The following is a 235,386-nucleotide window of genomic DNA, read 5'->3' as shown; positions in this document are numbered from 1 at the left end:
CCTATTTTATCTCGTTTTCCTAAAATTTTTCCTGATCCTTAACTATTTTATCGTGTCTCACTCTAATTTTTCTTTCCTACTATTTTATGGTATCGCGGGATCAAACCCATTTACACACATTCACGGGAGTAAATCCATTAACACATTCACGGGACTAAAACTCGTCTCCATAGCTGGACAGCGTAATTCCAATCCAAGGTATTTTATTTCCATTACTTGTTCAATACTGATACTATTCTGAATAGGCCCTGAACAGAATGAGCGATAGGTCTTACTTCACAGTTAATATGTGTTATGTGTTCCTGTTATTTGGCTGCTTTTCAGCTTTACTTACTAATGCCACTTGGTACCTCCATAGATAAAATAGAGACTGCTTACTATTCCTTTTGCATATAGAATTTCCATTAACTGAGAGATCAGAATTACAATAATTATCTCCCGGGTATGACAAAAACAAAAATATAATTTAGTCTAGTCGCAACATAGGGGGTCCCGTGGACACTTTTAGTTCGCCGCGATTTGATGGTGGTATAGGTTTTTTGGGTCGCTGAATCCAATAGAAGTGGTCTGGAAGCCCAAATGTGGTGCGTTTAATTGTTATTAACGAATTATGCTAAAATTAGGTATTTTTCAGGAATTATTAGAAGCCCTGTACTGTAAATAAATTGATAGTGTTAAGGTCTTCTCTAGTGTATTTTTGGTCGCTGAATCGAATGCAACTAGTCGCGATTATTCAAAATATGTTCTTATTTTGTTAATAACCAAATAATTGTTTATTCGCCGAAAAGCTCGAAATGCGTTATCTATAGCAAGTTTGTAGTCTCTTTCATAGTATTTTTATACCCTAACTCGATTGTCACTAGCCGTGATAGCTTAAACCACGTTCCGACTTTGTTATTAATAAATTATTGCAAAAATAACGGTTTATAGTACGTTGACTCACGGTTTTTGCTCTAAATTTAAAAAAACCACTTGGATTGACATGAAATTTGGCATACATGTAGCTAACATATCAAACAAAACAAGTGCTATTGTGCCGATGTCTGCTTTTACCATGGATTGTAGTTGCCGTCATAGGCGTAACCAGAGGGAGTTTTGGGGGTTATAACCCCCCCATTGGGATGTACTTTGAGCTTTATACGCTTAACACCATACCCCTCAGAGACCTTCCAGTAGTTGTAACCCCCCCCCCTTAGGATAATCCTGGTTACGCCTATGGTTGCCAAGCAAACGTTGCTTAGAATAAATCAGTTTAGCCAATTCCGGACTTATTTTAAAGGTTTCTTCTTTCACCCCCGAAACGGGGCGAAACTCACACCCAGGGTAAAAGCACACATCGGCACAATATCAGTTGTTTTGTTCCACATGTTAGCTACGTGCATGCCAAATTTCATGTCATTCCAAGTGGTTTTTTAAAATTTAGAGCAAAAACCGTGAGTAAACGTACTATAATCCGTTATTTTTGCGATAATTTATTAATAACAAAGTCGGAGCGACTAGTGACAATCGATTTAGCGTATAAAAATACTATGAAAAAGTAGTATAAAAATACAAACTTGCTGTAGATAACGCATTTCGAGCTTTTCGGCGATTAAACAATTATTTTGTTATTAACAAAATAAGAACATATTTTGAGTAATCGCGACTAGTCGCATTCGATTTAGCAACCAAAAATACACCAGAGAAGACCTTAACACTATCAATTTATTTACAGGGCTTCTAATAATTCCTGAAAACCCCCTAAATTTACCATAATTTGTTAATAACAATTAAACGCACCACATTTGGGCTTCCAGACCACTTCCATTGGATTCAGCGACCCAAAAAACCTATACCACCATCAAATCGCGGCGAACTAAAAGTGTCCACGGGACCCCCTATGTTGCGCTAGACTAATTGTATAAATTGTAAATGGCTCTGAGATAGAAGTCCATGAATATATCTACCTAGGCACGAATATTATCTATCTAGGTCACTGGAAGAGCAAGACTGGCATGAGTAGGATTTTGAAAACTTAGTTGGATACTGAAGAGCCGCAAAATACCCCAATACTTGTGGAGCAAAGTGTTCAACCAGTGCATCCTTCCTATGATGACATATGGATGTCAAACCTGGACCCTACACCATGCAAATATGACCAAACTAGCCACAACAAAAGGAGCAATGGAAAGAACAATGTTAGATCTCCGACCGTCAGATAAAAACAGAAACGACTGGGTAAGATCAAAAACAAAAGTCTAGTCTAGGATTTCACTTCAAAAATTGCAATATAGCTTTGGAGACCTTGTAAAAGTAAAAGACCAAGAGAAAGACCACAGATGATATAAAAAGAAAAAAAGAATGTGTGTGTACTTTGTACGCACGTAAGAAGTTATACTTCTATTATATGATTATATGATTATATGATTATAAACGAAATTAATATACTTTTTATTTATATTTTATTTAAATATTAAATTAATTTATACTTAATACTTCTCAAACATTTTTATTAAAACAGTGCCAAAAATTAAAATAATAAAAAAATAAAACACACACAAACACATTAAAAATGCCACAAATGATTTCTGAACATTAATTGTCGGAAATTTTTTTAACTAAATACGTATTTTCTGAAAATAAAATTATGTAATAAATATACTTACAATCATAAAATGTATAAAAAAAAATAAAAAAATAAAAGTTTCTATTGGGATTCGAACCAACTTACCACGCGGCTGGTATTTGCGTTGTATTGGGATTCACCCGCATTAAAACTGCGCTACAGACACAGCTTGTCATTATGTGCGAAGATCGTCTAACTAAACAGATTAACCTTTTGACATTTTTAACTTATGTAAATCAAATTATTTTGATTTTGAATTGAAATGATTTAGAATTGAAAAAATACAACAAAACATAGGGTAAGAAGACAATATATTAGGTGAATATTAAGGTGTAAAATAAAAGTATTACATACTACTTATGTATTTTGGTAGGTTCAAGGTAGGTATCGGAGCCCGTATAACGACTAATAAATTTCGCAATCAATTGCGTCGTGCGAAGTGGCTATGTTCAAATATCATAACAAAATTTGATCAACTATTTATAAAACACTTACCAGTGAAAGATTATTTAGCTTTGAATAAGCGAGATCTGCGGCACTCATACTAGGCACAGTTTGATGAGCTTTCACATTGCCATGCAACAATCATCTCTTCTATGTAAATAAGTCCAAAAATATAATATGGAAACTATTTAAAAAGGCAGTATAACCATTAACTAACTTTTTGTTTGTTGTTTCTCTTCCTACAAATTTTAAAACGCAACAAGCATACATTATAACCAAACCATGCACAGTCCCACAGCTGTGTCACAGCTGCCATATCGGATAATTTTTGTCATGTCATTTGAACATCCAATCAGAACAAAGTTATAATGCGCATGCGCCCGGTCGCTAGGTTTTCCCATATAAAATTTCACCGTCATTACGCCCGTAAAGAAGTATAACTTCAAAAACCGGAGCAAATTGGAAGCACTAAGAGGACGAAGTTATCCGGGGTTAACAATGATCTAAGTCATGTCAGTAGTTTTGCATAACCCTATATACACACACACACACACACACACACACACACACACACACACACACACACACACACACACACACACACACACACACTTATCCACGCACATATTTCTCCTCAGAATTGGCAACAAGGCACTTGTAGACCGGTCAGTAAAGTTCAGAGCACAACGTGATATCACTTTTATTTTTACTAGCCCAGAGTTTCAATAAACCCAATTCCCGATTTCCTATTAATAAATCTACTTATTTGTTTTAAAAATGAGTCGAAATGCTTAATTTAGCAAGACGATGGTAATTTGTAATCGAACGCTGATTGTTGTGGCCGATAAGTGGCGGGGAGGGGCTTGAGGAAACGCCGCCCCTTTTTAAGGGTGCAAAATGTGCTTTATTGTACAATTAGGGTCAGATGTTATAAGGAGGACGTTGGTATAAGGTGGTTTAAAAACAAACATTGTGGAAGGGGTGAAAAACAACGAATTTTTGGAATTGTAGACAACGATTTAGAAAAATAGATGACTTCAATATTCTTATTATTATCTCTAATCAATCATTAATTTGTATATGTCTTATTAATACTTTCTTATACTTATTTAAAAAAAACTCATGTCATTGTTTTTTCTTGACATAAATTAACTTCTGTTCAAGCCCTGAAAACACAAATCAATTAGCACCTTGAAGAGTTTTCAATTCAATTCGAAAATATGTAAGAAATTACAATACTGAACACATAGCTATAAATTATTTAAAATTACTGAGAAAATAATGTACTTGCGTTTTGACTCATCCTGTATTCGATATAAAGAAAATTAGCAATATCAACCATTTTTATAAATTTTGACAACTAACAAAAAAATATGGCACCAATAAACCAATGCTGTGGTGCTTATTTTTATTTATACAGGGAACTGAACTTATTACGATTTTCGTAGAACATTGGTTATAACTTTGTAAATACCCTGTATAACATAGCAAACCTTTATATTTTTGTGATGGAGAAGTTAACAGGATTTCGAATATAAAATAAAATATAGGGTGTTCTATTTAAAAAAACATAAGTTTGGTCTGCCACTATGATATCGAACACCCTGTAACATTCTAACTAATTTTGTAATGTGAAGCTCAAAGTTGGCTGTTGGTGGCGTTTGGTTTTGTTATTAACTTTTATTGATATCTATTACTATAGCGGATCTACTAAGCTTTATCACACTAATCAATCACCCTGATTTTGTATTTACCTGTACAAGTGTGCTGCGCAGTAATGAACGCAACCTGTATCAGCAGCCAGATGACCGGTACGGTGTTCGAGGAAGCATAGGGAACAATATATGAAAGAATCAGCTGTCTTAAAATAGTTTCTCGAAAACGTTGCTAGCTCTTAGACCAGTATTCATGAAGATAATAACGAAACGGTTTGTGAACAAACTGGATAGTTACCAATCTTGCGAACAGGCTAGGTTCCGCTCCAGATACGGAAGAAATGATCGGTTACATGTTATTTAAACGCTAATAGAAAAGTGCACAAAATACAACAAGCCTATCTTTCTTATATTTGTAGACTATGAAAAGGCGTTTGGTACTATAGATCATCGTAAAATGCTTCCAGCATTGGCTGACTGCTGCATTGACTACAGATATATACTGTCTTGATTAAGAGTATCTACGAATCTGGTACAGCTTGTGTCCGGCTTCAAGAAGATGCCAAAAAATTCCGAATGAAACGTGGAATTGGACAGGGTGATACTATCTCTCGGAAATTGTTTACAGCTGTATTCGAATATATTATGTTCAAGCGAATGGAACGAGAGGATAATATAGAAATTAATATAAATGGACAGGATCTGAACCACCTGAAGATTTGACGATGACATAATTTTAATGACTGATAGAGTTGACAAAGATGCAAAAATGTTGGGAACACTGAAGATTCAAAAACAATTTTTCTTAAGATTAACAGCTTAAAGACAAATTTTTTGACCAAACTTGTAGTCAGCATTAAATTCAAATTGAAAGCCATAACATCGACCAAGTAATAGCTTACAAATATCTAGGGCATGAGATTTGCTTAGGCCGGGATAATCAGACAACTGAAATATACCTAAAGGATAAGGCTCACATGGGCTGCCAATGGTAAATTGAACAACATTTTCAAGTTAAATATTTCAAAAAATAAGTTCTCAATTTAGTAGCACAGAAAACGACAATAAATATCGCTCTCATACCACTAGATTGACAACAGGTGGAAATTCTCTGGTTACTACCCCCGTGACTTTCAAAAATTATAAGCCATACGGGTGCCGAGACGAACATTAAGATGAGGAAATTTTAAATAATTCACGTCCCATCTGCTCAGCGTGGTAAAGTGCCAATGAGAAAGCTTCCTGAGTACTCCATAAAAGAGTAAATGAATTAAAAATGTATAAACATTTTCAATTTCTTTGCAGAAAAGGATATGGGACTACTGATGAGAGGAAAAAAATCCTCGAAACCGGTATAGACTCTTCCTGAACTCTCCGATTTAACTAGACTATAATGCTGCTGCATTTTCGAAATGTAAAAAAATTGAAAATGTTTATACATTTTTAAATATTTCAGTTTGTTTAAATATAATGCATGGGTAATGTAAACAGAACTAGGGTTGGGGTGCATGAACTTCAACAAGTATACGTGTCGAGTTGATATAATATGCCGATGACCTGGTAATTGTGGCAAAATCAGAAAAAGACTTGCAAGTGAATGTGAATGTTTGGAATGAAACTTTTAAGAAATTAAGAAAACAGAAGCTTTAGTAATATCGAAAACTCAAAAAAATATAAATAATGTAAATCTATATTATATCTAATACAAGTAGAGGACTTCAAGTATCTAGGATTAACAATGAATGGGCAAGGAAACATATAGTTATCGTGGTTCAGATATATGGCGAGAATGAGTGCAGGTAGAAGTGTAAAGAGGATATGGAAAGCTGCATCTAACAACAAACGACGAAGATGCAAGCCAGCAAGAACATGTAACGCGGATATTGGAAAGGCTTGCGCAAAAAGAAATATTGGGTGGAGAGAGGCAAAGAGAATAGCTACTGACCGAAAGGCATGCAGGCAACATCACATTGCAAATTTTATTGACTATTTTCTAAAGGCTGTGAACTAGATAATTATATCTAACACATTTACATTATAAAAGTTCACCATATCTACAAATATACAATTAATAATAATAACAAAACTAGAAAACAAGCATAAACTATGAATACCAGTGCTGATAACTGACTTTTTTTAGTAAATTTCAAGGATTTGTTTACATATATCCTAAAAATGTGTTAGTGTTGTGATACAGACATCCTCTTTCATCATCAGAGGGATGGAAATCAATAATAGTACATTTTCATAAATAAATCAAGTTTGTGCGTTAATTTCTAATTGATAAAGTATAAATAATTTTAATGGATACCGACATTGACATCCTTTATTGTATATGTATGATCAACATCCATGTAGTGTTGCTCTATAAAATCATACAAAACTTAAATTATGAGGAGATATGAGATATTTAATCTCTATGATATAAATCAGTATTACAAATGATACATCCTACATCTCACAATTATGTCAAAACAAAATAAAAGACCAGCACTGAAAAAATCACAATGGAACGAGGAGTAAGACAGGGACGTATTTTATCCACTCAGCTATATAGTATATTTATAAAATAATACCAAAAAGCGCTGTAAAGTTCCAACGAGAATGCTTCATACTCCAATCAGAGTAAACACGTAAATAAAAAATGAAATTGAAAATGGTTATCCATTTTTGATAAAATTAATAATGAATAATGAAATTAAAATTCTGTTACGCAAACGATGCAGTATTGAAGAGCAAAATAACAACATGACAATTTCAACTCAAAGAACTACAAACTAGAAAATAAGGAAAGAACATATTGTTACAAAACTGACTTTTCTATGATCTTTTAGGCAATAATGTTTAGTTTTAGTTGACTTTATTTATTTTTAATAACTTACTTCTAAACAAATAAAAAACACTGAATTTATATCCTTTATTTTACAAACTACGATATCTAATTTATTTATTACACCAAATCTACTAATTTATCTAATTACAAATTCAAAAATTATACCGCGCCCGTTACATATCAAAGTACACCGCCGGTTTCAAATTCACAACTAACTGCTTATTTCAAAATCCCTCTTATTTATACAATGTTTAATCATCTGGAATACGAAAGAATTATCCAGAATAAACGAGTATTTACATAATAACTTAAAGTACGTTAAATCGAATTTACTAGTACAATAAGAAAAGAACAATTATTAGAAAAAGGCATGTAAACAACTCGATCGAGATCTTTCTTTAAATTAGGGTCCCTCGTAAATCATTGTATAAAAAAAGGTTACTTGGTAAATATCTTCGGCGTCTGTTAGACCGGGAGCTAATATATAGAGCTATAATAGTCGGATGGCACAATATTTAAACAGGAAATCGATGGAATTAACATTGAACAAGTAATGTAAAACATAGTACCTAAAGATTACACTGTCCAGCTACGGAAACGTTGAAAAATAAGTAAGAGACCAAGAAAGATAACAAAGAGCAAGTAAATTATCAGGATCTATCCTCCTTAGAACGCCGTCTATCTTCAGCCGCTCTCATCCAGTTCTTATGTCTTCTTCTTAACGTGCCCCATCAAGTCCCCTGGACGTTGGCGATTAACATGGCGAAACTGTCTATGTCTCGAGCTATTCTACATAGGTGTTCTGCTTTCTTTATTCCTGTCCACTCCCGGATATTCTTCAACCAAGAGGCCTGCTTTCTACCAATTCCTCTGCGTCCTTCGATTTTACCCATCATAATAAGTTGAAGAATATTATACCGGTCTCCCTTTACTACGTGTCCAAAATAGGTCATCTTTCTATATTTGATGTTATCAAGCAGCTCGCGGGCAGCATTTGCTCTCTTAAGGACTGCCACATTTGTCAGCATAGCCGTCCATGGTATTTAAGTGTACGTCTGTGCAGCCACATTTCAAAGGCCTCCGAACCATTAATGGTGGATATTTTTAAAGTCCATACTTCGACACCATACAAGAGGACTGACCAAATGTAACATTTAATCATGCGCTTTCGAAGTTGAAGTTGCAAGTTATCATTACAGAAGAATGACCTCATTTTTAAAAATGTGCGGGCTATCTCGATTCTTAATTTTGTCTCTTTATCTGGATATAGTTGTTCAGTAATATGGCAACCAAGATATTTAACCCTCCGTTAGTCGCTATCGGTGTCACACACAGACGACAGAATTATTCATTCGGGATTTACAAAATAACTATTTTTTTCTATCGCCACTTTCTGTACCTCTTCCTATCAACTAACCTCGGGTTAGTGTACATTCTTACCTATGGGAAATGGTTCCTAGCGACGATGAAAATTATTTTGACGATGAGGAAAGTGAAAATCAAAGCGGTTTTTCATTTTATATCTGTTGTTTTTCAATAAAACATTTTTAAAAATATTTTTCAGTCATTCCTATACACAATATAAAATATTTGTACGAATTTTATAGCAATAACTATTTTTTTTTAAATTATCGGTCTCTGACACCGTAGCGACTCTTGATGCTCCGTTTATCCTAGCGACTAACGGAGGGTTAAAATTGGGTACTCTTTGAATTATATGACCATCAACATATAACCGTGAATCTTGATGGGAAACGGCTAAATACCATGTATTTTGTTTTTGAACAGTTTATGTTTAGGCCAAACTCTCTTCCCACTGTGTCAATGGCATTTAAAAGGTGTTTTAATCCATTCATATCATTACTTAAAATAACTGTATTATCTGCATATCTGATTGTATTTATCAGAATTAAATTAACTTTCACACCCCATTTCAAATTGTGCAGCGCTTCCTTAAATATTCTATCTGAATATAAATTGAATAACAGTGGGGACAGTATACAACACTGTCTGACACCTCTTTGTATTTTGCATATTTTTGTTGATTTTCAATTTATGCAAGCTGTCGCTGTTTGACGCCTGTATAATTTTTCTATGTCGTACATCTTGACTATCAACTACTTTATCCTTTAATATTTTAATTAATTTGTGATGTACTCGATCAAAGGCATTCTCATAGTCAATAAATACAGCAAATACGTCTTTTCTTTGATCTCGGCATTTCTACAATAATACATTTAGTGCAAAGAGTGCGTCCCGGGTTCCCAGTCCATTTCTGAAGCCAAATTGTGTTTCATCCTGGTCTTCTTCACATTTATCTCTGATTCTACTGTGGATGATACGTAGAAAGATTTTCAAGGTGTGGCTCATAAGGCTTATCATTCTATAGTCGCTACAGTTTTTCGGACGTTGTTTTTTTGGTAGGGTTATGAATTCGGACTTTAACCAATCTTCAGGGATATCACCAGTCGAATAAACATCATTGAAAATATCGTTATCTGTAGTGATTGTTGCTCCGAGGTATTTAAAACTCTCTTTCAAAGTTATATGGGTTTATCGTAACATTTTGCCCTATTCTATCTAGTCCCTTTTGTCTGCTGGTGCACATGTATTTGGTTTTCTTTTCATTTACCCTTAAATCAGTTTTCTTTGCCTCTACCTCCAATTTATTGAAAGTCTCCTTCACATTGGTGACTGTGTTTCCCACATTGTCAATGTCACCCGCGTATGCTAGTAGTATTTTTGGTCCATTTACTGTCAGTAATTCTGTTCTAACTTGTGCTGTTCTTACTACTTTCTCCAGGATTCTTACTGATGTTCTGGTTGGGTACAAAATTTGTCATTATTTTTGTTATGGTCGAGATGTTTATATTTAAACCTACATTCTCTGTAGCTACAACGAGTTCATGTGTTGTCTATCTTGCCTTTCTTAGATTCTCAGCTATTAGCTATTAGCTATTACTAGCTATTACTCCAGGGAAATAAGGTTTTTGTCGGGACACTTGAGCAGCTAGGTTGCAAATGGGTTTTTTGGGTACTATATACCTAATACAATATACATACAAAAATGCCCGTCACAGTTCGGACGAGAAATTTAGTTATTAACAAATTAAGGTCAAAAATTGCAGTTTTTTCGTTTAAATCGCCACAGGTAAAAATAGGATAATTAAATATCTTATTTATAGTATTCTTCTTTTAGTAGATGTGCCAATGTTTAAAACGGCAGTTTTTTAATTTTAGTCCGATCATTTGTTGCTTCGAAAATTGCAAAATAAAACTAAAATTTCGAAAATAAAAAAATTGCTATAACTTTCGCGAAAGTGACCTTACGACTTTTATATTTCACAAAAAGTTGAGTCAGAGTCCATATACTGCACAAAAAATTATAAGACGATTCGTCAATTAGTTTAAATTTTATTCAATTTAAATGTAGTAATGAAATAGTAATGTAGTAATCAATTTGTTTATCCCAAAGAGCTTTTTTTTGTAATGTTATTGTTCAGAAAACAATAATTATATAGAAATTCTGTGAAAACCACATAAAAGAACAATAGTCTTGTTTTTAAATTATTGACGAAAATCATTAAAAAGTAATTTTTGTCACTACGAAAACATTTTACTAAAGTAGAGTCATTTTTGGCTTGAAAACAATTTGAATAGCTTTGTTAATATTGACTGTAGAGTAAATTTACCTTGGAATTTCAAAAGCTGGTATTTTTACACACATTTTCAAAAAAAACTTTTCGCCTATGTTAATTACGGTCAAAGTTAGCCACTTTTATTATTTAAATGACAGTTACTTCAATATACATAAAATTCTCGTGTAACCGTGTTAGTTACCATACTACTCCGAAACGGCTTGGCCGATTTTTATGAAATTTTACAAGTGTATCCTATGGGAGTGAGAATAGGTTTTAATCTATTTTTCATATCCATAAGTTATAAGGGGGGTTGACCCCCTGACATATTTTTTTATTTTTTTGGACAAAATTGTCTCTCTTAATTTTATATGATGTAGGATTAAAAAATACATACAACCCTTAATTTACACTTTTCCATCACCAACCCCTATTTGTTAATACCCATCTATATATTTACATCTATAAAATTCTCCTGTCGCAGTGTTAGTTGTCATACTTCTCCGAGACCGCTTGACCGATTTTTATGAAATTATATATGTATATTCGGTAGGTCTTAGAATCGGTCGTAATCTATTTTTCATATCCCTGAGTGATAAGGGGAACTCCCCCTAACATTTTAAAATGTTAGGTGGGGATTTACGTACATAACGTACTCTACAAGACTACGAGTACATACAATTTAAAAAAATTATGATCAAAATCCATCAACAAGCTCTGGAGATATTAATCGCAGCATACGTTTGAAGAATCAGTTTCATTTTTTGAGTGCACGGATTTTAATAATTCATTTCCACCGACCACAAATCGATTTCGTTAGAACGTTATTTTTAAAGCTTTATTAACAACTCTGTTGAAGTTTAAAGTTAACTCAAACTTTTACACATAAACTATATACCTTTAACTTCGAAATGGCGCTAGTTGGGTTGCTTAATTGATATAAACAAAGTAGCTGTCAATTAAATAAAAAAGTGGCTAACTTTGACTGTAATTAACCTAGGCATAAAGTGTTTTTTTGAAAATTCGTATAAAAATACCAGCTTTTCAAATCACAAAGTAGTTTTAATCTACAGCCAATATTAACAAAGTTATTCAAATTGTTTATGAACTAAAAATGACCCTACTTTAGTAAAATGTTTTCGGAATGATAAAAATGACTTTTTAATGATTTTTTTTAAACACTTTGAAATCATGACTTTTCTTCTTTCATGTGGTTTGTCTTAACTTTTCGTGCAATATGAAAGTCTTAAGGTTATTTTCACAAGAGTTATAGCAATTTTTTTATTTTAGAAATTTTAATCTTATTTTGCAATTTCTGAAGCAACAAATGATCGAACCGAAATTCAAAAACTGCCATTTTAAACCTTAGCTCATCTACTACGAGAATAACAGTATAAATAAGATATTTAATTACCCTATTTTTACCCGTAGCGATTTAAAGGAAAAAACTGCCATTTTTGACACTTATTTGTTAATAACTGAAATTCTCGTCCGAACTGTGACGGGCATTTTTGTATGTATAATGTATTAGGTATATAGTACCCAAAAAACCCATTTGCAACCTGGCTGCTCAAGTGTCCCGAACATGGTATATTTTTGCCTTATTTCCCTATATTTTGCCTTTATTTAGTATCGTTCTTGATCTGTATGAATGGGTATTCAAGATTTTCTAATATAAAACCGTAGCTACGCCACTGTTTAGAACCAAATAATAAAATACATAACTTACATACATACTGTGCCAAACTAGCGATTTATAAAATAAAAGCAGAAATATTTTATTTCTGCCGTGACATTAGAGATTTGTTTAGAAATCACTAACGTCTCTATTTTCGTATACATATATCTGCAACCAAAATCGCACACTCCAAGTAATTTACGCATTTTGTTTGGAATAGGTATCGTTCAACTTTTAAATAAAACTAAATATATTTTATATCGGCGGAATCTGGATTAAAAACATAAAAACTAATCCTGTTGATGAGAGAGACTTAACACAAAAAAGTCCAATGGCCAGGAAAACATATATTTCAAGTGATCGTTACTAAATAAATATATTTGGTTTAAAATAGAAATTTTTCATTTGTTTAATTACAATAACAAAAAGTAAATAGCTCATTTGTTCGCTGGAATCGGCGGAAATTTGATGAAAAATTATTTTATAAATAAACCAGGGAAACCCGCTGTTTTGTAATTGTTAGCACGGTTTCCTCAATAGCTTTTCCGCTGACATCAATCCATGAATGCTTTTATTGAAAATAGGAAACTGTTTTTACGCACATGGATCATGTTGAGTTCTGGTACGGTTAAGTGTGCACCAGGTCTTACGTGGTACATCAAATCCAGGAGGTATCTCTGTGATGCAAGGTATGATTAAATTTGGGAGATTGATTATGGGAAATTGGATTATGGGAGATTTTCTGGAGCGCAGTCGACTTTTGGTTACATCTATGCTTATGAATCGGCAGCGATGTGTTGCTAAGGATCTTTTTATATTCTTTGGTTAGCAGATTGAGTCGTTGAAGGTGTGGTGGTAAAATGTCGCTCAGAACTGGTAGCCAATGGGTTATGGGTTGGTATGTTCTCGTGGTGTTAGTTAGCTAGACATCAATCTTTTAAACGTGAACACTGTTGATCCATATTGGTGCGAAATATTCAGCTACAGAATAAACAAGGGTTAAGCCTGAAGACCTAAATGTGGATGCCGATATCTCCCATGTTTTGCCGCAGAGCTTCTGGATGATGTTATTTCTGGTATTTAGCTCCATATACACCATTTATTGGAGAAAACTTTACACTGATGCATGACATCATGACAATGCACGCTCTTATGCCTCCCGCATTGTCAGTGAATGCTTACATGAAATTGATATTACCCATATAGCATGACCAGCGCACAGTCCTGATTTACATCCCATTGAGCATGTTTGGGACAGGCTTGGTAGAAGTACTCGAAGTCAGATAGCTGATCCTCTTATATTATGTCAGCTCAAAGTGGCTCTCTGAGGGGAATGAAAACCAATTCCACAGAATGAAGTTTTAAACTTAGTTGACAGAATACCCAACCGAATTAATTCCGTTTTATAGGCACATTGAGATAATACGAGGTAATAATTAAATCGGGAAGTAATTTGTACAGGTTTTATTGATATTTTTATTTTGTTTTTGAAGACAATCGAATAAGTACCAAATTGTTATTTATTTTTTTGTATTAATTTGTAAATTTGCACAGCTTTCTCTTAATAAAAGTTTTTAGTACGCATTTCCTTTCTAAAACATACCTTAAAACACCCTATCAGACCATGTCAATCATAAATAAAATCTACAATAAAAAATAAACTATGTTTCGACACTTTTATCAAAAGTTCAAGGGGTGCCCGTTTTTGTACCGGTGTGTGTATATTGGTATAGTTTTTACCAAATTCAAAATAGTCTTTAACGAAAAAAATTTGTCTGAAATTTATTGAAAAAATTAAATTGTCTAGGGGCAAATTCAACAGACATGTATTGCAAATTGTTCTAGATACCCGTTTCATAAATATTCACGGAACACTGTATAATATATCAAATCATGAAGCACGACCGATTGCCAATTGAATATTTCCTGGCCATTTTTATAGTCGAATAAAACTAGCTATTCGAAAATTAAGCTTTTGTTTTAGTTATGTAGAATTCCGTACCAATAAAATGTTATTATTAGTATTAACTACCTTTATTTTTATTGCAACTTTCGATTTGTTGGCAACAAAAGTATGATCTGCTTTTAAACAGGATGATGTAAAGATGTAAATTTTATTATGATATGACTTTAGAAATTAGAATTTTAGAAATGAAAATTACAGGAAATATCAATGGCACAATGATTCACAAAACATTTTAGGGGACATATGTAAACCGAAGATATTGCACAAGGTTTTTTGAAGTTATACTTCTTTAGGCGCGATTGAGATTGAGGGTGAATTTATATTAATCTGCGCACATGCGCACACCGACAGTATGGTATTAGTCGTTATACGGGCTCTGATTGGGTGTTGAAATGATCTGTCAATAATAAATAATTGCTCAATATGAAGGTAAACAAAAAATGTATAATATATTAGTTTTATTGTTGTGAGGACAGAAACAAAAAAGTTTATAATTGTAGTGACTTTTAAATAGTTTTTAAAGCAACAGGTACACAATAATTGTAAATGTATCATAGGTACCTACCTATTTGAACCTACCAAAATACATAGTATGTAATACTTTTATTTACATAATTTGATTACCATCAAAATTTCTATCAATATTCACCTAATATATTGTTTTCTTACTCTATCCCTAACAACACAAAACATTCCAGGAATGTACTATCAAAGTTCTATTAATGTTTGAATGTCCTGGGCATTCAAGGAACATTCGGTGAACATCTGATTATATTATTGGTGGAATGTTACCACAAGACATTCTAGGAACATACTACCAATGTCCTATATTTTAAGAGAGGCCATTTTACTATTCAATTTGCGTTTATTTTCAAATTTACCGCGCGTGTAAATATGTATTAGGCAATCCAAACTATAACCACGTGACTTCTGGTTGGCATTTGGCTTCTTGGCTTACAAAAAGTTACAGAGGTTATGTTTTTAATATCTATTTTTCATTGTTTATCGTCGTATTTTGTCTATTTTGGATTCATTTGGATTTCGTTTGCTGTATTTTGTGAACTTTATAAATTTTACCACAATGGAAAGTGATTATTTAAGGAAATTATTATGGGAAACTCCAGATGTCGGATAAAGGTAGGGAAAACAATTTTTATTTACTGTTCATTTTTCCTTGATATTTATCAATATTGATAAATTTTGCAAGCAATAACATTATTTCTTTTATTGTTTTAGATATTTATTGGAGCTGAAAATAATTGGGGATTCAGATCCATACAACTCAGTCAATTACAGTAAAGTGCATTCCACCAAATTACTATTATAGATATTTATACATATCTGGTGGAGTCTCACAGTTACTACTCTACGCAGCAGACGAAAGCATACAAAAGCCTTCAGGCACATAAATATTTTACAGCTGGATTTGTTTTTAAAGTTAGAGTAAAGTTAGAAGTCACGAGCAACAACTTCATAAGTACCTACAAGAATATTGAGGAAATCCAGCTCCTCGATACTACTGGGCAAACTAGAAGATTGAAGAGGACAAAGCCTTTTGAACTAGTTTGAGTGATAGGTGATAGTGAAAAGCAGAGCATCATAGTGCTTGTGTGTCTGTGTATGTTTGAATAGTGCAAGATCTTGTTAGATTAGATAAGAGACGCTATGGGGTAAGCTCTTCATTTTAAGGAACAGTAGTAATTTAGGTTAAATTAAAATTGCTCATTGGTCAGTTATGACCAGATTGTAATTGCAACGTACAATTCAATACAATGAATCATTATCGTAGTGATGATTATGGAAAAAAATATATGACAAGATATTGTGCAATAAAGATGTTTATATTTATGAAGGATGTATTATTTGGTATGGCCACATATTATACTTCTGGTATATCATCGTTGTTGTGACAATACCTCCTATCTGCTTTTTCATGAATTTTGTAGGAGACGAAAAACCATTTTTAGGGTCATCTCCTGTTTTCACATGTAAATTTTGACATGTTTTGTAGTAAATAGATAGCTGAATTTACTACAAAACATGTCAAAAAATATAAGAAAACAGGTGGTGACTGTAAAAACAGTTTTTATTCTCTTAAAAAACTCATGAAAACACAAATCGGAGGTATTCTGTCACATCAGCGAATGATATATAAATATCCAGGGAATGTATAAAAAATATACTGTGAATGTCCAAAGAACATTCGTAGACATTCATGGAATGTTCCAACAAGACATTCAAGGAATGTTTAAAATGCTGACAGAGGACTTTCCTGGGACATTTAGGGGATATTCTTGTGCTTTTGAGGACATTCCAGGAATGTTTTCAATATCCTGTGTATACATTCTAGGAACATACATGGAATGTTTGGTGTTATTAGGGATGTTTTGTTGTATTTTTTCAATTCTAAATAATTTCAATTCAAAATCAAAATAATTTGATTTAATTCAAAAATGTCAAAAGTTTAATCCGTTTAGTTAATCGATCTTAGCACATAATGACACATTGTCTCCGTGGCGAAGCGTTTAATGCGAATGAACCCCAATACAACGCCAATACCAACCGCGCTGATAAGTTGGTTCGAATCCCAATAAAAACTTTTATTTTTTTATTTTCTTTATACATTTTATGATTGTAAGTATATTTATTATATAATTTTATTTTCAGAAAATACGTATTTAGTTAAAAAATTTTCCGACAATTAATGTTCAGAAATCATTTGTGGCATTTTTAATGTGTTTGTGTGTGTTTTATTCTTTTATTATTTTAATTTTTGGCACTGTTTTAATAAAAATGTTTGAGAAGTAGTAAGTATAAATTAGTTTAATATTTAAATAAAATATAAATAAAAAGTATATTAATTTCGTTTATAATCATATAATCATATAATAGAAGTATAACTTCTTACCTACGTGCGTACAAAGTACACACACACATTCTTTTTATTTGTCGCGGAGATTAATTTATAAGTTTTTTGAACTCCTAAGTGGAGCATAGAGCATAGAGCTTCATTGAAAACGTGCCATCGAGTTTTATTTTGGGCTAAGGCCTTCACCTCAGATAACAATGTCAGTGAAGAAGTTAAGAGAAGAATACATATTGGTAATAAAACCTATAATGGACTAATTAAACATCTAAGATCTAACAACATCACGAGAAAAACCAAATGCAGAATATACAAAACCCTGATAAAACCGGTCCTTATATTACGGATCAGAGACATTCACACTGTCGAAAAGCGATGAGAACTTATTAGGTACGTTTGAACGAAAAATGCTCAGACACATATATAAGGGGTGAAAGTAAATGACATATGGCGCAGAAGATATAATTTTGAACTATACGCAGCTTACAACGAGCCCGACGTCATAACATCCATAAAAATCAGACGTCTGCGCTGGATGAGCCATGTTGAACGGATGTTGGAGACCGAAACACCAAAACATATAATGAGGCAAGCACCAGTAGGGAGAAGGTCAAAGGGAAGACCCAAACTTAGATACATGGAACAAGTGGAACAAGATCTGAAAACACTTGAGATTATATCCACTGAAAGAACAAAGCAAGGAACAGAACAGCATGGCGGAAAATCCTAGAACAAGCCAGGACCCAAAAAGGGTTGTCGGGCTACTGATGATGATGAAGGCCTTCACCTCATTCTAAGACTTTCCTTGACCTCTTCTCTCGTCCATGATGGATCTTCTCCAAATTTGTGCTGGGCGACCTCTTTTTCTTTTTCCTTGGGGATTTCACTCTAGTGCAGTTTTTGCAGTACTCGAGCTATTTTTTCGTAGTGTGTGACCGATTCAACCCCACTTTCTGGACTTTGTTTCACTTTCTACCCTCTTTTGTTTGATCAGATATAGCAGATCTTCATTTCTGATGATGTTATTTTATTTATTAAGCGCAACAGGCCTTGTAAGCCTATTGCTAAAATGTTTACAATTCTTATTACATAAATAATAAGTAACTTTATATAATATACATAGCTTATAAACTTTATTTAATTACACTTCAGTCTATTTATACACTCCCTCACCACCTCCCTCCATCTCCTTCTGTCCAATGCTAGTTCCTTCCATCTCTCAATGTTACTTTTCTTCAAGTCTTCATACACACTGTCCTTCCATTTTTTTTTCTTGGTCTGCCTTTCCTTCTCTTTTTTATTGGAATCCGTGAGAGTACCATTTTGGGCATTCGTTTACTTCCCCATTCTCTCGATGTGTCCCAAATACCGTATTCTCTGTGCTTTGATCGTCGTCGTGATCGTTGGCTCTTGATATAATTCTTCCAATTCTTTATTGGTTACAGGTCTGTTTCTGACTTTTTGAGCAACCATGTTTCGTTTGCGTATGAGCGTATGTTACTGTAGGTCTGATAACAGTCTTATAAATTCTTATTTTTGTTTTTCTTGATACGTATTTGGATTTCAATAATGTGCGTAATGCTCCATACTTTTTATTTCCTTTAGCTATTCTTGCCTTTATTTCCCCTTCTTTATGACCATTTTCATCTATTTTGGCTCCCAGGTAAATAATTTATTTGGCTCTTTTAAACGAGTATGTTTTTTCTCCATCTATTTGTACTATGATGTTATTTTCTTTTTCTTTTTGGATCTCTCCCATTATCATATTCTTTGACATTTCTTCATTTATTTTAAGTCCGAATATTTGGCTTCTGTTATTATGTTTTTCATTAACTTTTGTAGTTCTTTTTTGCTTGTTGCTAATAGCGTCAGATCATCTGCAAATGTTATGCATTGGTGGTCGTTTTTAAATTTCTGATGATGTTAAACCAGAAAATAGGAACAACTTATTGGTAGGCATTTATTATCAAAAACCTGCAGTTGTCTGCAAGGGTTTTCGTCACTTTCCAGGTTTGACATCCGTAGAGTAGAACCAGGGCCCCCGCAAGGCTGAGCGGTGCCCGCGTGCAGTATATATTTTATTGTATTCATTTTTTTCGAATCCTAAGAAAACTAATATGTACTTAAGTATTTTTCAAAAATTTAAACGCAGAATGAAAGATTACGTTATTACCGAGAGCCGAAATTCCCTGAAAACTTCATCTCATTAAAAAAAAACTTTTTGTTCATTTTAATGGACTTTCTGCCATTGGTAATAATGTAATCTTTCATTCTGCGTTTAAATTTTAAAAAAATATTTATTAGTTTTCTCAGCATTCGAAAAAAATGAGTACATTTAAAAAACATTGGCCCGAAATTTTGGGCCTACGCTTTTAAATCTAGAAAGCGATAGCTAAATCTAAATTGAATTAAATGGATGTTTTTCTAGATTTGACTGCAGCAAATTCTTTTATATTATCTTCAAAGTCAATTTTATTGACGAGCTCACGACCACAATAATAATTTAATTGGAACGTACACAAAAGTTTGGGAGGGGGGTTTAAGGAAACAAAACCCCCATAAATTTTTTATGGATTGCACAAATTTGAGTATATTTTTTTAAGATGGCCCTGCCATAAAATGCCACGTTTTCAATCAAAAAGCTGTATCTTCTTTTTTAATATGTTTACATAAAAATTTTATGGGGGTTTCCTTCCTTTAAACCCCCCAAATGTTTGTGTACGTTCCAATTAAACTATTATTGCGGTACCATTAGTTAAACACAGTGTTTTTAAAACTTTTTTGCCTCTTAGTATTTTTTCGATAAGGCACCTTTTATCGAGATGTGGCTTCTTGTATAATATGGTTCAAAATACACCTAAAAATGTAAATTATAAATAAATTTTTATATTATTACCAGGACCTCGATTTTTGACGCTTCGCTTCGTTATCGAACGTATTCGCTTCGTTTAGTGTATAGATAGCGAATGATCGATAACGAAGCGAAGGGTCAAAAAGCGAGGTCCAGGTCTCTATGATCGTATTTAACCATATACAAATATGTGGTGGATTTGACGAATATTCAAAATATTTCGATAAAAACTGGCTTATCGAAAAAATACAAAGAGACAAAAAAGTTTTAAAAATACTGTGTTTAATTGTATTAATGGTACCAGAATAATAATTTAATTGGATCGTACACAAAAGTTTGTGGGGGTTTAAGGTAACAAAGCCCCCATAAAATTTTTATGAAGTGCACAAATTTCACTATAATTTTTTTTAATATGATCCTGCCATAAGAATGCAACATGTCCATTTTCAATAAAAAATCTCTAATAGTTTTCGATATATTCGAAAAAATTAATTTTCATTTTGTAACTTCAAAGAGCTGTAACTTTTTTATGTGCAAATTCGTACTAAGGTAAGTTAGGTTTAATCAACCTATTTTTAACCCCAGAATCTGTGGTATAATTTATGACCAATCTTTCCGGGACACCCTGTATAAAGTTATTTCCTTTATTTTTATTGCAACTTTCGATTTGTTGGCAGCAAGTATGATCTGCTTTTAAATAGATGATGTAAAGATGTAAATTTTATTATGATATGACTTATAATCTTAGAAATGGAAATTACAGTACAGGAAATATCAGTGACACAATGATTCACAAAATATTTTAGGGGACATAAACCGTAGATTTTGTACGGGGGTTTTATTTGTCGAAGTGAGTAATTTAACTGTATATTTTTTGTTTAAAAATAAGCCTTTGTTACCTTTTAAACAGAAACAGTTGCGATCTTCAAAAGAATACAGTGGTAATATATTTTCTATAAAAGAGCTTATAGATATTCAATAGAATTCAATACTGAATCGCTCATTGTATTCGTGGACCTTCGAAAGGCCTATGATAGTGTCCATGTCAACAACCTGTGGAAACAATTAAAAATCACCGAGTAAATAACCAATGCCGTCAAATCAATCACTTTTTGAAGACAATGAATGTAGAATGACAGTGGGACAAAACTACTCAAAACCGTTTAAAGTCAATGAAGGACTTCGACAAGGATGCTGCCTGTCACCAACCTTATCTAAAATTTATATAGATGAAACAGTAAAAAACTGGAACAAGAAATGTAAACGGGATCTAATGGGAGTAAAAATTGAAGACAACCATATCCATAGTCTTTTGTTTGCCGATGCTCAAATAATTTTGGCAAAGACAATGACGACATCATCTACATGATCAAAAAGCTGGAAGAAGAATTTGGACGCTGGGATTTGGAAGATAATTTTGATAAAAAGCAATGCATGATCATTGGAGACACCACAGAAGACTTAAAGCTAAATAACAACTTAATAGAACAAACTAGTCAACATAAATACTTGGGGGGTTGGCAGTCTCGGATTAAGAATCTTGAGGCCTCTAGGCAACCCAAGCTATGAGACCCCTTAAAAAACCTAGGCTTTCTTCGTTTCTAATAATTTTCATTTTTGAAAATGTCCGTTCGCCTGTTGCGAAATAACCCAAAATGACTGTGAAGCAGAAATAAATTGTTTTCCCTGAAAGTATTGAAGCTGGGTTATAAAATATTTGAACGGCTCTAGTTCATCTTCAAGTTCAGAATATCATCAGGATAGTTTTCATGTACTTTTGAAGCACACTCCTTTATTTGAATATCATTCAATTTTGGGAAAACACACAAAAGACCAAATACTGAGTACACTGACCCGTACGCGAATTTACAAAACCTATACCATTTCAGTCACGGCAGCGACTGAATTCGAGTAGGGTTTGTATGCAGAATATTAGTTACATATCCTATGCTATTTCGGTCCAGAAATTAACTATATTGGTGTAGGATTTGCAAACGAAATTTTTGGTTATTATTTAGCAAATGTCTATACTGATTCAGTCATGTAAGTAAAACTAATCAAATATTTACTAAGTGGGTTTATTATTATGTATATCATAAAATTTAGATATGTTTTGAAAATTATAATGAATAAAGCACATTTGGATAATATTAAAAATTAAAAACAAATGAATAATTACTAATGTAAGAATATATACAGTATGTCCCTGTAAGTTGGAATCATATGGAAATTTTTTTTATTATTGATTTTACGCAAAAAAGATATTCTTCATAAAAAGTTCTGAATGGTCTAAAACCGAAGATGCAATCATCTGATATTAAGTTTTATTAATAGTACCTATATGAGAGATGTCAAAAAATATGAGTAAAGTAGGTATCTTTACACAGAGAGGGGCTAAATTTAGGAATAAATTCATTTTCTCTAAAATGGAAGATTTGGGAGAAAAATCCCGAAATAGGTCGATTTTTATTTTTAAATTACAATTTTTTGGTATATATTTCATACTAGTGACGTCATCCATCTAAGCGTGATGACGTAATCGATGATTTTGTTAAAGGGAACAGGGGTCATGTGGCACCTCATTTGAAAGGGTGTTCAATTCTATATTCAGTAATATAAACAATATTATTATTTATACAGGGTGACCAAAAACATAATTTTTTAATTAAATTAATTGACGCAAACAGAAGAATGTATGTAATTTATTTAACTCAAAATACATTTTATTGCTATCAATAAATAGAAAAAATGTTTATTTCACAAATAAATATTTCTTCTTGCTTAAATTTAATCACAAACAGCCTCCCACGTACATACCTCTTGGCAGTTTGAACATTTAATTTAAGCCAAAAACCAATGTTTATTTGCCAAATAAACAGTTTTTTCTATTTTCTGACAGCGATAGAAAGTATTTTGATTTAAATAAATTGCATACATTCTTCTTTTTTCGTCAATTAATATAATTCAAAAATTATTTTTTTTGCCACCCTGTATAAATAATGATATTTGTGTTTATATTACTGAATAGAGAATTGAACACCCTTTCAACTGAGGTGCCATACGACCCATATTCCCATTTAAAAATAATCATCGATTACGTCATCACGCTCAGATGGACGACGTCACTATTATGAAATATATGCCAAAAATTTATAATTTAAAAATAAAAATCGACCTGTTTCGGTATTTTTCTCCCAAGTCGTCAATTTTAGAGAAAATGAATTTATTCCATAATTTAGCCCCTTTCTGTATGAAGATACGTTACTCTTGAAAGAAATTCATATTTTTTGACATCTCTCATATACTATTAATAAAACTTAATATCAGATGATTGCATCTTCGGTTTTAGACCATGCAGACCTTTTTATGAAGAACATATTTTTTTTCGTTAAGTCGATAATAAAAAAGTTTTCCATATGGTTCCAACTTACAGGGACATACTGTATATATTCGTACATTAGTAATTATTCATTTGTTTTTATTTTTAATATTATCCAAATATGTATTATTCATTTTAATTTTCAAAACATATCTAAATTTTATGATATAATAATAAATCCACTAAGTAAATATTTGATTAGTTCTACTTACACGACTGAAACAGTATAGACATTTGCTAAATAATAACCAAAAATTTCGTTTGCAAATCCTACACCAATACAGTTAATTTCTGGACCGAAATAGCATAGGATATGTAACTAATATTCTGCATACAAACCCTACTCGAATTCAGTCGCTGCCGTGACTGAAATGGTATAGGTTTTGTAAATTCGCGACCCGTACACTGTCAACCGACGACTCAGAGTATTGTAGATCGCAGTTCTTCTACTCGTAGTAAGCAAAATTATTTCTTTGGGATTTTAAGAACTCCAAAAGTGAATTTAGAAGTTGAACTGCAGCTTGAAGTTCAACCTCTTCTACCTGTAATGATTTACTGACAGTTCTTAAGTTTTTGCCCAAAACTCATTAATTATGAATGTTTCTTTTTTTTACATTTCTTCCAACAAACACTTAGCCTCATGAACTGTTTCAGCTTTCTGATTAGTATCCTCAGCAAGAGTATGAAGAGCAGATTTGAAAGCATTGTAACCTTTAGACAAAGGTCTTGTTGCATGTGTCCTTACATACGATCTTGTGCTTTTACACGGACTGAATAAACAAAAATACGACATTCCATTTGAGGGAGAATACGAGAATACGTTACTCAATCTCTTTTAATTGTTGTTCCACATTCAGTGGCGGCTCGTGGGTAAAAATATCGGTGGGGCACTTTTATTTTGAGCGGCAAATACAATACGAAATTATTAACAATTAAGTTAATAAAAAAGAAAAGTAAATGATGGTTTTGCTTGTTTTTGATTCAGAGGGATGCACAATCGCCGGACAGCTGCTTCCACCGTTTCAGGCTTTTTCAACAGCGCTAGCGTGCACTCCTCTGAATCGAAACACAGCCCAACCATCAATTTAAGGGGAATTTGAAAGATCATTCAAATTCCCATAGGGACGCGATCCAGCGACTCTTCAATTTGTAAAAAAGAGTTTTACCATTTTATGCTCAAAAGAGTCAACATGAGAAGAATCAACAAAACTGGAAATATTGGAAACCATCAAGACACGAAAGCTACAATTACTGGGGCATCTTATGCGTAATGAGAGATACAACATACTTCAATTAATTACACAAGGGAAAATCCAGGGCAAGAGAAATGTAGGAAGAAGAAGAATCTCATGGTTTCGTAACTTGAGGGATTGGTACGGATGCACATCAACCGAACTATTCAGAGCAGCAGCATGTAAGATCAGAATAGCCATGATGATTGCCAACCTCCGTCGCGGAGATGGCACGTAAAGAAGAAGATGCTCAAAAGCTGCCTTGGATACAATCAAATTAAACTGGTGGGCATAACAATGGATACAATGAGCATACGGAAAATAATTTGAACTCCACTAATTTTGCCTGACATGACTGCGGCGCCATCATAACTTTCGCCAATTGACTTATTGGGTATTAGGAGTATTGTTCAAGTTTAAAATATTAAGTTGCTCTCAAATACACTTACTAATTCCCTCTGCATTATGCGAATCAGGTATATAAAATATCCCCATAATCGTTCAAAGATGTGATTGCCAAGGGTATATCTCAAAATTAAAAATAAAATCATTTGATCTCAAACGGAAGCGTCAGTAGTCTCATCAGCCTCAATTGGCACATAAGGAGCCATTTCTACCTCTTTGCTTATTAATCCACGAGCTATAAATAATATTGACCAGCAGTTCGTTTTAAATAATTTTTGAAGTTTCCAAAAGGGTTGTATTATTTTTGGTTCCATGTTTTTGCAATATAGTGTTAACTTCTCCCATTAAGTTGATAAGTCCCCGAAATACTCCAGGATTCGTAGATGTCAAACTTTCATCGTGACCTCTTAGAGCTAATTCAAACGCTCCGCAAAATTTAATGCAGTCGATTATTCTATTTAATACGTATCTATTTTTGGCCACTATCTCGTTATGTTCCTTTATAGATCTTCTAAAAGCCGAGTCTAACTGTGATTGAATATTTATTGACACTAATAATTGGTAGGTATTCAACACAATAGTGGAATATGTTTGGAGCCTTGGAGCTAACGCTGTTTTTTAATTTTCTCTGAGATATGTTTTATCATTTACATCCCGGATAGTCCAAGCTTCGTCCACTTGTGGTGAAAACAATAAACACTTAAAACAATAGAAGCGATATAATCAACCTGCTAACAAATAATGTTTCTTATTGCATTTTTGATTAAAAGTTCTATTATCACTTTGTCCCGCCTGAATTATGTCCAATTTTGGTCTAGAAGGTCCTAATTGTTTTGTATTTAAAAAAAGTCCAAAGTACTTTTGTCTTAATAAAGCGTACCTACACTATTAATATTTGTTGCCATATCGAATTATCGGATATTAACAATAATGAGTTCAGAATTATTAAGAATTGTACACTTAACAGATCGAAAACTAAGGTCGGGCTGTATCCGGAGTGAAGAATACTGATGCGAGATGCGATACCGATTGCTAAGGCAAATACCGTAACGTTGCCACTTACTACCTGAATCTGAGGATATTCCTTTTTTAGCACACGGCAAGTCATCACCTACCGCCCGATATTTTTCTAACTTGACAACAGTGCCCGCGGTCGCTCGAAAAAGAGCCCATCATCGGGTGCGGGCATTTATTAAAAACTACACTGTGTAGTAGTTTTTAATCAATGGTGCGGGTAAACACTGTTAAATTATGTATTTGTATACTTTTTGCAGCATCTCGTCGCATTGACTGAATATTTATTAGCTTTTTAAATAAAGAAAGATTCATTCAAAATAAATTGTATGAGATATCCACTACATTAGGTGAGCTAGCGGGAGGGCAGTGCCCCTAGCGTCTCCCTGCCAGAGCCGCCCCTGAGTTCCACTGATATGTTTTCGAAAAACCATAGATTGTGTAAAAATCTTGTAATGACTTCAAAATTTCTTTTTTATGCTGAAAAACTTCCATTAAGGTTTTTACATTCTCAAGACCTTTCCCAATCCAAAACTTCCGTACTTCTTCGGTTATTGTATTACGTAATCCGATGTCGTTTTCCGAATTTAGGACCCGATTTATCTTTTAACTTCAATTTCTAACTTATTTCCGTTTTCTGATTATTTAACTTCTTGAACTGAAATATAACTATCGTTTTATATTTTTTCATCTTCTTCAGTTGCGGAAGCTATATTTCCCTCAGTTATTTATATTTTATCAGTGCATTTTCATTGTTTGCAGCGTCACTACATAGCTATTATTTCCGTGTGAAACTGAGTTTAAATAAGTTTCCGTTCTGTTTTGGATCTTGCTTGAGTAAAGGATCTTTTCTTTCCCCTGATTTTTCTTGCGTTTTTCTGCACCACGCTCGAATCTTATTTTCTTATTTCCATCTGTAGTAGGTACTGTTCCTTCTACCAAAGGGCATTCATTAGCGATTTATTCTCATAACATAGACTTCCTATGTGAACAAAAGCATACATTGTAATTTAGTTTTATACGTCCACACTTCTTCTTCTTCTTCTTCTTCTTCTTCTTCTTCTTCTTCTTCTTCTTCTTCTTCTTCTTCTTATATTAGGCCTCTTGGCCTGTTCTTAACCGATTTTGTGCTTGTATTCGTAGCTGTGATGTTGACTGCCAGCTATCTCGCCACCTTTTAAAGGGCCTTCCTATTGGTCTCTTGCCTATTGGCTTAGAATCCCTGGCTATACGGGCTATTCTCTCGCTGTCCATTCTCGTCACATGCTGATTCCACTCTCGTCGTCTCTGTCTTCCCCACCGTACTATATCTTGTATGTAACAGATGTTACATTGTATTGTCAACAAAATATGATTTATAGTTTTTATTTAATTTTAATTATTATTTTTTCGTTTTGGATCCTGCGAGGCCCCTGGGCAACTGCCTACTTTGCCTAATGGTTAATCCGGCACTGGGGGGTTGGTATTGGGTACTTGGGTATATTTCTAAAGAATCGAAAGGTCTATAGATTTTATTTTTTAGGTGTCCCACAAAAAATTCCGCCAGAAACAAATTTGGTGACCGAACAGGCCATTCGATGCTGTTTTAATCAGACCAATACCGGTAATTGTTACGATTACTGTTATTACCATTACCATTATTTGACCCCCATGGCCATTAAAAAATGTTTGGGTGATTCTTACACTGGATTAGAGGTGAAAGTAAATTAAAAAAAAAACAAAATAAAAATGTATACCATTTTTATTCAGTTGCAATGCGAAGGCAAAACAATCTTACTTTTCAATTAGAATACGGAGCGCAGTCCAGTCCCTTGAATCGCGATTTTCGGCTCTTATTGGAGCCTCATCGGAAAGAACGTAGGCACTGTTCTCCATATTTTAACTGATTCGCATCGAGAGCTCTTCCCACCCATTGCAACCGAAGTGCTACTTCTTCTAAAAAAAAAACAGCCTACTGTACAATTTTTCTCACCGGCCCGGTATAAACCCTAATAGTCGCAACATAGGGGGTCCCGTGGGAAATTCTAGCTCGCCTTGATTTGATGGTGGTATTATAAGTTTTTTGGGTCGCTGATTCCAATAGAAGTGGTCGATTGATTCCAAATATGGTGCGTTTAATTGTTATTAACAAATTATGCTAAAATTAGGTATTTTTCAGGAATTATTAGAAGCCCTGTAAATAAATTGATAGTAACGTCTTCTCTGGTGTATTTTTGGTCGCTGAATAGAATACGACTAGTCGTGATTACTCAAAATGTGTTTTTATTTTGTTAATAACAGAATAATTCTTTTTTCGCCGAAAAGCTCGAAATAATGCGCTATTTACAGCAAGTTTGTAGTTTTTTCATAGTATTTTTATACGCTATGTACTGCTGAATATGCTCATTTTTCAAGAAAAAACCCACGTTTTAGACGGATTTTCGCAAATAACTCAAAAAGTAAGAATAAATGTCTTAGCAAAAATATAAACTATAAAAAAGTGAAAAAATGTGTGAGGTCCGTAGACCCAGTAGAAGTGGAGTTGTAACTAATGAACAACAGGTTCATGTTCGTCAAATTCCAAATCGAATATTTCTCAACATAAAATAACCAAAAAATTAAGCACTTTTTGAGGAAAACTCATTACAACTTTTTTAAAACTAAAAAAAAAACTTTATTCTTGTTTTTTAAAAAAAGTATCTAGTATCAAAAATAAGCAATTTACGCTCAAAATAAAGTTGGTCCCTTTTTTTGGTAAAAAAAAATCGATAAAATCACCCCCTAATTAGCATCTCAAATGAAATTAATCGTTACCGCTTCACAAGTTGCTTTACTTATGCTGTATTTAGGTATATGATCTGTAAGTTTCATTGGTTAGAAACTGCTTATAAAACCACTAAAAACGTGGTTTTTTGTTGAAAAATGAACATATTCACTCGCAAATAACTCGAAAAGTATTGACTTAGTGAAAAAACTCTATAGAACAAAAGTTGCTTAGAATTAATCAGTTTATCATCCACTTCCAGACTTATTTTAAAGGTATCTTTTTTCACCCCTGAAAAGGGGTTAAAGTCACCTCCAGGGTAAAATCACACATCGGCACAATATCACTTGTTTTGTTTGACATGTTAGCTACGTGTATGCCAAATTTCATGTCAATTCAAGTGGTTTTTTAAAATTTAGAGCAAAAACCGTGAGTAAACGTACTATAAACCGTTATATTTGCAATAATTTATTAATAACAAAGTCGAAACGTGGTTTAAGCTATCACGACTAGTGGCAATCGATTTAGTGAATAAAAATACTATGAAAAAGACTACAAACTTGCTGTAGATAGCGCATTATTTCGATCTTTTCGGCGAATAAACAATTATTTTGTTATTAACAAAATAAGAACATATTTTGAGTAATCGCGACTAGTTGCATTCGATCCAGTGACCAAAAATACACCAGAAAAGACCTTAACACTATCAATGTATTTACAGGGCTTTAAATAATTCCTGAAAAATACCTCTCTCTCTCTCTTCAATCCTGACTCCCCGGGGGAGTGTAGTGGTCGACGTGATGTCGTGTATTGTCCGTCTCCAAAGATCTCTGTCTCTGGTCATTTCTTTTAATTCATGCATAGGTCTTTTGCATATTCCTGTAATCTGTTCGATCCATCTTGTTGGGGATCTTCCTCGTGATCTTCGGCCTTCCACCTTTCCTTGTATAATGAGTCTTTCCATGTTTTCTGTGTTGGCTCTCATAACATGTCCAAAGTATTTTAATTGTTGGAGATTGACTTTACTGGAGAGCCGTTGGCTAACTGTTAGCTCTCTTAAAATCGAATTATTTGTTCTATGGTCGGTCCAAGGAATTCGTAGCATTCGTCTCCAACAGAACATTTCAGTGGCGTCTATCTTTCTTCTTTCCGAATTTCTCAGGGTCCAAGATTCACATCCGTAAGTCAGTATTGGGAATATTAAGCAGTTGATCAACCTCATCTTTAACGCTCTTGAAATTGGACTTATTGTTTTCATTTTTGCTGTGGCGACTTTTGCTAGATCACGTTTTATTTCTTCCTGTAGTGACCCTGTGTTTGTGATTAATGATCCCAGATATAAGTATGAGCTCACAACCTCAAACTGATCAATTGTGGTTATATGTGGATGATTGTTATGTAGTCTATCCACTATCATGATCTTTGTCTTTGATATGTTTAATTGCAGACCAAATATTTGACTTTCGTTTTCAACCAGTCGTATAAGATCAATCAGCTCTGCTTGACTATTTGCAAGAAGGGCTGTGTCATCTGCGAAACGTAGGTTGTTTATATTATGACCATTTATTGAGATGCCTTTTTCCCATCCTTCAAGTGCTCTTCTCATAATATGCTTTCCATATATATTGAATAATTGTGGAGATAGTATACATCCCTGTCTGACACCCCGTTATGGATGAAATTCGTTTGAAAGTGTGTCAAGCACTTTAACTGATCTGATCTGAAAAATACCTAATTTTACCATAGTTTGTCAATAACAGTTAAACGCACCACATTTGGGCTTCCAGATCACTTCCATTGGATTCAGCAACCCAAAAAACCTATAATACCACCATCAAATCACGGTGAGCTAGAATTTCCCACGGGACCCCCTATGTTGCGACTAGACTATAAACAAATGTACAATTTAATTCCTTTTGTAGTATCATTTTTATTTTTAGATAACCAACCACTAATAGTGTTTTATCCTGAAATAATTAACATTGAAATTAATACGATACATGACTGATGCCACTAAAATACGAGGTACACCAGCCACAAAATTAATGAGAAACGTCAAAGTTAATTGCTTAATTATTTCAGGATTGTTATTTAAGTAAATTGTAAAATATATATTCAATTAGTAGTAAAATACTTTGTTACTGTTAAATAATTGGATTTTTCCATTAAGTTTAATCGGTAATGAAGAAATGTGGCATTGTATTTTTTTTGTAAAGCGATTTAGTAATCGGCTTGTTGTCCCGGTCAAAAATTGATTTGTTACCATTTTATGCAAGGCCACTTAAAATTTAGGCAGCTGCCTTATTAGGCCAGGGTTACAAGGCAAAAATATACCCTGTTCGTGACACTCGAGCAGCCAGGGTACTGAAGCATTTTTTCGACAGGTAATACCTATGAGAACAAATTGTAACTATTTCCTGCGTAGGATCTGGCGGCCATTTTTATTTATAAACAATTTAATGTCGAAAAACGGCATTTTTCCGTTTTTTCTCAAATCAATGGAAAACAGTGTACCTTGTGGTTAAATTAGTACAAACTAGTGATGTAACGAACATTCGTATTCGCATTCGCATTCGCGAATATTCGCATGTTTTTGCATATTCGCATTCGCATCCGCATTCGCGAAATTTGTGCGAATGTTTTGCGAATATATCAGAAAAAAAAATAATTTGAAGATAATATTAGGTTAATAAAATCAAAATCTATTCACTTCTTTTTTTTTTATTAAGAAAAGGTAACTTAACCTCAAGCATGCAGCTACTCTCAAATGGAAATATGCAGGACACAACATTAGACAAAGAGACGGAAGATAGAATGAAGCGATAACTCACTGGAGACCTTGAGACTACAAAAGAGCAAGGGGCAGACCACAGAGGAGATGGTCGGATGATCTAAAAAGATACGCAGGGATCAGATCGACAGCATTAGCACTGAACCGAGAAGCGTGGAAAAATTAGGGGGAGGTCTACGTTCAACTTTGGACAAATGAAGGGCAATAGATAGATAGAACTTAACCTTGTATAATCACAATATCAGCCTAAATTTTTTTTATTATTTGGTATTATGTAATAAAGCTTAAGTTTCAGATTCATTTACACTGAATATCAATTAACTTTTCATTTAAAATTTAGGAAACATTACAAAAATATAAATAAATTTAAAAAAAAAACTGAATATTCGCATTTGCATCCGCATTCGCGAATGTCGGTAGCAGATATTCGCATTCGCATTCGTATTCGCGAATGTTCAAAAAATGACATTCGTTACATCACTAGTACAAACATCTTCGTGAGCATGGAAAAAGCTTTAAAATGACGTATTACACAGATTGATATACTTATTTATTGCTAATATAATTGAGAAAAAAGGTCTAAATTGCAAAAAATTTAATTTTGCAATAACTATTGTAAAAATTAGTGTACGTACAGCTTTGAAATTTTTGTCAAATGAGGGTTCTGTAGTGCGTAATATGTGACAAAAATTCGAAGCGATTTATTCAATTGTTTATATTTTATTCAAATTGTTTATCCCAGAGAGCTTTTTTGCAATAAAATAAGTCAGAAAAACAGAATGTTAGAACCATTCTGCAGGTGTCAAATAAAAGAGCATTAGCCAAACTTTTAAACTTGTTTAAAAAAAGTTATTAAAAAGTGCATTTATTAGTAATAAATAATTATGCAAAAGTCTCGTCAATTTTTCCATATAAACAATTTGAATAGCTTTTTTGTTATGGCCGGTACAAACATTTCTTTACATATTCTACAATATGGTATTTTTACACGAACTTAAAAAAAATAATTTAGCCTAGGTCAATCAGGGCCAAAGTTAGCAACATTTTTTAAAAAATTTACAGCTAATTTGTTTATAATAAATAAGTATTCACACGAAGTATTCATAAAAAATTTTGGCTCTATTTGCTTTTCAAGAGAGTCGTCAATAAAGCTTCAGAAATGAGGTATGGAAATCCATGCTCCTAAAATTGAAATATTAACTTCAAAATCCTACAGTTTTTTGTATCTTGGGAACCAACCAATGGATTTTAATGTTTTTTTTAATTTGTATGTACTTTTAGCGTACTTTACAAGTATGGAGTCAGTTGATTCATAAATTATAATAACCAATTTAATTTATTTAAACAAAAAAAAAACAATTTATTTAATTTTTTACCGTGTTTTAGGTGCACAACTACCAAGTAATGTTATGTATATAATAATTGATAAAAAATTTTTATGAATATATATAATATATACAGGGAGGGGCTAAATTATGGAAAAAATTAATTTTCTCTAAAATGGAGGATTGTGGAGAAATCTCGAAACAGGTCGATTTTTATTTTTAAATTATAATGTTTTGGCATATATTTCATATTAGTGACGTCATCCACCAGAGCGTGATGACGTAATCGATGATTTTTTTAAATAGGAATAGGGGTCGTGTGACACCCTATTTGAAAGGGTGTTCAATTCCCTATTCAGTAATATAAACATTAATATCATTATTTATACAGGGTGGCCAAAAAAATAATTTTTGAATTAAATTAATTGACGAAAAAAGAAGAATGTATACAGTTTATTTATCTCAAAATACTTTCTATCGCTGTCAGAAGATTTAAAAAAATGTTTATTTGACAAATAAACATTGATTTTCGCTCAAATTAAATGTTAAAACTGCAAAGAGGTTGTTTGTGATTTAATTTAAGCGAAAAGAAATGTTTTTTTTGTGAAATATTTTTTTTTATTTACTGACAACAGTACAATGTATTTTGAGTTAAATAAATTACATACATTCTTCTTTTTGCGTCAATTAGTTTAATTCAAAAATTATTATTTTGGTCACCCTGTATAAATAAATATATTATTGTTTATATTACTGAATAGACAATTGAACACCCTTTCAATGACCACATGACCCCTATTCCCATTTAAAAAAATCATCGATTACGTCATCACACTCAGATGGATGACGACACTGGTATAAAATATATGCCAAAAAAATTGTAATTTAAAAATAAAAATCGACCTGTTCCGGGATTTTTCTTCAAAGTCATCGATTTTAGAGAAAATGAATTTATTCCATAATTTAGCCGCTCTCTGTATATATTATACATATAATAAAAGAAAAATTTCTATAAAAGTGCGACTTTTACTCTATAAGTTTGCTTACAGGTGCAGTAATTTGAATTTTGTGATTCATTGTTTATCAAATCATTTTTATGTGTTAGATTTTATATTTATATGAATAAAAAATATAAAGTTTTTTCAATTACAAATTTAAGAAGATTTTTTAAAATGGACCTATAGTGTAACTATTTATACGAATTTTCTATTAAAAAACATTCCATGTGAGAAGAACTCATTTGGAAAGTGGAAAGTATGTACAACAGCTACTATTAAGTGGAGACATTTTTTACTTTTTTGTAAAAAGTACATGTAAACATATATTTGTAAGCTAATTTTTGAAGTATGTACCTATCCGAATATTTCTTTTTTTTTTTGTAAGAGCTGTAAATAAAAACACTTTTTATTTAATTAAAAATATCAAGCGCACTAAAATTAAAAAAAAAACAAAACAAAATTAACAACAAAACGAAACAATTCAATAGTGAGTATGTCCATTGACCACCTCTTGCAGCAACGACTTCTCGCAATCTGTTTGGCATCGAATAAAGGTGTGTTAATATTGCCTGGGGAATAGTCCGATATTCCTCTACCAAGTCCATAACTGTACCAAATTTTCTGGAGGCCTGGCATAACGGCGAATAGCTCTTTTTAATTCATCCCATAAATGCTTAACAGGATTGAGATCTGGGCTGCATGCGGGCCATTCTAATCTTATCAATCCAACCTCTATTTTATGAGTCAATCAGTGTTTTACTTACAAAAAATGATACAGCTCTTACAAGAAAAGAGATATTCGGATAATTCAAAAAACAAAATTTTAGTGATGTCTTTGGGATAATATGAGAGGACTATGACACAAAAGGAGCCCTTCCGTTTTTAAACAGAACTTTTTAAAGTTAGTAGAAAATACAACGCTTCCATTCACCCCCGTATAATGCCATGCAAGCAAATTTTGTTTGTTACCGGAAAAATACGAAACGATACCAATATTTGTATCTACAAATTGGTGCAAGAATCTTAAAAATCGGAGCACAAATAATAAAGTTATAAACTATTAAACTTAATCAAAAATTTTGGGTGGCCGAATTTGGTGCCGGTGAGTGTAGTAATAATACAGGGTGTAACAAAAATACAGGTCATAAATTAAACCACATATTCTGGGACCACAAATAGTTCGAATGAACCTAACTTACCTTAGTACAAATATGCACACAAAAGAAGTTACAGCCCTTTGAATTTACAAAATGAAAATCGATTTTTTTGAATATATCGAAAACCATTAGAGATTTTTTGTTGAAAATGGACATGTGGCATTCTTATAGAAGGAACATGTTAAAGAAAAATTATAGTGAAATTTGTGCACCCCATAAAAATTTTATGGGGGTTTTGTTCCCTTAAACCTCCCCAAACTTTTGTATCCGTTCCAAATAAATTATTATTGTGGTGCCATTAGTTAAATTAAATATTTTTAAATCTTTTTTGCCTCTTAGTATTTTTTCGATAAGGCAGTTTTTATCGAGTTGCGGCTTCTTTTTTAATATGTTTACATAAAAATTTTATGAGGGTTTTGTTCCTTTAAACCCCCCAAATGTTTGTGTACGTTCCAATTAAACTATTACTGCGGTACCATTAGTTAAACACAGTGTTTTTAAAACTTTTTTGCCTCTTTGTATTTTTTTGATAAAGCATCTTTTATCGAGATGTGGCTTCTTTTTAATATGGTTCAAAATATACTTAAAAATGTAACTCATAAATAAATTTTCATATTATTACCAAGTCTCCATAATCGTACTTTACCATATACAAATATGTGGTGGATTTGACAAATATTCAAATATCTCGATAAAAACTGACTTTTGGAAAAAGTACTAAGAGACAAAAAAGTTTTTAAAAACTTGTGTTTAACTAATGGCGCTACAATAATAATTAAATTGGAACGTACACAAAAGCTTGGGGGGGTTTAAAGGAACCAAACCCCCATAAAATTTTTATGGGGTGTCCAAATTTGATTATCATTTTTTTTTAATACTACTGCCATAAGAATACTACATGTCCATTTTCAATAAAAAATCTCTAATAGTTTTCGATATATTGGAAAAAATCGATTTTCATTTTGTAACTTCAAAGGGCTGTAACTTTTTTTCCGTGCACATTTGTACTAAGGTAAGTTAGGTTCAATCGAACTATTTTTGGTCCCAGAATATGCCATTAAATTTATGACCTGTATTTTTGTTACACCCTGTATATTTATTACAATTTCTTATCAATTATTACATACATAACATTGTAGTTGTTCACCTAAAATACGGTAAAAATGTTTTTTTTGAAAAAAATCTTTTGTAAACAAATTAAATTGTTTATTAAATAGTTTATAAATCAACAGACTCCAGATTTGTAAACTTATTTTTTCCTAAGTTCGTATAAAAATGCCATCTTTTAAAATGTGTAAAAAAAATGTTTGTACCGGCCATAACAAGAAAGTTATTCCAATTGTTTATAAGGAAAAATTGACGAGACTTTTGCATAATTATTTATTACTAATAAATGCACTCTTTATTAACATTTTTTAAACAGGTTTGAAAGTTTAGCTTATGCTCTTACATTTGACACCTGCAGAGTGGTTCTAACGTTCTGTTTTTCTGACTTATGTTATTGCAAAAAAAGCTTTTTGAGATAAACAATTTGAATAAAATATAAACAATTAAATGAATCGCTTCGAAATTTTTGTCACGTGTTAAGCACTAATGAACCCTCATTTATCAAAAATTTCAAAGTTGTACACTAATTTTTACAATAGTTATTGCAAAATAAATTTTTTTGAAATTTAGACCTTTTTTCTCAATTATATTAACAATAAATAAGTGTATCAACCTTTGTAATGCGTCATTTTAAAGGTTTTTCCATGCTCTCGAAGATTTTTGTACTAATGTAACCACAAGGTACACTGTTTTCCACTGATTTGAAAAAAAAAACGGAAAAAATGCCGTTTTTCGACATTAAATTGTTTATAAATAAAAATGGCCGCAAGATCCTACGCAGGAAATAGTTACAATTTGTTCTCATATGTATTACCTGTCGAAAAAACGCTTCAGTACCCTGGCTGCTCGAGTGTCATGGAAAAAACCTTATTACCCTGGACTATATAAATCCTGAAACCAGATAGTTACAAATGAGGAAAACCGACTGAATCGACAAGTCAAACAGGCACCAATGGAACATAGCATAGAAGCCTAGAGTTGGACAATTACGTAAAAGAAAAAGAAGGAGGCAGACAAAATATGCAAGCATTGCCGGATTAACCATTAGGCAAAGTGGGCAGTTGCCTAGGGGCCTCGCGGGGACCAAAACGAAAAAATGTTGAAGGATTCAAATATCGCGCAATACCATAAAAGTTGTGGTGGACGTATAAAGCTACATTACAATGCATACTTTTGTTCACATATAAAGTATATGCTGTGGGAATACATCGCTAGTGAATGCCCTTTGGTAGAAGGACCAGTACTACAGATGGAAACAAGAATCAAAAGTAAGCAAAAAACACAAGAAAAATCAGGAGAAAGAAAAGATCCTTAATTAAAATCCAAAACAGAAGCAAAACTTATTTAAACTCAGTTTCACACGGAAATCCATAGCTAATGAAGCAGCAACCAATGAAAATGCACGTGATGGAATAGAAATAACTGAGGAAAACATAGCTTCCCTAACTGAAGAAGATGAAAAAACATGTAACGACAGCTCTATTCCAGTTCAAGAGGTTAAAGAACCAAAAACCGAAACTAAGTTAAAAATTGAAGTCAAAGATAAATTGGGTCCTAAATTCGGAAAACCGCATAGGATTACGGAATACAGTAACTAAAGAAGTAAGGACATTTTGGATTGAGAAAGCTCTTCAGAATGTAAAAACCTTGATGGAAGTGTTTCAGCATCAAAAAAATTTTGAAGGCATTACAAGCTTTTTATACAATCTACGGTTTTTCGAAAACAAATTAGTGGAACAAAAATTAAAAGAGATTGGCTGACGTATTTTCCCTCAAATAGAATATCGTATTTTGGGTTTGTTCAGTCTGTGTACAACTTTTTTTCATCCTGTACCCACCGTTGGGAAGTTATGATCAAATACTTAAATGAAACTCCACTAAGCGATCTCATTCGCCACGAACTAGTTCTTAGTTTTTGTTCAAGAGGCTAAGTATTTGTTTAACCCGCCATTACACGCGCTATGAGGGAATCCCTCACCATATTTGTTTATAACCAATGAAATTGTGTAAACTAATACGATAACAAAATCCACAAGGAAAAGAAAACGTTTTCCTGTAGTTGGCTGTATACCATCAATCACAAAATTGGAAAGAAATCCTTTGTAAAAGGTATAAAATTTTTTTATTAAAAATCCCTTAAAAGGGCTACATCACAACAAAACGTTTTCGATTTTTATAAAAAATCATCATCAGTGTTCGATAAACTGGATGCTAGCTGAGCCACAAAAGAAAAATATTTGGGTAAAAACCCTTTACATAAAATATAGATGCCTTAAAAATGCATACTTCAATAAAAAGCCTGTGATGGTCACATGGCAAACAGGATAATGCCCTAAGGTAAGGTATACAGGTTTCCCAACACGTGGGATCCAAATTGAGTTGATCACATTTCAATGACTTAATGTTCTGGGAAACCTGTATACCTTACCTTAGGGCATTATCCTGTTTGCCATGTGACCATCACAGGCTTTTTTATTGAAGTATGCACTTTTAAGGCATCTATATTTTATGTAAAGGGTTTTTACCCAAATATTTTTCTTTTGTGGCTCAGCTAGCATCCAGTTTATCGAACACTGATGATGATTTTTTATAAAAATCGAAAACGTTTTGTTGTGATGTAGCCCTTTTAAGGGATTTTTAATAAAAAAATTTTATACCTTTTACAAAGGATTTCTTTCCAATTTTTTTTAATACGATAACCTTAAGCACCCAGTAATGCCTTTAGCATGGTTCATGAAAGGGTATGAAAAAGTTATAGAATATTTCATGCGGTCAGTGTGCTGTATGATAGTTGAAAGAAGAGACATCCCTCTTCAAGTGAGGGAATTCCTCACTGCGCGTGCAATCACGGTGAAATCACGTTTCTGTTATCTCAAAGAAACTTTTAGGTTTTTATTTAATATTTAGGTAGGTTTAATTAAAATATTATTGTTTGGATTAGGTTAGGAACAGTGGCACACCGAGCGGGGGGGTTTGGGGGTTAAAATCCCACCCAGAGCATATAGAAATATATATAAAAGAAAGTAGGAAAATGTAACTTGTCTTTCACAAATAATACAAAAAGCTTTCGGTGCCCAAGCAAACCCCCCCCCCCCCCAGAGGAAAATTCTAGGTGCGCCACTGGTTAAGAACCCATTTTTAAATTTACCTATTCTAATTGGGAAATAAGCCACAATTTAACTTGAAAAATTAATTTTATTGACGTTTCGAATTCCACCTCGGACGTCGTTATCAAAATACAAAATATTTATAGTTAATAACATAAATGCCACAAAGAAATAGCTTCAGAACAGTTGTTAATTTTAATTTGTATTTTTAGTAAAATGAATTCGCGTAAAGAACGTTAATTCCTTCAGTGTGCTGTGCCTTTCAGCTTGCTGAAATTAAAAATTAAGAAAACTTGCTTCTGATCTATGTATATTATTTTTACTTTTGTTTTGTTAAATTAATAAAAAAAATTGGTTTACGAGACTTTCTATAATATGTGAGTACAACCCATTTTATATTTATACATGTTGACATTCATTCTTCCTCGAAATAAGTCGAATTTATGTAGGTGAGGGCGACGCTCATACGCGTGCAACCACGTCACAATAGAAGACGCGTGTAACGGCGGGTTAAAGAAATGTCAAAAAAAGAAACATTCACAATGAATGAGTTTTGGGTAACAATTTTAGAACGCATCAACACTGTCAATAAACCATTGCAGAGAGAAGTGATTGAACTTCAAACTGCAGTTCAGCTTCTAAATTCACTTTTGGAGTTCTTAAAATTCCAAAAAGATAATTTTGCTTATTACGAGCAGACTACTATACTCTAATTACTGAGCTGAGTCGTCGGTTGACAGTGTTTTTCCAAAATTGAGTGATACTCAAATAAAGGAGTGTGCTTCAAAACTACATGAAAACTATCCTGATGATATTGAATCTGAACTTGAAAATGAACTAAAACAGTTCAAATATATTTTATAGCCCAGCTTCAAACTTGCAGGGAAAACAATTTATTCCTGCTTCACAGTCATTTTGGGTTATCTCGCAACAGGCGAACGGACATTTTCAAAAATAAAAATTATTAAAAACGGAGAAACCTAGGTCTCTTAAGGGGCCTCATAGCTTCGGTTGCCTAGGAGCCCCAGGATTCTTAATCCGGCACTGTATGCAAGAAATATGGAGGCTACAAAGAACTTAAGAAACGATAGAAAACCCATTCCCCCACTACGCAGAGAAAACGGAATCGTCTACACAGACGAAGAGAAAGCCGAGGTGATGAGAAGGAACTTTGATGAAAGAGAGTGCACACTGAATTATCACCAAGACGAAGACATAGACTTTATCGAAGAAGTCGACGACACAGAACTAGAAATGCCCGGAAAACAAGAAGAAATAATATATCTCAAATCCCCAAGAGAAATAAGTGAAGGGATCCGAAAAAGTTCACCAAAGAAAGCAGTTGGTCCAGACGAAATCACTAACAGAGCTCTGAAGTATCTCCCTTCGAAAGCAATTGTATATTTGACAAACATAACAAACGCATACGAAGATACAGGCTCTTCCCAAACCGATGGAAGGAAGCCCATGTAATAATGATACCCAAGCCAGGAAAGAACCCGATTAGCTTACATACTTCCAGCAGTCAGTAAGATAGCAGAGGGAGTCATCCAAACCATACTCCAATCATAGACATACCTTCAGAACCAGACTATAGGATTAATCCCAGAGGCACAATTTGCATTCAGAGCTCAAGATTCCAGCGAACTTCAAATACTTATTTAGACTTGCAGAATACATAGCATCTGAATTTAATGACCAACAATACATAGCAGTAGTCTTTCTGGATTAAATCAAAGCCTTCGACAGAGTGTGATATGAAGGATTGCCATACAAAAGGAGAGATTATGGATACAGTGGGGCCACGACGAAACTCATCTCGTACTTAAGCAACCAGAGATTCAGGGTCCGAATAGGATTAGAATAGGTCAGTACCACAGGGGCAGTCTTATCACCCCTGCGGGGTGTCACGAGCGTTACCAGGTGTCCCGGTTTGCGCGGGACGTTCCGATTTTCAGGGGTCTTGGGACGCTTACCGATTTGTACCTGATCGGGACACTAAATGTTATAAAAACAAGGCATTCCTAAAAGCGGCAAAATCGAATAAAAAATATAATTTTAATAAAAGATAAATAATTTACTTAATTTAAGAGTTTTTTTTTGTAATTTCGTCTGATTCTTATTATTATGTAGGATTAAATACAGGTTATAGAAACACCTTGTAGTCCAGTAAATGAACGGTAAATACGGCGATACCGTGTAATTTTCAGGATCAACTCCGAATTGCATGAAAATTTGGACGGCTTGTGCCGTTGGTTGCTTTTAACCGCGCGTTTAAAATAAGTCCAGAGATGGATAAATTGACTAATTCTAAGCAATTTTAGTTCAATAAAATCTTAACTTATGTAGTTAATACTTTTCGAGTCATTTACGATTAAAAATGTTTATTTTCCGACAAAAAAATCACGTTTTCAGAAGATTTTCACAAATAACTCAAAAAGTAAGTATTTGATCGAAAAAAATATTCTTAGTAAAAATGTAGCATAATATAAAAAAATGAAAAAAATTGTGTCTATAGACCCAGCAAAAGTAGTAGCTTATGAAAAATACGTTCTTATTCGTCAAATTCCAAATCAAATATTTCAACGTGAAATAACCAAAAAATGAAGCACTTTTCGGGAAAAACCAATTAAAACCTTTTTAATAAAGTTTTTAGCATAAAAACTAAGCGAGTTTGCTCAAAATCAAGTTGACTCCTTTTTTTTGGTAAAAAAATCATGAAAATCTCCCCCTACTTAGCACCCCAAATTAAATTAATCGTTACCGCTTTACAAACAATTTACTTTACTTATGTATTTTTTTACATGACTGAAAGGGCCTGAACGAGTCACTAATCACGAGTGTATGCAAAATATGAACATGAACAGCTATATTTTAACCAATTTTTGTCTTACAGAAAAACAAAATGAATTAAAGATTTTTTTAAACACAAAATTTTAATAGGTTTTGCCCGAAAATTGCTTTTTGATTATTTCAAATTGAAAAATTGATTTGGAATTTGACGAATAAGAATGTATTTTTGATGGGCTACAACTTTGCTTTTACTGGTTTTACAGACTTTCTGAACATACAATTTTTTTGCTTTTTTAAAAGCTAAATTTTTCTAAGAATATTTTTTTCGATAAAATTACTCGAAAAGTATTTACTTAGCTTAAAAATTATATAGAACAAAAGTTTTTTAGAATTAGTCAGTTTCTGACGCGCGTTTTTTACCCCCGAGAAGGGGTAACTGTAACTGTCACCCCCAAGTAAAGGCAACCAACGGTACAAGTTCAATTTTGAAGTAGACAGTAAGTAGAATCTAAAACCAGATTTTCATGCAATTCGGAGTTGACTTTGAAAATTACACTCCAAAACGATCATTTACTGGGCTATTGTTGTTTATTTGTCCCGATCGACAACCCTAAATCCCGATTTGTTTTTGCTTATGTACCGATTAAAAACAAATCGGACCTGGCAACACCGTGTCACCTTCTATATAGCACACTAATCACCCTTTATGCAGACGACACTGTAATTGCGGCAAAACACAGGAACCTGGAAATATCTGTAAGAAATCTACAGATGGTACTGGATACGATAGAAGAATGGAGTATCCAATAGAAAATAGCAATAAATCCAGAAAAGGGCCAAGCGGATATCTTCAAAAAGAGAAAAGATAACCCAGAAGAACAGCTAATGGCAGTAAAATAAACAGTAAGACAGACCCATCTAATGGCAAAACGAAGCTAAATAGCTAGGAGTCACAATGGACCAAGGTCTAACATCCACACGACATGTTAACGCAACAGTCCACAAAACAGCAAAGGCCAAGGCAGCAATCAGAGGACTCACAGGAAGAAGAAGCAAATTAGCCACGAAAACAAAATTAAGACTCATAAACAGCATCATACTACCAGTAATTACATATGCATCTCTTGCATGGGGACACAAGTCAAAGCAACAAAAAGAAGATCCAAGCAGCAAGCAGCACATAACAAAGGCCTCAGAGAAGCTGCAAACGTACCTAGATCCCTCTTCAGAGACCTAAAGCAAATAAGAGTACTGGATATGATGGGGGAAAAAGCCAGAACAAAATTTGCTGAGCTAGAAGACCACCCAAACCGAATCTTCAAGAGATATTAAAGAGTAATGTGTACCATAGATTTGTAATATGACTAGTAGGGGAGTACATATAGATTTTCACTTCGGAAAAAATCAAACAAGATAGAACTTTTTGTAATTTCATTAAGAAATGTTTAATAAACAACATATCAAAAAATTCTACTCGAGAAGTGGGTGCTTCATTTTTTATTAAACAAATGAACTGCGAAATTAGATGCGTTTTAAATAACTCCGAAAATATAAATTTTAGAAAAAACAACTGACTTGACCATTGAAAAATTCAGAAAATTTTACAAAAAAACCTTATATAAAGATTTTTCTAAAATTAAATCTGTAGCTTGTATAATTTTTTATTTATAACGCTAAAGTCACCCTCCCCACAAACATTGGAGCACTGTAAATTAGCGTACAGCGAAGTGCACGTTTGAGTTATTTTAATGTAATTCTTTAACTGATCGATCAAATGAAATTTTAGAAATTGGAATGAAAGAAGAATAATTAAGCTATCTTATAGTTACAATAAAAAGAAATAAAATATATGGGCATAAGTATGGTGTGGGCTGAAAATGAGACTTACATGAATTTTGGTTAAAATGATTTAAAAATGTGTAACTAATACAATTTTTCTTATAAAACTCTCAATTTTGCACAACTTACCTTTCAAACATCTTACTAAACGGTGTTTCATTCAAAAAAAACCTCAAAAATTTAATTCAAATGATTATTTCATTCATAGGAGATTCTGACCAATAGAAAGCTACAGACATGCAAATTAAGGTGATAATTTTTGATAATCTCCCGTCGTTAAGCATATTACGTCAGATGCCCTTCGTTGCTACGAAAAAATACATTCAGTGACATTAATGACAAATGTTTTAAAAATTATAAAAGTGATGACTTTCAACCGTCAAATACATATTTATAACAACTGTGTGTTTAATTTCACTAATTGGTACTTACATATATAAATTACAATAAAATTTTGGTTTTGAACAGTTTTATTCATGAAATAATCGCAACAAATTGCACTCGAACTCGAACTCTAAAATTAATATAGAATTTTTGCCCTCGTGACACTTTGACATAATTTCACTCGCCTTCGGCTTGTGAAATTAAAACTGCCAAAGTGACACTCGGGAAAAATTCAATAATTTTAGAGCTCTTGTGCAATTACTACTGAAAATCTATTTTATTCTCCCATACTGTACTATGGGAAAAATCACTAAAAAAGCGAGAGTCCTTATACATATGCATTTAGATTTAGGTATGTCAAGCAAGTGTCAGTTCCAGGAATATGTTTGCTAGACTGCTTTACGTACTTACATGTTATAAAAACTAACATGTGCAATGAAATTTAATAAAAATTCGAATATATTTCAATAAAATTCACTAAGATCTAAAATATGATTATTTTAAGAAACTAAATCATGTATTTATCAACGTATTCAACAAGTGGTATAGGTATAGATGGGTAGACGTTAATAGCGTCTGTCTATATTCATTAATATGAAGATATTTATAAGAAATATAATATTAATCACTTACCCTTTAGTCATTTACGCCTTAGCTCTTAATTAGAACAATCACACATTATTTATTGTCTTTTTACTATGTATTCTTTGTGTTTTAAGAATCCGATGCACTTTCAAATTTCAAAAAACTTATCGACATCCCGATCAAAACCACGAAAAGAAATCTGTATCAATCATGGCGATGGAATGCCTTCTTGCTCCTTGTTCGGTTCCCGAAGTGAATTCCGAACGGTATAGATGCTCAATTGTTTTTCCAGTGATTACTTGTGTTTTTATAATTTTTTGCAGATGCATTTTTACGTTGTTTAGGCCGATTTAAGCGAACGGGTAAAATAGTACATTCAAAAATTATTTGCACACACGCAAGATAGATGGCGCTAGAATTCGTAGGTACAAAATACAAAATAATAAAAAATTAATTTTGTTTTTATATTTTGGTACCTAATTAAAACTGTAACAAAGGTAAATAAAATTAATAACTCTTTCTAATCAACAGAAATGTTTTAGTCTTGACAATAGAGCTCTATTAAATAATTATTATTAAACATTCATAAAATTTTCATTGTCCCAGTTTTTGCAGAAGTCGGCAACCAGTATATCGTTTGCATATGTATCGTGTGGTATCGTGTTCGTGTATCGTTTCATTATATTAATTGATAGATCGGTCAAGTCAACCGTGGGTCAAGACAAGACACGAGTGCGTTTTTTGGCATTTTTTTGATTTTAAATCGCTTATAACTTTAAAACTATAAACTTTTAAGAAAAATGTCAAGAAACTTATTTTTAGAATATCCCAAAGAATCTAGAAAAAATATTTTTCGGAGGAAAATAGGAGATTTTTTAAATAGAGCGCGCCGCACCGGCAAAAAATCGGATAAACACGCATATTTAACAATTAAAAACAATGGTATAACTAAGGTTAGACGCTATCACTCTTTAGAATCCTGAAGCTGAATGTTTAATATTCAATTTAACTATCTGGCAACCTCAAAAATACTAATTTAAATATGAGTTTTAAGCCTCGAAAATGCGTATTTACGCATTTTTCAGATTTCAAATCGCCTATAACTCGAAAACTATCAATTTTTTAAAAAAATTACAAGATACCTTTCTTATTTAGAATGACCCAAAAAACCTAAAAATATACGTTCCAGTGCAAAAAAGTGATCTTTTTATTTGTTTAAAAAAATTGTTTAAATAATTTCTGCCCAAATATTCCGTCCGGCACCCTTGAGATTTGTTTAAATGGTACATTTTAGAATAGGAATCCACAAAGAAACCGAATCAGAATTTTTTTTATTTCATAGTTCATATCAGAAATTTAAATAACAATTTTTTATTATCATTCCTTTATGTAGGCAACTAACAATACACATTTGTATAGCCTTTTCATAAAAGACTACTCGAACTCGAGGCTTGGCTGCAGTAGTTCAAATGCACATTTAAATCCCTTGTGTCAAACGTCAAGAAAATATATTTTGATTTTACTTGAGTAAATAATAATAGATCTCATAAAAACTCTAAATGCCTAAATATTAATTAAACTAGTTTAAAATGGTGGGAGTCGTAGCAGTACATTGTGGTAATATTTTAAATATAAATAAATAGATTCAATGATCAGTGTTTAATTATGTTCATAATTCATTATTAACAAAATGAAGTGATTAATTTCCTTTATTTCTTGCTACATTTTAGGAGCTGGTTCACATAGTAAATCTTTGTGTGTTGATTATAAGAAACTATGCAATAGAGCATGCAATAAGGCCATTGAAGTTTTAGCTGCTGATGGAACTGCATTAGAAGCTGCAAAAGTAGCAGTGATGGGTAAGTATTCCTTAAATTACTATAAATTTGTGTAGAATGTTAATTGTCCCTGATAGAATGGATGAACTGAAAGAAGAACTAACAAATATCAAATGGGATGTCCTTGGTCTAAGTGAAATAAGACTACCAAGAGAACAATGTACAGTACTCCAGTCTGGACATCTACCAGTTCGATAAAGAGTTCAATACACATGTCGGAGGTGTAGCATTATTTGTCTATAAAGGAATCAACCATCTGGTCACAAAACTGCTCCAATCGGACAGAGGGTCTTATACATAGTTCTTAAAATATGAGAAAGGTACATCATCCAAATAATTCAAGTATATGCTTCCACAAGCCAATCAACAGATGAAGAAATAGAGAAATTGTAAGGCAATGACAGAAGACAGGAGTTCATTTCAAAATAATCATGGGAGATCTTAACAGCAAAGTAGGGAAGCATAACACCGGGAACATACCAAATAGAGGAATTATGGTCCAGGAATTACAAACGAAAGAGGAGAATGGTTACTAATTTACACACAGGAGCTCGACCTATTGTGCATGAACACATTTTTTAGTAAACCAAATAATAGAAGGTGGACCTTGACAAGCCCAGATGGGAAAACGAACAACGAAATTGATTACATATTAGCCAACCAGAGACATATAGTAACAGATGGATCAGTACTTAATAGATTCAGTCTGGGAAGTGGCCATAATATGAAGAGTACTGGGGAAAAACAAAGAATGTCACTTTTTCATGAATTTTGGCTTTGCTCGCCATGTGGTAGCAAAAACTGAGGACTATCGACTAGCCTATCGATTCAGGACAATAACCAGAAAGGTCAGTCTATATAAATTTTCTAAGAATTTGTATCCAGGAGAAAAACGAGGATTGTCCACACAGGCTAAGAATGTCCTAAGTAGTTTTTAGATATCACAAGAATTAAACCTTTATTGGTGTTAATATTATTGAGAAAAACAAGACAATGCAAGTGTTAAAAACTCTGAATAGTGAACACTGACAACAAAGACACCAGATAAAAGACAAAAAATGGAATCACTATAATCGACAAAAGCCAGATAATAAATATTTTTTGAAGATTACTATACGATTAATATACTATATGATTAAAAATCGAGAATTATCCTCGCCCAGCGTAGCAAAATTAAAAACCACAATATGGAATGAAGAACAGCAAATGTAGGATCTGAAACACTACTAGAAATTATCAACAAGGAAGTTAAAATGCCTAAAACAGATAAAAAATGAAAAAGCTTCTAGAAAAGTCGAGGTAACAAAAGAGCTGATTACAACTGGATGTCAAGCTAGTGTGGCAATTAAAATCTTAATGAACAGGTGCTGCTTTGGGGATGCTATTCCAACCTCTTGGCAAAGTATGCAAGTACTTTTACTACACAAGAAAGGAGACAAACATAAACTAAAAAATTAGAGACCAATAAACTTGTTAGCACATCCATACAAACTGTTTACCAAAATAAATACCAACAGACTATCGAATAAGTTAGTTACTAGCCTGTTGAACAAGTGGTATTTAGTAAAGATTAGAGTACCATAGAAGGTACACTCAATAAGGGCACTTATTGAAAAGTGTAACAAATACATTGAACCTGTACATTTGATATTTGTGAATTACAATAAGGCATTTGATTCCATAGAACTCTGGAGCCCTATTAGAAGGAATGAATAACTAAAGGATGGTTTATTCCAGATATTCGCGGTGTGCAAGTACTTGGAAGGGAATTGAGAAACGATTGTGCACGAATAGCGGAGAAATATTGCAACTTTCTTAAATAATTCATATTGTCAATTGAAATTGTCAAATTGACGTACATTTCATATCTACTGTCATTCAAGAAGAAAAATTATATGTTGCTCCACAATATTGATATGATATGCAATTATTATATAAAGGTAAATTTAATTAATTGTATTTTGCTTGCAGTACTGCATTTTAATAACTAATTTTATTTACCACATACAATTGTTTACATTTTAATAACATAACCTGAATCTTATTTTTTCTTCTTATTATTTTTTTGGACTATGGCCTTGACAATTATCCAGTAACCAGGACTAATATAATTGGCCAATATAATTAAAAGTGCGAATAAAGTTGCAGAGCGTAAAAATAGGTGTCGCTTTGCCGAACTTGCACGGTCCCAATAGAATACTCCTAAAATACATATAAGAACAATGCAGCTATGCCAGTAAACATAGCAAAAGATCTAACAACAGTCAAAATAAGAACAGAAAGAGGACTTAGACAGGGAGACACTTGGAAATACACAAGCCGCAGTCATTTATTACTATTCAGCCATTCCACTAATTCTGGATTTATGTAATTTGCAAATAAAAATAAATATATTTATATATTCTTTTAATTAGTTTTAGAGGATGATCCACTAACAAACTGCGGTTTTGGTTCTAACCTCAACACTTCTGGCATAGTCGAAAACGATGCATCCATAATGGATGGCAAAACCCTGTCCTTCGGAGGCTGTGGCTGCATAAAAAAAGTCAAAAACCCTATCACCCTTGCCTATGACATATGCATCAAACAATCTGAACCCAGACCCATGGGTCTGATCCCGCCATCTTTGCTAGTAGGTCAAGGCGGTTTAGACCATGCTAGGCAAGCTGGTTTAAAAATCGTGAAACAAAGTGACCTCATTAGTAAAAAGGCTTTGAAGCAGTTCAACAAATATAAGAAAATTTTGGATGGCTTTGAAGCGCATGAACAACTTTTGGATACAGTGGGGGCTATTTGTATTGATGGTGGTGGGAATGTGGCCTCTGCTTGTAGTTCAGGTAAGAATTTTTGAAAATGTGTGCACATTTATTTTTTTAATATATGTTGGAAGTAACAGAAAATAAACCAATGTTTTGGTTTTGCTCTATTTTGTTCCTTTATCAGTACAGTAGAACCCCGATTACCCGTGCTCTTCGGGACTGGACGTGGCATGGATAATTGAAAAGACGGATAATCCGAACATTTATTTCTCATATATAATACATATGGACGTATATACTGTTATGCTCTGTATTTCTCTCTTGTTATGAGATTGATCAGCAAATTCTTATTTTGATTAATTACTTAATTATTTTAATTATTACTTATGTAAAACAAAACCAAAATTAAATTAAATTTAATTCTCAGGGCTATTTTAATTTTAATGCCTTACCTTCGGTTTGTGGCTTCTAGGTATCTCTAATAGTTGCTTACATCATCCAGGGACAAAACAGGGAAATTAAACACACTCGATGTCATATAAATGTTATAAATATTTTTTATTTATCCAATATACTTCTATCCAAAATTTACTTCTGTTGCAACTATTTCTCATCTAATAAATTAAGCTTTAATTCTGATATCTCCTTTGTTTTAACAATATTTTTATTTAAATAATTCGTTAGACTATTCTTACAAAAAATACTGAAATTTACTCTTCTCCTTTGGAATTGATTACTTAATTCTTCTTTAAATTTTGGAATGACTAAATTAAGCTATAGAACTGCTCAATACAAAAATAAACAAATATGGTGTGGATATAAAACAAACTCTTTCCGTTTCACAAAAATTCTGACTAACCTTTTGTTTCTTTTTTACTTCTTCTTCCTGGATTGCGTAGTCCTCTATTCTCCCGCACATGCTCCTAGGATGTAGCTAAAGGTCCTTCTCGTCCAAACTGCTTCACCAACAAACAAACAACGGGACTTGCTCGAAATCTCTATTCAGTTTTCTTTCTGCTCGGTATCTTGTGCAAATTGATACCCACCGGCTAGAAAACAGGAATCTCTTCGGACACAAGGAAAATTAACTTCTCAACTCAGTCAACGATTTCGTTTCACCAAAATTCTGCTCGCAAAGGTCAATTTCACCACTTCACACCGACTTCTCACTTTTTAAAAACTGGACTGTGCCCTTATATGTATGTAAACTCAATAAATTTGTTTACTGCATATCCTTCTAAGAAACATTTACAAATGTCCTATTGTCGATTCCACAGCGAAATAAAATGTATTTTCTAATCTTCCTGCACCATTGTTTGAGTCCGTTCCGAGACCCATTAACAAACCACCTTAACGATTTCACTTTCCGCGAAAAAACTGTTTACCAACTAAATTATAATATTTACAATTTTTGGTCATATACAGGGCGATGAAAATCTATGATCTCGTGGTCTCTGATATAAATTTATTTTCTAAAATTTTCCCATAAAATTATACAACAATACATACATATGTACCTACCATAAAAAGATAACAGAAAAAATAAATCTTTCAGATAGAGTTTTCGTCGAGTGATTTCCGGTGGCGCTATTCTGATAAAACCTCAAGAATGCAAGTTGAGTTATAGAAAATCATAGCACGGATAATCCGCAGCACGGATAATCCGCAGCACGGATAATCCGCACACGGATAATCGGGGTTCTACTGTATACTCGGTATTTCACCAAAAAGTATCTGAAGTATATTGGAGGGGCTGAAAATACTTCTCGTTTATTGAGGTTCATCAAATGGTCAAAGAGGTTTTTTTTTATAAAACTTTAAAAGGGTAAACCCTGTAGTTGGCTGTATACCTTTGTTAAGACAACGTAGAATGAAGTAAACACTTCTGTTGTATATAGGTATATTATAAATTTATTAAAAATTTTTTTTAAAATTCATCCACAAGGGAGTGGTTGTACAAAACGTTTTCGGTCAAACTGACCATCCTCAGTGTAAACCTGGAAATCCTGGAATCCAAAAACCTGGAATCCAAACATTACTATGCTTTCTTTTGATGTTAGCAACCTATTTACTTCAGTACCCAAAAATGAAACAATTAGTCTGGTAAAAACTCTCCTAATCAATAAGGTTATTCAACCCCATATCATTTCTTCGATAATAGATATTCTACAAATTTGTCTATCACAAGATTTCTTTATTTTTAACAATAATTTCTATAAACAACCAGATGGTTTAGCAATGGGTAGTTGCTTATCCCCCTTTCTAGCTGATGTTTTTATGGATCATTTAGAATCCAATTATATCATGAAAAATCCTGAAGTTCTACATTGGTTCCGTTACGTAGATGATTGTCTCGTTTTTGTGGATGGTCAGCAAGACTCAGCTAATCACCTTTTATTCAAAATCAATCAAATCCATCCCAATATCAAATTTACTATGGAACTAGAATCATCTAATGCCATTAATTTTTTAGACCTTTCCATTACCAGACTCAACAACCAGTTCAACTTTGGTATTTACCGCAAGCCTACTCAAACTGATCATGTTATCCATTCTTCATCCAACCACCCACTGTCTCATAAATATTCTGCTTTTAGGAGTTTCATCCATAGACTACATACACTACCTCTATCTACAGCTGAATTTAACAAGGAACTTAATATAATCAAACAAATAGCAGTCAACAATGATTACAACCCTAATATAATCGACAAGCTCATCCGGAAAAGAGAATCCAATCGTCTTCAGCAACTAGCTTACAATTCAAACCCAGTCATCACACCAATCTATAGGTCCCTACCTTTTCATAATTCTGTCATATCTGAGAAGATCAAACACATTCTCTGTTCTTCGGACAATGTCCACATATCATTTAAAGTCAATAACACTCTCAACAAAACATTATCTAACACTAAAGATCCAATCAACTTTATGAATCGTAGTGGTGTTTACAGATTATCTTGTTCCGATTGTGATGCCTCTTATGTAGGAAGAACCTATAGATCACTATCTACTAGAGCAGCAGAGCACACTAAACGTGACAATACATCAGCTTTCTCTCACCATCTCAAAGTCAACAAACACCACCTTAACATCCCAGATGGTGTGACTTTGATTCATAACATCCAAGATAAGAATACCCTTCGTTTAGACCTATATGAGGATTTAGAGATTGTCAGGGACGCAAGGACAAGTCCAAACTGTGTTAACCGTCAACTTTCTCTTAACCGTGATTTCACCCCCATTCATAGACAATTATTTCCATAATTCTATATTTTTATTCACCTTCACATTGGCCTTCTTTCCTATACATACCACTACAAACCCAAAATAAACAAAAAACCCAAACATTATACCTAATCAAATATTCTTTTAGTATCTTCCAGTTTTTTTCACTCTGTGCTCCTGTCAAGACTCTATCTCTTCCATCTCATTCTTTAATTATTTTCACTTAACAAAATCATTTTCTCATTATATCAAAATCACACCATGGAACCCTTGATCTTTTCGGATATGACATTCTAATATAGACAATAACCAAAAATTTTGTTGAATTTCCAACATTTTAATTGATTCACTCTATTTTTCATTTAGATTCAAATTAAAAAATAAATCTCAGCTATCAACATTTAATAAATTTACTTTATACCAACTTTGGTCAATACAATATTCAATCTAGAATTTCAATAGTTTAATATGTGACATATTCTTTTTACATTTAGAGCTTACAATCAAAATTAATTTTCTTCTTTGATCAAAACATGTACATTTCTTTCAGCGCAGTTTTCCTAATTTAATATCAGTCTTTATCCATTTAACAATTCACACAATTTAATTTCAAAACAGTAATTATATTTCATTTATTTGTCCACTGAACATAGGCAACTTACCTTATCACCTTTTTTAATAATTTTTCTAAATTTAGATTTTCAATAGTTCTATATGGGACAAACTTTTTACATTCAGTCATAACAAAATATTTTTAGAGAAGATTTCTTGATTAAGATATGTACATACATTTTTTCAATTCCACTTCCCTCTTTTAATAACATTTCCTTTAATACCTCCAATAATTCACATTACAGATCTATAGATTGGTATTTTCTCATTATATTCGTTGGTTCCCTGAAACATATGCAACCGACCATTCCCTATTGGCATTTCTTCCAATTCTACAGCTGCTACTCTATTAAAATATCATATTTTGATAAAAAAATTTTAAAAATTTTCTATATAATTTTCAATAATATTCATTCATTATAACTTTGCTCAAATTAATATAATTATTATCAGTCCTATACAGTAGACAAACAGTCTATGACGTCACAGCATATGAGTAGAATTTTGCTTTTGTTTACGGTGCACTAATGAATATATTATTATAGCTTATTAACCTTTATTTACAATTTAGAATTCATATCAAACAAATTTAATAGTTGCATATTCACAATTGAATAATTAAGTTAAATATTAATGCACATTGTCAAAAATTTTTCGGTTGACATTTGAGAAATCCACCTATCTTCTTTGACATCTTGTCATGAATTTTCAGGCACCAATCTGTCTAATCAGTTGGTTGTTAACCTCTCACCTGATCACAACCTTGTGCTAATTCCGAGCAAGGATGACATACATCCACATGTGATACATTTTTAATCTTAATACATCGACTTATTGTCGATTACTATACAGCTCATAATGTAGCAATAATGTTATTTTGAGGTTTTACACCTATTCAAGTGGCTAGTTTCAATTACTTGTACACTGGACGTAAGTAACCACATTTTCTTTTTTTAACTGTCAAAATTTCACCCTTTTGCATTTCTATCTAAGTGGTTCACTTATTTCCAGGTTTACACTGAGGATGGTCAGTTTGACCGAAAACGTTTTGTACAACCACTCCCTTGTGGATGAATTTTAAAAAAAAATTTTAATAAATTTATAATATACCTATATACAACAGAAGTGTTTACTTCATTCTACGTTGTTTTTTTTTATCAATATTCTATTCTTGATTACTTTCTTAGTCTGGATTTGCCCTTGAGGGCGTCTCTATTTCTTTTGGCGATTCCCTATCAGCCACTTCTGAACTTCGTTTTTTACAGCATCTTGAGTGATGGCACAGAACGGTTTTGTGCCTATAAAAGTTTCTTTCGAGCCTTGTGTTGCTAACAAATATACACATTCATTACACTTTACATTAATATTAAAAACACTTTATTATCTTTTGCCAGGTTGTTGAGGAGATCTTTGTAGTTCCTCACCAGCCTTGATTTGGTGAGTAGACCCTTTACTGCTTAGGCTGTAAGATTTATTTTAACTACATGTCTGCCCAAAGACTCCTGATCCAGTATCACGGGCAGTTTTAGATTCATCAGTGAACTTTTTGAAGTTATACTTCTTTACGATCGAGAGTGAAATTTTATAATGCCGGGCGCATGCGCACACAGATAGTATGTATTTTGTTGCTAATCTTTCAAGATATGTATGTATCAGCGCTGTCAGCGCAAATAAGTCATATTATATCATATAAAAGGATATATTAGTGTTCTTAGTAAATGTATTATTTTTTATAATTTTTGTGTCTTTGGATTTGTCTTCCTCGGGAATAAGATATTTTATTATAATAGTAAGTATATTTAAAGTATTTTTGTATACCACCTGGTCTATTAAATTTGTCAGTATGTATGAGAAATCTTGTAACCTGTCAAAGCAAAAGGGATATAGCTCAGTGGTAGAGCGTGTGACAGGAGATCAAGAGGTCCGGGTTCAAATCCCGGACGATTCATATTCTTTTTTTTTATATATATTTTTGGTATCGTTTTAATAATTTTTTTAAAGTGGTAGGTAAAGAAAGTTAGTTTAATATTTAAATAAAATACAAATAACCTGGTAAGTACAGTGGAACCTCGATAAGTCGGCCCCCGATAACCCGGAAGTCCGGCTAACCCGGACCGATTTTCATCAGACAAACATTTCAACAATAAAAATGTATGTATTATATTAAAACATTTCATCTGTAGTCTCTTCTGGAATGTCTTAAAAATATCGAGTTTCATTATTAAAATTTCGATTCGACCATAATACAGGGTGTCCCGGAAAATAGTGCGTTCCTTAAAGGTATAGGTAGAAGGCACCATGTAGAACAAAAAACTCTTATAACATTTTTTTCTAAATGCAACCGTTTGACCCAAAAAATTAAAATGTATTTTGGTATGCAAATTTAAATCTGACAACTATGTGCGGTACGCAAATTTAAGCATAGACAGTCCCATGTAAATAGATAGAAGATAGATAGTAAACAGATAGAAGATAGATAATAAACAGATAGTTTTAAATAATCCTGTTTAGTGTCAATGCCGAAAATGTTTTCGAATAGTGAGTGTATTACCTATTATGTTATTGCCTATGAATGGTGTTTGTGAAAGGTTACTTGAAACATCTATTCGGTATAATAATTATTTTCAAGTAAGTACAACTTAGTTATTTCAGTTCACAAGTAAACAAATTACTGAGACATTATCTGGTGTATTTAAGTTCCACTGTAAACTATTAAAACTATGTAATTCAGTTAAAGCCCTCATCAATACTCAGCATTCAACCCATTTAAACCTTACTAAATACATAATACTAGTTCAGTTAAAAGATGTGTTTTTATGTTAAGAGATGTGTAATTCGTTTAAAATTATGCAATAGGTATTTCAATACGTTTCAAAAGAAAATAATTTTAGTAAACAAATAGTAAATACATAAGTATTACTTACTATTAGGTTGGATTATTTTAAATACTGTTAATCACAATCACAAACGAGTTCTTATTATCTGTTATTATTCCGTAGTGCGTACGATGTTGCCAGTTTATTAAAATTTCCAAACATTAAAATACAGGTATATGGAAAACAATGTTAACTTTTTTTTTTGGAAACGGTTAACTTTAGAAAAAAATGGTATAGGACTTTTTTGTTCCAAATTGTGTATTCTCTCCATACCTTAAAGGAACGCACTATTTTCCGGGACACCCTGTATAATATTTGAGAGATAATGGGCATTTGTGTAATTTGAACTATACGATAGTAAAAATGACTCATGGCACACGGCGGCGGCGGCAGAGCGATATTAATTATCTGGGGCTATCGCAAACAACAGGCACCTGTTATTCCTTTATTTACTTGTAACTGTGTTTTAAAAAATAATTTTTTAAACAATGGTCTTTTAAACAATTAAAAAGCCACTGTTCTTAAATAACATAACATTGTTCCGGTGGCAGACGAAATTGACACAACCGAAACTGACTGAGTTTTTTTACCTAGAAATGAACAATACTCTATACTGTCTATACTATACTCTATACAACTATAGGTAAGTTAGATGTGTACTGTGCATATATATTTCATGTTATTTTAATTATAACGGACCTTATCTATAAGTATACCGTATTTTATTAATTTTTACCATGCTCTCCGGCTAACCCGGATTTTCGATAACCCGGATCGGCCGCGGTCTTGATTAATCCGAGTTATCGAGGTTCCCCTGTATATTAATTTCGTTGAAATCATAATAATAGAAGTATAACTTCTTACGTGCGTACAAAGTACACACACATTCTTTTTTTGGGACATTGTGTTCTCTAGATGGTATAATAATTGTGTTAATCTTCTCAGTGAAGATTAGTTCTGGTGTCATCATATCTGAGTTCATCATAAAGATGACTTCCTCAAATATAGCCCCATTAATATTTGTATGGCTATTCAATACATAATTTGGGCTTCACATACTGTTTGCTTTAAATTTCAGGTTGGCCATAAAGTATGTTATACCTACTGCTGTAAAGGCATCTGCCGAAATTCCAGCTGTTCCTTCTTTCAAGCCTCCTGTTATATTTAGAAGCGCTTGTCTTTGTAGAATGGTGAGAGACAAGTTTGTAAAGCTGCCTTTTTTCCACCAAAGTAGTGAACCATATGTAACTGTCTGTCATATCACTGATGTGTATAACAGGTTACCTTTGGTTTCAAATCCCAGGTTTTACCTACAACTCGTCTTCAGGTTAGCCTAAGTTGGTTATCTTAAGTCAGATTTATAGGCCTGTATGATTTTGTGCAATCTGTTTTTCCTTATTTGGAAATAAACGCCACCCACGTTTTTCTTCAAGCATTGGGAATGTATCCCAGAGCATGTATCTCTAAATATTGTGACTAGGGGACCCATAATTATTACAGTCCTTCGTGGAGTAGGCAGGAAATATGCCATCCGTTCCCGTAGTTTTGTATGGTTCAAAAGTTTCAATATCCCATTTCCTTGTGATAACCAAAGATCACTTCAGAGGTCAGCCAGTCATTTCTGGTTGGGCTAAAGTTTGCTTGATGAGTATTACTATAATAGAACTCGTTAAATACGGGGTGTTGATTAACTGGAGGTGAGGGTTGGTTTGATAAAACACTACTTGTTCATACTTATTTATTGAACAATACTAAATATATTAGTAACGAGTTGGTGTGCTAAGGTATAACCATCTGATGATGTATTTGCTTTACGAATGATAATTGATACATAACAGAACCAATTAGAATGGAATTAGAATGAATCACGCTTCTTTTTGCTGGATGTATAAATAAAGTGTAAGGTGTTGTTGTTTTGAATGCTGATACAGCGTTATTGCCGATTAGTGTACTTGTGTTGAGAAATCTGTGTCACCTACTTAATTGAAAACAAACGTGACATTTAAAAATTAAATGAATATGTCTTGCTCTCATTTTTGGATGTTGATAATCCTTTACATTACCAATAGTTAATTGCGTCGATTCTGGGAAGTAAACACTTAAAAATGCTCTTCAGCTGACTTGGGTTTATTAATGTTATGTCTTTTGAGAATTCTGTTAACCTTGACACTTTCAGTTACACTTCGAATTTTTCACAGAATTCTCTCCAGGATCTTTTAGCGAGACAATTCTATCTTAGCGGATCTATCTATCTAATTAGCCTTCTTCGGTCCATCTTTGGACATAGGCCTCCCCAATCCTTTTCCATTCTTCTCTGTCTGTCGCTACAGTTATCCACCTAGAGCCCACGTGCTTCTTGACATCATCTGCCCATCTCATTTGTGGTCTTCCTCTGCTTCGTTTATATTGCCACGGTCTCCAATTTATGAGAATTTTGTTCCATCGGTCTTCCTTTTGTCTTATAGTGTGTCCGGCAAATCTCCAAATTCTTGTCTAACATCCCTAACTTTGGTTTTCTCTCTTATCCACTCGTTTCTCTTTTTATCCAATAGTTTTATGTGCAACATTTGCCTTTCCATTGCTCTTTGCGTCTTTATGATCTTGTCCATGTTTGCTTTTGTAAACGTCCAAGTTTGGGAACCGTAAGTGAGAACAGGGAGTACGCATTGATTGTATACCTTGGTCTTAAGATGTTGTGGATATCTTTTGTTTTTAAGGATGTAGCTTAGTTTTCCAAATGCCGCCCATGCCAGTCTAACTCGTCTTTTGATCTCTGCTGTTTGGTTTTCCTTGTTAAGTTTTATAATTTGACCCAGATATATATAATCGTGAACTTGTTCTATTTCATCTTGTCCGATCCTCATTGTGATGTCCTCATCTGTATTTGTTATGATTTTGGTCTTGCTGTAATTCATATTAAGGCCTATCTTTCCGGCTTCTATGTCCAGTTCTTTCATCATTTCAAACAATTTTTCTTTTTTATCGGTTATCAATACGATGTCATCGGCGTACCTTAGATGGTTGAAGCGTTGTCCACAAATTTTTATACCTTTTTCTTCCCATTCTAATCTTTTAAAGATATCTTCCAGAACCTGATTGAAAAGTTTCGGTGATATTGTGTCACCCTGTCTTACGCCTCTATTTATTTGAATTGATTGTGTTCCTTCGTATACTTTAATTGTTGTTGTGGCATCTTTATATATATTGGCTATTAGGTCTGTATATCTGTGGTCAATTCTGCTGTTAATCAAAGAACTTTTCACTGCCCAATGTTCGACACTGTCAAAATCGGATATGATTGTCTTATTATAAATTTTACAAACTGAGCTTGTAGGTACATAAAATCATACAGAAATCTTTGTTTAGGCAAAACTTAAGCCCCTAATTGATTCTGTGCTTGCATACATTTTTTTGCCAATCGGTGACTTGTTCATGAAAGTCTATGTTCATCTTAACAGACTGGAGATGATGGAACCATCAAAGAAGTGACTGAAAAGTACGAAAGGCCCACAGGAAAGAGATAAGAGAGTGCGAAAAGCATGTTATCAAGTGTATTGGGCGGAAAGACAAATGTTTTGAAAAATAAAGGAAACAAGCTGAAAATGCGAGCATTATCATAACGAAAACTTATCTTATTTACGTATTTTAATTCATAATAAATGGAAAATTGCTATTATGAAAAGTTGTTTAGAATTAAAAATTGTGTTTTAATGTGCAATTATATCATTCTAATTTAAATGTTGTGAACTATAAAGGTACTTTACTTTTGAACGAAATTCATATTTTTTATATACCTCGTATAAAATTAATAAAATTTGATATATGATGGTTGCATCATAAATCTTAGACCATGAAGAATAACTTTTCTTCGTCAAATTAAAAATAAAAGAGTTATAAATGAAAATGTTGTTGGTATCCATAATTTGAGAAAAATCTTCAAATATTTTTTTTTCCATTAGAAGGATGTAATTGCGCAATCAGACCATAATTTTTTATTCCAAACAACATTTCATAATAATAACAATTTTCATTTCATAACAAATTTCCATTAAAGGGGAGGCCGTATACTCGTAAAAACCTTTTTAAAATTGTTAATAAATTATTGCTTTCAAAATATACTCAAATTGTATTTTTGAACATCGTATTTATTTTATATACATAATAATTAAATTCACTATCAAATGTCATTGATATTTTATTAATACTTTATTTAAAATTTAGTTTGACATTCACGAAGTGTCAAACTCAAATAATGTAAATAACCTATGCTTTGCTTAACAAATTCAGATTAAAAAACTAGCCTACTTACTAGCAACGATTTCAGCTGACGTTTAGTGTGTCGGAAGAAAATAACAGGATTGTGACGTCACATTTTAGACTTTGAGGTCGATTATCTCGAAGACGGTTAGAGATATCGAAATGCCGTTTTCAGATTTGAATTCAGAAGACAAAACTACATAAGAATCCATCGATAAATCTGCTCTAAATATTACAGGAGCGGCAACGCAATAACAGACAGACTTTACGAATTTATAAACGAAAAAATTTTCGTTGAAAATAAAAAAACTAAGTTATTTTCATAGTTATCTCACTTTACAATCATTTTGTTGATTGTTACCAATTGATTTCCCCAATAGACTGTTTTTCATATAACTTATTGAAGCTTTAGCTTTTACTTTAATGGTTTTATTGATGTCCGTCTTTTTTAGGTGGACTTCTTTTGAAAAAGCCAGGCAGAGTCGGCCAAGGAGCTCTCTTCGGGTGCGGAACCTGGGCAGACAGTTCAGACCACAGTAAAGAACCAGCTTTAGCAGTTTGTACGTCAGGCTGTGGGGAGCATTTAGTCCAAACCCTTCTAGCCAGAGAAATAGCTTTAGATTTGAAAACGAGTACCTGTCCAACCATAGATCTTCACAAAACCATGACTGACAAGTTTATGAACTCCAAGTTTTTAAAGAAAGTTAAGAATAAAATGGGTGGTGCGTTGGTTTTGCACAGGGATAATGTGACGGGGGACGTGGTGATATTGTGGGGACATAGCACTGAGAGCATGGTTGTGGGGTATATGGGAACAGATGATAAAAAGCCAAAGGTGAGATTGTTTTTCTAAATTTTATGATATACAAGAACAAAGTGAAAAGTTTTTAAATGAACAACGATCTTTTTTAATATAATAATAGTCTCTGCTGTATCTAATAATAGTAGTCTGCTATATATAGCGCCTACGGTATACAAGGAAGGTAACAGGGCCAGTGCTACGCTTCAACCGCCTATTATTACCCCTGGTGGTACCCAAGGTACTCATTTTATTCAGGCTGAGTCGACCTGGGGCCTATAAACATTTTAAAAATGTCTAGTTGTTCTTGCCGGCGGTAAGATTTGAACTCCGGACCACCGGCACGCGAGCCAAGCACTTAGCTACGCCGGCTGTACGATATCTTTTATAAAAGGTGTTTTTTAGAAGTATAGAAATGTAAGTTAGCAACACTTTTTTAACTGGCGGCGATTTTGACAGCTGTCAAGTGATTTATGTTTTCTATATGTTTTATATTCTCTTCTTACATCACTAGTGATTACTAACTTTTTCATTCCTGAATTGAACAACCATGATGTGCAGGGGCTGTGGTTTCAACAAGACTGCGTAACATATCACACAACTCGTTCCACAATTGATTTATTGAAAGAAAAGTTTGGTAACCGCGTACTTTCACGTTTCGAACCCGAGAATTGGCCTCCAAGATCATGCGATTTAACACCGCTAGACTATTTTCTTTAGGGATAGGTGAATTCTCTAACCTAAGCCGATAAGCCTGAAACGATTGACCACTTGGAGGACAACATTAGACGCGTTATTGCCTATATACGGCCACAAATGTTGGAAAAAGTCACCAGAATTAGACCTCCAGATTAGACTAAGTCAGAGCCACACGTGACGGTCATATGTCTGAAATTATATTTAATGCCAAAAGATTATCCTTCGAATAAAGTAAATTTCATATCAATTTAAAAAATCACCTGTTTTATTCCATTTTAAAGTTCTGTACCTCTAAAAATCACCCAATTAAAGTTGGAGTACTATTATATCTTTTTTTTTTGTATAGACATGACTGTCTGTTTTTTCAATGTGCCTCTAATAAGTTGTCGTTCTATTGTTTTCGTGGTCTTCCTATTGTGGAACCGTATCTCGCTGTCCTTACTACTCTATTTGTTGTCATTCGGCTTATGTGGTCATTCCATTCTTCTTCTTCTTCTTCTTGTAATAGGACTATGTCCTGTTTCTTCTGTTACAGTCTTTGCTGCGATCCGGAGCTCCAACTCTCGTACCATCGTTTTTTGGGTCTTCCTATGGGTCGCTTGGTGTTGGGCTTCTGTGTTTTCGCCCAATGCGCCATACGTTCAGGGTCCATCCGATCTACGTGGTCCCTCCACATGCGTCGTCCTTTCGTCGTCGTCATTCCATTCTATTCTTCTGTTTCTTACCCAGTTATTAATGTTATCCACCTTGCATCTCCGTCGTATATCTGTACTTCTAGCTCTGTCCCATAGAGTCTTACCATCGATTTTTAGAAGGGTTTTCATCTCGGCTGTTTCGAGCAATATTTTTGTCCTCTCTGTGTCGGGTCGTGTTTCTGCCGCGTATGTCATTATTGGTCTGATGACTGTTTTGTAAATTCTGCCTTTCATTTCTTTTCCGATATTTTTATTTCTCCATATTGTGTCATTCAGGCAACCTGCGGCTGTTTGCTCTATTCACTTGATCTTCCACTTCTGTTTCGAGCCTTCTTTAGCTAGATAGTGCGATGCTTACATATATAAACACCATCACTTGTTCTATTATCTGACCTCCAGCTCCAATTTACATCTTATTGGATATGCTGTTGTAACCATGTATTTTGTCTTTTTTTTTTGGGGAAATTAACATGTTAAATTTGCTGGCGGTTATGTTAAATTGGTGCAGCATATGTTGTAAATCATCTTCACTTTGTAAGATTAGTATTCCATCGCCTGCATAGCAAATTAATTTAAGTTGTTTTTCTCCCATTTCTCCATTTTTTAAGTTGTTTTTTTCTTAGTATGGGACGATATTAATGGGAGACGCTCAGAAACTCTCATAAAAAAAATTGTTAACGAATAATAATAGTTTTTGTAGTATTTTAGTTTTAATTTTAGCCCCCTCATATACAGGGTGTCCCGAAAAGATTGGTCATAAATTATACCACAGATTCTGGGGACCAAAATAGCTCGATTGAACCTCACTTACCTATATACAATAGTGCACACAAAAAAAAGTTACAGACCTTTGAAGTTACAAAATGAAAATCGATTTTTTTTTTCATATATCGAGAACTCTTAGATTTTTTATTGAAAATGGACATGTGGCATTCGTATGGCAGCAACATCCTAAATAAAAATTAAAGTGACATTTGTGCACCCCATAAAAATTTTATGGGGGTCTTGTTCCTTTAAACCCCCCAAACTTTTGTGTACGTTCCAAATAAATTATTATTGTGGCACCATTAGTGAAACACAATGTTTTTAAAACTTTTTTGCCTCCTAGTACTTTTTCGATAAGCCACTGTTTATCGAGATATTTTGAATATTTGTCAAATCCACCACATATTTGTATATGGTTAAGTACCTACGATTATATAGACCTGTTAATAATCTGAAAATTTATTTATAATTTTTCATTTTTAGGTATATTTTGAAAAAGAAGCCACATCTCGATATAAGGTGACTTATCAAAAAAAGACTAAGAGGCAAAAAAGTTTTAAAAACACTGTGTTTAACTAATGGTACCAAAATAATAGTTTAATTGGAACATACACAAACATTTGGGGGGTTTAAAGGAACAAAACCCTCATAAAATTGGTATATAAATATATTAAAAAATAAGCCGCATCTCGATAAAAACTGGCTTATCGAAAAAATACTAAGAGGCAAAAAGTTTTAAAAACGTTGTGATTAACTAATGGTACCACAATAATGAATTAATTGGAACGTACACAAAAGTTTGGGGGGTTTAAGGGAACAAAACCCCTATAAAATTGTTATGGGGTGGACAAATAATCACTATAATTTTGTTTTAAGATGTTCCTGCCATAAGAATGATACATGTCCATTTTCAATAAAAAATCTCTAATAGTTTTCGATATATTGAAAAAAATCGATTTTCATTTTGTAACTTCAAAGGGCTGTAACTTTTTTTATGAGCACATTTTTGTACTAAGGGAAGTTAGGTTCAATCAAACTATTTTTGGTCGCAGACTGTGTGGTATAATTTATGACCATTCTTTTCGGGACACCCTGTATAATGAAGCTTTTGTTATGGAAGTAATATTGGACTTTTTTTTCAGAGTTTTATGTCCGTACTACCTCAAGATGTTAGACCAGGGGAAGCGGTCAATGTAGGTGGATCACATTTTTACAACATGGAAGACTCGATTCTAAAATTTACTTGAATCGCTTCAATTTTGACTATTTTTTATCATTGTGATATTATTTAATGTTTTTTAATAAATAAGTATCAAATTTTTCATCTTTTCTTAATACATTCAATATAATTTTCTTTAATTAGTTGTTTTGTATCTACTGTGATGAATTAAAGGAAGACTATGACTGATAACTGATGAAATATTGAAAATGATTAATTTGAGAAGACAACACAAGAATAAAGATAACAGTAAATACAAAGAAATTCACAGACAAATTAGAAGAAAGTTAGAAGAGGCAACGGAGAAGTGGCTTACAGAAACATGTGAAGAGTAGGAGAATTACAGAAAAAACTTATTCGTAAGAAAATAAAGGAACTAACTGGAAATAGAAATAATAGACATTGTGCCATACTAACAAGCATGGATAATAGGGTCCTGATAACATTAGAAGAAATAAATGACGAATGGAAAAATACATACGAAATGTATTCTCAGACAACAGGGAACAAAATATTAACAGACGTTTAAACATTGGTAATGGTTTACCCATTCTAACAAGTACCGGAATAGTATAAGCGATATATTATTCGACGCATCTTAGCAAGACGAGAACAAATATATACTTCCGGTTTTATTTCACTTTCGATTAAAAAGTAGTGTTCGGAAATGCCACATTACAGTCGCAGAAATAGTACATGTGATATATTAATTGGACATAATATATCAAGTCGAGCTCGAATAGGTATTTAGTTCCTGTTTTGATTTCATTTAGTCCTGTCGCCAGGGAGGTACAACGGCCTTATTTATTCAGATGGACTTACCCAAGTTTTTTTATGTATTTTGACCCGTAGAACAGGAATTTTTGTTATAAGATTGTTATAAACAAAGAACTTGAAGAATTACATAACAGCGATTTTTCGCAAAACAAATCATTTTTTGGGTCAATCTAAGCAAAAAATGTTGTTTTAAGTTTTTTCGTAGGATGCATAGTTTTCGAGACGCGGTTGAAATTTCAAAGAATCGAAAAATTACAATTTTTGAACCCGAATAACTTTTGATTAAAAAACAAAATAGCAATTCTTTGTTTTTATTGTTAAACAAAGATATAAACACATAGTACTTGAGTGATGTTTTCAATGCATTTCTCATTTAAAATCGAACGAGTAGGCGAGCCTACAAACAGGCAATTTCTACGTAGCATGCATTGGGCACGGGCACGGGAAATACTATTTGTTTATAGCTTTGTTTGACAATAAAAAAATTAATTTTTAGCAATGCAAATAATCAAAACCGGTATAATTTGACTTGAACTTTCATATGCGGTAAACAGAATTGCTATTTTATTTTTTAGTCAAAAGTTATTCGGGTTCAAAAATTGCAATTTTTCGATTTTTTGAAAGTTCAACCGCATTTACCTCGAAAACTATGCATCTTGCGAAAAAACTTGTAAGAACATTTTTTGCTTAGAATGACCCAAAAAATACAAAAAAATGTTTTGTTTTGCGAAAAATCTCTATGTAATTCCTCAAGTTCTTTGTTTATAACAATCTTATCGACATCCGGATCAACTGTTACCCAAAAAATTCGTGTTCTACACGTCAAAATACATAAAAAGAACTTGGGTAAGTCCATCTGAATAAAGGAGGCCGTTGTGCCCCCCCCCTGGCGACAGGAATAATTTCCGGTTAAGAAGTTATGACCAGAAGTTTGTCAAAAATGACTCAAAATGAGTGAAATCGTATATCAATCGACGTAAACTTACTTCCGCTCAACTTGGATGAAAAGCTAAGACTTACGAAGTCAAATTGCTTGTTCAGTTATAAAAATTTATGTATAATTGTTATGTAGTATATCAATGAAGCATTTTTTTAAGTGATTTGTGTAGATCTTTTGTTTCTCCATTTTTACCTTTCTCTGGAGTATAGGTAAACCCTAATATAACACTAATATGGCCTCTATCAAATATTTGTCTCGTTGTTCCTATATTGTGATTTGTTAGTTTAACTTCAATATCTTGTTCCTTTGACCATAATCTTCTACGCAGTCTGATTTTATTTAGTGTGCTTTTTAGTTTGAATTTGAGTAATTATTGAAGCTATCACAGTCGAAAATAAATGAAAAACTACACATTAACATATATTAATTATTTTTAATGGCGATGATAAACATTCATTATCAATCAATTACATATAATAAAAATTAGTAATAAGTATTTATGTAAAATATGAGCATTTAAAATAAAGAACACAATAATATCCTTGTTTGTAGAATCTGGATGATTTATTCTAATTTAGCTTCAAGACAATTATCCCCAAACTCTAACGGTTTGGTCCCAACTACAAGAAGCGATTGCTATTCCGTTTTCAGCTACTGAAATTGAGGTTACTCGATTGTCGTGTCCAGATAGAGTACCTAAAAGATAACAAAAGTATAACGAACGTCTGTCGTGTCTTTTCTTCGCGGTTGCAAATGATTTTGTTTTACTGTACCTACATATTTAGACCAACATAGATATAGTGCAGTAACTGAAGGTTTTTTTCTCCGATTTCGTTGAACCTTCATCGATTTTCATGAAATTGGTGTGTAGTTAGAGGATCCCTCAAGGAATAAAGGTGACATGATGCCAACTTGCGCTTTTACCCTGGGGGTGGATGCCACCCCTTCCCGAGGGTGAAAATTATTTTATTAAAAATAATACCACTAATCGATAGAGGGACAAATTATAAGCGAAATTTGTTATATAAAGTTATTAATTTAAATCAATACTTTTTGAGTTATTAAAGATCAAAGATTTTATTTTTTCGTAAAAAAATGCATGTTTTAAAGCTGTTTTTCACGTATAACTCAAACACTATATTCTTTTACAAAAAAGTTATTATTATGAAAATTGAAGATAATAAAAACTTTAATACACTCCTCACTTGAAGAACTAAACTAATGTTAATTCAAAGTGAGTTATGGGTAATCGAATGTATATTTTTTTCGACGAGTACTCAAATCCAAGTATTCAATCTTAAATAACGGGAAAACTATGCATTTTATAAAATATGCCTGCTAAACACTCGTCAAAGTACTTCGGAATACCTATCAAATGAGCTCCAGAAGAAGTTAATAGCATTAAAATTACGCAAGTTATGATGAAAATAAGAGAACCCTTTCGAATTTTTTAGGAAAAAGTGAAAAATAAAACATACGCCATTTCCACAAAAATTAAAATTAATAGCAATCCTTACTATAATTTTTTTATATTAGCATAAGTAATGATTTCAACAATTTTGAACGGTTTAGAATGCATATTTTTGAAAAAAAGGTATAATTTAAAAAAATCAAAATTTTTAAAATTATCGTAATTTTCATTTTCTTTTGATAATAACTCCAAAAATACTCAATATACGTTAAAAATGATATATAACCAGATTTTAGTTTTTATTTATTGAATATTTTACCAGTTTTACTATTTCTGTTGGGTAAAAAATAACCGAGATAGAAACGTTTAAAGCTTAGATTTTGCTACGAGAACCATGTGACCGGGACCATATTAAATATTTAACCTTTTATTTTAAAAAAATAAAGGGTTTTAAAGATTAAATTCAACGCAATTTAATAGCCCTTGGAATTAACTTTCAAATGGTTTTGAGGTGAACCTGATATCGTAAAAATTAACGGAGTTATTTAAAAAAACACAATAACATTTTTTGGAAAATTTTTTAAAAGATAGGTAAACTTTGAAAAATTTTTGGGGCATAAATTTTAATGGAATCAACTTGTTCGGGGGCTCAGTTGATAGATATTTCTAAGTACTTTAACATATGTTTAATAAATTTATGTTATAAATTGCATCATTTTCCCGTTATTTAAGCTTGAATACTAAGATTTGGGTACTCGCCGAAAAAAAAAATACATTCAATTACCTATAACTCACTTTCAGTTGTTAACACTTAAAGGTTTTTCTAGTAAGGAGTTTATTTAATTTTTTATTAGCTTCAATTTTGATAATAATAACTTTTTTGTTAAAACTTATAGTTTTTGAGTTATTTATCAAAAATCGATTAAAAACATGCATTTTTCTCACAAAAAATTAAAATCTTTGATCTTTAATAACTCAAAAAGTTTTAATTTATTTTAATAACTTTATATAAAAAATGTTGTTTAGAATTTGTCTCTCTATCGAAGTATGGGTTTATTTTTAATAAAATAATTTTCACCCCCGAGAAGGGGTGGCATCCACCCCCATGTAAAAGCGCAAGTTGGCACCATGTCACCTTTGATACTTACTTGAGACATTCTCTAACCTCTCACCAATTTTCAATTTTCACCAGGTTCAACGAAATCGGAGGTAATAGCTCATATCCACCTTCAGTGACTGCATTAATATGTAATATTCCGGTTACTATCAAAAGTTTTAAAGAGTGGCAATAGCACGGAATGTAATAATTCTCGAGGATTTCTTTATTACAAAGTTATAGCTTCTCTAATAAAAAAAGTGGATAGAACGACACGAAGAGACAGGATAGGACAAAATGTACGGTCAATACCTTCAATTTCGAAAGAGTACAACGTTTTAAGTATCTGGGGGCCGTAATCACAGCTGACAACGATGTCACTGAAGAAATAAAAGACAGAATCCAATCGGTAAATCGCTGTCTATTCGCACTGGATAAGCTTATAAAATCAAAAAATCTTACAAGAAGTTCCAAGATCAAAATCTATAAATATATCGTCAGACCTACACTAACATATGGATGCGCAACGTGGAGCATGACTAAAGCAAACGAAGAAGAGCTCAGACGTTTTGAACGAAAAATACTTAGAAAAATTTTCGGACTTCAGCACGATATTAACACAAACCAGTATAGGATCAGAACCAATATCGAATTAAAAGCACTCTACAATGACACCGTTATTGTCCAAGAAATTAAATCACAGCGACTAAGATGGGCAGGCCACGTGCACAGACTTCATAACGAGAGACTTGTAAGACGGGTATGGGAGGATATTCCTACAGGCAAAAGACAACTCGGACGTCCCAGAATGCGATAAAGAGATAGCATCCAAGCAGATGTCCGGTAAATGAACATTCCATTTGACCCTAGGTTGACGGAAGACCGAACAAATTGGAAAAAAATTGTACAGCCAGCCAGGACTCACCCAGGGTTGTAGCACCACGTGATGATGATCAGTGGCGTACTGAGCATGGTTTCGCGGGCCCGGCCCGCAGGGACCCTCTCTGATATGCTTTTTGTTTCTTTTTTTATAATTTGATGGGGACATTTTGAACTACACAAGTACACACATAGGAAATGTAACTGCTTATTAAACTTTTATTTTTGTGTAGGTACTTATAAATAAAAACGAAGAATACCTATTCATAAAAAAATTTTTTTATGAATTGATGAAAAAACACAAGAAACGCTTTTGTAAGGATAGAGATTGTAGGGATCTTCCTAGTTTTTATTATGACTGGAGATTTAGATGTAGACATGTAGAAAATGTTTCGAGTTTCATTGTTTATAAAAACGGTTGGCGTAAAGTGATCAGTCATGACAATATGAAAAACGATAGGGTTAATATTAACTTAATGTTTTAATAGTCCATTGTTTTTTAAGTGTTTCTGAAATCAAAAGTAGGTAAGTTATGATCAAAATAATGTTGGTATCTTTTTTTTTGGTTAGTAAAAAAATCGTGAAAATCACCCTCTAATTAGCATCTGAAATAAAATTAATCGTTACCGCTTTACAAATTACTTTACTTATGTATTGTTTATATAAATATGTCAGATTTGTTGGTTCAAAGTGCATATTTTTGAAAAGGCTTTAGTTAAATTAGCTTAAACGAGTCACTAATCACGAGTGTATGCAAATTTTTAGTAGCCATATCTTATACATATAACCAACTTTTGTCTTAAGGAAAACAAAAAGTCCAAAATATGAACAATGGCAAAATTTATTTTTTTACTAGTTGATATTTTTGGTATCACCAATAATTTTTAAGTTATTTTGAAAAAACAAAATTTTTTTTCAAAATAAATTTTTTTTAATTTTAAATCATTTTTTTTTAATGAGCACTTTGAACCGATAAAACTTACAGATCATCTAAAAAATGCATAAGTCAAGTAACTTGTGGAGCGGTAACAATTTCATTTGGGATACTAATCAGGAGGTGATTTTAACGATTTTTTAACCAAAAAAGTGACCAACTTTATTTTGTATGCTACATAATACTTAATACGGATGGTAGAAGCTAAAAAAACAAAAATAAAGCTTTTTTAAGATCTTTAAAAGAGTTGTGATGAGTTTTTCCCGAAAAGTGCTTCATTTTTTGGTAATTTCACGTTGAAATATTCGATTTGGAATTTGACGAATAACAATATAATATGATTCAGCTCCTACTGGATCTACAGACTTTAAATATTACACCATTTTTTTCACTTTTTTATAAGCTATACTTTTAGTAAGAGTATTTTTTTCGATAATAAACTTACTTTTTGAGTTATATGCGAAAAACCGTCTCAAAGCGTGTTTTTTGTTTGTTGAAAATGAACATATTCACTCACAAATAACTCAAAAAGTATTGACTTAGTGAAAAAAATCTATAGAACCAAAGTTTCTTAGAATTAGTCAGTTAATCTAATTCCGAACTTATCTTGAATGTATGTTTTTCACCCCTAAGAAGGGATGAAACTCACCCCCAGTACAGAGCAAAAGTACACATCGGCACAATATCACTTTTTTGTTTGAAATGTTTGCTATGTGTATGACCATCTCAATCCGAGCGGTTCTTTAAAATTTACAGAAAAATCCGTGAGTAAATGGACTATAAAAATATTATCTTCAGCTTTTATAAATATATGATATATTTTATGATATATTATGATGATTTATATTTAATATTTTATTAAAAACTTTTGATATACCGTGTGTGTTTATTGGGTGGGCGGGCCCGCATACCAACTGGAACCAGGGCCCGCTGATCTATCAGTACGCCACTGATGATGATGATGAAAGTTGCACAAGTCGTAGGAAGAAAAGAAGAGGAAGAAAAAGAAAGAACGAAAACGACGAATTGGGTCTCTAACATCTGCTGAAGTGGTTCAGAGTTTTGAGGAGGCCAATGCTAAGTTTATAAGTTTAGGCATTAGTACCATTGGAGAGAAAAGAGAGAGAGATTTTTTAATATTAAAAAATGATCACCATTGTGTTGATTCTTCAGCGTGTCCCACATATGTATGTTGTTGTCGTCAGATCCACACAAGAGTATTCGTCCACTAAGCGACAATCCACAGGACGTGAATCCACTATTATTAGAAGGTGGTTGATACTGTGCTATTTGCTGATCACTTCTGATATCGAACATTCTTGCCGATTTATCTTCAGAACCTGTCGCGAAGCAATAGCCGCTAGGGTGGTACTGAAACATATAAATGTTTTGTATTATCAAATATATTATTATTCATTCTAGTTGGACAATTAAGGAATGTACTCGTGCATATTCGAAATTATTAAAATAATTACAGTTTTTCTGGACTGTATTATAGGTGTGGTTCAAATGAATTTAGAGACGTAATTAAATGCTATACAGACAATCAAGTTCACAAAAAAGGCTTACACATATGGTACATAAATTGTTATTTCACTCGCAGTATCGATGATAGTCACAAATGCAGGTTTCACAGGCGGATAAAACCGGGATGGTCTGCTTATAACGGGTACAGATGTACACATCACTGTTTGCGATTTAAACAGTTGCACAAGAAAAAAACGTTGTTCCTGTACGCGGGGCTTTACAGGAATCGACAACGATCCCCAGCTACTCGTGGGAATAAATATGAATACTCACCAACATGCAAGGCAAGCACGGTGTTTAAATGCCACAAACCCGACCAGTGTAAACCAACCCCATTCAAAGTGCGTCAAAAATATAAACCTCAACATCGCCACATATAATGCTCGGTCGCTCTCTACCGAAGAAAGGTTCGAAGAAATGGAGGAAGAACTTTCAAAAGTGAATTGGGATATTGTGGGTATCAGCGAAGTTAGAAAAAAGCAGAGAATCTTATCTCACTCCCATCAGGCCATCTGTGGTACTACAAAGGAGAAGAGGAATCGACAATCGGAGGTGTCGGCTTCTTTATTCACAAAAGAATTGCGAACAGAATTGTGTCAATAAACCAGATATTAACAAGGGTGGTCTACTTAAACATCAAAATGAGCACCAGATATATCCTAAAGTTCATTCAAGTGTACGCACCTACTACAGGCCATTCAGACGAAGAAGTTCAAATATTCTACGATCAAATATCCTGTGCAATCAAGGAAAATCCTGGCCACTTCTTAATAATAGGCGGTGATTTCAACGCCAAAATAGGTACCAAGGAAGACCCTTCTGAAATAATATTGGGAAATTTTGGAAGCGAAGGCAGAAATGATAGAGGCAAACAACTGTTAACTTTTTTTTTGGAAAACAATTTCTATCAAATGAATAGCTTCTTTAAAAAGAAAAAACACAGAAGATGGACCTGGGAAAGTCCTGATGAAAAAACAAGGAACGAAATCGACTATTCCTTAACAAACAAGAAAGAATTATTTAAAGACGTAAATGTGAAACTAGTTCAGTACAAGCAGTGATCACAGGTTAGTAAGAGCTAAATTAACGATATCGATCGAAAAGGAAAGACTCAAAATGATAAATAAGAAACACCCAAAGAAATGGGCAAAACCAACTAATATGCAGGAGTTCGAAAAATATATTAATGATACATTGAAAGATACAACAACAACAGACATTAATATATTGAGAACAATAAGAAATGACATAAGAAACTACAATGTAGAAAAAACAAAACAAGCAATAGAGCAAAATAAGAACATGAAAGTTTTGAAGAAAAGCGTACAAAAAGGAAAAATAGAAATCAACAAACTTAGAAACAGAACTGGAAAAGAAACTACAAACAGAGATGAAATATTAACAATAGTCGAAGAGTTCTACACAGAGTTATATAAATCGAGAAAAAAAAGATGACAATACGCAACCTCCAATTACAGTAAAAACTGGGGTAGATATTAAATCAAGGATCAGATTTAATGCCCGATATAACAAAAACAGAAATCAAAGAGGTTCTGAAGAAAATGAAAAATAATCGAACCCCAGGCGAAGATGGAATAGTATCAGAACCACTAAAAATTGGAGGAAATATACTACTTGAAAAAATAAACTACTTTTTAATATCTGCCTTCACAACGCCAATATTCCAACAGACTGGAACAGCGCTACTATGATTCTATTACACAAAGCAGGAGACAAAGCTAATTTAGAGAATTACAGACCGATTAGCCTCCTCAGCCATTTATATAAGATATTTACGCGAATAATAGTTAAGAGAATGGAAAGAAAGTTAGAGACTTATCAACCAAGAGAACAGGCAGGATTCCGAAAAAGTTACGGAACAAATGACCATCTATAAAGTATAAAAACCCTAATAGAGAAAGTAGTGGAATACAATAAACCTCTAGTTCTAGTTTTTATCGATTTTCATAAAGCCTTTGACACAGTTGAGTTTAGCAAAATATTACAGGCGCTTAAAGAATGCAGGCTAGATTATAGATATACAAAATTATTACACAAAATATACTTACAGGCAACAACCACTGTTAAATTACATACTAACAGTAATCGCATAAAAATAGAACGGGGGGTTAGACAAGGAGACCCAATGTCACCTAAACTTTTTAATACGGTCTTAAAACATGCTTTCACGAGTTTGGATTGGATGACAAAGGGAATAAAAATAGATGAAGAATACCTAAACAACTTACGTTTCGCCGATGATATAGTCATAATAGCTGAGGATCTAGATATGGCAAGAGAGATGGTATAGGAACTCGTTGTGGCTACAGAAAATGTAGGTTTAAATATAAACATCTCGAAAACAAAAATAATGACAAATTTGGTACCCAACCAGAACATCAGTATTGGTGGGAAGGAAATAGAACTCGTAGATAGATATAAATACCTGGGACATGCAATTACGATTGGCAGGGATAACCAGATTCATGAACTGAAGAGAATAGGTCATGTGAAGAGAAACTTTTAAAAGTGAGTTGCCTACATGCCTAAAGAGAAAGGTATTTGATCAGTGCGTCCTCCCAGTATTGACGTACGGATCAGAAACACTTACCTTAACTAAAGAAGAATGGAGCGGTTAATGTTAGGAATAACTCTGCGAGACCAAATCAGAAACGAAGAAATCAGAAGAAGAACAAAGGTGGCTGACGTCATCGAGAGGATAGCCAGGTTGAAGTGGAGATGGGCAGGACATATAGCCAGAATGACAGATGAGCGATGGACGAAGAGGTTATTTTAATGGAGGCCAAGAGAAGACAATAGAAGCGTCGGTCGACCGCTTTCAAGATGGACTGACGACTTAAGAAAGGTAAATAAAAACTGGATGAGAGCGGTGCAGGATAGTTGGGGTTGGAAATGAGGGGAGGAGGCCTATGTTCAGCAGTGGACTTTTGAGGCTGGATGGTGATATGATGATGACAAGAAAAAAAGCTTGTTTATTACGAGAAACGGAATCAGGGTGACGCGCTGTATTTTAGCACGTGGTACTATACGGGAAGCAGTATCCCAGAGAGATTTCTAAACACATGTATTGCCTGTGGGGGTCAACACAAAAGAGAGGGAGTCGAGGTACTTTTCACCACGCGGCAACTAGTGGTTATCACTAACAGAGGATAGGACAAAGAGTCTGTTCTATCGAAGATCGAAAGCAGAGAGTGTCTTTCATTTGCAGTTCAAAAAGGTCTGTATTTCTAAAAAGTGGGGCAAAGTCAGTAGTGGGAATTATTAATAAGGATTGGATTAAGTGATAATGTAGGATTTGATATAGTGAAAAATATATTATTTTTTGCATGTGAAAAATTGAACACTAATAGTAAATTCTGGGCAAATTATACTTACACACACGGAATTGACATCGGCCTGATGTCCAAAAAATGTCTGTTTAGGTTTCTCCTCCCTTATATCCCACAACCTGCAGGTCTTATCCACGCTTCCTGTAACGAAAGTATTGCCGTCTGGAGCTAGACTAATAGATACCACGTCGCCATTGTGGGCAACGAAATCCGAGGTTTTTCTACCGGTCTCCAAATCCCATTTGCATCTACGAAAAGTACATTTTATAAAAATGTTGTATATGGTGATGTTGATCCGAAAAAAAAAACAGAATGTACCTCAACTTTGCACAATTAGGGGGGGTATAGTTTTTTTTAATTATTTTTTTCGATTTTTTTTTATTGGCTTATTTGATTGTAAATATTTTCAAGAGCATACCATTAAAATTTCAAGTTAATCCGAGCAAAATTGACGGAGATATGGATATATACAAAATTTTTTTAGTATTATATTGACAAAGCTACATTTTTTTAAACGAGTTTTCTGAAAAACATGTTTTTTGGGGCGGTGTACATCATAACTCAAAAAGTAATGCAACGATCTTTCTAAAATTTTGCACACTTCTTTTTTAGATATTTTACTAGGTAGTGACGTCGAGTTTTTGCTTATTTTAATATTTTTTTGTTTATATTACCATTTTTCTCTTTACCGAACACACTTTTTTTTTTGTATTTTTACCTCAAAAAACTCTTAAACTGAAATAATCTTTTTGGTTTATATGTGTCAAATGATTCTGTCCGAAGATATGGTGTACACCGCAAATCATCTTCTTTTTTGGATCATCTACTTAAAAATGACGCCACTGCTTCATTTTTTAATATTTTTCAATAAAAATTTAACTGAATAATGTTTAAGTGTTGCTCTTTAAGATATCCTTTTACCTATTTAATTTAACCCTACCACTTTCAAGTGAAAACATTTTAATACCCCCCCCCCCCCACTGGGCACATTTTAGAAGTGGTCAATAAATTTAAGTATCTGGAGTGTTGGATCAATAGAAGCCTAAATCCTGATCCAGAAATAAGATCAAGAATAGAACAAGCCACAAAATCTTTCGAAAAAATCAAAAGACTTATATGTGATCCTCGAATAAAACTTGAAATTCGACTACGTTTAACAAAATGCTACGTCTGGTCGACTCTTCTCTATGCAGTTGAAACGTGGACCCTTAGAACATCAACCGTAAATAAATTGGAGGCCTTTGAAATGTGGATCAATCGGAGAATCCTCAAAATTTCATGGGTATCGCATACCTCAAACGAAGAAGTGTCGCATAGAATAGTCAAAGAACGATAGTACAGTCATTGAAGCTTTCTAGCTCAGAAATTTTTTACTATGAACCGACTTACATGAAATTTTGGAATTAGGCTTATCCTACCCTTAACTTCAAAAGTGATATTGACCCGAACTCCGTTTTCACCCTGGGGGTGGTTGCCACCCCTTTTCGGTGGTAGAAATTTTTTTCTTCAAAATAACCTCAGATATCGATAGAAGACCTAATTTTAAGCAAAAAATGTTGTATAAAGTTTTTTCAAAAACCCAATACTTTTCAAGTTATTGGCAATTGAAAACTCGGAATTTTTTCACGATTTTCAACAGTTTTTTTGCAAATATCTTCAAAATATGCATTTTAACGATATTATAATGAACAAAATTGTAGCAGGTAAAAAAATGAACAAATTGGTTTTTTAACCTTCGGATGACCAAGCGGGGGAAATTGTGACCCCAGCGTATGTTTTTCTTTAATAAATTCAAAAGTATTTTTAATTTTTTCCTCATTATTTTTTTATTTGACTTTAATATCATTCTCGATATCCTCATATTTTGAAATAAAAAAAATTCCCTATATTTTACGAATAAAAAATATATTCTGAAGTTGATGTTTAGTAAAATACCGTCCATTATGTGTAATTCCAAGTAGTTTTACGCTAATGACGTCGACTTTGCAAAGTAACAAGACACTTACTCAACATACACACTACACATGACAATAATACTCATGTTGTGACTGGCTGAATGACAAAGTTCATGCAAAAAAAAATTAAAAAAAAATAAAAAAAAAATAAAAAAAAAAATTCATTTTTTTGTTAATTGTCATTTTTGACATTTTTGACCTGGGGTCATTTTCCCCCCTCTTGGTCATCCGTGTAACAAAAAAAGGTTGGTCATCGGAAGGTTAAAGAGTGTTCTAAGTGCAATATTAAGCGAGATATTGAAGATCAAAGCCATTTTAATTTTGTGTGATACATGACTGGCCTTTTGGCTATGCCAGTGCCATTACCTTAGTAAAAAAAAATTTGTGTGAAATTTAATCGATGTATTCTAGCGGAGAGCGAATAAATTTAATGCATGCTAATGAGTCAGGATTTTATAGTGCTTAAAATAAGATTTAAAATGAGCACTGTTAAAAGTCTTTTGTACGTAAAATGAGTGAGCTGTAATGAAAAAAAAGAGGAACATCTAATGGTTTTTTTTATATCAATGAATTTCATAAGTGCTATTTCCACCAAGATTAAAATTAATCATATTCCGTCTAGAATCAACTTTAATATAAAGAGTTTGATGGATTCTAGGAGTTTCGCTGCTTTTGAACACATATTATTTTGAAAAAATCACGGTTTTAAGAAAAAAAATGTTTCGAATTTAAAAAAAAACACCTTCTTTTCATAATATCTCAAAAATAATGAAAGATACGTAAAAAAGTGTAATAATAAAAAAATAGGTTCTTTTTGACAAAAATTTTGGTGTGTTTGTTTTTCCTCTCACACACAAATTGACGAAGATATTATGATTGATTAAATAGCGCGCGGTAGCGCAACCACAGTCTCTCTCGAGCCCTTTGACCCTTCACCGTTTCAAAATAAAACGTTTTTTACTACATATTATAAAGAAAAAAGTTGTAGCTCTTTTAATTACCTTCAAAATGGTTGTTTATAAGTTGTGATAGCTTCAAAATTGAAGTAGTTATGGCCCAAAAACTAAATCATACATATTCAATGTTTTAATTTAGGGGTAGTTTTAAGGGTTAAAGAACTTGAGCATATGATTTTCCAGCATAGCTTTTTAGAGAACGTGGAACGATATTTAAATCCTTTTCAGTTTATCAAAAGAAATTTTTTATACAATTTTTAATCGAGGGGTTGATTTTAAGGGTTAAAAGGGGTTAGCAATTAAATAATTAAGATAGAGAACGTAAAATATTATTTACTCTATATTTAAGTCTTCTTGTCAAACCAAATTAATTTTTTGTAATTTTTTTCTATTTAGGAGTTGTTTTTAAGGGTTGAAAGGGGGTTAACAATATGAGAATTAAGATAGAGAACGTAAAATATCATTTACTCTATATTTAGATCTTTTGATGTGATACTAAATTAATTTTTTGTAAATTTTTCCGATTTAGGGGTTGTTTGCAAGGGTTGTACGGTTTTCAATGAGATGAAAATGAGTTTAACATGAGGTTATTGTGTTAGAAAACACTTCACATTGTCACTCTTTATTATTAAACACGTTTTCTGGCGATAAAATGGCTCAATGTCAGTTTTTCCATTAAGGGGTTGTTTTCATCCCTTAAAAATAAAAAACGGAGTTCGGGTCAATATCACTTTTGAAGTTAAAGGTGAGATAAGCCTAATTCCAAAATCTCATGTAAATCGGTTCATAGTAAAAGATTTCGGAGGTAAAAACCTATTTTACGCTTCATTGACTGCACTACGAGAACTTTTCAACACAGTGAAAGTTAGAAAAACATTATACACTCCTGGCCAAAAAAATGGGACACCTTAAAAATGGGTTATTTTTGATGTCTCGAATCTCCTAAACCTGTTGTCCGATTTTAGTGATTTTTTTAACATTTTATAGCCTTATTCTCTAAGAATATGGATGTAGTAATAGCATTGATTAATAAATATAGGGGAGAAGATACGAAACTAAACGAGCGTTTATGTACGACACCAGTGGTTTTAGAAATAGATGGCGTTAGCAGCTTTCTAGGTGCGAGATTGAATTTACCTGAGACAACGATGAGACGTATTCAGGTAGCTTTGGTTATCGGAATTTGGGGTCGGCCGACTGGATTATAATAGAACGTATTTATTTATTTTCATTCATTTATATTTGAGTTATCATTCAACTATTCAACGATAATAGTGGCATGATCATGACAATCAGATTGAATATTCCAAATAAAAAAATTATTTAACGAGAAAAATACTCACTGGGTGATTTTATATATTGTACATTTATCTTATTTGCCTCATAATCTCGATAAAAAATTAGGTAGGTATTTTCGTTATTTACAGTCTCTTCTGATGATTGTATATTTTGTTTGGAGATATTGCAACGGTATTTACTTAATATAAAATTGACTAAGTAAACCGCTCGGCCACTTTAAACTCTTCGAAAAAATGGTAAGGACTTAAGTTGTTGCGATTTCCTACAATTTCTTCCAAGTTTTTTCATGCGGTCGATATTTTCCGAGTTAGGGGGAAAATCGTGACTAAGTATACTTATTGAATTATTTATTATTAACTTTACTTCTTAAAGGTGCCTTGTATTTCTGCGTAGGCGTCCACCGTGGATTGTATTGTCAGGTGAGATATTAGATAGTCAGGATTACCTACATTATTCTATTAAGAGTAATTTCATTATTATCATTCGGCGAATATTACGCAGCCATGACATCTTTTCCTAGACCTCTCTTACCCTCTATCTTTCCTTTGATTACCAGTTGCCGTATATCGTTCTCATAAACATACATGTAAGAAATAAAATAGAAATGAAAGTCAATGAATAACAGAACCCATAGAAGCAAACACAGGAATCAAGCAAGGAGATTCACTAAACCCTCCATACTGTTTAAAATAAAGTTGGATGCAATAATAAAACAAGTGAAGAAAAAAAGAGGGTACAAAATGGGCGATAAAGAGATAAAAAAACTCTGTTGCGCTGATGACACCGTGTTGGTAGCAGAGTGCAAAGTCGACCTACAAAGAATACTGCATGAGTTCAACATTAACATAAAAGAAATGAATATGAAAATATCAGCCTGAAAAAACAAAAATCTTAGTAATATCCACAGAATCAATAAGATGCAAATTGGACAATCAAATTATACAACAAGTAATGACTTTCAAATACCTTGGATTAATAATAAATTAATCTATCAGCCGACAACAATATCGAAGAAGAGGTTAAAGACCAAATAATTAAAGCCAGTAGAACGGCCGGATGCCTAAACGACACAATGTGGAAAAACAAACACCTAAGAGTGGAAACAAAGGCCAGAATATGAGTCAGTTATTAGACCAGTTATGACTTACACTGCCGAAACAAGACCAGATACAAGCAAAACACAAAGACATCTGGAGACCAACGAAATGAAGATCTTAAGAAGGATTGCTGGAAAAGGACTACGGGACAGGGTAATAAGTGAGGAAATCAAATGCACATGTGGGATAGACAATATAAATGCCTGGGTAAAGAATAGAAAAGAAGAGTGAAATCAACGCTTAAGCCGGATGTCTGAATCAAGGATAGTAAGAATAGCCAGAAGAAGTATAGGACGCCCAAGGAAAAGATGGAATGACAATTTAGGGACAGAATGAAAGGCACCGTTGAAGAAAAACGGGCAGTACTGCCTATATAAAAGAAAAAGAAGAAGAACAAATTCTTTTGGTAGATTTTCGGTAGTATAATGTGCTTCTTTGGAGTTTTACTGATGATTACTGTTTTCGTTTTAGTGGGAGAAAATTCTAAGCCAGTAGTGTTCGAACAATTCTTAAATTTGTAAATGAGTAGTGGATTAAGTGATTTAGCGATGTGATTGATTGCAATAAGGAAAAGTGCAACACTAAGAGTAGACCATTGAGGAATGTTGTTTAATTGGATTTTTGAGTCTAAAAGAACGTTATTTATTCGAATAAGTTTCGTCTATATAGAAAATTATTAATAAATTTTATATTTCCTTGAATTGAACAACTTAATAGAATTCTTATAATATCTAATCCCCAAATGGTACGCGTTATATAATAAAAGATAGCCATAAGCCAAACATACATGATCACATCCAAATAACCCATGAATGACTCAATATCCACTAGGTTTTCTAATGTAGATGTGGACTTTCTAAAGTCACTTTGTATAGGGCTAGGTAGCTAGCAATAAGTCTAATACTATCTAGTAGCTATCAAGTGGATAAACTGACTAATTCTAAGCAAGTTTTGTTCTAGAGTTTTTTCACTTAAAAAAATGGCGTTTGTATGAAATCTTTATACTCAGTATAAGCAGAGTTGTAGCTAATTAAAAGTAAGTTCTTATTCGTCAAATTCCAAATCGAATGTTTCAACGTGAACTAACAAAAAAAAATAAAGTACATTTCGGGGAAAACTCATCGCAGCTTTTTTAAAGTGTTTAAAAAGCTTTATTTTTGTTTTTAAAAAAGTTTCTAGCATTAAAAGTAAGCAAGTTACGCTGAAAATAAAGTTGGTCCTTTTTTTTAAACCCTAGTTTTAAAAAATCGTGAAAATCACCCTCTGAAGGGGAATTTGCGTAAAATTTTTAATTCGAAAGAGATGCTATAAATCACATCAAAACACAATTTAAAATGTATCAAAGAAAAAAGTCGTTTGTGTTTTTCGTTTGGCGCCTCAAGACGAATAAAATCAAATTATCGTTACCGCTTCACAAGTTACTTTACTTAGGACAAGGCGAAAACGGCGGGTACGTTGGGAAAAATATTCCCATGAGATTTTTTTGTATAATTACATTCGTGAGACATCCCAGAATAAGGTTCAAGAAGTCGCCCACGTGAAAAGTGGGCCAAATTTTTTTTAACAATTTTTTTTAATCAAATTGCAAAAATCTATACTTTTGACCCGGACAATTTTTTTGTAAGTTTTTTGGACCATTCTGGATAAAAAAGGTCTCTAAAAATTTTTCTCTAAAGTTGATCGTTTTCGAGTTATAAGCAATTTAAAATTGAAAAAAATGAAAAAACGATTTTCAAGGGTTACTCGGATTACTCGGTTAAAATTTATTATTATGAAAGTCAGAAAGTGACTAAATCAAAGTTTAATGCCCCCCCTACAAGATCCTGAAGAAATTTTTGTCATTATTTTATTACTAAGCTGTTATTTTTAAGTAATAATATTGAGCGTCATGAACGTGGTTGCCGGCCGTAAATGCTGAGTGCGAGAGAGATGCCACTCCGGCAGTCCAATTGTGCATCTTACTTGCACTCACATTTCCGGCCGCCTACCTCGTGCATGGCGCTCATTATTATTACTTAAAAATAACAGCTTAGTAATAAAATAATGACAAAAATTTCTTCAGGATCTTGTAGGGAGGGCATTAAACTTTGATTTAGTCACTTTCTGACTTTTATAATAATAACTTTTAACCGAGTTATTAAGCCTTGAAAATCGCCATTTTTCGTTTTTTTCAATTTTAAATTGCTTATAACTCGAAAACGATCAACTTTAGAGAAAAATAATAAGATACCTTTTTTATCCAGAATGGTCCAAAAAACCTACAAAAAAAAATGTCCGAGCCAAAAATATTGATTTTTGCAATTTGATTAAAAAAAATTGTTAAAAAAAATTGAACCACTTTTCACGTGGGCGACTTCTTGAGCCTTATTCTGGGATGTCTCACGAATGTGATTATGAAAAAAAATCTCATGGGAATATTTTTCCCAAAGGAACCGCCGTTTTCGCCTTGTCATGATCTGTAAGTTTTATCGTAAATTTAGTTTTACAGTAATTTTTTTTGTTTTGAAAGAAAAATGCCTTTTTTTCAAAATAACTTTATAATTATCAGTGATACGAAATATCCCAAAGTGTAAAGGTCATATTCATAGGTCTGATTAATTTCATCTGGGATGCTAATTAAGAGGTGATATTTAAGATTTTGTTTACAAAAAAAGGGATCAACTTTATTTTGTGCGCAACTTTTACTTCTGATACTAGAAACTGAAAAAAATAAAGCTGTTTTTAAACAATTTAAAAAAATTATGATGAGTTTTCCCCGAAAAGTACTTAATTTTTTGGTTATTTCACTTTGAAATATTCAATTTGGAATTTGACGAATAAGAACCTACTTTTTATTAGCTACAACTCTGCTCTTACTGAGTCTACGACTTCATATGTCATATATAAAACATTTTTTTCATTTTTTTATAAGCTGTATTTTTGCTATGAATATTTTTTTGACGAAATACTTCCTCATTTCCTCATGAAATATACTTTTTTTGAAACATGAATATATTCACCCGCAAATAACTCGAAAAGTATTTACTTGTGAGGTGAAGACTAGTGAAAAAAACTCTATAGTCAATTTATATTTTCAACGTTTTTGCAGAAAAAAAAATTAATACAGGTATTAATACAGATTAATATGATAGCGACTGTGCGTTAAAATTTTGAATACGGACCACGTAGAATAAGTGCTTGTTCTTGGCTAGCTTCAACAAATTTACGCTAGGCGCGCCACTATACAGGCAGATTTTAAAGGGAACAAAATAATGCACACGGTTTCGTATCTTCCCCCTATATTTATCAATCAACGGTAATAGTGTTGCTGAACATCTAAATGTCATTGTATACCGGGTGTAACAATAATACTGTGTTTTTTCCTGAAAGTTCGTAACACCCTGTGGAATATTCTAGCATTTAAAAAATATTGAAGGTAAAACTCAATCGTAGCCTTAGCCTTTCTTAACATTCTGCTTTTTGACTCATTCACAACTAGCCATGTTCTTCATCAATACAGGGTGTTTCTAAATAAGTGTGACAAACTTTAAGGGTTAATTCTGCATGAAAAATAATGAAAGTTTGCTTTATAAACATATGTCCGCAAATGCTTCGTTTCCGAGATACGGGATGTTGAATTTTTTCTTACAAACTGATGATTTATTTATTGCTCTAAAACCGGTTGAGATATGCAAATGAAATTTGGTAGGTTTTAAGAGGTAGTTTTTTCACATTTTTAGACATACAACTATAAATTTTATATTCGCCATTGGCGTGCATACAGGTAATATGATCGGGTAATATGACCCGTATGCACGCCAATGGTGAATATAAAATACATAATTGTACGTCAAAAAATGCGCAATGACTGCCTCGTAAAACCCACCAAATTTAAATTGCATATCTCAACCGGTTTTAAAGCAATAAATAAATCGTCAGTGTGTAAGAAAAAATTGAACACCCGGTATCTCGGAAACGAATCATTTGCAGACATATGTTTATAAATCAAACGGTCATTATGTTTTCATGCAGAATTACCCCTTAAAGTTTGTCGCACTTATTTAGAAACACCCTATATTGATGAAGAACATGGCTACTTGTCAAAGTACCTAACTTTTTCATTATCCAACATAAGTGAATGAGTCAAAAAGCAGAATGTTAAGAGAGGCTAGAGCTACAACTGAGTTTTAATTTCTATATTTTTTAAATGCTAGAATATTCCACAGGGTGTTACGAACTTTCATAAAAAACACAGTATTATTGTTACACCCGGTATACAATGACATTTACCTGTTCAGCAACACTATTACTACATCCATATTCTTAGAGAATAAGGCTATAAGATATTAAAAAAATCACTAAAATCGGACAACAGGTTTAGGAGATTCGAGACATCAAAAATGACCCATTTTTAAGGTGTCCCGGTTTTTTTGGCCAGGAGTGTAGCTAGGCCACGTACTGAGAAACAATAAGTACCAATAATATGCTCAACTAATGTGAAAGGAAATATCGAGGGAAATCGAGGACTAGGAAGGAAAAGACTATCGTGACTAAGAAACATCCGACAATGGACAGGGCTAAATTTTGAACAGCTAATAAGAACAGCCGAAGACAGACAAGAATTTGCAATTGTAGTAGCCAACCTCCACTGAGGAGAAGGCACTTTAAGAAGACGAGGAAGAAGAACCTGTATAAAGAAACTTTAAAAGCCAGAATGGTTGCCTCAGCTTTCCAGTTGTATAACGTACTAAGGAATCATTTCTAGTAGTATTTGGATTATAATTATAATATTACTCTTAGTGGATCTTTATTCTATTATACAGTAGAACCCCGCAAATCTGAACCCCGCAAATCCGAACTTTCGGCAAATCCGAACCAACGGAAAGTGAAAAAAATTTTTAAAAATTCAAAATAAAAATTTAAAAACATGTTTTATATGTGAGAAAATAATTACGTAAGATGCTAGCTACAGTATAAAACACTGCAACACTAATGGGTGAATAAAAGCGTCGAGTAAGACTAAACACAATCAATAAAGGAATGTGCATAATACACATTTCCCATGGTATACTATGAACGAAAACATTGAAAAAGATAAGAAACATGAGAAACATAGTGTAATCAATATCCAGATTAAAAATTAAATGGATCATTTACATGGCCGAGTTCCCATGTCCCGTGACGAAACAAAACTACTGGCGTTAGCGATTTAATATTTCAGTGATCTAAGTATTTTTCAGCTTTAGAATATTGGAGGCATAAACGTGCGGATAAAGTTTCATAAAGGGATCGGTGGCAGTCCAAATCTTTTAAAAATCATCTTCGTTAGCTTCTTAGGCTAACTTTCGGATAATCCGAACTTTTCGGAATCCGAACAGGCTGTCCCCCCAATTAGTTCGGATTTGCGGGGTTCTACTGTACTCACATTTTCATATCACCAGATCCAGTGATGAGAGATTTGTCGCTTAAAAACCTACAAGAACTCAGGAAACCATCGTATCCAGCCAATTCTCTAACCATTTTCGCTACGCCATTTGCATCTCTATTGTTTAAGTCGTAAATGGTGCACATATTATCCATACCACCACAAGCTGCAAGAAGAAGTGTTTATGAACTTATAAGCTAAAGAAAAGCACAAGAAATTAATAAAAAAAATTAGTAAATTCGAGGATTTTATTATTCCCACTGTATTCTCTTCTTTCTTTTTTTCTTTTTTACTTGCATGTTCTTTGAATTCTCTGATCGTTCTTTTGAAGATTTTGATATTCATTCTATCTTGCTGAAAGAGGGTTGTACTAAAGCATTCGATGTTTGTGAAAATAGTTGCAAAAAAATTAGGAACCATTAAAAATAAATAAACCGTCTTTATTGATCATAATATAAGCATTATATTCATAAATACAAACAAGGACAAGCTATTTGTCGTTGGTGTATTCTTTGGTGTTACATCTCATAAGTTCATTTTTATGGAGAACTTGACTTACACCGTTTGACTTCTGAAGCATCCTTACTATTAGACCTACTGTTTCGACAGAACTTCTTATCTCAAAATATTATTTATATTCTGCAAGAGTTAACTTGAGTTAGTCATATTGCTCTACGTATGTAGTTATATAGTCTATTTGTACGATTAAATTCTTTTCCCATTCCTCAGACATCTTTTGATTCATCCAAGCTTCTTTGCAAATTATCCACAGTCATTCTTTACGCTTTCTACCTAAATACTTTATAATTTCTAGCGCAATTTTGTCCTCCTCACATTCTTTTCCTGTTTTGGTTCCATTTTAAAATGCATGGTTATAACAGCAGATCCAATAAGATGTAAATTGGAGCTGGAAGGTCAGATAATAGAACAAGTGATGGAGTTTAAATATCTAGGCATCACACTATCTAGCTACGGAAGGCTCGAAATAGAAGTGGAAGATCAAGTGAATAGATCAAACAGAGCCGCAGGTTGCTTGAATGACACAATATGGAGAAATAAAAATATCGGAAAAGAAATGAAAGGCAGAATTTACAAAACAGTCATCAGACCAATAATGACATACACGACCCGACACAGAGAGGACAAAAAGATTGCTCGAAACAGCGTAGATGAAAACCCTTCGAAAAATCGATGGTAAGACTCTATGGGACAGAGCTAGAAGTACAGATATACGACGGAGATGCAAGGTGGATAACATTAATAACTGGGTAAGAAACAGAAGAATAGAATGGAATGACCACATAAGCCGAATGACAACAAATATGGTAGTCAGGACAGCGAGAGACGGTTCTCCAATAGGAAGACGATCAGTGGGAAGACCACGAAAACGATGGAACGACAACTTACTAGAGGCACATTGAAAAAACAGACAGAGTCATGTCTATACAAAAAGTAGAAGAAGAAGAAGAAGAAGAAGAAAGTTCTATTTTTGACTTCGTCCTCGTCCATTTCCGCTCTTGTTATCTCTGGTAAACTTTCCACTACCACGTCTTCCTCTAAATATTCTTCTGCTAGTTCTCCCTCAAATAATTCTGTATAATGTTCTTTTCAAGATTCTAATATTGCTATTATCTCCATTTTTAGTTGAATGTTTTTGTCATTACTTATTGCTCCAGTATTCTCTGTTATTTATTTAATATACCTACTTCTTTTAAGCCACCTTCAATTTTTTCCCAACCTCTTTTCGTCATTTTGATTGCTCTTTTTGTTATTTCGATAGCATTCAAACCTTTTTTAAAGTAAAAAATTTTTAAAATGTGGGGATAGATAAAACTAACAGGGAGCCAAATGTCGCTAATAAATAGAACATTCAAAAAACTGAACTCACCAACGAAATTTCCTGAATTGGAGAACGCAACACTCATCACCCAAGCAGACCGCAATGGGATAATCTGCATTTTGTTGCCCGTGTAGGTATCCCAAATGATGAGTTTTCCATCTAAAGACCCAGTGACGCAATGGCGGCTGTCTCCACTGTAATGAACGGAGTTCACCTTATTCAAGTGGCCCTTCATCAGTTTTCTGGTGACTAATTTGACTTTGGGCGCTGCACCTACACCGTCGCATGCTTTTTCTAAGTCGGTGTCTGCCACTTTTTTCTGGTCTTCCTAAAAATGAGAAAGTGATGATGCAATACAAAAAAAATACCACAAAAGTAGTGTATACGAATATAAATATTGACGGAAAAGAATTGAAATGGGATAAATGTAATGGTAAACTGACCGAAAGAAACCAAATCATCGAGGGAGGAAAATCAAAAAACTAATACGGAATGCAGAGAGGATACCTATATTTATGAAGACTAAGACAACAGATCCGATAATAGTCTAACGAAAGTCTAAGGAAAGTCTAACGAAAATATCAACACAAGAAGAACAGAAGAAAACAAGAAACGTAATAGGAGGAAAAGAATGAAGCCCAGTAAAATCGGATCCTGCAATATCACAACCATAGCAATACGTAAAAGGCAGTAGATAAAGCCCTAGAACTAGAAATTTTAACTCTGCAGAAAATACGATGGAAGAATCAAGGAAACATTGAGAAAAAAATTACTGTGTTAGTCCATGTGGTGAGACCGCACCCGTCTGAAAAAATTTCTGATTCGGTTTCTTTGTGGATTCCTATTCAAAAATGTCCCCTTTAAACAAATCTGAAGGGTGCCGGGCGGAATTTTTGGGCAGAAATTGTTTAAACAACTTTTTTAAATCAATACAAAAGAACACATTTTTTGGCCTGAAAAAAATTTTTTTTTGATTTTTTGGATCATTCTAAACAAGACAGATATCTTGTGATTTTTCTCAAAAATTGATAGTTTTTGAGTTATAGGCGATTTAAAATCTGAAAAATACAAAAATACGCATTTTCAAGGCTTAAAAACTCATATTTAAATTAGTATTCTTGAGGTTGCCAAGTACTTAATTTCTAGTATAAACATTCATTTTCAAGATTCTGAAGACTGATCGGGTTTAACTTCAATTTACACCTTTGTTATTTAATTGTTAAATATGCGTATCCATCCGATTTTTTTACCGGTGCGGCGCGCTCTATTTCAAAAATCTCCTATTTTCCTTCTAGGTCTGGATCCCGCGTATGAAAAAAAAGTTGATTAATAGCAAGCTGAAAATTTGTTAATAGCTTAAGGGTGTCTTGTCGCACAAACTTTGGTATATAGGAGCAATGGAACAGGGGAAGTTTTAATTGTGGAACAGGTTAAAAATTTGGAACGGTCAGACCACGAAAACGGCCCATGTATTTTGTCCGACAGAGCAGACTAAACTCTTCGAACAGAGAATAAACTCTCATGCAAAAATCAGACTGCTATTTATCACCAACTTGGCGTTTTAATGAGTGGAACATGTAGAATATGTCAAATGACAGGAATTATGACAGGTGATAAATAGCAGTCTGATTTTTGCATGAGAGTTTAATCTCTGTTCGGAGAGTTTAAGTCTGTTCTGTCGGACAAAATAAATGTGCCGTTTTCGTGGTGTGGTCGTTCCAAATTTTTAACCTGTTCCACAATTAAAACTGCCCCTGTTCCAATGTTCCCATATATCAAAGTTTATCCGACTAGACAGCCTTAAGTTATTAACAAATTTTCAGCTTGCTATTAATTAACTTTTTTTTCATACGCGGGATCCACACCTATTCGAAAAATATATTTTTTAGATTCTTTGGGATATTCTAAATAAAATAGGTTTGTGTTATTTTTCGAAAAAGTTAATAGTTTTAAAGTTATAAGCGATTTAAAATCAGAAAAAATAGGAAAATACGCATTTTCGGATTCAAAATAGCTTATAACATTAAAACTATTAACTTTTGAGAAAAATGACAACAACCCTATTTTAATATTTAGAATGTCCCAAATAATCTAAAAATCTCCCAATTTTTCGGAGGAAAATAGGAGGTTTTTGAAATAGAGCTCGCTGCACCGGCAAAAAAATCGGATGGACACGCATAACATAACAACGATATAAATTGAAGTTAGATCCGATCAGTCTTCAGAATCTTGAAAATGAATGTTTATACTATAATTTAAGTACTTAGGAACCTCAAAAATACTAATTTAAATATGAGTTTTTGAGCCTTGAAAATGCGTATTTTCGCATTTTTCAGATTTTAAATCGCCTATAACTTGAAAACTATCAATTTTTTAGAAAAATCACAAGATACCTTTCTTATTTATAATGATTCAAAAACGCTAAAAAATAATTTTTCGGGTCAAAAAAGGTTTTCTTTTGTACTTGTTTAAAAAAATTGTTTAAAAAATTTCGGCCGGCACCATTCATATTTGTTTAAAGGGAACATTTTTGAATAGGAATCCACAACAAACCGAATCAGAATTTTTTTCAGACGGGAGGGGTCTCACCACATGGACTATTATACTGTTAGGGAGAAAACAGTAACAGGGTAAAGTAATAAGTACACTTCAAAGCAATTAATAGAACTATATCTATATCATAATAGAGAACAAACAAGAGAACATATCTATGTTCAACTGCTACGCCACTGTCGAAGAAGCAACCGAAGGTATGCTTATTTTAGAAGAAACCTTTGAAAATATCCCCAGGAATGACACCTTAATAATAATGGCTAACTTTAATTCAAAGGTGCAAAAGGAAGATTATAACCGAAATGTAGCGCACAAAGAAACCATACATGGTTACAAATAATAATGGAGAAAAAATTGCAACCTAGCATCTGCAACAAACACATATACAGCCATCACAAAACATAAACACAAAAGAGAACACAACATAATGTGGATGATATCGGGAAAACGGATGGCAATAAAATAGGCCATGTATTGCGTTAATGTCGAAAAAGTGGACACAACAGTACAAGGTGTGAGATCTTATAGAGGAGCAAATGTGGACACTAATCACATACTACTAGGAAAATTAAAGACGCAAATATTCAAAACAAAAATTAACAAGGAAAGAAAAAGAAGAAGCTTAAATAAATTGAAAACACAAATCACAACAGTATACAGAAGAATTGGGATAGAAACTAAGAAGATGCAACAATAAGAATATAGAAAAGGAAGGAAACAATATAGAAACTGCAGAACAAATAATAAAATCAAAAACCTCGCGAGAAATAAGGGCTTAGAGAATGGAAGACAAGAACAACTAGAACAATACCGAACAGAAAACCAAGAAGCCCCGAAATTCGATAGAAAATAGGAAGAGACATGGATATTTTAAAATAAGAACTTCTGGCAAAGCTATGGGTAAAATAGCAATGGGGAAATACATACAATTTCATAATTAGGTACTAATCTTAACAGTACCTAATATGAGAAGAGAAAAGAAATAGAAAGAGATGGAAATAGAAAACACTGCGAAAACTATTGAACATTGAGCATTATATCGTCTATAGGCAGACTGTATGGAAAGACCATAAAGAAAAAATTAGAAATACTTACATATAAAGGAGAAAATCGACAAAGACCAGGAAGGTTTTACAGCGGGGAAAGCATGCTTAGATCACATTTACACGGTCGAACAACTAATAGAAAAAAGATTGGCCAAAAATAGATTCGACTATATGACCTTTGTAGATCTTAAGAAGGCATATGACTCGATACCTAGAACCATGCTATCAGAAGCAATGGAAGACATCGAAGTTCCACGAATATTAATAAATGCAGTAATAGCTCTTTACAAGAACAACAAAGTAGGTATCAAAACGAGCAATAGAATATGCAGTATATTTAAGATGACAAAGGAACTACTAGAGGGTTGCTCCACATCCCCTACCCTGTTCAAAATATTCCTGGAAAAAACCCTGAGAGCATGGAAAAGAAAGTACGAAGGAATAGGTATACCAGCAAGGAACGAATATCTACATACCCTAAGTTTTGCTGACGACCAAATGGTGATCGCACAAGACAAAGATGATCTCAGTTTTATGATGAGAAAACTGGAACAGGAATATACAAAGAATGGGATGGAAATAAACCTAAAGAAAACTGAATACCTAACAACGGAGAATAACAACTGAAGAAGATATAAAAAATAGACTAGGACAAACTACATACGGAAATTTAACCCGGTACTGTGGGATATGAACATCAGTATAAAAACAAAAAGAAGAATATATAATACCATGACAAGAAGTATCCTCACTTATGGGTATGAAAATTGGACATTAAATAAGAAAACTAAAAACAAAATAGGAGCAACAGAGATGGAATTCCTAAGCAGAAGCTGCAGAATAACAAGAAGATATAGAATAAATAACATAGAGATTAAGAAAAGAATGGAAATTAACTCAGATATAATAGACTACATCGAGTAAAAGAGATTAATCTGGTACGGACATGTCAGAAGAGCAGACCAAAATCGTTGGATAAACAGAATAACAGAGTGGAGCCCGATAGGAAGAAGGAAGATAGGCAGACCCAGAAGATCTTTCAGAGATGAAGTGGACGAAGCAATGGAAAGAAGAAATCTATAGGAAGGGGCAGTGGCGGCCCGTGAGGTAGTGCCATAGAGCCATGGCACTACCTTGCTAACTATGCAGAAACATATTTTTTATCTTCAAAACTTTTTAATTCCTGTTAATTTTTTTGTGTGTATTTCTTTTGATCTTCATAAATTATATAAAATATGGGAACTATGGGCGTAATACAATCCCTGCCATAGCGGAGATTATTCGACAGGAGAATCTCTCCTTCGTGTTAAAGTCAGTACTGACACGACTAAAGAGAGAAAGATTTTACGAGCATTCTATTTAAGTGACAGAGAAAGAGCTATATTGGACTATTAGTATACCTTTAAATGTGCCAGGCACGAGGTTGAGTTTCTTTACGTGCTGGTTTGTCGCTTTTATTATGTATATTTTCTGTTAAAAAGTTTTGTATTTATAATTAAACTTTTAGGGCATCATGATCGTGGGTGTAGTGTGTGGTATAAATAATATTTTGATTATTTTGTTTAATTTATTAATTGACAATGAAGATTAGTATCTTAAAAAAAATTTTAAGAAATTTAAATTTTTAAGAATATATTTTTTTAAATATTTAAAAAAAAACTACAAATGTTATAAGGTTTTGTGGAGCTTTCGAGTTAGCTTTAAGAGGTCACGACGAAAAAGAAAATTCAGAAAATACAGGCATATTTAAGGAGCTGGTCAATTTTAGCGCCGAATTAGACAACGACTTAAAGGTTAATATTATTCAAAGTACCAGATCTTTCAAAGGTCTACCTTCTCCGGACATTTAGTTGCTTCTAATTTATTTATGTCGGAGAAGTTTTCTGCTTATAAGCATCAGTTCTCCGAATCATTTCTTAATGAAACATGGAGACAATTTTAATTTTTAAACAAAACTCGATTTAAAACTGAATTAGAAGTAGGTACTGTATTGGCGAGACGAATTAAGTACCACCTCTGGGGCTGTTTCGCTATCGGTTTTATTGTAGAGGGAAGGCTTAAAAATCACATTTGAAGAAACTATTAAACTTTTAAGTATTTTAGTTACCATTCCTATATCAACATCTGAAGCAGAACGCTGTTTTTCGATGTTAAAACATAGTGCTTTAGGTATGCTATCTTCAGAAAAGCATTTTGCAACCAAAAAATAGAAGAATGAACTTCATATATCGTAAACTTTAAAAGTGACATTACAAAAATTTGTGCATGTGTGTGAATAATGAAATAGTATTATTTTTATAAATTGGTAAATAGAGACTAAATCTTAATAACAAACTTCAAGCACTATCAACAGTAAATGCTGGTGGTAGGTTAAGAGGTTTTTATTATTAATTAATTTACGGAACTGTTTTGATCAATGTTGGACAATTGCTTGGCACCTCAGATCAATAAACATAAGATACATAAGATAAAAGTATCGCGCATATATTTATTCAGTTTTTGTTTTAAGTATACCTTTTTTGACAATACCGTGAATACGTGAATTCGTCACTAAAAATTTTGGCGGCTACCCGAGTTCTGGCTTTACCTTCTTAAAGTGGTACGAGCCGCCACTGGGAAGGGGACTGGCAAAACAGAAAGATCTGTAGAGTACGGTTGAGTGAAGGAATACAGTGAAAACTGTGGAAATCCTTAGTATATTTAAGAAAACAAAAATCGAAAGCATAGTTTGATAAAGAGTGTTACAAAAAAAAATTAAATTAACAACTTCCACAAAGAACAGAAAAGCAAGAAGCCACGAAACTCCATAGAGAAAAGAGAGAGACATTGCTATCTTGAAATAAGGACTTTTGGCAAAATTATGGAGAAAATAGCAATGAGTAAATACATACAATTTCATTAGGTTAAATTTACTAATCTGAACAGTAATAATCTTAATAGTAATAGTGTTTTCTTATAGTAATTTTACCTCTTTTAATGAGGTTTACAATTTACCGTATGTTACAAAAAATTTTACAGTGTAATTTTTAAAGTAATACATTTTGGTGTTTAGTGTGCTTACCTGTAACTTCTTATAAAGCTCCTCCACTTCCTTCCTCAACGCCATAAGCTCCGGATCGTTTTTGGGAGGCATCGTCTACGATTTTTTGCTAAAATAAAAAACACGCAAACCATGTAACTTCCACCACACAATCTCATGGTATACTGAAGGTTTTGTAATCTACTTAAATTTAATCTAATAAGTAGACATAAAGAGCACCCGTTCAAGTGCATGTTCTAACCCAATTTATACCCTATTGATTCTTAAAAAATTAAAATATTGTTCTTTGTCTTGTACAAGGACGGTTTTTAAGGAAATGAAATGAATTGAGTAACTTCTGATTGCTTTATATAATAGGTTTTTTTCTGCAGCCGTCCCGAAATCTAAACTTTCAGTATGTTTTATTAAATTAAAAAATTCCACTTTACACAATTCCTACCGAGAAATACAAGAAATAAAACACCAACATACACAAAAACCGACAAACATGAAGATAATAGTTGTAATAAAAGACCCTAAAAATTCATACAAGTGCGGGAGAAAGAAATGTGCTAGCAGATGTATTAAAAGAAGGAGGAACTATACCTACTGCAGCAAAAAATAACTAGACTTATAAAGAAAGTATGGGTAAACGAAAAAATTCTGGAGCAATGGAACACAGCACTCATCTGCCCAGTTCACAAGAAAAGTGATAAAACTATCTGTGAAAATTACAAAAGAATCGCACAGTTACAATAAATGGTAGGTATATAAAGTAATGGCAAACATAAGAATCAGCTTAAAAAACTTTGAATCAGAGATAATAGGAGAATACCAGGCTGGTTTCAGACAGGGAGTAGCAACAACTGATAAAATGTTTATGCTAAAATTATTACAAAACAAAAGTTATGAACAAAATCTAGGCTTGCAAATGCTCTTTATCGATTTTAAACAGGCTTACGATTACGACTCCATTTCACGAAACGGACTATTATGAAGCAATGATATCACTAAGAATAGGTATCAAAGAAACTGATAGTTAAAATGACGCTAAACAATGCATTCATTAAAGTCACCAGGGCCGTAACTACCATTGGGGCAACCGGGTTAGTGCCCCGGGGGGCCCCGCTGGGGCCCTCGATTGGTTGGCCGTGCATAGATTTTAACGACGAAAATAAAAATGGGTATTTTAAAAGCCGATTCCAACGAAATATTTTCAAATGACACAATTTTAAAAATACCTTACAATGGTACCCTAGACCTCAACATACAGTTGAAGCGGATAAGTAGGGCCCCCGAGACCTTAACATAAAAATTTTTAATTATTACTTAGGAAATAACTTATTTCGGCGTAATAAAACCTAAAATGTCATGGAAGAGGAGGCCCGGGCTAAGCTGGGGCCCCCGAGACCTTTCGTAAAGATATAATTGTTACTTAGGAAATTAGTCATTTTGGCGATATAAAAACTAAAATGCAACCGGAATAGAGGCCCCGGTCCCAGCTACTTTCTCTTAACCAATTTACCCCAGACTAAATCTTGCTACGTGAAAGGAACCACATTGTAGTCGAACAATGTAATTAAAATTATAGTATATTTTTTATGAAAACAGAAAAGATGTTATATTGATGGTACTTCTCTACTAAACTGATAAAAATTATTTAGCTTGAAATAAGGTGTTTTCAAAATTTTTTGTGTAGGTGAACTAAAATAGTAATATGTAGGTACAACAAACTTCAGTCATGGAATGCATTAAAATGAGTTTTCAAGGGGTTAAATATCAAACATTTTTCCGGACCCCCCATTCCGCTGGGGGTAAACCCCAAACTCCCCTGTAGGGGAGTTTGGAGTTTATCCCAAAAAGGTAGAGTCCCTGGTAGATCACGTTTGTCCCGGGGCCCCCAACATCGTAGTTACGGCCCTGAAAGTCACTGTAGAAGGAAGTTTTTCAAATCAGTTTAACGTCAATAGATCATTAAAACAAGGAGACCCCCTGTCAACAGACTTATTCAACCTACTACTAAAAAAAGGTAATTAGGAGCCAAGATTCAGACAAGCAGCACGATTCTGAACAAAAGACAACAGTGCGTAGGTTTTGCAGATGAATTGGTGTTTCTGACACGTTCAAGAATAGAAGTTCGAAAAATGTTAAAAAAATTTGAAGAAGCTAAAAAATATGGCCTGACTATAAACCAAGTACATACATATACGCTGTGAGCTCGTAGGTAGAGGGGATAATTAAAAATTCGCGAGCGCCAGTAGTGACAAGTTTGTAAACCTTTACTGGAAATTTGTTTTTTGACGTTCTGCATTAAGAGTTGCATATTATAGCTTTTAAATGTCTCACGAAAGTTGTTGTTTTAAACAGTGTCGAAATACTGGTTACAATAGTAACTGTGTATTCTGTATTCTACAACTTTCCTGTCGCTAAGCATAAGGTGATTCAACGACAAAAATGGATTGATGCAATTAGAAAAAACTAAGTAAACACAATTTTAATTTTAAAACGGTAGAAAAATTTGAGCTAAAAGATCAGTTAGCACACTCTCGAATTTTGACGATTTCAATTTTACAATCCAATCCTGAAACAAAATTTGAATGCGTGAAGATAACGACCAATCACAGCAAACGTAGAATGCCGTTAACTGTCATTCATAAGTTAATAGTTAAGAAGTATTATACTATAATTATATTAAATTATTATACTTTTTTGCAGAATAATTTTTTTCTAATATTAGTTGTCACCATAAACGTCAAAACTATAAGCAAAATCTTTCTACTGTCCTCTTTAAAATTCCGGCCGATATAGAACACTAGTCAACCGTTAGATGGCGATAGCAGCCATACCAGCGAAACTCACAGAGTATAGGCAACACTTTTTTCTTTCCAGAAAATTTCCGGTAAAAGTTATACTAGTAATCCTGTAGGTAGGTGGCGATACCAGCGAAGCTCGGATCGGATATTATGGAAATAAGAGGGGAACATCCAAAAGAAAACAATTGGATCACTCTAAGGACGAATGACAGAGAGTATAAATTTGAGAAGGTAACTGAATTTAAGTACCTTGGAGTAACATTTACAAATAGAGAAGACGAAGAGAGAGAGAGAGAGAGAGAGAGAGAGAGAGAGAGAGAGAGAGAGATAAACGGTTGTTGAAAGGTAGCAAAGTAGTAGGATCATCAAACGCATTGTTAAAGGCAAAAAACGTGTCAAGGCCAGCCGAGATTCGAATTTATGAAACAATAGTGAGACCATCGGTGTTGTATGCATGTGAAATATGGACAATGAATCGGAAAGAAAAAAAGCTATAGATTTGAGAAAAAAATCTTGAGAAGTAGACATAAAGTACAATTCGGGTTCAAAGCACAACACTTCAGAAAACTACAAGTCGTCAGAATATCAGAGTACCTAGCAGCTGAATTCAACGACAACTGCACAGGATCACAGGAGTGCAGACCCTATTTCACTTTAAGTCAGGCCCGAGGTACAACACAATTTTCGGGCCCCTAAATATAATTTAATAATAATAATAACTTTTTCAAATGTATTAATTATTTAATAGAAATATAGTTGCACCAGAAATCTAAATTTTTATTACTAAATAAAATGTTAATTAACTTACAAACTAAAATATATACAGAAATTACCGACAACGAAAATATAATTATGTATGGTATGTTTAACAGTAAATGGTTGAGTTCAATTAGTTACCACTATAAACATCCTGGATTAACCGATAATAGTATAAAAGGCCCGGTTTCAGGTAAAATTTAAATATGTTTTCTGGTAAAATTTCTTTGCTTTATTATGAGAGTACCGTTTAGTCAGTGTTAATTGTCAAAAGACCAACTCTGTCTACCTCGGTTGCTTATCGCTCCGGGTGGGTCTTAACAATGGGCCAGGTCAGATAAATTTATTAATATTTACGACCGCACTAATTGAATTCAACCATTTACTGTTGAACAAACCATATAATAAAACAAATACTTTCTCTACCGAAAAGAACAAAAAATAAGTACATAATATAATAAAATGTGGATACTTATAGTCCATTTACTCACCGTTGTTACTCCAAATTTTAAAGATCCGCTTGGATTGGCATTAAATTTGGCATACACATAACTAACATGTCAACGAAAAAAAGTGATATTGTGCCGATATATGCTTTTCCACTGGGGGTGAGTTTCACCACTTCCCGGGGGTGAAAAAATATACCTACGCTCAAATGAGTCCGGAAATGGACAAACTGAATTTACAAGGTTTTTCGCAAATAACTCAAAAAGTATTTTATCGAAAAAAAAATATTCTTAGCTAAAATATAGCTCATAAAAAAGTGAAAAAAAATGTGTGTATGAAGTCTCTAGACCCAGTAGAAGCAGAGTTGTAGCTAATGAAAAGTAGGTTCATATTCGTCGAATTCCAAACCGAATATTTCAACGTGAAATAAATAAATAATGAAGCATTTTTGGGGAAAACTAATTACAACTTTTAAATTTTTTACAGTGTTGAAAAAAAGCTTTATTTTCGTTTTGTTTCTTTATTTTCTAGCATCAAAAGTAAGCAAGTTACGCATAAAATAAAGTTAGTCCCTTTTTTAGGTAAAAAAAGTTGGGAAAATCACCCTTTAATCACCCCTTCTCAAATGAAAATAATCATTACTACTTCATAAGTAGCATAAGTAGCTTTACTTAGGTATGTATTATTTATATGATATGTAAGTTTCACTAGTTCACAGTGCTAATTTTTGAAAACATTTGGTTTAAAAAAGAAAAAATTTTTAAATTTTAATTAAAAAAAAATGTTTTTTTTTGGGTGAAACTCGCCCCCAAGGCTAAAGCACACTTCGGCACAATATCAGTTTTTTTCTTTGACATGTTAGCTACGTGTATAACAAATTTCATGTCAATCCAAGCAGTTCTTTAAAATTTTTGAGGCTTTGCAATATTTTACTGTTTAGTGAATAGACTAGTTTAATAAAATAGATTTAGTTAAAATTTTTATTTTCATATTTTTAATTCACTAAATTTATCAATTATTAATACATTTTTTGGTGATCTTTACGGGCCCCATTAAAATACGGGCCCGAGCCAAGTGCCTCATGACCTAGTGGTAAAATAGGCCCTGCAGGAGTGCATGTGACCTAAGTGCATGTTTAGTAACCCAATTTATACCCTATTGATTCTTAAAAAATTAAAATATTGTTCTTTGTCTTGTACAAGGACGGTTTTTAAGGAAATGAAATGAATTGAGTAACTTCCGATTTTGTTATGTAATATATTTTTTCTACAAGCGTGCAAAAATGTCTACTTTCGCGCACGCATTTTAGTTTAGAAAGTTTCACTTTTCCGCACGCGTGTTACTTTTCCGCACGCGGTTTTTACTTTTCCGCACGCGTATTAATTTAGATATGTTAATATGGCCTTAAAGTAATTATAATACATGCAATAAACTAATATTTAGATATTATTTACTAATTTATTTCAAATATATCTTATTGTGTTCCTGTTTTAATGAAATTAACGCGACAATTCGATGAAATAAAATTATTTTGACATAATATTCGAAAGTCAAATCGGTAGACATAAAATAACAGTCGTTTTGTTACCGTCAATTTTGTTACAGTCGTGTTTGTCATCGTCATGGAAACCAAGATCGTGGTCATGCTAACTAATTATATTGAAAGTTTGGTTTTGACAACCTTGTCAAAGAATTAATTTGTGTATATGTATTTTCATATTAATTAAATTAATTGATTAAGATTTGGTAATTTTTTAAAGACTCTTAGAAAAAATATTGTTCCTAACTCTTGCAGAAAGTCTCTTTTCCGCACTCAACTGCTTGCCGAACTCCCGCTTCGCGTCGTTCAGCAAACTGCAGTCGCGTGCGGAAAAGAATGACTTTCTGCACTTGTTAGGAAATAGTATATTGTGCAACAAGTGCAGAAAGGTACTAATTTCTCACGAGTTTGAAAAGTTGCGGTACGAGCGCAAGCGAGTGCCGCAATTCAAACGAGTGAGAAATTACCTTTCTGCACGTGTTTCACACTATACTTTTTCTACAAGCACAGTTTTTCCTAAAAATAAAAATCACAATTTCCAAACGACGATTAATTATAATAGGTACCTATGTGATAAATTTTAAACTGTATTTAATTAATACCTACTAATCAATTTAAATTCCTTATACCTAAATAAATTGCGCAGAAATCAGTTAAAAAATTAATGCACTGCCTTAATTTGTTTAAATTTAAACAATTATTACACATTATTGACATTATATTTATGCAGTCACGGATTTACACAAAACCTACTTCATTCGACGTCTCTTGCACAGGTTGCTAAATCCTTATTGGTTATTTGATAATTATAAAATGTTTAATAAGAATAAAATTGTAAAATAAAACAGTTGTAACATCCATAATTTAGTTTCTATGCTATAGTTAAATATAATAATTGTCTTATAGGTTATATATTTGTCTAAAGTTTAACCACGGATGTAAACAGAATATAACGTTACTCAGAATGCGGTAGTCCACGGATGTAAACAGAATATAACGTTACTCAGAATGAGGTAGTCAACTGTGCAGAAAAGAACTTTGCGGCACAGAAACGTCACTTTGCGGCACAGAAACGTCACTTTTCTGCACACTAATGTCAAATATCTTATACTGTGAGAAAATATCAAGTTTGCTAACATAAAACCGTGCAGAAAAGTGCACTTTGAATAGTGGTTGTAGAAAAATAACTATTTTAACACTTTACGAAAATACTGTCTACACATATTGCGTACCGAAAAATCCTTTATAAAAGGTATATATTTGTCTAAAAAACAATCAAAGGGCCACATCATAATCACAGAACGTTTTAGATCTACATAGATCATCATCAGTGCTGATATAGGCAAATCATATGCTGAGCCACCAAAAATACATAGTAATACATTCGCCCAGTATGTCAGAAAACAAAATATGTTAGAGTTAAGTACATTATTGTTAAAAAATCGAAGTGATGGATTAAAAACTGGATGGATGTGGCATTTGGCATCTTTTCACTGGATTCACTTTTAGTGCATAACTAATATGCCATCGAATTTATTTACAAGAACTGAACTTAAGAAAATTTTCTTATAATAGTAATTTTACCTCGTTTAATGATAAATTGCTTACCTTATATGTATAAATCGGCAGATTTACTAAAAATGTTTACGATATATTGTAAGTAAGTACATAGACTTTTATATACTTTGCAAAAAAAATATTGAAATAAAACTATTGTTCTCGACAATACTTACTGTTTGTATAATTCTGAGCAAACAGGCAATACTGACTAAAAATAGATAATTTTTTATTCGTAGATACCTACCGATCATTAACTATTTTCATAATTATGCACAAAATAGAACAAGGTAAGTGTAGATATTGTCGTAGAAATTTTTTATGACTAACAGTTGTAATTAACTATGATCTTATTTTGTGTTTACTGGTAGAAAACAAAAATATAAAAATCTGTAAACCATGAAGCTAAAAAGATATGGTGATAAAAACAGCCAACAAGCTACGGAGGTACCAACTTGGTTAATATAGGGTCATCAATTAAGCATTTCCTAACTTCATCTTTAGGTGCCGTGTCTAATAGCTTTAGTAATACCTAATTCTTCTTTAGGTGCCAGAACTAGCAATAACTTCTGCAAATTCGTCTCTATCTTGTGCTTCTCTTAGTAAGATCTGGAGGTCTAGTAATGTCAAGAAGAAGAGAATACAAGCGACTAGAAGATACAGAAAAAAAGAGGATTGTAGAAAACAAGTACCTACACGAATTCCTATTTAGAATATAACAACAGATACAAAAGCAGAACATTATATAGCAGAATTAAAGAAAGCACATAGTCATTTAGAGCAAAAGTGACGATACGCAAAGAAAGGGACGGAGAACTACTAACAGAGAAACAAAAAATTATAATGATATGTAAAGAATACTTCGAAGAAAACCTAAATGCAAACAATAAAAATTAAAAAAATGAAGAAACTAAAAAACAACAATGCACCAGGGACGGACGGATATCCGGCAGAATTATTAAAATATGGAGGATTTGAACTCTAGGGAAGAATTCATTGATATGGACCAAGGAACAAATGCTGGAGAAATAGGCAGTTGGACTTATATAGCCAATATATAAGAAAGTTGATTAAAGGGAATGCCAGAATTATAGGCAAATTACATTGCTATACCCAAAATTATTTCTGGTATTATCTACATATAATAGATAATAGAATTCTTTCCTGTATTATCCATAAACCATGCTGTTTAATCTAGTTTTTGAGGCAGTCATCATCTTCTTCTTTAAGTTCCATCTATCGAAGGTTGGAAATCATCATGGCAATGCGGACCCTGTTGACTGCCGCTCTAAATAGCTCTGCACTACTGCATTCGAACCATCCCGTAAGTTCTTAAGCCAGGATGTTCTTCGTCTTCCAACATTTCGCTTTCCTCGGATTTTGCCTTGCATAATAAGTTGTAATAATGAGTATTTTTCCCCTTTCATCACATGTCCCAAGTACTCAAGTTTTCTTCTTTTGATAGTTAGTATTATTTCCGGTTGATTTCCTATCCTTCTAGTTACTTCCACGTTCGACATTCTTTGAATCCATGATATTCGTAGGATTCTTCTGTAACACCGAAATTCAAAGGCGGCCAACTTATTCAAATTGACTTGTTTCAACGTCCACGCTTCCAAGCCATAAAGAAGAGTAGAGAACACGTAAACATCGAAGCATCTTTAGGCGTAGTTCTAACCTTATATCCCGACAACAAAGAAACTTTTTAAGTTTAATGAATGATTCACGTGCTATTTCAATACTTGTCTTAATTTCTTTGGTTTGGTCTACATTTGATGTTATCCATGTTCCTAAGTATTTGTAGTTATCCACACTCTCAATCACAGTATCTTCAATAGTTAATTGGATGTTTACGTGTGCTGATTTAGTTATGATCATGCATTTAGTTTTCTTTAAATACATCTTCAGTCCGTACTCATGACAGCGTTCACTAAGGCGTTGCATTACGTTCTGTAAATCTTTGTTGTTATCTGTTATTATTACTGTATCGTCTGCAAAACGTAAGTTGTTCAAAACTTCCCCATTGATAGATATACCTTCTATTGAATCTGAGAGCGCTTCTTGAAATACCGCTTCACTGTAGACATTGAAAAGTAGTGGAGACAGCACGCAACCCTGACGGACTCCTCTCTATATTTTGATATCTTGGGTGTCCTGGTTGTCAACTCTTACCTTGGAAGGTTGATTCCAATATATATTAGATATAATTTTCATGTCACGACTGTCAATATTTTTGCTTTTTAATATATCTACAAGCTTTTTATGTTGAACTTTATCAAATACCTTTTCAAAGTCTACAAAACATAAGTACATATCCTGATTCATGTCCATGCATCTCTGGGCCAGCACATTCAAGCCGAACAAAGCATCTCGTGTGTTCATACCATTTCTAAAGCCAAATTGTGTGTCACTGATTTCATATTCGAGAGTTTTAACAATTCTACTGTGTATTATTTTTAAAAATGTTTTTTAAGTGTGTGACTCATTAAAGATATTATTCTGTGATCCGAACAGTTTGTTGCACTTGACTTCTTGGGAATTGCTACAAAGGTCGATTGCAGCCATTGTCTGGGGATTGTGGCAGTCTGATATATTAGATTAAAGAGTTCAATCATTACGTCAATACCATCCTCATCGATAAGTTTTAATAATTCGATGGGCACATCATCTGGTCCAGTAGCTTTACCCTCTTTCGTGTTTTTAATGGCATAGATGACTTCGTCTCTTAATATTGGTGGTCCAGTATCCTCTGAGATTTCTAATGGCAGTTCTCCTCTTTCATCATTAAAGAGTTGTTGGATGTAATTGGTCCATTGACACAATCTCTCCTTCACGTCAGTAATAATATCCCCTTTATCATTTTTAAGGGTATTCGTTCTTGTGCTTTTTCTAGATCCTGTCATTAGAAAAACCAACATAACCGATCATATAAATACCAAATCAGCACAAATTACTGCATATGCAGATGTTATAGCCATCATCAGCAAACGACTAATGGAAGCGTGCAAGAAAATTGATCCTGAGGCGAGGCATGAAACGAGAGCTTAAAATAAGCGAAACAAAAATCAAATATATGACCGTAAAAAACACCAGATAATGAAAATAATATCGCACTAGACAACTAACTACACGAATTGAACTGAATAAAGTGCACGACATTGTAAGATTTGTTAATATTCAAATAATGGCTAGGAAGAATATGTCCAGAGACAAGAAGAAGCAGATACAACATCAACAAAGAAAACATAAAACAAAGAAAAGAAGACGAGAAAACGAAGACTCAGAACGTGATGGTTTGATCGTGAAAGACGACTTGAAAACTGTGGATGTAAGACAATGGAGGAGAAGGACATAAGCTAGGACTAAACGGAAGGATATATCCACACTGAAACAAAAAGGTACGTAAATATAATGAAAAAAACATTGACAAAACAGATCTTTTATAGTTAAACACAATGGGAATACCTCAGGTAAATTTGAAGCTAATTCGGGAGTGCCACAAGGTTCTAATCTGGGGCCTCTTTTATTTGTACTTTTTATTAATGACTTACCATCAGTATTGAAACATTCAGAATGTCTTCTATTTGCTGACGATTTAAAACTCTACAAACGCATACAAACTGTTAGAGACTCTGTATTATTACAAAAAGATCTAATACCCCAGGCTGTGGGTGAAAAAACGTGATATAATTCAGGAATTTTTGAAACCTATCAGGTGTTGTAAAGGACGATGCCAGGAATAACTTCTACTAAAATGTAACCAAAAATATTGTGCGCTTTTTTTTTAATTGCGATTTTCATTTGTTAAATTTGCAATTTTTATTGATTTTTAATTTTGTAGCTTAGGATATTGATTTTAGAGAAAAACTTTTAAATAGAAAGTTGTAGTAAATTAAAAAACCTACAATTTGAGCTATGGTAAGTTTAATTTCGTTAATTGGTTATTGCAAAACAGCCTGCGAAAGGTCCAAAATGGCCGTTTTTTGCAATTGCATTATTTATTGTACAAATTATTTTTTTATTTTTTAAAGCTTTAAAATGAAGATCTTTCAATTCCAAACATAAAAAAAATGTAAAGCCAGATTAACGAATTTGTTGCTTAGATATTATAAATTGTTTATCCCAAGAGGTAAAATGTCGAAGGCTATAACTTTTTGAAAAAAAATCGTAGAACGTTGGTGAAACATCCAATCTCCTTCGAAAGAGTTATGTTTTCATATTCTGATGTAAATAAATGCGTAAAACATTTTTAAACCTCTAATTTTTGGATTTGAAAATAAGGGGGCAAATTTCGTTATAAACATTTAGAGCTGAAGCGGCCCTGTACATCCTATGAGTTTTTAACTTACATATTATTGTTGCTGAAGATGAAACGAAGGTTTATAAAAAAGTAAAAAATTTCTACGACCAACTGAAGCCGAGATAATTTTTAGGTTTGAAAATAAGGGGGCAAATTTCGTTAAAAACATTTAGAGCTGAAGCGGCCCTGTATATCCTATGAGTTTCTAACTTACAGATTATTATTGCTAAAGACGAAACGAAGATTTATAAAAAAATTAAAATTTTCTACAACCAACTGAAGCCGAGATAATTGTTTTTTTTTCTTAAATCATAGTGCCTTTATTTATAACAATTAAGAAATTATTTTACAGTCATTGACTAAAGAAAGACTTATATTGTCTTAAAATAAAAATTATTATAAAATATAATTATATTTAATTATTAAAAATTATTTTTTAAATCGGTGCTTTTGCAAGCGGCCGAATTTTGCAAATCGCCCGGCTCGCTTCAAATCCGCGCGCTCGGAAAATTTTTACGTAACTTGTATTAAATGACAGAAAACAATTTAATAATATTACCATTATAATATACAGTCTATTTACCACTGTATTTGTTTTTCTTTATAAACTTTTATATGTGAAATCCAAAAAGAATAGTCACTACAAGAAGAAAAAGTTTTATGTATATTATAGTAAGAAGTAACATTATTATTATTATATTTATATAACAATGAAAAAATTAAAAATATAGTTATATATTTCATATATATGTATCATTTTTGTAATATTATTTCTTCAGAAATGAAATTTCACATATAAAAGTTTATCAAGAAAAACAAATACAGTGGTAAATAGATTGTATATTATAATATAACGGTAATATTATTAAATTGTTTTCTGTCAAAATTTAATACAAGTTACGTGAAAATTTTCCGATCGCGCGGATTTGAAGCGAGCCGGGCGATTTGCAAAATTCGGCCGCTCGCAAAAGCACCGATTTTAAAAATAATTTTTAATAATTAAACGTAATTATATTTTATAATAATTTTTATTTTAAGATAATATAAGTCTTTCTTTAGTCAATGACTGTAAAATAATTTCTTAATTGTTATAAATAAAGGCACTACGACTTAAGAAAAAAAAAACAATTATCTCGGCTTCAGTTGGTTTTAGAAAATTTTTATTTTTTATAAATCTTCGTTTTGTCTTCAGCAACAATAATCTGTAAGTTAGAAACTTCTAGGATGTACAGGGCCGCTACAGCTCTAAATGTTTATAACGAAATTTGCCCTCTTATTTGCAAACCCAAAAATTATCTAGGCTTCAGTTGGTCGTAGAAATTTTTTATTTTTTTATAAATCTTTGTTTCATCTTTAGCAACAATAATCTGTAAGTTAAAAACTCATAGGATGTACAGGGCCGCTTCAGCTCTAAATGTTTATAACGAAATTTGCCCCCTTATTTTCAAACCCAAAAATTAGAGGTTTAAAAATGTTTTACGCATTTATTTACATCAGAATATGAAAATATAAATCTTTCGAAGGAGATTGGATGTTTCAGTAACTTTTTACGATTTTTTTTCAAAAAGTTATAGTCTTCGACATTTTACCTCTTGGGATAAACAATTTATAATATCTAAGCAACAAATTCTGTAATCTGGCTTTACAATTTTTTTTATGTTTGGAATTGAAAGATCTTTATTTTAAAGCTTTAAAAAATAAAAAAAAAATTATTTGTACAATAAATAATGCAATTGTAAAAAACGGCCATTTTGGACTTTCGCAGGCTGTTTTGCAATAACCAATTAACGAAATTAAACTTACCATAGCTTAAATTGTAGGTTTTTTAATTTACTACAACTTTCTATTAAAAAGTTTTTCTCTAAAATCAATATCCTAAGCTACAAAATTAAAAATCAATAAAAATTGCAAATTTAACAAATGAAAATCGCAATTAAAAAAAAAGCGCACAATATTTTTGGTTACATTTTAGTAGAAGTTATTCCTGGCTTCGTGCTTTACAACACTTGATAGGTTTCAAAAATTCCTGAATTATATCCTGAAATCGACCTATTTTTCACCCACAGCCTGGTGTATAAATAATTTACTTGGATGGAGCTATTGCAACAAGTTATACTTTAAAATGTGAAAAAATGCTGTATATTTACCGTAACACGTTTAAAAGATCCTATTATATTTGAATATAAAATGAATGAAGAAACTTTACCGCGTTGTACAGAGGTAAAAGATTTAGGCATCGCCTACAATAATTTATTATCTTTCGCTGGCCACATAAATAATATCACGAAGTCTGCAAACCGATTACTAGGGTTTATAATTAGACAACCCTTTAATTTTAGAAATATAGCAACTCTTAAAATTTTATACTATACTTTAGTAAGGGCAAAATTAGAATTTGAAAGTACATTGAATGTCCATTCAATGTACTTTCTAGTTAAGAATTAATGTACCGATCCATTGATTCAATGTACCGATACATTGAATCAATGTATCGGTACATTAATTCTTAACTAGAAAGTACATTGAATGAACGTACTAATTCATAGAAGTTAATGTTTTTGAGAATTATTTGATATATCTACTTACATTGCACCAACGATACTGATCTTTGGACGAAAATTAATGCTCCCCGTTTTTGAATCAATGTTTTTTTCATTATATTTACGTACTTTTTTGTTTCAGTGAATGTCATATTCATGTATATTGGTATATAACATACAAATAGTTAATAAGTATAATAAGTAAACAAAATGACGACTTAATATCTACAACAATATTACAAATATAGGTTGAAGCAACGATTTTTTTCCGATTCTCAAACTAATGTTAAGTATCTATAAGTTTAAAGAAAAAAAACATATATTTTTAATTAACACAAACAACTTTTTATAATGTAATTTGGAAAAAACTGAATAACTAAATATAACAGAAATTGATTCTTCTTAAAAAATATATAAAAATATATATATTTTTATATTATATAAAAAATGTATAACTGATATCGTGAAAATAAATACATCTATACCTCGTCCAATTTACTTACCGTTGCACGTCATCCGCGCCATAGCCTGTGACACGATACCAACACGAAATATTTAGGCGGTGGGTGTGTTCTTTTTTAGAATCAAAATGATTCTAAAGGGGAACACACCTAACGCCTAGATATTTCGTGTTGGTATCGTGTCACAGGCTATGGCGCGGATGACGTGCAACGGTAAGTAAATTTGACGAGGTATACAACAACATCTCCATAAATACAACATCTGTCTGGGATTCATTATTATCACCACCCATACAAAAAACTTTGATTTCAAAAATCTAATATGATCTTCGACTTCTTGCTGGGTCTTCCCGATGTAAGAATGATTACTGGAAATCTCTGATGGTATATTTTATTATATATTTGGTTGTCCATTATGATCTTTTTTTAACCATTTTATTAGTTCGTACAAAATATCGATGTAGAACCCAAAGAAGAACTGCATGTTAGCCATCTACAATTTATATTAATAATTATTATAAAAAAATAAATCTAAATAGTGAACATAGTTGTATTTTTGGGTATAACTTTTTTATAGAAATATTTTAATTTATCCTGAAAAAAATTGCTAGATGTTGAGATGTTTATTTTTACTTTGATATATACTACCGACTGCAAGAGTTAATAATATTTTTCAATTATTTACGGTTTAATCACATAAAGATTTAATTTACTAATCTTTTATAAGATTATACCATTTAGAAATATTTTAAAATTGTTCCTATTTTCTTTTACCTATGTGTCGAATTAGCTTTTGAAAAAATTTACAGAGAACAAAAATTAATTAATACTAGATATGCAGGATTGAATAATGAAATAGGTACTTACATTCCGTAATGTCTTCATGGGTAATCTTTTCAAATAAAAATGTATTTGTTTTATCCTTGATATGACTTTCACACCGAAGAAAGGAGATAATTCTTTCGAAATTGCTGTCCCATCCATCAATAAGTCCATTTCCATTTCCAAATGCCACTCCAAAGTCCATATCAATCTGCAAAAGTGGAAATAAAAGTACAACTTTTTTTATAGAAATCCAACGAAATAATTTATATATAAATAAATCATCAATATTGGCAATATTATTTTAAAGTCGTCTACTTTAAAATGTATAATACGTGTCTGAATTGCCGATATAAATGAGTCAGATTAAATAAATTATTTGAAGAATTTTTACTAATCAACAGTGGCGGCTCGTCAGAGGAGGCAAGGGAGGCTCAGCCTCCCCATAAATTTTTTACACACTCTATACTGTTTTGTTTATCATGAATCGCGAAAACAACAATTACTCTCGCTATTATACAACGTGTAAATTCCATATTATCACTAATTATCCATACGTACGGAGCATTAGCATTAGAACGCATGATCGCGTCTCAGTTTTATTACATATTATTGTAGGCAGGACCCTGGGTTATCCCGAGATGCACGAACGGAGCCGAGAAGCCCAGCTTTCTCCGTTGCTAATGCTCCGTGCAGCGCAGCAGGCGTTTAAGGAGACCCGGTCTCCTAACAGTGGCATCTACGGCGCCATCACACGCTGCCCGGAGATATACCAAGGGAGGCAGTGGGGTGTATTCTGTAACACTTCCGTTAAATTTTAGTGGCCTCTAAAATTTTAGCGCCCGCTAAAAATATTTTGGTATTCTGTAAATCATACATCCGTTAAAATCATAACCTAAACCGTTAAAACTCCCTCTAAATAAAAATATTTTAGAGGATGTCAAAACGTACCCGCTAAATTTTTAGCAGTCCGTTAAATGTGGTTTGATTATTTTTGTTGGGTTATGTTTGTATGAATAGTACTTTGTTATTCTTGTATTATACTGGAGATAAATATTTAAAAATGGAAAATGGCTTTTTATAATGTATTTGGTGAAGAAGTACTTAATAAATAATAATGAAAGGTAAGTCTCATTTTTACTTTACAATTGACACACTACACCTATAAGTAACAAAATTCAAATGTTTGTTTCTTTTTGTAGAGCTGATTTCAGATTACAACATAAACACAAAGTAAATAATTGACCTGAAAGTAAATAACTACAATTACCATTTCAAAGGAAGTAGGTAATACCTACCTAAGTACCTAGAAATGTTATAGAAAAAGTGTTGGAAGTCAAAGATGTTTGTCAAAGCAATTAAATCCAATTAATGCAGGTAAAATTATTTAAAGTTATTGTGGAACATTACAAAACGTACCAAATAATTACAAAGGTAAAGTTTCAGAAGGTTTATAACCAGATGCAGATTAATAAGATGACCTTAATGTTATTGAAAATAGACCATTTGACCAAAATTAGTGTCGAAGGGGAGAAGAAAAAATAAGATATGCATTTTTTCAGCAATATTTTAATGTATAACTTTATAAATAAAAATGTTTAATTGGAAAATATGAGTTTTACTAAAAAATAATTAAATATAATAAGTATTATTTTCTAGGAAACTGTCATTTTCTTCTTCTTCTTAAGGTTTTTGGCCTCTAGCAGTCAGTTTTCGGTCAATTTCTAGGTTAAAAGTAGTTCAAAACGATCAACGTGCGACGTTGCCGTATTTGTTCCAAAACCTTTTAGAGGATTCCTCTAAAATAATATTATTTTAGCGGTCCTCTATAATATGTGTTTACAGAATGACAATCTAACCGAAAAGTTTTAGAGGACCGTTAAAAGTTAAATTTTAGAGGCCTCTTAAATTTAACGGAAATGTTACAGAATACACCCCAGTGTAGCTTCTCAGCTCCGTTGGGTGGTTGGGTGCGTCTCGGGACAACGAATTTTAGGGTCCTGACTAAAAATAATGAAAAATCTAAAAGTGCGAATTTTGTTATGAAATTTGGTATGTGGGGTTATAATAATATTTTGAACAACTTGCTCAAATAACTTTTTCGATATCTCTAACTCAAAGCAAAATATCGGTAATTTATCGTGTTTTTGAATTCGCAGTAGGCCGCGTTTAGAATTAAAAGAATTCAGTTGAGTATCTTAAAAAATTTGAAGCTTCATTATGTATGGACTGCAAAACTTCAAATCTGTATTTATTTTGATATGCATAGGTATCTATTTACAAATAGATGGAATTGTTAACAAATAAACGACACAAACTTTGGTATTAAACTTTTACTATTAGACTGACTATTTTTAAAATGATGATATCATGAAATTATGAATCAGGATGATATTATGAAATGTAAATAAAAAATGGTCAAAAGATGGGGCCTTAAATTACATTTTTTGGCGCATTTTTTTGCATTTTGCTAGTGCAAATTTGTCTAGATATTTTACAGTTAGGTATAGCCTCCCCTATTGTAAAAATCACGAGCCGCCACTGCTAATCAACAACATTTTTGTTTATTTTAGTATTATTTTGTATTTTGACAACGACACCCGACTTGGGCTTCGAAACGTTAATAAAATCATTTTGGTAAAATTGTGGCTTATTTCCCATTTGAAAATAGTTAATTTATAAATAGTTAAAAATATATCTAAATACATACCTTGGAAAAATCAACCAAATAACTAGTGCCAAACACAGCTCCTCAGAGTCTGCAGGGTGACTGTCTGCTAGGAGGCTGCAACTGTTGTCACGTGATTTATTTACACCAATAAAAACACTTATAGAGTTTTAAGAAATGTATCGGCTTATGTACAAGATTATTGCTACAATGTATTGATCATTGATTCAGGTATATTACATTAATACAATGATTGCGTTACATCAAAACAATGTATCGAGCTATTAATCAAAGTCGAAAACATTGATTTAATGTTTCGAAAACATTTATTCAATAAACGAGTTCATAATTTAAAGAACAGTGTACATTAGTGCAACGTTTTATATTCATTAATTTAATCGCATAATCCTGATGTATAGTTTCATATATACAATGAACAAATTATTAGTATTATGAAAAAAGTCATTGGATAGATAAAACGATTCATTGGATTAATGATTCTATTCATTATTTTTTAATGAATAGAATTACATTGTAATAATGAATATGATCATTACTTAATGACTATGTGTTTATAGTATTAACGAAATTTTCATTGAATCAATGTAAAAAAAAGTCAATGATTGGCGTTCATTGGTACTATGTACAATATTTTTTTCAGTGCAGATAGACAACGACCCATCTAGGCATCTAGGGCCATGATACCAAAAACAGAAGAAGAAGTCAGAATTGATACTAGTGGATATTTTACTTTTTACTTTACCCTTGTATCTAAGAGTACACCTACACCTAATAATATCATCATAATAGGCACTTAAGGACATCAAAACTAGAACCATTCGCTTAGTATCAAGAAATTTCTAGTTCCTAAAGAAAGAAAATATAAAGTAAGTCAAAAACCTATTTTCATATTACTTATTGTATTATATCGTAGTGAAATTAAATTCTATCATAAGACGTGCGAGTTTTTAATTGGTTACAAAAACCACGGACTAGCTTGGTTGAAATAATTTGATTTCCTTGGTGAAAATAATAGATTAAACCATTCATTGTTACCTAATTTTTTGGTTGAATGGTCTTCGAAGATTAGACTAAACTTTTACACTTTTACTTTAGATTTGAGTTATTTAATCAGTCGTTGATTGGTTCTTATCTGGGAAGGACAAGGATGTTCCGGTTGTCTGTTTGTTTCTGTTTGTGTATTTTTAACGTCAAATCTACAGGTAAGGAAATATATCTACATAAAAGTTTTTTTTCTTTCTGGTGAATTTTGCAGTGCTACTTAAAATATTGCTCCTGCAAAAAAATATACAAGGAAAAAGTTGCGTTTTTTAATTTAAAATAATATTTGACTAGTTAGAAATTGAAAATTTAATCTTTGTTGTTTAAAAAATAACAATAATTGGGAAAAAAGTGCAAAACATGGAATTTTTCCTTTAAATTTGTTCAACCCCTTAAATATATCTACTATTAGCATTATCAGCATCCAACCAATTTACGTCCACTGCTGGACATAGGTCACCCCCAATTGTTTCCACACTTCACGGTTTTGTGCTGATTGTTGCCAGTTTTTACTAATCGCCCTGATATCTATCATCTGTCCATCGTATAATAGGCGGCCTTCCTCAACTGCGTTTTGTTTTCTATTGGTCTCCATTCAATTAGCTTTCCTGTCCATCTTGAATACTTCAGCCTGGTGACGTGTCCTGTCCAGTTCAATTTGAGCTTGGTGACACATTCTATAACACCCGTGATACCGGTTCTTTGTCTGAAATCTTCATTTCTTATTTTACCCACCCCGTAGAGTTACGTCCAGTATGGATCTTTCCATACGCCTTTGAGCAACCCTCATTTTGAGCAGTGTCTCTGCTCCATATGTCAACTAATCGGTATCTCTCTCGTTCCATCCCTCCTTGTGGAGTATTGGGCGCTTATGCGTTTCTTGGCCAAAAGTGTAAGATTGCTGTCTGACCGGGACAGCGCCTCTTCTTTTGTTTTTATTCTCTGGATAAATTGTGAACTACTTTTTGACTTCGCCCCATCTTAGTCCAATTTTTTCGTGTTCTATCGTTGTTGTTCTTTTCCAGCTGTTGTCTGGTCTGCCTCTCTTTCTTTTCCTCTCTGGTTGGTATTCAAGTGCTTGTCTTTCCTCAAAGTGTGTCCGATCCATTTCCATTTTTTTTCTTGACTGTAGTAGATATGTTGGTTTGCTTTGTCCTTTCCCATAGTTCTGTATTAGTTATTTTGTTTGGCCAGTATATTTTCAGGATTTTTCTTAGAGATTTGTTTACAAATGTTTGTAGTTTTTTAGTTTCGTCTTGTTTCCATGTTTCTGTTCCATAGAGTAGTATACTTTTAATGCAACTATTAAAGATTTTAATTTCTGTTGTTTCCGATATTTCGTTTGTTTGCCAAATTCTCTCTTGCCAAATTGCCAGGCTCTCCTAGTTGACCGATGTCAATTTTTCAAAGTGAGATTGAAAGCTTAAAAAGTTGGATTTATAGTTTGACGTAGCGTAGACGTAGACGTAACGTAGACGCACTGGAAAAGTTCAACACCGAGTTTTGTGTACTCTTGTTTATAAATGAACGCAAGCGCCTGACAGAACGTAAGAGAAACGTAACGTAACGGAAGAGTTCACCAACTTTCATCTTTTACAGTGCGTTTCTTATGTCTGACCAATCAAAATCAAGAATTTTGTTCTGTCACCCAAAGCCCAAAGTGGACACGCCCTCATCCATTTTGTAAGGTTGTAACGGGTAGTTCTTTCAGGACGACAGACTCAGTAAAACACAGGTTGAAAACAAAGCAAATTTATTAACTCTAAATTATAACAATATAACGCAAAATAATAATTTGATATTTTATCCCGTTCCAGCGAAGTCTTCCTCCGGATGGGCGTCTGTAACAGAAGAACCAAAATTAACAGAGGTATTCAAATATATTATATCTATCGGGGCTCGCTCAATACGCTTGCCTCCGTTGAATTACGAGTCGCACATTACCTCACTTCGGTACACCGTGCGTCTCGTCTCGAGTTGGCCTGCCTGAGTTTACGAATCACCTCACGAACGGTGCACGTCGCGATTCAGGTTGGCCGGCCTCGCTCACTTCGCTTGGCTGGTTATGGAGCCCAGAACGGTCGTTCAGGACTGCCGGATCGTCGCTTACGATGCTCTTAAATATCCCTCTGGCGGCGTTGGTTCGGAGAGGTGGAACTTAGTGGGGGCACCTGCGCGATTTGAGAGAATCGCACGGTTCCGAGTGTCGATGTTTGGACGGAGCGTCAGCCTATCATTACACCCCCTCTTCTTCGAAAAAAAAAAAAGAAGTAACATACCTTTTTTTTTTGGCGTCTATAGTCGTTTGATTCCATCTATCCCTCGTGGTATCTTTATTACAATTTTTCTCCCGTTATTGCATGAAATTCTGTATCTTTTGGTCCCTCCTTCAATTAGTCGCTTTGGGACGACTTCCAATAGGTCAGAGTATTCTGCGGTTTGAGGTTCTCCTGGAGTGGATGCGGCTTGGGCTTCGAGCCCCGTTGGTGTATCTGGGGCCGCCGGGGATTCGAGGACACTCTGCTTCCTTGGCGGGGATGGCGGCGTTCCAAATAGTTCGTGGAATCTCTTTAACATCCGTTCCGCGTCTTTCCCTGGTGTCACGGGCAGACCGGGTCTCTCTGGCGTTCCTAGGGGGGTCATCTGTTCAGGAATTTCTAGAATATCTTCCATGGTGGATGTGGACGAACTAAATTCTGAATGCTAATATTGCTGCTTATATAGTGATTTCCTTTGGTGGGGATGGGATTTCTGTCGAGACGTCTTCCCCCACCCATGGCTTTAAATCTTTCACATGCGCCGTTATCTGCTTACGGCTGTTGCTGTCGGCAAATTTCAGTTTTACGATTACTGGCGATATCACGGATGTTACTGTGTATGGTCCTGAGTACTTTGGCGCTAACTTGCTGGTGAACGCTGCGCTAGCCGATGATAGATAGTGTTCCTTTTTCATGACACGGTCTCCTGGATGTGGCCGCCAGTTTCTTCGCCTTAAATCGTAATGTTTCTTTTGGTCCTCGAAAGCGTGTTCCATGTGTACTTTTGCCAATTCCCTCAACGCTTCTAACTTGCTTAAGTTTTCTGCGTACCCCTGTATACCCTGGTCATTTGTCACATCTGTTGTATCTAATTCTCTTCCAAAATTGAGAAGCGCTGGTGAAAATCCTGTCGAATCATGTTTTGACGAATTTATGGCATAGCAGAATTCTGGTATGAATTTGTCCCAGTCTTTATGGTTATCCTCCACGTAAGTAGCTATCATTGTTTTCAGTACCTTGTTTGTTCGTTCTACTGGATTGCATTGAGGCGAGTATGGTGGTGTCAGAATGTGATCTATATTGTATGACTTCATGAATGCCCTAAAGCTGCTACTTGTGAACTGCGCGCCGTTGTCCGAGATGATTTTCTTTGGGATTCCGAATTGCATAATTACTTTTGATCGTAGAAAGTCGATGAGGGAGTTCGTAGAAGCTGCTTTTATTGGTTGGGCGACGACCCATTTAGTGAACCGGTCTTGCACGACTATCAGGAAAGCGTTTCCCTTTGTAGATCTTGGGAATGGTCCCACTAAATCGATTGAGACAGTATGCCAAGGCTTTTCTACAGCTGACGGTTGCATTTTCCCGGCTGGTTGCATTTGAGACGGTTTATATTGAAGGCACTTCGTACAGGTTCTAACGTAGTCTGCAATTTGTTTGAACATCTTAGGCCAGTAGTACTTCTGCGCTATCCGGCAAATTGTTTTTGCAATTCCTAAATGGCCTGCTGTGGTTGAGTCGTGATTTTCTTTCAAAATCTCTTTCCTTTTATAACTTGGTACGCATAATTTCCATGGGATGTTAAATTCTGGGTCGGCTAAATTGCGGCTGCTCCAAATGTGTTTATATAGTTTCTCGTTTGATATCTGTAAATCCGGGAAATTACCTGGGTTTTGGAGCACATTCCTATATAAATTATCGTACCAATCGCATGATTCTAGTTCCGATGCTAACAACTCCAGCTCTGGTTCCTCATTAAGGGTTTCTTGTGGTTGCCGTGATAAAGCATCTGCTACCTTGTTCAGAACTCCCTTTCTATATATGACTTCGAAATCGTACTGCTGCAGTTCTAAACTCCATCTGGCTAATCGACCTGACGGGTTTTTGAGATTCTTCAGCCATTTGAGAGATTGGTGATCCGATATAACCTTGAAGTTGTACCCTTCTATGTATGGCTTCATTTGCTTTATCCCGTACACTATGGATAGACATTCTTTTTCCGTTGTGGAATATTTTGTCTCGGCTGGTGTGAGGGTTCGACTAGCGTATGCGATTACCTTATCTTGGCCGTCGTATTTTTGTGTTAGCGCAACTCCAAGTCCGCAGTTTGATGCATCTGTTTGTAGGTAGAATGTTTTTGAGAAATCGGGACACGCTAATACTGGAGCCGTCGTAAGTTTCGCTTTGAGTTCCTTAAACGCGTTTTCCTGCTTATCCGTCCATTTCCATCTTATCTTCTTCTTTAGAAGCATGTTTAGTGGTCCTGCTATTGTCGAATAATTCTCTATGAATCGCCGATACCATGAGGTTATTCCTAAAAAGCGACGGAGCTGACGTGCATTTCTCGGTGGTGCAAGTTCGGTTATAGCGCTGGTCTTCTCCGGGTCAGTTTTTATTCCTTCTGCTCCCACAACGTGTCCTAAATATTTGAGTTCTGGCTGGCAGAATGTACATTTTTCGAAGTTAAGTTGTAACCTGGCTTCTTTTAGTCTTCGGAAGACCTCTTGTAGGTGATATAAATGCTCTTGGAATGTCTTCGATATTACCACGATATCATCCAAGTATGCGAACGCGAATTCTACATCGGGCGGTATTACTTTGTCTAGCAGTCGTTGGAAAGTTGCTCCGGCGGAGTGCAGTCCGAACGGGGTAGTTCTGAATTGGAAATGACCTTTTCCGGGTACGCTAAATGCTGTCACTGGGCGGCTTGTTTCTTCCAGGGGTATTTGAAAATATCCCTGCTTCAAATCGAGAGTTGAGATGAAATTTGCTTCCTTAAGTCTATCCAAAATTTCTGATATCCGCGGTAACGGATACGCGTCCTTTTCTGATAGTTCGTTGACTTTTCTAAAGTCAATGCAAAATCTGTACGAGTTATCTTTTTTTTTAACTAGTACAATCGGTGAACTCCAACCACTTGCAGAGGGTTCGATAGTTCCTTCTTTCAACATTTTATCCACCTCTTGGTTGATGATCTGCAACATTGCGGGATTTTGCCGCCTATACGGCTGTTTGACGGGATCGCACCTTTTCTTCAATTTTATTTCGTGCTTTATTAAGTTGGTGGGACCTGTTAACTTCTCGAATTCCCTAAGCTCTCTTCTTAGGAACCTTTCTATCTCTGTATTTTGGGTGGAGTCTTTTAAAATGTTACATGTTTCCTCTTGATGTTGTTCGTACTGTTTGGATGTATCCCTATCGAACTTAAGTTCGATCGAATGTTCCCTGAGGAATTCCACTCCTAGTATTGCATCTTCCGTTAACCCTGGCATTATTATAAATGTTTGTCTTGTTTGTAAATTATCGATCTCGCAGTCAATTGTTAATTTCTGGTTGAGCTCCATTGAAGATCCGTTTGCTAGTCTAGTTCTTCCGTTATAGCTATGTAGGGAGTGTTTGAATATCTGCGCTATTCTATCTCCGGCGTAATTTTGGGTGGTCCCTGTGTCAATTAATGCTTTGTAGGAACTTTGTCCGATTTTCAGTGATGCGAATAGTCGCATGTCGTTTCCTGCTTGTTGTGTAACGGCTAGAACGAGCGGAGTCGAATCTTGCTCCTCAGACTGGGACGACTCCTTGTTTCTCCAGTCTGTTATTCGTTTCCCTGACGTCTGGAACAGCAGTCACTGCTGTAGACCCCTTCTTTGCCGCATCGCGAACAAAACTTTTTCCATGGGTTTTTACAATTCCTACGGAAGTGACCTGTCATCTTGCACCGGAAGCATGTCCTTTTGGCATCGTATTCTGTAGGGTCTGTACGTCTCCAATTTCCGTGAAAATTTTTATTTTCTCGGGTCCTTTCGTCTTCCAAAGTTTCGTACTCTTGGGCCAATTCTTGCAATCCCGATAAGTCTTCGAAATCCCGGCGGCGAGCGTAGAGCTTATATTCTGGCAGCATATTTTTATATATCCTGTCGAGTTCTTGGTTTCTTGACAAAGATCCCTCTCGTCTGATCAATGTTTGAATATCCGTGATGTATCTATCCACTGGTTCGTTTTTCCTTTGCTTCCTGTTTCTGATTTGCTCCTCTAGCTGTAGCAAATATTCTCTAGGATAAAAAGCTTTCTTAAAATCTTTGACGAAGTCCGTCCATGAATCCCAATTTCTGTTGTTGTTTCGGTACCATGACAATGCGTGGTCTCCTAACAATTCTGGTAATGCTTTTAGCAGATCTTGCTTATCGACCTCGTAGGCTAGGCTTAATTCATCTATCCTTTCTATGAAGTCTACTGCATCCGAATGTTTCTTGTCGAAGTGTGTGTTCCACCTCCGCACTTGATTTAGCAAATCTGATTGCCTCATTTGTTTTGTCATTGTTAAGTCTTGTAATTGGTTTCTGATTAATGAAATTTCTTGGGTCAGTGTTTCTGGTTCGGCTTCCTTGGAAGTATTGCTTTTTGGGATTGTTCCTGTCGCTTCCCCGCGATCCTTATAAAAGGTTCTGAGTCTTAATCTTAACTCGTCGACGGTTCCTTTGGAATCCAACCCGCATCTTTCGGCGTCGCGCTGTAATTCCTCTTTGGAAAGACGATTTATCCATGACGTACCCGTCGTGGCACCTGATACTGAGTCTGTGTCTTTCTCTGTCGGCATTTTTGTTATTATCTGGGCGTCGAATAACGACGTTTACTTGCGTATATTTCGACTTTTGCTCGGGCGCCAAATTTGTAACGGGTAGTTCTTTCAGGACGACAGACTCAGTAAAACACAGGTTGAAAACAAAGCAAATTTATTAACTCTAAATTATAACAATATAACGCAAAATAATAATTTGATATTTTATCCCGTTCCAGCGAAGTCTTCCTCCGGATGGGCGTCTGTAACAGAAGAACCAAAATTAACAGAGGTATTCAAATATATTATATCTATCGGGGCTCGCTCAATACGCTTGCCTCCGTTGAATTACGAGTCGCACATTACCTCACTTCGGTACACCGTGCGTCTCGTCTCGAGTTGGCCTGCCTGAGTTTACGAATCACCTCACGAACGGTGCACGTCGCGATTCAGGTTGGCCGGCCTCGCTCACTTCGCTTGGCTGGTTATGGAGCCCAGAACGGTCGTTCAGGACTGCCGGATCGTCGCTTACGATGCTCTTAAATATCCCTCTGGCGGCGTTGGTTCGGAGAGGTGGAACTTAGTGGGGGCACCTGCGCGATTTGAGAGAATCGCACGGTTCCGAGTGTCGATGTTTGGACGGAGCGTCAGCCTATCATTACAAGGTTAAGGTGTTTATTAACATATTCGATTTTTGTTAATTATTTGTTACAATTAAGTTATTAATTTAATAAAAATATATCATGGTGTAGTTTCAATATTTCAGATAAATATGAGTTGTTTATTAGTCTAATTCTGGGTTATCCACACATATACGATAGATAAATCCAATAAACATTAAACATTTTAAAGAGTAGGAAATGAAACAAAATAGTTGGAAATACCACGACACTAAGGAGCATACCTTCGTGTATTTCCGAATCCATGTAACACCAAAACGGATCGGATACCTATATATTATAATAAATAATAGTATAAATGAATAAACACAAAGTTTGTTTACGGTTCGTATAATGTAGGTATAATTCATAATTTAAGTATAGCATAGGCTATGTTGTTGAATTAAGTCATTCTTTCTACTCATGCGCAAAAATTCCGCTACGTCGAATTATAAATTGGCATATTGGGTGCGTTCGGACGACCATAGCGGCTGGCTGTCAGCAGAAATCGGCTGAGTGGTTGAATCCAGCCGTGATAGGGAAAGCTTAGTAAATCTCTCAGCGGCTGGCTTCCAGCGGTGACGTCTGACAGCTACTGCTGGCTCAGCTGTCCAGCCGCTGTGGTCGTCCGAACTCACCCATTATTTTCTTACGTTTCCAGTCCGTTTCTTCCGTCTCCGTTACGTCTACGTCTACGCTACGTCAAACTATAAATCCAACTTAGACTTTCTTTATGTACCTATACAAATAATTTCGACTATTTGAAGTGTTTATTTTGAGCCCAGCATGATTTTTCAAGTTTGCAATTTTTTTGTGGACCCTCAACGGAGTAATCAGAATGATTCTAAGCTAAGGTGGTACAACTACTGGCGGGTCCTTGGAGGGTATGGATGTAAGGAGGGTGTTAAGCGTATAGAGCTCAAAATGCATATCCCAATGGGGGAGGGGGTTATACCCCCAAAACCCCCGGTTACGCCACTGCGGACCCTGGATTGCAAAATTAATATGCAAAAACTGTTGAGTCGGTACTAGCGAAATTTAGCACACGTCTCAGTTGTATTCTAGGTGGAATATAAAGGCTATAGGTCATGTATAAGGGGTCGAAAAGATTTAAAGAAGAAATTCCATTTTTTACACTATTTTCCCAATTATTGCTATTTTTTAAACAATAAACATTAAATTTTCAACGATACTTTTACCTTCTACAATTATTTTTACATGCCTAAGGTGTAAAAGCAAAAATTATCGATTTTTTCCAATTTTGTTAAATAACAATTATGCATAAAAAATAGACTCCTATGAAAATATTTGTTAAAAATATAAATATGATCATGTATGTAACTAAATGTAGAATATGTATAAGAAAAACGAAAAAAGGAACTGAAATAGGTACCTACTCAAAGAAAAAGGTTAAAATATTTTCAATAATTTTAACAGATAGAGACTTAATATATTTCTTATTTTTTTAGAGCTAGAATGTGATGTAACACAAAGAACTACGTGTGATGCTGAAAATAATACCAGTTTATTTGCAAATTTAAAAACGGGTAAGTAAAAATTAACTTTTCCTGAAATATGTAGTGTATATTGCCTACTACGTAGGAGAGGACAAAACATAATACAATGTTGCCAATTCAAATTATATAATATCATTAGGCTTTTATGAAAGATGAAAACAATACATTCAAAAGCTGAATGAAATACCCACCAGGAAACTATAACAAGCTGAGACGGAACAAGGATTTATTAAATTATAGATAGGAGATAGGTATGTTCCAGAAAAAGAATAGAATCAAGAAACTAGATGAACTAAGTAGGTACCTACTACAAAACACAGAAAACGCACAGATCAAGCCTTAAAAATGCTCACGTCCAATGAACTCTTGGTTAATCATAACATTGCCATTGTACCTTTTATTAAAAATTATGTCAAATCAAATCATTCAAATCTAAAAATAAAAAGGAAGTACTTAGGTACTTAAAAATCAATTAGTAACAAATCAGTTCCGCCTTCTCTACAGTAACGATTTAAAATAATAGTAGGTAGGTACAGTAGTCCTGGTGGGATGATACAATTAGTACCGCCTATTATTATTATTGATATCGTCTGTTACTACCAAGTTAGGAAATGAATTTATGATTTTGCACAACTAATATAGTAACTTAATAGTAATCACACTAATGACCCAGAAATGTGACGTGCTCCACAGGAGTACCTAAGTGGAACCGTGAATTTAAGTAGTTCCTGTTTGAAGTGCATTGACCAAAAAATATGTCAAATCTAACTTATTTTTTGCAAAATTACTGAAGATACATTAAAACTGCTACACAAACATATGAGTGAATCATAGATACCTTCCAATTCTATTTTATTATTTTTATTTTTGCGGTCCATGGATTACTGTACAGTACTGGTGTGGGGTAAGTGGTAACCTATTTTTACTATCAGAGTGTAAGCAAATTTGCCGGGGTAAGAGTAAGAGTAAATGGTTAGGCTTAATGTATATGCTACAAAATATTTATTTGTACCTACCTACATTTTACAATACAATTCAACCACAAACCAATCAGGAACTTAAGGGGATGGGGATGGGTATTTTCGGCTGCAATGGTATTTAAATGGGGATTCATTTTTTTCGAATCCTGAGAAAACTAATAAGTATTTTTGAAAAATTTAAACGCAGAATGAAACTTCTATAATGTTTATTTTAATAAGTTACATGGGTGAAAAACTAAGAGAAAATGTAGTGTGATTTTTAATTTCAAATATCTCATTTAAAAGGTACTTTTTATATATTCTAAGGTACTTTCGGCCCTCGATAATAACTTAGTCTTTCATTCTGCGTTTAAATGTTTTAAAAATATTTATTAGTTTTTTCAGGATTTTAAAAAATCACCACATGTCCGTGGTGATATTTTCCAAATCGAACATTCGGTATCTTTGTCATACAACGCACTGAGTCAAATAGAATATGATGACAAGACAGTGACAGTTTTAAATATTTGACATGGCCTCAGGAATATTTTGAGTTGTTGATTAAATAATATTAATAGGGTATTTGATAAATAATTGATTTAAGACGTGAACTTAATAAAAAGATATTTATTGTTTATTATTTATGGAAGATTCAAGAAGAGAATACATCAGAATATATTATGTGACCCAAGTATTTTGTTGTTAAAGATGTTCAAAATTGTAAGCGTTCCATAGTAAAAATATATTATTAAAAAATCACCATAACACTTTTCCTCTTTTCTAGATTGAGTAGATATTAGTTTTTGTTGTACATATAAATTATTACAATCACTGAATACATAGTTAGTGAAAAAATTATCACATTTATTAACTGAATTGGTCATTTTCAATTATAAAAATTTGTAACAGTTATCTAAGAACATTCAAAAGCCATCTCTTTAAAGTTAATGATGACATTGTCAAGTAGAATGACATTCTATTAGTAATGTTTACATATCAATACCAGTGTGAATTTTACTACACGTAATTTGACGTGTAAAGATAGAAAAGTAGGGATAGCCGTAAAATATTTGCGAATTATGTACCGATGGCCTTAATTTCTTCATCCAATTCCTCCACTTCACACTTCATCTATAATAGAATTACTTACCTAAATTGCTTTGTTTCTCTTCAATACTGTCGCCATCACTACTGTCTTCTTCAAATAAGGATCTCTTTTTTCTCGACTTTTTCTGATTATTTTTATTTTTACTTCGAATATTCTCTTTTTCTGATTCGTCATCTTTGGTACTATTATCCTTAGCTGTTTTTTAAATAAAAAATATTTTTCATTTTGATGGGTTTTTCAAGCCGCTAGTTTTAGAATTTTTACAGCTTATAGACCAGGGCATTTAGCACAAAATAAATATCTTTTTAAATACATCACCCAGAGACTTGCAACTTTTTGCATTGTTTTTTTTTGTGTGCTCAATGCCCACAAACCCTCCAAATTCCAGAAGACAACATGCCTTAGCAGTGACCTTGGACATCAGGTGATTCGGGGATAGGTTCTGATGGCGTATTGGTATTCAGCGACCCCAAAAACTGCCTAGTAATCTATTTTCATGCATTCAAGGCTGAAAACCTCCGAAACTACAGAAAATGACGTGCCTTAGGAGTAACCGTGGGCACCAGCTGCTCAGTGAGTCAGTTCTGATGGCGTATTAGTGCTCAGCAGTAACCCCGAAAACCCCTCGTGTAATCTTCTTGCATCAATATAGTGCCAAAATACCTCGAAACGCCAGAAGTTGACGTGACCATGGACATCAGACGCGTCGGGTGTCGGTTCTGATGGCGTATTCGTTCTCAGCAACTCCAAAAACCGTCCGAGTAATCTATTTGCATCAATTTAATGCCGAAAACCCTTGAACCTTCAGAAGATGACGTGTCATAGCAGTGACTCTGGGCACCCGGTGATCCGCAGGTCGGTTTTGATGGCGTATTCGTGTTCAGCGACTCCAAAAATTTCCAAGTTGTACCTTGCATCAATTTAGTGCCGAGAAACCTCGAACCTCAGATGACGTGCCTTAGCAGTGACCCTGGGCACCCACCTGGTGCTGCGTAGGTGTCACCTGTGATGGCGTAATCGTATTCAGCGGCCTCAAAACCCCCGAGTAACAAAATATGACCCTTTATATGCTTATTTTGACAAGTTTATGCACTTTTGGACGCATTTTATGCACTTTAAAATACATCTACATATGCATTTCCACCCATTTTTCTATAGTAGACTTTTTCCTTACATCATACTAGCAACTGGGACTGTGATCACTTCCGCCCAGATTCTTTTTATTCCGTTGGTAGTTTTTAGTGTTTGTTCTATTTGCTCCAGAAGCAACTCTTCAAACATTTTCTGTCGATGGTCTGAAGATGTTAAGGCTCCGCCTTCAGACGCACTGACTTTATTTGCGACTGTGGTTGTTGTGAGTAGATACTACGACTGTTTGTAGCTGATCTGCTGCATTATCTGGATCCCGGGTATGAAAAAAAGTTTATTAATAGCAAGCTGAAAATTTGTTAATAGCTTAAGGGTGTCTAGTCGGACAAACTTTGATATATAGGAACACTGGAACAGGGGAAGTTTTAATTGTCGAACAAGTTAAAAATTTGGAACGGTCAGACCACGAAAACGTCACATGTACTTTGTCCGACAGAACTTCCAATTACTTTGTTACCCTTTCATTAAACTCTCATGCAAAAATCAGGCTGCTATTTACCACCAAATAACAAATGGGAATTATAATGAGTGGAACACGTAGAACATGTCAAATGACAGGAATTATGACAGGTGATAAATAGCAGTCTGATTTTTGCATGAGAGTTTAATGAAAGGGTAACAAATCAATTGGAAGTTCTGTCGGACAAAATACATGTGACGTTTTCGTGGTCTCACCGTTCCAAATTTTTAACCTGTTCCACAATTAAAACTTCCCCTGTTCCAGTGTTCCCATATATCAAAGTTTGTCCGACTAGACAACCTTAAGCTATTAACAAATTTGCAGCTTGCTATTAATCAACTTTTTTTTCATACGCGGGATCCAGACCTAATAACATTGGTCCATAAATATAAGTAGTTACTTAGGAGATGAAATCCAAGTTGCCAGGGACAATCAAACTGCCGAATTACAAAGAAGAATCTCCTTTGCATAGGCTACATATGGAGCTTTTACAGACGAATATGTCTGTAAAAGCTCCATATACAGCCTATGCAAAGGAGATTCTTGAGATTCAACAGCAATATGCCAAATTATCTGAAAAAGAAAACGTTCGACCAATGTGTGCTTCCAGTCATGATTTACGGCGCCGAAACTCTATCGTTAACCCAGGCCACAGCATCCAAACTTAGAGTGGCCCAAAGAAGAACGGAACGGTTACTACTTGAACTGAGTCTCAGAGACAGAATTAGAAACGAGGAAATCAGAAGAACAGGCGTCACAGATGATAGAAAGAATAGCATGTAGCACGACTGAAGTGGAATTGGGAGGGCCATGTAGCCAGAATGAAGGACGGGAGGTGGATCCAAAAAATTACAGTGTGGAGACCACGAGCAGACTGAAGAAGTGGAAGTAAACTACCTACACCGTCATGGACAGACGTCGTCAAAAGAGTTGCTGGGAATTGGTTCCAGAAAGCCCAAGATCGACAAAACTGGAAGAAATTAGGGGACACCTATGTTCAACTTTGGATGCAGAAGGCTGGATGATGACAGGTTCATTTGCCTGGCGTTCTTGAAAAGTGAACCAATCTTTATATGGTTGTAGTTCATAACCATAACTTTCAATGGGTACCTATTACAATATGGAAAAATTCCGTGACTTTTGAAATCCATGTTTAACAATAACTGGATCTATATATTCCCAAATTTTTAAAATTATAGCAGCAAAAACGGATTTGAACACACTGAAATCCTGATCTAGAAATAAGATCAAGAATAGAATAGGCCAGAAAATCTTTCGAAAAAAAAAACAAAACACTGCTATGTGATTCTCAAATCAACCTCGAAATTCGACCACGTTTATCAAAATGCTACGTCTGGTCGACTCTTCTATGCAGGGTGAGTCATGAGGAACTGTACATACTCCGACCTCGTATAGAGACCCCTATGGGGAATAACAAATGACCATTAAAAAGTGTCTGCTCCCATTGTTTAATAATATACAGGGCGAGTTTCGCATTTTGACGGAAATTTGTATTCGTCATCATTTTTGAACGGTCAGATCGATGTGTCTATTATTTTGGACAATCGTTACACTATTACCACTTAATCAACTGATTTAGTCAAACTAGAAAAAAAATCAGGTCCGGCTTTAAAAAATTAGTTCGTTTTGGTCTTAGAAAAAATTTCACACTGTATACGCTTTTTGAAAACTCTAATATGAATTTTACAAATTAGACAAATAGGCCATTAAAATGGCATATTTATTTTTTCCCCACACGATTACTTAATTTTTTATAAAAAAATCATATTTGACTACGAATTAAAAGTTTGGTAAAGTGAACCATAGATTTAATAAAATTAACTTTTATTACAAAAATTAATTTTTTTTAAACAAATATTTAATTTATGTTACCACCCAATCAACTGATTTATTCAAACGAGAAAAAAATCAGGTCCGGCTTTAAAAAATTAGTTCGTTTGGGTCTAAGAAAAAATTTCACCCTGTATACTCTTTTTGAAAACTGTAATATGAATTTTACAAATTAGATAAATAGGCAATTAAAATGGCATATTTATTTTTTCCCCACACGATTACTTAATTTTTTTATTAAAAAATCAAATTTGTCAAAATCGCAATTTTACCATCAAAAAAAAATTAAACAGCGTTTTCCTTAAAATTAAAAGTTTCACCATTTTTTTTTCTATAACACGTCTAGATCTAGAACTCCCCATACACTTCTCTTTGGACTCTATAGTTTAGCCTAGACGTGATCAAATAGACAAATTTTAAATTTTTTCACTTAATTTTTGCGATTTAACTTTGCAATTCACGAATCTGCACCTTTTATTTTTTTAAATTCATAACTTTTACGAGAAGAAGACTAAAAGTCTACAACAATTTTTATAGTCTTCACAATAGTAAAAGATCTGTGCTGTAAAAATTTCAGAAAAAAAATATTAAAATGGAACAGAGTTGTAGCGAGTTACCGTGATTTCATTTTTTTTTTTTCATTTTTAGGTTAAAATTCCCATTTTGACAAATTTGATTTTTTAATAAAAAATTAAGTAATCGTGTGGGGAAAAAATAAATATGCCATTTTAATTGCCTATTTGTCTAATTTATATAATTCATATTAGAGTTTTCAAAAAGCGTATACAGGGTGAAATTTTTTCTAAGACCAAAACGAACTAATTTTTTAAATCCGGGCCTGATTTTTTCTAGTTTGAATAAATCAGTTGATTGGGTGGAAACATAAATCAAATATTTGTTTAAAAAAAATTAATTTTTGTAATAAAAGTTAATTTTTTTAATCTATGGTTCACTTTACCAAACTTTTAATTCATAGTCAAATTTAATTTTTTTATAAAAAATTAAGTAATCGTGTGGGGGAAAAAATAAATATGCCATTCTATTTACCTATTTGTCTTATTTGTAAAATTTATATTAGAGTTTTCAAAAAGCGTATACAGGGTGAAATTTTTTCTAAGACCAAAACGAACTAATTTTTTAAAGCCGGACCTGATTTTTTTCTAGTTTGACTAAATCAGTTGATTGGGTGGTAATAGTGTAACGATTGACCAAAATAAGAGACACATCGATCTGACCGTTCAAAAATTATGACGAATACAAATTTCTGTCAAAATGCGAAACTCGCCCTGTATATTATTAAACAATGGGAGCAGACACTTTTTAATGGTCATTTGTTATTCCCCATAGGAGCCTCTATACGAGGTAGGAGTATGTACAGTTCCTCATGACTCACCCTGTATGCAGTTGAGACATGGACCCTTAAAACATCAACCATAAATAAGTTAGAGGCCTTTGAAATGTGGATCTACCGGAGAATTCTTAAAATTTCATGGACATCGCATACCTTAAACGAAGAAGTGCTGCATATAATAGGCAAGGAACGAGAACTAAGAAAAACATCATATCCGGCCACATATCTACTGAGAAATAAGTACCAATATGCTCAACTTATAGTAAAACGAAAGATCCAGGGAAAGAGAAGACTAGGAAGGAAAAGACTATCGTTGCTAAGAAACATCCGACAATGGACAGGACTAAACTGAAGACAGATAAGAATTTGCAATTGTAATAGCCAATCTCCATTGAGGAGAAGGCACTTTAAGAAGAAGTTGTAGACTTGTTATAAAAAAGGTGTTATATTTATATTATTTATATATAATCAAGAGAAACTTCGAAAGACATTTGACTAGAATACGTATAAGATTTAACATTGAGTAACTTGTGACTTAAAATGAAAACAAAATTTTTCCGATCCTTTCAATTAAATTTCCCAGGTAAGATACAAATTACAAACGACGCGGCAACCCCGCGAGCTCTTCTTTCGATTTGACAGAACTCCTCCTCCTCTCACTCTCCTCCTCAGTGACTGTGATGCGCCGCTGTAGGTCGGTGAAGATTTGTGCCATGTTTTAAATATTTTATAATTTTCCAGTAACTTTTAATTAATTATTTTGATAGTATTTATTTAAAGTAAGAGTGTGCCATTATGCCGATTTTACGTTTAGTGTTCATTTTATTCGCCTCATTTATTCATGTTTCTCCCAAAGAGAACATTGGTAAGTTGTATACAGAAAATAAAACATTTGTTTAGTCTCTGATATAAGATATTATGCAGTGAATACACTTCCTACACTGAATTGCATAAAAATGTAAGTTTAGAATAACTTGGAGAATCATATTTCATGTATTGTTTGCAGTTATTGTTAAAATCAAGGTTTTTTACTTACTTAGTTTCCATAAAATTTACTATTTTAAGCTTGTTTTACAATAAAAATGTCTTGTCTTTGCAATTGACATCGCAAAAAATAAAGTGCAGGGAAATAAGTGCTCAGAAAAAGTGCTACATTTACATTTTCCCCACTTAAGTATATTCAATTTAGATAAGGTTGTCCCTCAAGTTCTGTAATGATTCGACATGTCGTAAAGTCTTATGATTAAATATTTTTCTTTTACCAACTTTATCTATTTCCTTCTTCCTTTATCTATTTCCTATCTCTATTTCCTTCCTAGATGTCCCATTTTTTGTTTTCGTCTCGTTTTCTGTTTCCAATTCTAAAAAAAATCAAGGGTTTTTTATATAGAATAATAATATGACCCCTTCTTTCACCCCTTCTCAATGGAATTTGCTTTATTTAGTCCTGTCGCCAGTGGGGGTACAACGGCCTCCTTAATTCAGATGGACTTACCCAAGTTTTTTTTATGTATTTTGACCCGTAGAACACGAATTTTTTGGGTAACAGTCATCCGGATGTCGATAAGATTGTTATAAACAAAGAACTTGAGGAATCACATAACAGCGATTTTTCGCAAAACAAAACATTTTTTTGTATTTTTTGGCTCATTCTAAGCAAAAAATGTTTTTACCAGTTTTTTCGTAGGATGCATAGTTTTCGACATAAGAGAGATTAAACTTTAAAAAAATCGAAAAATTGCAATTTTTGAACCCGAATAACTTTTGATTGAAAAATAAAATAGCAATTCTGCTTACCGCATTTGAAAGTTCAAGTCAAATTCTATCGGTTTTGATTACTTTCATTGCTAAAAATTAATTTGTTTATTGTTAAACAAAGCTATAAATACATAGTGATTGAATGATGTTTTCAATGCATTTCTCATTTGAAATCTAACGAGTAGGCGCGCATACAGACAATTTCTACGTAGATTACGTACATTACAACGCATGCATTGGGCACGGGAAACACTATGTGTTTATGGCTTTGTTTAACAAATAAAAACTTAATTTCTAGCAATGCAAATAATCAAAACCGATAGAATTTATATGCAGTAAGCAGAATTGCTATTTTATTTTTTAACCAAAAGTTATTCGGGTTAAAAAATTGCACTTTTTCGATTTTTTGAAAGTTCAACCGTGTTTTTGTCGAAAACTATGCATCCTACGAAAAACCTTGTAAAAACATTTTTTGCTTAGAATGACCCAAAAAATACAAAAAAATTTTGTTTTGTTTTGCGAAAAATCGCTGTTATGTGATTCCTCAAGTCCTTTGTTTATAACAATCTTATCGACATCCGGATCAACTGTTAGCCAAAAAATTCGTATTCTATGGGTCGAAATACATAAAAAAACTTGGGTAAGTCCATCTGAATTAAGGAGGCCGTTGTACCCCCCCTGGCGACAGGACTAATTGCACAAAAAGGGACACAACAAACTTAAAAAATTATCGTCCTATCAGTTTGCTATCATAAACTTTTCACAAAAATTATCAATAAAAGACTAGATCAAGAGTCCAAGACTAGCTAAGTCAGACTGTGTCCATAAATCATAAATGTGTCAATTAAGTGTAAAAAATGTAAAATGCCCTCAAAATGTTCAAATTGTTAATTGTAAAAAATAAAGAGCTGGTTCTTAAGAACAAACGATATTAATTTGTATTATATTCTTTTTTATTTATATCCGCCTTGGACTCCAGAAGATGACGTGCTTTAACTATAACCCTGGCCACCAGGTGCTCCGAACGTCGGTTTTCATATTATATTGGTGTTCAGCAACCCCAAAAACCGCTCGAGCAATCTGTTTGCATCAATTTAGTCCGAAAACACTCGAAACTCAAGAATATGACGTGCATAGTAATCACCCCGGGCGGTACACGTTCCTATTGTCGATTCTGATGTCATATTCGTGTTCAGATACCTAAAAAACCCCCCTAGTAATCTGTTTGCATCAATTTACTCCGAAAACACTCGAAACTCTATATTCCGGTAGGTGTGAGTTGACGGAATTAATTAAAAATAATAAAAATAAGTTAACGACGAACAGTAAAATATTTATTTATTTCGGTAACAAAAAGGTGTTTTGCTTAGGTCTCGGAAGAGGGTCGACTGTTAGCGAGAGTCGGGTGTGTCCGCGTGGTTCACATGCTGTGAAGAGACTGTTAAGAAAGCCACAGACGCTAACCTGTTTGTGTTTCTACCCTCTGACCAGATGGGCAATAAATTTTTTAGATCTGGAGTATAAAAACAGAAACACTTCTGCAGTTTTAAAAGGAATGCATGTCCAAAGTGAGTTGTTGACATAATGGTCTGATATGATAATTAATTTATGGGGAATTCAGTTTGTTAAACTGAACACACCAAAAACATATGGTTAAGGGATGCATTTCGTTTCGTAAAACCATGTCTTTCTTAGCATCTGGTTTGTATATTAATGGTGACTTTTATATGACCCATATTATTTCGTTTTGAGAAAAAATATTAAAATTAAAATTAGCACAAATAGTAATTAAAGCGTATCGTTATGAAGATGATGTGCATATCAGCCTCTCTGGGTATTGAATGCCCAGATTGTCGGTTCTGATGGCATATTCGTTTTCAGCAAGCCCAAAATCCCCCTGAGAAATCTGTTTGTATAAATTTAATCCCGAAAATCCTCGAAACTCCAGAAGATGACGTGCATGTAGTTAGTAGTCACCCTGGGCAGTAGATGTTCCGATTGTCGGTTCTGACGTCACATTTGTGCTTAGCAACCCCAAGACCCCGTAGTAATCTGTTTGCATCAATTTAGTGTCGAAAATCCGAAAGCCCTCGAAACTCCAGAGGATGACGTGCCTTGGCAGTGACCCTGGGCACCAGTGTTCCGATCGTCGGTTCTGATGTTATATTCGTGTTCAGCAATCCCAAAAACCCCAAAAATTTGGCAGGTATATTCGACCGGACTGGGAGTAGGTTGTTATCTACGTCATGTGGAACGTAAAGATACATACAACCCTAAATTTTCACTTTTCTATCACTAACCGTTATTTTTTAATAGCCATTTAAATATTTTACATCTATATAAACAAAAGAAAGTCGTGTTAGTTACCAACACATAACTCGAGAACGACTAAATAGATTTTTATGAAATTTTCCACGTATATTCGACGTCAGACGACCGGACTGAAAATAGGTTGCTATTTATTTTTCATATCCGTACGTCATAACGGGGGCTGCCCCCCTAATATATTTTTTTATTTTTTTGGTCAAACTGTTTTTTCTTAATTTTGTGTGATGTGGAAGGGAAAGGTAAATACAACCCTAAATTTTCACTTTTCTATCTTCAACCGTTATTTTTTAATAGCCATCTAAATTTTTACATCTTATATATAAAAATCAATTGCTGTTCGTTAGTCTCGCTAAAACTCGAGAATGGCTGGACCGATTTGGCTAATTTTGATGTTGAATTATTTGTGGAAGTTCAGGGAAGGTTTATACGGTTTTATATAGTCACTTTAGTAGCCACCAAAAATGTTACATCTACATATATGTATAAAATGATGTTTTTACAGTGTTTGTTGCCATACTTCTCCGAAACGACTTGACCGATTTTTATGAAATTTGGCAAGTATACTCGACCGGCTGGGAGTCGGTTATTATCTATATTTCATACCCGTACGTCATAAGGGGGTTACCCATGACGCCATAACTCTCACAATAATGACGTGAAAAATATGAAATTAAGTAGGTATACTCTGAGCAGAATCGTACTAAAATTTTTTCTCTAGCGCAATCGGTGTCCGAAATACAATATCTTAAGCCGTAGAAATATTATGAGGACAGAAGAAGAACGAGCAACAAATTCCATCGAAGAAAAGTGCAACTTTTTAACTTTTGGACTTATATTGGGCAAAATATGATTTTTTTAATTTTTCGAAATTTTCAAAAAATATCTCTAAACCGAACTTTTCTGACGAACGGCAAGCAGGAGAAAAGTTCTGAGCACACGAGAAGAACAAGCAGCACATTATAAAATTTTATTTAATTTTAATTAATTTTATTTAATTTTATTTAATTTAAGTATTTTATTTATTTCCGTCTATTTTATTTTATTTTATTTCTTTTTATTTAATGATATTTAATTTTATTTTGATTAATCAACACCTATATAGTTGGACAACCCCGAACCCAATTATAAATACAGGGTTATTTTGAATGTAGATAAAATAAAGCTATAAAGAATAAGGTTATATTCATTATAAAATAAACAAAAAGATTGTAAGTGTTGCACTACAAACTTTATTTTGTTACTTCTAACTAAACTTTATTACTTCAAACTTCATGTGTAATTAATTAAAAATAATAATAAAACCTCATAGTCCTGTCGCCAGGGGGTACAATTGCCTCCTTAATTCAGATGGACTTACCCAAGTTTTCTTTATGTATTTTGACCCGTAGAACACGAATTTTTTGGGTAACAGTCGATCCGGATGTCGATAAGATTGTTATAAACAAAGAACTTGAGGAATCACATAACAGCGATTTGTCGCAAAACAAAACATTTTTTTGTATTTTTTGGCTCATCCTAAGCAAAAAAAGTTTTTTCGTAAGATGCATAGTTTTCGACATAAACGCAGTTGAACTTTCAAAAAATCGGAAAAATTGCAATTTTTGAACTCGAATAACTTTTGATTGAAAAATAAAATAGCAATTCTGCTTACCGCATTTGAAGGTTCGAGTCAAATTCTATCGGTTCTGATTATTTGCATTGCTAAAAATTAAGTTTTTATTTGTTAAACAAAGCTATAAACACATAGTGTTTCCCGTGCCCAATGCATGCGTTTTAATGTACGTAATATACGTAGAAATTCGGTATGCGCGCCTACTCGTTCGATTTCAAATTAGAAATGCATTGAAAACATCATTCGATCACTATGTGTTTATAGCTTCGTTTAACGATAAAAAAATTAATTTTTAGCAATGAAAATAATCAAAACCGATAGAATTTGACTTGAACTTTCAAATACGGTAAGCAGAATTGCTATTTTATTTTTCAATCAAAAGTTATTCGGGTTCAAAAATTGCAATTTTTCGATTTTTTGAAAGTTCAACCGCGGTTATGTCGAAAACTATGCATCCTACGAAAAAACTTGTGAAAATTTTTTTTGCTTAGGATGAGCCAAAAAATACAAAAAAATGTTTTGTTTTGCGAAAAATCGCTGTTATGCGATTCCTCGAGTTCTTTGTTTATAACAATCTTATCGACATCCGGATCGACTGTTACCCAAAAAATTCGTGTTCTACGGGTCAAAATACATAAAGAAAACTTGGGTAAGTCCATCTGAATTAAGGAGGCCGTTGTACCCCTACTGGCGACAGGACTATCATTCACATCGAGAAATTTTTGTTTATTAATTACGGATTCCTTTTGTTTATTTTAAGTTTATTGTGTACAAAAGTTTATTTTTATCTATTGAGGCAGTACGAAGTCTTCCGGGTCAGCTAGTGAAATTATACATTTCCACCCATTTTTATATAGTAGACTTCTTTTCCTGGTTTCATCGTTATCCCGAATACAATGTAAAAAGTTGAAAGTCTCTAGGTGCTGTATTTAAAAATCGATTTATTTTTTCCTAAATGCCCCGTGCCCCGGTCTAATAGATTTATATAAATAATAGATTAAACTATGTCACGTCGCCCCTCTAGATCATTGCTTCTTAAATTCAAACCAATAAATCATAACATTGCGTTATAATTAAATTTTTTATCAAATCAGAATTGCTGTAGTAACGGACTATAATTTATTATATAAACTAAAGATAGTACTATCAATTATAATTGATAAACTTTAAAAGATACATTGGCATTATAGGAAGCTGTGGAGTGTCCTGTTTCTTTAATCATTTTGTTATTTTTAATTTTACGACCAGCGGCAGTGATGCAATGTGTATTTAAAACACACATGTGCCATTCCACGTTCCACAGAATAATTGTTGCGATTGTTCTGGAACATTCTTGAAGCGGTTGCTTTGATTTAAGACCGCTATACCGTGTGTACCAAAAAATTAATTCAAACTTTTAATATGTAATTATCGATATGTTAATGTTATTTCAGCAAAATCAACAATTTTTATGAATTTTGGCAGTTACTTAAAACTACGACTACATGTCGTTGCTCTTGTACCCCTTTCAATAAGACAGGGCGTTGAACTTGGTACTATTTCATTGAAGTTTTGTTATAAGATCTCATTTATGTTAGCTTTTTTTATGATTTTTGTCATGGGATAATGTTGCATAAGTTTGGGACTTGCTTTATCGACTTGAACTTTATCTACTTTGTTTTTCGTAGAAATCTACGAAAAACTTCATATAGGTGTAAAAATTCCTAAAATTAAGGAAACACCTAATTCATTTTAACCCATGTGTATTCAAAAGAGCACATTTTTACTTATAGTAGGGTAGGCAAGTAGATATGCTAAATTTGCGGTTACTCGAGCGTTGTAGGTTATATAGGGACCTATTGGGTTGTGAAGATTAGGTCCTAAACCAAAAAAAGTTAAGTTTTCCATTTTGGTGGGGGACTTTCAATTTAATTTAATTTTCCATTTCCAACAATCGTTTTTTCGATTATAGCGCCATCTATCCATAATTCGAAAAAATGTATCACAATGTAATAAAAGTTGTTTATTTTTACGTAAGGAATCCAAGTCTGCAATAAAAATGAGGCTCCTATTTAAGTTTTTAAAGTACCACCGATAGTGTCATTGGATTGATTTTTAAAAAATATTGAACACGTATTTTTTAGTTTTTCGATCTGACGTTCATTTCGCGAAATATTCGCTTTTTGTGAAAGTGTGTGACTCACCCATTTTCTTACGCCCCGTTCAAATCGTCAAATTTTTGAAATATACACTGTTTTCCATGTACAGTATTTCTCATGATCATCTTTCAGTGCGTCACAGTTTTTCGATTTCTTTCTAACGCATTAAATTGTATGTGACAGAAAAAAAGGCACGTCGGTGATTACATTTCGTCGGTGACATTTTTATAACATTTATTCTAGTTATTCTAGTTGTCGATAGATGGCGGCATAATAAATTTTTTTTTTTTTAATTAGATAATAATATAACAAATATAATCTGTATAATTTATAAGACTATACAAATAAAAGAAAATACCATTTTATAAATGCAAGAAACACATTTGATTTGTTTTTATTCCAAATTGAAAATAAAATGTGACAACTGTCAGATTTAACTAAAATGTCATGTTAGAATAAATGTCATAAATGTGTATTATCACGGACTTACCCTTTTTCCTATCATTTGTTACGCACTGAAAAATGATCATGAAAAGGACAATACTTAATTTACCTTATCTTAATCTGACGATTTCGAGTTTTTCTAAGGATACATAGATAATACTGGGTAAACTTTTTTTCATTATCATCTTTCAGTGCGTCAGTTTTTCGATTTCTTTTTAACGCATTAAATTGTATATGACAGAAAAAAAGGCACGTCTGTGATTAGAGACATTTATAATATTTATTCTAGTTGTCGATAGATGGCGCTATAATAGAAAAAAAATATTTACGAATTATATACTTAATATATCTACGAATATAATCTATACAATTTATAAGACTATACAAATCAAAGAAAATACCAATTTATAAAATCAATAAACACAACTGATTTGTTTTTATGCCAAATTGCAAATAAAAAGTGACAACTGTCAGATTTAACTAAAATGTCATGTTAGAATAAATGTTATAAATGTGTATTATCACGGACTTACCTTTTTTTCTATCATTTGTGACGCACTGAAAAATGCTCATGAAAAGGACTATACAATACACAGTTTCTCCCCATGTGATTTTCTGCACTCGAGTCAAAACTGCAAAAATCCCCGCTTGGGCTCTCCTACCATTAATTGTAACTTAAATAACACACACCTCCAATTATGGATTCACCAATCTTAAAACTAGTAGGAAAACCTGTCTCAAATTTATTTGACTAATAGCAAGTTTTGGGTGTAATCGATTTCTAACGATTTGGGTGGTTTTGATTTGGACAAATCCTATTGGCAGTTAAGATAGCAGCATATTATCATGCACGTAGCGAATCCAGCACGTAGCGTTTAGTGAAAGGCCACACGGGCGATAATTTACGGCGCCGTAAGTAGTAAACCTGACGAGGCATTTGACTAACCAATTGTAGATGAAATAGGGAGTTAGTCAACCAATGCCTCGTGTTTACTGCTCTTACGGCGCCGTAAATTATTGCCCGTGTGGCCTTTCGCTTAGTTTCCGAAAAATATTGATTTTAATGGCTTTAAATATGAACAATTCACACTGTCAGGAACGTATCGTATCAGACATCTCCAGGTTTTTCGGAGACTACGCTACGTGCTGGAAACGATCCGTGCATGATAATATACCGCGACCTTTAAGGGAAAAGGCGCAAAATGTCGCTTGTCAAAATTTTCAATGTGTGTTAAATGTATTAATTTTTTTGAATCCTGAGAAAACTAATAATTATTTTTGAAAACTTTAAACGCAGAATGAAAGATTACGTTATTACCGAGGGCCTCAATGCCCTTAGAACAAATAAAAAGTTTCTTTTGAATGAAATATTTGCAATTAAAAATCACTAAATTTTCAGTAGTAATTGCACAAGAGCTTTAAAATTTTTGAAATTTTCCAGAGTGACACTTTGACAGTTTTAATTTCACAAGCCGAAGGCGAGTGAAATTATGTCAAAGTGTCACGAGGGCAAAAATTCTATATTAATTTTAGAGATCGAGTGCAATTTGTTGCGATTATTTCATGAATAAAACTGTCCAAAACCAAAATTTTATTGTAATTTATTTATATAAGTACAAATTAGTACTGTTAAACACACAGTTGATATAAAATATTATACGGTTGAAAGTCATCACTTTTATAACTTTTAAAACATTAATTGTCATTAATCTCACTGAATGTATTTCTTCGTAACAACGAAGGGCATCTGACGTAATATACTTGACGACGGGATATTATCAAAAATTATCACCTTAATTTGCATTTCTGTAGCTTTCTATTGGTCAGAATCTCCTATGAATGAACTAATCAGTAGTAATTGTACAAGAGCTCTAAAATTCTATATTAATTTTAGAGATCGAGTGCAATTTGTTGCGATTATTTCATGAATAAAACTGTTCAAAACCAAAAATGTTTTGTAATTTATTTATGCAAGTACAAATTAGTACAATTAAACAAACAGTTGTTATAAATATTAATTTGACGGTTGAAAGTCATCACTTTTATAATTTTTAAAACATTAATTGTCATTAATGTCACTGAATGTATTTTTTCGTAGCAACGAAGGGCATCTGACGTAATATACTTGACGACGGGAAATTATCAAAAATTATCGATTTAATTGAGATTTCTGTAGTTTTCTATTGGTCAGAATCTTCTATGAATGAAATAATCGGGTATAATATCACAAGAGAGTGAGAATAAATTGAAAATAATGCGACAGATTTTCGAAAATTTTTTGTCTGGCAATAGACACGAGAGCCCGCAGGACTCGAGTGGCTATTGCCCAATAACAACAAATTTTAGTAAAAATAAAGCATTATTTTCTTATTTATTTTTACTGTCGTGTGATATTCGTAAGATTATTTTTTAATACGTATATTATGGGTATTTTCTTAAATGTGACAGTTGTCAAAACTAGGAAACTGATTGCCATTAAACAGAAACAATCTACTTAAAAAAATTCTATTGGTAATTTTCTACAGTAGATAATTCTCAGTATAATTTTAATCTGATTGGACAGAATTAAACACGTGATCAAATATCTTACTATACGATTGGAAGTTAAAATCATCAAAAAATAATCGGGTATATCACAAGAGAGTTAGTCTAGGCGCCAGAGGGGTCACTGTGTCATATTCAATTCTGATGGACAAACTCAACGGTTTCTTATGGATTTTTGGCTGCTGATTACGAATTTCGAGGGGGGATTTCGATTCGAGTGGTCGAAAAATTGATATAAACAATTTAATTGTTTATAAATTGTTTATAAGGCTCTGGCTCATAAACTAAAAGAGATAAAAAAAATGTTTCAAATAAAATTTGTTCCCTAATAAAAAACGAGGTAACAACCGTTTACTAAACTTAAATCCGACAATTAGAACTCAAGATATTTAGTATGGTATAAATAGACCCAAACCTAGACATCCAAAGTGAAAGTTATCCTCCAACACCAAATTGTTCTATATGGTCCACATAATGTTCAGAAAAAAGTCACACCATTTTCAGCGTCTGGTTGGGGGGGAAGGGGGGGGGGGGGAGAAATTGGTAAAATCGTAGCTTTTTACGTTTTTCGTCAATATTTCTAAAACTGTGCGGTTTAGCATAAAAAACCTTCTATACAAAAATGTTCTACATTATATTTGAAATAAAAAAGATCCAATACATAATCCTTCTAACATGAACGGTTCAAAAGTTACGGAGGTAGTATAGTATAATTGGTCCAAAAAAGGCCTAACCCAGACATCCAAAGTAAAAGTTTTCCTTCAACACCAAATTGTTCTATATGGTCCACATATTGTTCAGTAAAAAGTTACACCATTTTGAGCGTCCGGTTTGGGGGGGAGATGGGGGAAAAGTCGGTAAATTAGTAGTTTTTTTAAGTTTTTCGTCAATATTTCTAAAACTACGCTTTAGCAAAAACAATGTTCTATACAAAAATGTTCTACGTGAAATTTAAAACAAAAAAGGTCCTATACATAATTGTTATAAAATCAACGGTTTCAGAGTTACGGAGGGTAAAAAGTGGAGGTTTTCGATACTTTTTATATTCTTTGGGCAATTTATAGAAATTTTCTTTAACAGGATTGTGTTTTGTAAATAAAATTTGCTATTTCAGTGGCCGATGATATGCTAGTGATAAGCCCTTGAAGAAACGTCAACCTCACTACCCAAAATCATCATCAATTGCCCAGATAATATAAAAAGTATCGAAAACCTCCACTAAAGCATAGTTTTAGAAATATTAACGAAAAATGTAAAAAAAAACTACTAACTTACCGACTTCTCCCCTATCTCCCCCCCCCCCAAACCGGACGCTCAAAATGGTGTAACTTTTTACTGAACAATATGTGGACCATAGAGAACAATTTGGTGTTGAAGGAAAACTTTTACTTTAGATGTCTGGGTTAGGCCTTTTTTGGACCAATTATACTATACTACCTCCGTAACTTTGGAACCGTTCATTTTAGAAGGATTATGCATAGGACCTTTTTTATTGCAAATTTAATGTAGAACATTTTTGTATAAAAGGTTGTTCATCCTAAACCTCATAGTTTTAGAAATATTGACGAAAAACCTAAAAAACTACGAATTTACCGACTTCTCCCCCTCTCCCCCCCCCCCCAAACCCGACGCTCAAAATGGTGTGACTTTTTTCTGAACATTATGTGGACCATATAGAACAATTTGGTGTTGGAGGATACCTTTCACTTTGGATGTCTGGGTTATGCCATTATTTGGATCAATTATATCATACTAATTGAAAAATTAGTGCACAATGCAAATTGAAAATTGCAAAATAAGTATTTTTCGAAGCTTTATCGATCGTAACTCGGCTTCTACGCATGCAAATAAGTCTTAGAAGGTGTCGTTTTAAAGCTTAATTAACAGGCTTCCAAACAAAGTTTGTTAAATTACTTGATCTTCATTTGTTTTAAAGTTATAGCCGTTTGAAATTACAATTTTCTTAAAAATATTGTACATTCATTTGTTTATAAGGGTTTCAAGCAAATTTGAGCTATAAACATTTATACTTTAATGAACAATAATGATAGAAAAACTCAAAAGGAACAATTTGAGGTTATGAAAATGTTCATAAGTTTATTTTTGGCCAAGATGTCGATATTTTAATGGCGCGCGCTGTGAGGCGCAAGATCGGCTCACCGCGTAAAGGTTCACGCGCTAACTTCTTGATGCAAATTATAATTTCTATGTATTCATACGTTATCTTCATTTTTCATTTTTGAAGATCCTAATAAAATTTTATCATATAATTCTTATAATTAAATCATCATACTGTACCTCGTATCACCTTTCATTCTATTTACATTGTCTTCTATTTTTTGCACCAAATGAGAAAAAAACATTAAAAACTAATATTTCAGAAGTGTAACTAAAAAGTAGGTTGATATTATTTATTAATACTATTTTTACAAACATTTTTTTCATGCATCTGCAAATCTGCATAGAGATATACAGGGAATATCAGCTTTTTACATCTGCATAAGTTCTTAGCGAAATTTTAACAGTTACATGGTGGTACAAGTCTGTTCTTGTAGGCAGTAAAACTAAAACTTTTTGAGGCTTCAGAGTCTAATTATCTATATGATATCCATATAAAGTGGATCTAGTTCTTTTGCAGCATCATCAAGGCCCGTCAATTGTGTGTATGCCGCCACATCATAAATGCTCGTTTTATATGCAATGATGATGCTGCAAAAGAACTCGATCCATTTTTATATGGATATCACATATTGGCTCATTTTCATGCGTAGAAGCCGAGTTACGATCGATAAAGCGTCGAAGAATACATACTTACAAGACTGTGAGCCAATCTTGCGCCTCATAGCGCGCCATTAAAATATCGACATCTTAGCCAAAAATAAACTTACGAACATTTTCGTAAGCTCAAATTGTTCCTTTTGAGTTGTTTTATAATTATTGTTAATTAAAGTATAAATGTTAAAGCTCAAGTTTGCTTGAAACCTTTATAAACAAATTAATGTACAATTTTTTTAAGAAAATTATAAATTCAAACGGGTATAACTTTAAAACAAATAAAGATCAAATAATTTAACAAACTTTGTTTGGAAGCCTCTTAATTAAGCTTTAAAAGGACACCTTACAAGGCTCATTTGCATGCGTAGAAGCCGAATTACGATCGGTAAAGCTTCGAAAAATACTTATTTTGCAATTTGCATTGTGCACTAATTTTACATTATCTTGAGTTCTAATTGTCAGATTTAAGTTTAGTAAACGGTTGTTTCCTCGTTTTTTATTATTGAACAAATTTTATTTGAAACATTTTTTTATCTCTTTTAGTTTATGAGCCAGAGCCTTATAAACAATTTATAAACAATTAAATTGTTTATAACAATTTTTTGACCACTCGGATCGAAATCCCCCCTCGAAATTCGTAATCAGCACCCCAAAATCCATAAGAAACCGTTGAGTTTGTCCATCAGAATTGAAAATGACACGGTGACCTCTATTTGGCGCCTAGACTAAGTGAGAATAAATTGAAAATAATGCGACAGTTTTTCGAAAATTTGTTGCCTGGCAATAGACACTCGAGCCCGCAGGGCTCGAGTGGCTATTGCCCAATGACAACTTTGAGTAAAAATGAAGCAATATTTTCTTATTTATTCTTACTGTCGTGTGATATTCGTAAGATTATTTTTTAATACGTATATTAAGGATATTTTCTTAAACGTGACAGTTGTCAAAACTAGGAAACTGGTTGCCATTAAACAGAAACAATCTACTTAAAAAAATTCTATCGGTAATTTTCTACAGTAGATAATTCTCAGTATAATTTAAATCTGATTGGACAGAATTAAACACGTGATCAAATATCTTACTATACGATTGGAAGTTAAAATCATCAAAAAATAATCAGTTTAATTTTTATTTCTGTAGCTTTCTTTTGGTCAGAATCTCCTATGAATGAAATAATCTCTTTTATTTTCACCCCTGTAACTTATTAAATAAATATCGTAGAAGTTTTCAGGGGCCCTCAGTAATAATGTAATCTTTCATTCTGCGTGTAAATTTTTCAAAAATAATTATTAGTTTTCTCAGGATTCGAAAAAAATTAATACATTTAAAACACATTGGAAATGTTGAAAGGCGACATTTTGCGCCTTTCCCTTTAATACTTATTTTGGAATAAGTAGTTTTATTTTAAACAGGAAATTAGACATTTTTGTGAATTTAATCAAAACAAAACAATATTATGTTTGTTGACGAGGTTACACACAAAGATATCAGTAGTGTTAAAGCTTCATTACTTCATTCTATAATACAAGTAACTAAAATATAATATACATATTATGAAATTTTTTTTTTAGAAATCTTATCAAATTATTATTTTAATACTTTGTTTAGGTTTAGTTAGAGGATGTATAGATACATTTTAACTCAATTTAAATAAATATGTGGTTTATATTGGCAATACGTTGAAGAATTAGATCATGGTACACGGTCATCAACATATTATAGGGTGTTTCTTAGTCATTATTCGATTCGGAATAGCACAGTTTTTACACATAGCTTTCCATTTTTTACTGGTGGATTCTATTCTTTCCTATTTAAGGCACCTACTTCTACCTAATATTTTGCCAGGAACTGTTTCGTCTTCTTGAGTAGGTACTTGTTTTACTCTTTTATTCATTTCCTTGTACTCTTTCTACTGTTCATTCATACTGTTTTGAATTAACTCTTTGTACTCCTTTTCTTTTACTTAATCGTTTTTTCAATGTCTCAATTTAATTTACCATCCTTTTTGTCTTTTCTCACTAGGACTTCTTCCTCAAAGTCCATTTAGCTCGCTGTTTTTGATTACCGTAGTTTCCGAGGTTCTTAGGTGGCTGAACCAAACAACACAACTTTTAGCCATAAATTATAGTTCATCTTTGTCCAGGGCTACAATCACTTGATCATCAGTGAAAAGAAGGCTGTACGAGGTAGGTCTCCTCACTCTCTTGTACTTCCCGTAGTCCTAATGTTAAATAAAACTATGGAGTTGCAATAAGTATCTGTAATAATCACTATTACCTATTACACTTGTTAACAATATAATATTTGTGTATCAAAAACTAATCTACGTGATAGCGAATCATGAACTAAAAAGGGGTTCGCCTTGAAAAACATGACCGTCGGCTACCTGACCCTTTTGTTATTTTCCCTTTCTGAAATCCAAAACTCGGTGCTCCATGTTATCAAGTATAACTTCCAATACAGGGTGTACAAATATATTTGACTGCAATCCATTCCAGAGCAGGATATTTTCCACCTTCTCGAGGCTTCGTTTAGATATATTTTAAACAGATCCTGAGTCTTCTCTTTCCTCGTCATTTTGTTTTTATGTGATAATACATATCTGTCACTAACGCTTTATGTTGTTTGCTTTTAAATAGAATAGAATGTATAGAAATCGGCTAACTAGATATATGTATGTTAAGTACAGTTGATTATTCGGTTGGAGTTGACTATTCCTAATTTGAGTCGACTCAAACGGCTGGTTTTAGTAAAAGTTGATCGTAAATATAAAATGAAGATTTTTATTCAACATTTCCTAGTAAAAGTAGACTCCAACTAGAAAAAGTATACTCTTCCCAATGCCATTTAGTAAGAGTTGATTGTTTCACAACATAAATTAGTAAGAGTTGATTCTTTCACAACACAAACGACCGATTCTAGAAATAAAATGTTACTGGATATGTTCAAATCGTGATAAGTAACCGTGAACAGTCAAAACAAAGAGATGCGCACTCATCAAAAAAGCACGTGGGATTCTACATTTACTGAATCGATCCAGGAATAGTCAACTCAAAACTAGTAAGAGTTGATTCTCTTTTTTCCGCGATCTATTTTCACTAACAAGGGTTAGGAAGAGTCTACTTCAACTAGTAAAAGTTGAGTTAAATTTTTCAAATCAACTCTTACTGCTCGTTTTATTTTGAGTTGACTCGAACTAGGAATAGTCAACTCTAACTGAGAATCAACTTGAACTGTAACATATATACTAAATTTCAAATCGAAAAGAAGAACGAAGAGCACCCTTCAGTATTTTTGTTAAAGTGTATGTATGGTAAACTAAAAAAATACATAGAGCTAATATCTGCAACTTCCGTTATACAACAAAAAAATATAGTATACTAACCCCTTACATCATAAATCATAACATAATGTACTTACAGACAATTAGATGTTTTTTTTATTACCAAAAAATATATATACCAGAACGATGAAATAATGTGCATAAACGAATGTAGTTTCTGTATCCAAATTAAATCTTAAACTGTCTTTTTTTAAACATTTATTCCTATTTCAGATATCCTCGTGTACACAGTTGCCACCGACCAAACCAACGGCTTCGACAGATACCTCCATTCAGCCAACGAGTTCAACATCCAACCGCAAATACTGGGTTTGGGTCACGAATGGAAAGGCGGACAAGTCAAAACCCATCCGGGAGGAGGCTTCAAGTTCAATTTGTTGAAGAAAGCACTAGAAGAACATAAAGCCAGCAAAAAATTAGTACTTTTTACGGATTCCTACGATGTGATATTTTTAGGGAAGATGGATGAGATCATTAGGAGGTTTAAGCAAACTGGTAAGTGGACAATTAGTCCAAGCTGTGGGTGAAAAATGGGTCGGTTTCAGGGTATAATTCAGGAATTTTTGAAACCTATCAGTTGTCGTAAAGGACGATGCCAGGAATAACTTATACTAAAATGTAACCAAAAATTTTGTGCGCTTTTTTATTTATGACGTTTTTCATTTGTTAAATTTGCTATTTTTAAAGATTTTTAATTTTGCAGCTTAGGATATTCATTTTAGAGAAAAACTTTTAAATAGAAACTTGTAGAAAATTAAAAAAGCTACAATTTGAGCTGTGTCAAGTTTAATTTCGTTAATTGGTTATTGCACAACGGTATGCGAAAGGTCCGAAATGGCCGTTTTTTGCAATTGCATTATTTATTGTAAAAATAACTTTTTTGTTTTTTAAGGCTTTAAAATGAAGATCTTTTAATTCCAAACTTTCAATATCACTTTTCTTCTTTGACATGTTATATATGTGTATGCCAAATTTCATGTCAATCCAAGCGATTCTTTAAAATCTGGAGCAAAAACCATGATTCAATGTACTATTCGTTATACCGATACAATAAATCACCATAGTTAAGAAAAATAAATCATTTTAAAAATCATTTTTAATAATTAAATGTAATTTTCGTTTAAAATAATTTTTATTTTAAGATAATATAAGTCTTTCTTTAGTCAATGACGTTGGAATAATTTCTTAATTGTTATAAATAGTCACTACGATTTAAGAAAACAAAAACAATTATCTCGGCTTCAGTTGGTCGTAGAAAATTTTTATTTTGTGTTAAATCTTCATTTTGTCTTCAGTAACAATAATCTGCAAGTTAGAAACTCATAGGACGTATAGGGGCCGCTTCACTTCTAAATGTTTATAAAGAAATTTTCCCCTTATTTTAAAACCCGAAATAAGAGATTAAAAAATGTTTTATGCATTTATTTGTATTACAATATGAAAATATGTCTTTAGAAAGAGAGTGGATCTAGTATTAACTCTACGATTTTTTTTCAAAAAGTAATTGCCTTTGACATTTGACCTATGGGGATAAACAATTTATAATATCTAAGCCACGAGTTCACTAATGGGGTTTTTCAAATTTTTTTATGTTTGGAATTAAAAGATCTTCATTTTAAAGCCTTAAAAAATAAAAATAGTCATTTTTACAATAAATAATGCAATTGCACAAAACGGCCATTTTGGACCTTTCGCAGGCTGTTTTGCAATAACCAATTAAAGAAATTAAACTTAGCTTAAACATAGCTCAAACTGTAGATTTTTTAATTTACTACAACTTTCTATTTAAAAGTTTTTCTCTAAAATGAATATCCTAAGCTGCAAAATTAAAAATATTTAAAAATAGCAAATTTAATAAATGAAAAACGTCATAAATAAAAAAAGCGCACAACATTTTTGGTTACATTTTAGTATAAGTTATTCCTGGCATCGTCCTTTACAACATCTGATAGGTTTCAAAAATACCTGAATTATAACACGTTTTTTCACCCACAGCCTGGGGTAAATGTAGTATGGAATAAGTTTTTGGTAAAAAAGAATCCGTTGCGAAAAAAGAAAAAACTCCGATATACTTACGGTGTGCAAAAAATACACATAGTTTTAAAAATTATGTATCACCCAAAATGGTCGCTATTATTATTAACTATTTTCAGAAACTACTGTTACGATTCTCCTCTACAGACCGTTATAACTTTATGATGGGTTCTAGCAGGATTCCTTCGGGCACGAATAGCTCTGGAGAGTACATCCCATGCACGTTATCGTTCAATGGGGTTCATGTCTGGAGACATCGCAGGCCACTCCAAACGGAGAATACCTTGAGTCCTATGAAGGCGGGTCTTAGCATCCCTAAATACAAAATTTTCACCCACAGCTCCTCGTCGTAATTTCACATGAGGTTCTAAAATCCGTGTGATGTACCTTTGTCCTTTTTTAGAGCCCCGTCAATAACCACAAATTCCGTGCGTCCACCTTCCATAATACCTGCCCAAAACATAACACTGCTACCAGCGAAAGGAAGTATAACGATACACTTCATTTATTATTTTTTTAATTGCTAATTTTAAATATTAACTTTCTTTTCTATACGAAAATAATATGGGTCATTTAAAATTCACATGTGTTTCGTTCCTAAAATACAAAACCAGATTGTATAAAATTAATGTCTTTTTCAGGGAAACACAAATTGCCAGATTGGCCACACTCTTTATGTCAACTTTTAAAGGAGCTTTTAAAACGCCAGATTTAGTAATTTATCGCCTTTTCTAGCCATATATTGTAGAATCGCATATATGATGACATAATAGTTTTGTGGTCTCGATCAGTATAGTCACAGCGGGCGCCCGGGGCAGTTCATTCACACCCTCGCAAAAATAACAAACTCTTACGAGATATAAACGAAGCACGCTTGTTTTCCCAAAATAAATAAATATATTACTGTTCGTTGTTTTTACACTTATTTAATTTAAGTTAATTGATTCCGTTAACCACCAACGGAACAGAAGTATGAGATGAGAATGGGCTAGTTGTGCAGGTCTTACTGGCTCTCGCCAAACACGACTTCACCGATTATCACTATTTTAACAGATTCTGGTCTCGTCCCGAGAGAGTGTGAAACATTTGTTGACTGTTGAAACATTTCCAAAACATGTGTTATTGAGCCCACTGAAGGCGGTGCAAAACATATCTATGTAGGTTGTAGCCGAGGAACTCTTATTGCTCAACAACTCCTCAAACCTGACTCCAAAATTCTTTTTCTTATTGTAGCCAATGATAATCTGACTCTGTAGCATGTCTGAAGTCTCTTTGGAGGGCTTGTCCAGGGGCCTGATTCTAAATCAAATTTCGACACTAAACAAGTCGCTTTCAATATGGCGACGGTTGAAATGCGATTGTGCGAGCCTTGTGGATTTTAGTTGAACTAACGAAGTGACGTCATGAAATAGCGACTATCGAAATTAATAGCGACTTTAAAAAGGGTGTTGATATTATAATTTCGACTGTCGAAATTATTTGACACGGAGATGAATGATTGGCCAAAAGCGAGGTTAGGTTTAGTTTAGATGTGTTTTGTTTATTTCTTGCAAGGAAAACTAAAGCAAAAGGTATTATAATATAGCTGGGTTTAATTGAAATTTGCTTGTTTTGAGGAATTAGATAGAATAGTATTAAATTAGAAATATAATAATTGAGAATGTCCACAACATGAATCATCAACTCAATGAAAGATGTAAGGTAATAATCTGGGAAAATTAGTAAAAAACAAGAAAAACTAATTACCAGCTATTTTATTGCTGGACATGCTGAAATCAAATCTTAAGACTTCCTATATTAGTAATATAGCTGTGCAAAGTCCACAGAAAGTGTGCTATTTTGTTTATAAACAAATTAGTGCTCCGAAATCTTTTTTTATTATTGCTCTATAACTCCGAAAATTTTAACTTTAAACCAAAACACTCGCATAAAAATTGACAGTAATTCTGCACATTGATAATTTATTCCAATTTCCTTCGACGGAAATTTTCCTCGGAAAATTCGGGTTTTCCAAACAAAATCTTTAATTTTCAACTAAAATTTGAGGGAAGTAATTATTTATCAATAATTAAATAATTTGGTGACAGTGACATAAATCTTTTTTGTTATAAGTGTCTTGAAGATATGAAAATTTGTATGTACAAAGAGGACCGGAATTAAAAGGTATCTAATGGTTCAAAGATTAAAATCCTGTTGTTTATAACTCTGTCGCAAATGCCGGTCAAATTTGACCGGTTATACCTGGAATCACTCCTCGCAATTCAATTTGTTTTTCTTCGTAAAGGACACAGAAGCCGTGCCCTTTTCAACAGCGTTAACTTAATTTAATTAAATCTAATATTTTCTGAGGGGTTCTATTTGTTTATAAGCCAAAAAATTGTTTCTTTATAACATTCCTGAGACCGCTCAAATGGTCCAATTTCAATCCTGTAAGGAACGTTGAATAGGTATAGTGCTTTTTTATACGAAAATCATAGTTATTCTGGTGTATCATAATCTTTCTGGTTATTATTTCGACCGAAATTTTTTAATTAACATTTTAATTATTGCTAAACTATTGGTTAGATTGTCGCCGGTCTCCTGATATACAGAGAGGGGCTAAATTATGGAATAAATTCATTTTCTCTAAAATGGACGATTTTAGAGAAAAATCCCGAAACAGGTCGATTTTTATTTTTAAATTAAATTTCTTGGCATATATTTCAAACTAGTGACGTCATCCATCCGAGCGTGATGACGTAATCGATTATTTTTTTTAAATAGGAATAGGGGTTCGTGTTGTAGCTCATTTACAAAGGCGTTCAATTATCTATTCAGTATTATAAACATTAATATCATTATTTATACAGGGAGGCCAAAAAATTTTTGAATTAAGTTAATTGACGCAAGAAGAAGAATGCATGTAATTTATTTAACTCAAAATACATTCTATTGCTGTCAGAAAATAGAAAAAAATATTTATTTTGCAAATAAACATTGCTTTTAGCTTAAATTAAATGTTCAAACTGCCAATAGGTAGGAGGGAGGCTGTTTGTGATTTAATTTAAGCGAAAAGAAATGCTTATTTGTGAAATAAACCTTTTCTTCTATTTTCTGACAGCAGTACAATGTATTTTGAGTTAAATAAATTACATACATTCTTTTTGCGCCAATTAATTTAATTCAAAAATTTTTTTTGGCAACCCTGTATAAATACCTAATGATAATAATGTTTATATTACTGAATAGAGAATTGAACGCCCTTTCAAATGACCTACCACACGACCCCTATTCCCATTAACAAAATTATCGATTACGTCATCACGCTCAGATGGATGACGTCACTAGTAAGAAATATATGCCAAAAAATTGTAATTTAAAAATAAAAATCGACCTCTTTCGGGATTTTGCTCCAAAATCGTCCGTTTTAAAGAAATGAATTTATTCCATAATTTAGCCCCTCTGTATAATCTACTATAATAAATCTTTCATGTCATCAATTATTTAATTATTGATAAATAATTAGGTACTTCCCTAAAATTTTAATTGAAAATTGCAGATTTTTTGGGAAAACTCGAATTTTCTGAGTAAAATTTTTGTTGAAGGAAATCGGAAAAAAAATAACTTTGTGCAGAACTAAATTACGGTGAATTTTTATTTGAGTGTTTTTGGCTCAAAGGAAAAATTTTAGGAGTTACAGACCACTAATTGAAAAATAAAGAAGATTTAGAAGTGCTAATTTGTTTATAAATAAAATAACACACTTTCTGCGGACTTGTCATACCTACTAATAAAGTAACGCATAAATTCGTTATTTCGTAAAGTGGTTACTTTAAGGAAAATTCTCGAAACACGTCGATTTTTATTTTTAAATTACGGTTTTTTGGCATATATATCATACTAGTGAAGTCATCCATCTGGGCGTGATGACTTAATCGATGATTTTTTTAAATGAGAATAGGGGTCATATGATAGCTCATTTAAAAGGGTATTCAGTTCTCTATCCAAGAATATAAACATTAACATAATTATTTATACAGTGTGTTCAAAAAACATTTTTTAATTAAAATAAGTGAGACAAAAAGAAGAATATAATGTAATTATTTAATTCAAAATACATTTTACTACTGTCAGTAAACAGAAAAAAATTTTATTTGACAAATAAACATTGATTTTCGCTTAAACGAAATGTTCAAACTGCCAAGCGACAGGTGGGTGGCAGCTTTAACATTGAATTTAAGCAAAAAACAATATTTATTTCTCAAATAAACATTTTTTTCCTGTTTTCTGACAACAGTAAAACGTATTTTGAATTAAATAAATTACGTACATTCTTCTTTTTGTTTCAATTATTTTAATTAAAAAAATGTTTTTTGAACACCTTGTATAAATAATTAGGTAAATGTTTATATTAGTGAATAGAGAATTGAATACCCTTTCAAATGAGCTATCACATGACCATTCTCATTTAAAAAAATCATCGATTACGTCATCGCGCCCAGATGGATGACGTCACTAGTATGATATATATGCCAAAAAATCTGAATCTAAAAATAAAAATCGACCCGTTTCAGGATTTTTCATTAATGTCGCTGGTTTACGAAATAATGAATTTATGCGTTACTTTATGGACGCACTGTATATGCAATCTTAAGATTCGATTTTAGCAATAAAATAGCTGGTAAATAATTTTTCCCAAAAATGGCATTTTTTCGATAATTTTCCCAGACTATCAACAAGTTCCAATAAACGGGAGCGCCAACCCAAATTCTGAGCAGTCTCAACATGATAAGATTAATATCCCCAGTTGTAACTAATATCGAAATGAATAAGAATCGCTATATTCTGCGGCTGTCATGGCGGTGTCGAAATGAAATTGCGACTGTCGAAATGAATTAGAATCAGGGCCCAGACATAGAAGAAATCTGGAAATTGTGCGAATGAAAATTCTGATATATTTATTATGTTACTCATTGGTAACTCGTGGTCTACCCCAGGGAGATCTATTCTATATCAAATTCAGACAGACATCTCTCTGTGAAACACCCACACTTTCCGCCACGAACCGTTGAGTGGTCTTCTTCAACTAAAGCGATAATTCTTGCACGGTCCAACTCAGAAATTAAATTCTATTATTCAATTATTATACCTAAATGACGTTTTCCCAAATTTTACCAGCATCAATTCTTCAAATGTTTACACCTTGGCAAAAGCAGATCAATTAAATGAGTAATTAAATAAAATACAAAACCAAAAAAGGTCTATTTTATATGAAAAAGGCCTATTAAATAATGTGATAAAGATATGGATTTATAAAAGTGTAAAAATCGTGAATACAAGGGTTGTTGCATAACTTTTGAAACTGTGTAAAGGGATGCAATAAAATCTGATAAAAAATAATGAAACAGGAGTTAAATCCACGCACGGAGCGAATTATTTGCACTTACTTATTTAAACGTTGTAGAAATGTTATGATATTTTACTAATTATTGCTTAAGGGAAGGCGCAAAATGTCGCCTGTAAAAATTTTCAATGTGTTTTCAAAATGAAAGATTAAGTTACTTATTACTGAGGGCCGAAAATCCCTTAGAATAAATAAAAAGTTTCTTTTGGATGAAATATTTGCAATTAAAAATTACATTAAATTTTTTCTTTTATTTTCACCCCTGTAACTTATTAAAATAAACATTATAGAAGTTTTCAGGGACTTTCAGCCCACAGTAATAATGTAATCTTTCATACTGTGTTTAAATTTTTCAAAAATATTTATTACTTTTCTCATAATTCGAAAAAAATTAATACATATAAAACAAATTAAACATTTTGCGCCCATGCCCTTAAAAAGTACGAACAACATCATAATAACCGGTTTTTATATATCGAAGAAATAAATTCTAGTGAATTCTAAAACAAATTCTTCTCATACCCAAACTTTTTTAGGTGCTAAGATTCTTTTCGGTGCTGAGCCTTTCTGCTGGCCGGATCCGAAACTAGCGGATCAGTATCCGGAAGCCATTGAAGGAAAACGGTTCCTAAATTCGGGAATGTTTATAGGATACGCGCCCGAAATCTACAAATTATTAACTAGGGATGAAATCCAGGATACTGACGACGATCAGTTGTATTGCACCAAGGCGTATTTGGACGAGCAGTTCAGGGACGAAGCTCAAATCAAGCTGGACCATAAAAGTGAAATATTCCAGAACCTTAACGGCGTATCAGGTTAGTATATGATTATTTTCTTTTTAATTTCAGACAATATTGAGTCCAGCGTTAAGATGGGTACACATATGCGAGCCGAACTGTTCGCGAACTGCTCGCATATGTGTGAACTAAATTCAAACGAGGAACAAGTCACACAATCTCGATGCGACGACACGGACAGACAATATCGCTGTTGACACAGTCCAAATTGAACTGCGAATATCCTTTGTGTTCGTCCCAAGAAACCACAGGCCGTGGTTCGTGACGAGCGACGAACGAACAACTCACAATCGGTTCGCGTCGTACAAATACGAATATAGCGTTCGTAAACGGTTCGGCTCGCATATGTGTACCTACCTTAAGATGAACTTTTGTTGCTCGATAAATATCAAACTTACTTGTGCCAATCTCTATTCTTCTGCAAGACTGCGATTTATTCTGGTCTGGGCACCATTTAATTGTGTCTTGACTATTCTGGAAGCATCGAGTACCCATTGTTGTAATCATAGAAGTGAACGAGAGATCACAGCTATTTTTATTAAAACGTTTTTATATACTTGGCTTGGTCTGTGTCACGGTCTTCGCAAATTTTGTAATCCATTTTAAAAATAGTTCTAGGCTACCTAGGTAACTGAAATTTTCAGAATAACTTAGAACTAGCTAACAATGCAATATTTAACTGCTATTATACAGGATCATTGATTAGTGGGGTAAAGCTCCGTAGATCCGTGATAGTAATGGATAGCGATAAAAGTTAATAACAAAAATTGTAGTCAACTTTGAGTTTCACATTACAAAATTAGTTAGAAGGTTACAGGGTGTTCGATAACATAGTGGCAGATCAAAGTTATGTTTTTTTTTAATGGAAAACGCTGTATTTTATTTTATATTCGAAATCTTCTTAACTTCTCCATTACAAAAATATAAAGGTTTGGTATGTTATACAGGGTATTTACAAAGTTATAACCAATTTTATATGAAAATCGTAACAAGTTTAACTTCCTGTATAAATAAAAATAAGCACAATGGCAATGGTTTATTCATGTCATATTTTTGTATTTATTGTCAAAATTTTCATAAATGATCGATATTGCTAATTTTTATTTATATTGAATACAGGGTGAGTCAAAACGCAAGTACATTATTTTCTCAGTAATTTTAGATGAAACACCTTGTATTTTATATCACTATCGAAAAGTACCATTACCGTACTTTAATTTTTATATAACATTCCCTACATATGTCTAAATTTATTAGTTTTCGAGATATTTTTTTATTTTTCAGAGCAAATTATTAATTACAGGTCTAAATCTATCCCAATTTTAGGTAAGCCATGACTGAATTGTCTAAAACTGACAATTTACGATTACTGATTATCAATCTGTAATCAAAGTTGGCTACAATTTTTGTTACTAACTTTTATTGCTATCTATTACTATAACGGATCTACGGAGCTTTACCCCACTAATCAATCAACCTGTATGGATAAATCGATTTTTTTTATTTCAAAATATTTAAAAAATGTGACTAATGCAATGATATGTTAAAGTACGTTAATAAATCGATATCTACAAATTGATGGTGAGTCACTGGCATTAGATTTCAGATCGAGAGTTTCCTAGTTTGAACACGGCTGTTGCGTATCTTTTTATTTTTTTTTAATAAATAATTAAAGGTTGATATACTTAAAATCCATATTTTATAAGTTTTACTATAAATATTAACAGATATTTACTATAGATCAGCGATTCTCAATCTGTGGTACATGTACCACTGGTGGTACAATTCATTACTTGCGGTGGTACACAAAACACAAAAAAAATTAAAATAGTAGTACTTAGTAAGTCTTGATAATACACTCTAAAAATACAGGGTGTAACAAAAATACAGGTCATAAATTAAATCACATATTCTGGAACCAAAAATAGTTCGATTGAACCTAACTTACCCTAGTACAAATATACACACAAAAAAAAGTTACAGCCCTTTGAAGTTACAAAATAAAAATCGATTTTTTCCAATATATCGAAAACTATTTAAGTTTTCTTATTGAAAACGGACATGTGGCATTATTATGACAGGAAAATCTTTAAAAAAAATTCTGCACCTCATAAAAATTTTATGGGGGTTTTGTTCCTATAAACCCCCCAAACTTTTGTGTACGTTCCAATTAAATTATCATTGTGGCAACATTAGTTAAACACAATGTTTTTAAAACTTTTTTGCCTCTTAGTATTTTTCTGATAAGGCACCTTTTATCGAAATGTGGCTTCTTTTTTAATACGGTTCAAAATATACTTATAAAATCTATAAAATTTATAAATAAATTTTCATATTATTATAGGGTCTCTATAATCAATCGTACTTAACAGTAGGTATACAAATATGTGGTGGATTTTTCTAACTAGTTTTATCGAGATATTTTGAATATTTGTCATATCCACCACATATTTGTATACCTACTGTTAAGTACGATTGATTATAGAGACCCTATAATAATATGAAAATTTATTTATAAATTTTATAGATTTTATAAGTATATTTTGAACCGTATTAAAAAAGAAGCCACATTTCGATAAAAGGTGCCTTATCAGAAAAATACTAAGAGGCAAAAAAGTTTTAAAGACATTGTGTTCAACTAATGGTACCGCAATAATAGTTTAATTGGAATGTACACAAACATTTGGGGGGTGTAAAGGCACAAAATCTCCATAAAATTGTTATGTTAACATATTAAAAAAGAAGCCGCATCTCGATTAAAACTGGTTTATCTAAAAAATACTAAGAGGGAAAAAAGTTTCAAAAACATTGTGTTTAACTAACGGCACCACAATAATAATTTAATTGGAACGTACATAAAAGTTTGGGGGGGGGGGGGTTTAAGGGAACAAAACCCCCATAAAATTTTTATGAGGTGCACAAATTTCACTATAATTTCTTTTTAAGATGTTCCTGCCATAGTCATTAGTCATGCCACTTGTCCATTTTCATTAAAAAATCTCCAATAGTTCGCTATATAGGAAAAAATCGTTTTTCATTTTGTAACTTCAAAGGGCTGTAACTTTTTTGTGTGTGCATATTTGTACTAGGGTAAGTTACGTTCAATCGAACTATTTTTGGTTCCAGAATATGTGATTTAATTTATGACCTGTATTTTTGTTACACCCTGTATATGTGGTACCAAAAATAATAAAAAAAACTGTAGGTGGTACATGACTCAAAAAGTTTGAGAACCGCTGCTATAGATATTAACAGTTTTGTAAATAAAATAATATCTAAATTGAACTTGTTTCCAGTAGAGGTATTTAATTCTTCGGATTTAAAACTTTGAACTGTTTTAATTAAGTAGAAGTCGCTACAGCGGCAGCGTCTGTAAGCGAATTATTTCTATAATTCGGCATTGGGAGACAGCTTATCTTCTTTTCGGTTCAGAATAGACCATAGAGCCTCTCTGATGATCCCTAAAAAGGGTGAAACGTACTGTAACAAAAGATTACTTTTGACCGACCCTCGTATAACACGTCCCATCTCCACACACGCATTCCACGTCGATCTTTCTTGATAAGACGCGATGTAGTGGGGCAGAAGACGAGCTATTCTCCGAATGTCGAGACAGTAACTAGAGATGGGCAGAATCTTCGAGAAATAACGGCTGGGCTATAAATTGGAACGGATTTTGTAAATAGGTTTAGTTTAAACTAGAGATTTGTAAATAAAACTTGTATAAATAAATTAATAAAGTCGTATATAAATACGAACGCTCGTTTGATTGTTACAGTACGTAGGAGGATGCTGGTCACGTCTGAAACGAATTGAAATATAGCTCTGTCTTTGATTTTCATTTTCTATTAGTCTTACTCTTATCTGAGTACAGGGAACCAAGATTCGTTGGAATTTTTACCTAGATGAGTAGACACGTAGTGGAATGCAATTTTAGATTTCGCCTAGTCTTCTTCTAATTCATCGTTCGTTTACTTTGCAAGTTTAGAATGCACGAATTTGGGTTGTCACCAGAACTTGGTTCCAGTAGAAGTCTTTAAAGAGGTGACACACATGCGAGTAAGTACGCGAACTTATGGCTCGACGACCTTTTTCGCGCATGTATCACCGCAACTATCCAACAATTTTGAAATCTTACTCGTAGCCTGTACGTGTATCACTGCGTCGAGCTGCGAGCCGTTATTTTATTGCGTTTAAGTTACACCTACATTTTCACTAATTAAGCAAATTGCCTATTGTGACGAATTACCGACAGCAAATAACAGGTTCCGTCTCGACAGCTCGTTACGTATGGAGACATCTGGAAGGTTGACTCATCAGACGAGCAAGGAAGAGATTTCTCTAGAAAGATCGCCTACGTATTATCTACTAAAGTTGGGCGGTTCCGTTTTTCTGGAACGTTCAAGAACATGGCTTGTATTTTTGTATTCAATATAAATAAGGATGGAATTTTTAGTGTAGTTAGTCTGTAAAATAAATTCGTCTATAACTTGTATAAATAAATTCGTATAAACGAACCGAGAGTATTATTTTAACCGTAAGCACGCTACACTATAGATAATTGAATCGTTTATTGTTGAAAGGAGACAAGTTACATTTATAAGTTTTTAGAAAACCGTAAGAAACTATTTTAAGCTATTATACTAAATTATTTTAGATTATTTGTTTTTGAGTAAACCTACTTATTTATAGGCCTACCTTGTATTAAATTATAATAGATCAAAAACAAGTGATATACATATTTTTCACATCATAATTTTGACAGCTTACCTCACTTAAAAAAATGAACGACGGTGGTCTATTAGGACAAATTTTTTTTTTTTGAAAAATAAAACGATATTTTTTGTAAAATATAATGTAAAATATAATTTTTATGAAACGTAGGTACTGAACATACCGACAATATACCTAAATCTGCCCTGTGTCACCGACGGCGAGCCGAGTAAGTCCGCGATCTTTAAACCCGCGTACTTAAAGTTTACGTATGTGTCACTCGCTTTAGTTCTTCGGATCCAAAACTTTGAACTGTTTTTTGAAATAATAAATCTCTGCTGGTAAATAAATTATTAAAAAATAAATTAAAATTAAAAACCGCTTATGTTTCATTTCGGTTCAGTGTCTCCACCATCCCCATACGTACGGTCCTGTCTCGCCAGACGTCTTCAGTGGTGTTAGATCAGCGATACTCAACCTTTTTCTTTCCTGGGCCACATAGTAGCTATTGCCACAGCTTGCGGGCCGCAATCAAGATGAAGTTGTATACAGGGTGTTTCATTGGGAAAAGGGAAAAGAATACTTGAATCGTGAATAGAGGTAAATGAGGCGGTTCTAGACATACTAAATTTATTGCTCCACCGACTTTATAACCGAGTTACAGGGTGTTTTATCGATTTTGCCCATTTCTTTCCGGACCCATAACTTTAGAACCACCTTGTATATTTTTTGATATTTGGTACAGATATGTCACATTTAGAACCCAAACCACCCAACTACTAATCACAAGAAAAATCCAGGTCCGGATTAAACAAAATTATAAATCCATTGTGACCTTGAAACAACATCCTGTATATTGAAATTTTCAAAACCCGTTTGCACATTTGAAAAGAGCTTTAATTGAGCTTCCATTTTTTGCGCAGACAATTCAATGACTATAATTTTAAAATTATGTCGAAATTTTTAGGAACTCGTACTCGGTACTTTCAAAACAAAAATTTCGATATGATTAAGTATTTCAAAATTAATGTCATTAAATTATCTGCGCAAAAAATTGAAGCGAGCAATTAAATTTAGTTTTTATGCTTTTTTTAAATGTGCAGACGTATTTTAAAAATTTTAATATAAGGTTGTTGTTTCAAGATCACAATTATTTTAATTTTTTTTGTTAATCCGGACCTGAATTTTTCTTGTAATTACTAAATGGGTCGTTGCAATGTAGTAAATAAGTATTGATTATTTGTAAAATGAGTATTTGTTCATTAACTTTAATAATTTATTATTAAAAGTTAATAATACATTGCCTTTTAATTAGAGTTCTTAAAAATTTCAATATAATATTTAAAATTAAAGTCATTAAATTGTCTGCCTCACTCCCAAACACGCCTCAAACATATCGGCACATTATCAAATAATTTGAAAAAACACGTGAAATTTGGCAAATCATTTGATCGCTGGGCCCTTTAATTAGCATTCGGGCCGCATAAAAAACGCTAGAGGGCCGCAGGTTGAGTATCACTGTGTTAGATGAATACCTCTGAATCGAAACGAAACTAAGCTGCATATTTAAGATGAATTATGAAATAACATTTTTTATGGATTTTCTTTAATTTAAAAAAATTTTATGGGATGAGAAAAAATAAAGTTTCAGTGTTCCATAAATGGGAGGCTGGCCTATAATGGGTTATAAATAAAACAACACTATTTGAACATTTCACAAACATTTGAACTATCATGACCCCGACTAATGACCCAAATAATTCCACCACTTCAACATAGAACATAGAAACTCTGAAAATATTCCACCAAAAAATAATAAATAGAGATAAGTGGATCGAAAAATCAGATGTGCGACGTCACCATTAGCGCCTCTTGGAAAAGTTAGCAAAAGAGAAAAACAGAAGAATTTTTCACCAAGATGTAAAAAAGTAAAATTAACTTTGTTTGGAGTTTGGTTGTGGATCATGGAACAACACACTATTGACTTATCGATTCATTCGAACCTTGGAAAGCATAATAAAGAGTACTCTTTTATTGGACTATTTCTAACGAAATTAAATAATACCTCTTGTATCTTACTATATTTATTAAAGAGAGCCGAACATTGATTAACCTTCAGACGCTTAGTTAATTGTATGGGTTCAAAGCAATTTTGGGTCTTGGCACAATATATGTCGATACGGGCGTAAGAATTTGTTTCTACTGAAGAATTATTTTATTGCAGATTGACATGGTGGAATGTATTCCCAATAACCAATACATTTACTTGTACCTTATGCGGAGCTCTTCTCGTTTCTTCGTTACGTGGGCTTTCTAGCGTAGCCTTATGTCAAGAGTGATACCCAAATATTTGGCTGTATCTGCATAAGTTTCTGGGTATTATTTATTAGAATGCGTCTTTTGTTTTTATTTGTAAAGTTGATATGGACGGACTTAGTTTCATTCAACTAAATTTGCCACAGATTAATGCATTCATTAATTTGATTAATGGAAGTTTATATGTAGATTTTTAACTGCTTCTTCGTGATCTTTGCTTACGGCCAAGAGAACGGTGACGTCTGTTTTGCTTATTTGAATAAATTTTTTATTATCTCGCTCATGGGCTACATTAAGTTACATAAGCTTTATTATTATTTTAGCTGAAATCGAAATCGCTACTCGGCAAGAAAAAGAAGGCGAAGGAGAATTATACTACGTCAGAAATACGTTGACTCGTACCGAACCTTTAGTCATCCACGGTAACGGTGCAGCCAAATACGCTCTGAACTATCTCAGCAATTACGTTCCTAACGTATGGAACTCCGTGGACGGGTGTAAACAATGCAAGAAGGGAGCGATCAGTCTCGGTACTACTGCGCCTAAAGATTTTCCTTCCGTGCTGATTTCTGTATTCATCGAACAAAGCACGCCGTTTTTGGAAGAGATGTTGCAGAAGGTGTACTTCCTGGACTATCCTAAAGAAAGACTTCATATTTTTATTCATAATTCGGTAAGTACTATCAATCTTTTTCATGATTTACACGCGAGATCTGTGGCTTAGCCCAGTATCTATACATTTTAATGTGTTGTTTGGCAATTACTCTTCTATGAAGGATTTATACCTATAGGACGTAAGTTTTTTCAATCTTGTATTTTTATAAAAAGTCTCTTAACTTAAATGCCCTTTTAGGAAGCTCTGATGATGGCATGTGGTGTGCTGAAAGTACTTAGCTAATTAATAAAAAAATTTTACACACTATCAACTTTTTTGAGAACATACACATGTTTGCCGGTTTGACCTTTTCCATGATTGTTTTGTTGTTTTTGCTTAACTTTTGTTTCTGAGCTTTTACAGTTTTGAGTTATAAAAAAAGTAAAATTTATATTTTTTTAAAAATTTCACCCCTCCTGGGAATCCCTCTCAATGACGAGACAACACTATACACTTTGTTTTGCTGATTACCAAATGCTGATTGCTCAGGATCATGACGAATTGAGTTACATGACGCGGAAGCTAATAGAAGAATATAACAAGTGAAGAAAACTGAAGCCATGTGTATTGGAGGGACAAAGCAGTCCATTACATTAGACGATGGGGTAGAAATTAAACACTGTGATGAATACAAGTACTTGGACATAAAGATAACTCAAGATGGAACACTCGATGGTGCTATAAAAGACCGAAACATACAGGGTAGAAAAGCCATATCCATGATGAACGGCATTCTGTGGGACCAAACAATATCTGAAGCGAACAAACAGCTCATATACAATACCATACTTAGCCACTGAAATAAAGAACGGAGAAAATGTTACTAGTAACAGAAATGGACTTCTGGAGAAGAGCAGCAGGCAAATCAAGAAGAGATCGGGTACCAATTACCAAATGAGAGTGTGTTTGCGTAACTTGGAATCATATGGGAAACTTTTTTAATGTAAATTTTACGAAAAAAAGTTATTCTTTATAAAGTGCTCTGCATAGTCTAAAACCTAAGACGCAATCATCAGATATCAAATTTTATCAACAGTATACGAGGTATGTCAAAAAATATGAATTTCGCTCAAGAGTAAAGTGCCTTTATATTTCACAATATCGAAAATTGTCATTGAGAAAAGTTGTTTGTAATTAAAAATTATGTTATATTATGCATTTACACTCTTCTAGTTGAAAAAAAATTGAAATTTTCCTCAAATCACGGACACCCAACATCATTTTATTTATAATAGCTCCGTTATTATTAATTTTACGAAAAAAAGTTATTCTTCATAAAACGTTCTGCATAGTCTAGCAACTAAGATAAAATTATAAGATATTAAATTTTGTCATTTTTATACGAGGTATGTCAAAAAATATGAATTTCGCTGAAGAGTAAAGTACATACCTTTATTTTTCATAATATTGAAATTTGTTATTATAAAAAGTTGTTCAGAATTAAAAACTATATTTCATTGTGCAATTGCATCCTTCTAGTTGAAATATTGTGAACTGTAAAGGTATTGTACTCTTGAGCGAAATTCATATTTTTTGACATACCTCGTATAGCATTTAAAAAAAGTGATATCTTATGATTGCATCTTAGTTTTTTGACTATTCAGACAATTTTATAAAGAATAACGTTTTTTCGTAAAATTAATAATAACGGAGTTATCTTATAAAAATGATGTTGGGTATCTTTGGGTAAATTTTCAAAAAAAAAAATTTCAATTAGAAGAGTGTAAATGCATATTATAACATAATTTTTAATTACAAACAACTTTTCTTTAATAATAATTTTTGATATTGTGAAATATAAAGGCACTTTACTCTTGAGCGAAATTCATATTTTTGTACATACCTCGTATTTTATTGATAAAATCTGATATCTGATGATTGCATCTTAGGTTTTAGACTATGCAGAGAACTATATAAAGAATAACTTTTTTTCGTAAAATTGATATTAAAATAGTTTCCCATATGGTTCCAAGTTACGCAGACACACTGTATACAATAATTGATGACATAAAAACAAAACAACTAGTATGGTACGGCCATGTAAAGAGAATGCCAGATGACAGGATCCCTAAACAGATTTTGGCATGGACACCACAAGGGAGAAGAAAAAGAGGGAGGCCGAGAAAAAACTGGAGGGAGGAAACTGAAAAAGAACTAGAGGAAAGAGAAATCCCTCCAGGTATATGGTTAAACAGAGAAGAATGGCGGTTAGGAGTCGGAGAACGCTGTAAGCCGATAGTAGTATGTAGTAGTAAAAAATTTCACTGTATTTGACACATTGAACTTCAATGTAGCTGCATAGCTGTACTTTTTGCTATGTTTAACAAACACCTTGTTTATTTTCAGGTTAAATATCATGTCGACATTGTTAAAGACTTCGTAGACAAGTACAGCAGTGATTATGCATCGTTCAAACAAATAACTCCAGAAGATGGTACACCTGAATGGACAGCCCGTGATTTGTCGCTGTAAGTATACGCTGTCAAGTTAGTTTTTACTCAATTATTTAGATGTAGATCCTCACATGTCCGCTATTCATCGGACTGTGTCTTTATAAATTTTTAAAAAGCTCAGGCAACAGATAGTTACCAAGGATTCTGCACTCTGACCTCTAGAGAATTTTCTATGCCTTTAGATAGATGTCGCTAACGCGTCCGTACGCATTTAATTTTATTAATATGCATACTTCGACAGCTTGGATTCAGTTCGCTTCGGGATATACCACAAGCAGCTCTGAAGACGTTGAAAAGCAGAAATTTATTTAATTGATTGATTCGACCGTTACTTGATGGAAGTTCATTTTATCTAACAATAAAACACTGAAAACATTTTTAGTTTTCTATACTTACACAAAATTTATTATAACTATGTGACTACAGCTGTTTCGGCAGAGTGCCTTTCTCAAGTGATTTAGTTTACTATGTGTTTGTCTTTTTAAAGTCTTTAACTGAAGAGGTTGAGGAGTGGGGAGCTGTTTGTCTCGAGTTGGTCATTCAGAATTATATCTGTATTTTTTAATTTATTAATTTCCATAGATTCTAATAAAGATAGCTTAAGGCCTTTATTTTGAATATGCAGAATTTGAAACTCTTCATTAAAAGAATGATTATGATCTAGAAGGTGAAGTGCGTATGTAGAAGTGTCTGTTTTTATATTGTTGAAAGCCCTTTTGTGTTCTGCTATCCGTTTGTCAAAGGTTCTGCCAGTTTGACCGATGTAAGTTTTCAAACAGTCACCCCAAGTTAGTTTGTAAACACCACTCTGTAGTTGTTTTCTCTTTCGGCTCTTATTGTTCTTAATATATTTGTTTAAGTTGTTGTTAGTTCTGAAAGCTCGTGTTATTCCTTTCTTTTTTATGTATCTGGCTATTTTTGTTGTTGATCTTGTCAGTATATGTGATAGAGCAGAAGGTACTGGGTTCTTTCTGTGGTGGTGGATAGACTAATTTCAGGACTTTCTTTGGAGTTTTTGGTTTAAAATTTTATTAATTGTTCAGTTCTGTTTCAAAGTTATTTCTACATAATATTCATACGTAGATCACTTCTACACATAGTAGTAGTTCACATAGTAGTTCACTTCTACATACGCACTTCACCTTCTAGATCATAATCATTCTTTTAATGAAGAGTTTCAAATTCTGCATACTCAAAATAAAGGCCTTAAGCTATCTTTATTAGAATCTATGGAAATTAATAAATTAAAAAATACAGATATAATTCTGAATGACCAACTCGAGACAAACAGCTCCCCACTCCTCAACCTCTTCAGTTAAAGACTTTAAAAAGGCAAACACATAGTAAACTACATCACTTGAGAAAGGCACTCTGGTGAAACAGCTGTAGTCACATAGTTATATTAAATTTTGTGGAAGTATAGAAAACAAATGTTTTCAGTGTTTTATTGTTAGAGAAATTCATTTTCTATTACTTTACCTTAATCACTATTATGGCTTGATTACACGTAACGAGTACAGTGGCGAGACAGCAAACTATTACTAGGCCGAGACAGTGGTGAGGGCGAGAGATGGTTTATACGTATTTGGCAATTTTTGAATTTGGAGGCGAGTCAGTTCAGTTTCGATTCACAAAAACAAGGAGTAGTGTACTTATGGATCATAAAGCTAACATTAAAAATATATCAAACGGCTTATACCACTGCTTATTTGATTTGACGGATATATTATGAGAAGGAGATAAGCGTCTTTGGACTATAGCATAGACTATAGACAATGGATTTTAAGAAGACTAAATCTCGCTGCTTCCGATTTCTTCGATTCATTGATTTTTTATTTCTTGTCTAGGTATATGTCGAATTAATTTTTTTTTTAAATAAATAAAATAATTTCGACCAAGAGTCAGGATTCTGTTAACCGAGATACTATAGTATCAAGCGGCGCCGCTAGGAGGAGCTTCTCCAACAATGCGTCTCAGAATACTTTAAGAACACTTGGTCTTTTTGTACTCTAAACCGAGTAAAGCATGAAAAAGAAAAAGAAAATAATCGTTTTCGTTTTGATTCAATTCGAGTCTCTTGCCATCCTCTGACACAGTGTTTCTGGATCTCTATCCTTTATCAAAGAGGCTATTGCAAGTAGACTGAATTGAATCAACTCGAGACGAAGAAGAACTGCATCTATTAAAATATCTGCAGTATATTGTGGTTAGACTGTCCTCTAACGGGGAATGACAAAATAAATAAAATAATTTCGACCAAGAGTCAGGATTCTGTTAACCGGTTAACAGAATCCTGACTCTTGGTCGAAATTATTTTATTTATTTTGTCATTCCCCGTTAGAGGACAGTCTAACCACAATACACTGCAGATATTTTAATAGATGCAGTTCTTCTTCGTCTCGAGTTGATTCAATTCAGTCTACTTGCAATAGCCTCTTTGATAAAGGATAGAGATCCAGAAACACTGTGTCAGAGGATGGCAAGAGACTCGAATTGAATCAAAACGAAAACGATTATTTTCTTTTTCTTTTTCATGCTTTACTCGGTTTAGAGTACAAAAAGACCAAGTGTTCTTAAAGTATTCTGAGACGCATTGTTGGAGAAGCTCCTCCTAGCGGCGCCGCTTGATACTATAGTATCTCGGTTAACAGAATCCTGACTCTTGGTCGAAATTATTTTATTTATTTTGTCATTCCCCGTTAGAGGACAGTCTAACCACAATATACTGCAGATATTTTAATAGATGCAGTTCTTCTTCGTCTCGAGTTGATTCAATTCAGTCTACTTACAATAGCCTCTTTGATAAAGGATAGAGATCCAGAAACACTGTGTCAGAGGATGGCAAGAGACTCGAATTGAATCAAAACGAAAACGATTATTTTCTTTTAATTTTTTTTTTATTTGACTTCTTGAGTTTTAAAACTAACAATATTTATTTCTTCTACAATCGATACATCTGCTGCATCACGTTTTTGTTTATTTTTATACTCCAAAGATTTGAAATTTCGTAAGCACGGGTGTGACTTATACAACTGAACTAAACTTTATTGTCCTATCAAGTTCCATTTGTTAGCTATTTGAACTATTGAGAATCAAAAATCACATTCATTAACACAAGTCGTCTCCTCTGATGAAGTGGTAATGTGCACAGTTACACAGCGAGTAGCGAGTGTTGTTTACACATAACGAGTGGATTGACGAGTATACGATTGAAGGGTGGGAGGTCGAAGACTCGGCCTAGTAAATAGAACAAGATCCGAGTGGCTGTCTCGCCATATGACTGGGTCGAGTGCTCGGCCAAGTACTCGTTAGTATGTTTATACCAAACGAGCACTCGGCTGAGAACACTGTCTCGCTACAATACTCGTTACGTGTAATCAAGGTTTTACATTTATTTGACTCATTGAGCTTGTCACAGCGATCCCTCTATAATTTTATTCTCTATTCTTCGTCCTAGTTCTTCATCACACCAATACGGGAGTCCTATCTGGTTCTGAGGATTTTATTGAGTGCCAAAAGTAGACTACCTTTGACCTGGAAACCAATCATCTTTCTATATTGAGTTACAAACTCGTTTAGTGGAGATCGTGTTTAAGTTAAGTGACCAACGGAAGCTTATTGGTCAGCTTGTGATCGAGCATCCGTCGAAGTTTGCAAGCAGATCAATAATTTAAACTGTTTGAGGTTATATCAATATTTATTTTGCTCTGACAGGATACTAAGCACCTTATTGGTCCAGAAGGTCTTTCGACTCTCTTTGGCATACCGAAGATTTCTTTAGTTCATAGATCTATTTGTGCTAGGGTAACATTCCAGTTTAGATTATCCAGTTCTTGTTTTTGGCCATTTTGGTAGTTCTTGTAAAGTTTTTATAAATGTTTGGTATCTTCAATGTTGTCCACAATTTTGTTATAAGGTGGTAAAACCTTCTTAACCCAATATTTATTTTGTTCCAGGGATCACTGCCTTTCCAAAAAATGTGACTTCTACTTCTCACTGGACGCCATAGCGCACATAGACAATCCCTACACTCTAAAACTGCTCATTGAACAAAACAGAACCGTAGTAGCTCCGATGTTGACCAGGCCAGGAAAGGCATGGAGTAATTTCTGGGGTGCCCTTACCAAAGATGGGTTTTACTCGAGGTCCAATGATTACATGGATATTGTTCACAACGAGAAACGGTAAGGTATTTTTATTTAACCACTTTATTTAAATAATATAAATGTTTATCGTGTATAATAAAACGAAAAAAGAAAAATTAGGAACAGCGACAGAATTTCTGCAGCTACAGTTATAATTCGTTTTTATCTCTAGTAATTCATTCTTTCGTCCTTGTTTTTTTTTATTTTTTTTTTATTTAATGGCATAGACATTAATGTAATGGAATAGACATGTAATGGCAACAATATACAATCCTATCCCTAATACAAAATTAAACAGAAACAATATAGTAATACAATAAATAATACAATACAATAATAATATCTCTCTGATAAAGTGATAAAACATTTATGACAAAAAAAAAAGATGCAAATCTGAACTTAAATCATAAAAAATATCATGCCCGCGTACAAATCTTATAGGACCGTGCGTGTATCTGACAAGAAATCTATAATGATATTGTATATTTGTTGTGAGCCTGTAGCCAGCAAAGACTGTATATTGAATGGTGCATGCATATCAAGTTTGATTAAATTTTTATAGAGAAAGTTTGAATACTGTTGAAACTTAGTACATTCAAAAAAGATATGATCAAGATCACCCTGCTTTCCGCAATGTTTGCAATTATCGTCTTCAATCACATTTATTTTATATAAATGACTTGGATAGCAAGCATGCCCAAAACGTAGTCGATTTATAGTTGTTATATATTTACGTGGAGCTTTAAAACTCTTAAACCAGGTACTTTTTGGAATCACTGGTTGTAAAGTGGTATATCTTGTGGGGTTTGTTAAGCAATAAAAATTCCATTGATCTTTCCATATCGATAGTTGGTTTCTTTTAAAAATAGTAATAACATCAGATACACATAAAGAATATGACGAAGTGCCTGATGTTATACTGGATTTATCTAAGTAGTCTACATACTCATTATCTTTGAGTCCAATATGTGCCTTAACTCAAATAAATTTTATATTGAAGCCAGAGTCTTCTAACTGCTTTAACATATCCTTTATTAAAAATATGTAAGGATTACTAAATGTTTTGGGCAAAAAAATATTTTTGATATTCTGTAAAACTGATAGGCAGTCTGAAAGAATTAACGTTTTTTTAGTATAAGAGTTTTTAATATATTTCAACGCTTCGAGTATGGCCAATGATTCCGCAGAGAAAATTGAAAACTCATTGGGAAGTTTGTACTTGAATTCGAAACCTCCTGAGGGTAAAAAATAAGCACAGCCAGACACTTCTCTTGATTTAGATGCATCTGAGTATATAACTGTTGCATCACTGTAGCAGTTCAAAATTGATTTCAGGATATTGTTGCTGATTATGTTGTTTTCGTTGTATGTGGGTATTATTACATCAGTTTTATGGAAGAGAGCAAAGTAGTCTAAGTTTTTGTCTACTGTGTTTAATTCCTTTGAAAAAATAGGGTTGTTCTGTAATGCAGTACATAAAGGCGGAGATGGTTTTTTAATCCAATACTTGTGAGTAAGATCTGATTCGTTAAGATGACATATACTGGAAAATAATTCGAAATTGGTAGTGTGTGCTTTAAGTACCCATTTTTCGCTTAGTAAATTTCTTCTAATCTCTAAAGGAGGCTCAGAAGCTTCAACATGTATTGGTTGTATAGGAGTAGATCTCATAGCACCTAAACAGATTCTTAAGGCAGAATTTTGGAAAACGTCAATTTTTCTTAAAATGTTTTTGGAAGCAGAACCGTAGAGAGTAGCACCATAATCTATAATGGATCGTATATAAGCTCTATAAAACAATACAGATGTTTCAACATCGCAGCCCCACCACACTCTAGTTGTCATTCAGCATATATTGTATGTGTGGTTTCCAAGTTAATTTTTTGTCCAGAATGAGTCCCAGATATTTGACATTATTTTTAAAGGTAAAAGATTGATCATGATCACTAAGTAATACATCTTGGTTTATAGGAAGATTGTGTCTTGTAAAGACAGATACTGCTGATTTGTTAATTGATAAATTTAAGCCGTTCTCTAAGAACCATGGAAAGAGGGAACTACAAACTGTACTTAGGTTTTGCATACCGTTTTCATATTTCTTGCTTTCCATATAGATACAAAAGTCGTCTGCATATTGTATGATTTTGAATGGGATGTTGTTTATTTGCATCTTATGTATGTCAGAGGTGTACAGATTAAATAAAATTGGTGATAATACTGAGCCTTGTGGTATACCGTAATAATTATGTCGAGGTCCTATTAGTTTGTTATTATGATCTCTGATGTAAATTACCCTATCTGTATAGAAACCAATTATTGTGTTAACGAAAGCAATTGGCATATGAAAAAAATTTACCATTTTATGTTTTAAGGTTGATAAACAAACTGAGTTATATGCTCCTTCAATATCTAAGAATAGTGCTGCTAAGTAGTTATTTTTAGTTAAGTTATTCTGTACATCTACATTTCGTCCTTGTTCTACAACTATTCTTACATTAATGCAATGAACTACCACTACACATTTTTATATTCTTTTTACTGTTTCCTTCCTTCCTCCATCTTTGCTTTTTCTTATTCTTTTTACGTTGTTTATGTTGACTTATATATGTATTAATATTTCCCATTCCTTTTACTTTCTTCTGTCATGCTGTCCACGTTGATTAGGTGAACCTACTATAAATATATCTTAGATATATTTCTCCCTCCGACGCCCCTGAGGGGCATAAGGAGTTTCGAGAAAGAAGAAGAGATATATTTCTCCTTTAGTTCTTATTTCTGCCTTCTAGATTTATTTTCATATTGATTAAGTTTACAATTCAATATTTTTAAGAAACCTTATCTTTCTCCTTTCATCTTTCTTATTAAGTACTTATAGACCAGTAAGGATCTGTTTTTAGGTGGATGTGAGAGGTGGCATTCAGATTTTTGCGGATAAAGTTATAGTCCAGAAAGCCACTGCGCATCCGCTAGGAAAAATATTCTAATTCGGATTTTTTGCACAATCTTACTCAAAAAGGACTCATTTTAACAAATTTGCATGTTGCCAGGACCAAAAGGTGGTCAAAAAATTTTTAAACGTTTTTTTTTTGTTTTTTTCCTAAAATTATTTTTTTTGCATGGAAAAAAGTTTTCTTAGGTTTTTTGGATCATTCCAAACAGAAAAGGTCTTTAGTGACTTTTTTCTAAAATTGATAGTTTTTGACGTATAAGCGATTAAAAATTGAAAAATTGCGAAATCGGCCATTTTTAACCCTCAAAAACTATGTGAAAAACTAAAAATTTGAATGTTACCAAGGTAGGTAGATATTCTTTAAACATCTATTGATGAAATCCCGAAGAGCTTTTTGCAATACAATATTCAAAACTCCTTTGTTTTGAAAGGAATAAATTCGTTATTTCGTAAACCGGCGACTTTAAGGAAAAATCCCGAAACAAGTCGATTTTTATTTTTAAGTTATGATATTTTGGCATATATGGTATACTAGTGACGTCATCCGTCTGGGCGTGATGACGTAATCGATGATTTTTTTAAATGAGAATAGGGGTCGTGTGGTAGCTCATTTGAAAGGTTCTTCAATTCTCTGTTCAGTAATGTAAACATTTATATAATTATTTATACAGGGTGTCCTTCTACTTCTTTTTTTGTCAAATAATTTAATTTAATAAAAATCTTTTGGATACCCTGTATAAATAATTATGTAAATGTATATATTACTGAATAGAGAATTGAAGAACCTTTCAAATGAGCTAGCACACGACCCCTATTCTCATTTAAAAAAATCATCCATTACGCCATCACTTCCAGATGGATGACGTCACTAGTATACTATATATGCCACAATATCATAACTTAAAAATAAAAATCGACCTGTTTCGGGATTTTTCCTTAAAGTCGCCGGTTTACGAAATAACGAATTTATTCCTTTCATTTGCACCATACTGTCGGTGGAAAATAGTGTCGCGCACGCTTGATTAGCAATTAAAAAACAAAGGAGTTTTGAATATTGTATTGCAAAAAACTCTTCAGGATTTCATCAATCGATGTTTAAAGAATATCTACCTACCTTGGCAACATTCAAATTTTCAGTTTTTCACATAGTTTTTGAGGGTTAATAATGGCCGATTTCGCAACTTTTCAATTTTTAATCGCTTATATGTCAAAAACTGTCAATTTTAGAGAAAAGTCACTAAAGACCTTTTCTGTTTGGAATGATCCAAAAAACCTAAAATAACTTTTTTCCATGCAAAGAAAAATCATTTTAGGAAAAAACAAAAAAAAACGTTTAAAAAATTTTTGACCACCTTTTGGTCCTGGCAACATGCAAATTTGTTAAAAGGAGTCCTTGTTAAGTAAGATTGTGCAAGAAATCCGAATTAGAATATTTTCCCTAGCGGATGCGCAGTGGCTTTCTGGACTATTAGGTGATAACTTCGTTAATAATAATTGATGTATACTCCTTCTCAAATATGACCGGAACATTAATAAAAAAAATAAAATATTTAAAAGTTTCAAAAAATTTCGTTTTTTTTCTACTTTTTTTGCTTATAACTTAAAAACTATTCATTTTAGAACAAAGTCCTATGGGAATAAAACAAAGATAATTAAATTTTCTATCAGATGCTATTGGTTAAAAATGTCTTAATTTATCACCCTTGCTTCAAAATAGCAATAAATGTAAAATAAGGGGGCAAAACAAGCCTGTCCTTATTCAATGATTTTCCATCACTTAGGTTACACTTGGAACCTTCCTAATTCGCTTAGAAAATTTTTGTAATGTGTTAAAACCGTACACCAAATTTCATTAAAATTGACTTACCAGATTTTGCATAATAATTTTGCAATCTAAACTTTTTAAAAAAAATTAAAATTTTTTAAAATCTTGCACAACAAAAACTGGAACATACAAAGATTTGTCAATTTTTTTACATATAAAGAAGTACTCCACCTATCTAATGCACTTTACAGAATTGAAATCGGATGATTTAAGCAGCCTCAGCAATGTTTTAAAGTTATAAACAATTTTTTGACTTATAAACAAATTAGTGTTGTTCTGAAGCTATTTTCTTGTGGCATTTTTGTAATCAAGTATATTCAAATGGGAAATAAGCCACAATTTTACCTAAAAATGATTTTATTAACGTTTCGACGCCCAAGTCGGGTGTCGTTGTCAAAATACAAAATAATATTAAATAAACAAAAATGTTGTTGCTTAGTAAAAAATTCTTCTAATAATTTATTTAATCTGACTCATTTATATCGGCAATTCAGACACGTATTATACATTTTAAAGTAGACGACTTTAAAAATGATATTGCCAATATTGATGAGTTGCGTTCCTGGGACGACTTTACTAAAAGATAGTTCATTCGATTACATGATAGTTCATTACATTTTGTGGCGGCTATTCTTGAGTTGGGATTGATTTCATGTAATCGAATGAACTATCTTTTAGTAAAGTCGTCCCAGGAACGCAACTCATCAATATTGGCAATATCATTTTTAAAGTCGTCTACTTTAAAATGTATAATACGTGTCTGAATTGCCGATATAAATGAGTCAGATTAAATAAATTATTAGAAGAATTTTTTACTAAGCAACAACATTTTTGTTTATTTAATATTATTTTGTATTTTGACAACGACACCCGACTTGGGCGTCGAAACGTTAATAAAATCATTTTTAGGTAAAATTGTGGCTTATTTCCCATTTGAATATACTTGATAACAAATTAGTGCTGTCGCCAGGAGGGGGTGGTACGGTCTCCTTTATTTAGATGGACTTACCCAAGTTTTTTATGTATTTTGACCCGTAGAACACGAATTTTTTGGGTAACAGTTGATCCGGATGTCGATAAGATTGTTATAAACAAAGAACTTGAGGAATTACATAAAATCGATTTTTCGCAAAATAAAACTTTTTTTTTTTTTGTATTTCTTGGGTAATTCTAAGCAAAAAATGTTCTTACAAGTTTTTTCGTAGGATGCATAGTTTTCGAGATAAACGCGGTGGAACTTTCAAAAATCGAGAAATTGCAATTTTTGAACGCGAATAACGTTTGATTAAAAAATAAAATAGCAATTCTGCTGATTTTAATTCTGTAAAGTGTATTAGATAGGTAGAGCACCTCTTTATATGTAAAAAAATTAGCCAACTTCTAAATGGTCTACTTTTTGTTCAGAAAGATTTTAAAAAATTTGAACTTTTTTAAAAACATTTAGATTGCAAATTTATTATGCAAAATTTATTAGGTCGATTTTAATGAAATTTGGTACACGATTTAAGTATGTTACAAATAATTTCCTAAGCGAATTACTAAGGTTCTAAGTGCCACCAAAGTGGTTAAAAAATATTGAATAACAACAGACTTATTTTGCCCCCTTATTTTGTATTTATTGCTATATTGCAGAAAAGGTAATACCTTAAGACATTTTTTACCAGTCGTATATCATCCAAAATTCAATTATCTTTGTTTTATTTCTCCACGACTTTGTTCGAAAGTTATAAGCAAAGAAAGCAGAAAAAAATCGATGTTTTTCGAAATTTTTAAATATTTTAATTTTTTTATTAATGTTCCGTGCATATTTGAGAAGGAGCATAAGTCAATTATTATTACTGAAGGTGTCACCTAACTTTATATGCAAAAATCCGAATGCCACCTCTCACATCCAAAAATAGACGTTTTTTCGCAGATTCTTACTGGTCTATTAAGCTTCTTCCGTTCATAAGTAAGCCTCTTTACTAATATTTTTTTTCTATGTCCCTCTTCCTTTTTCCTATTTTTTTCTACAGTTCATTTTAGTTTTATTCTATCTATCTTCGTTTTTCTGAAAATGTTTCCTCTAGTCAAGACAACTTAAAAATTAAAATTTCTCTTTCTTCTTTCTTCTTCTACGTCAACTATAACTAAGTCATCTTACATTTTAACGTCTTATCCTCTTATTTCCTTCTGTCATGCTTCCTCTACAATGCATTTCAACGTGACTAAATGACCTTGTATCCTTGTCTTACTTTTTCCCTTCTTCCTGCTTCTTTGCTTTTCTTCTCATTATTTATTTGTTGTTTCTGTCAACTTATACATTGAATGCCATTGATAGCCATGCTGATCGCCAACATCCGGAACGAATAGGCACCGTAAGAAGAAGAAGAAGGTACATTGAATATTTTCCATTACGCTTCCTTTCTTCTGTCTTATTTCTTCTGCAATGCTTTCCACGTTGATTAAGTGACCTACTATAAATCTTATGTACAGTGATGAGCGTACTAATAACCGATTGCTAACGCAAAAGATTGAAAACATAATACATTGCAAAAAATAAAAACCTTATCTTGTAACAGGTATATTTAAAATCCCTAAAAAGGGCTGTATCACAACAAAACGTTTTCGGAATCAATATTCCATCATCAGTGTTATCACAGGTTTACATGCTTTAAGCCACCAAAATGTACGGGTAAAAACCCTTAAATTGATTTTAAACAGTTGGGGTTACATTATGTTATCCGATTTTAAAGGATGTTAAAAATATTTCCAGATTAACCCCTGGCATCACATGACATCAACCATATTGGTTGGGAATTGTAGGTAGAACCTTACATGGCAGAGTTTAGGTGACAACTGATACGCTCTGAGCTTCGCTGGTGTCGCTCCTAGCGGATTACTAATGCAACTTTCACCGGGAATTTTTAAATTTATTATTTAATTGTTATCGCTTAATATTTACAACACAAAAAAGTAATTAAATTGTAATCGATTTTTTAAAGATTTTGCTAATGATTTTAACGTTCTATTAATGAAATATTAATTTCTTACTTCGGCTACTTTCACAATTATCGTGTAGATGGCACTTAGATTAATTTATAATTACATATTACGAAATATTACAAAAACTTAAAGTCAGTATTTAAAACGTAAGTATATTTAAGGTAAAAATACAGGGTGATTGATTAGTAGGGTAAAGCTCAATAGCTCCGCTATAGTAATAGATAGCACTAAAAGTTAATAACAAAAATTTTAGCCACCTTTGAGCTTCACATTACAAAATTAGTTAGAATGTTACAGGGTGTTCGATAACACAGTGGCAGACCTAACTTATGTTTTTTTACATGGAACACCCTATATTTTATTTTATATTCGAAATCCTGTTAACTTCTCCATCACAAAAATATAAAGGTTTGTAATGTTATACAGGGTATTTACAAAGTTATAACCAATTTTGTATGAAAATCGTAACAAGTTCAACTCCCTGTATAAATAAAAATAAGCACAACAGCAATGGTTTATTAATGCCATATTTTTTATGTATTGTCCAAATTTTTAAGACTTATTGATATTGCTAATTTTCTTTATATCAAATACAGAGTGAGTAAAAACGCAAGTACATTATTTTCTCAGTAATGTTAAATGGAACACCCTGTATTTTATATCATTATTGAAAAGTAACATTAACGTACTTTAATTTTTATATAACATTCCCTATGCCCAAATTTATTAGTTTTCGAGATATTTTCATTTTTCAGAGCAAAATATTTTAGGTGTTTAAATTTATCTAAATTTTAAGTAAGCCATGACTGAATTGACAATTGAAGATTACCGATTATCAATCCGGTAATCAATGTAACACTGTAGCAAATAAAGAAATAAAAATAATTTATTAGTAATACATTTTACAAACAAAAACACAACCACTACATGCAACATTTTTGAAACAATTAAAAACTATCTTTTTATGTAAATGCGACAAATAAACAAAGAAAATTAGTAATAAATTTTACAAAAAAACACACAAACACAAAATACAATATTTTATGAAGACAATTAAACACTACTTTTGTATGTAAATGTAACAATGTAACAAATAAAGAACGAAACATAATTTATCAGTAATACATTTTGCAAAAAAACATGTTTGGAAAAAATTAGAAGCTACTTTTAATAGAATATTTTAATATTTAATTACATAAGGTGTTCAAAATTATCTCCTAACACATTTATGTACGCCTAAAAAGGATCATTGAATGAGCTACTTACTCTACGGAGCATTTGTAAATTAACACATCGAAATACACTTTGTATTCTATTTTTCATCTCATCCCTTGTTGTTGGAGGTATTTTATAAACTTCATTATTAACGTAACCCCAAAAAAATCAGTCCAGTTTATTAAATTCTGGTGATTTGTGTGGCCACGCTACTGGTCCATTGAAAAATGAAAATATCTCGAAAACTAATAAATTTAAACATAGGGAATGTTATCTAAAAATTAAAGTACGGTAATGGTACTTTTCAATAGTGATATAAAATACAGGGTGTTCCATTTAAAATTACTGAGAAAATAATGTACTTGCGTTTTGACCCACCCTGTATTTGATATAAAGAAAATTAGCAATATCGACCATTCTTGAAAATTTTGACAATACGTTAAAAAATATGGCATTAATAAACCATTGTTGTTTTGCTTATTTTTATTTATACAGGGAGTTGAACTTGTTACGATTTTCATATAAAATTGGTTATAACTTTGTAAATACCCTGTATAACATAACAAACCTTTATATTTTTGTGATGGAGAAGTTAACAGGATTTCGAATTTAAAATAAAATATAGGGTGTTCCATTTAAAAAAAAACATAAGTTTGGTCTGCCACTGTGTTATCGAACACCCTGTAACATTCTAACTAATTTTGTAATGTGAAGCTCAAAGGTGGCTAAAATTTTTGTTATTAACTTTTATTGCTTTCTATTACTATAGCGGAGCTATTGAGCTTTACCCTACTAATCAATCACCCTGTATACACCACAGCTTTGACCAACTAATATTATTTGCTATTATGTTTTTAATTTCAATGTTATAAATTAATCACTTTGACATTTATGTCAAATTTCCAGTAAAAACTTACAGACTTGTACTTGTACTTGTACTTGTTACCCCTCTACCTACGAGCTCATAGCGTATAGGAACTTGTAGGAATCTATATATGAATCTATTCTCTATATAGGAATATAGAGAACTTCTTTATCGGTATTTTTCTGGAATTTGGTGTTATCACACATTGTCACCTGCCAGCTATTTTTAGAACAGATGTTTTGTTATTTAAGGCGCTGCACCGTGCTTTAAAGTTTAGTTTTTATGCGATTAGCAATAGTATAGTGTTTATATTGTAAAGAGATATACGATAATTATTAATGAGATATTTGTTATTTAGTGCGTTTTTGTAATTGAGTGAGTTAAATAAAGTTAGTTAATCCACTTTTGGTTCACTTAATCCCTGAATCCAAAGAAAATCATAACAATATTTTATCAAATCATACCTTTTCATCATGTTCAACTCCCAAATAATAAAAAAACGCATTATAGGGTAAAGTGTAATTGTTGGTATATAAAAAATTAAATAAAGTTATTGATTTGTCATAAATATAGTACACTAATCGAAGGCAATGCTGAAATCAGTTTTGAATGATCTCCGATCAATGGAGTACATGTTGTCGGCTGTGCATTCGTATACTCCGGCGTCCATTTGAGTAGCAGGATCTATTTCTAACTTGCTTTTGATTTTATCTCTTCCCATCTGCCATTCGTGGATCTGGAAAAAAATACGTGGTCATTGAATGAGATACGAAAGTTACAATAATTCAAGGAAAAATATTTGGAAAGTAAGGTCCAGGAAGAAGAAGAAAATCCTGGTTAAATAACCTCAGAACCTGATTCAAGACAACATCTGTGCAGATTTTCAGCGCTGCTGCAGATAAGATAATGATTGTCATGATGATCGCCACGGATAGACATTTCAAGAAGAAGAATGAGATACGCTCTTGAAAGACTATATTTATAGAGTTAAAGCATAACAGTTTAAAGTGAAATGTTGAATAACAAATTCTGCAAAATACTGACACGTATAGAAAGTAGTTATTAACAAAGACAGAAGTAGATAAAAGTCAAAAAGAAATTAGAGAGGAAATTTTAGATTTAATTGAAGAAAGACGTTAATATAAAAACAAAGACAATCAGATGTACCAAAAAGTGAATACACAAAAATTAAGCAAGCAAAAGAAGAATGGTTAAAAGAACAATACTTAGAAATATAGGAATGTTAGAAAAGACATCATGGTTTTAACACACATAAAAAACATTACAGAATTAACTTACAACAATAGAAAAAGAAAACCGGGAACAGTGAAAGATACAAATGGGAAACTATGTGAAACTCATAGTGTTTAATACTAAGGAAAAATTAAAGGGATGGACAGAATACATCAATGAATTGTTCAAAGACAACAGAACAGGTGAAAGTAGAACTAGAAGATGGTGTGGTTTTAAGGATATTAAAAAAGGGGAAATTAAAATCACATTAAAAATCAGCAAAAATGGCAAAGCTGGAGGTCCAGAACAAATTTCAGTCAGTAGAAAGTGTAAAATGCATAAATGGTGAATAGACAATATAAAAGAATAATTGTTTAATGCAATATACAATACAGCGAAAGAATGGTTACTCTCCGGTAGTCTGACTACCCCTAAAAATACAAACGCTTTAAAGACTGCAGTGAATACAAAACAATATCAATAATAAGTGATGTTCTCAAATTATTCTTGGAAACAATACATGGTCGTATAAATAAAAAACTGGAAGAAGGAATAGATGATGGTCAGTTTGGGTTCAAAAACGGACTAGGAACCAGAGAGGCGTTATTTGCTTTTAATGTGTTAGCTCAAAGATGCATGGACATGAATGTGGATGTGCATGTTTGTTACGTTGATTTTGTAAAAGCAGTTGACAAAGTAAGACATGAAATATTAGTCCAAGTTCTAAAGACAAAAACATAGACCAAAGAAACTTAAGAAGAATAACAAACCTTTACTAGAATCAAAGAGTACAAATTATAATAGTATAGGAATGTATTCTGTGTCCATTACTATTCAATGTATAATATAGTGGATCCATTTTTAAAGAACCATTACCATCTGAAAGTTAAGGAATACTAATTAACAGAAGAACTGTTAAGAATATAAGATATGCAGATGACACCGTGATTATGGCAAGCTCTGCTGAACAAACTCCAACTATTACTAAATAATACAAGCAGTTTCTGTGAAAAATATGTACTAAAAATGAATATAACAAAAATAACAAAGAAAATAAATATACAAACAATCATACATTTGCGAGATGTACCGATGCGATAGGAAGGGTTGATAAAAAGAAATACCTGTGAGTCTGGATTTCAAAAAATAATGATGAAACAACAGGAAAAAGGGCTAGGATAGAAATAGCAAGAAATGGACATAAAAATACAATATAGACTTGAGAGCTAGACACTGAAGCAAGAGCACATAAATAAGCTACAGTCATTTGAAATGTGGTGTTACAGAATGATGCTTAGCATAGCAAGGGCACAGAAGAAAATTAACACATTGCGAGACATGGACAAATAATACGAAATAATAAACACAGTAAAAATATAAGAGTTACAATATCTGGGACAAGTGATAAGGTAACACCGATATGAAATGCTAAGATTAATAATACAGGGAAAGATACCAGTATGAAGGGTTATAGAAAGAAGAAGAGTTTAATGGTTAAAAAACTTAAGGGGCTGATTAAAATGCAGTTCAATAGAACTCTTCAGAGCATTGATAGGTAGAGCAAAGATAGTGATGATGAAATATCCAACTTCCTAAAAAAAGAAGAAGATTAAAGTTACATCAGATTTGTCGGAACTGGAGCAAAAGAACAGGAGAGCAAAAAAATGATTTTTAAATATTTAAAATAAGAATTAAATGAGGAGTAATCGTCCAGTACAATGTTGGCTTTTATTTTTATCCCTATTGGTTCGAATTTCATTATCTTAATTAAATCCCCCCATTTTCAACCCTTTTACAGTTGCGTCATTCTTCATCTAAAATTTTTAAATATTTAAAATAGTGATTAAATAAAATAGTGATTAAATAAAAAGTAACCGTCCGGAGCATCGGTATGGCATTTACTCTTACAATATGATGGCTTTTAGTTTCATCCCTATTGGTTCGAATTTCATTATCTTCATTTAATCCCCCCATTTTCAACCCTATCTACAGCTGCGTCATTCTTGATCTTAAAATTTTTCTGTACAAAAAATTATTTTTAAATATTTAATATGCCGTTTATTCTTACAGCGATGGCTTTTATTTTCATCCCTATTTGTCCGAATTTCATTATCTTAATTTAGTCCCCCCATTTTCAACCCTATTTACAGTTGCGTCAGCAACATAGTTACAGTTCTGTCGCTTTTGTATCATCTGTACAAAGTATTTTAGAAGTTAATTACGCAATAAACAGGAATTGACAAAATTTGCAGTTACGTCATTCTTGTTCAGGACCGGCGATATGTAAATGTAAACGCCAATAAAACATTTTTTTGTATAAGGAATAGGTGAACTTACATGTAAATATTGGTGAGTAAAGATCTCGCTGCCGTCTTTATACCAAGTGATGTGTGGTCGTGGATTTCCTCTGGCTACACACAAAAACGCTATCTTGTGGCCCAGGACGTATTCATAGTCAAAGTGTGAGGCTAGTGTAATTTTTGCTCCCTATAAATTAATATCAAAACGTTAAAAAATGAGATTACAATTAAGTGATTTGAATTTTTAAGAGAATAAGAAATAAAACACGAGCATTGGGCATTGGAAACGCTTCTCAAAAGAACTAGAGCATGATTTCTATGGTTTACAAAAAAAATATGGCGTTTTGTGGAAAGTTAGTAATCGGACAGGATTTGGTACAGACAAAGAACAAAAATCACCGAAACATTCTAATGTTTTGCTTAACATAACTATATAGGGAACATAAATTGCAGGATTAGATCGATAGAAGCAGTGTTTGATGTTAAAAGCAATACATTTTAAGATGAATCTCCAAAAGATAAAGGTCGGTTTGTAGAAGAACATAGTTGATGGAAATGTTTTGACCAAAGTAGTTCGCAAAAAAATTTCGGGATGCATTGGACGCTCTTGGATCTTATCTCCATTGGTATCGTTCCAATTTCGACAATTATTATGCTCTAATTGCCCTTAGCCAGTTTTCTATAGTCGTTTACGTTCAGCTCCTTGGTCATTTAAATTTTGTCCAGATGCAGGCCCAAGTCACGAGGTTGATTGTTTACTCAAATTCACAGTCAATTTAACGGATGTAGCTTCAACAATACCAATCTTTCAACGCTACAAACTGAACAACAAAGACAACTTAAATGGAAAATAATGAGAATAATCCTAGAACCATGCTAAACTTATACTTACATTGTTATTGTTGTAGTACTGGTCAGATTCTGGATCTCTGTATTTTCCTGTTATCGGTAAGCCAATTTGAAACTAAAACGGAGAAAAAAATATATATTAATCAACTTGCAATACATTATTAACCAATTTTGGAGAGATTGAAGATTCCAGATCTCCTGATAAAGACTGAATACTTCAATCTTCAGAAGACAAAAAAAAACATCTTTCGAAAACATCTTGGAATTAACAAGTAGGTACTTGGAATAATAAGACACAGGAAAACAGAGAAATATACAAGGAAGATAGGAACTAAGCAAAAGAAATTTCAGGGCAATTAAATCAGTAATTATCAGACCAACAATTGACTAAATGTTTACAGTAAGACACATCCCCAAACCTCAGAAAAAACTTAAGGTCGACGTAGGTACCCGTCACATATTCGTGGATTTCAAAGCCGCATATGACTCAGTCAACAGACAAACCCTTTTCTTGATTGTGACGGGATTTTAAAGCTACCACTCGCAGATACAGATAGCAGAGTCAGAATTCAGGAAGGCATTTCAGAGCTATTTTATTGTAATTAGAAGAGAGTAAGACAAAATAGTCAGAAAAGTCTGTAAAGAACGCAGACAAATTTCCAAAGAAAGGATTGATCTAAAGAAGGTTTTAGGTCATAATGAGCTGGAGCGCCACTGATGACCCTGTATATATTATCTGGTGGTATGATAAGAAATCTCCTTTGCTGATTAGGGCGCTGCGATCTCAAAAAGCCATTAGTTCTAGAAAGTCTGCCCATGTCTAGGCATACTTGTTAAATTTTAGCGCGATGCGACCATTAGTATATTTTTGACAGCTGCATAAAGTTGATGTGTTTGGAAAAATTACGCATATGGAGAAAGATGATTTTCGAGCTCTCATTAAACATTATTATTTAAGAAATAAACCAGCGAAAAAAAAAGATGGCTGACAATTGATCAAAATATGGTCGTCGTGTGACCACTTCCCAGTAGTGTTTGATTCTTATGAAGCGCGATCTGTCGATTTTTAACCAATATTGGTAACATATACACTGATCCACTGTATTTTGGAACTACAAAGGCCTAATTTTAATTGACTGTCTTGAAAAAAGGTAAAACTATCAATAGCCAATATTACTGTGCGTTATTGGACAAACTGAAGCCAGAACTCAATGAGAAACGGCCTCATATACAGTAGAAAAAAATTGTTTCTCCGAGACAATACATCGGCTCACAACAAAAATTCATGAGTTGGGCTTCGAATTGCTTTATCATCCAGCTTATTCTCCTGATTTGGTCCCCTCAGATTATTACGTATTCCCAAATCTGAAGAAATGGCTCGTAAATAAAAAAATCAGCTCGAACGAAGAGATAATTGAGGAAACAAAACACATATTTTGCAGAGCTTCTAGAATCACATATTATTCGGACGGCATAAAGAAGTTAGTAAATCGCTGGAATCCTTGTATTGAGATAAAAGGAGACTATATTGAATAAAATAAAGGAATATTCTGGAAAACATGGTTTTCGTTTCAAATGAGGTTACTTATCAAACCATCTAGTATATTAATTGTTTTAGGTCAAATCTTACTTTTTATTTACATAAACTAACATGACATCATCCTGTATATAATAATTAGTTTATAATTTATTTGAATAGTTCGTGCATTCATATAAATATAATAAAGAAAATAACTTATACAGGGTGTTTGGTAAAGAATGGGCCATAGCTTAACCTTAGATTCCTAAGTTTATAAGTCGATTTAAACTAACTTACAAGCATAACCTAATTTTTTATCTTGGTCAACCTTTAAATTTTTTACTCTTGTCTTCACTAATTATGGTTGTACTTATTTTAGGCTTAGGACACTGATGATGCTCTCTTTAGAGCGAAAACGCTCTGTCTTTTAATGTGGCCCTTTATTGGGGTTTTAAATAAATATACCTTTTACACAGAAGATTTTCTTCAATTTTTGTAACTTGCTTTAGTACGAAAGTTGATAATAAACGAAATACAGGGTGTCTAAAGTTAAATTTTTTGTTTTATTTATTCTTGAATATTTTTTGACATGCATGGGATAACAACACAAAATTTATTAACCGGGGTTTTTTGGGGCGAGAAAACTAAATTCCTTACCAAAAATTATGTATTACCCAGAGGGCGCCACATACGTCTTTCACGCGCTCATTTAATACGTTCAACTTTTTTTATTACCCACTCTACATAGTTTTTGAATCAAAACTTTTATTGCTCTATTATTTTTACTTAAAAAAGGTATACTACATTCATCTCGCTAAACTCAACCGTTTTCGAGGTAAACGCATTTTAAATCAGCGATGCAACATAATTATTTGCATAACATCATTGTAGTTACACCCGAAAAATAAACTTAGAACCATAATAATTTCCAAAATTGTATCGCAAATTCCTTCAAAAGAAATTTGCGATGCAATGACATAAATATGAGAACTGGCACAATTATTATGGTTTCAAGTTTATTTTTCGGGTGTAATCACAATGATATTATGCAAAACATTATGTTGCATCGCAGATTTAAAATGCGTTTATTTCGAAAACGGTTGAGTTTAGCGAGATGAATGTAGTATATCTTTTTTAAGTAAAAATATTAAGAGAATAAAAGTTTTGATTAAAAAAGTATGTAGAGTGGAGGATAAAAAAATTGAACGTATTAAATAAGTGCTGAAAGACGCATGTGGCGCCCTCTGGGTTATACATAATTTTTGGTGGCGAATTTAGATTTCTCGTCTAAAAAACACTCGCTTACCAAATTTCGTGTTATTATTCCTTGTCTGTCAGGAAATATTCAAGAATAAATAAAATAAAAGTTTAACTTTGACACCCTGTATTTCAGTTATTATTAACTTTCGTACTAAAGTAAGTTAGCTTAAATCGGCCTATTTTAAGCTCAGGAATCTAGTTTAAGCTATGGCCCATTCGTTACCAAACACCCTGTATAATAAATAAAATAACTTATGCCAGATAAAACATTATTCAAAGCTTACCTTTGATTTAGTCCTACTCCTCGCTCTCCCCCTTCTGGCCTCTACTAATCCAAACACCACGATCAGCACCAAAACCAACATCGACTTTTCAAATTTCATTTTCCCCGTAGAGCCTTATCAACTTGCCAAAGATCCAAGAAGTAGTTTAGTGCTTCAAGAAACTGCAGTCCCCCTTCTGTTATCGCAGATTGGCAATTTAGTTCAATCAAAGAGGCACACTATGATATTATGATAACTTTTAAATTAGGATTATTTATATATTTTTTCGACGGGATCGTTTCGAGCGGTCTTTTGATGTAATTTTCTCCCTTGGAAAATTTTCGAAGATTCTTAATGTAGGTCGATATATAGGTGCGAAAATATTTGCGTTGGAGTTGAAGGTCTTTTGAAAGTCAAGAAAAACTTGAAGGATCCTTATAGTACTCGTTCTGAACTTTGTATTTCTTGTGATATATGATATATGACATTATTTGTTATAATACCAGGATTACTGGAAAATTTTGTTTGATTTTTCGTTTCGAAAGACAACCATTGGGTTATCCATTTTTTGTAGTGATGTCAAATAGTCGAATGATAATCAAATGTCATAGTTACTGGCATACATGTCTCTCACAATCTTTACATATTCACGGGAAACTCTATCGTATGCTTTCTGAAGATCAATGAATGCCATATGAGCGTTTGTTTCTTTATTCCTGTATTTTATTTTTCCATTAACTGTCTTTTAATGAAAATTGCATTTGTTATTAATCTGCCTTAAATAAAGCCAAACTGATTATAGACCAGGGCGGATCTGTGAAAAAACCTCTATCTTTGGATGTGAGAGGTGGCATTCGGATTTTTACAGATAAAGTTAGGTGACAACTTCAATAATTATAATTGATTTATGCTTCTTCTGAAATATGCCCGGAACATTAATAAAAAAATTAAAACATTTAAAAATTTCCGAAAACATTGATTTTTTTCTACTTTCTTTGCTTATAACTTTAAATCCATTCATTTTGAGACAAAGTCGTACGGAAATAAAATAAAGATAATTGAATTTTGTTTGATATATGACTGGTTAAAAATGTCTTAAATTATTACCCTTTCTACAGAATAGCAATAAATACAAAATAAGGGGGCAAAATAAGCCTGTTTTTATTCAATGTTTTTCAACCACTTTGGTTGCACTTAGAACCTTCATAATTCGCTTAGAAAATTCTTACAACATACTTAAATCGTCCACCAAATTTCATTAAAATCGACCTAATAGATTTTGCGTAATAATTTTGCAATCTAAATTTTTTTAAAAAAGTTTAAATTTTTTAAAAGCTGTCTGAACAAAAAGTAGACCATTTAGAAGTTTGCTAATTTCTTTACATATAAATGGGCTCTTTACCTATCTAATACACTTTACAGAATTAAAATGGGATTATTTAAGCGGCCTCAGCACTGTTTTAAAGCTATAAACAGTTTTTGGCTTATAAACAAATACATTGAGGACGTTTGAGTTAGATTAAATTCATTTTCTCGAGTTGGCATCTCTGGTGTTAAATTCCGAAACAGGTCGATTTTTATTTTTAAATTCTAATTTTTTTACATAGGTATATATCATACTAGTGACGTCATCCATCTGGGCGTGATGACGCAATCGATAATTTTTTTAAATGAGAATAGGGGCCGTTTGATAGCTCATTCGAAAGGCTATTCAATTTTGTATTCACTAATATAAACATTAACATAATTATTTATACAGGGTGACCAAAAACATTTTTTTGAATTAAATTAATTGAGACAAAAAGAAGAATTTCGGTAATTTATTTAATTAAAAATACATTTTGCTGAAGTCAGAAAACAGAAAAAAATGTTAATTTGAAAAATAAACATTGCTTTTCACTTAAATTAAATGTTCAAACTTGTAAGAGGCTGGTGTGTGGCAACTTTAATATTGAATTTAAGCGAAAAACAATAGCTATTTATCAAATAAACATTTTGCCTGTTTTAGGACAACAGTAAAATGTATTTCAAATTAAATAAATTATATACATTCTTCTTTTTGTCTCAATTAATTTAATTTAAAAAAATTTTTGGGCACCCTGTATAAATAATTATGTTAATGTTTATATTAAAGAATAGAGAATTAAATAACCTTTCGAGTGAGCTATCACACGATGCCTATTCTCATTTAAAAAAAAAATCATCGATTATGTCTTCACACTCACCCAGATGGATAACGTCACTAGTATGGTATATATGCCAAAAAATTATAAATTAAAAATAAAACTCGACCTGTTTCGGGATTTATCTCCAGAGTTGGCCATTCTCGAGAATATGAATTTATTCCAACTCAAACGTCCTCACTGTATTTGTTTATAAGCCAAAAAATTGTTTATAACTTTAAAACAGTGCTGAGGCCGCTTAAATAATCCGATTTTAATTCTGTAAAGTTTGTTAAATAGGTAGGGTAGGGAGCCTCTTTATATGTAAAAAAAATTAGCAAACTTCTAAATGGTCTACTTTTTGTTCAGAAAGTTTTTAAAACATTTTAACTTTTTTAAAAAAATTTAGATCGCAAAATTATTATGCAAAATCTATTAAGTCGATTTTAATGAAATTTGGTGGACGGTTTAAGTATGTTGTAAGAATTTTCTAAGCGAATTACGTATGTTCTAAGTTTAACCAAAGTAGTTGAAAAACGTTGAATAAAAACAGGCTTTTTTGCCCAATTATTTTGTATTTATTGCTATTTTGCAGAAAGGGTAATAATTTACGACATTTTGAACTAGTCGTATATCATACAAAATTCAATTATCTTTATTTTATATCCGTACGACTTTGTTCCAAAGTTAATCGTTTTAAAGTTATAAGCAATAAAAGTAGAAAAAAATCAATGTTTTTCGAAATTTTTAAATATTTTAATTTTTTTATTAATGTTCCGGGCATATTTGAGAAGGAACATAAGTAAATTATAATTAAAATGTATACCATTTTTATTCAGTTGCAATGCGAAGGCAAAACAATCTTACTTTTCAATCAGAATACGGAGCGCAGTCCAGTCCTCTGAATCGCGATTTTCGGCTCTTATTGGAGCCTCATCGGAGAGAACGTAGGCACTGTTCTCCATACCCTAAATGACCAGCACCGAGAGTCTTTTCCACCGATTGCAACCGAAGTGAAGGTATTAGGTGACTGGCGTCATCTGGCAGTTGAAAGATGAAGTAGTTTTCAATCCTAATAGCAAAATTAATAATATTGAAAATATTAAAAACATTACTAAAAGATTTTTAAATTGAAAACTTATTGGTACACTTTCCTGGTGACACCTCCAAGGCTTCTACAATATGCAAGCACATGGATGCTGCAGTGAAGACAAAGGGAATGCATTCTACACTATTCTAAATTATAATTATTGAAGTTGTCACCTAAATTTATCTGCAAAAATCCGAATGCCACCTCTCACATCCACCTCAAAACAGATCCGTCCTGGTCTATTATCGGATATTTCGGTTTCTTCACATATCCGTCTATCAATTACTCTCTCCCATATTTTCATGGTGTTACTAAGTAGTTTTATGATCTGTGATTTGTATATCGTTGTATATCTCCCTTGTTTTTGTAAACAGTTATTAATATACTGCTTCTTCATTCTTTGGCATTTGTCCCACTTCCATAATTCTATTAAATAAACCTATTAGTCAACTTGTTCCTGTCCCTTCTAAAGCTGTCCACATTTTCCCAGGAATATCATAAATATGGTCCAACTGCTTTTTCATTATTTATTTTTTGAAGCTTGGTCCACTTCCTCGATTGTGAATTTTGGTGACCTGCTTTTTCTTTCTCAATTTTTCAAATTCAAGATTCAAATTTTGCTTTCTTTGCTCTATGTGTGGCTACTTTATATATCTTTGTTTCTTCTTCCCGGGTATCAAGTTGATCATCTAGTTTTATTTCTTCTTGAACTACTTTTGACTACCACTAGATCTCTTTATTCTAAAACTTCTTTTCTGGCGTTTTTAAAGCATTTTAATAGCAGGTATCTCTATTGATACTGGCTATCTTCCTCCAAATTATATTATGGTTTCCTTCCGTAATATGTAGACCTTTTATCTTATCTTTTAATATCCACCACTTGATTTTTTTGTGCTCCTCTCCGATATTTTGGTTTAGTTTCGCTTTTTTACTTCCATGTCCACAGCACCAGCAACCTGCATGTTGGCTTACCTTTAAGTATGGATCGTCTTATAACATGACACAACATCGAAAGATTTATATTCATTTGATACAGTTTTTTTAAGTCCTGATTTGGATAAAATTTTTACTGCACCAGTTCAGCTAAACTTTTTTACCACCTTACAGTAGACCCTGTTATGAGATTTCGGGTAGAATATACAATATTCAATATAAAAAAAAAACAGTAAAATCCTTTATAAAAGGTATATTTATTAAAATTGCCTAAAAAGGGCTACATCACAGAACTAGTTTTCGATCTGATTACAGATCATCATCAGTGCTGACAAGATGCTGACATGCTAACCACCAAAATACAAAAATATTAGGGTAAAAACCCTTTAAACTTGATCAGTCATGGAAACATTGACTATAATTGTGAAATTGAACATGGATGCACAAAATATCACATGTATTCTGCTCAAGGTACCATTTGAGCCCAAATTGAGTTGTTCACATGTTGAGTTAGTTGGTGGCAACAGTATTCAATATATTACATATTTTTTGTCCATTAGTCGTAGTATAATAGTATATTACTTTATGAGGCGGAGAAGCATGAATTTTCTTGACGCGCCCGATATTGAGGGCATTTTCTTGACATGAGGGCAAGTCAAGAAAAGTCGCTTCTTTGCCGAATAAAGTATACTATTTTTTCTTCAAACGTAGCAATTTTCAACCATAAATAGTACAATTCATACGCTATTTTTACTCGAAATTAACTGTGACAACTATCAAAGTCGTCTAGATGTTAGAAATTAAAATAATTAAGTCGTCGGTGGGATTTGCGTCTCCCTGGTTACAGTTGTTTGACAGTTGTTTGCAATTATTAAAGACAGCTTATTGTTGTTGCAACCGCAAGCGCAAATTTAGTGCGAAAATGGAAAACCTAAACGAAATTGAGTCCGCGGCTAATGATGCAGTAGCACGTTTGGGGCCCTCCAAGTCCGGATTAAAGTATCGGTTAGCGTACAAGCACTTCCAAGAGTGGTGCGATACAAGAGGAGTACGGCAAGTTACCGAAGACGTTTTACTGGCATATTTTAATATAATGGAAAATGAAAATAAATGGAAATCTTCTACAATGTGGTCACGATACTCTATGATAAGCGAAGGATATACTGCAAAGAAGTCTAAAGTTTTCACTAAAGACGAGTTTGATAAATTTTTGTTTGAAGCGCCAGATAAGTTGTATTTAGGATTAAAGGTAAAAAAAATTATATTGCAAAGCATGTAGTATACTCTACTAAATTATAAAAATATTTCAAATTGTTTTGTTAATTGGGGTTACCGGCGCCTGTCGATGCGACGAAATGGTAAAAATGAAGACTGTGGACATTGAGGATAAAGAAAATTTAATAATTATCAAAATCCGACAAATTAGATCAGTAAAACACGACAAATTAGATCTTTTACGATAATTGGTCAAAACTACATTAAACTGTATAAAAAATATGCATCACTGCGGCCTGAAAATTTCACAGAAAACCGATTTTTTATCAAGTACCAAAATGGAAAGTGTTACCGAAGCGTCATGGGAATACGTTATACAATAGCCCAAAAAGTAGCTAGTTATTTAAATTTAAACGATGCAAGCGCATACACGGGTCACTCTTTACGACGAACTTCAGCAACACTTTTAATTGATGGAGGCGGAAATCTAGAATGCCTCAAACGACATGGGGGCTGGAAATCAAGCACGGTTGCCGAAGGATATATAGAGGATTCAATAAGAAATAAGAACGATAATGCTCAAAAAATTTTAAACCCTCATGATTCGCCAACATCGGGAATGATTGCTGAAAGTTGTGCTCGACCATCAGTATCATCAGCAATTACCAATGCGTATCAAGAGTCGGGAACATTTTTGCACAGTTTCAATTTTGAAAATGCCTCATTAACTAATTGTACTTTTAATATTACTATAAATAAAAATGATGTTTAATTGTTGTTAATGACATTTGTATTGTTGCTTTGTGACATGTTTCATATTGTTGCCATGACAACATTTTTCCCTCCGCCGTAAAGGAATGGGAAAAAAACTGCTGCCGGCGGAGACATCAAACTTTGACAGGATCAAGTTAGATAAGTAATGTCATCATTATTTGACGTTTGAAGAAAAAAGTTATAAAAAATGATTTTAATGATGTTTCGACTTCCACTTCGGACGTCGTTATCCGTATTTTGATTTCGATAACGACAACGACGTCCGAAGTGGAAGTCGAAACATCATTAAAATCATTTTTTAAGTTAAATTGCGGCTTATTTCAAAATTAGAATAGTAAATTACGTCAATGCCACAAAGAAATAGCTTCAGAACAATACTGTTAAAGTATGTGTTAAAGAAATTTAAAAATCTGATTCTTCTTCTCTTAGTGCCTATTCGTTTCGAATATTGACGATCATTCTGCAGGGCCGTAACTACCATTGGGGCAACCAGGGCAGTGCCCCGGGGTCCCCGGCCAAGAGGGGCCCGCGTTTGGTTGGCCGTGCATGGATTTTAACGAGGAAAATAAAAATATGTATTTTAAAAGCCGATCCCAACGAAATAGTTTCAAATGACACAATTTTAAAAAGACCTTACAGATGCACCCTAGACCTCAACATGAAGTTGAGGGGGCTAAGCTGGGGCCCCCGAGACCATAACATAAAAATTTAAATTATTACCTAGGAAATTAGTTATTTTGGCGTAATAAAACCTAAAATGCCATTGGAAGAGGAGGCCCGGGCTAAGCTGGGGCCCCCGAGACCTTTCGTAAAGATATAAATTGTTACTGAGAAAATTAGTCATCTTGGGGAAATAAAAACTAAAATGCAACTGGAATATGGGCCCCCGTCCCAGCTATATTGTCTTAACCAATTTACCCTAGGCCACATATTGGTACGTGAAAGGAACCACATTGTAGCCGAACAATGTACTTGCATAAAACAGATAAGATGGTACTTGCAAAATTATTTAACTTAAAATAAGGTGATTTCAACATTTTTTGTGTTGGTTAACTAAAATAGCAATATGTAGATACAAGAAACTTCAGTCATGAAATGCATTAAAATGAGTTTTCAAGGGGTTAAATATCAAGCATTTTTCCGGACCCCTTTCCGCTGGGGGATAAACCCCAGACCACACGGTAGGGGCCCCCAGATCACGTTTGCCCCGGGGCCCCAACATCGTAATTACGGCCCTGTCATTCTGGCTATAATTATTTTATTAACTGACGCTTTAAATAGATTAGTTGTTGTGGAGAACCATTTCCTCAGGTTCTTTAAACATGATATTCTTCTTCTCCCAATTCCTCGCTTTCCGAATACTTTACCTTGAAGGATTACCTTCAGTAATCTGTATTTAGTGCCGTTTCTCATTATGTGAATCGTGTCTCGTTGGTTATCTTGTCCGTCCATGATATCCTTAGGATTCGTTTGTATAGCCACATCTCGAAGACTTGCAAGTTTTTTCTCCATTGCTTCAGTGAATGTCCAGGATTCAACTCCGTAATACAATATTGAGAAGATATAACATATACGTAGGAACCCTAATTTTATCTCCAGATTAAGGTTGTGGCTTTTAAAGAGTTTGGCCATGTTATTGAATGCACTCCTAGCCTTCTCTATTCTACATTTTATTTCTTTCTAAAAATCTGATAACCGCTCTATAACTGATCCCTTTCTCTGCAATGACCTATCCTGTTATCATTAATAAAATCTGAATCTGGTAATCGCACTATACTGGTCCCTTTCTCTGCAATAACCTATTATCATTAATAAAATATATAATGGTTTAAAACGATGTTATAAAAACAACTTAAATAAGATTTATGGGAGATTCTAGTTTCAACCTTCGTACCGTTAACACGTATCGAATACGAGCTAGATAGTTATTAAAAAGTAATTAGCAGAAAATTTATCGCTCATTAAGTAGTTATAAATAAAAGTTTATTTATATACAAGTTAAGTTTTTGTGAAAGTGGTAAATACAAGTAAGTGATATACGGAATATTGACTACTTTTCACGTAATTATTTGAAACAATAAAAAATATTTTTATTGTATTTTAATATACAATTGTATATACTAGGAACATTTTAAACACATTTTCAATTTTATTTGCGGTCTATACTTACAAGAACTGGAGTCAGTTACCAATAGGGGGACAGGGCCGCACTCACTTTTGCGGGTGATACCTGTTCTTCTAAAATGATCTCCACCGAAACAAGCATGGATCAACAATCTCAACACAACATAAATTCACCGAAAAGCTACTCACAGGTGACAAATCAATTCAAATTCCCTTCAAGAGACCAGGCACTAGTCTTCAGTGCAATCGAAAATACTCCACTTCATGACTACTTAATCCCTCTTGGTAACATTATTCAACCTAAAAACATCATTTTCGCCTCCCGCCTTTCCAACAACCGGGTTTGCATGTACCTCGCGAATAAAAATATCCTAGATCAGTTTTTAGATAATTATGGCCAAATCACTATCCGAGGAGAACTTTTAAAGGCTAGACGACTCATAACACCAGCCGAACGAATTGTCATGTCAAATGTATCCCCGACCATCCCACACCATGTTCTTGAAAAAGAACTACTAAAAATCGGTTTACATCTTGTATCTCCCATAACATTTTTAAAAATCGGCGCAAATCTTCCCGAGTACAGCCATATTCTAAGCTTTCGACGGCAAGTATATGTTAGCCCTCATAATTTAACCATCCCAAGCGCCATAACAATAACATTCGAAAACACAAACCAAACAATATTCTTTTCTCAAGATGGAAACGTCTGTTTCAAATGCAAAAATCCGGGACATAGGGCAGCAGCCTGTACCGAACCTACAAATATATCTACGACGCAACAAACTTCACTAAGCTCTACAACTTCAAATACTACAACTGCAGCTGACTCGGCTGCACAAACAACAACAGCATCGACTCCTACGCCCACCCTCACCAGTACGACTAACCAACCTGAAACGTCCCAATCTAAACAAGCTCCAACTACATCATCACATCAAAGTACCTTTTCAGAACATACTGAGCCCAAATTACCAAACGTAAATACAGAAGTAACTGAAAACAAAGACACTCATTTAAAACGCTCTATCAGTGAAGTCGCTTCTCCAGAATCCGACAATACACTTCAAGAAAACCCATTTACAGTACCAAAATCTACAGCATCTCGAAAGAAGACAAAGACATCTAAACTTGAAGAAACGCATTCGAATGTATCCATTTGCTCCATGATACATCCTGCCAAAACCTTCATTGATAATCACGAACCACCATTTCCGCTGAACAGTGATCAATTAGTCTGCCTCCTAGAAAACATAGCTGGCTTATCGAACCCCATAATCCCAATCAATGACTTCACTTCTGATTTTAGAGGTCTAAGTGACATGTTAAAGGAAATCCGTCCCTACTTAAAAGAAAGGTCGATAAAAACAAGGCTGACTAACTTGAATAAAAAAATACTTGCTCACCTTGGAGAGGTGGGCTCCGGTTTAGAAAGTGATGCATCACAGTCATCATAGATCAGCAGCTGGTTTCTATCCATTGTTATATTCCATATTTTATATTCTTTTTTTACATTCAACTCAATAATACACTGGAATATTGATGGATTCTTCCATCGTCTAGCTATGCTACAGATTATCATTGCCGAAAACTGTCCAGATATAATCTGTCTGCAAGAGACCAATTTAAAACCCCAACAAAAATACAGTCCCAAACACTACACATGTTTCCGTAAGGACAGGATGCTTTTTAACCATGCTAGTGGCGGTGTTATTACATTAGTAAAAAAATCCCTCGACGCAGATTTATTTCCCGTAGTAAGCAATTTAGAAGCGATAGTCATCAAAATTGAATCTTCCATGTCCATCTACATATGTAATATCTACATTCCTCCCAATTCACAGGTAAATTACACAGATTTGCTACACCTTATAGACCAAATTCCAAAACCACGTATAGTCGTAGGTGACTTTAATGGACATAATATAATATGGGGATCTTCTAACACAAGTTCGATGGGAAGAACAATAGAAAACTTATTATATAACTTGGATTTAAATTGTCTTAATGATGGAACGCATACTAGGTTCAACTCAGCATCGGGAGAATCCTCAGCAATTGACTTAAGTCTCTGTGATCCAATTTTAACTCCATCCTTATCTTGGGAAGTGCTGTCGTTCACCTATGGCAGCGACCACAACCCCATAAAAATCTGCAATACTAATACTCTACCGGAAATACAAGACACATTTGTTCCAAAATGGAAAACCGAGAAGGCTGATTGGGTGAGTTTCTCAACATATATTGATAATTCCATAGAAAGCTGTGAAATTAACTACTGCGATATCGATAGAACAATCACCAATTTTAATGACTTAATACTAAAAAGTGCCGAACTTTATATTCCAAAAACAAAAAAAATATACAATCATCATCCAGTACCATGGTGGAATAAAGATTGCGAAGAAGCAATGCGACAAAGTAAAAAAGCTCTAAATAGGTTTAAACGACACAAAACCCAAGAAAACAAAATTGAATTCAAGCGCCTAAAAGCCAGAGCCCAAATGGTTATAAAAAAATCAAAAAAAGCCTCATGGTCAAAATACGTCTCTAAAATAAACAGTTCTACTCCAATGAGTGAAGTTTGGAAAAGAGTAAAGAAAATCTCCGGTTTGAAGTATTCCTCATCAATTAACACTCTTAAAATTAATAATACTATAGTCTCTACCTCACAAGGCATTGCTGAAACCCTTGCTTCCACCTTTGAACAACATTCCTCTAGCGAAAACTACAACAGTAACTTTAGAGACTACAAACAAGACAAAGAACGCACTATCTTGTCTCTAGAAGAATCCTACGAAAACCCCCTATCTAAACCTCTTACTATCATGGAACTGAATAGCTCCTTACAGGACATGAAAAACTCAAGTCCAGGACCCGACAATATCCCTGTTCTCTTTCTTAAGCAACTGTCAATATTGGCAAAACATCTTTTGCTAATTTTCAATCAAATCTGGCAACGTCGGCAATTTCCGTCTACATGGTCAAAGGCTACAATTCTACCGTTTTTAAAATCCAGAAAACCTCGACTTGACCCAGAATCATACAGGCCCATCTCTCTAACATGTGGCATGGCTAAATTAATGGAAAAAATAGTCAACGCCCGGCTTATGTGGACACTGGAAAACACTCATTTTTTCTTACCAGAGCAAAACGGCTTCAGACGTAACCGGTCAGCAGTCGACAATATTGTAGACCTACAAAGTGATGTCCAAGAAGCATTAGCAATGAATCAAATGTGCATAGCTATTTTCTTCGATCTAAAGAAAGCCTTCAATACGTGTTGGAGATACAGCATCATCGAAAAACTGCACGCATCCAATATTCGAGGACACTGCTTAGCCTATATCGAAAATTTCTTAAAAAACTTCTCCTTCCAAGTAAGAGTCAACAACGTTTATTCAGATTTTCATACTGCAGAAAATGGTACTCCACAAGGCTCAGTACTCAGTCCTACCCTATTCCTAGTTGCCATAAACAACATATTAAATAAATTAGCTAAACCTCTCAAAGCTCGCCTCTATGCAGACGATTTAGTGGTGTACATTAAAGGAGCACAAAAAGACTCTTTGTGCCGAATAATACAGTCATTTTTAACTCGGCTAGAAGAATGGACAGCAAGTACAGGATTCGAATTCTCCGTTACAAAGACAACTGGGATGCTGTTTTCGAAAAAATCACCCGTTGCTCCAGTCCTTTATCTTCACAACAGCGTCATTCCCTTCGAAAACTCTGTGAAATTCCTCGGTATGTGGTTAGATCAAAAACTTTCCTGGAAAAAGCACATACAACACTTGGCGCTAACATGCAACAAAAGACTCAACTTGCTTAAAACCGTATCAAATCGTTTCTGGGGGTCCGACTTTTCTACGCTGCTGCTTCTGTACAAAACACTAATTAGATCCAAAATCGATTACGGTTCAATTGTTTATGCCTCCGCAACTAAGACTACCTTAAAACCACTAGATACAATCCACAATGCCGCACTTCGGATCGTTCTCGGAGCTTTTCACACTTCACCAATAGAAAGCATATATTCCGAAACTGGAGAACCATCATTGCAGTATAGGCGGACAATTTTAACACTTTCACATGCTTCTTCCCTAGCTGCCAATAAGGATCATCCACTATTTGAAAATACCTTTTCCAAAAACAATCACGACTTTTTCTCCAATAGACCTCGTACCGGAAAACCTTATTACATGCGAATAAGATCAATTTTAAATGAACTCGATGCAACAATTCCAGACGTGTTTCACTGTAACATCCAATATCCCACTCCATGGTTAATAGACATCCCAAATTGCAACACCTCTTTACTAGAGTTCTCCAAAAAATACACTAACACCTTACTTATAAAAAACAAACTGAACGAGATTCTTGAACGAGACTACCTAAACTGCACAAACATCTTCACCGATGCCTCTAAGTCCGTTGAAGGTATTGGTTGTGCATTTGTAACTCCAACGTCTACTTTTCAATTTAAACTACCGCCTAGTTCAAGCGTTTTCACCGCTGAACTATTTGCTTTGTATCGCGCCCTAAAACATGCAAACCTTTCAAATATTTCAAAGCCTCTGTTTCTCACCGACTCGCTCAGCTCTCTTCTCGCAATCCAGCATCTGTATCCTGAAAGTGCTTTAGAGAAACTAATAAAAATTGAGCTACAAATTGCCCAAGAGAACAACACAACTCCGAAATTTATATGGATCCCATCACATATAGGGATTATGGGCAATGAAGAGGCAGACAGAAGTTCTCGTAATGCAGCAACAAGTGCGATGTCCGAATTAGTGCGCGAGTGTGTATCTAAAGATCTCAAAACGTTTTTTAAACAAAAAGTGATCGGTCAGTGGCAACGCGAATGGTTTCTATCGCAATCTAAACTAAAATCGGTAAAACCAGATACACGACAGTGGAAAACAAGTATTAGTTCGAGGTTTATTCAAACGGTTCTAACGCGCCTACGTATAGGGCACACCAAGATTACACACTCATATTTACTCTCGGCCAGTGAACGTCCCATGTGTGACCTATGTGCTACGCCTCTTACCGTCACCCATCTGTTAATCGAGTGTCCAAAATATCAACGTGAACGTTCAATGAACAATCTACCAAACACTCTACTAGCTTTATTAGGAGAAAACTGTCCAGTAAGACTTACTCAACTATCTAATATCTATCAATATCTTGTATCAAATCTAGTTATTTTTTTTTACTTGTTAAAATAATTGTTAACCTTTGTTTATCAAGTAATGCCGCTAATAACCTGTTGGTGGATGCGGTAATTTTCTTTAATAAAAAAAAAAAAAAAAAAAGATTTATGGGATAAAGTATTCTACATTCTACTGCGTTGAATAATACAGTAGGCAGCTGGGCAGTTACGGATATGAAGATGTGTTGATCAAATATATGTGTGTGTGTCTGGTGTTTCATAATCCACTTTTTATACCTTCATATACAGTGCGGTGGAATAAGTGTTGCCCCCCCCCCCTATTAACTTGTTTATTTTAAGAATATAAGCAAAACGCTCGGACAGGTCGATTTTTAAACTAACCATAGTATATTATAGCATCAACGTTTCGAACTTTACGCGATCCCTCTTCAGGTGACAGGCATAACTTTGATTTTTTTAAATGGGAAAGTACATCATGTGACACCCCATTTAAAAGCTCTTAACCTTTCGCTACCGAAGGGTCAAGTTGTTTTGTAGTTGACGGAGGGGGTACATTATGTACCCCATGCATTTTTATAGATTAAATATTAACATAATGCAATAATTTTAGTTAAAACATAATTAAAACAAACGCAAGTATTTTTTATTGAATATAAGTAACAATAAAAAAATATATGGTGTCTTGAAAAAATTAATTATCGTTTTTTTGATTAGCTTTACATTTTGTACATATTATTGTTTGAATTGTTGTGGTTGTTTGATGTTCAGCACAAACAAAGAATTTACAAGAATTGCACGTTTTTCTGCTTTTGCGGTCCTTCTTGCGTGGACAAGAGGATTTCAAGATGGTGGCGTCGTTTTCGCGATTCTCCCTTGGTGGCGGTGGGCATAATTCGTACATCGCGTTTATAATTCGCTGATGGAATTTTTGTGGACTTTGTAGTCGCCTATCGACATGGGGCTTTATAAGTTCTTGACCCAGGTTTAGTAAAAATTCTCTGCGTCCGTGAGAAGCTTCATACGCACGAATGGAATTCTTTGTCGTCCACAGTACGTATGCATTCAGACCTGCAATGTCTAAAAGATTTTGAAACAAAACAAATGGCCATCTCTTAGAGGCTCTTTTACAAGAATATTCATTTACCATCTTATCCATAGTATCTACGGCACCTTTTGTAGAATTGTAATGCAAGATTATGTCTGGCTTATAGTCCGTCTCTTCTCCGCTAATTTTATCGTCGTTATGTTCTGTACTCAATAAAATTACTGCCTTATTCTTTTTAGGAACGTAAGACGCCAGTGTTATTTCCTCAGTGAAGGCAAAAACTGAGGACTTTTCTTGTCTAGAAATATTGGGTAGTAGGGCTGGAGGGATATCCTGCTTGTTTTTTCGAAGTGTTCCACATAATGTTATTTGTCGATCTAGGAGTTGTTTTGCCAAGGGAACACTGGTAAAGAAATTATCAGTAGTGATGCCATAACCAGTTTTTAGAAATGAGACCAAATCAAGTACTACTCTTTTGCCCTGGTCTTTTTCTGGTTTGTTACCATCTTTTCTAGTATAAATCTGAAGGTTAGCAGCATAGGTGATTGTTGCATCAACTAGAGCCCATATTTTGATGCCATACTTGGCTGGTTTTGATTTCATGTAGACTCTAAATGGACACTTACCTCTAAAACTTACAAGTTGTTCATCAACAGTTAGATGAGAGTGGTACTTAAAACTTTCTTTACAGTGTTCTACAAACTTTGTAAACACTTCCCTAAAAGCTGCTAGTTTGTCAGAACTTCTACGTTCTTCTCTAGTGTTCAAATCATCGAATCGCATAAGTGAAATTATATCTAGAAATCGGTCGCGTGACATGGCAGCCGGAAAAATAGATCGACTTTACAAAGGGTTTCGACACCACAAAAAGTGCACTGGTTCCCTATTGGCTTTTAGCGCACCCGCCGTAATCAAGAGTCCCAAGACCGCATAAATGTCCACTGAATCAGTGGGCAACCAGGTTCTTGTTTTATTAGGATTTTTCCCATTCCAATCCTGAATGTATTTCTGCGCTTTCTGGTTTGTACATTTGACGATGATCTCTACAATTTTCTCATCTACAAATAATTTGAAGCAATCACTAATTTTAGCAACATTTTTAGATTTTTCTGTAAGCCCTGGTTTTTCGAGCAAGTTTTTTGTGCGACATCTAGTTTTTCGTAAAGGACGATTTTTCCAAACTGTACCATTCTTGGAAATAAATGTGGAATCTGCTGCCTCCAAAACTGGTTTATCAAAATCATTACTGTCGCTCTCAGATGGCTAAAATATAATAAACTCAAGATAGAAATATCGTACATAAAACAAAAATAAAAATTACCTGCAGAATTTCAGGCTCATATTCCCCTACTTCTAAATTATCATCTAATTCTGAATCATCCGATAAACTATCTCTTTCAGAAAGGTAATCATCATCACTTTCCTCTAACCACTGCACTGCAGTTTCACGATCCTGTTCTTTCTGAAGGTCTAACTTTATTTTTTTCGACATATCGGTAAATCGTGTAATCACAAATGCATAAACTAAAACGGTATGTTAGCACTAAGTCATCCACAGAACTGATTTGTGTGTTATTGCAAACAACAGGTTTGGTGCCGTGCGCAAAACGTCTGGTTTAGTCAGTGGCGTCGACCGCAATGAACTGTACCGCGGTTGACGGAGGGGGTACAACTTGTACCCCAAGCACAGTGCTGCACTTTTCATAGGTAAAAATATGTCAAATTGAAAACAAATGGTTGGATATGCTTTTACACATCCCAATGAAGAAGTAACTAGAACAGTTAAACAAAATTCCAACATTTTTAAAAATTATTCATGAAAAATCGAATTTGGGGTACAATCTGTACCCCCTCCGGTAGCGGAAGGTTAAAATACTTATTTCAAAAATGTATAATACTTTAATCCTGTTTGAGAGCGTAGGCGCAAAATTTCGGTTGAATTCTTTCTAAATGCAATCATTTTTTTCGAATCCTGAAAAACCTAATAAATATTTTTGAAAAATTTAAACGCAGAATGAAATATTACAGTATTCTCGATGGTCCAAAGTCCCTGAAAACCCCTATAATGTTTATTTTAATAAGTCACAGTGGTGAAAAAAAGAGAAAATTTAGTGTGATTTTTAATTTCAAATATATCATTCAAAAGAAACTTTTTGTTTATTCTAAGGAACTGTCAGCCCTCGGTAATAATCTAATCTTTGATTCTGCGTTTAAATTTTTCAAAAATACTTATTAGTTTTCTCAGAATTCGAAAAAAATAAATGCGTTTAAAAAGAGTTCGACCGAAATTTTGCGCCTACGCTCTCAAACAGGATTAAAGTATTATACTTTTTTGAAATCAGTATTTTAAGAGCTTTTAACTGAGGTGTCACATGATGTACTTTCCCATTTAAAAAAATCAAAGTTATGCCTGTCACCTGAAGAGGGATCGCGTAAAGTTCGAAACGTTGATGCTATAATATACTATGGTTAGTTTAAAAATCGACCTGTCCGAGCGTTTTGCTTATATTCTTAAAATAAACAAGTTAATAGGGGGAGCAACACTTATTCCACCGCACTGTATGTACGGCTTAAAAGGTTAATAAGTTAATATAATAACTTATTAACCATTCCAAAGGGCATCGTCATCATTTTAATTGCTTGATGACGATACCCTTTGGATTTTCTATACTAATGCATCAGGTTGTTGTCATTTTTGCGCTAGTGTTTTATGTCGACAATGACTAAGTATATAGGTGCAAAATAAAAATCGCTTTTCTTATTAAAAAACTGAATATTCTATCTTGAATATGTTTATGTAAGGTTAGTTTTGTATCTGTCATGATCATTATTATTTCCAAAACCCTTTGTTGTAGGTCTTGACTTCTTCCAGGATTTTCCTCCATTAGGAATTTTTTAAGGTTTTGCGTTCATGTTCCACGTGTGCCATATATCTAAGCATTGGTCTTACCTTTTTATATTTTTCCTGTGGTGTTTTTCATATTATTTTCTTTCGTATGTTATGCCATTTTTTTTAACTCCTATATAGTGTTGCCCAAAATCCTTCATGGCCTTTAAGTCTTGGTCTTGGTCTTGTTCTTGCGTTTTAGCAATAGGGTAATGTGTAACTGCAAGACTTGCAAAACTCTTGCTGCAAGAACACGACCAAGACCGGGAGCGCAATACCAAGACCACGACCAAGACCGGGAGCTTGATAACAAGACCTACTCCAGGTGTATTGTCGCAAGACCAAGACTGTCTCGTCTTGTTCTTGCATATAGGCAACACTATGGGTCATTCCACGAACATACGCCTGTTTTGGATTTCTTCGACAACGAATATTTTATTGTGCAACATAAGTACGAAAGTAAATGGCGCTAATAATTATTCCAATAAACAACAATGTAATTTGCAATTTATTTTCGTTCTTCTTATTTTGCACAGTAAAATATTCGTTGTCGAAGTAATCCAAAACAGGCGTATGTTCGTGGAATAGGGTATACTCCTATATGTATATGACTGAGGATATTTACGTTTAAAGGTAGATTCAAAAAGGATTTATTTTTCTGTTATTGTTTTGTGTCAGTGCTAGTCCATCATACAGTGTATCGTCTCCGTTTTCTTCAAACTTTAAAAAAAAATGGTGTCCATCTTTTGCATTTATCCTCCATCCAATTTTTGATACTATTGTTTCTCTGTTGTCTTTTCTGCTCCATCAATTCAAGAATTTAGTTGGTTATTCATTGTTTTTATTTGTCTTTGATTCATTTTAATTTATGTTTTTCTATTATTTATGAGATATTATTATTTATGAGATAATACTGTCACTAACTGGTATAACTTTTTCTCGAGTTTGTGATTCTCGACTACAATTCTAATTTCGACTCTTCTCTATGCAGTTGAGACGTGGACCCTCAAAACATCAACCGTAAATAAGTTGGAGGCCTTTGAAACGTGGATCTACCGGAAAATCCTCAAAATTGCATGGACATCGCATATCTCAAACGAAGAAGTGATGCATAGAATAGGCAAGAAACAAGAATTTTTCAACACAGTGAAAGTCAGAAAGTCAAAGCCACATACTGAGAAATAATAAGTAGCAATATGGTCAACTTATAGTGAAGGGAAAGAGAGGACTAGGAAGGAAAAGACTATCGTGGCTCAGAAACATCCGGCAATAGACAGGGCTAAATTTTGAACAGCTAATAAGAACAGAAGACAGAGAAGAGTTTGCAATTGTAGTAGCCAACCTCCATTGAGGAGAGGACACTTTAAGAAGAATATACTATTGTGTTTCAATTTATCAATCAAAGATGGAATAAAAATTTAATTTTTTTAAAATAACGCGGGCACATAAATTTGATACACCCTGTATATTGATTTGTAAATATTTATTAGAAGTTAGCTTTCACGCAAAGTGGGTTTCTCTTTTAATGAGTTTTCCATGAAGAATTAAAAACTTTTTTGTAAATAAAAGTGAAGTGAAAGTTATTTAGGATTATAATTTTAAACCGATTGTTTATTACGGAAAAGGGAAATCCACAGGTAACCGATAAATACATAAATTTGTATAACAAACCGATAAATATTTGTTTGAATTAGATTAATTATATGGTAAAAGTTTCTTTTGGACAGTTATGCCCACAGGATTTAATTAATAAATTTACAGAGCATTGCTTTTGATAATAAAGGTATTTGTATGTGTTTATTTATGATTTTTCTATTTATTTCCTTTTCCTATTTTATCCCGATAAGGATCAACTAAGAGATACTGAAGCCACGAGAAAGGATAAGTATAACCTAAGAGAATTTAATTAATTTTTTTTTTTTTTTTGACAAAAGTCACCCTGAGATTTTTTCTTAATAATTTTTATGTATGATTTGCGTTAATTAAATAATTGATCAAATAAATAATAATTAATATCAAAGTAATAGAGAGCAGATCATAACAATACATAAAACAGTTATTATTTCTGTTATGTTTCGACATTCTTCATCAAACTATTGTTCTTCGTTTCTTTTTACTTCATTATGTATGCTCAGGATTTTTTTTGACCTTTTGTGCTTTTTTGTATAATGATTATTGTATCTTTATTGATTATAATAAAACATCAATGTCTTAAAAACTATATTACAGACTAAACAAATACAAACATTAGATTATTAAACACCTTAACGAAAATTTTGTAAAAAAAACAACATAAATCTACTTAATAAGTGATCATAACGAAATCCGTTCTGAATCCTCTCGAATCTATGGAATACTTGTTGTTCGCTTGGCATTCGTAATATCCAGCATCCTTCTGTGTTGTGGGATCTATCTCCATCTTACTTTTTACCGTATCATTACCTATGGACCATTCGTGTACCTACAAACAAGCTACGTGTTAAGATTGTTATGATAATTTTGTTTTAAGGGCGTATATTAGGGTGCATCGAAAAAATAAAAGTTGGAAATGTTATATCTAATAGCGTGAAAAAGTTGCTAGTGTTATTTTTCAGCATATTAGTATTTTTATTTTTTTTTTCTGAACGAATTTTATATCTGATTTTTATGGAAATTTCAATTTAAATTATTTTGGAATAAAATATGAGCTAAGTCGATCTAAGATCAATTAAAGAAAACTAAAAATGTTGTCAATTACAAATTTAAACGATATTTAAAGCTTTATTTGTTTTTTCAGTCTCCCCAGCCCCTTTGAAATGTCCCGCTTCGTGAGTCCGTGCGTGTAATTTTCGCTTATGTTTGGTGCGGTGCGTTACTTTGTTATTATTGTTGTTTGTAAATTAAAAGTTTTTAAAATAGATAAACCAGGATCATGGGGAATAAAATCAAGATGTGCTGTGGACCGCCCCATTTTTGGGTAACCACCAAATATACCTGAAAATGTTTTACCGAAATACAAACAAGCGATGAAGTTTTGTGGTTGCAAGAGGATAAAAAACTCAGCAAGAAAGAGCCAGAATTTTCTGGTATTGCTGAACACATTGCAATTAAATTGGAGGAAATATGGAAAAAGGCTTTAATTCCAATAATTTAGCATACAAGAATTATTCAGCTTTTAAAAGCCTATCATGACAAATATAAATATGAAACTTATGAAACCATTTAAGAACAAGCAAAACGGTGAACTTTACAAAACTAAAATTCAATGCTTTAAGAACAAAAGTAAAACTACACGTTTCGATCTTGCAGCATGCAAATGTGACACTCTGATTAATTGTTTTTGTAGCAAATCTCAAAAAGTGCCTCTTGATAAGCGAATTTCTATTAAATCAAAGATGTCCCAGAAAAATGGTGATAAGCTCGATTGATAGGGAAAACAAAAACAAATATAATCAGAGATAACAACGGTAAAAGAAGAAAGTTACCGACGCAAAGACAAAACTTTAGCTCAAGTAAAAAACAGTACCAAGTTTTATGGTCAATCGATCGTGGAAGAACACATAACATTTGTGCATGAGCCAGGGTGCAAATATTTCGGATATGGGTATCCGCTGTCTGGTATATCAGACAGTGTCAAATCCAGCTATTGCTTGTGACGAAACAGTCGTAAATACTGGCGTTAAGGGTGATGTAATACGGCTGTTAGGAGAACATCTTTAAAAAACCGCTTCAGTGGTTTGTATGTCTGCGACATTCAAATGATCTACCCCTTGGACATCAAAAGAAGTTTGCCAGTGACCAAATCAAAAAACGTGAGGGTCTTCAAACTTTCTCCTATAAAAATTTTGATTCAAACGACTACTTTGAAAAATTAGAATTGATTCCAGAAAAACTATGCCTCACTTTAATGCTAAATCGGAAAACATCTGCGAATAGAATGCTTTTATCATATTTTTTTGTAATATTTATATACCTAATTTTGTACTTTGCTTTATATTTATTTAGGGTGACGTCAGGGAGACGGATAAGTTAGATTATTTTGTTATAAAAAGCCAGAAAATATTTTCCAATTTAAACCAAATTTATTTATTCAAGTTCTATAAGGTATTACATTTCCCTTACAAAAGAAATTCGCATATTAATGTATTTTTTCTAATTTTTAGTTTCCGTGGGGGGCAGAAAATATTTTTTTGTTTCAACGCAATTTTACTAAAATACTAAATAGTGTGTAAGGCAACTTTTGTGAGCTATTACATTTTCGTTTCGACATAAAATTATTTTCGTCTGTTAACATTTTTTCAAAATTTTTAACTGTCTTGGGGGGGGGGGGGGCAGAAGATATTTTCCAATTTCGAAAAAATTTTACCAAAATACTTAACAGTTGATTGGGCAAATTTTGTGAGGTATTACTTTTCCATCGCAAAAAAAATTTTTTTCATCTGTTAACATTTTTTCAAAATTTTTAACTGTCTAGGGGGGGCAGAAGATATTTTCCAATTTCGAAAAAATTTTACCAAAATACTTAACAGTTGATTGGGCAAATTTTGTGAGGTATTACTTTTCCATCGCAAAAAAAATTTTTTTCATCTGTTAACATTTTTTCAAAATTTTTAACTGTCTAGGGGGGGCAGAAGATATTTTCCAATTTCGAAAAAATTTTACCAAAATACTTAACAGTTGATTGGGCAACTTTTGTGAGGTATTACTTTTCTATCGCAAAAAAAAATTTTTTTCGTCTGTTAACATTTTTTCAAAATATTTAACTGTCTTGGGGGGCAGAAGATATTTTCCAATTTCGAAAAAATTTTACCAAAATACTTAACAGTTGATTGGGCGACTTTTGTGAGGTATTACTTTTCCATCGCAAAAAAAAATTTTTTTCGCCTTTTTCGATGCACCCTAGCGTATATCTATCTAATCTATCTAATCAGCCTTAAACGCCCATTCCTGGGCACAGGCCTCCCCTGTTAATCTCCATTGGTCTCTATTCTGGGCGATCTGCATCCAGTCCTTTCCTGCCGTTCTCTTAAGGTCGTCCGTCCATCTCATCTGTGGTCTTCCTCTTTTTTTTCTGTTCCCATGGTCGCCAGTGTAGAATTCGCTCATTATGTGGGAGCGTGTATACACCCTGGAAAATATCTCGGACTGGTGGTATCTCAGATTGATGATTAGATGGAGTCGCTGTTCGTAATACTGCCATACGCCAGTCAGTGGGAGCAAGAATATGATATTACCTCCGAATTCTATCCTACTGCATGGATTTTAATGAAATTTTGGGTCTAGCCTCTACTTATCCCCTAATTCAAAGTCTACCCATGTCGATGTGTGCTTTTATCTTGGGGATGGTTCGCACCCCTTCTTAGGGGTGGAAATTTTTTTGGTTAAAATTACCACGGAATTCGCTAGAGAACTTAATTCTAAGCAAAAACTGTTCTATGACTTTTTTTGAAAACTCAATACTTTTTGAGATATTCGTGGTTGAAAATTGACCATTTTCATTGAAACATAATACCTTTTCGAACGGTTTTTTGCGAATACCTTAAAAACTATGCACCTAACTAAAAAAACTACATTTAACATTTTTGTAGGTTATAAAAAAACAAAGAGACACTTGCCTTCATAAGTCTTCTAATTATAATACAAAAATAGATATGGTAGGTGAAAATAGTTTGTTTTTTGGTACATTCTCAAACTGGTGTATTCAACTTGAAATAACAGAGAAACGGTCGATTGTAGGTGTATAATGCTACTAATACCTTTTCTAGTTCTTGAAAAGACCTTTAAAGTGAGCTATATTAAAGGTCCATTACATTAAAACTAAGCGAGATATGCTGCAAACAAAATTGATAACTAATGTATTTTAAGGAAAAATGAGAAGTAATTTTAACCCCCATCCACCAAAATGTAAATGCATCGTTTTCCTTCCACATTACCTTTTATTATAATGTTATTTCTATGTTCAAAAAGTTGGACAGGTTTAAAATGAATGGTTTTTGAAAAAAATATCAAATACCTATATTAGAGCGCATTTTTAAATTTTCTTAAAAATCTTCTTTTTCTCCATGTAACTTGAAAATGATAAGAGATACAGTAATGAAAAATAAAAAGGAAATTTTTATCTGAAAAAGCCCTACATTTTTGTGTGGTATATTTTTTTCGCATCTCTTATCTTTTTCGAGTTACATGGAGGAAAAGGAGGATTTTTAAGAAAATTTTAAAACGCGCTCTATAATTTGATCTTATTTTTTTCAAAAACCATTCATTTTAATCCAGTCCAACTTTTTGAATATAGAAATAACACTATAATAAAAAGTATTGTAGAAGGAAAACGATGTGTTTAAATTCTGATGGATGGGGGGTTAAGTATACTTCTCATTTCTTCTTAAAATACATTAGTCATCAACTTTTTTGCAGAATATCTCGCTTAGTTTGAATGTAATCGACATTTAGTATTGCTCATTTTAAAGGTCTTTTCAAGCACTAAAATACAAATATCTTAAATATTTCAAGTTTAATACACCGATTTGAGCATGCCACAAAAAAACAAACTCTTCTTACCTGCCATATCCCTCTTTGTATTTTAACAAGAATATTTATGAAGGAACGAATCTCTTTGTTTTTTTATAACCTACAGAAATATTTTATGTTTTTTTTTTTGTTAGATGCATAGTTTTTAAGGTATTCGCAAAAATTCGTCCGAAAAGGTGTAATTTTTCAATGAAAATGGCCAATTTTCAACCACGAATAACTCAAAAAGTATTGAGTTTTCAAAAAATAATTATAGAACAGTTTTTGCTTAAAAATAGGTTCTCTAGTCTCTTCCGTGGCTATTTTAACCAAAACATTTTTTATCCCCGAGAAGGGGTGGGAACCACCCCCAAGATAAAAGCGCACATCGGCATAGGGTAGACTTTGTTTCATGAGCTATTCCCTACTTACTGTGAAAATATCAAGTAAATCGATGTAGTAGGATGGAATTCGGAGCCAAATACCCTCATTGACTGTCCTATCAAGCAGACCAAATGCAGCGACTTTAGTCTCATCAGTTTGATTAGCCACATACCTACTTAGGAAAGACTGTATACGTCTATTTGACCGACTTTGGATAATATAAGAGGTATTTGATTGAATACAACACTACATATACACTTTTCAAGTGGTTACAAGCAGTACGACTGGATCCTACGATATAAAACTACTAAAATATATGTACTACAATCAAATAGCCTGTAACCATAAGACCAGCTATGATGCACGGAACTGAATGTTGGGCAGTGAAAAAGAAAGAGGAACAACGAATGCATGTGGCAGAAATGAGAATGCTTCGATGGATGAGTGGAGTGACAAAGAAGGATAAAATTAGAAATGAGTATATTAGGGGAAGTCTAGGTGTGGCACCAATTGATGCCAAAATGAGAGAGAGCATAGATTAAGATGGTTTGGTCATGTTCAACGTCGAGACGTTAATCACCCAATACGAAGGATAGCTGAAGTGCAGATTCCTGGAAGGAGTAGGAGAGGAAGACCAAAGAAGACCTGGGGGGAGACGATAAGGCAGGACATGTTGGTAAAGGGGATTAACATTGATATGACCCAAGATAGAATTGTGTGGAGAAGTGCAATTAGGGAAGCCGACCCCGCATAGGGATAAGGCAAAGAGAATGATGATGAATCAAATAGCCTGTATCATAATTCAAAACACTCATACTCAAAAATTACTCATTAAATGTGGAGCACGACAAGGTTTTGTTTTGTCACCCTGGCTTTTCAATATACACTCAGAAGAAATCTTTAGGGAGGCTTTAAATGATAGACCAGAAGGATTAAGAATAGATGGAAAAATAATTAATATTAAATATAGTGATGGTACAGCTATTCTTGGGTTGGGTACCCAACGGTACCCAACTTGAAAAAGTAAACGAATACAAATACTTGGGAACCCTTATCAATGGAACAGGTGACCAAAATCACGAGATAAAAAGACGTATTGAAATTGCCAGGTCTACTTTTATAAAAATGAAAAAATTATTTTGTAATCGTGATATTAGTATTCATTTACAAACTAGAATGTTAAAATGCTATGTATTCAGTACTTTGCTCTACGGTGTTGAGTCATGGACTCTTAAACAGAGGAATATTAAAAATCTTAAAAGCTTTGAGATGTGGTGCTACCGTCGTATACTAAGAATAAGTTTGAATGTAATATCATTTGGTGGATAAATTTACAAATGAAGAAGTAATACGCAGAATAAATAACGAGCCAGAAGTTCTACTGAATATAAAAAGAGAGAGAACTTGAATACTTAGGCCACCTGATGAGGGGACAAAAGTACACATTCTTACAAAATATAATGCAAGGAAAAATCCAAGGACGAAGAAATCCAGGCCGTAGAAGAATGTCCTGGATGAGAAATTTGACAGAGTGGTTTGGCTGTACCACTAACGAATTGTTCAAAACAGCAGTAAATAAAATTAGAATCGCCCTAATGATATCCAATCTCCGATAGGAGAGGCACTCAAAGAAGAAGACAGCTATTCTTGCAGAGAACTTAGAAGACCTCCAAACCCTAGTAAACCTGGTCAGTGAAGTACATTAGCGAAGGAGCTTCAAAATTAACATTGCAAAAACAAAGAAGATGATAGTTAGGAGGACGAATGTAGATCATTATCAGCTTTGGGTAGATGAAGAGAGGAGAGGAAGGCTTTATAACATAAAACGGTCACGAGATGCCATGTGTGGTCTATCTTATACTTTTACCCCAACAGTTGAAAAACATGGACATTAAAAACCACAATACTGAACAAATTGGGGGTATGCTTTTTCTCATGAGGATCTTTCAGTGCGTCACAGTTTTTCGATTTCTTCTCGAAATCTCGCACATCTAGAAATAAAATAATGAATAGGGACCGACTGGTTTTTAACATTATTAAGAGAAGAAAATCAATACATACTCAATCCCATCTACTTTGTCTTATAAGACAAGGAAAAGTAGAAGGAAAAAGATGGATAGGCCCTCATGGTTCAGTAATATCTGGTAGTGGTTACACGGTGGAAGAATTATTTCGCGCAGCAGCCAATAAAGATTTCCTGATATTGTAACCACATGTTGACGGCTAACGTCTGAATACTGATACGGCACCTAAAGAAGAAGTGTCGTCTACATTAAGACCTGTTAACCCTCCCCTCACACTTAGAAATATCTAAAAACAAAATTTAATAATTTTTGATCAATATTTTGATTACTTTATCCTGACTAGCAACACCTATAATAAGTTCATCTATAACCCTCGTTTCACACGCTAATAATTTGAACGTGCAATGGTTGAAACGTACGATGGTTGAAACTTACGATGACATTCCAATAGTGGCTCGAGCAATCCTATGATACCTTTCTTATTACACGGCGGTTGGAACGTTCGATGAAGTCGCCGTGTAATGTGAAAGTTACCATGAGATTGCTCGAGCCACCATTGGAATTTCATCGTGAGTGAAACTGGAGTATGTTCCATATATTTAAGAACATTTAAAAACAGATTGAAGCATTTTTAGCCAAAATTTGGGTTGCTTTACAGTAACTCGCAATACCTACTTGAAAAAATTTGTGATACAAAAGTTCTATGCCGTCCTTAAACCATGTTATCTCTGGTCGTGGATAACCTACAAAAATAACTTTATATTAAAACTTTCCAAAGATTATTTTATCGTTTAAAATTCTCTTAACCATCGCATAATATTGTGTGTACATAAAATATTTCACATAATGTACCTGTAGCCATACAGAAGAACGTAATCTTCCTTCCCAGCATGTAATCCAACTCAAAGTGACTGGCTTTGACAATTTTTGCACCCTGCAACAAGAGCACACTTGACAATACGAGTTCTTATAATCCCATTGTTGTTACTTACATCTTTATTCTCGTAGTAGTTTTTGGCAGCTGGGTTTCTGTGCTGTATGATGACTGGAACGCTGGAACTGTATATTCGTCCTCTTCCTCTAGTTAGTTTTCCTGAGAAAAAAAAGTTAAAAATGTAAAATAGTACAAACAGGACCAAGTTGCTTTGGTTGTGACCTTAAAGAGTTAGTTTTGTATAGGAAGCCATAAATCAGAATATGTGGTAGTTATTTCTTCCTTAGATGATCATTGATCATCTTTTAGAACTAAATCATCTGGAAATTACTTTGGAGATGACTTTGAAAAAGTACTTTTTTTTGTTCTGAAGGATTCCAACCGTCAAGGCTACGACTATTTCTGACACTGCTGTTCTACATAAGCCTGTGTAGCTTATGATATGTTGACAAAAGTAGACATATAGTCACAATCCTCAGTAATCAATGTAAAGACAAAAACAGCTGCATACTGTGGTTCTGACAACAAAATGTTATAAGCAGAATTTCGCATTAAGCTACGCAGTAGGACCTTTACAAATAAAAGACAAAAATTGGTTCCAAGTTACCCAGAAAAAGCATTAGCAAAAGCTGACCTACCTGTCAACACAAACCTTAAAGAAAAATAGATGAGAAAAAACATTGGATGACTGAAAAGAATCTCAACCTTATACAAGAAAGGCGAAAAGCGGCACATCAAATTCAATACAAAAATAAATAGAGATACGCACCATAAATAAAACTATTTATGCCAAGAATCTGGAAAGCTTTTCTCAAAAGTCAAATCTCTAGCGAGATCTCAAATCCCATGATTTGTTAGATTTATTTATCTTGTTCGTCTTTAGAAATTATTCATCTTCATTCCTTTTCAGTACATTATTCTTATTTTATTATTTCATCTTTTAGTCATCATTACTATCCACTTAGAGCTACTGTTCTTCGACAGGCATGCAAACGAGCCGTATCCATCCTTGAGTGTCAAGTTGTTCTCTTGTATCTCTTGCTAGCCAACTCTATTCAGTTTGCCTCTGTCTCTCCATACTTCTACTGCTATCCCTATTATCCCTTCTAATCCCCCTGTCTTCAATACAACTGCACTTTAGTAGTATTTTTCCTACTACGGCTTCACCGCTGAAGCCCCTTCATTTTTATTTCCATAAGAGCCCCAACTATTTAGTTACCTAGTATTTTCTTCTTTTTTTTTCCTTACTTCTGTTGGAGTATATCTTTCTTTCTTTTACTTTCACTCCAACAGAAGTTTTCTTATTTTTGTTACATTGGCATGTATCTCAATCCTTCAGTACAGAACAGTACCTTCTGTTCTATCACATATACAGGCAAGATATCAACAAAAATAGCCAAATACATAAAAAAGAAAAGCCAGCTTTCAGAAAAAACAACAATTTAAGCAAATACATTAAGAATAATAAGAGCCAAAAGAAAAATAAATTACAGTGGTGTATAGTAATGTCAATTGCCCACTGATATGTGGTGACCGTCCAAAAACTTACATCGATCAAACTGGCAGAATCTTTGACAAACGTATGGCAGAACACAAAAGGACCTTTAACAATAGAAACACAGATTCTACATACGCACTTTACCTTCTAGATTCTAGGTCATAATCATTCTTTTAATGAACAGTTTCAAATTCTTCATATTTAAAATAAAGGTCTTGAGCTATTTTTATTAGAATATATAGAAATTAATAATTTAAAAAATACAGATATCATTCTGCTTCCCACTCCTCAACCTATTCAGTTAGAGACTTTAAAGTGCAGATAATATTTTTCTCATGAGCATCTTTCAGGGCGTCACAGTTTTTCGATTTCTTTCTAACGCATTAAACCGTACGTGACAGAAAAAAAGCCATGTCGGCGATTACAGACATTTATAACATTTATTCTAGTTGTCTATAGATGGCGCTATAATCAAAAATAAATTATTTACGGATTATATAATATATCTACGAATATAATCTGTACAATTTATAAGACTATAGAAATCAAAGAAAATACCATTTTATAAATGCAATAAACACAATTGATTTGTTTTTATGCCAAATTGCAAATGAAATGTGACAACTGTCAGATTTAACTAAAATGTCATGTTAGAATAAATGTTATAAATGTGTATTATCACGGACTTACTTTTTTTTTTATTATTTGTGACGCACTGAAAAATGCTCATGAAAGGGACCATACATAGTAAAATACATCACTTTTGAGAAAGGCGCTCTGCCGAAATAGGGGTAGTGATATTAATTTGTAATAAATTTTATGGAAGTACTGAAAATAAAAGGTTTTCAGTGTTTTATTGTTAGAGGAAATGAGAATTGAGAATATTAGTACATATCTACAAATTCCAAATGCACAGTTTGTCATTTTTAAGCCTCGTTACATTGGCAATGCATAAATGGCCTTACCTCGTCCTCCACCTCTGGCACTTTCACATAAATGCGCACAAATGCAAACGCATATAAACACCACAAACGTCCTGCCTCTCATTGGTGCCAATTAAATGATAAAGAAACGCGAGAGGAGACAACCGAACCCTAAGACAACGCAAAAAATCCGATGATACTACGCTATAATAGAACGGTTGATTCGAACGGTTTTACAGTGTAGCTAAATGTCATACTGCTCATGAAACAATTCAATTACTACATGAGACGTTTCCTGGTCGTGTACTCTCTTGTTTTGGTAATCAGAATTGTCCCCCTAGATTGTCTGATTTAACACCATTGGATTTCTTTATATAGGGTTATTTGAAGTCAAAGGTCTATGCCAAGAAGCCTACTGGAGCATCAATCGTGCATTGAAGAAGAAGATTCAACACTACATCAACGAAGTTCAGCCACGTTTATACAAAGTAGTCATGGAACATTTCGACAAAAGTGTGCCGACAAAGCTGTGGATGCTATTGGACTATCATTAGCCAGTCTTATGTTAAACCTATCAATGCATATTCGTGAGGGGATCCCGAGATGCTATGTGTGCCCTGTCTTACTATAATTTTATTCTTATGGCTGAGAAACAGACCAAAATGCTGAACAAATTGGAAGCATTCGAATTGTGGTGCTATCATAGGATCATAAAAATAATCGTGGATCTCGCACATCTAGAAATAAAATATTGAATACAGACCGACTGTTCTTCAACATAATAAAAAGAAGGAAAACACAATACTTATGTCACATAGTTATAGTACGTATATACCATCTACTTCGCTTTATAATGCAAAAGGAAAAGTGGAAGAAAAAGATGGATGGGTCCTCATGCTTGCATAATATCTGGTAGTGATCTCACGATGGAAAAATTATTTCGCTGAGCAGCCAGTAAAGAAATATTTCGTGATATTGTAACCACATGATGATGGCCCAGGTCTGAATACTGATACAGCATCTAAAGAAGTGTCGTATACATTGAGACCTGTTAACCCTTCCCCTACATTTAAGAATACCTAAAAAATAAAATTTAATCATCTTTGACTAATATTTTGTTGACTTTCTGTGAATCCCACATTGATGATGGATCTGAGTATCTAAGCGACTAAGAAAAATGGATTGTCAGTCTATCTGGGTCTATGATTAACATTAACATTAAATTATTCAGTATTCATTTACATTAAAGAATTCAGTGGTGCCACATATTACGAAATTATGTCAGAAAATGAAGAGGAAATGAGGATTTCGTCATTTTTAATAAATACTTGTTTTATTGTCAATGCATAAACGGCCTTACGTCGTCCTCCACCTCTGGCACTTTCACATAAATGCGCACAAATGCAAACGCATATAAACACCACAAACGTCCTGCCTCTCATTGGTGCCAATTAAATGATAAAGCAACGCGAGAGGAGACAACCGAACCCTAAGACAACGCAAAAAATCCAATGATACTACGCTATAATAGAACGGTTGATTCGAACGGTTTTACAGTGTAGCTAAATGTCATACTGCTCATGAAACAATTCAATTACTACATGAGACATTGCCTGGTCGTGTACTCTCTTGTTTTGGTAATCAGAATTGTCCCCCTAGATTGTCTGATTTAACACCATTGGATTTCTTTATATAGGGTTATTTGAAGTCAAAGGTCTATGCCAAGAAGCCTACTGGAGCATCAATCGTGCATTGAAGAAGAAGATTCAACGCTACATCAACGAAGTTCAGCCACGTTTATACAACGTAGCCATGGAACATTTCGACAAAAGTGTGCCGACAAAGCCGTGGATGCTATTGGACTATCATTAGCCAATCTTATGTTAAACCTATCAATGCATATTCGTGAGGGGATCCCGAGATGCTATGTGCGCTGTCTTAATATAATTTAACTCTTACGGCTGAAAAACAGACCAAAATGCTGAACAAATTGGAAGCATTCGAATTGTGGTGCTATCATAGGATCATAAAAATAATCGTGGATCTCGCACATCTAGAAATAAAATAATGAATACAGACCGACTGTTTTTCAACATTATTAAGAGAAGGAAAACACAATACTTATGTCACATAGTTAGAGTACCTAAATACCATATACTTCGCTTTATAATGCAAAAGGAAAAGTGGAAGAAAAAGATGGGTAGGTTCTCATGGTTGCATAATATCTGGTAGTGATCTTACGCTGGAAAAATTATTTCGCGGAGCAGCCAGTAAAGAAAGTTATTGTGATATTGTAACCACATGATGTCGACCAAGGTCTGAATACTAATACAGCACCTAAAGAATAAGTGTCGTATACATTGCGACCTGTTAACTCTTCCCTCACATTTAAGAATATCTAAAAAATAAAATTTAATCATCTTTGACTAATATTTTGTTGACTTTCTGTGAATCCCACATTGAAGATGGATCTGAGCGACTAAGAAGACTAGATTGTCAGTCTATCTGGGTCTATAATTAACATTAACATTAAAGAATTCAGTAGTGGCATACATTACGAAATTATGTCAGAAAAATGAAGAGAAAATGAGGATTTCGTCATTTTTAATAAAGACTTGTTTTATTGTCAATGCATAAACGGCCTTACCTCGTCCTCCACCTCTGGCACTTTCACATAAATGTGCACAAATGCAAACGCATATAAACACCACAAACTTCCTGCCTCTCATTGGTGCCAATTAAATGATAAAACAACGCGAGAGGAGACAACCGGACCCTAAGACAACGCAAAAAATCCGATGATACTACGCTATGGTAGAGCGGTTGATTCGAACGGTTTTACAGTGTAGCTAAATGTCATACTGCTCATGAAACAATTCAATTACTACATGAGACGTTTCCTGGTCGTGTACTCTCTTGTTTTGGTAATCAGAATTGTCCCCCTAGATTGTCTGATTTAACACCATTGGATTTCTTTATATAGGGTTATTTGAAGTCAAAGGTCTATGCCAAGAAGCCTACTGGAGCATCAATCGTGCATTGAAGAAGAAGATTCAACACTACATCAACGAAGTTCAGCCACGTTTATACAAAGTAGTCATGGAACATTTCGACAAAAGTGTGCCGACAAAGCTGTGGATGCTATTGGACTATAATTAGCCAGTCTTATGTTAAACCTATCAATGCATATTCGTGAGGGGATCCCGAGATGCTATGTGTGCCCTGTCTTACTATAATTTTATTCTTATGGCTGAGAAACAGACCAAAATGCTGAACAAATTGGAAGCATTCGAATTGTGGTGCTATCATAGGATCATAAAAATAATCGTGGATCTCGCACATCTAGAAATAAAATATTGAATACAGACCGACTGTTCTTCAACATAATAAAAAGAAGGAAAACACAATACTTATGTCACATAGTTATAGTACGTATATACCATCTACTTCGCTTTATAATGCAAAAGGAAAAGTGGAAGAAAAAGATGGATGGGTCCTCATGCTTGCATAATATCTGGTAGTGATCTCACGGTGGAAAAATTATTTCGCGGAGCAGCCAGTAAAGAAATATTTCGTGATATTGTAACCACATGATGATGGCCCAGGTCTGAATACTGATACAGCATCTAAAGAAGTGTCGTATACATTGAGACCTGTTAACCCTTCCCCTACATTTAAGAATACCAAAAAAATAAAATTTAATCATCTTTGACTAATATTTTGTTGACTTTCTGTGAATCCCACATTGATGATGGATCTGAGTATCTAAGCGACTAAGAAAAATGGATTGTCAGTCTATCTGGGTCTATGATTAACATTAACATTAAATTATTCAGTATTCATTTACATTAAAGAATTCAGTGGTGCCACATATTACGAAATTATGTCAGAAAATGAAGAGGAAATGAGGATTTCGTCATTTTTAATAAATACTTGTTTTATTGTCAATGCATAAACGGCCTTACCTCGTCCTCCACCTCTGGCACTTTCACATAAATGTGCACAAATGCAAACGCATATAAACACCACAAACTTCCTGCCTCTCATTGGTGCCAATTAAATGATAAAACAACGCGAGAGGAGACAACCGGACCCTAAGACAACGCAAAAAATCCGATGATACTACGCTATGGTAGAGCGGTTGATTCGAACGGTTTTACATAGTGTAGCCTTACAACCGAAAGGGGTCAACAATTGGTACTCTTTTGTTTTCTCTCCTATTAAATAATTAGGTGACCTCTTAAAAGGGGACAAACCAAGGATGATACCAGTTAAATTGTTGTTTATCGAGATATTTGCTAAGCAAATTGAAAAATTCGCCTATGGTTTTAATATAATATGTTTGTTATCTACACTACCTATATAAGTGAGAAGGGGAAAATCAGCCATTTTGTGCTTTAAGTTTTACTTATGTTGATTGTAGTATACAATTTACAATTCGTGCTTCTTCTTCTTCACGTGCCATATCTAGGCTTCTAGATCTTCTGCAATATGGAATAATTGTCCTGCATTTGATATCTCTGAGTCCATCCACGAATGTTTTTTAACCAAGAAACTTGTTTTCTTCCTGCACCTCTATGGCGCTCTATTTTGCCTTGAAGGATCAGTTGTAATATTTTATATCGACTTCCCCTCACTATAAGTCCCAGATAAGACATTTTTCGATGTTTAACAGTCTTTAGCAGTTCTCTATCTTTGTTAACCTTCCTTACTACTTCTTCATTAGTTTTTCGTACTGTCCAGGGTATCTTCAGCATCCGTCTATGAATCCACATTTCCTATCTATCTATCTATCAGCGAGGTTCCTACAGCCTCTGCCGCTTCTCGCATTTCGACCGCCATCGTTTTCTGTCCATCCATTCGTCTTCTTTGATGGCTCTATCTTTCATGATGTGCCGTACATTTTCTTCCCAGGCAACTGAAGGTCTTCCCCTTCTACTTCTTTGGTGTGGTATGTAATTTAAAGCTTTCTTTGGCCATCTATCTTCATTCATTCGTTTCACGTGACCATACCACACTAGTTGTCTAGTTTCAATTTTATCTACACTGGAATATACAGTATGCGTCCTCCTTCTAATATCTTCATTCCTGATGTGATCTTTTTTAGATATACCACACGCTCTCCTTAGATAATCAATTTCTACTACTTCTATTCTTTTCCTATCTTTTTTTGTCATCTGCCAAACTTCTGCCCCATAAGTCATAATAGGCTCTACCAAGGTACGATAGATTGTCAATTTCGTTTCTTGCCTTATATCTTTAGACCACAGTAGAGAGCTCAGAATGTTTACCGCTTTTTTGCCCTGCTGCGTTCTCTTTTCGATGTCTCTTTTGGTAGTGTCTTCTTTAGATATTATAGATCCGAGATATTTATATTCATTACATCTTTTCGTGGTTCTAATTTCTAACTCTGGATCTTCTTCATCATCTGTTTCCACATTTCCAATGCTTCAATTCTGTTCATGATCGATACTTTTAGCGTCCACACTTCTGCACCATACAAAAGTACAGACCAAACATAGCACTTGACCATTCTTTGTCTTAGTTCTAAACTGAGATGATTATTGCAAAGAAATGACTTCATTTTCATAAAAGTAGTTTTAGTCATTGCTATTCTACGTTTTATTTCTATGTCTGGATCTAGTTGGTCCGTTATCACAGTTCCCAAATATGTCATTTTGTGAACTTTCTCAACTTGGACTCCGCTTAATTGAAGCTTTGCATCGGGATGTGGGTCACGACTAAACACTAAAAATTTGGTTTTGTTTGAGTTTATCTTAATGCCCATTTCCTCTCCTACCTCGTGAATACGATCAAACAGAATTTGGACACCTTCAATATTATCTGACAGAATTACTGTATCGTCTGCATATCTTATCACATTAAGTAGTTCTCCGTTGATTTTTATTCCATATGACTGTCTCTCAAATGCCTTTTTAAATAACTGGTCCGAGTAAACATTAAACAATGTTGGTGACAAAATGCAACAATTCGTGCATAAATGTTAAATACCTTCCTACAATACAAATACATATACAAGAAAAACACAAATTCTAAGGTGAAAAGTATAAAAAAAAAGACACCTTCACTAAGCAAGTTGAACACAGGCTTCTTCTTAGTTTAGGCGAGAATCTTCATTCAAGGTCCACGATTCAAGACCATAAAAAGACAGAGAAGACGTATAATCGCAACACTTTTACTTTTATACCAAGAGAGAGGTTGTGGTTCTTGAAGGTGGATCTAGATTTAACGATGCAGGCTCTTATCTCTTGGTTGGTGGTCTATTCTTCATTTATTATAGCGCCGAGGTGGTTGTAGTGCGTCACACTTTCTGCAATGATTTAGTTGATGTAGAGTTGACCTTCTGTTATCTTTTTCTTGCCAATGATCATAAGCTTTGTCTTCTTTACGTTTATATTTTGAGTCCATATTAGTGCACATAGGAGTACGTGGTGTACATAGGGTTGTTGTATCATAAGCTTTCGTCAAATCGCAAATATTAGATAAGTTGGTCTATCCCTAGCTAATATTTTTTCTTTCGGTATCTTGTGTGATTCTAATAATGTAGGCGCTTGTTAAATTTATTTTTTAATAACTTACATATGGTGCATATTAATATGATATATTGCGGTGTAAGTCAGGATTATCTTTCAATTGGTTAGGTTTTCATGTGATAATTATTAAAGCTTCTGCCCAGGCTTTAAGCTGGAATCCAAGAGAACGTGGCGTGGCATGCCAAGAAAAATAGAAAATATAAAATAATAAAAAAGATAAAACGGGAATAAACGCAACGTGAAATAGCGTTATTTCCCTCAGAATTTGTGATTAACGATCCTTGGACTAGAACCGAACCTAGTTTAACCGTTGATTGATAAATACGGATATAGTATATTTATCAGTCAACGGTTTAACTATTAATAGGCCAGGAACCAAAGCTTTTCATCTCGCAATTTTTACAGAATGGATCGATTTGCTTGAAAATTTGAGAATAAGTAGTGGATAGTCCAAGGAACAAAATCTCTATCATGCCGAAAGGCGCTTTTACCATGGGGGTGGTTGCCACCCCATCCCTATCAAGTTGATAAAAACATTCATTCTAAGCAAAAAATGTTCTATACATTTTTTTGATAAAATTAATAGTTTTTGATTTATTCGCTATCGAAGGTGTTAGTTTTGTATAGAAAAAAATCAATGTTTTTCGATATGCTCATTTACGATTCACTCAATTTTTGCCGTCGAAAAATTTTTTTCAAACCAATTTCTTGGGAATTAAATAACCTACAATTTTATATTGATACATTTTTTCGTATCTCTGATGCTAATCTTTCTATTCTGAAGAAAATGGCATTTTTTACCAAACTACAAAAATTCGTTATTCGCTTTTAACTCCAGTTTTTTTAAAAATTAATTCTAAGCCAGTAAAACTTCTAGAATATATTAATAATACACAAATAAATAAGAATGAATAAGGTCAATGACTAAAAACATCGCTAACTTACATTATTATGCTTCCAATCGGATTTCTCCTTTTTTTTTTAAATATATTGATATTTTAACCGTAACTTTTTTATTTTTTGTTTTAGAAAGTTTGGTAAAAAATAATTTTGTAGGTTTTTACAAGATCTATAAGCCTGTTAATATTAAATATTTTTAAAAGCCTCAGTCGCAAAAAGAGGTGACTTTGAAAAGGTTGGTAAAGGTGGTTTTAGCACGTTATTACAAGTTTTAATTGTCAATAGAATCACTCAATTTCTGCCGTAGAAAAAACTTTTGGAAACCAGGTTCTTGGGAATTAAATAAGCTACAATTTCATATCTCAACATTTTTCGCCATTTTTTTTTTCAAACTACAAAAATTCGTTATTCGCTTTTGCCTCCATTTTTTAAAATCTAATCATTCTAAGCCGGTCAGATTTCTAGAACCTATTAATAATATTGTTCTGAAGCTATTTTCTTGTGGCATTTTTATAATCAAGTATATTCAAATGGGAAATAAGCCACAATTTTACCTAAAAATGATTTTATTAAATTTAATAATACATAAATAAAAAATACCAAATAAGGTCAATGACTAATTTTAATTAGGGTGGTGATTAGGGGGTTCCCTGCGATCCCTTTTTCGCTGAAAAAATAGGGACTGACATTCTTTTCATTGTCACTTAATTTTTGAGCTAGAGACTTTTTTTTATTTCTGGAGATAGATATTTTTAAGTACTTTTAATTAGTTTAAACAAGTTGTCCTCGAAAAATGCAGTTTTTCCCGTATTTTGACTTTGAAACTACAATATTTAGCATTTGACGAAGAAGGGCCAAAATAAAGTATAGCTGGATTACCATTGGTCTTAAAGAAAATTAAAAAAAAAACGGTTTTGTTTATTTTTTCAAAAGATATATTTTTGTTAAGTAAAGGTGTTTTGATAAAACGAAAACTTTTGGAGTTATTAGCAGAAAACTTTTTTGATTTTTTCGATATAAAACTAACACTTTCGATAGCGAATAAATCGAAAACTATAAATTTTATCAAAAAAAATGTATAGAACGTTTTTTGCTTAGTATGAACGTTTTTACCAACTTTTGCGACTAAAATATAATGAAAAATTTCCACCCCCGAGATGGGGTGGCAACCACCCCCATGGTAAAAGCGCCTTTCGGCATCATATAGATTTTGATCGTTGGACTATCCACTACTTATTCTTAAATTTTCAAGCAAATCGATCCATTCTGTAAAAATTGCGAGGTTTTGTCCTATTTTAAGCTTCATTACTTGGACTATAAAAATAATAAAGGCCATAAATTTTATCGCCTGGATCAGTGAGAGATTTTCCATCGTTCGTTGATAAATGACCGCTATTCAAAGGAAGTCAAAAGCTGAAACAGACCCTTCCGATTCGACTAGGGACTGATACGATCAGTGTCGTAGAATTTTGTGTTATATATGATCCTTCTTCTTCTTTTGGTGCCTATTCGTTTCGAATATTGGCGATCATTCTGGCTATAATTATTTTAATAACTGATGCTTTTAATATATCAGTTGTTGTGGAGAAGAATTTCCTCAGGTTCTTTAACCATGATATTCTTCTCCCAATTCCTCGTTTTCCGAATACTTCTACTACTCGTTAATCCAGCTGGTTTGTCCTAGACTTGCATTGAAAAATCAAAGAATAAATACAGTGCGTAGAAACTTAATACTTTAATAATCTTCATGTTGTTTCAGAGGACTCTGGAACGTTCCCTTCATCTCCAACGCCTACATCATCAACGCCACTCTCCTGAGAAAACACGATCGCAAAGTTCTCAACTACACCAAACCCAACTTGGACGCCGATATGACCTTCTGTAGCAACTTGCGAGATCTGGACGTTTTTATGTACGTGTCGAACAGACTCGAATTCGGGCATTTGATCAACGCAGACACGTTCGATACTACGAGGACTGAACCTGACATGTACCAGATCTTCGAGAATGAGAGGGATTGGGAGGATAGGTATATCAATGAAGAGTACCCTGAGAACTTCAATCTGGAGAAGAAAGATGCACAGGTAAGAGAATTGTGTTTTTATATGAGACCTTTGTACCAGCCACTGCTCTTTTATTCAACTTCGCCAGGAACAAGAACTCCTAACCTCTGGATAAAAGCCGTCAAGTTCCTTATGCAAAGTTTAGGATTTCTCCTAGTTGTAGTTCTGATCTACGAATGTCTAGGCTTCAACTTTTGGGTCAGGTATATTAATAATTTGAAAACCCTGTGACGTTTTTCCCGTCTGCATGGATTCCTCTTAGGTCTCTTAGGTAAAATCTTCGTTGATTTCCTTTCATATAACTGCAAAAACCAACTGGCAAGTTGGAATTGGTAATATAGTTTTATAGTGAAGGTTTTGAGAGAGCAAAATATGCACTTCTTCTCCTTCTTCAGATGCAAATCAGCTAGTGGATGTTAGCAATCACATTTTCCATTAACTCTCTGTTTCTTGCAATATGTATCAGATTATATGCCGTTAATCCCTGTCCATTACCTTATGTTTCGGAGCCAGGATATTTTCTTGCGGCTTGCGTCCCATTCCGCTCTTGCCTTCAAGTTTGCCCTCGATTATAACTTGGAGGAACTTCTTCTTGCAGTACCTTCTCCTATCGGAGGTCGGCTACCATAACAGCAATTTTAACTTTTTTGGCTGCAGCTCTGAACAATTGTATTGAACTGCACCCGTACCTAGTGTTGGAAAATTCTCGAGAATGAAAAATCGGAGAATATTCTCGAGAATATTCTCGGTATGGAGAATTTTCTGAGAATGAGCCCCATGACGCAATTAAGAATATTGTTGAAGATGAAAAATAGGATTTTAAAAATCATGATCTTATATATAAAATTATGAGATGAAACAACAGTGTTCTTTGTATTTAAAAAAAATACAAAAACAACAGAAAACGCAAAATTTCTTTAATAAAAAAATGAAATTTTCTTGTTAACAGCAAATAATCGATGTGGTATGATAAAAGATGAGACCTCAGATTCAGAATCTATTTCTATCATTAGCTCATCCTAGTCATCTACAATCTGCATTTCAATGTACTGATAAGTTGTGGGATTTTGTTTTTCACGAGTGACCAGCTCAGTCATGGATTGGTCTACATCTAACAATTTTAAATTGTGAGCAATAAAATTTACCTTACGAGCCCGTTCAGCAGTGAGGCGGTTTCTTTTAAAGGAGTGGATAAAAAACCATAAGTACTGAAACTTGTTTCAGTCGCTGCACTGGATGAAGGCATGCTTAATATATCAACTACTATTTTAGTTAATTTTGTTCCGAAACATGTACCTTTTCACCATATGATTAAGTCCAGTTTTTCAATTGATTTTACAACGTATGGTTTTCCAAAAAATCCCTCCTTAGACCGATAAAGTGCAAAATCTGCCATAATTTCCGCTGACTCATCACCATATTTTAAAGTTACTAAATTATCTACAAACTCAGTTTCCTCAACTTGTTCTTCTCTGCTTAAATGAACACCATTATAAATATTTGCACGTTAATGTTGCACCGTGTAACACTCTTGCACGACACTGTAAACACCCTTGCTAGTGGTTCATGGGATTGGCAAAAACAATATACCTACATATTTTTCAAATTATAATAATTTGACTCGTATCTAGTTTTTATTTTTGTTTCGGTTTTTGAAAATATAGAAAATTTTTGCCGAGAATATTTTCGAGAATATTCTCTTGAGAATATTCTCTTCTAACATCACTACCCGTACCATTCCGTTAAATTTCGCAACCAGGAAATCCTTCTACGTCCCACATTTTCCCGAGATTTTTCCTTGGATTATGAGCCTTAGCAGGGAGTACTTTTCGCCTCTCATTATGTGGCCTAAGTATTCCAGTTTTCTCGTTTGTATTGTTTTATAACTTCACATTCCTTCCCCATCTTCAGCAAAACATCTTGATTTGTCACTCTATCTGTCCATGGTATTGTCCACATTCTCCTGTAGCACCACATCTCGAATGCCTCAATGTTTTTGATGTTTATTGGAGGAACTGGTATTTTTTATTTGGCAAAATTTGCACTGACGAACAAAAAACCTTAGAAGTAAACATAATAATTCTTCTGAGATGGAAATCAAAAAGGGTTTCTGATTCTAAACATTCCACGTCTGTTTCTTATATGTGTATATATTTCTGACAATATTATGTCTTTAGCTCTTATGTCGTAATATCTAACTTGTTAGTTATTTTTTCCTCTACACTCGTTATTTTCTTTGTCTTCTTATTTTATCCCTATTCTAATAGCTCTCCCGCACCTCCCCTTTCTGATATTTTGCTGTTCTCGCTCGTTTACTATAGCTCTTTCTAGAAATAATATATCTCTTATGTGTCGACCTCCTACCTACTGATATGAACCAATTGTGTTGTTTCATATTTATGTGGTCTCTGCCTTATTTTTCTTCTTATTTATCTTCCATTGCCTGTACTTATTTTACTCTTCTGTGCTTCTTTCATTCGTCTTTCGCCATCCTGGCTCGTTCACTATAATATATTTTTTTTCTAAAAATTAACAAGAATATCTAATTCTCAGCAATTAGGTCAATTTCTGACCGGAAAATACTCTCTCCTCCAGCGAGTCCACCGCCAATCTTCCCCAAATTTTCACATCTAGAAAATTTTGCGCGTCCGCTTTCACTGCATCTTTCCACCTTTTCCGTGGACTTCGAATTCTGAGATCAGTGACTCTTTGAATAGTTGGTACAGTTCATTGTTGTACCAAGATCTCCATACTCCTTACGGTTTCATTAATGGGTTCAAATATCTTCCTTAAGAGTTTTTCTTCAGACTTCCAGCTTTTTTGGAAGTTCTTATGTTTTCTGTCGTCACTCTCGTCTCGCATGCATAAAATACTATTAGTCTTATAATAGACCCTGATTTTCGATATCCAGTAAGGTCTCTTTTATCCCTATTTTTAATTGTGACACATAATGCTGCCGCCTCTTCCGTTCTGCGAGACAAAATGTTGATGTCATCGGCATAGATCGCAAAATTCGAAATTCCTTAATACTCTTCCGTTGCTAAGCAACTTTCAGAAAACACAGAACTGTTTTGGGAAATTTGAATACTAGAACACTACTGACACACACGTTTGACATTTCTTTAATTATAATATTTAGTTATTTATGTATTTCTTTAATAAAAATACTCATTTTACATGTTAGCCTTGCCCTGACGTATACTGGTTCCCAATCGTGTCCAAAAGATTCAACGAAGCCCTCATCCACATGATGGAAAGCTATGGTAAATGGTCATCGGGTAAGAACGAAGACGATCGTCTGAATGGTGGATACGAGGCAGTTCCCACCAGGGATATACACATGAACCAAGTCGGATGGGAGCGACACTGGTTGCACTTCTTGCAAAAATACGTAAGGCCTTTGCAAGAAAAGGTTTTCACTGGTTACTATCACGACCCTCCTAAGTCTCTAATGAACTTCGTAGTAAGGTAAGTACATTTTTATTCATATACTAGTATCTACGCAAAAATTTTAGACGATTTTATGTACAGAGTAAGTATAATCAATACATATGAATTGTTTTGAAACTAAATCTTTTATAATGCTCTTTATTTTAAAACCCTTCTCTGTCTAGTATTAGTCCTTCTTCTTTAAGTGCCGTCTCCCAATCGGAGGTTGGATATCATCATCACTATCTTAAATTTATCTACCTCTGCTCTGAAGAGTTCTATAGAACTGCATTTAAACCAGCCCCTTAAATTCTTCAACCATGATACATGACACATTAGCATTGTGAAGGATAAATATATATTTCTGGGTAAAGTTTTCCACTTGAGAAAACTGGGCACATCAAGTTGATAAATTTTCCAATCTCTTTGAAGTACATGAGCCAGCATCATTGTCACTGTGCCGGTTCTTACAAAGTTGCATAGGTTTATTTTAGTGGAATCTCCCCCTGTACTTGAAAACCCTTTGCAACCAACCTTGCTTTATGGGTTCCATCATCGTTAATTTTAAAAATCTATCGTGTGTCTATAAGGTTTTTGTTACTAGGTAAATTGACTGGTGTCGTTGTATTTAAGTTTTCTAATGACTCCAATTATTGATTAATTGCGTTATTCCATTCTTTAAGTTTCTGTGCTTCTTGAAACGTGTCTGGTTCACCATTCAATAATAGTAAGCAATAAGCTGAATACAATAATTCATATTCACCAAAACTTTGTGTTGTGGTAATTTTACTTCTCTTCCTCTTTTTCTAGTGTATATGGGGTCCTCTTCATTAATTTCTATTTTAATTTTAACTATTTCTTTGTTTTAATCTAAGCATTCATTTTTCTTGCTTCCATCTTCAGTGCTTTCAGAACTGCCTTTATTTTGGATCCAAAATGTTTGATTTTTTACTGTTATCATTGACATCATTAGTTACGCTACCTTTATGCGCTGTTTTCGTCAAAAGTATCATTTTTAGATGTAATTATGTCATTTTTACCAGCCCAGAATTAGAATAACCTACATTATTCGTATTGTTCAAATGTATTCGGAAATTACTTGGAAAAACCTCTTACATTAATGTTCTTTCAACATTACTTAAAAGATTATTAATATTATTCTCACCATATCATAATTGAGAAGGCTTTTCTAGTGTAGTACTGCTGTTCAATTCATAAGCTGAACTTCACTCCACAAGTGCTTAGACAAGTTAGTTTTTGTTAGTTTAACTCTAACTTAATCTATCAATGTACGATTCATTATTTCAGATGTACCATTTTGTTGTGGAGTATATGATTGAGCGTGAGTGTACTGCAACTCAATACCTTTTTGTCTTCAATCGTTTTTAAATTTGTTTGATGAGAATTCTCCCCAGTGCCTATTTTCTTACGATTTTGGCCAGTCTATTTTTTTATATGTACGTTTTGTTTCTTTTAGGTATCGCCCAGACGAACAGCCACTGTTGAGACCTCACCACGACAGCTCCACCTACACCATCAACATAGCACTCAACGAAAAAGGTGTCGATTATGAAGGTGGTGGTTGCAGATTCATCCGATACAACTGCAGCGTCGTGGACACCAAACCGGGATGGCTGTTAATGCATCCTGGAAGACTGACCCACTTCCACGAAGGATTGCTGGTTACCAAAGGCACAAGATATATAATGATCGCGTTTGTCGATCCATAAACGGTAGACATATTTGACTTAATGTGTAATTTATTGATACAACGAAGAAATATCAAAATATTGTTAATATTTTCTTTAGCGAAACTGTATACGAGAGTAATGTGAAAAGTTCTAGGTAGGTACCTGTGGCTGTATTGTTGTGGTTTTCACTTTTCAAATAGGTACTTTTCTCTTTTAGCTGATCAAAAGGGTATGCCTAATATTACTCATTAATTGTTTAACTATACAAAGGTAGAACAACTCATTTAGAATCACAGAATACACCAACCATAACTTTTACAGTACTTAATTAGTAAATAATAATTTTCGTATCAAAGCAATGTATAACATTAGTAGGATTCATCTTAATATTACACTAAAATGTCTGTGGCAAATATTAGACACAATTTTTCGAGTTCCATGATAAACTGACTCGACTTTTTGTAATTAATGAGCATGATCAGTGTCCTCACTCGTTGCTGAGCAATAATTTGCAACAAATGTACAGTAGGAAAAATGAAAGAATACCTATGAACGAACATATAAAACACGCTGTATTTTCCTGTCACCGTGTCACACAAAAAATTGGCCAGCGCAACTACATGTAATAATTATTATTACATGTACTTGCGCTGGGCAATTTTCTTTGTGACACGGTGACAGGAAAATACAGCGTGTTTTATATGTTCGTTCATGGGTATTCTTTCATTTTTCCGACTGTACCAACCTAACAACATCAATAACGTCTGTAGTAAAACAGTACCCTCTATGGGCTAGTCTTAGAACTTTTCGCATTCTCCTCTTATAACACATAGCATTTCTAATTTTTCAACATAAACATATCTGTATCAATATTGCATAGATTAAGTTGTAGTACTAGTCAGTTTTGCTCTCTAACTTTTAGCAAACAACTACTTAAAAATTTCTAACAAACTGTTGATATTCTACTAAGTTTCTCATGTTCCTTCTTTTCTCTCTTTGTAGGTCTTAAAGTTTGAAACGAACAATTTTATAACTAGTTTTAGGAAAAAATAAACTATTTTAGTAAAAACTGTTTTATTTTGTATTGAACCTATTATTGGAAGACCTGAAGTGTGAATATAAACAAAAAGACGTTCTCAGAAACATTTATAGATTTGGAGCAAGCTTTTGAAAGGGTAAAAAATTAACAGACTGACATTGAATTGTTAAAAGTAAACACAAAATTTGTTGTCGGATGGATATCTCGATTTTTGATTCTGTGCTTCCGTTTCCCTCTACATTTTTCACAAAACGCCCATCTATTTTGCTCTGTTTCTCCCTCCAACGCTCTCTCTTGCTACTTCTTGTTTTGTAAGTCTATATATTCTTCCCTCTATATTCTTCGCCTTCTTTGTCTCCTTATTTTCACTTCTTCCGACTTCTTCATTTGCTTTACTTCTCTTCTCAAATCTCTCCTGCACTTAACTGCCTGCTCTTTCGCAGCCGTAGCTCGTTCCTCCTTTTTCTTCGATTTGCTCCCTCCATATACATCTCCACACTTTTATTATATCTGACCTTTTTTTTTCCTCGATCACTCACACAACACTCTTTTTTTCTCGATCTGCCACTCTAGATCTCTCCCATTTTCGGTTCTTAAATCCATTTCTTTCGCCCTCCTTCTATACCTCTTATGTACTCCATTTCTTTTGCTTTAGTCTATCGTAATGTCTTTTGACAAACAGGGTGATTGATTAGTAGGGTAAAGCTCAATAGCTCCGCTATAGTAATAGATAGCAATAAAAGTTAATAACAAAAATTTTAGCCACCTTTGAGCTTCACATTACAAAATTATTTAGAATGTTACAGGGTGTTCGATAACACAGTGGCAGACCTAACTTATGTTTTTTTAAATGGAACACCATATATTTTATTTTACATTCGAAATCCTGTTAACTTCTCCATCACAAAAATATAAAGGTTTGTAATGTTATACAGGGTATTTACAAAGTTATAACCAATTTTGTATGAAAATCGTAACAAGTTCAACTCCCTGTATAAATAAAAATAAGCACAACAGCAATGGTTTATTAATGCCATATTTTTTTATTTATTGTCAAAATTTTTAAGAATTATTGATATTGCTAATTTTCTTTATATCAAATACAGGGTGAGTCAAAACGCAGTACATTATTTTCTCAGTAATGTTAAATGGAACACCCTGTATTGTATTTTATATCATTATTGAAAAGTAACATTAACGTACGTTAATTTTTATATAACATTCCCTATGCCCAAATTTATTAGTTTTCGAGATATTTTCATTTTTCAGAGCAAATTATTTTAGGTGTTTAAATTTATCTAAATTTTAAGTAAGCCATGACTGAATTGACAATTGAAGATTACCGATTATCAATCCGGTAATCAATGTAACACTGTAGCAAATAAAGAAATAAAAATAATTTATTAGTAATACATTTTACAACCACTACATGCAACATTTTTGAAACAATTAAAAACTATCTTTTTATGTAAATGCAACAAATAAACAAAGAAAATTAGTAATAAATTTTACAAAAAAACACACAAACACCAAATACAATATTTTGTGAAGACAATTAAACACTACTTTTGTATGTAAATGTAACGATGTAACAAATAAAGAACGAAACATAATTTATCAGTAATACATTTTGCAAAAAAACATGTTTGAAAAAATTAGAAGCTACTTTTAATAAAATATTTTTAATATTTAATTACATAAGGTGTTCAAAATTATCTCCTAACACATTTATGTACGCCTAAAAACGATCATTGAATGAGCTACTTACTCTACGGAGCATTTGTAAATTAACACATCGAAATACACTTTGTATTCTATTTTTCATCTCATCACTTGTTGTTGGAGGTATGTTATAAACTTCATTATTAACGTAACCCCAAAAAAATCAGTCCAGTTTATTAAATTCTGGTGATTTGTGTGGCCACGCTACTGGTCCATTGAAAAATGAAAATATCTCGAAAACTAATAAATTTAGACATAGGGAATGTTATCTAAAAATTAAAGTACGGTAATGGTACTTTTCAATAGTGATATAAAATACAGGGTGTTCCATTTAAAATTACTGAGAAAATAATGTACTTGCGTTTTGACTTACCCTGTATTTGATATAAAGAAAATTAGTAATATCGACCATTCTTGAAAATTTTGACAATACTTTAAAAAATATGGCAATAATAATCCATTGTTGTTTTGCTTATTTTTATTTATACAGGGAGTTGAACTTGTTACGATTTTGATTGAGAAGTTAACAGAATTTCGAATTTAAAATAAAATATAGGGTGTTCCATTTAAAAAAACATAAGTTAGGTCTGCCACTGTGTTATCGAACACCCTGTAACATTCTAACTAATTTTGTAATGTGAAGCTCAAAGGTGGCTAAAATTTTTGTTATTAACTGTTATTGCTATCTATTACTATAGCGGAGCTATTGAGCTTTACCCTACTAATCAATCACCCTGTATATACTATACTATTAGTCGTAGTCTTTCTTTATTTTCTTGTTTCTGTTTAGACCTTTGAGAGTCTATCTGGTTTATGAATGACTTTTGCGGGTTGCGATAACTTTGTACAAAATCCACCTCAACCTCAACGCACTCATAGCATTGTGGTATGATGTTTTTTCATGAGTTTGTATGATTCCGTCTTTGCCCATGAGTTTGGCGAAAGATATTGAAGGTTTCATGACAAGGCTTTGGGCTGTCATCCTTTTATTATGAGCATATTTTTCATTAGAAAAATAAAACGCAATACTTGTAAAACAATCCCTTTTAACTGTGCGAAAACACCAACCAACTCCTTTGTTCTAAGTTCTTGTGATCCAAGTAACGCTTCATTTCTTTTTTATTCTTTGTGTGTATAGAATAGGGGAATTGATAAGATTTTGATGGCTGCCAAGGTGGTTCTAACAATTGGTACTTTGTAAAATTATCTACATTTTGATTTATAAAACATCCTATGTCATTCTTAAAGCTTCCGTTACTGCTTTTGCTCAATTCTAGTCCAGAAAACATATTTATCCCCTGGTTAGGACATATTATATGTGTTTGAAACTAAAAACATTTGGTTATAACTTTGTAAATACCCTGTATAACATTACAAACCTTTATATTTTTGTGACGGAGAAGTTAACAGGATTTCGAATATAAAATAAAATATAGGGTGTTCCATTTAAAAAAACATAAGTTAGGTCTGCCACTGTGTTATCGAACACATTATAAGTAACATTCTGACTAATTTTGTAATGTGAAGCTCAAAGGTGGCTAAAATTTTTGTTATTAACTTTTATTGCTAT

The 235,386-nt window shown here is 33.3% G+C and overlaps 5 protein-coding genes and 1 long non-coding RNA gene across 10 annotated transcripts; 3 read left to right on the top strand and 3 right to left on the bottom strand.

Annotated features, from left to right (window-relative positions):
- Positions 1-46,848: 46,848 nt before the first annotated feature.
- LOC114332066 (threonine aspartase 1) lies at positions 46,849-65,245 on the top strand. Its single transcript, XM_028281780.2, has 5 exons — positions 46,849-47,012; positions 47,126-47,254; positions 49,648-50,070; positions 61,418-61,800; positions 65,066-65,245. The coding sequence occupies exons 1-5, from the start codon at positions 46,985-46,987 to the stop codon at positions 65,168-65,170; spliced, it is 1,068 nt and encodes a 355-aa protein (XP_028137581.1). The 5' UTR covers positions 46,849-46,984; the 3' UTR covers positions 65,171-65,245.
- Positions 65,246-67,272: 2,027 nt separating this feature from the next.
- Positions 67,273-102,513, bottom strand: LOC114332051 (guanine nucleotide-binding protein subunit beta-2). Of its 2 annotated transcripts, XM_028281761.2 has the most exons (7): positions 102,390-102,513; positions 95,268-95,355; positions 88,656-88,935; positions 86,768-86,933; positions 76,103-76,304; positions 72,334-72,550; positions 67,273-67,555 (listed from the first exon to the last, which is right to left on the bottom strand). In XM_028281761.2, exons 2-7 carry the CDS (start codon positions 95,337-95,339, stop codon positions 67,449-67,451), a joined length of 1,044 nt encoding a protein of 347 aa, XP_028137562.1. In that variant the 5' UTR covers positions 95,340-95,355; positions 102,390-102,513; the 3' UTR covers positions 67,273-67,448. The 2 variants fall into 2 exon arrangements, with proteins under 2 accessions (XP_028137562.1, XP_028137570.1); XM_028281769.2 differs by lacking the exon at positions 102,390-102,513 and having other exon boundaries at positions 95,268-95,433.
- An 8,354-nt stretch (positions 102,514-110,867) lies between these two features.
- LOC126886373 (uncharacterized) lies at positions 110,868-112,071 on the top strand. The gene is made up of 2 exons (XR_007698581.1): positions 110,868-111,585; positions 111,664-112,071. It is a non-coding gene; the product is annotated as an uncharacterized LOC126886373 (long non-coding RNA).
- A 2,179-nt stretch (positions 112,072-114,250) lies between these two features.
- Positions 114,251-232,124, top strand: LOC114332014 (procollagen-lysine,2-oxoglutarate 5-dioxygenase). 2 transcript variants are annotated; one of them, XM_028281714.2, is made up of 10 exons: positions 114,251-114,352; positions 123,133-123,210; positions 147,214-147,495; positions 154,954-155,235; positions 162,570-162,919; positions 165,248-165,369; positions 169,311-169,538; positions 225,632-225,956; positions 229,120-229,403; positions 230,842-232,124. In XM_028281714.2, exons 1-10 carry the CDS (start codon positions 114,298-114,300, stop codon positions 231,092-231,094), a joined length of 2,259 nt encoding a protein of 752 aa, XP_028137515.2. In that variant the 5' UTR covers positions 114,251-114,297; the 3' UTR covers positions 231,095-232,124. The 2 variants fall into 2 exon arrangements, with proteins under 2 accessions (XP_028137515.2, XP_028137523.2); XM_028281722.2 differs by lacking the exons at positions 114,251-114,352; positions 123,133-123,210 and adding an exon at positions 130,721-130,923.
- On the bottom strand, positions 179,844-186,971 carry LOC114332043 (immunoglobulin domain-containing protein oig-4-like). Its single transcript, XM_028281751.2, has 4 exons — positions 186,785-186,971; positions 183,765-183,836; positions 182,910-183,059; positions 179,844-180,075 (listed from the first exon to the last, which is right to left on the bottom strand). Exons 1-4 carry the CDS (start codon positions 186,881-186,883, stop codon positions 179,917-179,919), a joined length of 480 nt encoding a protein of 159 aa, XP_028137552.1. The 5' UTR covers positions 186,884-186,971; the 3' UTR covers positions 179,844-179,916.
- LOC114332027 (immunoglobulin domain-containing protein oig-4-like) lies at positions 206,377-220,608 on the bottom strand. Of its 3 annotated transcripts, none has more exons than XM_028281735.2 (5): positions 220,384-220,608; positions 214,056-214,156; positions 213,916-213,997; positions 213,739-213,806; positions 206,377-206,630 (listed from the first exon to the last, which is right to left on the bottom strand). In XM_028281735.2, exons 1-5 carry the CDS (start codon positions 220,463-220,465, stop codon positions 206,472-206,474), a joined length of 492 nt encoding a protein of 163 aa, XP_028137536.1. In that variant the 5' UTR covers positions 220,466-220,608; the 3' UTR covers positions 206,377-206,471. The 3 variants fall into 3 exon arrangements, with proteins under 3 accessions (XP_028137536.1, XP_050509221.1, XP_028137542.2); XM_050653264.1 differs by lacking the exon at positions 220,384-220,608 and adding an exon at positions 219,066-219,256; XM_028281741.2 differs by lacking the exon at positions 220,384-220,608 and adding an exon at positions 216,461-216,600.
- Positions 232,125-235,386: the final 3,262 nt, after the last annotated feature.

Source organism: Diabrotica virgifera, chromosome 6 (assembly GCF_917563875.1).
Source record: "Diabrotica virgifera virgifera chromosome 6, PGI_DIABVI_V3a".
Lineage (NCBI taxonomy): Eukaryota > Metazoa > Arthropoda > Insecta > Coleoptera > Chrysomelidae > Diabrotica > Diabrotica virgifera.
This window is presented reverse-complemented; position numbering and strand designations above follow the sequence as displayed.

Excerpts from the sequence above, each read along its gene's own strand:
- LOC114332051 (XM_028281761.2), bottom strand. The coding sequence starts at position 95,339 with ATGCCTCCCAAAAACGATCCGGAGCTTATGGCGTTGAGGAAGGAAGTG. Across the intron at positions 76,305-86,767 it reads GGATCTGGTGATATGAAAAT|ATGCAAATGGGATTTGGAGA; the intron begins GTGAGTACAGTA and ends TACTTTTCGTAG. Across the intron at positions 67,556-72,333 it reads GCTGAAGAATCAACACAATG|GTACTCTATCTGGACACGAC; the intron begins GTGATCATTTTT and ends GTTATCTTTTAG.
- LOC114332014 (XM_028281714.2), top strand. The coding sequence starts at position 114,298 with ATGTTCCGGTTGTCTGTTTGTTTCTGTTTGTGTATTTTTAACGTCAAA. Across the intron at positions 169,539-225,631 it reads ATTGTTCACAACGAGAAACG|AGGACTCTGGAACGTTCCCT; the intron begins GTAAGGTATTTT and ends ATGTTGTTTCAG. Across the intron at positions 229,404-230,841 it reads CTAATGAACTTCGTAGTAAG|GTATCGCCCAGACGAACAGC; the intron begins GTAAGTACATTT and ends TGTTTCTTTTAG.
- LOC114332027 (XM_028281735.2), bottom strand. The coding sequence starts at position 220,465 with ATGAGAGGCAGGAAGTTTGTGGTGTTTATATGCGTTTGCATTTGTGCA. Across the intron at positions 214,157-220,383 it reads TGCCAGAGGTGGAGGACGAG|GAAAACTAACTAGAGGAAGA; the intron begins GTAAGGCCGTTT and ends TTTTTTTCTCAG. Across the intron at positions 213,998-214,055 it reads ACTACTACGAGAATAAAGAT|GGTGCAAAAATTGTCAAAGC; the intron begins GTAAGTAACAAC and ends CTCTTGTTGCAG.
- LOC114332066 (XM_028281780.2), top strand. The coding sequence starts at position 46,985 with ATGGTGGGAGTCGTAGCAGTACATTGTG. Across the intron at positions 50,071-61,417 it reads GGCCTCTGCTTGTAGTTCAG|GTGGACTTCTTTTGAAAAAG; the intron begins GTAAGAATTTTT and ends CGTCTTTTTTAG. Across the intron at positions 61,801-65,065 it reads CAGATGATAAAAAGCCAAAG|AGTTTTATGTCCGTACTACC; the intron begins GTGAGATTGTTT and ends CTTTTTTTTCAG.
- LOC114332043 (XM_028281751.2), bottom strand. The coding sequence starts at position 186,883 with ATGAAATTTGAAAAGTCGATGTTGGTTTTGGTGCTGATCGTGGTGTTT. Across the intron at positions 183,837-186,784 it reads GGAGTAGGACTAAATCAAAG|TTTCAAATTGGCTTACCGAT; the intron begins GTAAGCTTTGAA and ends TCTCCGTTTTAG. Across the intron at positions 183,060-183,764 it reads AGTACTACAACAATAACAAT|GGAGCAAAAATTACACTAGC; the intron begins GTAAGTATAAGT and ends ATTAATTTATAG.